A 282721-nucleotide genomic window follows, 5' to 3' on the forward strand; every position below is an offset into this window, starting at 1 on the left:
TCTCCCTAGAAACTCAATAACAACCTGGCAATCAGGAGAGACTGATTGCTTTGCCCTGCGCTAGGCTCAGTGCAGCCACAGAGTTGACCTACCAGATCCCTGCCGGTAATATGCTCTGGGGATGCAGCCCCTCTGGAAGATGCTTTAGGCTTAAGGCACCTGAGACTCCCAAACTGGTATCTCTAGCCAGACTCCTCCTTAGATCTGCATATATACCTGCCTCCTGCCCATCTCCACCTAGCTGTCTAAAGGACACTTCTCCTTGACATGACTCACACTGGAAACATTATCTTCTCCCCAAACCTGTTCTTCCTCTTTTCTCTCTGAGTACTGGGCACCACCATTCATCAATCACGCAAGCCAAGGATCTAGGAGTCATTTGTAACTTCACCCTCTCCTCTTTGTTCCAGAACAAACCCCAAGACCTCTCAATTCTGACTCCAAAATATCCTAAAAATAAAAATCTCTCCACTTCTCTCTATCCACCGCCCTGGTTCAGGCCAACATCACCCCAGCGTGTAATGGATCTAAATGGCCACAAATTTGTTGTAGCTTCTCCTATCAGAGCTGGCCTTGTAACTTCTTTTGACCAATATAATTTGGTGGAAGTGACATTGTGTTACTTTTGAATTTAAGCCTCGAAAGTTCTAGTAGTTTCTGCTCTCACCTTGGAACACTGCCGCCATGGGAAGAAGCCCAGGCAAGCCTGTTTAAGACACATGGCCCAACCAATAGGTAGCACCGAATGCCAGACATATGGCATTTTAGACCATCCAGCTCCAGTTGAGCAATCAGATGACTGCGACCCCAGGAGTAACCATCAGAAAAACAGCCCAGCTGAGCTCAGCCCAGCCCAATTTGCCAACCCACAGAAACGTGAGCAAATAAACAGTTGCCATTTTAAGCCGCTATCTTTGGGATGGTTTCTTATACACAACAGATAGCTAATATCCAAATTCCTTCATTAGGTCTATAAGGTTTGGTATATACCTTTTGAGCCTCATCTTCCACCTCTACCACCCATACGATATGCTGTGATGGTCGAAACTGCTTGCAGCTCCTTGGCTCTTCAGCTGTCCCCTGTGAATCCTTGCATAGTTGTTCCCTCTGCCTAGGGCTCCTTACTTCCCTCACCTATCTCTGCCTAACTATTCATCCTCAGCTTACAGGCCATCTCCCTCTCTACCCTCAAGTCTTGCCTACCATTCCTGTCTTCCTCCAGACTGAGTTGGCCATCTTTCCTTTCGTGCTTACAAAGACCACACACTTTCCCCAGCCTAGCATAATTTCTCATTTGCTTGTTTTTCTCACGTGACTGGGAGTTCTGTGTGGGCAGTGACTGATTGATTACACCTGGATCTATTGCTGGTGTCTAACCCGGGGTCTAGCACAGCGCTGCAATAAAACATTCCAAGATGATGTCAGTGCCCTGTATCGGCACTGTCCAGTACCTGGCCCCAAGCCACCTGTGGCTACTGAGCACCTGAAATGTGGCTAGTGCAACTAAAGAACTGGTTTTTAGGTTGTATTCAATTTTAACTTTAAGTAGCCATATGTGGCTAGTGGCTAGGGTATTGGACAGCGCAGTTCTAACACATAGTAGATGCTCATTGAGTCTTTTTGGCATGGTTGTATTTTTTTCTTCTCTTCCTTTTTTTTTTTTTTCTTTTTAAACAACCACTTCTGGTCATTACGTTCACTTCTCACCCTCCAAATACTGATGCATATAAGGATGGATGTGATCCTCTATGATGTTAAGATTTCTTTCCCCTGGTTGTATTTTTTTCTTTCTTTTTTTAATCCTTGAGTATTTCTGAATAAAAAATGAAAGAGGGGGACAGGCATGGACAGCCGATTAGGACACAGATGGAACGCTGTGGGTGTAAGCAACATAAGCTCACGTACCCCCTCCTTCCCCTTCACCTTTCATCCCCTCGGCTTAACTCTACCCGTGCCTCGAACTCTGCCTTGTATATATATAATCCTAGTTCTTGGCCTTTTACTGCCTGAGCTGGTTATTCTCTCCTGGACTTGCCCAGTTTGATATTGTCTCTCTTCTGAAGTGGGCTGGTCCTGAGAGCCTTCCGGAGACAAGATCTGGTCTCATCCGGTCCCTTCTGGATCTGCTCTGGCCAGAGCAGAGAGGACTCTCTCTCCTCAGGGGCCTGGACTTCACCACATGTGGTCTGAGGCTGTCTGCACTGGCAGGCTGCCGAGTCCCTCTTAAAGGTGACAGCTGAGGCTGGTTGTGCTGTGAATACATCACAGGAGAAAAGAAGTCACAGTGTTGAGAGTCTTTTTGCCACTGCTGGAAACCATGCAGACCCCAGTCAGATGATTTCCAGCCCTGACACCAGAGACACGCAGGCAGTCAAGGGCTGGGTCTGCCATTAAAGAGCAGGCCTGCGGGAGAGTAAAGGCCGGGAATTGTACTTTCCAATAGACTTTCCCAAATGTTCACTACTAAAAAGTTAAAAAAAAAAAAGACCAAAACCAAATGTCATAAGCAAGTGAAAAGTCATATTATAGAGCAGAATGTACAGATAATCCCAATTTTTAAAAAATAAATATGTTCCGGGCTTCCCTCGTAGTGCAGTGGATAGGAATCCGCCTGCCAATGCAGGGTACACGGGGTTTGATCCCTGGTCCAGGAAGATCTCACATGCAGCAGAGCAACTAAGCCCGTGCGCCACAACTACTGAGCCTGAGCTCTAGAGCCTGTGAGCCACAACTACTGAGCCCACGTGCTACAACTACTAAAGACTGTGTGCCTGGAGCCCATGCTCTGCAACAAGAGAAGCCACCGCAAGGAGAAGCCCGTGCACTGCAAAGAAGAGTAGTCCCTGCTCACCACAACTAGAGAAAGCCCACTCACAGCAACGAAGACCCAATGCAGCCCAAAATTAAATAAATAAATAAATAAATATTTTCCCACCTATGTCATGTAGTAGGAGCTAATGAATATTTTATCATGTGTGAGGATCTGTAAATATACTGGTGGCACCGTTTCAGAATGTAAATTGTGTACGGTTCTTTGGTGAGGGGAGAGAGCAGAGTTCATGGTATAAAAGGAAATTTTGCCCTTGCTTGTCCCTCTGTATGGAAAGCTCCTTCCCCAGATATTCTCACAGTTTGCTTGCTGTCTTTATCTAGGGCACAGTTCCAGTGCCACACCTTCAAGAGACCTCCTCCATCATCCTTTCTAGATCAGCGCCTCCGTCAAGCCCTCCTTCCTATATCACGTGAATCTTTTTCATAGCTCTTATCACTTAACAACATTATATTACATATCCATGTGTTTTATTTGTCCTGGAGAGTAGACTTTGTTCTTCTTTCCTATTGTATCCTCAGTGTCTTAAATATGGCCTGGCACATAGGTAGATGTTCAATAAATCTGTTGAATGACTAAAATGTAACAAAGGTGTCCATTCTTCTCTGTCCCCTGCTCACTGTGTCCTGTCTAGGCAAGCCCTAAAGTTCAAATTCAGCCCTCCCCCTCCCACCAAGGCTCCAGAGGTCACCTTAGAGCAGTAGCTTTCAAACATTTTTGATCATGACCCTCAGTATGAAATATATATTCAATCCCCAGTGCTCACTGAAACAACCAAAAAACCCTTACTATGAGCAATGTTTTCTGCTTCCTTTCATTCTTTTCTTTCCGTTCTTTCTTTTTCTTTTCTTTCTTTCTTTCTTTCTTTCTTTCTTTCTTTCTTTCTTTCTTTCTTTCTTTCTTTCTTTCTTTCTTTCTTTCTTTCTCTTTCTTTCTTTCTTTCTTTCTTCCTTCCTTCCTTCCTTCCTTCCTTCCTCCCTTCTTTCTCTTTCTCCCTTTCTTTTTCTCTTTTTTTAAAAATAAATTTATTTATATTTTATTTTTGGCTGCGTTGGTTCTTCATTGCAGCGAGTGGAGGCTACCCTTCGTTGCAGTGCGCAGGCTTCTTATTGCGGTGGCTTCTCTTGTTGCAGAGCACGGGTTCTAGGCGTGCGGGCTTCAGTAGTTGTGGTGTGCCGGCTCAGTAGTTGTGGCTCGCGGGCTCTAGAGCGCAGGCTCAGTAGTTGTGGCGCACGGGGTTAGTTGCTCCGCAGCACGTGGGATCTTCCCGGACCAGGGCTCAAACCCAAGTGCCCTGCATTGGCAGGCGGATTCTTAACCACTGTGCCACCAGGGCAGTCCTCTTTTTTTTTTCTTTCTTGTCTCCACCGTCTTAGGGCAGTGTTTCTAGGAGCAGCCAGAGGGCACATTTGTAGCCTAGTCTCAGCACAACTGCCACAAATGCAGATTCCTGGGTCCATGACAGACTTGTGAATGAGAATCTTACTGGGAAGTCTGTATGCTTAACTACCCCTCTCCCCTGACCACTCCAGGTGATTCTGAAGTCTGATGAAGCTTGAGAGCCACCACTTGGGAGTTTATGAGTATCCTGAGGCTTCCCATGGGGACATATGTTGGGCACACAATGTGTTGGATACACATTAAGGGAAGGGGCTGATCTTCCAGTTCCAGTCTAACTCAGCCCCTGAGTGCTGGAACACATGATTCTAATTTTATGAAAGTACATCCATTCCCACCCAAGCCCCTTTCACTGTCTAGTCCCTCTGCCTGGGAGCACTTCCGGGGATTTTGTCCCTGCTTTCCTGCCTCCAGTCCTCCTAGGGCTACCACAGCTCTAAGACCACACCCAATGAAGGGGCCCCACTTTCCCCAAGGACCTTAACCCCTTCTTCTCCCCCTGCTCTCCCCAGTCTCTTTTCCCTCCACACAAAATCACCTTCTGTTTTATGTTTAATAGCCCTCTGCTGCTTCGGCCCTTAGAATAACAACAAAAAATTCTAGCCACAATGTCTATGGTGGCTCATTTCCATCTCCATCCCCAGATGAGGGCAACACTGTTACAAGGACTTCACCCTTCCACTGGGATGCACTAGAAACTTCTTTTCATGCCAGGAACACTGCACCCCCTTAGCTGAAGAATCTTACACAATTTTCATCCTGAAAACTTGCTACAAGTATATTTACAGATCCTTACATGTATAATAAAACTTTTATTAGCCCCTAGCTAAGCACTTTGCAGATAAGAGCCCATTTAATTCTTGAAGCAGCTGTCAGGGATAGATACTATTATCACCCCCAATTTAGAGATGAGGAAACTGAGGCACTAAATAATCTGACCAAGTTCCCATAACTGTAAGTGGTGTAGATCTGGGGCTGAAGCTGTAGGCGCTGAGAGAAGGGAAGGATTCTCTTCTCTTTGTAGAGCTGTCGCTTAGAGGGGCCTCGGGGTTGAGGTGCCTGAGCCCCAACATGCAGCAGGATGTAGTGATGTGTTTCTTTAGCATTTCATTCTTACAAGTGTCCAGTTTCTGAACTCAGAATACCCTCTGTCACCCGAGGCCTGGCCCCTTCTCCCTTTGGCTGAGTTCTCTCCTCAGCCCTCTGCCAAGACCTCCTAAAGTGGAGATTGGGGGCTGGGGAGCTGCACTCTCCCTGTATACCCAGGCAGACTGGTCTGGATCCCTCGCAAAAGGTTCTTTCTGGCTTTAGATTCCTTTATCAAATCCTAAGAAAAAAAGCCCCAAGACAGCTCAGGTATTATTAGCAGTAGTTCCTTCTGGGGATGGGTTTTTCATCCATGTGCTTATTTGCACATTCTATTTTCTTCGGTAAAGATGCATTACTTTTTTCAATACTAGTTAAAATTTTTTTTTCAAATTAAGAAAACTTGGATGTAAATACTTTGGGGAAATCAGCCTAACACAGATGTTCCTCCTTGGGCCTTGATATGCAATTTAAAAAGTATGAATCATATTACCACAAGTCAAACTGCCTGAGTTCCAATCACACTACTACCAAATAGTAACTGTGACCACCCCCCCCCCCGCCCCCGGCAAGATCCTAAATCCTCATAAAAATGGGGATCATAGCAGTACTTTCCTTGTACTATTAGCAGACGCTTAGCACTTGCAGCCACTGTCTGAGCTCCAGATACTGTTTTGTGTTTTAGTTCATTTAATCCTCAGCACAAGTCTGTGAGGTAGTTACCCACATAATGCCCGTTTTGCAAGTGAGACACTGGAGGGTACTGAGCCAGTAAGCAGCTAAATGGGATTTGAGCTCACACAGTCTGACACCAGAACCTAGCTTTAAACAACTTGTTTAAAGTTGCCTGTCAAAAGGAGCTGTTGCATTACATGATGGAATGCTTGTAAAGCGCTTAGCAAAATCCTGGCACTTAATAAGTGCTCAATTAATAGTGCTCAGTTTCCTACAATCACATAATATTTTGTGTTTTATGTTTATTATAAAACAAACACACACAAAACGCGATTTAATTCAGCAAAAAACCTAAAAGACTGCTGAAGCGGGCGGGGTCTGTCCCAGGGTGGGGGCGGGGTGTGGGCGGACGCCCACCCGGCTGCAAGAGCCCGGCGGGAGGAAGAGCCGCGGCCAGCGTGCCAGGCGCTCGGCGGGGCCCGGGGGCGGGGTCAGGGAGGCCCCGCCTAGCCGCCACCTGCGACAGGTGGAGCGCGCGGCGCCGGGCGCTCGGCCATGTCAGTGGAGAGTGCGAGGCAGGGGCCGTGGCCCGGGCCGGAGCAGGGGCCGGGGCCGGGGCCGGGGTCCGAGCCGGGGTCCGAGCCGGGGTCGCTCTGCCCCGAACACGGCCAGGCTCTGAGGTGGTTCTGCTGCTCTGAACGACGGCCCGTGTGCGCCGCCTGCGCGGGACTGGGCGGCCGCTGCCGGGGGCACCGCATCCGCCGGGCCGAGGAGCGCGCGGAAGAGCTGCGGGTGAGCTGACGTGGGAGCTGGTAGGCGGCGGGCTCCTCTGGAAGAAGGGGGCACCGGCGGGGAGGCGCTGGGCGAGACCCAGCGGGGACCCAGCAGCGGGTCCGGGAGTCCAGGCTCCGCAGTGGCACTGGCTGTAGAACGAGGCGGTTAAGGGTGTGGCTTCTGGAGTCCGGCTGACCTGAGTTCGATTCCCACCTCCATCAGGTCCTCCCTGTGAGTCTCGTAATCTCTGAGCCTCAGTGTCCTCACTTGTAGTTTGGGGGCATTTATTAGAGTTTTTGTGCGATGGGGCTGGCCTTGGGCAATAAAGGGCTTCACTGCTCCAGTTGCCTGGGACAAGATGTGCCCCAGCTTCCGCCCCGTTAGTAACTTGATAAAACTCGGCCCCTCCTCGCTCCTTAGCCCCTCGACTCAAAGCCCCTCCCCTCATCCACGCTTCAGCCTTCCTGGTAAGGTGGTTTCTTTTCCGTTTCAGGATTGGCCTGGACTGTACTTCAAGCCGATTTCACTTGGGTAAACGGAGGGGGCGGGGAAGATATCGGGAGGTTCCTACTGGAACCCTTCACCTAGGGTTTCTTTCTCCCCACCTCCACTTCCAGCTTGGCTCCAAGCTAGCCACCTTCCTGTCACCAACCTCCCCTGAGATTGGAGAGTCAAGTCACCATGGGGCTTCCTGCCTCCTTCCACCCCAGCTGTGGTCCCTGGGGGTTTCCTTGCAATTTGATTACCCTGCTTGATTCTCCCAACCTCTCCCTGGAGTTCTGCCCAGCTGTGAGGCCAGAGGGCTCAGACTGGACAGTAATAAACATACCTGACAGGGTGCTGGGACGAGGGATTCAGTTATTCAATGGCACCTGAAGGCTCCTGGTTGGTCCTACTTGTCACCACTTTCCCCATAGTGATGATGAAAATAAGCTTGGATAATGTGGTATAATGAACTTGCACAATGGATAGAGACTTTGCAAGTTCCAAAGCACTTAAATATCCGTTGCCTCATTCCAACCAGACCTTTGAAGCAGCGGCCCTACATTTTACAGATGGGGGAACGGAGGCCCAGAGAGGGGAGTAACTTTTTCAAGGTTCCTATTGTTCAGGGCCTGAACCAGGGGAGTCATTGACTAGGCCAGAGAAAACCACCTCTGCTTCAGTGGTTGGAGGGAGGAAGTGATGCTAATGGGAGTGAGAATTTAATAAAACCTTAAAAAAAAAGTTTCCATCAAGGCTGAATCTGAGTGGTAGGAGTGAAGGCTGGGCCAGGGTGGCAGGTCTGCTGCTTGTTTTGCAATGCACTCTGCCCTGGAGCAGGGCGCCTTCCCTGAACCCTGCTGAGGCCCTTAGCATATTCATCTTTTCCTGGAGGGATATGTGTCTTGCCCTCTCTCCCTCCAATTTTGAGTAGACTGGCTTTTTTGCAGGCTTCCCGTCCCTCCAGCCAGCAAAGAAATTTTGCCCCAGGGCAGGATTGTTACTGAACTGGGCAAAATCAGCCCCAGTTCAACAACCTGCCTCTTACCTTCTGGATACCTGCCCTGTAGCTTTTCAGAAGCTAGTCTCAGTTCCCTCGGTCCTACGGTGTGTGGTGACCACAGCTTCCTTCCAGTCGACTCAGTTCTTTAACTGTGTATTTGGACCGGTGAAGTGTAAGACTGATTCCTAATTGTGGTTGGAAGGATTTGCAAGAGCTGCCTAGAAGAGACAGCTGAGTGGCCCTTTGGCAGATGGAACTGGGGCAATGCTCTCAGGGGAAATGGTGGAGGAACTGCTGCTTGGAAGGGCTCCAGTTGTTACCTGGAGAAATGGAGTAGCAAAGCAGGGGCCTGGCCATGTCTCCTTGGGCAAGTAACTTCTCTGTGAGCCTTGGCTTCTTCATTTCTAAAACTCTCCCCTGCTTTCATGGCCGATGCTCACAGCTTCGGGAGCTGTGAGCTGCTGAAACTCTTGTGACCAAGGAAGTGGGTGTTAGTCATTCAACAAATATTTATTCAGCGCCTTCCATGTATAGGAACTTTCTTCCAGGTCGTAGGACATAGAGAACAAGTCAAAGTCATGGTGCTTATGTGCCTGAGGTGGGGGGGGTGGCAGATACCAAAAACGGTAAACAGACCCATGATATACAGTCAGAGAGTGAAAACTCAATGGAGAAAAATAAGCTAAGTAAGGGAATGGGGTGTGGGGATGGTCAGAAGGCTTCTGAAGAGGTAACATGGAGTCAGGGAGCAAGAAATATATGGGAGAAGACTGCTGGAGACAGAAGAAACAACAGGTGCAAAGGCACTGAGGTCAGGACAAATTTGGTGTGTTTATGGAATGGTTAGAAGGCCAGTGTGGGGAGTGGTAGGAGGTGACATTGGAGAGATATGCAGATATGCAGAGTCCCATCACGTAGGGCCTTGTTGGCTAAGTTCTCACTGTGGGGGTATTGGAAAGCCATTGGAGGGTTTTGAGCTGGGATGAGACTTGATCTGATTTCCTTACCAAAGGTGGCAGTGGCCAATGGGAAGTGGGGGTGGGCGGTGGTCAAGAATAAAAGCCCAGTTAGGAGACTCTAACAGCAGTTCCTGTGAGAGATAAAGGTGATCTGGGTGGAATAGCAGAAGTAGAGGAGACCAGAAGTGGCCAGAGGAGAGACAGAATAATAAAGGGCCACCAGATTTAAGGATAAAGAGGGAAGTGGGGCCACAAAAAGGGATGATGGACAGTGAAAAGTGGTAAGACTAATGTATTGGTGACTCCATCTAAGCTGAATTGTTGGAATGGAGATTCCAGGGTACGTGATCTAGAAGGATGGGAAGTGGTGGGCAGGGTGCAGGATCCTTGAAATGAAGATTCTGGAAGTTGTATAGTTTTCAATAATGATGAGGTCTGAGATAATGACCGTGGGAGTGGGTGGCTGAGGTGGGGTAAAAGGAGTGAATGGAATGGAGTGAATGGACCAGTGTGGATCAAGCTAGTGGGAAGCAGCCGCATAGCACAGGGAGATCAGCTCAGTGCTTTGTGACCACCTAGAGGGGTGGGATAGGGAGGGTGGGAGGGAGGGAGATGCAAGAGGGAAGAGTTATGGGAACATATGTATAACTGATTCACTTTGTTATAAAGCAGAAACTAACACACCATTGTAAAGCAATTATACTCCAATAAAGATGTTAAAAAAAAAAAAAAAGACACCATGGGTGTCATTTGTGTTGCAGAACAAGATTGTGGACCAGTGTGAGAGGCTGCAGTTACAGAGTGCTACCATCACCAAGTATGTGGCTGACATCCTGCCAGGGAAGAACCAGAGAGCAGTGGTAGGTAATTCTTCTGCTTTCCCTCCTCCTCTGGGCCCCCTCCTAGGATAAGCCCTCAGCCTTAGGGGCTTGGACCAGTCTATGGTCCCTTCCCAACCTCACAGACTCATTGTGCTGTTAGCAAAGTTGGATGCCCAGGAAGGATGGTTTCCCCTCTCTCTGAGCCTTGGTTTTGCCATCTGGGCAGAGTGGATTATTCCCAGCACATATTTGGTGCAAAGACTCCGATAGAAGATGACTTGCTTCAGGTAAAGGATCAGGAAGGGTAGCATTCCCTTACCATCTTAATTATTTTGTGCTCAGCCCCAGTATTATAAAATAACCTATGGATTTTACATTGCATATTCTTTATGACAATCTTATGCAGTAGATGGTAGTAACGTCCCTGTTTATAGATGGGGAAATGGGTCCCGTAGAGTTTAAATGACTCACAGCCTCCTGCCAGAGTCAGTTCTATGAGCTGGGTCTTCTGACGCTCAGCAGGTGATCCCTCTGCAACACCTCACTGCGGATCCTTTATTCAGTTGACTCATTGCCACTGCTACATCTTTACTCTCAAGTATGCCCTTCAAGGGCAGGGGCTGTGAATTTCTTCCTGCACATCCCTCCCTCATTCCCCCAAAGTACATGGAGCAGGCTTGGCACTGTTTTAGTATTGGGTTGGCCAAAAAGTTCGTTCAGGCTTTGCCATACCATCTTACGGAAAAACCCAAATGAACTTTTTGGCCAACCTAATTAAAAAAAAAATGATTTTGATTGCAAGGAACAGAACCCAGTTGAACTGGCATAAGCGAAACCGAGAATTTCTTGCCCTGATACAAGAGTCTTTCAGAACCTAAAGGGGACCAGAACCAGGAACGAGGAAGCTGCTAGAAGTCTAGGCGGCTCTTCTGTGTACATCTCTGCTTTTCTCTGCACGACGATTTCTCCCTCTCTCACTCTCTTTTTCCTCAGTCTTTTTATTTTCTTGTCTTAAATGCACTGGCTAAGACCTCAGTACAATGTCAAATAGAAGCTTTTGTCGGGGAATACTTACAACATTTTGCCATTTATTTAATTATTTAACAAATCTCTGTGAGCACCTACCACACACCAAGCACTGTTGGTCTATGTGCTAGAGATTCCATAGTGAACAAAACATTCGAAAGTTTCTGTTTTCATGAAGCCTACATTCTAGTCAGGGGAGAGGGGTAATAACAAATAAAATATATGCTATATCAAAAGGTGATAAGTGCTATGGAGAAATATAACAGGAAGGGGGATTGGTCATGTTGAGGATGGGGGTTGTAATTGCATATGCTGTGATCAGGAATCACCTAGTTAAGAAGATTGATATTTGCACAGAATTTATGGGAGGTGAGGGAATGGACCATATATCTGGGAGAAGAGTGTTCCAAAACGTGGGAAAGGCAAGTGCAAAAGCCCTGAGGTGGGGGTGTACCTGGCAAGTTGGAGTAGCAGCCAGGAGGCCTATGAGGCTGAAGCAGAGTGATCCCACATGCCACAGGGCAATTAAGCCTGCGCGCCACAACTAGAGAGCCTGCGTGCCACAACTACTGAGCCCACGTGCCACAACTAAGACCTGACACAGCCAAATAAATAAATAAAAAGTGGAAACAACTTAAAAAAAAAAAGCAGGGGTCCAAGGCACAATACCTAATGTAATCAAATATTTATGTGCTGGGCCTTGTTCTATTTACTTTATATGTATTAACTCATTTAATCCTCACAATAGCCTTATGAGGTTGGTACTGTTATTATCCTCATTTGACATATTAGAAAACTGAGGCACAGGGAAGATAGTAATGTGCTCAACGTTCCACAGATAGTAAGTGGAACAGCTAAGATTTAAACCCAGGCACTGTTTCTACAGCCTAATTTCCTAACCACTGTGTTATGTTGCCTCAAAAGAACACTGGAGTTGGAGTCTGAATCTCTGGGTTCACTTGGCCATTCAGTTAGCCACTCTCTCTTCTCCATTGGGCAAATTGTGGGTCTCAGTTTCTTCTGAAGCAGGTCTTCAGGGGCAGGGAATGAGGAGAGCTGCTGGCTACCTGTGACTTTCTGGCATGAAGGAAACAGTTCTGCTCTCACCTGTCTGGCAAGAGTGCAGGAGCTTCATGCAACAATGCCTTTGAGGAGGATTGGTTACCAGATGGCATTGGTACAGGGGAATAGTGTTGGACTGAGAGTCAGCAGAACTGGGTTCTAGCCCCTGCTCTGCCATTGACTTGGCATGTGAGCACTACCAAGAGATTTTTTACTGGTTGGAAGGAACTTTCCCATTCAGTCATTCAGTAAATATTTGAGCACCTACTCTGTGCTAGATGCTGTGCTACCTGCTAGGGGACACATGTTAACTTCATTGACTTAGAATTGATTTCAGCCCTCCTGCATGGAAGGTGAGAATTCTATCATGGAAGCAGTTAGAATGAACAGATTTGGGAAGTAATGAGCTTTTTGCCCTCAGCCATGGCCAAAGTATTAACTGGACTACTGTTGATGTGCATCCTGTTGATGGGGAAGACTTTTTAGTCCTTTCTGCTCTGCAATTCTATGACTCTCTGACCTTGGTCTCTTGACCTTGGGATTTCCAACTGTGAAAAGCAGGTGATTCCAGCTGATCTGTAAGTCCTGCCCAGCTCTTTCATTCTGTCATCTTAGCTCCATGAGATATGGCCTGGATATCTGGATCTCAAAGTTCTTTACCCTAAACCACATTTGGGAAATCTTAGGGCTCGGATGGTTTAAGCACTGCCTTTACTGTACCCATGGCAGACATTGCTAATCAATCTCAGCACTCCTTCCGGCTGAGCCCAAGCCCTCCTAATCTTGACTGGGGCTCTGCCAGGACTCCTCATTTTACCTTTTGTCAGAGCACAGCCAGTGCAGCACGGGAACTGGTCATCCAGCGGCTGGGTCTGGTGAGGAGTCTGTGTGAGAGCGAGGAGCAGAGGCTGCTGGAACAGGTGCACGGTGAAGAGGAGCGGGCCCATCAGAGTATACTGACACAGCGAGTACACTGGGCCGAGGCACTGCAGAAGCTCGACACCATCCGCACCAGCCTGGTGGACATGCTCACCCATCTGGATGACCTCCAGCTGATTGTAAGTCAGGCAAGGGTGAAGACACAGCCAGTTGGCCAGACTCCCCCAAGGTCTGAAAACATCGAGAATGTTTATTGGTAGGAAGTAGGTGGAAAATGATAATTTGGAAAAGGGATGAGACAGGGCAATAGAACTATATGGATGTTTTTTTTGCACTTGGTAATTGTTCTTTCAATAGTGAGCAAATATTTACTGAGTGCTTGCTGTATGCTAAGCATTGTGCTATGGGGTGGAGGTATAGGATACAGCTGTCAGCAACTCACAGCCTTATGGAAGAGACAAATGTATAGAACTGATAATTAGGATATGGAGGGATACGTGCTATGGTAGAGGGCACTACTGGGATGTGGGGCCCCTGCAGTCCAGCCTTGAGGGAGTGGTAGTCAGGGAAGGCTTCCTGAATTAAGCAACTTAGAAGCTGATGCCTGAAAGACAAGAGTCACAGCTTTATTAAAGGAAGTGGGGAGGACGAGAGAGACCAGAAGCTTGAAGAGAACACTGCACTGACAAGGGGTCCACTGCAAATACAGAGCTCATCCTCACTCCTAACACCCAGAAATTACCATGGCCAATATGCTGGTACATATCCTTTCAAAGTATTTTATATATATATGCAGGTACCTGCAGTTCTAAGGTGGCAGTGCTCCATCTGAGTAGATGTGCCAAGCAGAGAAATGAGAATGTGGAATGACCAAGCTGTCCCGCTGCAGTTCAAGGGGGGCAGTTTCTGTAACTGTCCCAGATTGTGCGTTTATTTCATTACACAGCTTCCATGTGCCGAGCACATTCTGCCCCAAACCTTGGGACTGTCACAGTAGAAGATTCAGAAAGAGTCCTAGCTGTTGAGCCGGTGACAGGCTTGGTGGGGGATGAAATGTTGAGTAAATATGTGATTGTCCTGAAGTGTAGCTGAGGGAAACCCAGGATGCCATGGGACACAGGGGACAGAGGGGTTCGCTGATGGGGGAGGTATGTGAAGAAGGATCCATAAAGTTTTGTGCGGGGTCTTAAAGAAGGAGTAGACGTTTGTATTCTAGAGTTTCTGTCCACGTGGAGCCCTCCATGCAAGTTGATTATATTTAAGTCTTGATGACTGCCTGCTGGGTTTCTGGTGCCAAGCCTGATTCTGCTTTCTTTTCTCACAGCAGAAGGAGCAGGAGATTTTTGAAAGGTGAGTATGGCCCCCGGTATTTGCTTGGGCAGTCACGGAAACCACGGCCTTAGGCCTCTACTTAGTCCATTGCCATCAGGCCCGCTGCTCCTGGGAGGAAGCTCATGGTGGGCAGCTGAGTACCTTCCCTGAAGCCAGGCTCAATGGACAAGGGTCTTCCTGCCCCTAGCTTGGAGAGCCGCTTTAGACCCATGTGGAAGGGCAGTAAAATAAATAATGAGTCAGAGGCTTGCCATGGGCTTTCTTAAATATTACCCTATTAAAAAAACGTACAGTCACCCTGTGGAAGGGGTTTCCCACCCCCATCTACAGATGAGAACGCTGAGGCTCAAAGAGGGGAAGGGGCTTGCCTAAGCCCTGGAGCTGGGGCTTGGACCCACACCTGACACCTGACCCAGTACTGTCTTCTCTACTTCACTTCCCCTTTCTCTGATGAAAGAATCTTTGAAATTTAAGTCTGCATTACCACTCAAAACTTCATTTTAATTATGCAATAATAAAAGAATTTCACCAGACCCTAACTGAGTTCTGAAAGGTTCTGAGATCCAAGAGCCTGAGGAAGTGGCCAAGAGGGTGTAATTTTCCAGGCAAAGAAATTAAATTCTTACACTGTGTGTGTGAGATTTCAGAGCTCTACTTGGGGAGCACAGTCTATTCTTCTTTATTTTTATATTTAAGTTCAATAGCAATACATGTGCATGGGAGAAAGAAAAAATTTTTCACCAGTTTAAAACCACTTAAAATTAAAAATGTCTCCATCACCTCTTCCCAATCCTGTTCCCAGTGGTGATCAGTTTTAACAGTTAGATGTGTGTCTTGTAGGCTTTCCTGTGTTTAGTCATAGAAGAGTGTGTGGGATTCTTTTTTCCTCTTAAAATTTTTTTTTGAAAACGTAGATGGGATCGTTTTATACTTGTTTTATAACTTATCAGGCTATCGATCTTGGAATCTTTCCATATCAGTACATTTATATTTACCTCACTTTTTGGAAAGTCTTTGAACTATTCCACAGTACAGATGTTCCTAAATTTAATTTACTATCTCCTTACAATCTTTCCATGCTTCTGCTAGTCTTCTCTTTCTCCTTTATCTTCATCATCTTCCTTTAACAGTCTGTCCTCAATATCAAGCTGATCTGATTTTTGAAAAAATGTTTTATCTTTATTTTTTGTTTTGAAACATTTTAAACTTACAGAAAAGTTGCCAAAATAGTATAATGAACTTAGAAATATTTTATTTATTTATTTATCTATTTATTTTTGGCTGCTTTGGGTCTTCGTTGCTGCGTGCGGGCTCTCTCTAGTTATGGTGAGCGGGGGCTACTTTTCATTGTGGTGCACAGGCTTCTCATTGTGGTGGCTTCTCTTGTTGCGGAACACGGGCTCTAGGCGCACAGGCTTCAGTAGTTGTGGCACGAGGGCTTCAGTAGTTGTGGCTCATGGGCTCTAGAGCGCAGGCTCAGTAGTTGTGGCGCATGGGCTTAGTTGTTCCGTGGCATGTGGGATCTTCCCGGACCAGGGCTCGAACCTGTATCCCCTGCATTGGCAGGCGGATTCTTAACCACTGTGCCACCAGGGAAGCCCTGAACTTAGAAATATTAATTGATAATATTTGGCCACATTTGCTCTCTCTGTTTCTTATCTGTCTCTTTTTTCCTGTCTGTCATCCTGTCTGTCTGACTATCTATCTATCTAATGTATATATAAAACAACTTATTCTTTTCTGACCTATTTGAGAGTAAGTTGCAGAAAGCACGACTTTTAATCCCTAAACACTTCAATGTGGATCTCCGAAGAACAGACGTTCTCTTACATAACCACAGCATACTTATTTATTTATTTAATTTTGGCTGCGCTGCACAGCTTGTGGGATTTTAGTTCCCCAACCAGGAATTGAACCCGGGCCCTCAGCAGTGAGAGCGCGGAGTCCTAACCACTGGACCGCCAGGGAATTCCCCCACGGTGTACTTATTAAATTCAGGAAATCTCATGTTGATGTAATACTATTATCTAATATACAGTTTGTATTCAAATGTTGCCAGTTGTACTAAGAATGTTCTTAACAGTGTTTGGATATTTTCCCTCTGATCCATCTGGTCTTTTTAAATCTGTAATTGTGCCTTAACCTTTTATTTTCTAAACACTTTTAAAGGGTCTAAGGACGGTTTTATAGAATATCTCGCAATTTGAGTTTATTTAATGTTATCTCATGATTAGATTCAGGTTATGCATTTTGAGCAGGAATATTTCATAAGTGATGTGTCCTCAGTCCATCATACCAGGGGACACATAATGTCATTTTGTCCCATTATCAGGGATATTAGGGTTTTTTTAAAATAAATGTATGTATTTTATTTATTTAATTTTGGCTGCGTTGGGTCTTCGTTGCTGTACGCGGGCTTTGTCTAGTTGCGACTAGCCGGGGCTACTCTTTGTTGCGATGCACGACCTTCTCACTGCGGTGGCTTCTCTTGTTGCGGAGCACGGGCTCTAGGTGCACGGGCTTCAGTAGTTGTGGCACGTGGGCTCAGTAGTTATGGCTCGCAGGCTCTAGGGCACAGGCTCAATAGTTGTGGCGCACGGGCTTAGCTGCTCTGCGGCATGTGATATCTTCCTGGACCAGGGCTTGAACCTGTGTCCCCTGCATTGGCAGGCGGATTCTTAACCACTGCACCACCAGGGAAGCCCCAGGGATATTAATTTTTTTAATTGAAATATAATTGACATACAATATTATATTAGTTTTTTTAAATTGAAGTATAGTTGATATACAATATTATATGTTACAGGTGTACAATATAGTGACTCAATTTTTAAAGATTATAATCCAGTTATAGTTATTATAAAATATTAACTATATTCCCTGTGTTGTACAATATATCCTTGTAGCTTTTTTTATACATAATGGTTTATAATTCTTAATCCTGTACCCCTATCTTGCCCATCCCTCCTTTCCTCTCCCCACTGATAAACACTAGTTCTCTATATCCCTGTATCTTTTTTGTTATAGTCACCAGTTTTTGTTTTTTAGATTCCACATATAAGTGATATCATACAGTATTTATCTGTTTGACTTATTGCATTGATCATAATACCCTCCAGGTCCATACATGTTGTTGCAAATTTCTTTTTTTTATGGCTGAGTGGTATTCCATTGTATATATGTACCACATCTTCTTTATCCATTCATCTGTTGATGGACACTTAGGTAGCTTCCGTATCTTGGCAATTGTAAATAATGCTGCTATGAACGTTGGGGCTCATCTATCTTTTTGAATTAGTGTTTTGGTTTTTTGGGGGTATATACCCAGGAATGGAATTGCTCGGTCATATAGTAGTTCTTTTTTTAGTTTTTTGAGAAACCTCCATACTGTTTTCCACAGTGGCTGCACCAAGTTATATTCCCACCAACAGTGTATAAGAATTCCCTTTTCTCCACATCCTTGCCAACATTATTTGCATTCTTTTTTTTTTTTTTTTTTTTTTGCGGTATGCCGGCCTCTCACTGTTGTGGCCTCTCCCATTGCGGAGCACAGGCTCCGGACGCGCAGGCTCAGCGGCCATGGCTCACGGGCCCAGCCGCTCCGCAGCATGTGGGATCTTCCCGGACCAGGGCACGAACCCGTGTCCTCTGCATCAGCAGGCGGACTCTCAACCACTGCGCCACCAGGGAAGCCCTGTTTGCATTCTTTTTGATGGTAGCCATTCTGACAGGTGTGAGGTGATAGCTCATTGTGGTTTTGATTTGCATTTCCCTGATGATTAGTGATACTGAGCATCTTTTCATGTGCCTGTTGGCCATCTGTTATGTCCTCTTTGGAAAAATGTGTATTCAGGTCTTCTGCCCATTTTTTTTTTTGTTTTTTTTGTTGTTGAGTTGTATGAGTTGTTTATATATTTTGGCTATTAATCCTTTATGGGTCATATAAATCTGCAAATATTTTCTCCCATTCAGTAGGTTGTCTTTTCATGTTTTTGATGGTTTCCTTTGCTGTGCAAAAGCTTTTAAGTTTAATTAGGTCCCATATTTTTTTTTTGTTTTTCTTTTTTGCGGTACGTGGGCCTCTCACTGTTGTGGCCTCTCCCATTGTGGAGCACAGGCTCCGGACACACAGGCTCAGCGGCCATGGCTCACGGGCCTAGCCGCTCTGTGGTATGTGGGATCTTCCCGGACCGGGGCACGAACCCGTGTCCCCTGCATTGGCAGGTGGACTCTCAACCACTGCGCCACCAGGGAAGCCCCATTTGTTTTTATTTCCTTTGCTTTAGGAGATGGATCCAAAAAAATATTGCTACAATTTATGTCAAAGAGTGTTCTGCCTATGTTTTCCTCTAGGAGTTTTATGGTTTCCAGTCTTATATATAGGTCTTTAATACATTTTGAATTTATTTTTGTATATGGTGATAGAGAATGTTCTAATTTCATTCTTTTACATGTAGCTGTCCAGTTTTCCCAGCACCACTTATTAAAGAGACTGTTTTTTCTCCATTGTATCTTCTTGCCTCCTTCATCATGTGGGTTTATTTCTGAGCTCTCTCTTCTGTTCCATTGATCTATGTGTCTGTTTTTGTGCCAGTACCATACTGTTTCAATTACTGTAGCTCTGTAGTATAGTCTGAAGTCAGGAAGCATGATTCCTCCAGCTCTGTTCTTCTTTCTCAAGATTGTTTTGGCTATTTGGGGTCTTTTGTGTTTCCATAAGAATTTTAAAATTATTCTAGTTCTGTGAAAAATGCCATTGGTATTTTGATAGGGATTGCATTGAATCTGTAGATTGCCTTGGGTAATATGCTCATTTTAACAATATTCTTCCAATCCAAAAACACAGTGTATCTTTCCAACTGTTTGTGTCATCTTCAATTTCTTTCATCAGTGTCTTATAGTTTTATGAGTACAGGTCTTTTACCTCCTTAGGTAGGTTTATTCCTAGGTGTTTTATTCTTTTTTTTTTTTTGGTATTTTATTCTTTTTGATGTGATGGTAAATGGGATTGTTTCCTTAATTTCTCTTTCTGACAGTTCATTGTTAGTGTATGGAAATGCAACAGATTTCTCTATATTAATTTTGTATCCTGCAACTTTACCAGATTCACTGATGAGCTCTAGTAGTTTTTGGGTGGCATCTTGAGGATTTTCTATGTATAGTATCATGTCATCTGCAAACAGTGACAGTTTTACTTCTTCCTTTCCAATTTGGATTCCTTTTTTTTTTTTTTGCGGTACGCGGGCCTCTCACTGTTGTGGCCTCTCCCGTTGCGGAGCACAGGCTCTGGATGCGCAGGCTCAGCAGCCATGGCTCACGGGCCTAGATGCTCTGCGGCATGTGGGATCTTCCCAGACCGGGCCACGAACCCGTGTCCCCTGCATCGGCAGGCGGACTCTCAACCACTGCACCACCAGGGAAGCCCTGGATTCCTTTTATTTATTTATTTTGTTGCCTGATTGCTGTGTCTAGGACTTAGTTTGCTTGTTTATTCACTTATTTAGTATCAATATAGACTCACTGATTCTTATTTTATTCAGTGCATTATAATCTGTTAGTACTATTATTAATTTTGATCTTCAAAATCTCTCAGATTTGGCCAGTAGGAGCCCCTTCAAGCCAAATCCTGTGTCCTTTTGACAACTCCTCATCATTCTTTGAGTACTTTCTTGCTTTCTGGCACAAGAAGATATCCTAGGCTCAACGTGTTCTTTTCCTGCCTCAGCCTGGAATCAGCTAATTTCTCCAGGGTGTCTTGGGTTTTTTTAGTGGGGAATCGTGTTTAAAAACCAAGATTGAACCATTAGGTGTGTTCATTGCTACTAATGCGTCATTGCTTCCAGGCCTTCCCAGTGGACAGCATACAGAGCTAGGGAGTGTGTGTGCATGTAACTTTTTTATTCCTGAGTTTGTATCACAACTTCTAATTCCAGTCAACACCACAGGATTTTTCCTTTCCGATATATTTATTCATCTGTTCAGTCCTATGATACATGCAATGTTGAGTTGCTAAACCCATAGTATGATTGACAAACCTACTAGTAGAGTTCAAGATTTGTTTGTAGTCCTTTGTGTCTTTAGACTGGGGGTGCATACTCTCAAAGTAGAGTCGGCCCTCCATTTCCATGGTTTCCCCATTCATAGATTCAACCAAACATGGATTTGAATGTTTTTGAATCTGCAGATGGGGAACCTCAGATACAGAGAGCTTGACTATAAGGGACTTGAACACCCCATGGATTTTAGTATTTGTGGGGGGTCTGGAACCAGTCCCCCAGGATATGGAGGGATGACCGTACTGTTTTCAAAACCTGTTTTTTTTGGCCCCCAAGGTTATTTCCACATCTGTGGCTGAGCTCAACCCTGGCCTGCCACGGCAGCAGGTTCCCCTGCACAGACTGGGTATTCTGGTCCTGGCCAGGGCCCTGCTGTGTCCCAGCCCCATTTCACTCCCGCTCCTTTGGGGTCACGAGTTTTCTCTTCTGTACCATGAGGTACCTGGACCAGCTGGTTCTCTAGACTCTAGTGTCTATGACTGGCCTCAGATTTGCTCTGATGATGATTTAGCACGGCTGACTCCAGCTCCTATTTCCTCCTCACCTGTTGGCTGGGGATTCTCCAGAGCCAGCTTCAGTGCTTTGAGGAGATGGCAACAGAGCCTCTCTTGTCCTGACCACAAGGAGCCTTTGTAACCAAAGCCTGCTTTCAGCTTTTCTAGGGCTCTGTTAACCTCGCTCCTCCCAAGCCAGAGCAGTCAGTGTCAATCTTAGAAAAAAGAGCTCACATCTATGAGGAGACATGCCCCACCCTCTCCCCCCATCCTCTGTTTATGTTCAGAGCCACAAGATTTGGGGAAGAGAGTGTGTGCTGTCACTTCTCTGCTGCCTGAGCTCAAAGGCCATCTTTGGGATTAGAGACAGTGGGAACAAGAGAAGCCACTGCAATGAGAACCCCGCTTTTAATATATTTTCTACTAAAAATCAAGCTGTCAAGACAGGAAAATATTACTGGTTTTGTTATGACAAGAGAACAGGTAAGAATTGTGAATTCATAAAGGATGAAAACACAAGACATTGTTCTCATTATACATACAGTATACATAAGCTGATTAGCTGTGGACTATTAAAACATTTAAGACGTCACACACACATGTACATTGAAACAAGAAACACAGGACAATTTTAATCTTTGATATGTCATAACTACCAAGAGAAAGAACATCACTGATTTGAGTCTAATTGTTTTCCTGGCATACAATCATTATATAGGCCAGGCCTAAAGCATACTGTATATTGTTAAAGACATCTTTAGGCAAATATAAATATTCTCATTTGGGAGCTTTTTCTCCCTACCCAAACTGGCTTTCTCGGAAGCCAGTTCAGAGGTCTGTGAAGCCCTGTGGCGAACCCTCACTTTGCCCCACACCCCTTCAGGTTTTACTTCAAGTCAGGGGAAGGATTATGTTGAATGGTGCCTGGATCCCAGCCTGGGTTTGTTCTGTTTTTGCATGGAGGCAACCGTTGAATCCAGGTCTTCTTTTTAGCTTGGGTGCTTTCTCTGAATCTCCGTTCTTTCCTGTCAAATGGAATAACAACTGCCTCCCAGGTTATAGCAAAGATCATATGAGATTCTCTACAGAAAACAGCAAGCCCAGAGCCTGGCTGCTTAATAAATGGCAGTACTCCCCTCCTAAGCATCTTATGTTCCCAAATCCCTTCCAACAAAACCCCGTCCCCCCTGTGAGCTGAATAGAGGTAGTTATTGGGAGCAAAGTGCTATGACTACTTTATGGTTGGGGTGATCACTGATAGTTCCTTCTTGCGTGACCCTTCGGGGCTGTTTGCATTTTAAGAGGAGAGGAATGGCTCTACCTTCTGACCACACCAGTAGATTTTGCTGTAATAGGTTTTGTAGGAAGGCAAAATTTTCTCCACGCAGGTCGGTGGAGCGGAAAGACTATGGCACAAGAGGCTCAGGTCCTCCTCCCAGTTCTGCTGCTAACTCACCAGAGACACTGGCAAGTTGCTTCCCCCATAGAACACACTGACTACAAGTTCTAATACTGGCACCAAGTATTTACCTCCCTGTAAACCGTGTGCCTTGCTGGAATTAAGGCTCCAGGGCATAGAGGGAATCCCCGCCTTCTCTTTTGGCTCCACCCCCCTTTGGGGGCTCCTGTGTGGGGCCTGGCTGCCATTCTTTGTGTCACCCTCGTGGGAAGAGGATTTGACTTCTGTCCCCATCCTGTATTGATCCAGATACATTTCCAGAACCTTCCTAAATCTCTTTTTTTTTTTTCTTTTTTCCTGCATAAGGACGGAGGAAGCAGAGGGCATTTTGGATCCCAAGGAGTCGGAAAAGTTAAACTTTAATGAGAAGTGCACTCGCAGCCCACTACTGACCCAGCTCTGGGCGACAGCCGTTCTCGGGTCCCTCTCAGGTCAGGAGCTTCTGGAGCCTGGCACCAGTTGGAGTAACTGGGCTTCTGTCTGTCTGTCTGTCTGGGGTTTGCTGCTGGGTCACAGTGGGGACCGGTGCATCTGGGATCTCAGGTTAAGCAACCAGTGATACTGGATGCAGGCTTGTGTATGGAGTCAAGGTTCTGGAGAGGCCTGGGGCAGCTGGGCCAGGTCCTCCCTGTTTCCAGACCAGCCTGCTCTGTGCTTGGGTCTGGGATAAATCTTGTTCCTGCAAATTACGTCCTCCTTAAGTCCTGCCCTAGTGCAAGAGCTCAGTATTATTTCTTGGAAACCTAGTTTCTCTTTAAGAAGATATAATTGATGGGCAACTGGAGAGCATCTTGAGCGAGAATTGAGCTTCCCGGATTCGTCTCACTTACTAACTTAACATTGATCAGGCCAGCTAACATGGTCTCCTGCCTCCAGGAATTACCCGAGTGGGAGGGTTCTCAAAGCAGGCTTCCCCCAAGCTAGATGGAAGCTCCCACACTGCCCGTTGTGGTATTTTCACAATTCACAGAAAGGTTAGGTTAATGGATTGAATTTTTCTCAGCTTTAATCCTCCCTCCCTGCACGTTATCCCTAAAACGTTAGTACAAGCTATAGCTCATCTCTAGATTCTGGTGTCCAGTAGTGCCTGATCTGCCAGCAGTCCCATTTAGGTAGTTGTAGGAAACTGCATATCTGATGCTTCCAAGCCTCCAGGAACCGTGTCGCTAGGACAAGTCTGATCTGGAAACTGCAGATATGCCCAACTGGAATGCGGTATGATCAGTGTTAGATGCTAAATGTAGGAACAAAGTGCTGGGTCTTCATTTTGCCCCTGCCACCAACTTGGTGTGTGACTTCGGGCAACTCGCTTCTCCTCTCTGGGTCTTATATCTATCAAAGTTAACAGATGAGGGTCTTGGACTATTAATAACTACTGTGGTCATGGCCACAATTTATTGAGCACTTACTAATGCTCGGCACTTTACATGCATCATCTCATTTGATCCTCACACCCACCCTGTGATAAGTCCTATTCTGATCCCCATTTTACAGATGAGGAATCTGAGGCTCAGAGAGTAAATGGCTTATCTGCCAGTGAGTGGTGAGGAAGCCCTTTGCTACGTGGCAGGGCCAGGTTAGGGCTGAGGGTAGGCCTTGGGCAAGTCTGAGAATTCTTTCTGGCAGGCACAGAGGACGTGCGTATCAACGAGAGGACTGTCAGCCCCTTCCTGCAATTGTCAGATGATCAAAGGACCCTGACCTTCAACGCCAAGAAGTCCAAGACCTGTGCAGATGGCCCGGAGCGCTTTGACCACTGGCCCAATGCCCTGGCCACCACTTCCTTCCAGGCTGGGCTGCATGCCTGGACGGTGAACGTCGAGAACAGTTGTGCCTATAAGGTGGGTGTGGCCTTAGGCCAGCTGCCCCGCAAGGGTTCTGGCAGTGACTCTCGTCTGGGCTACAATGCCTTCTCCTGGGTCTTCTCCCGCTACGACCAGGAGTTCCGTTTCTCACACGATGGGCAGCATGAGCCCCTGGCACTGCTGCGCTGCCCAGCTCAGCTGGGGGTGCTGCTGGACTTGCAGGCACAGGAGCTGCTATTCTACGAGGCAGGCTCGGGCACGGTGCTCCACACCCACCATGCGTCCTTCCCTGGGCCCCTCTTCCCAGTCTTTGCTGTGGCTGACCAGACCATTTCCATCGTCCGCTGACCTTTAGCCATGGGGAGACCAGGTCTACCTCCCCACCACTCTTTCAGGCCATATTTCTACCCAGTGTCTTTTTCCCAGATGTTGCCTGTGCCCAATGGGCAGCTTTTAGGAGGGGTTCTGGGTACAACCATTAAAAGCCAGGTATCTGTGGGGAACCTGCTACTCCCTGGGCCTTGGTTTCCCAAATGCACTGTGCATCTGCCCCTCTGAGGGTGTCTTGTTCACCACTTTCTCTCTGGCATCCAGCATGGTACCTGGTGCATAGTAAGTGTGCGATAAATATTTGGCCAGCAAGTGGACGTATGGACGGACGGATGGATGGGTGGATGGACAGGTGACTGGATGCACGTGGTAGACTCTTCTGAAGCAGCACTGCCCCCAGTAGATGCCGTTCTCTGGCAGAAAGGCCTGTGGCTGAAGCTCTGTCATCCCCTCAGTTCAGTGTTTCTCAGTCCTTTTCATGACACGGCATACAGAGGAAATATTTTTCTAGCACAAGGACAACCTGGAAGGGATTTAGAACTCCTGCCAGGCTGCTGTTGGCCAGAGGACTCCGGCCTGTAGGGCTGTGGCCTCACCCAGGTTTTGCATAGCCACTGGGAAGACTGAGGGGACCCTGTCTCCAGGTAGCCTGGCTGCGGTACACCCATTGGCAGTGCTGTCTTGGACTAGGCAGGGCTCCAGCCAGCACCCACCCGTGGCAACAGGGATGAGCTTTTTCCCCAACTGCAGCTGATGTGTGCTCCCAACTAATGCCTTCTCTAACATAATGTGGGGACCAGGGTGAGGCCTTCAAGCCAGAAAGGGCTGAGGGAGTAAGAGGGCCAGCCTTAGGGAACATGTACATTATTAAAGGTTTTCAAAGACTGAAAACTTCTTCCATGTTCTTTGTTGGTAATTGGGCAAATCTCCCAGGTGCCAGCTCAGATCTTAGTGGTATGTTTGCTGGGAAAGGGATATCTTCCTCACCCCCATCCACGTTCTCAGGTATAGGTGGGAGGCAGCTCAGCATACACAGCTGAAAGAGCCTGGAGACAGGGTTCTGTGCCCTGCATTGCGGGGACAAAGGGCAAGTCCTCTGAGGAGGTCACTTTAGAACACTGGTCCTCCCATTTTGTTTCATCTGGGAACACAGTTCAAAGGCAATCTTACCTGCAACTTACCTATAAGGCTCTTGGGCTCAAAGATGGGGGCCAGAGGCTTCCCTGGTGGCGCAGTGGTTGAGAGTCCGCCTGCCGATGCAGGGGACGTGGGTTCGTGCCCCGGTCCGGGAAGACCCCACATGCCACGGAGCGGCTAGGCCCGTGAGCCATGGCCGCTGAGCCTGTGCGTCCGGAGCCTGTGCTCCGCAACGGGAGAGGCCACAACAGTGAGAGGCCCGTGTACCACAAAAAAAACAAAAAGAAAAACAAAGATGGGGGACAGAACCCTCCCCACTCTTCAGTTTGCTCAATAATTTACTTGAAACACCAGGTGGATCAAATCAACTTTTTCAGTTGACATGACTTCTGAGGCCCTTGCAGCTCTGAAACCACAGCTCATGACCCATCTCCTCACTGCCTGACAGTTGGGAATTAATGTTGGGTCGCCTGGCCTCAGCACCAAGCCCAAGGAAGACAGACCCACAAGAGGTTCGGCCAAGTCTGAGAAGAGCTTCCCTGCCTTTGCCTGGGCACAGTCTCTGCTCAAACCTGGGTCAAAGCCAATTTCTTCTACTTGGCACCCAAAGGCCCCCAGGCCATGCTCCCCCAACCACCAGTCCAACTCCCCACAGCAGTCTTCAGTCCACAGTTTGTGGGCCCACTGCCAGGAATGCCCCTCTTATCCCTCTGCCCATCTACAGGCCACCCCCAGCTCAGGGTCCACTCAGAGTCGTCCCTGCCTGTTGGCACCAGAACATACACTGTGTATGCCTGTTTGTGTGCTTTTTACTTGTGGTACCCCCTGTGCCTGGCACTGGGCAAGGCACAGGTGTCCAGTAAATACGACGTAGAGAGGTGTGTGAAGGAGGAAAGGCAGGAAGAGACATGCAATTTTAAAAGCCTAACCTACTTCAATCTCCAGTGATTCCCCCCATATTCCCTGCACTCCTGCCACCTCGTGTTCCAGTCCCTGTTCCCTGTGCTTTCCCACCCCCAAGCTATTCCTATGACTGGGGTGCCCTTCAGGACCGCCATCCTTAGGACACCTTCTCTGTTCTCCCTGGATCCCCACTGCATTATGCCTCGTGTGACATGGATCCCATTCTACTTGTAACCTCGCAGTCAAGCCAATGGGCTTCGGAGTGAGACACGCCTAAATGAGAACTCCAGTACCCGCAGGTACTAAGCTCTGATCTCAGGCTTCTCAGCGGAGAGTCGCAGAGGCTTCAGGGCCTGAATGAAGGGCCCCAGAACCTCTGCTTCAACCCTAGCAGTTTCTCATTTTTCCTGATTTGCATGTTGGGGTTCCACATAAGCTCTCCCATGACGAAAGGCCCTGCTGCTAAAAAGAAAGTTTGAAAGTGTTGGTTTTGAAGCTAGTTGGGCCCTCATGAATCTTGTTGGAGGTGAGGGGGGACTCATGGTAGAAAATGGACACAGGTGTGAGGAATGAAGCATCTCAGAGACCAGGAGCTGGTTAGTGGCGCAGGGTTGAATGCCCCGCATTCACTGCTTTATAGTCGGAATGCATTATGGAGGCTGCGGGGGGTGGGGGGGTGAAGGCCAGATCTCAGGGAAGGAAGGAGCTCCCTGTCTCCAGTGTCTGTTGAGCCTGACCGCTTCCCTCGCCAGGCTCAAAGCCCTGGGGGTGAGCCCTCCAGGCGGTCAAGGGCAGGCAGGAGATGGGACAGTGAGGGGAGGATGTGTTCTTGGGGTACAGAATCCTTGACCGCAGGGTCCAAAGGCTCAGGGCCAGCCACCAGGAAGCTGTGCATACCCACGGCCCGTGCTCCCTTGTAATCACATTGGTAACTGTCCCCAATGTGGGCTGCCACTGCCGGTTCCACCTGAGCAAGGCGCAAGGCCTCATGGAAAATGCGGGGATCGGGCTTGGGCCAGCCGGCAGCCTCAGAGGTCAGAACAAACTCGAAGTGTTCCTGCAGACCAAGACCCGCCAGGATGTCCTCCAGTCGTCGGTCAAAGTTGGAGACCACTGCCAGCCTCAGACCTCGTTTTCGGCACCCCCTCAGGGTGGCCTCAGCCCCCTCCAACACCTGCCAGGTGCGGGAACTGCTGAAGTCCTCGTACAACTGGTCAGCGATGGGGGCCACAGCCTGGGCATCCCGAATGCCTGCCTGGTGGAAGGTCTGCAGGATCACATCCAGCCACCACTGGCGGGAGGTGAGGCCACGGCTCAGGCCATAGCTGGGGAAGCTGTGGCTCTGAGCCCTATATGCCCGCCCGAAGGCCTGTCCCAGGGCCGCGGCCTCCACCTCCAGCCCGTGGGCCCGGGCCTTGGCGGCATATTCCTCCCCCACGGGGTGGCGGAGCCTGAGCAGCGTGTCCTTCACATCCCACGTCAGCAGTTGTAACTGGAGCCGACGCGCCATGGGTCTGCAGGAGGGGGGCCAGGCCACCCCACTTCCACCTCTGCTCAGATCCGGGGGCCTCTAGGGGAGGTGGAGCTAGACGGCACCGTGCCCAAGAACCTGATGGTCTTCTCTTTCCAGGCTTCGTGGGTCAGATCTGCTGGCACTTAGGTAACGTCTTCACAGCAGAAGATCCTGGAGTGTGAGGGCAAGTGAGGTGGAAGTTCAGGCCTCGGAGTCTGAGACAGACTGGGTTCAAATTCTGACACTGCCAACTCACTGTGTGACCCTAAGAGTGTCACTCTCTGAAGCCCAGTCTCTTCATGTGTAAGAAGAGCACAGTGACTCAACCTCATAAGACTGCTGGACTAAATGAGATTATCTGTTCACTCCACCTATTATGTGCTAGATGTTGGGAAAGGGACAGATTTCTAGGCCTCATGGCATGCACAGGCATTAAAGAACAGAGGATACAGCTATCGGACAAAGAACTACATGAATACTTAAGCATAAAATGAAGACAGCATGTACCATGAGGAAGGATATCAATCCAGAAACCCGATTTAGTCTTTGTTGTCGGGGAACTTCCTAAGCAAGTGACGTGTCAGTGGAGATCTGAGAAAGCCTATTCAGGAAATGGAGATGATTAAATATTCCTGGCACTGGAAACAGCAAGTGCAAAGGCCCTGAGGCAGGGCAAGGAGTCTGGTGCTTTGGGTAGATAGGGGCCAGCTCAGGCAGGGCCTCAGCTAAGGAAACAGTTATTATGACTGCTATTACTATTGTTCGGAATGTGAAAGACAGCAGAGGCTTTGCAGACCATCTGACCCACCCCTTGACTGTTCAGCCGGGAAAGACTGAGCCAGAGAGGGGCAGATATTTGCCTAAGGTCACAGCCAGCCAGCCGCACAGCCAGGACTAGAACCCAAACCTCCACATTCTCTGGCCAGTACTCCCTTCCACTGCTTAGACGTACTTGGATTTAAAAAAAAAAAAAAAAAAATCTGATTTTAGTGAACCTGTACAGCCCAGGACAAAAGGCAGGACAGAGCAGCCTGTTCCTACCTGTCTTAAAGCCTCTCTCAGCCCCAGATGATGACACCTGCCTGGGTGGAGAGCCAGTGAAGGATTACTGACCCAGTGCACAGAAAACAAATTCCTCAGCCTAAAGTCTAGAGGCTGGACGCAGCTTCTTGCCCCAGACGGAACTGATTCCAGACATGCAACCTGTTCAGCTAAAACTTGAGGGGCCAGAGTTCAGAGTGCTGCCAAGTTGTTGCTGAGGGACGGACTTGGCTGGTGAATCTGGGGACAAGCCCTAGAGGAAGTTTGTCAAGGAAATGAATTTAAGTCAGTCTGGAACTTAGGGAGACCCGTCCAAAGACCCTCTCACTTTGCAGATAGGTAGACGGAGGCCCAGAGAAGGGCGGGAACTCGTCCAGAGTCACGCAGGGAGCCACTGGCATAGCTAAGACTAGAACAAAGGGCCCACAGCGTTTTCCATTTCTGGAAGCCGAAGTTGGGGCCTCTGGCTGCAGGCCTGAATTGCTCACTCTCCCTCCTCACCTCCAGGGTTCGGTGAGGCCAAAGTCCAGGTAGCCTTCTGCTAGAGCGACATCTCTACCCCTGCGGTATGGAGCGGAACCTCCCGCGCCAGTCCCCGGGGCACACGACCCACCTGCCTTGCGGGGGAAGCCGGTCAAGAAAGAAGCCGCAGCCGCACGCCCGCTCGGGAAAAGGGGGCAGCAGCTCAGCGGCGACCCTCTTCTTCCGTGTCCCAGCACTCCGCCTGCCTCCTCCGCCTCGCCTCGCCCCGCCCCCTACGCCTCGCCTCGCCCCGCCCCCTACGCCTCGCCCCGTCCCCTACGCCACGCCTCGCCCCGCCCCGCCCCCTCCACTTCTTTCTGTCCTCTCCGCTCGCTCCCGCTGCAACTTCACCTTCCTCAACCCGGAACTCTAGTCCCCCCTCACCGTGCTCCTTTGCCCTCCCCGTCCCTTCCGTGACCCTCTCTGCCCCTTCTGAAGACCCACTCCTCCTCCCAAGGATCTGGACACCGCCCCCCACTCCCCGGAGGTAACCAGCCTGATTTGGGAGGGGGGAATTTGGGTCCCGGTCTGGCTTGCTGAGTGCTGGGTAAACTTGGGCAAGGCGCTGCCCCTCTCTGGTCTGAGTCCCCCGTCGGTACTAGGAGGGAATTGCTTTCAGGTGGAAGCCTGTCTTAACCCAAGACAATTTGCTGAGGGTAGAGTCCTCTGCAGTAACCTGCTGATTTTTTTTTTCTTTTGATGAAAAAAAAGTTCATCTCAAAAACGTTTGAAAATACAAAGTGTACAAAGTGAAAAGCAAAAGCCCAACCTCATTCATTCACTAACTGCTTATTGAACGTCTACTCTGTGCCTGACCCTGTTCTTCACGGAGGATATAACGAGAAATAAGACGGGGTTCCTGCCTTCATGCAACATGGCATGGCAGACAAAAATCAAGATTTCAGAAGTGGTAAGAGCTATGGAGGTAGAAAACAGTGGTTTCATGAGCAGTGACGAGGGACCTCTTTGGATGAACCAGTTAGGGGAGGAGCAAAAGATCTGAATGGCAGCCAGGTGAAGCTTAAGGACAAGTACAGCTGAGCAAGGGCAATGGCCTCCCCATTTCCCAACCACCTCCCAGGGATTGCTGCAGTTTTGGTTGTTATGCTATCAGACATTTTTCTAGGGCACACAAATATGCATGCAATCTTCTTTCTTCCTTCCCTCCACGCCCCCCCCCCTTTTTTTAAAAAAGTAAAAACAACACATCCTTCTATATGCCAAGGCTGGTCTGTTCATTTCATTCAGAACTGCCTTACCCTCACTGGGCTCAGGCCTGTGAGGAAACACAAAGGTCAGAGTCTCAGACCTTGCCTGGCAAGGGAGAGCCTGACTCCAGGCCTTTCTTTCTCTGAGTAACTTTTTCAGCTGAGAAAAGGGAGCCTTACATGTCACAGGAAAGCCAATGAGAGGTCCTGCTATTTTGAAACAAGCTTCTTTTTGATTCGTCAGTTCAAAAATGGGTCCACTTCCTGGGTATAGTTTCCTTCCTAAGGCAGATGACAAATTCCTAGGGGGTTTCATCCTGTGATCTACCCTGTGTGGACTCTGGCCTGGTGATTGCTCCTGGAGGGACCTGGCATGTCACAATACTGGCTGCTGGCTTAGGTTATTTCTCTTTGAGAAACCAAGCTTCTTACATGAGGGTTTTTTCCTTGAGCTTCTCATCCAAAAGCACTAAGTAAACCCAGGCTGGGCCCACCACACACACATCTCTCTCTCTTTAAAATTTCATTTAGGGAATTCCCCGGTGGTCCAGTGGTTAGGACTTCATGCTTGCCAAGGGTGCGGCTTCAATCCCTGGTCAGGGAAGATCCTGCAAGCTGCGTGGCGTGGCCAAAAAAAAAAAGAAAAAAAATCAAATTTCATTTACTTATTTTTTAACTTTTATTAAAATATACATAGAGAAAAGTGCAAAGAAGTGTATATGTCCTTGAATTTTTATGAAGTGAACATACCTATGCAGTCAGCACCAAGACCAAGAAAAAGAACATCTCCAGAACCCTGGTGTCCCTGTCCTCTCCAAGTCACTTACTCCCATGAAGGGGAACCACTACGCTGTCTTCTAAATTCATGGTTATACTTGTCTTTGAACTGTATCTAAATGGAATAATACAGCATGCACTCTTTTGTCTTGCTTCCTTTGCTCAAAATGTTAGTTGTAAGATTCATCCATGTTGCTTTGAGTAGTTACAGGTCATTCATTCTCCTTCCTGTGATATTCCATTATATGAATACCCCACATTTTATTGTTGATGGGCATTTGGGTTATCTCCAGTTTTTGGTTATTACAAATATTAGAAAATGTTGCTATGGACATTCTTGCACACACCTTTTGGTCACATGTTTACATTTCTGTTGGGTAAATCCCTAGATGTGGAATCACTAGGCTATACATATGTGTATGTCCAGTTTCAGTAGATGGAGAAAGTTTTCTGACGTGGTTGTACCAGTCGTGTGAGATTCCACTTGCTCCACAGTCTCAAAAATTGGCATTGTTGGGCTTCCCTGGTGGGGCCGTGGTTAAGAATCCGTCTGCCAATGTAGGGGACACGGATTCGAGCCCTGGTCCAAGAAGATCCCACGTGCCGTGGAGCAACTAATTCTGTGCACCACAACTACTGAGCCTGCGCTCTAGAGCCCGCGAGCCACAACTACTGAGCCCGTGTGCCACAACTACTGAAGCCCACGCACCCAGAGCCCGTGCTCCACAACAAGAGAAGCCACCGCAATGAGAAGCCCGTGCACCACAATGAAGAGTAGCTCCCGCTCACCACAACTTCCGCGCACTGCAAGGAAGGCCCAATGCAGCCAAAAATAAATAAATTTTTTTTTTTTTTTTTTTTTTTTTTTTGTGGTACGCGGGCCTCTCACTGTTGTGGCCTCTCCTGTTGCGGAGCACAGGCTCCGGACGCGCAAGCTCAGCGGCCATGGCTCACGGGCCCAGCCACTCCGCGGCATGTGGGTTCTTCCCGGACCGGGGCACGAACCTGTGTCCCCTGCATCGGCAGGCGGACTCTCAACCACTGCGCCATCAGGGAAGCCCAAATAAATTAATTTTTAAAAAATTGGCATTGTCTATTTTTTTTTAAATTTTAGGCATTCTGATAGATGTATGGTGGTATCTCATTATGGTTTTAATTTTAATTTCTCCGTTGACTAGTGAAGATAAAACCTTTTCATGTGTATTGGCCAAGTTTTCACTTAATTTACATGAATAACACATGAATATATCCTTGTTAGATAAAATACATGAATATAAAAATGCACTTCAAGCTAAGGTAATACATAAAAGGAGAAAGTCCCTCTAAAAGCAATCCCTCACCTCTACCCCTTGCAATCCCTCCCTGACTTTTGAGCACTGGACTTGGAGTTAGGAGACCTATATCCAGCCTTGGTCTGCCACTGACTTGTGTGAATTTGGACAAGTCCCCTTTCTGAGTCTGTCTCTCATCTATAGAATTAGAGTGGTTACTTAGTAACCTAAGTGGTTACTTAGGTTACTAAGGATCTCTTTACTTTGATAGTCTGAGCACTGTTTCCGTGATTACAAGAAACTCCATGTGTTGGGAATGGCCATTTGCCTGCATATCCATTCTCTCCATCTTCCTTAGTAATTGAACCCCTGAGTTTTAGCTGAGTACAGGGCTGCCCCACCAGGCTCTGTTTTCCAGCCTCCCTTACACAACTAGGTGTGACCCTGTGACTAAGTTCAGACAAGGGCAGAATGGTGTGTACAACTTTCAGGTTGGGCCCTTGTAAAGAAGCGTCATGCCCTCCATTTGCCCTTCTCCTCTTTCACCTGACTGAAAAGAGGACCTGATGGTGGGAACTGGACCCACCATCTATGATCACGAGATAGAAGCGGAGATGTGTTGAGGATGACAGAACGAGGCAGGAGCCGTGACCCACCACCCCATATAGCTGACATAGCCTGGACTACTTAGGGAGAAACGTATTTCCATCTTAAGTTACCGTTATTTTGGCTTTTGTTATAATTACACTTGAATCCTGAGTAAGACAGGGTGACGGGGGAATGACTTTAAATTGGGTGTCAGGGCAGGTTTCTTTGAGGACGTGACACTTAAACCAAGATTTTAACAATGAAAAGGAAACGGCCATACAGATTTTGGGGAAAGCATTCCTGGCAAAGGGGACGACCACAGATGCAAAAGCTCTGAGGTCCCACCGGCCTTCCGTGTAAGGAGGGAGACCTTGTCAATCATGGTGCCACATCTCCCATTCCATTGTTTATAGGGACTGAACGGAGAGGCTGGTTATGTGACCTGAGCAGAACCAATCAGAGACCTCCAGAGATTTGCTATGTGAATAATGGGATAGAAAGGATCTTTCTCTGGGATTAAGGACCATCTAAGGATCATGTTGCTGTTAAGTGGCAAAAGCCCATTTTAGAATAAAGCCAAGCTGAGGCAAACACATCTGAGAGCTAGGAAGGGACAGAGGTCTCCATGAGAGCCTTTGACCCTAGATCCAGCTACACTTGACCTTATTACAGCCCAATTATAGAAACCAATTACTTCCTTTTTTGTTACTGAATTAAGTTTCTGTCACTGGCAACCAAGAGTACCCAGAACAATGCAGAATATAGGGTGTTATAAGTCACAGGCCCTGATATGTGGAATTGGCCGGCAGAGTCCACATGGGGCATATAATAGGTCAGGACGCCCCCTTCCCTAGTTGGGAAATTGGTAGTAAAATGTTTGGTTAAAATGCCTGTTGTTTTGGGGGACCCTCAACCATAGGCCCACTGAGGTAGTTTTAGGGACCTTTTTTTTTTTAAAATAAATTTATTTATTTATTTTTGGCTGCTCTGGGTCTTCGTTGCTGCGCACGGGCTTTCTCTAGTTGCGGCAAGAGGGGGCTACTCTTCGTTGCGGTGCGCGGGCTACTCATTGCGGTGGCTTCTCTTGTTGCGGAGCATGGGCTCTAGGGCACGCGGGCTTCCGTGGTTGTGGCACGCGGGCTCAGTAGTTGTGGCTCAAGGGCTCTAGAGCACAGGCTCAGTAGTTGAGGCGCACAGGCTTAGTTGCTCCGTGGCATGTGGGATCTTCCTGGACCAGGGCTCGAACCCGTGTCCCCTGCATTGGCAGGTGGATTCTTAACCACTGCGCCGCCGGGGAAGCCCAGTTTTAGGGATCTTAGAGAAACAAAAAGTGAGGACGATGGAATGTGTCGGCTATTTGTGGTGGCCTTCAGGATGTCCCAGAGACAAGCTACCGTCCATCTGAGAGGGAAATCTGAGAGGGAAATAAAAAAATCAAATCTTGTTGAGAGAGGCCCTTAATGCTCACCAGATGCCTGGAAATCTGAGAATAAAATGCCTTGTTGATTGTTAAAAACTGAGTTCTCTGCCCAAAGATAAAATTACGACTAGCAAGAAGAAGGCACACAGCAGGAGATGGGGACTGTGGAGGAGCCAGGCCCCGCAGGACCATCCAGATCCCTCCAGCTGCCTGCCTGGTCATTACTGCCTTTGTAGACAAAGCATAGAGGGGTGGGGGTGGAGCAGACAGTAGGCTGGTACCTCAGGTGCCAAGTCCTGACTCCAGAGGGTGCCACTCACATAGACCATGATGCCTGAAGGCAACCCCACTACTGGAACTACTAATAGCATAATGTTAGGGCCATAATTTTGTTAGTTTATTAGGAGGTGGTATGGCACAGTGGGTAAGGGTAGAGGCCTTGGAGTTGGGCTATGTGAGTTCAAATCCCAGCTCTGCTGTTTTTGGTGACTGGGGTTCTAGACCCAGTTCTGCCACAAACTTGTTGAGTGGCCTTGGGAGAGTCACATAAACTCTGTCGATAGAGCTTCCTCATTGCAAACCCAAGCTCAATTTAGGATTCCCCTTCCAAGCGTTCCCACCTCAGTAAATGGCCTATCAGCCACCCAGGAGCTCAAGCCAGGTTCGTCCTTGACATCTAAACTACCTTCTAAATCCATTCCCTTCTCCATCCCCACTGTCACCACTCAGTCTAGGCCACATTTCTTATTTGCACTTTGCCACAGTGCTGTCAAAATGCTTTTATAAAATGCAAATCAGGAGCCACTCATTCCCCTGACGAAAGCCTTCAGATGGCTTCCCTTTCTCCGGGAATAATAAGGCTCTCCATCGTCCTTCAGCATGGCTTCTGAACCCCGGCACGGTCTGGCCCTGGTGTCTCTCTGCTCAGTTCAGGCCTCTCTTCCCCATCCTTCCCTGTGTTCCAGCCACGCCAGCCTTCCAGCTCATTTTAGCCCCAGGGTTCCCTCTGCCAGGAATGCCCTTCCCTAAACATGTCTCAGCTTGGTAGCTCATTCTCCAGGTCTAGGTTTAAATATCAGACCCTAGGGGAAGTATTTTCTGATCTTCAAACCAGGTCAGGCCAGGTGTGGCCTTCACAGCACCTGTCACATCATTGGTAACAGGTCCACCTCTTGGTTCTCCTCAGGGAGACTCATCATCACTCCACTCAAAGTTTACCCTTGGGGGCTCTCGACACAGTTATGTGCTCCCTGAGGGCTGTTGGTACCTAAAAGGCAGTGTCTATCTCCCATCTCCATGTGCCTAGAACAGAGCCAGGCCCCCATATGTGCTTGGCAATGATGAATGTAGGATGGCCTTGAAGGATGTTCCCTTCCACACTAACCAGAAATGAGCTCAAGGGCCAGGAAGCCAAGAAACTAAGGTGGCGGAAGGGTCTGGTGTGGCCCAAGCCCTGAGGCCCATCAATGGCTGATCTCCCGTGAATGTTTCGGGCCTCTAGGTGACTCTTCAAGTCCCCAAGGCTGAGGACAGAATGAGCTCAGATCTTCAGTTAAGTCGGCCACAGCTCTGGGGAAAACTAGCAGGAGTTAGAGGGGAGCTGCTTCTGACTCATATAATTCCAAATTTTATAACATCCAAACTAACCTTGCTTTGACTCTAGAGTTGGGATTCTGTCACTTTGCAGACAGGCAGGTGGACTTACAAACTGGCACCTCCTTAGCTGGGCCTGATCCTTTACTGGGGGGAAACATTACGTTGCGTCACCCTCAGAATGAACGGAAACCAGCTGCCCAAGCCAGAAACCCATGAAGGCATCTGTTGCCTCCCAGTCCCTCCCTCAATCCCCCCCAATGTGAAAGCATCAGCAAAATCTTCTTCTATCTCCAGAGTGTATTCTGAATATATCCTGCTTCCTTCTCTCTCCACTGCCACCACCCTGGTCCAGGCCACTGTCTTTGCTCCAGGGGGTCACCAATAGTCTCCCGACCAGGCTTTTTCTGGCTCACCCCTCCATTTTTTTTTTTTGCTGTACGTGGGCCTCTTACTGTTGTGGCCTCTCCCATTGCAGAGCACAGGCTCCAGATGCGCAGGCTCAGCGGCCATGGCTCACGGGCCCAGCCGCTCCGCGGCACGTGGGATCTTCCCGGACCGGGGCACGAACCCGTGTCCCCTGCATCGGCAGGCGGACTCTCAACCACTGCGCCACGAGGGAGGCCCCTCACCCCTCCATTTTTTTCACAGGAGCAGAATGGGGGAAATTGGAACACATATAAGTCCTGGTTAAGATCCTTCAGATGGCTTTCTATCAGATGCAAAATAGAACCCACGTTTCCTACAAGGTGCAGGATCTACCTTTCCAACCTCCAGTCCTGCAGCCCACCTTCCTCTTCCTCATCTGGCTCCCAGCGGCCCTGCCAAGCCCCTCCCACTGCAGGAGCCCGTGCACTCCGTCATTCTCGCAGCTTCTGGTGTCTGCTTCCCTCTGTCCTCCGTAAGGGTCTTTCCTTGTCCCTCAACCTCATGGAGGGCTTCTCAAGTGAGGCCCATCATCTGTTATCTCTGTCTCAGACCCTTTCTTTCCCTAGAAGCACTATTACAATGTATAACTGCCTCGTCTGTTTTCTTGTTGTTTTCTGTCGCCCCTGTTCTCCTTGTATAGATTCCACTCAGAGACAAGCTGAGGTCTGTCCTGCTCTACCCCCAGGACCCAGCATTGTGTGTGGGCACAAAGCAGACCTTCTCAAAAAACACCTCTTCAATAAAAATCCTTTTTGGTGGTGGCATCTCCAACCATCAGGAACTCTCTCTTTGCTTCCGAATTTCGATCCTTAGGCAGTGTTCCTGCTTGTTAATGAATAATACTTTTCTGCTCGTTAATGAGTAATTCTTCTCTGGGTTTATGGCTCAGAGAACAACAGGAGATCTCAGGCAGCCTGGCAAGCACTGGCCTGTGTGGGAATCGCCTTCCAGTGGAATCGCAGCAAATCTCAACTCTAAACCCAGGGTGTCGATCTAAGCCTCAGTCCCAGTGTGCCCAGCTCTGCTGCCAGAGGCCTCGAGCTTTCCAGAGCTTCTGAGGGTCCAAGATTCAACTGCCCTCCTTTTCCTTTAATGCTCCAAGCCTTCCTCCCAGGCCCCACTGAGCCAATGCCCATGATTCCTGGTGGCTTTCAAGCTGATGCCACCCCTGAGGAAGGAGCTGGGGTGGCAGAGGTGAGCCTCAGGGTTGACCCAGGGAGGGGTAGGGAAGCCTAGGAGAGCCCATGAGGATGTGGCTGTGAGTGGGAAGATGTGGCACTCTGGCAGAAACACCCAGGGCTTCTGGGTGCCTGCCAGCGCGTAAGCAGGAAGCGGGCACGAGCACACAGTTCTAAAGCATCGTTTACTTTGGTTTTCACTTCTCCAAGGCTCAGGAATTAAAAAGTTCTAGTTCTTGGGCCTTGCACGTTTTCTCCATCACTCCTTCAGCCACTGCAATAGCTGAGGCGTGTAGTAGGTGATGATGACGTCGGCACCTGTGTTGGGAGAGAAGCGGGAGGCAGGGGGAGGGCAGGGCGTCAGCTCGGGGAATACCTTCTGGGAGATGAGGGCCGGGGGTGGGAAGAAGGCTACCATGAAGAGGCACAGCCCACGGGTGTCACAACCTAAGACTGAGTTCAGTTCTGGTGAGTCCTAGCTCTGTACGTTGTGTGACCTCGGGGAAGGCATTTTCTCCTTCTGGGCCTCAGTTTGCCAATGTATAAGACTGCACAGTGGGGGAAACAGGTAAGCTGTGAGTTCCCTCCCCACGCTGTATGCTTTACCAACAAAACCAGCTCCCATTTATGAAGTGACAAGCACACGCCAATTACACGTAGCATCTCATTTAATCCTCCTGACAACCACGCACCAGCTATCTTATCCCTAGTTCATAGACAAGGACACTGAACTTAGAGAAGTGGCTTGGCCAAGGTCTCAAAACCAAAAAATAACAGAGGGCTCTGCGTACTTCACTGTTCCACATTCTGTCCTGCGGTTTCATGTCTCTTCCCCAGCCTGTCTAGATCTCTGGCATTTCCAGGCATGAGACTCCAGGCTGTCTCATGACTTTATTTCCCTATCTGGTCAAAGTGCCTATCAGTCCCTGCGGCACATGTCAAAAACTCCCACCCCTGCTTCCTCACCTGCTCTGCGGAAGGCAGTCATGACCTCCAGTACAGCAGCCTTGAGATCAAACGCTCCGGCCTGGGCTCCATGCCACAGCATGGCAAACTCTCCAGAAACATGGTACACGGCGAGAGGGAGCTCAGGGTGCTGCAGAGAAGCAGCGGGGGGCAAGCAGGTTGAAGTGGGGGTGGGCATGCCTCTGGGAGTATCCCTTCCTCCCTGCTCAATGTGTGACCGTCTTGAGCCCCAAGCCCTGAGTCACTGCTGCTGCCGGCCTGGCCCATCCTCGAGCTGTTAAAGCAGAACTGTTCAAAGGCTCCTGCGAGCCCTGGCGCAGAGGCCCACAGTGGTTCCCGGGCGGGGACAGGGACGGGGGAGGGGGAGGGGGGTTGCTGGGGATTCCTGTTCCTGGGAAGACTGCTCAACTCCGAGATTCTGCGGTCCCTCGATCAAAGGGCCCAGAATCTGTGGACACACTCTCATCTCCCCGAGCCGCCTCTGGCCTCTGCCCTGTGCTCACCTTGTTCTTTACCTCCCGCACGATGTCCAGGTAGGGCATTCCTGGCTTCACCATGAGCATGTCAGCTCCTTCCCGTACATCCCGGTCCTAAGGGATGAGTTACGGTGTGGGCAGTGCCTGGGAGGCGAGGTGACAGGGGGACAGGCCGGGTGGGGCTGGCGCTCTGGTCACTCACCACCGCGCGGAGGGCCAGGCCTCGTGCTCCGGGCGGCAGCTGGTAGCAGCGGCGATCTCCAAAAGCTGGGCTCGACTGAGCTGCGTCCCTGGGAAGCAGAGACACCAGGGTGGGCTCCAGCTTTGGGTTAACGGGTCAGGGATTCAACAGCAGACCCCTGCCCATCCCCACTCACCGGAAAGGTCCATAGAAACAGGAAGCGAATTTGGCACTATAGCTCATCACTGATACCTATGGGCAGATAATAGGGGTCTCGGCTCAGCCAGCCCTCCAGATGTCCCAGGGTGAAGTGACAGGGAGAGAAAGGACCCGGGCCGGAAGTAGAGGTGTGTGTCCTAGTCCCACTGGAGCTCTGGGCCTTGCTTTCTCTGTGCGAGGTGCAGACACGGGGGCAGGTCTGGTCCAGGCTCTCTTACTTCCTCCCCACATGCTGCCTGCACCCCTGCCCCTACCCTGTTGCCAAATCCATGTGCCATCAGAGCCTCCTTGATGGCTTCCACACGTCCGTCCATCATGTCCGACGGGGCCACCACCTGACATCCTAAAGGGCAGAGGGTGGCCTTCAGAACTCTGGGACCCTCCTATCCACCCTGCCACCTCCCCGACCCAGGGGTGCCCATTTCTGCTGGTGGCTCACTCACCTGCCTTGGCATAGGCCAGCGCCACCTCTGCCAGCCGCTGGCGGCTCTCCTCAGCTTGGAACGACCCATTCTCACTCAGAAGCCCTGCAGGACAGACAGCTGGGTTTGGGGGAGCATCCCGGGCTTTGGCCCGTCTCCACCGCAGTGGGAGTGCTGGTGGCAGCAGGGCTGGTGGAAGGAGGGAAGCTCACCGCAGTGACCGTGGGAGGTGTAGGGGCACAGGCACACATCGCACGCCACCAGGAGGCCGGGGAAATTCTTGCGCAACAGACGGATGGCTTCGATAGTTGGGGAGTCCTCGGAGTCTGCCGCAGAGCCCCGTTCATCCTAAGGACAGGGGAAGGACAAAGCGGAAGGACAAAATCACAGGAAGCCTTTGGGAGGCACAGTGGCCAGCCACCAGGGCACAGCCCCGGCCCTCTCCTGTATCACCACGACAGCCCCTGGACGAGGAGGCACGGGGAGGACCGTTCCCACTTTGCAGAGGGAAACCTGACTTGACCATTCAGAGCTGCAGCCCTACTTAGCTTCCTGATCCTACATGGCTGCTGTTTCAAGGGCAGTGGCTGTGTCCGTTCACCGGTGGCCCCAGGGCCAGCACAAGGCTGGAGCGAGGGTGTGATCAGCGTGCAACCTCAGCTTATCCTCACCCAGCCTCCCCCTCCCCTTCCCTCTGACCGCTCCTCTGATTTGTCACCTTGGGAACTCTGCTGGGGACGCCGAAGACTAGGACACAGCGCAGGCCCTCCTCCACCAGGGGCTTCAGCATCTCTTCCAGCCGGTTCACACCATACCTGCACGGAGGGGCTGAAGTGAGGCAGGTCCCAGGCTAGGGTCCCCCCACGCCTCTGGCCTGTGCCTCTGTTAAGAGTCAAGGTGCACATGGCACCAGGAGGGCTCAAGCCTCACAGTACATGGAGGGGCAGGAATGCACCCACCAAACAGATGGGAAAACCGAGGCCCCACGTAGCAGAGCTATGGGATTCAGCTGTGGAAGGCCCCTTCAAGGTTCTGTTATTGGCCTCCCATCTGAAGTTCAGCGTTCCTCTGCTATGGCGCCTCTGGTGACAGGTAGCTCATTACTGACCGAGGCTGCCTCTTTTGTTGTGGAACAACTCTGCCCCCCGAGACAGTCCTTCTGAGCTGAAGTCAGCCTCTCTGGATCTTCTGCCTCCTGGGTCTGCTTCTGCTTCCTGTCACCTCCACCTGTGAAATTGCTCCCTCCATCATAACCCTGCCCTCCCCACTCCGTCTCCTACCTGGCCACTCCTGGGAGGCTGGCGATAGGCTGTTTGTCATCAGGAACATCCCTGCAAGAGCGGGGGATGGGCTATGGATTGGTAGCTGTGGGAAGGGCCAGTGGTGAGGGGGTGACTGGGAGAGATGGTTGGGAAACTCGGAAGGAATATGGAGGTGGAGATGGTGGGAGGAAGATGGGATCCAGTGTCTGGTTCCCCTGCCTGGCCAAGCCCAGGGCCTGAAATAATAATAGGAACAACAAGAATAACAGTGACAACAAGCAACTGTACTCAAAGAACAGTACTCCTAGGAAGGAGTCAAGTGGTTAAGAACTTGGACACTGAGATCAGAAGGTCCTTGCTTGCTATCCCAGCCACTTACTGACTGGGTGACCTTGGCCAAATGGTACTCTTTGAGCCTCAGGGCCTTCATGTGTATCCTGGGTCGATTCATTCATTCATTCAACAAATATTTATTGAGCACTTATTATGTGTCAGGTACTGTTCTAGGCTCTGGCAACACAACAGTGAACAAAACAGACAAAAATCCCTGCCCTCGTGGAGATGACATTCTAAGGGATAATATCCGTATTTTTCTCATATGAATACTGTCAGGGTGGAATGAGATAATATACACAGGTGCTTAGCATACTAGTACCTGGGACACAGTAAGCCCTCAATATGTATCAGCTGTGCTATCGTGACTGCTCATGACTGCCACCTCTGACATGTACATAGTACTTTACAGCCAACAGAACATCGTCTCGGCTTCTGTCTTGTTGCAAAAACTCAGGATGAAAAAGGCAAGGGTTATTTTTATTTTCCAAATGGGAAGACTGTATTCTCTTCAAGGTTTGTTTTTTTCTTAATGGCTGTCCTTAACCCAGTAGGCCACTTCCAATACCTTGAGCTCCAAGCTGACAGCCCCACTTTATCCCCGCAACACAGACACCTGCTCTGTTCACGTGCATGCACACACACTCAACCCACCCCCTGCCGATCAGAGCCCTGGCTCATTTGCGGACTCACGTGACAAAGATGGGGTAGATGAGGCTGGAGGCACTGAGGCTGGTGGTGGTTGCCTGCCAGGTCCGAAGTAGTGGGTGGAAGTAGCCGCTGTGCAGGACTGACTGGGGCTGCATGGTGGGCAGGGGGGACAGAGGGCAGCCGGGTGGCTGGAACTGAGGGCTCTTGGGGGTCTGCCTCGTGCTCAGCTCTGTGAGGGCGACGAGAGGCGCATGAGACGTGGTCCCTGGCACCGGGAGGTGGTCACATACCCGCAGGCTTTTCCAGATTCCTGCTTCCCCTGCTCTCTACCCCAGTGCTACTCCTAGTGGGGTTCACCAATCCCTGCCGGTGTGCACCAAGATAAATAGGCACTTTCATGAAACTTCAGAAACTTCCAGAGCAAGTTGAATCTAATAATATAAAATCTGGGTTTGTATTTTATTTGGTCTCTTTTTTTAAAACAACATGTCTCTATTAATTCATTTTCATTGCATTTTATCAAAGAATCAGTCTGGGATGGACTGGACATTACTATGAGAAACCCTGATCTAGCCACCACTTAAGCTTTGCCTATTCCATGAACAATGTCCATGGCCATGGCAGAAATTTTAGAAAAGTACAGATAAGGAAAAAGAGAAAAATTTCCTGTAATTCTACCTCTAGGGGAAAACTGTTAACCCCTTGGTACACGGACACACACTAAGAGGATTAAATCGCACCGTGCCGACAGACAGACAGACATGCCTGTGGAGTGGCCATGGAGGCTGCTTTTCCAGCCCGAGAGCCTCCTGCCGCTCCCCAAGCACACTTGGCTGCGTTCCGCTCACCCTCTTTCCCTAGGAGGCTGGTGCTCTTTCCACAACTTCCCCATCCCCAAGTCCTACCAGGTTGTCCACTAGGCGGCCCCTCCTTCCCTCTCCCCTGCAGCATCTCTTCTGGCCCAGATCACAGTCTCTCTTATATACCAGTTCTCTGTGGCCTTATCTTATCTCGTCTCAGTAGGCGGAGCTTCCGCAGGGCAGGGTCCACACTTAGTTCATGTTTGCCTCCTGCACAGCACTCTGCCACACAGTAAATACATTTACCCACATGAAGTACAAGACAATATGCCCTAAATGCCAAATAAGGGGTGTAAGATGGAAGCTGGGACATTAACGTTTGTTTCTTGAGCACCTACTATGTGCCAGGCCACGCTGGGCACTCGCACACATGATTTCTCATCCAGTTGGCACCGCAGTCCCAGGGGATCGGGCTGACTGAGCGCATCTCGGAGAGGCCGAGCCTACCATGAAGGAACCATGACTTCCAATGTGAGTTAGGAGGTCAGAAGCTTGTTGGAAGAAGACAGGACTAGAACTCGGTTTTGCAGGATGAGTGGGTTCGGCCTGGCAGAGGGAAAGGGGAGAATGTTCCCTCCGGAGGGGAAAGAAGGGGCCAGGAGGACGGGCTGTGGACTGCTCTGAGGACTGAAGAGGCAATCGAGGATGTGTGTTTGGAGGGGAGGGGCGGCCAGACCTAGGACGGGGAAGATTTCTGAGCAGGGGGCGGGACAGGGGCCTGCTCAGAGCCTGGCTTTAGGAAGATAATTCTTGCATCCTGAGCAGAGCTGACTAGAAGCAGAGGGGACAGAGGCTGTGGGGCGAGAGGGGTAGGGAGGAGGGGCCATCCTAAGGCGGCCAAGAGGCAGTCTCTTGGGGCGGATGCGCTAGCTTGCTTGACCTGGAGGGCAGCGGAGACAGGGACAGGCAGGAAGAGGGCGGGGGGGGGGGGGGGGGGGGGAGGTGAGCTTGGAGAGAGAGGAGGTGGGGAGCTCCGTTTTAGACGCTTCCTTTTGGAGGTGCCTAACAGCCAAGTAGGGGGAAAACAAAGAGCCACCAATCTCTCCTTGTATGAATGGGACCTCAAGGCCCAGAGAGGGGCAGGGACTTACCCACGGCTGCACACTCTCTGGGCCTGGTGGGGGTCCTTCAGTACACTGATGATGCCTTCCCCTCCCCCTGTCCTCCAGCCTCCCAGGCCCCTTGGCTCCCTCCCAACTAGCTCAGGGGCCTGTTTCATCTGATCCTCCTCCTTGGCGGGGTTGGGGTTATCAGGAGCCACACAGGATCCACTCCACCACCACACCCCTGGGCCAGCCACATCATCTGACCAGGGGCAAGCCAGGCCTCCCCAAAGATGTCCCAACTCCCATATGAGCAATCATTTAGCAGATACAAAGTCCTGAGTACCCATTTTGTGCAAGATTTTGCTCTTAGGTCTGCCAAGGATTAGCCCAGCTCAGAGAGGTTAAGTCACTTGCCCAAGACCACACAGCTAGTGACTGAGCCAGAATTTGAGTTTGTTGTAGACAATGAGTGCAGGGTTTTACCTACCATACCCCATACTACTGATAAACACTTGATCCAGTAGGCGTTGCTCTGCCTATACTATCTCTGCCTTGGACAGATGGAGGGTATCAGAGAAAAATATACTGAGTGTATGTTGTGTGCTGGGCATGGCCCTAGGTACTTTACACATATATATTATCCCATTTAATTGCAGAGAATTGTTCTAACTTTTAATGATAAGGAGACGGAGGCTCAGAGAGGTTAACTGACTTGCTCAATGTCATTCTAGAGTCACATCATATTTTGAAGGTAGGTCTTTGGGTCTCTAACTCACTTTCCAGAGCACCTTTATAGCAGCAGGCCCCCAGCTTCTGGAATCCAAAGCTGCATTCCACTGGCTTCAAACCCACATCTACTTTAGAAGGCTGAGGAAGCAAATGCCTTCTGCTTATCAGAAGCGAAAGGGCAGGGCTGCCTAGGGGCCTTGCAGTCCAATTCACCCGGAGGAGACTGGGGGTTTGGGGATGGGGGTTAGAGAGTGGTGAGGGGGAGGTCTTACTAGGGCAGTTCCACTTTTATCTGTTTTTTTTTTTTTTAATTTTAGGATTCAGAGAGAGATTTGAGAAATGGGTATTAGTGCTGAAAAAAATTTAAAAGTTGAAAATCACCTGTTTAATCTTTTACATTCTGCTGTGGAAAGTAGGGTGCAGAAAGGAGACAGGAGTTATTTGACATCCACGGCGAGTCAGGTACAAAGCTGGGCTTGACCATGGGTCTCCTGGCTTCTACTCAAGGGCCTGTCATCTGCCCCACAGGTAGTCATTCTGTTACATACGTGCTTAATAAACAAACATCTGGTATTTTTTGTTGTTGTTGTTTGTTTTGCTGTGCCACGTGTCACCTTAGTTCCCCGAACAGGGATCGAACCCGTGCCCCCTGCAGTGGAAGCGTGGAGTCTTAACCACTGGACCGCCAGGGGAGCCCCAATAAACAAAGAACTGTGCAGTAGAACAACACCCCCTGAGCAACAGAGGTGCTTCTCTGTTTGCAGAGCCAAATCCAGGTGGAGGTTTTGCTTTGCCAAAAGTCCCTGAAAAACTGGAAGATTTTCACATACTTGGAAGGGGCACTTCTCCCAAATTAAGGGAGCCCGTAAGCCACAGCTTAAATCCTGTGACACCACACTGAAGACAAGGGTGAGTCACCATGGGATGCAGAACAGCTTAGCTTAACTGGAAGGCTGTAGCAGGCAGTGCAGAAAGAGTAATGTTTCAGGGTCAAACAGTCCCAGGTCTGCTCTGTGCTCTGTGTATGACTTTGGGCAAGGTTGCAGAATCTTCATTTCGTAATCTATGAAATGGGAATGATACTATCAAACTTGCAAAGCTGCAGAGAAGATCAGAGATAGTGAAGAGGTACATGTCTGGCACAGTAGCTGCTCAGTAAATAGGCAGCTACTTTTACTATCATTAGGAGTAGAAGTGGGCTGACAAGACCTCCTGGAGTGGATCACAGCTGTGTCCTCTGCACCACACCCAGAAGGGAGAACTTTCACTCAAACCTGGATGGGCCACAGGGTCTCCCAGGATATCTGAGGTGGGGTCCTTGCCTTCCAGCAGCTTATGTGGTGAAGGAGAAATAGTCACCATACGGATGCTACAGTAGAGGGGTGGACTATATGCTATAGGAGGGACCTGTGTCTCTGGGAATCAAGGATGGATGGCTTCATGGAACAGGCAACACTGAGGGATAAGTAAAATTTCAGATTGATTGTGAAAGTATCTCCTTCCTTAGAAGGTAACTTCTCCAACTTGGGAGTAACCTAAGCTGGGCCCTGAGAACTACCACCCGGAGGGGCTGAGAAGAGATGCAGGGCCTGATCCCCTCATGTTGTGCTCCACTGAGGATTCCAGAGGCTGTGGTCTTGGCACAGAGGGTTGTGAGCTGCTGCCAGCGATGGCAGGCTCTGCCACTTGCAGGGGAGGGCCAGCTAGGTAGAAGGTGGACAGGGCTGAGAAATCCAAACCCCCAGAAGGGCCCAGGACAGCAGCTGTCAGGCAGTTCTGAAAAGGAGCCAACTGGCTACCTGTTTATTCAAACTGCATTTCCTGAATATCTACCCTGGGCCTGCCCCAGTGCTAGGAACAGGGATTAAAGAGAAGGAGACCCAGGCCTTGACTTGGCTTTGAAGAGCCCAAATCTCCTCTGGAGCTAAAAGGAGAATCAGGCAGTTCCACAAATTCCTAGAACGTACTGACGAAGAGGTTCCTTAAAGCTTGCTGACTATATTATTGAAATGATGGTGATACTGGGCTGACATTGGTCCAAGATCCTGCAGGGGGTCAGTGGCAGATCTCGGGGAGGAATCCAGGTCTCCAGCAGAGAAGTCCTCAATGTCCACCATTACCCCTTGATACTTTAAGTATAGATTTCAAAGCTGCTTATCAGCGGAGCTGGGCTCCTGGAGAGCTCTGGGTGAAGGGGGTGAGGGAGGAAAGAGGCAGAACGGTGACTCCGGACCTGGCTGCAGTTGGCAGCATGAGGGTTACGGGTGTGGGTTTTGGAGTCTGTAGATGTGGGTTCAAATCCTGTGTCTGTCACCTTACAGCTGTCTGACCTCAGAATCCTCATCTGGTAAATAAGGACTTGAACAGACCTCAATGGGCTGTTGTTAAGACTGAATGGGCCAATGCATGTAACTTACGTACAATCCTAGCACAGAGCGGCTGTTATTGTTTGCACCTCCCTCCCCCATCCTGCGAGGCACCTCGGGCTCTCCACTGATGGAGACTACCCAAGCGGTCTCCAAGGGAATGGACCCCAGCCAGGAGACTCGGAGCCCAGACCCGGGTCCCCAAGGGCAACGGCCACGCAGAGACCTCAACCCCGCTGCAGCAGGACAATCTACCTCTAAGAGCCTAAATAGGAGTCCCTGAGTGACTCCGTCCCCGGCTGCACCGCCAGCGCTTGTGGATTACAGCAGAGTCTGGGTCTGGGGACACAAGACTTTGATGCCACAGCCCCTGCCTCCAAGTCCGCCATCTCCCCGAGTCCAGTCCCCACTCACCTGCCTCCCTAAGGAATCTGAGACGCCACTCCCGCCAGCACTGCCGCGCGCTCTAGTCTCCCAGGGCCCACGTGGGGGCGGGGCGGCTCTCCCGGAAGCAGCTCCCTCTCTCACAGCCCGTCCCCTACCGCGTGCAGGCCATCCCCCCTGCGGGCACTTGGCCTGAGGACGGCTCCGGCCGATGCCACGCCCACTGACGTCAGCAGGCCTGGCCAATAGGGTGTGCCGAAAGGCTGAAGGGCCCGCCCCTCCCTACGCTGAGGTTCGCTCCTGAGCTGCGGAAGTCCCGGGGGAGCCCACTTGGGCGCGCAGGAGCGGCGCGGCAAGGGTGCTGCGTGTGAACCGGCCTCGAGGTTAGAGCCCTGAGGTGTTCTTTATAGCCCCTCTTTTCCCAGCCTAGCGCATACTTGGCACTGGTTGTTTATTGAAAAAGTAATTAGATGTCAAGGACATTAAAACAACACCATAGTGCCTAACAATAACTAAGTCCATTTTTGCGGACTGAGCATTTTAAAGTTGTTGAGTTCAGCACCAGGCTGCCCTCCAAGTTTTCAGAGAAAATTTATTCCAGCGTAATTTCTCAGGGCTTACTCACTCTGTACCATAGTTTGGGAGATGTGATGTGAAAGACATGGGCACTTTGGAAAGGCTCCAAGTCTGATAGGGGCATCAGACCTGTCTATTATGGGTACAATGAGAGATTTGACCAAAAGTCGGGGGGGGAAAGATGGGGCAGGAGGGCTCTGGTGAGGCTTATGGGGCTTGGGTGAACTGGTAGCATCAGATGAGTGAAATAGGGGTCAGGATCAATACCCTAGCAAATTAATTCCTTTTTTTCCCCCTAAATATTTACTTATTTATTAATTTGGCTGTGCCGGGTCTTAGTTGCTGCACGCAGGATCTTTAGTCGTGGCATGCAGGATCTTTAGTTGTGGCATGTGGGATCTAGTTCCCTGACCAGGGATTGAACCCGTGACCAGGGATCGAACCCAGGCCTCCTGCATTGGGAGTGTATTAACTGCTGGACCACCAGGGAAGTCCCAGGAAATCCTTTGTGAAAGTGAGAGGGGGATTATTGAAAAGTCGACTTTGAACTGTGAAGAATGTCAGAGGGTTGTATTACACTTATTCTCAGATTTTATTTCTCAAAATCTGTACCCCAAACCTGTTTTATACCTCCTTATACTCCAAGTCTAAGAGGCAGAGAGGCTTAATGCTAGGAAAATATGACACTGCTTAGTTCCCAGCTGCTAGAGTTCTGATCTGTGTTCCAATAAGGAAGGTGGTGGAAAGAAAGTAATGCTTTTTTGTGCATTAAAGAGTTAGGGACAGTACCATACATTTTACATTCACTTACCTAATTTTGGTGACAACTATGTTACTATCCTCATTTTATAGACTGGGAAAATAATTGCCAGGAGATTAATTTGCCCCATGCCACACTGGGATTTCGCTTCATTGCCTGCAAACCATATTCCTTCAACTCACAGGGGTAATTACTATTTATTTTTTCCCCCAGTTTAGGTCCCCTGCCCAGCAGGTCTTTCATAACACCTCTCCTGGACTTCCCTGGTGGTCCAGTAGTTAAGACTCCATGCTTCCAATGCAGGGGACGTGGGTTCAATCCCTGGGCGGGGAAGTTCCACATGCTACATGGCATGGCCAAAAACAACAACAAAATACCTCTCCTGTCTCTGAGTTTATTGATAACTAAAAATAATTAGTACCATTGGATACCTCCAAGATCCCAAACAGGGTGGAAAATTTAAGAATGTTGCTGTTTGGTGTAATCTATTTTTCCCATGCCACTCTTAGCACCCCCCCCTTTAAAATATAATTTTACCTTAATCTGTCACTCTTATCCATAAAAAGTATTGTGAATGCAACGACATGACTCTTAAATGTAACGCTGAGCAAAAGGAGTCAGACACAAGAGAACATATTGTATGATTTCATTTATGTGAAGCACAAACCCAGGCAAAATTAACCTGTGCTGGAATTCAGGATAGCGACTACTACTGGGGAGATAGGAAGTGACTGGAAGGGAGACTGAAGGTTCTTTTCAGGGTGCTGGTCATGTTGTTTACTGATCTCAGTGTGACTTTGATGGATATGTTTAATTAATTAATTAATTAAATTTTTTTTCTTGGCTGTACCTGTGCTGCTTGTGGTATCTTGGTTCCCCAACCAGGGATTGAACCCGGGCCCTTGGCAGTGAAAGTGTGGAGTCCTACCCTCTGGACCGCCAGGGAATTCCTTCATAGATGTCTTTAGTTGGTGAAAATTTATCAACCTCTACTCTTATTTGCACCTTTTAGTATGTATATTCTACTTACTAAGTAAAAAGTAAAAAAAAAAAAAACCCAAACTCCCACTTTATTGAGTGCCTTCCAGGTAGGTACATGGCACTGGGCTAAATGCTTGTGAAGAGCATAAAAAGAACCAGATATTAGTGGTTGCCAGGGGCAAGGGGAGGGAAGCATGGGGAATAACTGCTTGACTGGTATGAGGTTTTATTTTGGGGTGATGAACATGTTTTGGAACTAGATAGACGTGGTGGCTGTGAATGTGCTAAATGCCACCGAGTTGCTCGTTTTAAAATGGTTAATTTTGGGCTTCCCCATTGGTGCAGTGGTTAAGAATCTGCCTGCCAATGCAGGGGACATGGGTTCGACCCCTGGTCCGGGAAGATCCCACATGCCGCGGACCAACAAAGCCCATGCGCCACAAGTACTGAGCCTGCACTCTAGAGCCTACGAGCCACAACTACTGAGCCCACGTGCCTAGAGCCCGTGCTCCGCAACAAGGGAAGCCATCACAATGAGAAGCCCGTGCACCACAACGAATAGTAGCCCCCGCTCACCACAACTAGAGAAAGGCTGCACGCAGCAACGAAGACCCAATGCAGCCAAAAATAAATAACTTTATTAAAAAAAAAAGGTTAATTTTATGTTCTGTGAATTTTATCTCAATCAAAAAAGGAAATTGGTTAACCAAATTCAATATGGGTTTTTTCTTAGCTTTGACAAATGTACCATGGTTACGTAAGATTAACATGAGGGCAAATTGGGTGATGGTTATACTCTGCTACTTTTCTGTAAATCTAAAATTGTTCAAAAATAAAGTTTAGTTAACAAAAAAATAGAAGCAAGGCAGTGGACCACTGGAACGGAATCCCAGCTTTTATAAATTAGTGGTAAGTCACTTCTCTCTGATGAGCCTCAATTTCCCATCTGTGAAAATAGGAGATTTTTTGTAATTTTGCATGGGTAAGGATGGTAATCCTCCCACCCTCCAAATCCGAATCAGAATCTCTAAGCATGAAGGGCTGTGGTTAAAAACAGAGGAGAAACATTACCTTGGCCTAGTAAGGAAACTTCAAAATCCGGATACCACTACAGGATTGAGAGAGGTGTGGTTGGGAAAAACTGGCGGATGACCTCAAAGATTCTTCCCAGTCCTTGAATTCTATAGTTTTAAGTTATAGTCCCCACTCGCAGGAAACATGATTTTTCTTAGGTAGTCAAAGTTTGGTAAGAACTAGGGTCGTGTGGAAGAGTTCTTTGGGGGATTCATTCTTGACTGGAGCCTTATGTTGGGGTAGAAACATGTTACAGAAGGTCAGGTGAGCCCACCTTAAGCAGGCTTTGAATAACAACAGGTCTAGGTATGGATTTGACTTAACAGAAAGCAGTGAGGGACTGCAACATAGCAATGTTCCAGGAAGATCCACTTGGCAAGCAGTACACAGAGGAAGCTAAGGGAAGCAGAGATGAGGCAGGAAACTGAGCTCGAAGGAAGCCACAGAAGTCCAGATGGGACTTGAGGGCTTGGCTGTGTGGTGCTCATGGGAATTAAGAAACGACATGTTAAAAAAAAAAAAAAAAGAAACGACATATTTCTAGGGACTTCCCTAGTCATCCAGTGGTTAAGACTCCATGCTACCACTGAAGGGGTCTCAGGTTCAACTGAGATCCCACATGCTGTGCAGCACGGCCAAAAAAGAAAAACCAATATATTTCTAGATATACGCCCCTATGTTCATCGTGGCACAGCATTCTTTACAACAGCCAAGATATGGAAACAACCTAAGTGCCCACCAACGAATGGATAATGAAGATGTGGTGTATATATACAATGGAATACTATTCAGCCATAAAAAAGATGAAACCCTGCCATTTGTGACAACATGAATGGACCTTGAGGTTATTATGCTAAGTGAAATAAGTCCTGTGGAGAAACACAAATACCGTATGATTTCACTCATATGTGCAACATAAAAAACTAAAACAAAACCCCAAATAAATTAACAAACCAAACCAAACCTACAGAGAACTGGGCAGCAGTTACCAGAGGGGGAGGGGCAAGGAGGAGGGAAAAATGGGTAAAGGGAATCAACAGTATGGTGATGAATGGAAAATAAAATTTTGGTGGGTAGCATGTTGTAGAGTATACAGAAGTAGAAACAGAATGTTGTACACAAGAAACCTATGTTATAAATCAATATTACATAAATTAAAAAATTACACAATTAGAAATGAATATATTAATATAGAATGAGCAAACTGAGGTTAAACTTGAACTATTTTGGTAATCCTTAAATAATATTCTTCTGCTCCAAAAGCAATCAAATACTTGGTAACAGTGCCTATGTCTAGTAGAAGCCACAGAGATTAGTCTTTATCACACAGAGTACAAATGTTATGCTGTGTATGTATCCAGACTTTACATTCTCCTTAGGCTACTATTATGAAAGAAAACAGATTATCTTCGACAAGATTATAAAAATGATTTCTTTCCTATTCTGAAGCTGCTCTGTTAATTCAAAGGGAAATGAAAATATGTATGGAAGAGAAAAACAAAAATAAAAACAAGGCCTTGCTGTGTACATGCCACTGTGCTAAAAGTCTTGTTATCTTTCAAAATTCTCCTTTTAAGGTAGGTATTAATACTGCCAATTTAGAGATGAAAAAACTGAAGTTCAGTGTATTTAAAAAAAAAATCATTTGTACAATAACCGACTATGAAGGACTCAGTGTATGCTGTTTTCCCAGAGACATATACTGTGACATGTAGAACTTGTAGAACTTGTAGAAATAGCATCAATATAAATTTCAAGGGAGAAATAAGAAATATATTGAATAGCTTTGTCTTTCATACAAATATAAATGTGAGAGACAGGAAAAAAAAAGAAGCGATGTTTCTGCTGTGGAGAAGGAAAAAGCCACTGGACCTAATGAGCGTTGGGCTTGTGTATCTATCTGTGAATTATGATTTGAAACAGTTACGTAATCTAGAGGTAATACAGTGTCATAGCTGAAATCATGGAGATATCAGCGGTGTTCCTTCATAGGATTTAAGAGTTAATACTTGAAAGCATTTAAAACAGTGCCAGGAACACAGCAGGGACTCAATAAATGTTTGGAGTTGTTGAGCATCTACCATGTATAGAACCAGCAGAGCCATGGGAAGCTCTCACTGTGGTTGAAGAGCAGCAGCGCCCCTGCTTGTTAATGAGCAGCATCTGCTGGTCATCCAAGGTGACGCAGGATCCCATATTTATAAGGGTCTGGCTCAGTCCACACCCCAAGAACTGTATAGAGCATGATCAGTGGTCCTCCCCAAAAGCAAACTTACAAACAAGAAGGATTAAAGAGGAGTCATCACTTTTAACAAGAATTTTTATTTATACAAAGCATTATAATTTTCTCAATATTCTTCACTCATTTATCAACAAACTTTCCACTGTATTCATTTAACAAATTAACAGTGTCACACTACATTTCACTACCTTTCAACCTCCAAGCACTCAACTTAGAGACGAACAAAAAAGTGCTTGAAGCACCAAATGGAAAGAGGAGAAAACTAGGAAAGGTCAACAGAGATCCTTCAGAAGCAGTTAAAGGGGATGGCTTAGGGGAGGAATTAAGATTCCTGAGCACCATCAGATTTCCCTTATGGTTCAGAGAGGTTTACAAAATCATTTTTAAAAGACATGAGATTAGAACTAGGGAATCAGAGGAAACCACACTTTGGGATATTAAGCAGGTCATCCAAGTTCCTGGATTGGGAGAAGTGTGAAAAAGAGGGACAGAGAAAGTGGGAATGCGGAGCAGAGGAGAGGCAGAACAGAGACAGGAGGTGAGAAGCACAGAGGGAGAAAGTTGTGCTTAGAAGAAATAAAGTCTGGAACTTGTCATGAATTGGAATAATGAAAAGCCAAGTCACAAGTCTAGGAGATGGACTACAAGAAGAGAAAGCCTGGAATTTTATACCTTCCAGGAGGTGACAACAAATCCTGAAGCTGTACAGTCGCAGGCAGTGAGGTGCATTTAAGACTAAACCATCTGTTTTACAAGAGTTGGCAACCTTACTTGACTAATTCTACTCTGTTGATTTAAAAGCGTTATGTGCCGAGAACATAGCCACCCAAGCAGGTAACATGCCTATAGGCAATATAGAAGGGGTCCAAGCCAACTGAGTCTGTAGAAACCAAAATTCAGTTAATGTTACTGTCAAGTGAGGAAACAATAGAAAAGATTTCATTGTTCTCTCGAACCCTTATAGTAATTTCCTAAAGCTAAGCCATTCTGATCACCTGAAATAAGCTAGTATTGCCCAATACTGTACAATCAAATAGGCTGACCATGATCAAACCCCAATTTTTCCTGAGCCTTGGCTGCCTCTGTGATCTGGAACACAGTCGGCAGCATAGAAGTTATTATTACTTTTTTGGGGGGTGGGAGGGAACTGGGGATCAACAACCGCCTAACTATACGTGTAAGTAAACAAGAAAGATCAAATTGACCAATTAAATTAGCTGTTCAGAATCTCTCTTGCCAAAAAGTCATAACCTTGAGACTGATTAAGCAAAACAGGATTCCGCTACTCAGATGCTCCGAGTCTGGGAAGCGCTGGTTTTGATGATAATTCTGACGATAATTCAGTTTTTATTTCGATCTTCTGCCTAAGACTACTCTGCCCAGCACGAAAATGCTTCACACAAACGTGTACGGCGTTTCAGAGTGGTACCTTCCGAGCTACGTCTCCCCATCCTCTCAGTTGTCCACTTCCTCCTCTTCATTCTGTTCTTCTTCCTCCAGCCTCTCCTCATCTTCATCGTTGTCCTCATCCCTGCTCTTGTCTTGCTCTTCTGAATCTGTTTTTTTGTCTTTGTCCTTCTTCTTTTGCTCTGAAGCTTCCTTCTTGCCTTTTTGCTCCCTCCTGTAAGCTGTAAGGATGAAGGGGAGGGAGTTAGGAGGCAAGACTGAACCAGACTGCAGCAGCTAACTCCACTGCATAATTGGAAAAGCTGAGGCACAGAAGGAAAAATAACCCGCCCAGCACCACAAACAGTTATGCAGTGGTGCCTGCCATCGGAGTCGCATCCAATACTTTGCTTACCGGACTTAAAGGCACCCCAGCTGATAAAGACTTAGGGCCAGGTGAGCAGATCATACAGGATGAACATCTACTTGGATGAGAAAACGAAAGGGTAGTTACCTTCCAGAGCTTCTTTTAACGGGGTCACGAACCGCTGAAACTCCATCTCCTCCATGGCGGAGAGCACATCGCTGGCATTCAGTGTCTTGCGTTTCCCTTTCATCGCGAAGTTGTTGGCACTGAAAGAAGAAAGATTAAGGGCTGTCAGATGCCCTCTTGCCGCGTACGGAGTGGGTGGGAAAAGGAGCACCCAGAAGTGGCACGAGAAAGCCTGCATGCACGGATTTTTGTGACACGGTAAGTCCCTCCCTTACCTGTACAAAAGGGTTAAAGCAAAGTTACTGTTTTCTTATTTTGTTTCAGAGATTGCAAGACCTGGACGAGGGCTCTGAACCTCCCTCCACTGAGGTAGAACATAATTCCTGGGGGTTGCGGGCTCCAGGCCACGAACTCCGAACCAGTGTGTGTGTGTGTGGGGTCTCTTTACGCCTTATGCCCAGCTAAGCTCTGCCTAGCTCTGTCCGCCTCACCAGGATGTGGCGTACAGCACGAAGACGCTGGCGGCGCGGGAGATGGCGCTCCGGGCCTCCTTGGAGATGCTGACACCGTCCGGGAGCTGTGAGAAAAGCGCGGGTGAGCAAAGCTACCGGTCCAGGACCTGTTTTCCCCTGCCCGCTCGTCCGCCCCTGGCCCGTCCGCCAGCCGGAGCTGCTCACCGCCTCCTTGATGATCCTGGTGATGACGGCATTGGGCAGGTTTAGGTCCTCGGGCCTCTCCGCCATTGCCGCGGCCGGGGCCCAGGCCTCGGACCTCCTCTTCAGGCAGCTACAGCGTCCGGACTTCCCGCGTCGACACGGTCTGACCCAACGAGGCTTCCGTCGCGCCCCGCGTTGCCCACACAGTGTCCCACAGTGCCCCGCGCGCCATAACCTTCCTCCTCCTCCAGCCCAGCTTCCGCCTCCAGTGGCTGGTGCTTCCGAGCTTTGCACGCTGCCATGGTTTTGGCTCGAGGGGTTTCCGTCCGGCCTCACCGGCACCTGGCGTCCCTTCCCAGGCTCGTTTCTCTGCTTCACGCCACCACCGTCTCTGGAACTTGCTTAGCAAATGAAGTATGGCTCACTGGGCTTCCGTCCCTTTCCCATAGTGCTCTGCGCTGCTGCCTGGCGACGTCGCAGCCTGGTGGCTAGCATGGGAGACGGAGGCGTGGACTGAGCTGGTGGGGCGGGGCTCCTCCCGATGAGAGGCTGGGCCCGTCGTTCAGTTCACCGCGGGTCGAAGAGTGGCGTTTTTCTGTGGGCTTAGGCCGCTTGGCTTCCGCTTTGGTTTCGCGGAAGCGCGGCCCTCCGAGGCTGCATTCTCCCACTTCCCTTTTCCGGAACGAAGCGGGAAATCTTTTTTCAATTCTGCCGGCGCAAATGGTCACCTCTAATGTTTTTAGCCCTCTCGACTTTGTAGTAATGGTATTAAGAAAAACTATTACCTAAAATTTTTTTTTAACGCTCACTACTTTGCCAGCACCGTGCTAGGGCTGGCGACATAGAGATGGGCATGACTAGACCTCGGGGATCAATTCGGGCTGGTCAGGTAACAAAAGGGCAACACGCAGCCGGTTGTAACAATAATGTAACATTATATTCGCATTGAAAAACAAACCCTCTTACAATTGTATTTGCTTTTTAGTTAATCGAATTGTTTATCGTGCAGCTTTCCTAGTAAAAAAACATTTCCATGGCTTTGCAGTGGGTTTTTTAAAAAAATTATTTATTTTTGGCTGCGTTGGGTCTTCATTGCTACACGTGGGCTTTCTCTAGTTGTGGTTCTCTTGTTGCGGAGTACGAGTGTGGGCTCTAGTGTGGGCGTCAGTAGTTGTGGCTCATGGACTCTAGAGCACAGGCTTAGTTGCTCTGCGGCATGTGAGACCTTCCCTGACCAGGGCTCGAACCCGTGTCCTCTGTATTGGCAGGCGGATCCTTAACCACTGCACCACCAGGGAAGTCCCTGCAGTGGCTTGTTGAGCTCTACCATTTTCCTATTACATTTGTAGCAATTGTCCTCACTCCCGCAAAGCAGAAACGCTTTTTTTTCTTGAAACCTGCTGTTTCAGGCCACCCATAGTTTTCCTGTTTTTGACAGTGACATGAACACGGAGAAATATTTCCCTATTATAAAAAAAAAAACAACAGCATATGAGATGATAAATGGCAACTGAAACTGCTTCAGTTAGAGATTATAGGGTTTGGTGAGAGAACTGTCCACTTGGCTAGAATACACCTGGTTTAAAGATGTCAGGAAGTGCTCAGCTCCAGCCAGTTGCTATCTAGTTGGAATTGGGCCCCTGTGTTGTTAGATATTTTAATTTTTAAGAGGAGCCAGCAATCTGGACATTATGGACTCTTTTCATCTTTGCGTAATGGCTCAAAGTGCAGACCAAACAAAACAAATCATAGGCCAGATGCAATCCCAGGCCAATAGTTTGCTATCTTTGGTTTAAATTATAAGCACTTTAGAACAGGAACTTATTTTGTTCTTTATTGTTCTCTATGCCCATAACAGGTCCCCTCACATATTTGGTAGTCAATAAATGTGTTGAGTAAAAGAAAAAAGAAATGGACACAGTCCTTAAAAAGTTATTACGGATCAGGTGGTACTGATTGCCTAAAACATTTCTAGAGAGAGAAAGATAACATTTATTGAGCACCTGTTGTATACCATACATAAAAGTACATTATTTTATTTAATGCTTCTATGATGCTACTTAGGGATTTCCCCTTCCCTACTTTATATGAGGAAACAGGCTGAGGGAGGTGAAGTAACTTGCCCAAGAGCATACAGCCAGTAAGTGAAAAGCCAGTGGCTTCTGATGCAACTGTGGGTCGACTGATTTGCTGTTTGAGCAAACCCATTCATTTCTGGTGGGTATTTTAGCCGCCTGAGTGAGAACTGGAGCATACTGAAAATTGAAGCATCTCTTCCAAAAGTTTGAGCCATCTATAGCACTTCTGTGACTCAGCCGTCGCTCAGTATCCACAGAGGATTGGTTCCAGGAGCCCCTGTGTATAACAAAATCTGAGGATACTCAAGTGCTATGTACATTACTTATAATTTGATAAGGCTTTTTGGAGATGGTGGCATCTTCTCCCTAATGATTAATGAAGGGGAAAAGGAAAGGATGCTAATATTTATTTTGAACTATATGCCAGAACTTTTTTCCTCTCTCTCTTTTTTTTTTTGCGGTACGTGGGCCTCTCACTGTTGTGGCCTCTCCCGTTGCGGAGCACAGGCTCCGGACGCGCAGGGTTAGCGGCCATGGCTCACGGGCCCAGCCGCTGCGTGACATGTGGGATCTTCCCGGACTGGGCACGAACCCGTGTCCCCTGCATTGACAGGAGGACTCCCAACCACTGCGCCACCAGGGAAGCCCTATGCCAGAACTTTTAATGTCCATTAATTAATTGTTGTGGTGATCCTGTGAAATAGACTTATCCTTATTTTGCAGCTGAGGAGACTGAAGCGCAGATTGGTTAAATCTCAGGTCACTCAGTTATTAATTTAAATGGTCAGTTAGGAGACCTTCTGGAGTCAGTCTGAACCCAAACTCTTATCACTCTACTCCATGCTGAGATAATTTCATGCTTGCTTGTTACCCAACTCCTAATTATCCTGTGACCACCATTTATCTATATGGTTCAACAGAAATATTTCATGCTTTGAGTGCAAATTAATATCTGGACTGCATGGCTAATGTATAGTATTCCCTAATTATGTGGTGATTGTTTTTCCAGAGGGCTAGAAAGCTGCAAGATTGGCTTTTGTCCTAAACCATTTGTAGCTATGGACTTGCCAGATAAAAGCCAGTGGGATGAAACTACCTGTGACCTGGCTGTTTGTCAGCATCCACAATGCTGGGCAACTCTCCGCCGAATTGAGAGGGGCCACCCTCGAATTCTGGACTCCTCCCGCAAATCTCCTCCAGATGCTGAAGGTGAATTAACCATCCCTGTCTCCTTCCGTACAAGATCCTTGAATTGTTTCTGTTTGGCTCCCTTTTGACATGTTACCTGTTTTCCTCTGGTCTGGTCTTTCAGACAGACTCCCAGTGCTCACCATTGTAAACATCACAGATTCCTGCTTCCAGGCCAAGAGACTTGCTTGTGGTCATTCATCAGGATTTACCTTCCCCAAGGCTCACTCTTTATTGTCTCAACGTTCAAAGTTTTACTCCAAATTTCAACGCAGGTAAATTATCATGGAATCTTCCTTAAAGGGCTTATGACCTCAAAATTCTGGGTTAACTTCCTTTGCTCATGTAGTAGACTTTGAGAAAGCTAGATTAAAAACGAAACATTAATGGGAGTTCCCTGGAGGTCCACTGGTTAGGACTCGGCTCTTTCACTGCTGCGGCCCGGGTTCAATCCCTGGTCGGGGAGGTGAGATTCCTCAAGCTGCATGGCGTGGCAAAAAAACCCCAAACAAACCCTCACTTAAAGGAGTGATGAATAGTTAGTGGGAAACAGAAAGGAAGTGTTCTTTTTTATTTTATTTTTTTAAATTATTTATTTATTTATGTTTGGCTGCATTGGGTCTTCGTTGCTATGCTCGGGCTTTTCTCTGGTTGCGTCGAGCAGGGCTACTCTTCGTTGTGGTGCATGGGCTTCTCATTGCGGTGGCTTCTCTTGTTGCAGAGCAGCATGGGCTCTAGGCACGCCGGCTTCAGTAGTTGTGGCACGTGGGCTCAGTAGTTGTGGCTTGTGGGCTCTAGAGTGCAGGGTCAGTAGTTGTGGTGCACGGGCTTAGTTGCTCCACGGCATGTGGGATCTTCCCGGACCAGGGCTCGAACCCGTGTCCCCTGCATTGGCAGGCAGATTCTTAACCACTGCACCACCAGGGAAGTCCAAGAAAGTATTCTTACTTGTCTTGTAGGAGTTGGTTAAAAGAGGGGAGAGTGTATTAGTTTTCTACGGTTACCATAAAAAATGTACTATAGACTGTGGGTTAAACAACAGAAATTTATTTTCTCACAGTCCTAGAGGATACAAGTCCAAGATTAAGGTATTGGCAGAGTTGTTTTCTTCTGAGCCCTCTCTCCTTGGCTTGTAGGTGGCCATCTTCTCCTTGTGTCTTAGCATTGTCTTCCTTCTGTGTGTGTCTGTGTACTGATCTCTTCCTACAAGCACACCAGTCATATTGGATTAGGGCCCACCTATATGACCTCATTTTACCTTAATTATCTCCTTAAAAACCCTATCTCCAAATATAGTCAAATTCTTTTTTTTTTTACTTTTTTTTGGCTGCGCTGGGTCTTAGTTGTGGCACACAGGATCTTCGTTGCAGCACACAGACTTGTTTAGTTGTGGCATGCGGACTCTTGGTTGCGGCATGCATGCAGGATCTAGTTCCCTGACCAGGGATCGAACCTGGGCCCCCTGCATTATGAGCTTGGAGTCTTACCCACTGGACCACAGGGAAGTCCCCAAATACAGTCACATTCTTAGATACTGGGGGTTAGGACTTCAACATAAGAATTTTGGGGAACACAATTCAGCTCATAACAGGGAGGATCTCATCAGCTTCTGTGGGTCTTGAGAAAACTGTGTCCATATATGCTGTTTTTCTTATCTTTTATTTTTAGGTATGAAATTATTTGTAAGCTCTCGAAGGCAGAAGCAGTGGTTTCCTTTTGAATCTCCTGCAGAGTCTAGGCACCCAGTTAGAGCTTGCTGATGTTGGAAACTAAGGGACGTGTGTCTGTGGAAAACGTAGACTTAAAATTCAAAGGCCCTGTTGCCTGGAATCAAAACACTAATGGGGGCCCTTATAGTGGTTTCTTATTCCTGTTTGATTTAAGCAGCGCTTGATGATTTCTGTTAGGCTAAAAGGTAGTATAGGAGAGGGTAGGACTACTTTCTGGTTTTCTAAGACTTGAACGCTGAGAAAATGGTGGCTTCTTGCAGTCAGGGCCTGTCAAAGCAGACTATGACATCATTTGCTTAGTTGCTCACTGAATTCAGAAATATATCTTAGTGGGGTCACTTTGTTGTGTGCTGGGGGTATTATGGTAAACAAGATACGGTCTTTACCTCCAAGGGGCTTTCAGCCTAGTTGGGGAGACAAAGAACCATTCAGTGTGATGTGTGTGGTGAGAGGAGTGCCCCTTTGGTATGTGGAAGCACACAGGTAGGGCTCCTAGCCCAGGGCACTGTCTTCTGTACAGATGACATCTGTGCCTAGACCTGAAAGCAGAGCAGCCTAGTAAAGTGGGGCTTATAGGTGGGTAATGCATGGGAAGAGAGTTCTAGAATATAGCACATGCAAAGGCCTGGAGGCAAGAGGAAATTGTTTACATATCAGGAAAGTAGCTCATTGTGTCTAGAACAGAGAGCAGGAATGGTCAGAGATGAGGCTGGGGAGCTGGAGTAAAAAGTAGGGGCCTGTGTCTCGGAGGACTTGATAAATCAGGCCAAGGAGTCAGGTCTTTATCTTACACCTCTTTGCAATATTCATTCATTTATACATTTAACATGTTTAAAAAAAAATAAAATAGTAAATGATATGAAAATATAAAGGGTTGATATTCTTTTTTTTACTGTGGTAAATATACATAACATAAAATTGACAATTTTAAATATTTTTTTAAAAAAATTATTTATTTTTGCTTGCATTGGGTCTTCGTTGCTGCGTGGTGTGCGGACTTCTCACTGCGGTGGCTTCTAGCTGTGGCACGCGGGCTCAGTAGTTGTGGTGCACAGGCTTAGTTGCTCCGTGGCATGTGGGATCTTCCCGGACCAGGGCTTGAACCCATGTCTCCTGAATTGGCAGGCGGATTCTTAACCACTGCACCACCAGGGAAGCCCTTAACCATTTTTAAGTGTACAGTAGCATCAAGTACACTCAACAGTCTTGTGCAACTATTGCCACTATCCACTTCTAGAACTTTTTCATCATCTCAAACAGAAACTCTGTGCCCATTAAACAATAGCTCCCCTTTCCCTCCTCCCTGTGGCCCCTGGTAATCTCTATTCAATTTTTTTGTCTCTATGCATTTGCCTATTCTAGGTCCTCATATACATACACACAGTGTTTGTCCTTTTGTGTCTAGCTTATTTCACCTTGCATAATGTTTTCAAGCTTCACTCCTGTTGTCACATTTTTCAGAATTTCATTCCTTTTTAAGGTTGAAAAATAGTCCATTGTATGTCTGTGCGCCACAGTTTGTTTATTTACCATGTTTTTGAACATCTACATCAAAGTAACTTAATAAATTTTTATTGATGGTGATGTAACTATCTGTAGTTGGAGAGAGAAGCACATAGGCTATGAATTCAGTTTGATGCAACAAATAGTTGGGCAGTGTTTGCAATGTGCAATGTCTGGAAGCTGTTCCAGGAAAAACAAACAAAACTTAAGGCGATGCTGAGACCCTGCATTCATTTGGTAGGAGTTAAGCCCAAGGGTTTCTGTATATAAGTAAGAGGATTTTCCTCATAGCACTAATTTTATCATTCCAGTTAAGTCTTTTGTGACTCTGTTTCATGTTTGGAAACTCTCATTTTTTAGGCCTTGGAAGGATTTACCTGACAGAGACTTAATACACCGTACTAACAGATCTCCCAAAGTAAGTCACAGATTAAAAAAGGTACTTCCTCAGCATTTTCTCTTTACTAGTGGGAATAAAATATTTGCCTTTATTTAACATTCAGGATGACTATAATCTGAATAATGATGATGATCACTATGTAATATTGGGCCCTTACTGTGTGCTGGGCTCTGTGCTGATGCCTTTACATGTTACACTGTTTTTAGAAATCCCAGACACAGCAGGATTGATTTGTGGCAGTTTGGCATAGGTGAGAATTTCCTATCTCTGTCCTGCATAGAGCATGTTCAGCTACTAAGTAAACACTGTCATCTCATAATACAGGGAAATTAGAATGCTGGGATGTCAGATCTAAAATAAGCCTCACGATCGTCTACACTCATGACTTTCAGAGTTTTTTAGCTATGGCCTATGGTAAGAGATACACCTTACAACAAAATATCATGGAACAGTCTTTACCGTAACTATGAGTGATATACTCTGAAATTTTCTATCCTGTTCTATTTCATTTTAAAACAGTGTAGGCTGTGATTCACAAAATTTGATTTCGTGACCTATGAATAAGTTGCAACTGCAGTTTGAAGAATATTGCTATGGTCTATCTCATATATCTTACAGTTGAGGAAACTGAGGCCCAGATAGGAAGTGATTTGCTAAAGCACAGCTAGTTAGGAGAAGAGCTAAATTTTAAGAAGGAAAAAACCCTTCTACTTGTCTACAATAGAGATTTACTATTTTTTGCAGTCCTACTGGATGCCTTATATTTTTCCCATAAGATCCTTCACTTTTCATGTGGTGGAGAGGGTAGATGGGTTTGAAAAGATGAATGTACAAGTCACTTACCTCTTTGACCTCTTCAGAATGAGAGGGTTAGATTCAATTAGTTTTAAGTTAATTGGCTAGGATAATACACGCGCATGGTTCTAAATTCAAAATGCATAAAAGGGTTTATGGTGCAAAAAAGGTCTTCTCTGTTCCCCCAAGCCAGTTAGTTCCTTTTCATGGGGACAACCTTATTTTTAATAGTTTTTTTTTTCCCTGCCTGAATCCTGCCAGCGGTATAGACTAGATGATTTATAAGATTTCCTTATAAATCTAGGATCCTAAATAGTGAAATGTGAAAAAATTTATGACTTTAACTTTTATGTAGATGCTTATAATTGTAGACAGGCTGTAAAAGTAGAAAACTTGCTTCTGCCTCTATCGGTTCTCTCCCTGCTCCCAGACTGTGTTGTTTTATCTGCAGGGGATCTAAGTCTCTGTAGTGCAGTCGGCAGAATGAGTAGTGTTCCCTTAGGTAAGCCCCAAAGTATCCTCCTATGAGGTGGGGTTGGGAGTTGCTAAATGCTACCCTAATGTGGCAGGGAGACAGGGGACACTATACACTTACCAGTGCTCACTCTTGCAGAGTACCTTTACTGATACTTAGTTTCTCGGAGGAGCAGTATGAAGATATTTTGGGGATCGGAAATGTTTTTTTTCTTACCATCTTCTGAACCACCATACCTTTTGGTTAGCATGATGATTCAGTCCTTATCCTGGTACATACACAGGCTTTATATCTTTCTCTTAGCTATCAGTGCTAAATTTGAATGAGACACAACTTCCTTGTCCTCAAGATGTAGGAAATATGGATGTAATTTGGATCCCAGAGAAGCATATGAGGTGAGTATCATGTCGAGAACTTGGGAGTCTTCAACTCTTGTGTTCTACAAATGCCTATCGTCCTCTACAGACCTTCTCTCTGTGACTTTTTTTTTTTCTTTTTTTAAAATTAATCAATTAATTAATTTTTGGCTGTGTTGGGTCTTCATTGCTGCGTGTGGGTTTTCTCTAGTTGTGGTGAGCGGGGGCTGCTCTTCATTGCGGTGTGTGGGCTTCTTCTCTCTGTGACTTTTTTTTTTTTAAATTAATCAGTTAATTAATTTTTGGCTGTGTTGGGTCTTCATTGCTGCGTGTGGGTTATCTCTAGTGGTGAGCGGGGGCTGCTCTTCATTGCGGTGTGTGGGCTTCTTCTCTCTGTGACTTTTTTTTTTTAATTAATCAATTAATTAATTTTTGGCTGTGTTGGGTCTTCATTGCTGCGTGTGGGTTTTCTCTAGTTGTGGTGAGTGGGGGCTGCTCTTCATTGCGGTGCGTGGGCTTCTCACTGTGATGGCTTCTCTTGTTGGGGAGCACTGGCTCTAGGGCACAGGCTCAGAAGTTGTGGCGCACGGGCTTAGTTGCTCCACGGCATGTGGGATCTTCCCGGACCAGGGATCGAACCCATGCCCCCAGCATTGGCAGGCGGATTCTTAACCACTGTGCCACCAGGGAAGTCCCCTGTAACCTCACTTTTAGCTACGTCATTGCAAGAAGCAGGAGGTCAAGCAGAGCAGAAGGCTATGGTCTCTTGTATTTGCCTCTTGCTACACTGGAATTCTTGTTAGTACACTTTGAGATTCATGCTTTGGGAGTTTTCTACATAAAATTCTACCTGACAGTAAATAGCATAAAGATAGGGCCCAATGTATTTGTGAGGTTTGATTAAGAAACAAATGCCTTCTGACTATCAGTTTTTCTTATTAGCCATCAGCAACTAGTAAAAAAGTTTTCAGTGAAGGCTATGAATCTTTGGTGTCAACCTTAAGGACTAGCACACTGGTACAAAATAAATAGCATGTATATAGAGCTTGTGTACACAGTGGTGGTGGTGGGATTCAGACATTATAGACATTACTGCACCTAAGTATATAATTACTAATTTGGATGAATACTATGAAAGTAAGTAACTGGATTGTATGAGAGAACGGTGGGGAGCCTAGTTCAGATGTGAGGGCGAGGTGGGGGTGGGGTTCTTGTTTTTAGCAGCCTCTGGGAAGCAGGTACCCCTGGCTTCCCAGCCAGCCGTCTTAGAGTACTGAATGGAGGATGGAAATCTTCATGTTCATCATTCATACATATCCCTGATGTTTCTGTGTAAGATGTCTGGGAATAAGTTGTGGTTATTCTTATTTCAAGTCCAGCTGAGAAGAAGCATATTATTCGCAGCCAGGATGGGGAGATGAAAAGAAAGAAATCTACAGGGGTAAGTTTGCTGTTTTGGCCAAACCTTCATGATATTACTCTGCAGAGTTTATTTTTGTTTTCCTTTCAGGTATCTTCCCCATCCCCCCATTCTCTCTTTAAATGAACAAAATCTGCCAAAGAAAACCCCTCTTAAGGAAGGAATAATTACCAAACCATCTTCTACTCCGAGACTCTTTCCCCCTACCTCCTCCTTGTAGGAAGGTAAAAGAACACCTTGAAGAGATGTTAGGAGGAACTGTTGGGTATTCAGAGGGAATTTTTGGTTGATTAAAAGCTAATTTTCATTGTGATGGGAATAGAATTTCAACAGACTAGAAGTTATAATGGACCTGTGCTTCTGATTCTAATTCTGCCATTTATTGGGTAAATGTAGCCTTGGGTAAGTCACAGAGCTGGCAGGTTGCTGTGTCCAGGAGAATAGTGTCTTGGCCCATTTTGTTTGTTGCTGAATCCCCAGCCCTAGCCCTATGCCTGGCACATAGTTGGCCAATAAGTATTTGTTCAGAACTTTTTGGGGAAAAAATGACACAAAACAGCTAATCCTCGTATTTTCTGAATTCAACAGTAGGATTGAAGAGCCAGATTGGGAAAAATGTGGTGGGTCTGGTAGTGTAGAGGAGGTGAGGATGCTGGAGTAGGTCTGGAAACAAGAGTTTCCCATGGCACCGTTGTACTGGGAAGCTGGAATGCTAATGGGACAAAGTGGCATTGAAGAGAGTGCTTCAGCGAGTTCTTTCCATCATTTCTCTTCCAGAAACACAAGTCATCTCGGGACACAGAAGCACAGTTGGGACTTCCAGGGATGATTGTGCCTCCTCCCTCCCCAGTACACTTGTTTGAAGAACTAAGTTCAGAACGCGTACCTTTATGGAAGCAGTATGACATGTTACCTCAGGATCTACTGAAGGAGTAAGTACCATGTAAGCCTGTGGGAGAACCAGAGCATCTTCTTTTCTTCAGAAGCTGAGAAGGGTCTAAGCAGTGTGCTCTTTCTGAGGAGGGAGGGGAGAAAACTGCCACCCTACTTTGTCACTGAGTTCTTGGACTTATCAGTGTGCAGTGATGACAGTAATCACCCCCATTTATTAAGTACACTTACATCTGCCAGGCCCTGTGCACACTGCGTATCTTCTCTCATTTAAACCTCCACCAGGAGGTAGACATGCTCTTCTTTCTGTAGATGAGTTACGGGTAAGTGGGAGGCAGAATGGATATGTGGTTTGGAGCGAGACAACCTTTGAATTTTGTATTGAAATTTACCGCCTTTGTGAATTTTGACTATTTAGTTAGCATCTTTCATCTTCATTTTCCTCATTTGAAAAATGAGGATAATAATACCTGTCCTTAGGATGTGGTAACGATTCAGAGGTATAAAACACATGAGCCTGACATATAGTAAACACTTAATCCATTCAGCTACAATTATCATACTTGCATCTCAAAGCCATTACCGAATGAGCACCTGTTGGTACAGCCTTTTAAGGCCCAGAGTGGACATGTCTTCACATTTGGAGCCTTTTCATCTCTTTCTCCTCAGCCAAGAAGAGCTGTTGCTGACTTTCTGCTGTCTCTGTTCCTTGCAGCCTCTTGCTGGATAAAGGGAAAACCATACCTTATCTGGAGATGCAGACACAGTTGGCCATGATGAAAAAGAAACCTCCCCTGGAAAAGAGCCGACCTTACAGTGCCATTTCTGCTAAGATGCATTTATCTGTACGCTGCCTCACCCAGCAAGTAAGAGCTAGGGAACCTCAGAGGAAGAAGTCTGTATGCAAGTCCAAACTCATCTCTCCTCAAGGCTGGAGGAGTTAACATTCTATTTCTTCTTTCTCTTCTATCCTTCCACTCTGGATCCAGGCCCCATAGAAGGGCTGGGCTGTATGTAGGTGAAAGCAAATGTACAGGGAAAGGTTTTAGGAGAGCAGCGTTCTCTATTTCTTCTGCATTTTGCTTTCCACAACTTTCCCCTCTCCAGAGCCCCTGGTACAATGCTGCACACATTGGCTTCTCAAAAAATGTTTGTTGACTAGTTGGATGAATGCATTTGGGGATACATTTTGGGAAAGGGAAAGACCTACAGTAGAGCTTTTCTTCTTCTTTTTTTTTTTCTCTAGAGACCAGCATTGAGATACCCTGAACATTTGAAGAAACTATATTACAACCTGACAACAGAAGGTAGGTTTTTCTCGTGCTGCTAGATCTCCAGGTACCATTTGCCATCAGCCCACATTTCTTATACTTGATCTTGGTCCCATGTTTGTGGCCACAGTCTTATAGGGTCACATGTAGAACTCAGAAAACTGCAGCTTCAAAAAGCACCCACTCCCGGCTTGGTCCTGACCAGAGAGAGAGTGTCACCATTGGGTAGCAGAGCACAGCAAGCAGCCCCACGGAAGGGTGGGAGCTGTCAGGGAGAAGAGGATTGAGCTGGCTCTCTGGTCACCAGGTTACAGGAAGCAGCAGTGGCAGCAGCAGAGGAAGATGAAGACAGCTACTGGGAAACAGGTAGAGTGGCAGCGAGGGGACCCCCAGGACCTGCTAGGATTTGAGCAAGTGGGTGATGCCTGGAGCAGGAAGGGATGTATGAGAGATGGGATTCTCCCTGGTGTCTGCTGGTTGTAGATGCAAAGTTCCTGTATGGTTATAGATACTAACTTCCTTCCTTTAAACCCTTTTTATTTATTTATTTATTTTTGGCGGTACGCGGGCCTCTCACTGTTGAGGCCTCTCCCGTTGTGGAGCACAGGCTCCGGACGCGCAGGCTCAGCGGCCATAGCTCACGGGCCTAGCCGCTCCACGGCATGTGGGATCTTCCCGGACCGGGGCACGAACCCGTGTCCCCTGCATCGGCAGGCAGACTCCCAACCACTGCGCCACCAGGGAAGCCCCCTTTAAACCCCTTTTGAAAAGGTTTCTTCACTTCCAAAAATCCTAATTCAGTTTCCCCTCATGTTGGTTTCAGGAGGCTAAAAAGAAATCCAAGAGTGAACCAGGGAGCCACAACACCTCGCATAAACGTTCAGGTGCCATGGTTTATGACCCATGCTGTGGTAAGGAGAATGTATGGGTTTGGGAGTGACAGAATCCCAGGACCTAGCAGAGGACAGGAAAAGCTGAACACGTTTATCATTTGAGGACCTGCCTTTATCAGGCACTCGGAATTCCCCTTGGAATGCTTTGGTTTGGCTGGTCTACCATGTATCATCCTTCCATCAAATATTTACTAAGCAAGCGAGCTGGTCCAGGTGTCTGCTTCACATGGGGATTTGAGAGATGACCATGAACATGAGTCAGAGTCACTTTCCCCTCAGGTCCTACTTTAGTAAAGGCAGCGGTTTGAGGATGAAGAGCTAGCCCAGGTTATTGAAGAGAAGAACCCTGAGGGCCCATTGGCCAGTAAGGCAGGGAAGAGCCAGGGTCCCTCACCAGAGGGCCGTGAGAGTTCTAAGCAAGCAGAGTCAGCCGCTTCTCAGCCATAGGTTAAAGTCTCAGGAGGCTCACACTATCCAGCCCATCCAGCAGGCAGGGGCTAATTCTTGACAGGCGATCCTTTTCCTACGGTGTTCATGCCAGAGATAAGAGATTCCCCTTTTTGGAGTTCTTATGTCTGAGCTGAAGGATATACTTGCCCTGGTCCCTCTGACTTTTCTCAGCTTGAGTGCAGAATGGGAGGGAGGGAGAAAGAATCCCCCTAAACCTTGGAAGATTTTTCTGCCCTAAATAGACTGGACATTGCTGTCTGTAATGTGAAAATAACTGTTTAATCATCAGAATTCACTCTGCAACCCTGGGGCACTGAGGGCTCGGGTGAGATGTTTCCTGAGAAGGATGCTGTTCTTGGTTTATCTCCCATCCCACTGAGCTCTCTGATACCTAAAGTGTCTTCTAACATGAAGATCTAAGAAGGCTCCTGACCTTCACGTGGGAGGTAGACAGAACTGGGGCAGAGGTACTTGTCCAAGGTTAGCCCTGCATCCAGGGTGATAACCAGTCCCCCGAGTTTCATTCTGGTGCCTCTGTTCCTCTTCCTGGTGCCTCTAATAGGAGCAGCTTTGCTTGGATGACTGGGGGCCCTTTGAATTGTGTTCTTAGAGCAGTGGCTTGTCTTCCTTGATCTGAGAAAGGCCTCATGAAAGAGATGATTTTTTGTTTCTTTTTGTAAAAAATTTTTAAGCTGCACCATGTGGCATGCAGGATCTTAGTTCCCCAACCAGGGATCGAACCCGTGCCCCCTGTCCTAGGAGCATGGAGTCTTAACCACTGGACTGCCAGGGAAGTCCTGAGGTTATTCTTGCGTTGGATCTTGAATATGTGTGAGAGTTTTCCCAGTATGGACGAGAATTCCTGGAAACAGGAATAGGCTGGGTAAAGGCATCTTGGAGGAGCATGGCTGCAGGGAGGAGCATTGAGCAGTCTGACGTGGCTGTGGGGTCAGGTGTTTAAGGGAGAGGGGTAAATCAGGCCGAAGAGCCTGCTGAGATGTTTGATCTTTATCCTTAGTGGTCGTTGGCGATGCTCTACCTTAACGGTGCCCTGAAATCAATTGAGGAGCTTTTAAAAACCTAAAACCCAGGCTGCACCCCAGACCTGTCAAATCAGAGTTTCTGGTGTTAGTATCCAGGCCTCGGTGGTTTTTAGAATGCCCCAGTGCTTCCAGTGTGTGGCTAAGGTGAGGGCTAGTGCTGTTAGGGAGCCAACACAAGTGCCGAGCAAGGGAGGTCCTTGATTAGCGTTCCCTTTACCATCATACCTCTGCTGGCAGATTGGAAGATGTTCATTTAAAGCAAGGGAAACTGAGAAAGGAAAGAATAAGTGCATTTAGGGACTAGTTGGGGAAACATCTGATACAAAAGAATCATAGATCTAGAGTTTTTTTTGGAGGGAGGATGTTCATTTTCAGAAGCCAATATAGGTACATAGGGATGGCACAAGAAAGTAAGAGCAGTATTCATAGACTGAAAAGGTAGACTTAGAGGTTCTTTTGCTACTATGATGTATAGGCACCTGCCCCTTAGGTTTCATGGAGGAATCCTGGATATTTCAATACAGACTTTATCTTAATCTCTAATTCTGTAATAGGTGTGGTCACAGTCCCAGGTCAACAGAATCACACATAGAACTCAGAGGGCTTAACTCCCTTTTACCTGCCTCTAAGCTTCTGTATTGTCCTGGATGGGGAGTCACCTGTAGACTAGGGATCAACTAGAAGTCCAACAATGGGATATGAAATACCAATAAGAAGAGAATTGCATTGATTTTGTGGTCACTAGGTCACAGAACTCTACCAGGTCGGGAAAGTGACAAAAAACAGCAGCAGCAGATGAAGATAGAAGGCCCCACTTCGAAACAGGTGAGAGTGTCTGAGGGCCATTCTGCTAGGGCTGTTTCAGTTGTCTGTCACTGTATAACAAACCACCCCAAAGCAGAACCATATTGGTTTGCTATTTCTCATGGTTCTGTGGGTTGACCGGACAGTTTTTCTGGTCTTGCTTAAGGTCACTCATGCAGTGGCATTCAGCTGGAGGCTGGGTTGGGGCTCTTGGCCAAACTGTCTTAGTTCTCTTCTATGAGGCCTCTCCATGTGGCTAGTTTGGGCTTCTTGACAGCATAGTAATCTCATGAAAGCACTTTCCTAGGGATGGGCCTGGAACTGGAACAGTATCACTTCTGCCACATTTTATTTGTCAAAAAAATCACAAATCTAGTCCAGATTCAAGAGGAGAGGAAATCAACTCCATCTCTTGATGGAAAGAACAGCATGTGCATACAGGAACGGGAGGAATTCTTGGAATCCACCTTTGGAGGCAATCTACCCTTAGCTGACAGCTGGAAATGGGGGAAACTGGGTTCTGGCTTCATCTGGTCAGCCTGGAGGTCAAAGAATGCGTGGCACGAGCTTCTCTCTTCAGTCTCAGGAGGCGGCATTTTGTTCTGTCTTAGATATTAATTTCTCCAAGAAAAGCATCTTTTAGAAAAGCCCTTTGTTTCCTAAAGTCCTGATTCAAGTTTCCTTACACGTATGAATTTCAGGATTCCACAGAGAGACCACAGATGGACTGCACTAAGAAAAACCTGGATTCCTTCCCTGGTAGGCAGAGTAAGATACTAGGGTGGAGGAACCTTAGTAAGTGACTGAGGACAGGGAGAGCTGAACCTGTGCTGACCAGGATGGTTCAGAAGGGTCCTAAAGACATTCCAGCCCTTCCTTTGTCTCTTGATTTCTCACAGTTAGTTGGGAGAAGGCTACAGGTGCAATTAATGGCTGGGTCTTTTTTTAGGTCCTGAATTATCCACAATAGAATGCACTAACAAGGACATCAGGACTCAGATGGAGATTTTGCTGGAAGCCCAAGAGAGGACCCCAAACAGTACTTCTAGAACAGCTGGAGCCCTGAGCTCAAACTGCTGAGGATTCTTCGGGACACTGATGAAGAGGATGAGGAGAACCAACCCTCTGGGGCACAGAGTGAAGAGTCTCTGGAGGCATAGGCGGAAGGCATCATGGGGCAGCCTTATTCCAGAGCAGGATGCTTGGATTCCTGAGGACAGTGACCTTGGACATAAGGGCAGGAAGGAGAGGGGACTTCTACTTCCTGGAGCCTCTACCGGGGTCTGACCTTAGGGATTCTGTTTGCTTCATTCACTTCTACTTGCTTCTAAAATAAGTGAGGGAGAAAAAGCCCCACCCCTTTCTAACTTAGACTCTTTCTCTTCCATTAGGGCCAGGATAATTTTAGTGATTAAATACAACTGCTGCTTATCAAAAGACTCATTTCTCTGTTTCTGGGTCACTTTTATCTCCTCTCTGAAACTGAAAAGTTTCTAGTTACAGGAAGATGAATTTGGCCTGTGGGAACCCCTGCTGTGTTGCTTTTCCTCTTATTCCTTGGAAATGGTTTATTTTGAGGATGGCATCTGCATCATTATCAAATAACATTCATTGTGCTTTGTGGTATGTGTAGTATTCTTTGTGTGGTAGAGGACTCATATTAACCTAAAAGAGTCTAAGGATCCAGTTCCTGAGTACTGAGTCTATGGGAAAATTTCAGTGATGTTCATAAAGACGCAGAATTTCAGAGTCTCAGGGTTGCTTGTACTTGGTTTTTGGAAGGATTTCTAAAAATGTTTTTGTCCTTAAACTTTTTAGTACAGAAAAATTTCAAAATTACGTAAAAGAGAATAATATAAGGAAACTCAGGATTTAAGTCGTGATGATTAGTACAGAGTTACCTTTTTTTTTTTTTTTTTTTTTTGCGGTACGTGGGCCTCTCGCTGTTGTGGCCTTAGATTTGGGTAATAAAAGCCTGGGCTCCATGCCCCATGAGTTGAGGTAAGGGCAGTTGGGGCCCCAGTATTCTCAGCAGCTCTACCCAAGGTAGAGCTTCCCTCCCACAGTTAGGGTCTGGGTGGAAGAAGAGAGACTCCGCCTATGGGCTGTACTCACAGAACTTAGTCTCAGCGACAGGTAGCTAGGGGCAGGATGAGAAATGATGACATTCTGTTCCTCCTGGAAAGTAGCCCTCTGACTTGGAACTAGGGAGTGAGGGAGCCCTGTGTCCTTGGGCGCAGCAGTCTGGAGTCGAGTTGTCCCACTGAAGTAGGGGGAAAGGACAGGGGAGTGGGCCTAGGGTCACATACCATAGACTCTTGCAGTTCTTACTGAGGTTTTGTAGATTTTCTTGAACAAGTGTTTCTTCATTTGTTGTGTGCACTTAGAGCCATTTCCAGAGACTTAAATAAATTAAAATAATTTTCATTAGTTTCACTGGAGAGCTGTTTGTGGAGCTCCTTGCACTGTGAGGCAAGAAGTGGAATTCTGGACTGGGCCTGTGAACTTTTTGTAAAGAGGAACTTACCCCTCATCAATTATTGGTTACCCTAAGTACAGTTCATACAAGAAAGGCAGATTAAATGTTCTACCTTTTTTTAACATTGTCTCAAAACAGACCAAATTAGAAAAGCTAAAACTGCTGCCTGTCCATTCTTCGGCTTTTCCAAGCCAAATCAAAATTATATGACATCATTTGTTACTAGACTGAACCATATTTAGCTGAATCTTCATGATGAAAGGAATCCAAGAGGCATTATATAGGCTGTTTTTCTGAAAATAATTATTTCTCAAATGTACACTACATTGCAGAATGACGCCTGTGGGCTAACTTAAAAATTTACAACTTTTTCCACTTCTCCTTAGCCTACCCTTAGACCTGTCCTTCTGAGCAAACCGGATTTCCAATGCTCACTAGTGGGGTTGAGGATGGGCAGGGCTTAGCTTTAATTTGCTCATTTTATCTGAAGACTTAGAGAAGGTCTAACTATAGTAAATTTACTCTCAGAAATTGGAACATTCGTTTAAGTTGTGATGATTAGTACAGAGTTACCTGTTTTTTTTGTTTGTTTTTTGCGGTACGTGGTGCCTCTCACTGTTGTGGCCTCTCCCGTTGCGGAGCACAGGCTCCGGACGCGCAGGCTCAGCGGCCATGGCTCACGGGCCCAGCCGCTCCGCGGCACGTGGGATCCTCCCGGACCGGGGCACGAACCCACGTCCCCTGCATCGGCAGGCAGACTCTCAACCACTGTGCCACCAGGGAAGCCCCAGAGTTACCTTTTGAATCATGACATATTTTGAGTGAGAAGATATTTGCTATCTGAATACTGGCCTTTGCTTCTATTTTCAAAGAGAGAAAAAATATTGTAGGCTGAAACTTGTTTCATCTTTGTTATGCCAGTCCCTCAAATTTGGATAATCATAAACAGAATTTAGGGAAATATCATCTACATACCACATTACAGTTTTCAAGGCACTTTATACCCACTATTTTTATTGGTTCTCTGGCCAACTCTATAGGTAGGTGTGGATTGTCTCTGTTTTATAGTTTAAGAAACTCAGGCTCAGAATAAAGGGCTGATGATAGCCCATTTGGAGCCTTTGGGTGAATTAGAAAAAAGGGACCCTTTAAGACACTTTACTACTACCTGCTAAAAATTATTTCAATGAATATACAAATCTACGGTGATTACAATTTGAGCAACACCAACACCCCTAGTGTTGGTCCACTGCACAACAGTACCTGGTGGCCTTGCTGGAGAGGTTAAGTAATTTGCCAGAAATCAAAGGCCAGCAAGTGAAGGGGGTTGGGCTTAGAACCTGAGTCCTTGTCTCTTCCACTGTGTTCTGATGCCTCTCTGATTCCCCCTCTTTATGCACAGCTGACAATCTTAATCTGAAAGGAAGGATGAGGCCCTGTAGAAAAGAATCGACTGATGGGGAGGAGCCCTCATGAACCCTTTGTTTCAGCCTCCCAATGTTCTGAGAGAGAAGGAGCCAGGTAACTGTTGCTAACTGCCGTTTCCCCACCATCTGGGCCATAGGAGTCAGGAGAATCGAGGCCTAATAGCCAGGAGGCTCCAGCCAGAATCGCTTGGAGATCTGCTCTACGCACTTGAGCAGACAGGAGGACTTAAGACTTGGTCTGTTTGAGTACTGTCTGGCGAGACTTTTGTTCCTAAGAAACTAGATTCTGTTTTGTTGTTGTTGTTGTTTTTATTTTCTACTTTCTGTGTGATCTCTACTAGGGATAGGCCACTTTATTTGCTCGCCTTGGTTTTCTGAGCATACTTCCCAATGACACCTGGCCCAGTTTGACCTGTGTGCAGAAGCAGAGTCAGTGAAAGCATCTTCAGACATTCTGTGCCCACACCCTCATCCTTGCAGAGCCAGCTGTCTTTTGTTTTGCTATTGGTCCTGACATCTGGGGTAACAGACTCTGTTCTTCATTGTTTTTGGATTACAGAAAGCTCCCTTTGGAGGGAGGGAGTCAGGGTTTTCATTCACCGTGGCAGTGACCCTTAAAAAAATCAGTGTATTCAAATGTGCCTAAAGGAATTGCTCGCTAAATTAAGGACAGAAATGCCTCTTGCTTTTAGATGAAAATGATTAGAGGTTCTTTGGAATCCAGAAGAATGTGGGAGAAAAAAATTATAAATTTTCAATTGCTATAAGGTACTAAGGTATGAAATTAATTTGCTCTTCTGTTTATACATTTATTTTAAAAATATTAAGTACTTATTATATGTTAGAGGATCAACCCCTAGATTATCTTGATAGAGAAAGGAAATGTTCTGGAGAGATGGTGGGGAGTCATTCATAGGAATATAACTAGAAGTTTCACTGGAGCAAATGGTAAAGTTGTTTGAGACCACTAGGTGGTGATATTACATTATGAAAATGATATTCTTCTAAGACTGGAGGCCTCTGGTTGTTTCTGAGAGCGTCTGTATACACAGCCAAAGAGACTTCTTTGTGAGTAAATGGAGGAAAAGCTACATTTCACCCTTTACATAAGTGATCTAATTTAAGTGCTCAAGGGGACTGGAAGCTCCTGGAGGGATTGGGCTGTGTCTGTTGTGTCATGCTTATAGCCCCAACTTATAGCTCCAGCATGTAGTAGGCACTCAGTAAATGAATGAATGAGCCTTTGAACAATTTAGATTTTCATTAGAAGAACAATTTCAAGAGTGTGGAAAATTCTGGAACATGCACAGAGGCCTAGGATTTGGGGAAGTTGGGGACTATTGATGGTCCTGACAGATCATCAGCTGGGCAGAGACTCAGGGAGGCAGCATTTGGGCAGGTAGAAGCATCAAAGGCTATCTGAGGCGCTTATATTGCTTTGTGTCTCCTAAATTTATCTTGATGAGATTTCCCCTGCTTAATATAGGGAGGGTGTAAACCAACAAATTTGGATTTTTTTCTTGCATCTGTATTACTTCTAATGATGGCTCTGCCTTGGAAAGGATCTCCAAAAATAACTTACTCTTCTCTGCCTCTCATTCATTGGTACAGTTGTTCATTCAGTAATTTATTTATTGTTCATTCATTCAGTCCACAAATATTAATTGAGCACCTATTATGTGCAAAGCAATGGTCTAGGCTGTGTGATCATCTCTGACCTTTTCCTATCATGGCCCCTTTGAGTTCAGGGAATCACCAAATCCTATTAGCTATAGAATCCAAATTTATGCTCCTCTCTGTTCCTTCTGCTCTTACCCTAGTCCAGGCCTCCATCTTCTTTCATCTGGGTCACTGCATCAACCCCTGCTCCCATTCATTCTCCCGTCTTTCCAATGTGCAAATATGGTCATGTTACTCCTTTCCTTAAAACTCTCCCTTGGGGACTTCCCTGGTGGCACAGTTGTTAAGAATCCGCCTGCCAATGCAGGGGACATGGGTTTAATCCCTAGTCCGGGAAGATCCTACATGATGTGGAGCAACTAAGCCCATGCACCACAACTACTGAGCCTGCGTGCCACAACTACTGAAGCCCACGCACCTAGACCCTGTGCTCCGCAACAAGAGAAGACACCACAATGCGAAGCCCACGCACTGCAACAAAGGGTATCCCCCGCTTGCCACAACTAGAGAAAGCCTGCGTGCGGCAACGAGGACCCAAAGCAGCCAAAAATAAATAAATAAATAAAATAATTTAAAAAAAACCTACCAAACAAAAAAATTCTTCCTTGCCCTCAGGGTCAAACCCAACCTCTTTTGCTTGTTTTACGAGCCTTACAAGATAGGGCTGTGACCTGGTTGGGCCCTACTTGTTTTCCGTAGCCCCAATTCCCTCAACTCTCACCTCGTTCTGTGCGCTACAGTCAGATTTTTTCTTTTGGTTCTTTTAATAAGCCCTGTCCTCTCTTACCTTCAGACTTTTTCTTCCCCCATACTCTTCCTTTAACCTATCAGATTCTTTTCTTCCTCCTTCTGCCTGGCGACTTTCTACTCATTCTTTAGATCTCAGCTTGTGTGTTATTATTTTGGGGAGCTTTTTCTGAGCACTGTCGTGGTGAGGTTCCGCTCTTTCCCTTTTCCTCTCATACCCTTTCCTCACAGCTCATCCGTTGCCACCCTCCACTGCCAGACTCTCAGTTCTGTGACTGGCATCTGTCTTCACTGCATATCTTTACCACCGGGTTGACTGCCTGGCACATTGTAAATGCTCAATAACATATGCTGAATGAGTGAATGAATAAAAAACACAGTGACATATCCCCTCCACTGGGGTACATTTAATGTAGCAGTGTGAGCTGAGTGGTACAAAGAAGGAGCTATAGTGGTAAGAAGGAAGGGGTACTGTGGGTACTCCCATCTGAGGCTGAATTAAGTTTTGGCAAGTGGAGATGTTTGTGGAGGTGGCCTTTAGGTAGAGGGAAGTGGGAAAAGTTTGGGGGATAGGCAAGGGGTGTAGCGTTCCTGTCTGGGAAGAGTGGAATGTAGGACTGGAGATAACTTGTGACTAGATAGTTTAGGGCCTTGAATGCCAGCCTGGAGAGAGTGGACTCTATCTGATAACACTGATGGCTTTTGCACAGAGGAGTGATAGAACTAAATTAGTGCTTTAGAAAATGTTAATCTAATGGCAGTGAAACAAGAATTGGAGAGAGACCAGCTCTGTGTCATAGGAGGCTGTCATAGAAGTCAAGATGGGAGGTGACCAGGGCCTGGATCATGTATGTGGCAGTAAGAATGGAGACAAAGGGAAGTTGTGCAGAGGAAGAATTAAGAAGCTGGAAAGTGGAAAGAAAGAGTGAGGGAGAGGGACGAGTTGAATTTTCAGCCTGACAGTGAGGTGCTGTCATCAGAAATTGTGAAGTTAAAAGGAAGAACCAGTTTAAGGGAAGATAAAGGAATTCATTCATCAAACCTTTCAGTGGAGTCCTGGCTATCTATGCTTTTCACTTACAGAAATTCAGTCAGTGTGCGGGGCTCAAACATGGAGCACAAGTGTGAGGGAGTGACAGACTATAATGCAGCTGGTGGGGGCTGTTCTGGCTCTGCACTCAGTGAAAATACATCCCGGAGGGAATGCAAGACAGAAAAGGTGAATTTTCTGTTCCCCTTTTGATTCACAATACAATGTGCATTTTATGGGTGACTAAAGGCTTATTTGAGGGTAATTTTGACTATTCACAGTCTATACTTTATATGCCAATTTAGATCTGAATTCCCTGGCAAGATTTGCCTTTTTAAAATGTGTGCCAGACTAGGCTGGGCAGTAGCAGCTACTAAGAAGACACATCTCAGTCGCTGCATTAGAGTTGTTCACAGTTAGCTGGGTAGAAAGATACGAAAGCAGACAATTAGGGCTACAGTCTAGGTGAGCTGTTGGGGGGAGGGTGGGTGCGGAGAGGAAGGAGATTTTTGGTTCGTGTGTCAAAGCAGAGGTGGCCCTGGGCCCTGGCGTTGCAGAGCGATCCAGGAGTCATCATCAGAACAGGTAGCTGAGAGTAAAAGTAGGAGTGGATGAGATCTCAGAGGGGGAGAATATTGAGGAAGGAGGGAGACTGAAGGGCACAACTGGGTAGCATACTCTCACTAGGAGGCAGGAAGAGCCATAAAATAGAGGAATTTTCAGAGAAGTGGGAGGAAAACTAAGGCAAGGGGGATGAGGACTGAGAAGAGGCAAATGATATTCAGAATATGGAAGTCAGTGATGACCTCTGAGTGAACAGTTTCAGTAAGTGGTGGGAGCAGAAAAAGGCGTCCAAGGTGATTGGTAAGAATCTGGAAGCAAAAGGAATACATGCCACTGCTCTCAGTTACAGTTCCAGTAAAACCAACCTAGATATATTCCCTAGTTCCCAAGGAAATTCTCTTGGAGAATGTTTGTGATCTCTAGATGCCATGACCTCTGTCCCTGTATGATCTGCTACTGTCCACTGGAAGACAGTTCATCATCACATTACATTGATCCAGAAAAAGGCTTTGGTCTACATAAGCTTTATATTCAAGCTTGAGTGTCATCCATCTGAGCCACAGATCTCAGCTGTGGTTGTTGCATTTTATACTAAATACATCCATATTATTTTCTTCCATAAGTAGAATCCACATTCCCACCTGACTGCAAAAGCTAAGTTGCTAATAGCTTCCCTGGAGTTTGCTTCTTGCAGTTACCTCATCAGAATTTAGACAAGGCAACATGTAACAATTTATTCCAGGATGCAGGGAGCTCTGGGTGTTTTTTTAAATTTAATTTAATTTTATTTTTGGCTGCATTGGGTCTTCATTGCTGTGTGCAGGCTTTCTCTCGTTGCGCCGAGCGGGGCTACTCTTTGTTGCGGTGCGCGGGCTTCTCATTGCCGTGGCCTCTCGTTGTGGAGCACAGGCTCTAGGAGCGTGGGCTCAGTAGTTGTGGCATGTGGGCTCTAGAGTGCAGACTCAGTAGCTGTGGTGCATGGGCCCAGTTGCTCCGCGGCATATGGGATCTTCCTGGACCAGGGCTCGAACCCTTGTCCCCTGCATTGGCAGATGGATTCTTAACCACTGTGCTACCAGGGAAGCCCTCTGGGTGTTTTTTTTAGTTTTAATCATTTATTATCCTAGTTATAGTGTTCTTTTATTTTTTTAATTTTTAATTTTTAAAAAATTCTTTATTTTTTGCAGCATGAGAACAGTAACGGTTTTGATTCACTTTATTTACTTTTTTAAACATCTTTGTTGGGGTATAATTGCTTTACAATGGTGTGTTAGTTTCTGCTGTATAACAAATTGAATCAGCTGTACATATACCCCCATATCTCCTCCCTCCCACCCTCCCTATCCCACCGCTCTAGGTGGACACAAAGCACCGAGCTGATCTCCCTGTGCTATGTGGCTGCTTCCCACTAGCTACCTGTTCTACATTTGGTAGTATATATATGTCAATGCCACTCTCTCGCTTCGTCCCAGCTTACCCTTCCCCCTCCCCGTGTCCTCAAGTCCATTCTCTACGTCTGTGTCTTTATTCCTGTCCTGCCCCAGGTTCTTCAGAACCTTTTTTTTTTTTTTTAGATTCCATATATATGTGTTAGCATACGGTATTTGTTTTTCTCTTTCTGACTTACTTCACTCTGTATGACAGTCTCTAGGTCCATCTATAGTGTTCTTTTAAAGAGAATTAAATAATAGGAAAAAACCCTCTTTTATATGTGCCCATATAGTTACCATTTCTGGTGTTCTCTTCATTCCTTTTGTAGATCAAGCTTTCCATATGATATTGTTTTCCTCCTGCCTGAAAGACTTTAGCACCTCTTGTAGTGCAGGTTTGTCGATGATGAATTCAATCAGCTTTTGTAAGTCTGAGAAAATCTTTATTTTCGCCTTCATTTTTAAAAGATGTTTTTGCTGGGTATAGAATTCTAGGTTGACAGTTTTTTTCTTTAAAGTTGTTGCTTCACTGTCTTCAGGTACATATTTCGGGTAAGTCCAATGTCATTCTTTTCTTTGTTTCTCTGTATATAATGTGGTTTTTTGCTGCTTTCAAGATTTTTCTCTTTGTCACTGGTTACTTAGAAAGCTTTTGATCTTTTTGGGTCTTGCTTTTAGGGTTTTTTAGATGAGAACAGAGCATCATTTAGTCTAGGGCTAATTATTCCTCACAACTGGGGTAAAACCCTTCTGAGTACCTACCCAATGCCCCATGAATTAGAAGGTCTTTCCACTCTGGCTGATGAGAATAAGAGCTGTGAGAGCCTGGGAAAGATTATTCCCACTAGTTCTTTTTGGTGGTTCCTTCCCCAGCCTCCAGGTACTTTCCTAACACCTATGAGCTCATTAGCACTTAGTTGAAGATTTGAAGGGAGACCCTTTGCAGATCTTTGAAGCTCTCTGTAGAGCTCTTTCCTCTCTGATGCTCTATCCTGTGAACTCTAGCTGCCTTGAGGACTTGGAGTTGGTCTCTCCAGGCAAGGAGCTGCAGCAGTCGTACGGCTCACCTTGCTGGTTTTGTTTCCCAGGGATCACCGCCCTTTGTTGCTTGATGTCCAGTATCTTGAAAACTGTTGATTCATATATTTTGTCCAGTCTTTTAGTTGTTTCAGGTGAGAGGGAAAATCCAGTCCCTGGATTGGTCCAGTCCCAAGATGTTACTCCATCTTGGCAGGAGGCAGAAGTTTATATTGTTCTTTTTTTTTTTTTTTTTTGATACGCGGGCCTCTCACTGTTGTGGCCTCTCCCATTGTGGAGCACAGGCTCCGGACGCGCAGGCTCAGCGGCCATGGCTAACGGGCCTAGCCGCTCCACGGCATGTGGGATCTTCCCGGACTAGGGCACGAACCCGTGTCCCCTGCATCGGCAGGCGGACTCTCAACAACTGCGCCACCAGGGAAGCCCCTATATTGTTTTTTAAGTTTGGAAAACTTTTTGAGGGCCTCTGGAGCCCTTGACTATGCCAAGCCAAGCTGCTTGTTATCAGGTCAGGAAAACGGGTGCTTATTGAAGAGGCTAAAAGGGCTTCCAACATAACTACAAGGAAACTGAGCCATTCTAGAAGAGACAGGTGACTCTGCTTTTCTGTCAAGTCTTTGGCCCTTATCATTGGACTCAACTAACTATTTCACGTTCCTCTGGCAGTGAAGGTTTTGTTCTCTTCTATTTTGAAACAATATCTCTCAGCTTACTTAAAATCTTGAGTTTTTTTTTTTTTTCTTGGTTCCCACTTAGACGCTATTTGTGTATTTAGGTCACCAAAGGCTTCTATAGCTGAGGCAAATTGAAGTTTCTCAGTGGTATTTACAGCAACCAGCACCTGCTCCTGTAGAGAACCACTAACCCAAGATACTGTGTTTTACCTTGAAGATTAATTGCAGACATACTTTTAAAAGGCAAATCCTTCATTTCAAGGGTGAAAAAAATACCACTTAACAAAACATTCCAGCTGGTTAAATTTAGGACAAGAAAAAAACCTGACCCAAGAATATTCTCTGGCTTTGAGCCCAGGGTATTTTTCCTTTTGGAGTGAATTTGGTACAGTTTCATTCATGTGGAGCTGTTGCCTCCCAGCATTTTATTCTGGGATGGAAGGTCAATAATGATTGTCTTGTTGCTAAATCCAATGGACACTTCTCAGTCATTAACCTCCTTGACCTCTCGACAGTGTTTGAGATTGTTGACTATTGTCTCTTTCTTAATACATTGCCTGGCTTTCCTTCTCCCTTTGTAGCCTTTCTTCCTCTACCTGTCTTTTCTGTTGGTATTCTTCTTGGTTCTTTCCTGAGCCTTCTTCTCACATTAAACATTCTATTTGGTATCTTTTATCCATGCCATGGCTTCACTGGGAATTCCTAAATCTATATTTTAGCCTAAGTATTTTTTCCTGTACTTATGTCCAGTGTATTCAACAGTTCACTTGACATATTCAGTTGGACAGCAAGTAAGTAACTCAACCTTAGCAGGCTCAGAGGTGAGCTCATCAAGTCTCCCCTCAGTCCAGCCCTTCCTCTCATGTTCTCCATCTCTGTAAATGTCACTTCTGAATAGCTAATTTCTCAAGCCAGGATTTCTTGCCTTTTACCTTCCAATCAACCACCAAGTCCTGTTGATTCTACCTTTTTCCATCCCTACTGCTACTACACTAGTTTTTTTTTTAACCTGGGCCACTGGTAAAAACTTCACCTAACAGCACTTTTGGATTCCAACCCTCATGCCACCCCTCCACCTTCCCAATCCATTTTTTAAAAAAATTTATTTATTTATTATTTATTTTTGGCTGTGTTCGGTCTTCGTTGCTGCACGCGGGCTTTCTCTAGTTGTGGCGAGCGGGGGCTACTCTTCGTTGTGGTGTGCGGGCTTCTTATCGCAGTGACTTCTTCTGTTTTGGAGCATGGGTTCTAGGTGCTCAGGCTTCAGTAGTTGTGGCATGCGGGTTCTGTAGTTGTGGCACTCAGGCTCAGTAGTTGTGGCTCGCGAGCTCTAGAGCGCAGGCTCAGTAGTTGAGGTGCACGGGCTTAGTTGCTCCGCGGCATGTGGGATCTTCCCAGACCAGGGCTCGAACCGGTGTCCCTTGCATTGGCAGCTGGATTCCTTTGTTTTTTTTTTTTAAAGATACAAAAGATGTCTTTTGTTTCTTCAATAAAGCCCTCCAGGGTTCCCTGGTGGCGCAATGGTTAAGAATCCGCCTGCTGGGGCTTCCCTAGTGGCACAGTGGTTGAGAGTCTGCCTGCCGATGCAGGGGACATGGGTTCATGCCCCGGTCCGGGAAGATCCCACATGCCGTGGAGCGGCTGGGCCCGTGAGCTGTGTCCGGGAAGATCCCACGTGCTGCGGAGCAACTAAGCCTGTATGCCACAACTACTGAGCCTGTGCTCTAGAGCCTGCAAGCCACTACTACTGAAGCCCATGGGCCTAGAGCCCGTGCTCCACAATAAAAGAAGCCACTGCAGTGAGAAGCCCGCACATCGGTATGAAGAGCAGCCCCTGCTCAACGCAACTAGAGAAAGCCTGCACGCAGCAATGAAGACCCAACACAGCCATAAATAAATAAATAAATAAATAAAGCCCTCCAAAATTTACTCTCCCATCTTGTAACGCCCACATTTTCTCCAAGGACCAAACCCACAGCCTTTGGCATTGCCTAATTTACTTTACCAAGGAATTAAAACCATGAACCAAAGCTTGCTGCTTAACCCTTTCACTGCTGACCTTCCCCATATCCGGGGCGGGGAGGGGGCGTCGGGGGTGTGTGTGTGTGTGACAATGAAATGCAGAGAGGAGAGGCCAGCCACACAGGATGTACTCATGAGATGCGGGAGCACCAGCGTTAACGGAAATAAAGCCAGCTTTGGATAGGGGGCTCAGAAAGTTAGTCCCGGATGTACTGGGACACGATGGGTCCCCTCCTCACACTACATCTCTGGGCTTTCCTCTCCTCTGCTGCAGGTATCAAACCAAGCACTGTTCTTCCAAGATGATGTTCTGAATGCCTCCTAAGAACAGCAGTTTGACAACATAAATTATCCAGTGGTGTGGAGTCAGGCTCAGGCTGTATACCTCCACACTGCTCTTTATGGATCCCGCCCCGTGAGCTTCCCGATTCCTCCCTGACCCCCCCACCCCCCTTCCTGCCACATTTGGAGCTAAAGACACCAGCATTTGTTATGACTTCTGCATAAAGCAGTCATGGAAGCAGCCCCTTCAGGGTCTCTGGCTGCCCACTTCCTCTTGATCCTCCCCCACCCCTACAAAGTCCAGTCAACGCAGAAGAGATCATGCCTAGAGTTAAAAAGTGCAGTGTTTCTAAAGGGAAGAGAAACATCACATAGAAAGTATTACAAAAAAGGATTAACTTTGTCAGCTGTCCACACACTATTAAGACCACATGCTTTATACAGCGGCAATGCAGTCAAGCCCACTTCTTCACTCAGCAGGCAGAGCTGGGAACAGGCCTCTTCGACTCGGCTCGGGAGGAGGCAGCTGAGGAAGACGGGGAGGCGCTAGGAGCTCTGCTGCTTCTGAAGTCTCCACTCCGAGGCAGCAGGGCGGGAGGATTCTTAACCACTGCGCCACAAAGGAAGTCCCCCCAATCCATTTTTTAATACTCTAGCCAGAGTGATCTTTCTAAAACACAAAACCTTTTGGGATAGCTCAAAATCTTTCAACGACTGCCCTACGTTTAGGATAAAGCCCAAGCTCCTTTTAATAATATGTGAAGCCCTGTATGATGTTTACCTTCTTGCATATTCCTCCCTCCCTGCCATGTGTCCCATTGTTCCATTCCTCAAATGTATAAGCTTCTCTCATCATCTGGCCTTTGCATGTTTTGTTCTTTTTGCCCATAACCCCCTTCCTTCACCTCATTGGCTTGGCTAAATCATCCTTCAGGTCACTTTCTTTGAGAAGTCTTCTCTGACTTCCATTCTCATCTTGGTTGGCCCAGATCCCCAGGCTAAGTGAGATACTAATCTGTGTTTCTGCAGGTTGCCATGTTTCCTCCATTGTAACACTCATCCAGTCTTCCACCAGATTGTAAGCTCCGTCTTGTTCACTTCTGTATGCTCAGCGTTCAGTGTAAGGCTCAGCACAGCATGGGTGCTCGGCTTAGTAAACATCTGTTGAATTGAATTTTAATGTGTTAGAAGCCATGGAGGTCTTAGTACTACTAGTTGAAGATTAGTGTGAAAGATGACATTCTATAGTGGTTCTTTGGCTGGATTCTTATTTCTCCACTGTTTATTTACTACCTTAGCAACCTGATTCATTTAACAACTCTGAAAAATTTAGTTGTCTCGTCTGTAAATACAAATGCTTGAACTTCCTGAAGGCAAATGGTGGGATGATTTTTTTCTTTTTCTGGTTGCTAGTATTTTATGTATTAGTCAATTACATTTCCTCTCTTGTGCAATGATTATTCATGTTCTTTGGTACATTTATTTTTTCTTACTGATTTGTAAGACTTCTTTGTACATATACACATGTTTGCCATATATTTTGTAAATATTTTGCATTCATTTTTTAATTTAAAAATTTTTATGGCCATAGAAATACCATTTTTTTTTAATTAAAAAAAATTTTTTTTCAACCATTAAAAGCTGTAAAATCCACTCTTAGCTTACTTGCTGTACAAAAGTAGGTGGCTGGCCAGATTGGCCTGTAGGCAGCGTTGCCAACCCCTGCACTAGTATGTTCATTAAATCTGAGCTGTCTTTGCATTCCTGGAATATATACCATTTGAATGTATCATGAATATACTGCTGGATTTGATTTGCTAATATTTAGGAGGTTTGTGTCTATATTCATAAATCAGATTGGTCTAGCAGAGATTTCAAACTAGTTATAGGGCAGAGATATATTTTATTTGGCCTACATAATGTTTTTCAAAAATTTGAATGAATAGTCAATATTAAAAAATTGGGAGATGTCATATTAAAACTTAGACATTTCTAGCTTTTCTTTTAAAAAAGGAATGGGGCAAAACTGGGGGAATGTGGGCCTAGTTTTTGTCACATTTTTAATAGGTCTTCTTTTATCTATGTTTTCTATTTCATTAATTTCTACTCTTATTTTTATCTTTTTTTTTTTTTTTTTTTTTTTTTTGTGGTATGCGGGCCTCTCACTGTTGTGGCCCCTCCCGCTGCGGAGCACAGGCTCCGGGCGCGCAGGCCCAGCGGCCATGGCTCACAGGCCCAGCCGCTCCGCAGTATGTGGGATCCTCCCGGACCGGGGCACGAACCCGTGTCCCCTGCAACGGCAGGCGGACTCTCAACCACTGCGCCACCATGGAAGCCCCTTATTTTTATCTTTGACCTTTGGTCTATAGTTTTCTGTTGCTAACCTTATCTGGTTTTTGTCTTTGCCTAGCTTTGTGTCCAGTACTGACAAATCTTCCAGTTTTTTTTTTTTCTAGTTCTGAAACAGTTTTAAATTACATAGGCATTATCTGTTTCTTGAAGGTCTAATAGAATTGGCCTCTAAAACTGAGTCTTCTGTAATTTTGTCAGATAGATTTTTTATTTCCTTTTGTATTTTGTCTATGGTTAGTGATCTATTAAAAATTTCAAACTCTTGTATCAATTTTAATAATTAATACTTTCTAGAAAAGCACCAATTTCCCCCCAGATTTTCAAATTTATAAATAAAGTTGCAATGGTTTTCTCTCATAATTTAAAGAATTACCTTTGTATCTTGGCTATCTTTCTCTTTCCTAAACTTGTTTATTTATAGTTTTCTTTGTTTTGCCAGAGTTCTGTTTTATTGGTCTTTTCAAAGAACCAGGCTATGGTTTTATTGTTGAAGTCTGTTTTTTAAAAATAAATTTCAACTTTAACCTTATTATTTCCTTTTAAAATTTTCATCTCAATTAGCTGTTCCATTTCTCTTTGAAATGACTTTAGTTTAAAGAATTTTGAACATTGTCTTGTTTTCTAAGTAAAATCATATTTCCCCTGAACTTTCTATTCTGTTCCATTGATCTGTTTATCTTCTTTCTACATTATTATAAGACTGTTTAACATCTGGTAGTCCTAGTCGCCTTTATTATTATTTTTCAAAATTGTTTTGGATATTGGGCCAGATGATATCTTAAAGGCACGAAGGTTTTTTGATAGCTAATGTGAAAATGCACCCAAATAAACTTCTTTAGTCCCTTGCCTCCAAACACAAGTAGTCCTTATTCTTCTTGAAACAGAGTCAGTCTTAAAAAATATAATCAATCAATCTTTGTATGTGGATGTGCTGTATGTATATAGTGCATTTAAGTGGGTTTTTTTTGGTGTGTGTGTGTGTCTGTGTGTGTGTGTCTGTGTGCTTGTGTATGTGCCTAGGATGCATGAAAATCTGTGGGGTGTGATTGTATATATGTGTGAGGTGTGTATGTGGTGTGTTTATTTGTGTGTGGGCTGTATGTATATGGTATGTTTGTGTATCTGGTGTATTCGTGAATGTATGTGGGAAGTGTTATGGTATGTGTGGGTGTGTGTGCAGAGTGTGTGTAGTGTTCATATTGTATGTGTAGTTTGTTTATGTATGTGTGGAGTGTGTGTGAGTGTTAGAGGGATACTGAGGCCCGTGACCAGGGGAGCTAGAGTGTTCAGGGCATGTCAGAAAGCCAGGCGTGGTCCTCAAACTCCCTTGTCTTTTTGGAGAAAGCAGGGCCATAAACCTCAACCCTTTCTGGATGTCTGCTGTAAACAGTAGTGTGGGTTAATGGGGCCAGTGTCTCCTGCAGTGCCACTGCCCAGGCTCCCGCTCACTTCTGTCCTCCCCCTCCTGAGAAAAGAGTGACCTGCCCCTTTAAGAGCAGGAAGCTTCTAGTGCTCCACTAAGTAAAGGGGCCTTAATGTTGGTGGTGAGGGCGGTGGAGGTGGTGCCACCACTGGAGTCAGATCACTATCAGAGTGGCACTGGGGTCCCCAACTGATGGGGCAGGAGGAGTCAGGAGGGAACCTGCAAGGCAGCAGGACCTTTGTCCCGAGTAGGGGTGAAGTGCCAAGTGCGGGCCTCAGTCTTTTCTGCCCCAGGCCACATACAGATAATGCAAGTCTACCCAGCTCTCCTGCTGGCTTCTACCCTCCTGAATGTGTATCTGCCGGTTGCTCACAGCTTCCTGAGTCCAAGGCCGTCTCCCTTAGTGCAGGTGCTACAGTGGTCCCTGAGCTGTGAAGGGGCCACTGTCACCTTGGGCACATCACTTTTCCCTTTGTGGGCCTCCCTTTGCTCAGACTCCTGAACATCATCCTTTCTAATTCCTACCGGGGTGGACCCCCCTTTCAGGGGGCATCCTCAGGCCATGCCTAACTCATGCTCCCATCTTGGTCCCGCAGGTCTACAGCACTTCCAGCCTCCGTGTCCTGTCTGAATCCTGTGGCTTGAGCCTGAGGTTGCCTGTTTTCCTTGGCTGGATGGAGTGGCAGAGCCGGGATACTTCCCTGCCCAGAAAGGATGCCTGGACTCAGACTTCCCCAGCCAGGAGAAGGATCAGGCCCGCTCAAGTCCAGGGTGCAGGTAAGTCTGTCTGTCACTGGGCTGGGGCCAAGGGAGCAGGCTTGCCCCTGCTAAGGGCAGTGCTCAAGGAGTTGGGATGGGGGAACTGCAGAGCAGGGCTTCACAATGCGCCAGGATTTGAACAACCCACTGGCCTTTATGTGACTCATTTGCACTTGACCACTACTTTGTTGATTTCTGGGCTCCTTTTCCGGGTTCTGTTCCCCTCTGGTGGCCAGCTGGCCCTGTGGCATCTAGTTTCCTTACCTGCCTCAAGAAGGCAGGTCTGCTCCCTCCACCTGCCATTGGCCATGGGGCAGGAGTGGAGGCCAAGGAAGAACAGGAGGAGGATGGCCTTTGGGGCAGACCAGGCCTGGGTCCAAATTCCAGCCCTGCCCACCTTGGAAAAGTCACCTGCCCTCTCTGTGTGAGATTTACCAGGTTTATCCCTGGTAAATTGGGGCTAATACTTCTTAGGGTTACTGTGAAGATTAAATGAGAAGATGTGTGTAAATTGCCCAGCTCAGCCACTGGCACCTGGTACTCCATACATATAACTTTTCTCCCCACTTCCTTTCTTGCATCCCCCAACCTTGTCTTGAGTGGATCACTGAGCCACAGATATCCATTTGGCAACTGCCTACACTTCCCATTTTTAGATTTACATAAGACCAGCAGCTTTCCCCGGCAGCAACAGAGAGTTGCAGAGCAGATGTCTTTGAAACTGCTCCCAGGAGGCATCCCATGAATGTTTGCCGACAAAGCGGCGCAGGGGCTGACCTTCCTTCCAGCTCTGCTTCCTCGCAACGAGCTCTGGAGATTGAAAGTGCCTGCCCTCTCCACATACTATACTGTGCATTTCTGTCCCTCAGGAGCTGGGGGCCTGTGCTCTTGTCTCATGGCACCAGGCTGCCCATGGGGGGCCATGAGGGGAGGAAGCTGCTCTGGTCTGGACCTGTGCCAGGCTGCTCTCATCCAAGAGAGGGCTCAAGAGAGAGATGGGTCAGGGTCAGGGAAGGGCCCTGCAGCTGGTGGGGGGTGCAGGTCCAAGGGTGGAGAAAGTTTTCCCAAACCCCACCGCTTTGGGCCAGGAGGGTGCTCCCCTGCCCTTGCTTGGGTCTGGTGAGTACAGGTCTGAGCTTCAAAGCATGTTGCAAACCTAGCTAACTGCTGGCCTGGGGCAGCTGGGCGAGCAGGCCAAGCCCGCTGAGTGGGCGCGCCAGGAGCTGCGGGCCTGGTATGGGGCTGGCACATGCAGCCCAGAGTGGCCCCCGAGCCCCGAGCCTCTGTGGGGCCGCCCATCCTGCCGGCTCCACGGGGAGGACCGCCGTCCCGGCAGCAGATGGGCCGCGGGCGCCTCCTCCCCTCGGCCGGTGGCGGCTCGGTCAGGTGGAAATCTCCGCATTCAAACCGGCGCGGGCCAATCAGGGCCTGGCGCGCCCGCAGGTTCAAACGCGCGCTGAAGCCGGCCTCCCGCGCCCGCCGCCTAGACACTGGCGCGGGGGCGGTGAACCTGCTGCCTCGGTTACTGGGAGCAACACAGACGCCTCGAGTTACAGGCACCCCGGCCCGGCGGGAGCGGGGCCATTGCCATGGAGCGCTCCCTGCACCGCGTCTCCCTCGGGAGCCGGCGCGCCCACCCGGGCTTGTCCTTCTACCTCACCACTTTTGGTAAGTGCCCGCGGCGGCTGCCGCCAGGGACTGCTTCACCCTGCCCGCAGCGCCCAGAGAGGGCAACCCCCTCGTGGTGGCAGGTGAGGCAGGGAGCAGCCATCCTTCTGTTTGGGGACATCTGCCTCCCGTGGTCGCGCAGGAGGGGCTCAGGGCACAGGCTCAGGCAGCTCAGGCCGCTCAAGCCGCTGGGCCCCACCTGCTGCCCGGCCACTGGTGCCGAGTGCAGTTGGTTGTGCCTCACTTGGCTGGAACAGTCGTGCCCCAGTTAATCTTTCAGGGATGGGGTTTGCCACCACTGAGCTTCCCATTAACAAGCAGCTCAGGGTTAAGTCAAGGTCTTGTTACTACATCTCCAGACCTCCTCAGTCCTCTTCCCTTTGGCTCAGGGACAGGACAGGTGCTGGGTCAGCCCCAATGGCCTTGGCTTCCTGTGGGCTCACCTTGGAGCGGCTGCAGCGCCACGGCTCCGGTGGATGCCTGACCTGCAGCAGAGATGGGAGAATACTCCCCTCCAGGAGCTACTGCGCTCTCAGCAGGGTCCCAGGGCTGCCCTGGGGGCTTGAGGCGGAAAGAATTGGGCAGTAGGCTCCTGCTTCCAAGCCCCTAGATAGCAGGAGTGGGTTCCCCCAAATAATAGCTGGGCAGCAGCTGCCCCAATGGTCTGGGCAAACCTGGCCTTCCAAGTCCCCACAGTAAGATAAATAGCTGTGTCCTAGGATACAGCTCTTCCTAGCCCTTGTTTCCTCACTGGTTCTGCAACTCTCTGTGGGCAGGGAGTTATGTCTCCTCTCTGAAGACTTGAGATCCCGAGAGGAAGGTCTCCCAGTGAGCCAGCTGCAGAGTTGGTACCTGAGCTCAAGCCTTCTGAGATGACGTGTACAGCACATTAAAAAAAAACTTTTATACAATTTTCCTCATGAAAGTTGGGGCAGTTACTGCAACATAAGTGGACTTTGCCCACATTTCAAAGACAGAGCACCTAAGGAGTTGTGCCCTCCTTGGGGTTCCGGCTCTCCTACTCTCGGGCTTACCTCTATCAGCACGTTTGGCTCTTCACAACCTGCCTTCTTCTCTAGGGGCAGAGGGAGTAACGGAAAAGCAGTGGCTTGGCCCCTAGAAATGGCCTGTGGTCTGGCATCCTGGAATTCACGGGTCCAGTTGGTAGAGGGTAACAAGAGTAATTAACTCAACACCGTTTATTGCATGTTTATCACGTGCCATGCCGTGTGCCAGGTGCTTTCCCTGCATCATCTCATTTAATCCTCCCAACCGGTGGAGGCAATCCTGTTAACCCCACGAGGATGTGGCATTCTACCAGATAGGAGAGGTTCCCGGGATGCTCTGAGCTGGTGGTACTGGAGTGGTCAGGAAAGAGTGGCGGAGAGCTGTGAGGCCTTGTTACCTTAGCCGTGTCCTGATTAAAAAGTAAAAAACCTTTCACTGTTTTTTCTCCTTATTATCACGGTAAGATGTATTCATTGTTGAAAACTTAGTGAAAAGAAGAAAGTGAAAATCACCTGTAATCTGACTCCCCAGAGGAGGCCATTGTTAACATGGTTTATATCCTTCCAGACTTATTTCTCTCTCTGTGTGTGTGTGTGTGTGTGTGTGTGTGTGTGTGTGTGTGTGTGTGTATTTGTGTGTGCCTAATTTTAACAAAATTGAGATTCTGCTGTATGTACAGCTTTGTAACCCGTTTCTTTTCCTTACTGGTATGATGTGACTATTTCCTTGTATCAGCCCATATTCTTGTACTGAGTTAATCTCCCTGCCAGATCTGGGAAGTTGGGGAGGGTCCAACCCAGCAGGGAGTGGATGACCTGCCCAGCCACGGCCTCAGGGCTGTGTTGGGTGGGTATCAGGGTGTGATGTGACCTGAGTGTGCACCGGGGCGGGCAGGAACCTGGTGGGGTGGGGAGCCTCCCGCTCCAAGTATGCGGCCTCCTCTCAAATCTCTCCGTGGACTGACACTGGAAGAGTTCTCTCCTGCTTCCTTCATTAGCTCTGTTTCCTTGACAAATGCCGTCCCTCTTCCAGGCTGCTGATTTCTTTGTACACTGTGTGATCTTTGCTTTTCTGCTTGGGAATGAGGAGTTTTACCAGTAGTTTTCAAACGTGGCTAGTTATCAGAAGCACCTGGAGATCCCAGAGATCCTGGTTTAATAGGTCTGGGGTGCAGTCAAAGAATCTGTAATTTTAAGAAGCCACAGAAGTATTTTGTTGATGAGCCAGGTTTGGAAGCTATGGATTCAGAGTCAGTTGGCTATCAAGTATTCAGTTTTTGGCTATCAACTATTCAGTTTGATAGCCAACTTGGTCTCCCTTAAAATGAAGGTCTTTGCTAAGTTTTCCTCAGTTCACTGGCTTTTCCCCAGCATGGCAGGTAGCCCCTGGCCTTCAGCAGTGGGCTTTGCCCTGGTGGAACCAGAGGAGGCTGCTGCTTAACTGGTAGTTCCCTGAGCACAAATAGGTAAAGGGAGCTAAATTTCCAGCATCTCTGGAACTAAAAAGAAACAAAATTGTTTTGACCAGAATTTTTTTCAGGGAGAATACTGTATGGAATATGTCGTGATTTATGTATTTGTGTGTGTGTGTGTGTGTGTGTGTGTTTGTGTGCATGAGTACAGCTCCTTGTCCCCCAATAAGGGGCACCTTCAAGTAACGTTAGTTGGCCATACATTATGTTGCCTTCTAAGGAGGTAGCCTGGCTTCAAGGGAGGGGGGTAAGTAAACTAGAGCTCGAACCCAGCTACTCCAGAGGGATTTTATATTTATGAGAAATGGTATAATTTGAAGACGCCATTACAGGTGCACGTAAGTTTTTTTTCCTTCAGGATTATATATTTTAATTTTATTAGTATGTTTGTTAACTTAAAAAATAGCTTTTTTGAGATATAATTCACATACATACAATTCATTCATTTAAATTATACAATTAAATGGTTTTCAGTACATTCACAGAGTTGTGTAACCATTACCACAGTCAATTTTAGACCATTTTTATCACTTCAAAAAGAAACACTATACCCTTTAGTTTATTACCCCCAATTCCCAATCCCCTCTGTCTCCTAACTCTAAGCAATCCCTAATTTACTTTCTGTCGTTATATACTTGCTTATTCTGGACATTTCATATAAATGGAATCCTATAATAGGTGGCCTTTTGTGACTGGCTTCTTTCAGTTAGCATAATGTTTACAAGGTTCATCCATGTTGTAGCATATATCAGTATTTCATTCAGTTTTACAGCTGAGTAATATTCTATTGTATGGATATACCACATTTTGTTTATTAATTCATTGATGGACATCTGCATTGTTTCTGTCTTTTGGGTATTATGAATATTGCTCAGCTATGAACACTGATACACAAGTTTTTGTGTGGACGAATGTTTTCAGTTCTCTTGGGTATACACCTAGGAGTGGAATTACTAGGTCAAATGGTAACTCTATGTTTAACTATTTGAGAAACTACGAAACTCTTTTCCAGAGTGGTTGCACCATTTTGCATTTCTGTCAGCAAGGCATGAGGGTTTTGCTTTCTCCACAACCTCACCAACACTTGCTATTATCTGACTTTTTTTGTTTTTTGGTACGCGGGCCTCTCACTGTTGTGGCCTCTCCCGTTGCGGAGCACAGGCTCCAGACGCGCAGGCTCAGCGGCCGTGGCTCACGGGCCTAGCCGCTCCGCAGCATGTGGGATCTTCCTGGACCGGGGCACGAACCCGTGTCCCCTGCATCGGCAGGCGGACTCTCAACCACTGCGCCACCAGGGAAGCCCAATCTGTGGGTTTTTTGATCCACTTTCTTGATAGTGTTCTATGAAGCTCAAATTTTTTTCATTTTGATGGAGTCCAATTAATCCATTTTTAATTTTGTTGCTGTGCTTTTGGTGTCAAATCTCAGCATCTACTATCATATCCAAGGTCACAGAAATTTACTTCTATGTTTTCTTCTTAGAGTTTTATAGTTTTGAGGGCTTCCCTGGTGGCGCAGTGGTTAGGAGTCTGCCTGCCAATGCAGGGGACATAGGTTCGAGCCCTGGTCTGGGAAGATCCCACATGCTGCGGAGCAACTAAGCCCGTGCACCACAACTACTGACTGTACTCTAGAGCCCGCGAACCACAACTACTGAGCCCACACAGCACAACTAGTGCAGCCTGCACACCTAGAGCCTGTGCTCCGCAACAAAAGAAGCCACAGCAATGAGAAGCCTGTGCACCACAACGAAGAGTAGCCCCCACTTGCCACAACTAGAGAAAGCCTGTGTGCAGCAACAAAGACCCAGTGCAGCCAAAAATAAATAAATTTATGTAAAAAAAAAGAGTTGTATAGTTTTGACTCTTAGATTTAGGTCTTTGAGTTTGAGTTAAAAGCTTATTTTTAAAAAAACATTTTGAGTTAATTTTTGTGTATCGTATGAGCAAAGGATCCAACTTCATTCACGTGTATATGGTATCCAGTTGTCCTGGCATCGTTTATTGAAAATACTATTATATCGTCATTGGATGGTCTTGGCACCTATGTTGAAAATTAATTGACCATACATACATGAGTTTCTTTCTGGACTTTTAATTCTATTCCATTAATCTGTTTGTCTTTTCTTATGCCAGTATCACACTGTCTTGAAAACGGCTGCTTTGTAGTAAGTTTTGAAATTGGGAAGTGTGAGTCCTTCAATTTTGTTCTTCTTTTTCAAGATTGTTTTGACTACCTTGGGTTCCTTGATTTTCCATATGAATTTAGGCATAATATTTTATATAGAAAATATAAACCCAAGTTCATAAAAATGTTTGATAAGTATTTAAAGCATATCTTCTTGAAAGAATATCAACTTATTAGTTTGCCTGAGGCAACAGATAATTAACTTACCTGGGATTTGGTCCAGGGCCTGAATGTGGTGAGTGGTCATGGGAGAGAACAGCTTGCCTTTCCTCCAGGGTCTGAGCCAGGAGGTGATAGGCAGGCTGGACACGTTCTGAGGGCTGCAGGGAGCTGCGGCCATTCGGTGACCAACCCAACTCTCTTTAGAACGGTTATACCCAAATGAAAGCTGTGGGTAGCGGCTCTGCCTGTAAGCTCTAGAGAAAGTGCCTGGAATCTTGGACGCTAGAAGGAAGTCAGAAAGATGTGGTTCTGCAGGCAGAGTAGACTAAGGAATGTCGTTAATTTGGTGGGCATTTTCTTTGTTTTTCTATGTTTGTTGTGATAGTACAATATTAGCTGGGACCTGTCCCTCTCCTTTCTCTGCCTCTATAGAAGCCGCAGAGATAAAAAGTCCATTTTCTGTAGTGAGAATGAAGCTTGGGAACAGATGCCAGGCAGGATGATGTGTTGGGCAGTGTGAAGTCAGGCCCTGAACTTGAGGCCTGCGACATGTCCCGTCCCTGCCAGCTGCCCCTGGCTCGCCCAGCTGCTCTGAGCCCAGGATGGGGAAACCCATCCAACCATTTCTCAAAAGCTTGTCATTTGCTGGTCAGGGGCCTCAGCATTTTTTGGCTTTCCTGTCATTTGGAGTCCATTTGCTTGGGAGCATTCAGAAATTCTCAGTCTGGCCTGTTGATAGCCCTTTGTTTTCTTTTCCAGTTCTGCTCTCTCTGTTCTTTTTTAAAACACTTTTTATTATGAAATATAACACACATACAGAAAAGTGTCCCTCCAAATGATGTGCAGTTCAGTGATTTATTGTGAAGCAAATACTGTGTAACTTAAACTGGGGATTGGCTTCTGGATTGCCAATATCCAGAAGCCTCATGTGTTTTTTGGGGGGTTTTTTTTTTTTTTTTTTTTTGCGGTATGTGGGCCTCTCACCGTTGTGGCCTCTCCCGTTGTGGAGCACAGGCTCCGGACGTGCAGCCTCAACGGCCATGGCTCAGAGGCCCAGCCGCTCCACGGCACGTGGGATCTTCCCGGACCGGGTCACGAACCCGTGTCCCCTGCATCGGCAGGCGGACTCTCAACCACTGCGCCACCAGGGAAGCCCCAGAAGCCTCATGTTTGATATGTAAATTGTTTTTTTCTTTATCATTCAGTTCAAAATGTTTTCTAATTTTCGAGTAATTTCTTCTTGAATCCATGGGTTATTTGGAATTATATTTCTTAATTTCCAAATACTGGGGTTTTTAGTAGTTTTCTTGTTCCTTATTTTACCTTTATGCAGAGAACGTACTCTGCATTCATTCAGTCCTTTGATGGCTCAGCTTTTATAAATGTTCTGTGTGTGCTTGAAAAGATCTGAAGTAGGTGGGTGTAGAGTGCTTTGCATATGTCAGGTTTAGGTGAAGTTTACTGCTTATGCTGTTCATATATTCTATATCCTTGCTGATTTCCTCCCCCCCCATCAGTTACTGAGAGAAGTGTGTTAAAATTCCTACTATGATTATAAATTTATCTATTTCTCATTATAGTTCTGTTACTTTTTTCCTTTATATATTTTGAAGCAATATTAAGAACATACAAATTTAGAATCATTATCTTTCTGATGAGTTGAAACTCTTATTATTCTGGTCTTTTTTTTATTGTTATGAAGTCTTCTCTTCATTTCTAGTGGAGACAGAGTCCACTTTTCCTGAGATTGACATAGATACCCAGCCTTCTTTTGGTTAATAATTGCTTGGCATATCTTTTTCCATCCTATTTCTTTCAGTCTTTCTGTTTCTTTGCATTTTAGGTGTGCTGTGTCTGTTACAAACGGCAGACACAGACTTGTTATTTTTTTCTTCTTAATGCAGACCTGGGATGATATCTTCTTTAAAAAGATCTTTATTTGTTTCTGTCAGGTGCTGGAGGTCACTAGCATCTGGGGTAATCTTAATTCAATGTTAGGGACTCAGATTGAGGTGAGCTGCAGTCCCTTGAGGAACTGTGTCTGACCATGGTTTACTCTGTTCCTAAGGAGCAACCCTTTGGGGCTCCAACCCAAAATGTAGGGGTGCAGAAGGACCCCACTTCTTGGCAGGCCCTGGTCTCCAACTCCTGTTCCTCCAGCCCCAAGAGGCAGGCAGAAACTCTGCTCAGGCTATCAGACTTTGTTACCTCTGGAATTTGTAAATACCCCTAGGAGAAAATTAGCCCAGAAAAACAGTAAACTTAATTGCATGGACCTCCATCCCCCCAGATCCTGCTTCGTAGTTCCTCTCTATCTTGTTACATCTCCAAGAAGCTGCTTTTAAATATTTTGTCTAGCTTTTCTAGATTTCCTCAGTGCGTCTGTCATCCCAGGAATAGAAGTCCCCTACATATGTTTTCTAATTTTTCTGACTTGTTTTTTTTCTTTTTCTTCTTTCCTCCCTTCCTATTGTCATTTCAGTGGGAATGCCTTCTATTTGCCAGGTACTTCACATATATTAGTTCCCACTTTTACAACAGCTCCATTAGGGCTGTATTATTATTATTCTTTCCATTGTACAGATGAGAAAACTGAGGATGTAGTGATTAAGGATCATCAGTGGTGGAACCAGGACCCAAACTAGGTCTTAATGATTCCAAAATGCTTTGCTTAGAGATACATGCTTCCTCTCTTGTGTTTTTCGTATTAGATTTGTTCTGCTGGAAAACTTCATTTGATAGAGAAAAAAATAATGAAAATGTAAAACATAATGAAAACAGGGGACTTCCCTAGTGGTCAGTGAGTAAGACTCCATGCACCCAATGCAAGAGACCTGGGTTTGATCCCTGGTTGGGGAACTAGATCCCACATGCATGCCGCAACTAAGAGTTCGCATGCCGCAACTAAGAAGTCCGCATGCTGCAACAGATCCCACATGCTGCAACGAAGATTCTGTGTGCCGTAACTAAGACCCGGTGCAGCCAAAATAAATAAATAAATATTTAAAAAGCATAATGAAAATAAATAATTGACTCCATTGTATGGCTCAAAGCTATTAGCAAGCACATAACAGGTGCTAATCATTATATAATAACATACTTAACTTTGGAGAAGCCTGTAATATGAAATGGATAAGGATGCTGAGTAATTTATAAAATGTGATAAAACTGACAATTCTGGAATTAAACTTATATGACTTTATAGATGTGATTAAATTACTGTAATAAAACTTAAAGGAGAATTGGAAAAGGCAGGATAATGTGAATTTTCTATATATTATAGTATTGTACACAAATATGTATAAAAGAAAACCATTTGCTCTGTAGGTAAAGCATTTTCTTGAATGTGCTGGGCTGTCCTTGGGTTAATGTGGGACATTTCCAGATTTTGCAGTTTGGTGATAATGAGTATGGTTTAAATCTATCAAAATTCTTTATTAAGAAAAGGACGGACCTCAAAAACTGGGAGTCTTCTTTATCCTTAGTCATACTATGCTGATTTATCCTAGAACTGTATTTTCTTAACAATTTTTAAAATTGAAAAATTGCTTCAGAATTGAGATCAGATTTATGTCACACAATTGTGGAGGCAACATGGGTATGTATTAGTTAGCTACTGCTTCATAACAGGTGATCCCACTACGTATTGGCTTAAAAAACCAAACATTTTTTTATCTCACTGTTTCTGTGAGTCAGGAGTTTGGGGATGGCTTAGCTGGGTGTTTTTGCTGAGGGTCTCTCATGTAGGTTGCAGTCAAGATGTTAGCAGACTTATGCTGGCAGTGCAATCTACTTCTGGAAGGAAAAACAGCTTGGGAAGCCACATGAATATGAGGTTTCACAGGAAGCAGAGAGTCAAATGAACAGGGTTGAATTGATCCATCATGATTTTTATTCCACCACGGCAGCCCCCTCCTCACTTTTGTTCTGCCAGCACTTACCATCAAAAGCCAGGGCCGCTTCTCCAAATGGAACTCAAGGTTCTCCCTCCTCCAAACAAAACACTTGAAATTCTACAGGGCTACATCCTAAGAGCTGTGTGGCTCCAGTTCCCCAGCACCGCTACCATTTCTCCCTTAGAGGCAGAGAGTGAAATGCATGAACAGGGCATAACTCTCTCTGAGTGTTAGCGGCTGGCCAGGCTCCATGTAGACCCAACCTCCTTTGTATGTTTGTCCCGTTATCATCCTCCTTCCTGTGGCTTTTAACACATGACAGCTCTTAAATGGGGAATTGTTTTTGGGGCGAATTGAGTTTGGGGATGACTGCTGCTCCGTGCTAGCCAGGCAAGTCCCTCATAAATGTAGTCTCCGCACACCTCTGGGTGGTGTGAGCTCCTTCTAGGACACATTCCTGCTGACCCCTGTGTTCAGCAGTGGTGTGCAGCCCTCATCTTCTTGCTTCATTTTCTGAGTAGGTCTCTTCCTGACTGTGTCCTTAGAGTCGGAGCTCATCTTCCTGTGGCCCTCTATTTAGGAAGGTCTGGCGGATTAAATTTCTTTAGCTGGCTTCTATAACGTTTTTCCCATGGTGTCCAGTGAGTCCGAAACCCCCAAGTCCTGTACCCAGCAGAACATGGTTTCGTTGCTTTCTCTGCACTTTCTGAAGCTCACTCTCATCTGGTGTTTTTCCTGCCATATGGGACTCGTCTGTTCTCCCTTTACCTCTGGGCCCCCGCTCCCTGGTGACCTCCTGCAGCCTCTCTGGGCACCTGTCACCACCACCCTTTGCAGACAGAGTCGGTGCCCAACTGTAGCCCCATGGGAACTGGGGATGTGCCCTCTCCAGGGCTCCCGAACACCTGGTGAGGATGACTTCAGGCCCTCTAGCCTGAACTTCCTGCATATTCTCAGGCCACACCCTGAGCCTAGGGAGAAAGTAGGGATATTGACAAGACCACAGACTTGGGGGGCTTGATTAGCTGGTACCTAGACCAGCTGAAGCCCCCAGGGATTCAACCTGACTTCCCCTCCTCCTGGTGGTTCATTTCTCTAGACGTGAAGACATTTCTTGGAGCCCGCCCTCTCTTGGGCTTCCTCTTGGCTTCTCAAGCAGAGGGCAAACCTTGTCCTGTGTCTGATGGCTCTCTCTGCTCCTGGACCCCAGGGTTGCATTGGCAGAGCCATGGTGCATAGTTAGAGGGCCGTGAGTGTTCTGGAAAACCAGTTCAGTGCACAGGAAAGGTTTGGGCAGAGTTCTGGTCTCTAGTTCTGGCTCAGTCTACCCTGGTCCCTCTGGGCCCAGGGCAAGTCACCTTTCATCTCTGGGCAGGACTGTTCTGGCTACCAGGTGAGGAGGTTGGGCAAGGTGATTTCAGGAGTCTTAGACATTCGATGGAATGGACTAAGGGGGGGGACAGAGGGGACAGTCATGGCCAAGGGAAGGGTTCTCATTCTTCATCTTGCTCTCCCTCATCGGTGAGCCTGAGAATGGGCTGGGGTAGGGTGTGTACTGCCCTGGGGACTTGGAGCTTGGTCTGCTGGGTTTAGTTTCTCTGCTGTTACAGGGTGTAGGCGGGGCCTGGAAGAGGAGCTGCGTGGAGCTGTGCAGACTCATCTGATTTCTGAGTCAGTCTTCACCCCAGGCCCATCCTCTGCTCCAGCTCCACCCTTGACCTTGCTCACGCCCCTGTCCTAGCCACTGGGCTCTGAGTTTCCTGAGGGTAGGCACTGTTCAGATCTGCCCTTCCTCCCTCAGGCCTTCGTTCAGGTGCCCGGCAGATATTTGTCAAATGGAATTAGTGACCATTTGTGTCAGGAGATTTCTCGGTTCTGATTTCTGGGAAAGGGCCGTTGGAAGGGGATAGGTGTTGGGCAGCACAGTGGTTCCCACAGCTGTGGAAAGCCAGATGTGTTTGGGCCCGAGTCGGCTTTGCACTGGTAACAGTTTCAGAAAAAATGTGTTAAGTGTAGATGCCTTTGGGTCGATGAGATCCAGTCCATGGCTGCTGGCCCTGTTCATCTGTTTCCAGCCTCCTTCTCCCACCCCACGCTGGATCTGGGCCCAGGTTTTGTAGGAGGTTTCTCAGCTCTAGGAATCCCCAAAGTGGTAATTGCTCAGACCTTGAACTAATAATACCATGGATTCTCCTGGCGCCTTTCATCCAAGGACCTCCTCGCCCTCCAGCATTATCTGATCCCCACACAGCTCAGAAAGTGTGATAACCCCTATTATTAGCTCCACCTCACAGCCAAGGACATTGTGTCTCTGAGAGAGGAGCGTAGTTGGGTCTGGGGCTGGAGCAGACCTCCTGGGCTTCTGAGATCAGTGTCCTGGGCAGGAGAGCGGCAGGGATTTCTGATGGGTGAAGAGCTGGACCAGGGTTTGCTGCAGCCTGAATTGCTTGGGACTGTAGATTAAACACCCCAAAGTATGAGAGGCAAGATCATAGTGGTTGGTGGACTGATGTAGGGCTATGAGGCGTGGAGTTTCCCTCCTTTCTGTGCCATGCCTGCCCTTCTGCCAGCCAGCAACTAAGCGCGAGCCCCAACCACCCGTCCAGTTTCACGGGGCATGTCCAGAGATGAACAGTTGGGATGACGAGGGGTGTCTAACTGTGCCATGAGGAATGCTGGAGGGACTTCAGACTTTGGTGTAAAGGAGAGAGCCCAGAGACTGCAGAGTGAGGTCCAGTCAATGAAAGGTACTGAGAGATCACTTTTGGCTCAATGAAGATGAAGCATGGAACAATCAGATCTATCTCAAAAGGGACAGGGCTCTCATTGTGGAAAGCGAGCTCCCCATCACTGGAGGTGATCAAGCAGAGGCAGACAACTTCTAGACAGCGTTGTCATGGATGGAGCAGATGCAGGGCTTTCTGGATGATGTGCTGGTTTGCTGCAGGCTGGGAAGCCCTGCCCTTCCCCTGTGTCCACTGGGTAGATCCAGTTCAGTGGTTTCTTGAAGTTCTAGGAGGAGTCTATTGAATGGAGAGAAGATTTTTCCATGTGTCATTGAGGAGGAGGAGTGTGGTCCTAGCTCTCCTCTATCCATGCTGGAGAGCCACTGGGTGTCTGTGAGGATGACCTGATGTTCTGCTTTTTGCGTTTTTTTATACATTTATTTATTTATTTTTGGCTGTGTTGGGTCTTCATTGCTGCACGTGGGCTTTCTCTGGTTGCGGTGAGCGGGGACTACTCTTCATTGCAGTACGTGGGCTTCTCATTGCAGTGGCTTCTCTTGTTGTGGAGCACCGGCTCTAGGTGCGCGGGCTTCAGTAGTTGTGGCACATGGGCTCAGTAGTTGTGGCTCGCGGGCTCTGGAGCGCAGGCTCAGTAGTTGTGGTGCATGGGCTTAGTTGCTCAGCAGCATGTGGGATCTTCCCAGACCAGGGCTCCCACCCGTGTCCCCTGCATCGGCAGGTGGATTCTTAATCACTGTGCCACCAGGGAAGTCCCCCTCTTTCCTTCTTTATTTGTTTCCTCTTTATTTATTTTTTTTAAGTTTTGTTGAAATATAGTTGATTTACAATGTTGTGTTAATTTCTCCTGTATATATTTTTTCAAATTTTTGCATTATGGTTTGTCACAGGATGTTGACTATAGTTCCCTGTGCTATACAGTAGGACCTTGTTGTTTATCCATCCTATATATAATCGTTTGCCTCTGCCAATCCCAAACTCCCATTCCTTCCCTCCCCTACCCCTGCTCCCCCTTGGCAAACAGAAGTCTGTTCTCTATGTCTGTGTTTTTCCTCTTTAGTTTATTTTTAATTATAAAAGTACTATAGGTCATGGATATATTTGTACTGTTACAACAACTACAATAGTGATAGATTGAGATTCCTCTTGACTTCCCTCCCTCCAATTCACAGTCTCTTCCCTAGAGGTGATCACTGTTTTTAATTTGACATCCTTTCAGAACACACACACACACAGCACACCACACACACAGAAATATATACCATGTGTATTGTTCTGCAATTTGCTTGTTCCACTTAAAAACATGTCTCAATAACGTTCCTATTCCAGGACTTATACTGCTCCCCCATTGTTTATATCAGCCCATAGTATCCCACAACACAGCTATAGTTCGTTCATTTAACCATTTTCATATGGATGGATTTTTCAGGTGTTTCCAATTTTTTCCAGTGCTGTGGTGCCAGCCTTTGTGCACACTTGAGTTTTTGTCTATCATAGTTACCTGGAAGTATAACTGCTAGGTTGAATGCTAAGGACATTTATATTTAATAGATATTGTCAGAAATTACCCTCCATTTACACTTCCTCCAGCGGGGTATGAGGGTATCTGTTTTCCTGCATCTTTACCAACATTTGACATTATCGTCTTTTAGATTATCTGCCAATCAGATTGGGGGAAGGTGGTATTTTATTGTTAATTTGCATGTCTCAGATCTCCATGAAGTTGAGCATCTTTTTGCATGTTTATGGGCCATTTTGTCATCGCTGAATTTCCAATTCAATATCCTTTGCTTGTTTTTCTATTGTGTTGTCTCATAACTTTGTTTCTGATATGTTTAATTGTAACAGACATTTTAAAAGTCTTGTGGAGTCAGATTTATCTATCTTTTCCCTGTGGCCTCTGCTGTTTTGTGTTTTGCTTAAGAGGGCCATCTCCAAGCTTAGAAACATGTTCAGAGACTCTTCATTGTGCTCTGGGCTAGGGCTCCTCAACCTTTAATGTGCATGCAACTTCCTGGGGATATTGTTAAACTGTAGCCCTGAATTCAGGAGGCCTGGGCCAGGGCTTGAGGTGCTGAATTTTTAACTATCTTCCACAAGCTTCTTGTGCTGCTGGTTCTTGGACCTCACTTTGAGTAGCAAGGCTCTAAGCCAAGGTCAGAGGAAGCCTCCTCAGCTTTTCTTTAGGGAGGTCAGGATTCTGTGGAATGACTGGGGGCAGTAGCATTGACTTCGAAGGATCTCTCTGCCCACAGCTGATCTCTTTCCTTTTGCTTTTCCCCAAACTCATTCATCGTATGTCCTTGTATTGTTATTGCCTTCCCAGAACATAGCTAGCTGTCTGTCACAGCTGGAAAGCTTTGGCCAACCCCCCAGCATGGACTTCTGACTGAGACCCAGGATCCTTAACTCTCCAATCTAGCCTCACTGAGATGTGGATGCAACAACTTTTCTGGCTGTCCAACAGTGAGAGCTCCCCAGCATTGACCTGGGCTGCCTTGTAGTCAGCGCCCCGTCACCCGGGGGAGTAAGGATGGAAATCAGCACCGCTGGAGGTATTGACGTGGTGAGGAGGCTTAACTAGGTGGTTTCTGAGCTCCCTGCCAACCCAGAGACTGCATGAATCTTTGAATCGCTTCACAGGAACAGAAGCACATTCCCGTCAACGTCACTCCATTTTTCACCTGGCAAGGAAATGAGGTGAAGCTGTCTCTCTTGTCGTTTCCTCAGGTCAGCTGAAGCTGTCCATCGATGCCCAGGACCGGGTTCTGCTGCTCCACAGTGAGTATGGCTGTGTGCCGGGCTCACCGGGGAAGGTTGGGCTACTTGGCCTCCCGCGTGGAGCCAGGGCCGGGTGGAGGTATTACCATGGCCAAGGCTACTTTTTCATCTTTGTATAGTGTCCTGCTCTGTGTCTGTTGAAAACAAGTGTGTATTCACTTGGGACTCCTAGAGACATTTCCCTGGTCCTGCTCCGATGCAGGTGGAGTCCACAGCAGGCTGGAGCTGTCCCCGGGCACCTCAGCATCCTCCTTGGCCCCAGTGGAGAGGGGCCACAGGAGAGCTTCCCTGTCCTTCCTCTCGTCTTCCTTCCTTCCTTTCTTCTCTCTTTCTCTTTTTCTCATCCATTCATTCGTTCATTGATGGCAGTGTCACGGTTAAGGTCGCCACCTTTGGAACCAGACTGCTCGTGTCTGAATCCCAGCTCTGATACTTTCTTGCCAAGTGACCTTAAACAAGCTTAGTTTCTCATCTGCTGGATGGCAATAAAAGTACCTATGTTATGGGATGTGACAAGTATTAAAGGAGTCAATATTAGTAAAGTGCTTAGGACAGCGCCCAGCATGTGGTAAACCCTATATTAGTATTTGTTAAATAAGATAGAAAACCATAAATTCCAAAAATAGTGATTGAGCATTGGCCCTGTGCCAGGGGCTGGGGACACCAAGGAGAAGCACCCACTTCTGTCTGGGTGGCGCTGATAGGATGGTAGGAAGGCTTGGCAGAGGGGGCGATGCCCACACTCCATCCTGAGGGAGGACCGAGCCTGAGCCAGGCAGAGGGGAGCAGGAGGGCCGGGCACTTCACGCCGGGGGAGCTGCAGGTGCGAAGGCCTGGGGTCAGAGAGAGCACGACGCCCTTGAGGACTGTCTAACGTGCCCGCGGCGCAGCACAGGAGTGGGTGCAGGGGTGAGCTGGGACCGGGCCATGAAGGTCTGATGTGCCACCCAGAGGATTTTGTACTTTACCTGCCATTTATCCATTTGTTTATCCTTCTGTCCAGCACACAAATAGTTACTGGGCTTCTTTTGTGGCCGGCTCTTCTGTTTGGCCCAGCAGGCCCTGCCTGTCTCTCCAGCCTCCCTGGCTCTTGCTGTTCAAGGCACCCTCCGCCCCCCGTTCTGTCCGGTTTTGTGCCCTCCTCACCCCCCAATGCATCACGCTTGCTTATGCCCCTGCCTTCGCACCCTCTGTTCCTCGCCTCTGAGCCTGCCTTCTGCTTGAACTCCTTTTGAAGAATACGTCTCCTTCCTCTGATTTCGTAAGAAATATGCCTGCCTTAATCTCATTAAGACTCAGGAAAGAAGGCTCATTTTGGCTCATTTTTTCCCCTCCAGGAATCACCCCCTGACCCACCTGCAGGGCTGAGTTGGTTGCTTCCTCCTCTGTGTCCTCGTCACAGTCCTGACTACACTGTGTCACCCTGGTGTGTCCAGGATCTGTCTCCTTCAGTAGACGGCGAGTGTAGCGAGGGTGGGGACCATGTCTGCCTCAACTCCATGGCGGGGACAGGTAGACCAAGGGCTTCATCAGGCCTGGATCCCGCCCTCAAGAACCACACCCACAGGAAGGTCTCACGCAGGAACAGTTGCTAGGACACCAGGCAGAGGAGACCAGCAAGTGCCTGGGTCCTCCAGTCTTGGCCTTGGGGGGCCCAAGGTGAACTTCCCAAGGACCGGCAGAGGGGGGTTCTTTGCCTGCCAGAGCCTGACTCCAGCTGTGCAAACAGTTTTTGCCAAGTGCATCTTAGCCTCCCCCGGTCCATTCGTCCTGCACAGTTTGCTTTGGCTTCACCCCAGTCTTAGGCCCTTCATCACTTTCAGCCTGTTCCCCTCTCTCCTTTGGCTTCCCAGGCCTCACGCCTCAGACTACAGGGGCTGCGTCTGAGCCAAGCCCTAGGGCTCAATTAAAACCGAACAGAAAAGAAAATAGAAAAGAGGCTCAGCTTCTGTTAGGTCCACTGTCTGCTTTCTACAGACCTCAGGCAAACAAGCCACACTTGCTTTCGTGGCCAGACCTGCACCCCGCACCCGCCCCCCCAATCCCTTGCCTTTATTTATTCTTGTTTTCTTTAGCAAACCTTTCTTGAGCAGTTACCTTGCCGGGCACTCTACTAAGCACCTTAGACACATGATCTCGTTTAATCTGCACAACTACCACGTGGAGTGGATATTATTATCAGTAACCCATTATTATCACTGACCCATTACAAAATGGCAGATTCAGTCTCCTGGTGAAGCAACTTGCTGTGGCTCACGTGACTATGTCCTCCAACTCGGCCCTTCCATCCCAGGAGGCAGTCTTGTGCGGTGGAAGGAGCACTGGACTGGGAGTCAAGAGACAGGGATCTAAACCAAGCTCTGTCAGTCGCATTGCTCTGTGACTTTGGGCACGTTTCTTACTGTCTTTGGATGCCCCTCATAGCCTCATCGTCGCCATTAAATGAGGGGTTGGACTCCATAAACTTTACATTCCCTTTCAGGGAGTCAGGGAATTGAAAGCATCCTATCATGCCTCGGTGAAGGTGATGCCTGAGTGTGGGAGATGGTTGGAGTGGGCTAGACCAGAGAGGGGTTAATATCAGTGGTTGGTATGTAGCTTAAGAGCCTGGTAACGATCCTTCCCACCCACCCACCCCAACATTTTAATTCTCTGTTTAGTCATAGAAGGCAAAGGCCTGGTGAGCAAGGAGCCTGGCGTCTGTGATTCCTACGTGAAGGTATGTGATGAGCTGGAGGTGGGGTGGGGCGTGGTGAGGGACCACATCACCGGACTGAGTCCCAAGGTCCCAGCACACCTGTGGGCCTCGGGTCATTCGAGGTGGCAGCTGCGGTTACATCGTTTGGTCAGTAGGCGTTTATTAAGCCTAGTGACGAGGCCCTGAGCTGAGATGGACCCCCTTCCCTTAGCCCGGCTTGGTCTCTAGGGCTTCCTGCAAGCTCTGGAATCTTATGGGTGATCTTGTGCGTCACCCCATAGGGGAGCACTGTGAGCGTGTGGTTGACGGAAATCCACAGGCAATCCCAAGCCCTCTGGTGAAAAGCAGCATCTTCACCCCTCCCTTCCCCAAAACTAGAGGCAGCGTGGCAGTTTGGGTGGTGGGGTAGAGGGAGTGTCTCTGAGGGCTGCAGGATCCGTCTGAAAGGAGCCCTTGCAGTGAAGACAGAGGCCCCATAGGGGCAGGGGGCCTACTTCCAGCCGGAGCCAAAGGCCAGGCACCTCCCAGAGTGTGGCAGCCGGATGTCAGGTGCAGGCTTTGGTGCATCGCTCTGCCTTCTTCCCGAAGCCGCCAGGCTGCTCAGAGGCCCCTGTGGGCTGGGACAAGGTCAGGAGCGGGGTGGGAACCTGCGGCGGGGGATGCATGGCACTAGGACGAGAGCGTGGGTGGGGGGCCTTGGCAGAGGCTGGCCTGGAGCCTCCTGGGAAGGGAGCGCTCAGCAGCTGCTGGGAACTTAGAAGTGAAGAGGCCTTGTGCTTTGGGGGAACCTCTCTGCTTGGAGGAAGAGCAGAGATGGTCAAGTTGCACCCCATCTCTGCCTGGGCCTGGTGCTGCCTCCTGGGTACCACCCCTGTGAGGCCCTGTCCTGGCATCTGACTGCAGTGCCTCCAGCCCAGGGCTCCTCTTTCTTTCCTGGCATTTGATTGAGGACTCCACTCTGTCCGCTGCAGAAGCTGATTTGAAGAACACTTGGGAAGCCTTTAGCTTGGAGATGTGCAGAGTCAGCCACTGGGGTCAGGTGATTACATGGCTCTGAGATCGGCTAACCCTTACTTTTCTCCAATTCAAGATTTCTTTGGTCCCCGAAGATAATCGACTATGCTGTCAGAAGACGCAGACCATTCCAGACTGCAGAGACCCAGTCTTCCACGAGCACTTCCTCCTGTAAGAGTCTGGAGCAGCTGGGCCCTCGAGAGCAGAGGGAAGGAGTGTTTATCTGGAAACAGCTCTGTTTGCCAAATCTAGAATCAGATCTAAGCAGAAAAACAGTGACTTCTAAAGGATATCTTTGCTTTCTCATTTACTTTTGTCCTTGCCTCCCTGGCACCTGGCCCAGCAGCAAGGTCCACAGTGATACGGTATCATGTGGCTGGTTCTCATAACTAAAATGTCCAGCCTGAGGCTGGCAGCCCCTGAAAAAAGTAGGCAATTTCCCACTGTGCCTCAGGACAAACCTCCTTTAGCAGAAGGAATTTTCCAAGCTGAGGGATGTTTTGCCTCCCCTCCCGACTGTCCCCAACTTGCTAACCTCTCTGAGTCTTGGCTTCCTTATTTGTAAAATGGGGCTAATAACGTACCAACCTCAGAGAGTGGAGGTGTAAATGAGACAGTATAACACAGAGTGTCAGGTGTTATTGTTATTATTTCTTCCCCTCATCCCTGAACTCTGGGACCAATGGGAAGGTAATGGACATTTTGTATTTTCCTATTAGTGAAAACTAATCATATTTTGTTATTTTCCTTACTACACAAGGTAATTTTGCTTATTGTAGAAAAATAGAAAATATAGGCAAACAAGAAGAAGAAGAGAGAAAACACTCCAAGTCCTGCTACTCACTGATATGTTCTGTGGTATTTCTTTTCAGATCTTCGAATTTGTGTGGGTGTGTGTTTCCAAAGATGGCATTGTTCTATAGTATCGTGTTGTAACCTCCTTTTCATCCCTAACAATGTAATGTAAACTCTTTCATGAATGTAAATACTCATCTCCCACACTATCTGTGCTGTAGTTTATTTAACCAGATCCTATGGTTGGTATTCAGGTTATTTCCAAAATTTGCCCTGATGCTGGACTCCGTGGGTCTGGACTGGAGCTCGGCCCTGCTAACACACTGACTGTCTGGTTTGCTTTGCAGTCCTGTCCAAGAGGAAGACGAACAGAAGCGCCTTCTGGTCACAGTGTGGAACAGGGCAGGTGACTCCAGGTGAGGGGAACTGCTGAGCTGGAGGGGAGATCCTGCTCTGGGCTCATGGGTGGCAGCCAGGTGGCCAGCATACAGAAGGGGCTCAGTTAGTGCTTGTTGGATAAATGAATGGTGGTGGCTAAGTTTGAGAGGCTGCCGCTCCCCTGAGTCCCCGTCACTCCAGGTGATGCCAAGGATCGTGTTACCAACGTGCATTTGCTGAGCCCTTGGTATCAACAAGACGCTGTGTTGGCCACTGGGATGCCAACCAGCCTACATGTGGCTTCTGCTCTCAAGGCACCTACTTTCAGAAGAGGACACCAGGCTCTGCATGGAGGCAAATTACAGTCACAATACGCACAGGATCAGTCCCACAGGAGCAGAAGCTGCATGAAAAATGGGTCCATTTCTCTCTTAGTCACCACTGTACCCAGTGCCTAGCACGTAGATGTTTGGTGATTATTGGCTGAAGGAATAAAGGAACAAAATGAGTAATAGGACAGTAAGTGTGGGAAGAAGGAGAGTTCATCATGGGCTGAAGCGATCGAGGAAGGCTTCGTTGCAAAAAGTGGGACTTTGAACTTGGGGCAGAGCTCAAGAATAAGACAAGGAGAGTAGGCTGGAAAGGGCATTGCAGGCAGGAGCACAGCACGAGCAAAGGCAAAGAGGCAGGAACATGTGCGGGGGGCTCAGGCTGCCATGAGGAGGCCAGTTTAGGAGGTGCAGAGTTTTGTGTAGGAGAAACCTAACAGGTTTCAGGCAGCCCAGGACGCAGGAGGCAGATGTGGCCGTTAGTAATGGCGGCCAGTACAGAGCAAGGGAAGAGTGCTGGGTGGTGAGGGTGAGAATCAGCTGCTAAGGGAAGGGAATGGAAGTGGGTGAGAGCACTTGACTGCATGGCCTGCTGTGAGCAGCAGGGTCTCATTCAGCTGGTTCAGCCCGAGAAATCTGGGAGACTCTGTGGCCAGTAACATTTGTCCAATAATCGTAGAACAGAATGGTGACCGGAAAAGGGCCTAGGTGAATGAAAGCTCAGCTCACCAGCTTAGACCCAGAAATATTTTTGGGCTCAGTGCTTTTTGGTACCCTAAATCTGATAGCTAGTATGCTTTTAAAGTTGAGCCTTCCTCAACTTTCATAATGAAAGATTTGTCTTTCAATAGAGTATCATTTACTGATACTTTATCGTTTACTGATATTGTAAACAAGAGCAATCGTTTACTGGGTGTTGACCACAAGCCAGGGTTTAACAGTGCATTATCTCATTTAGTTCTTAAAGCAACTCTAAGGAAAGTGTGTTTTTGTCTTAAGTTTTCAGAAAAGGAAACTGAAGCTAAGAAAGGGAGTTACTCGCCTAAGTTCGCATGGCCAGGGAACAGTAGGGGCAAGATGGGAACCCAGGTATTTAGACCCTAGAGTCTTCAGTCTCAACCAGTAGAGTACAGAGGGCAGGGCAGGAGTGGAGAGGGATCTGCAAACTCATTGGTGTTGCAGGAGGGTCAATTACAAAGTAGGGAGTGACTGGAGGTAAGATGAAGAGGCTGGCATAAACCACATCGGATCATTCTGTAGGGTTTCTTTGGAGTGTGAATTTTCTCAGAAGGGCCAGTAGTTCTCAGTCCTGGCTATGCATCAGAATCACCTGGGATGCTGGTGAGGAACATAGGTTCCCAGGGAACACATCAGATTGATTAAGTCCGAATTTTCACGGGCAGGGCCTAGGAATCTGCACTTACCCGAGTTCTCAGGGTGACTCTCATGCAGCCAGCTTGGTGTTTGGGAATCTGGTGACGGGGAGATACTGAAGGGTGTTGAGCAGGTGAGTGACAGGTGTGTATTCTAGATCTATCACTCTGGTAGGTCTTTTGGAGGTTGGAGAGGAGCTGGGAGATTCTTGTGGTGACTCTGTGAGAGAGATGATGTAGGGATAGAGAGGAGGGAAACAGACCCAGGATATATTTAGGAGCTTAAACCAATAGTACTTAGCGGTGATCTGGCTGTGAGAACAGTGGGAGAAGTCAAGGATAACTCCTGGGTAGCTGGTGACGTCTTCAGCTAAGCCAGAGTGTACCGGAGGGGAAGGGGGAGCAGCTGTGGATATGGTGAGATGGAGGTGCCTGGAGGGCAGCCAGCTGAGAGCTGTGTTGGAGGGTTGCCTTTGCTGACCTGGAGCTCAGGGGAGAGAGAGGTCTGTGGAGATGTGGGAGCCGTGCCCGCCAAGGTGGTGGGTGAAATTTTGAGCAGGTGAGACCACCCAGGAAGACAGTAGGTGCCAAGGACGAAGGGTCAGAATCCAGCCTTGAAGGGATGGGCACAGGAAGGGAAAGCCCTGAAGGAGACAGAGGAGGAATGGCGGAGAGACAGAAGGACGCCTGGCGAGCCTTCTGGACGGAGGCAGACACCAAACTGGGAGTCGCCGCTCCCTCTGCTGTGACCACTCTCCTGCGAGAGCACAGTGAGCCAGGCGGAGCCTGCTGGAGAAGGGGCAGCAGTGCACTTGGCGGTTTTTGGAAAAGAAAGTGAGGCCGGGGAAAGTGAGTCAGCGCCCAGTGAGGCAGCGTGACAGAGGCAGTGTCTCTGCTTGTTGCCTATTTTGGGAAAGTGAGATTCCTTATTAAACAAAACAGGCAAACTCGTGGTCACAGTCCCAACCCGAAGCTCAAGAGGGACAGAGCAAGCTCAGGCAGACCTGCTTTCCCAACAGATGGCCCTGCCCAAGGTGCCAGCACCGCAGTGACCGGCTCAGCAGGTGGGAAGCATAGTATTGATCCATCCCTGAATGAGAAGGCCTCTGAGCTGGAGGAGACAGTACAGACTCTGTACTGTCCTGGGTACTCTGTGCCGAACACTCTCAGATCAAATTGTGCTACTCCGAAGGACGGACATGCAACTTCACAACATGAAGGACAATTACAGAAGGAAGGAAACAAACATTTATGAACTCTTCTCTGTGCCAAGCACTTTACATACATTATCTCAGTTAATCCTCACAGCGACCCTGAGAGGTAGGAATTATTACTGTCTCTCTCTTCAGAGAAGAGAAAACTGAGATTTACGAAGGCTAAGGAGCTTGCCCAAGGTTATATGATACCTCATATTTATTAATCACTTAATGTCCACTAAGTGTGTGGACATTAAGCATATTCCATGCATTTTCTAATTTAATCCTCACAACACCATGTAAAGTAGGCATTATTGATGTCTCTCTTTTACAGGCACAGAGAGGTTAAGTAACTTGCCCAAGGTAACACAGACAGCACGTGGTGAAAACAAGATGCAAATCCAGGTAGCCTGGTGCCAAACCACATTATAGTACACTTGACCAGCTCACCCAGGTGATAAAGGGCTCCAAAGCCATACCCTTTCTGTGTCAGTACACTTGTGCCTCAGGCCTCAGGCTACCTCTCATAGCATTTATAATGTAGTTTTATATAAATCATCCAGCTGAATATGTGGCAGTTACATTGTTTTAAAAAAATTATTTATTTATTTATTTAGGCTGCTCTGGGTCTTAGCTGCGGCACACGGGATCTTTGTTGCCACGTGTGGGCTCTTCGTTGCAGGATGAGGGATCTTTAGTTGTGGCACGCAGGCTCTTTTAGTTGTGGCATGTGGGCTCTTTTAGTTGCAGCATGCGGGCTTTAGTTGCGCCGTGCGGGATCTAGTTCTCTGACCAGGGATCGAACCCCTGCCCCCTGCATTGGGAGCACAGTCTTAACTACTGGACTGCCAGGGAAGTGTCCCGTCAGTTAGGAAATGAAAAGGGGGCATCTGTTTCATGAATTCTCATGATCCTTCCAGTTATGGCTGTAAGTTTGTATTAGAGAAGCAAGATGATCTACAAGGAAGTTCGGGGGGTGCTGGCTGATTTCAGCTCACACAGTGGTTTCAGCTCTTGGTGGGAGCTGAGGAGAACCAGGCCTCAGAGCAGTAGACTTTGGCTTGGCTCCAGCTCGCTATGAGGCTGTGGGTAGGTCCCTTCCCTGCTCTGGGCCTCATTTTCTTCACCTGTAAAATGCAGTGATCTCAAAGATTTCTTTTGGCTTGCAGGTTCTGTGAGTTTTTAAGAAATTATAGACATTTTCAAACATATGCAAAGTTAGAAAATAGTATGTAATAAACCCTCACATACTCATAGCCCAGCTTCATCCGTTATCAATATATGGCCAATTTTATTTCATTTATGCCCTCACCCACTTTCCCCTCCTCCAGTGGATTATTTTAAAGCAAATCCCAGACATCATCTCATCTCAGCTATATAAATCTCTAAAAGATGGCTTAAGAAAACAACCACAATGCCATTATCACATTTAAAAATTAGCAGTAACTCCTTAATATCACTGATTATGGAACTGAACTACTTAAAAGTTTTGTTTGATGATATGGTAGAAGCCAAACTGAAGCTTCTAGTGTCAATCATAGTGTTTTCAGAACTTGTGGTCAGAGAACAATCTTAGAGAGAATTGTAATGTTATGCACCAAGTTAAAAAAACCCCAAAACACACACAGCATGTGTTTGAAAAGCGTAATCTTTTATGCTAATAGTAATTACGTACATGGAGAGGCTGCTTGCTGTGTGTCGCACGCTATCCTGGGTACTCTGTGCTCTTTCCTTTAAACTATTTTATAAAAAACCTCAGTGCCAAGTGCAGTGCCATAAAGTTAGAAAGCTTGTGACCAGAGGTGGGGACTGAGCTTAAGGAAAGAAAAAATGATTGGAAAAATATTGTGCGATTTAAGCCATCAAATTAAAAATAAATTGAGATTAAATGGGATAAGTCTGTAACAGAAATAGTTTAAGCCCCTGAGAGAGAGAATTAAAGTGCATTCTCTTAAAATAATGCATTTTCATTTTGTAGCGGGTCTCCTACCCTGTGCTCAAAAGTAAACTGAGCCAAGTACAGCCATCCCTCTGTGTCCATGGGGGTGTTCCAGGACCCCTGTGGATACCAAAATCCACGGATGCCCAAGTCCCTTTATATAAAGTGGTACAGTATAGTCGGCCCTCCGTATCCATGGGTTCCGCATCCTTTCATACGGAGGGCTGGCGGTACTATTGCCCTTGAATGTTCCATGAAGCCTTACCTCTGAGCCTTTGTACCAGCTGTTGCCTTTGCCTGAAATGCTCTTCCTTTCCTTCTCTTTGGCTTAACTCTTTAGGCCTTCTTTGAGCATCTCAGTCCTAAACTACCTCTTGCCTCTCTAAGCTTTCAGCATTTGTTGCCTGTACTGTTCATCTCTCAGTCTCACTCTGTCTAGTGACATCCCTTGTATTGCTGTCTTGAACTGGTATTTAAATTCCTGAATGTTTGTCTTGTTTCCTTAATGCTGCAGCTCCTTGCCCAGTGCCTGCCAACGTGGGCATGATGGATTCATCCGTTTGTCAAGGCTTCACTGAGCTTAGGGTTTGGCATTCAGAAGTACCCAAGGCTTGGCCCCTGAGACTTTGTGCCTAGAGAAATTTCAGGCGGTGTCCCAAGTTTATTACCTGACCAGTGTATTACCGTGTACTCAGGCTGCATGTAGAAAAAGTCTTTCTTCTTCCAAAGGTTTTCAAAAACAGGCTTCAGAAGTAGCTAATTGAAGAACACTTAGAGGTTCCTGCTTATGGACATTAACTGTGACCATTTGCTTGGCCTAAATTATCATGAAATCATTGGAGGCCCCTTAGCAGGAAGCAAAGCTCACGGGAGGCTATTAACCATTTAGTATTCTCTAAGCACCAGGGGGTGAAATTTTCCACTTACTGAAGAGCAGGGAGAGGCAGCCTTTATTACAGCTAAAGCATCCTGCCTGGAGATTTAGAAAGTTACAGCCATACTCAGTGTGAAAGAAAAGTGTACAGCAAGGCGGTGTGGGCACCTAGATACCAGCTGGGTTGCTTTTGAATGTGTTGACACACAAAATTAAATCAGTGATGAGGACTTTGGCAAAGTCTTGACAAGGCTTTTCTGGGATGTCAGCTCAGGTGAGTGTCTGCCACTCATGTTGGTCACTGCAGCTGCCCCTCCATTAATGCTGACTTGGCCACTTGCCAGGAGGGAGGAGTATTTGTTTTTGGTGCTGGGTGGGCAGGTGGATGTGGAAGGGTCGCTTTAATGGAGTGACTACACTGTTCTCTATCGGTAGATGGTTAATATGGCCTGGTAGGATGGGAGGGGGCAAAGAAGGAGAAGAGAGCAGGTGCAGCCCGGGCTGCAGGAAAGCAGGGGCAGGAAGAGAGAGCTGGGGGCGGGGGTGGTAGCAGAGTGAGAGTAGCTGGGGAGACACGGCCTGGTGCAGAGTGTGCATCTGTGGGGGAGGGGTACCAGCTTTGAGAATCCATCCCCAGCATTCTGCATCCCTGGCCCTCAATCGGCTTGGCTCCCGGCAAGAAGCCAGTTTTGTTTTGCTTAGGACTGTCAGGCGGTAGGCTGCCACCCTTTCTGGAGAATCCAAACAAAATGTATTTATAAAGTTGTTGTACACTACCGGTCCTCGACTGGGGCAGGCACAGGTGGGTGCCCTGTAGGATCCCCTGGATAGCTTTCTCCAGACCCCCATGCGCAGACCCCACCTTGGACATACTGAGTCTGATCTCAGGAGCAGGCTCTGGGGCACAGGACTTGGACAGGCTCTTCAGGGTGTTCTGTGGACTTGTTCAGGCCCCCTTAGACCGGGCTCCGAGGAGGCACGTCTCCAGGGAGTTAGTTCACTACCCATCTGGGCAGCTCATTACATCCTTGGCTTTGATATGGTGCCTTCCCCAGAATATGCTGAATCCCTCGTCTGTGTGGGTCCCTCACATATTGAAGTCAACCATCAGGGTTCTGCTCCAGTCTTAATACCCATGTTGTTTCTTGATTAATAGCTATTAAACCAATCTCTGAAGAGGCCTGAGTTGGCGATATGCTAAGAGAGAAGAGGTAGGAAAAAAAAAAAAAAGCAACTCTAGTGTTAGGGTAGAGAAAGGTGTGGTAGAATAGAAGTACTTTCAAATACATTTATACTACTTTTTTTTTTTCTGATTTCTAAAGTAGCGCTTGTTCCCAGTGAAAATTTAAAAACAGTAAAAACCCAAAGGAGAAAAGAAAAACCTTTCTATTCCTACCTGCCAGATACACCCATTGTTAATATTTTGGTGGACATCCTTCTCATTAAACTATAGATTTGTAAACTTGCTTTTATCTCAAAATAGCAATATTATTTTTGGCATTTCATTAATATTCATCTATGCCATCACTGTTGGAAGCTGCCAGGTATCAATCAGTCCCTCAGTGTTGCACATTGGAACTCAATGATGGACATGTTTCAGGAACTTTGAATTACCCTTAGTCAAGTAGGACCCAAATGGACTCAGCCTGTCTGCACAGAGTGACATTTCCATGAGTCCTGACCCTGGCTCGTGTGTACTGGCCCACTGGCAGCCAGGTCAGGGTGCTCTTGGCAACTTTCGTGTGCCAGGTTGGTTTGGACCTTGACCTGGAACTGTCCCAGCGCTGCCCAGGTCTTGCCTGGACCTAAGACAAAGCCTCTTGAGCTTGAGGTCCCATAACTTTTCTCCTGGATTGAGCATCACCAGCAGACGTGGGAGCTGAAATTCCCTTTGGGGACTGGCTCTTCAGACCTACCAGCACCAGAACAGTTCAAACCTCCGAGGTAACTCTGAGCTTCTGTGGTTGGCTTCCCATGGGACTCTACTACTAATGAGTCCTGTGACCTTGGCAAGGGGATCAACTCAGCCTCAGTTTTTTCCTCTGTGAAGTGGAGAGAATAGCTCCAGCCTCACTCACAAAGTTGGAAAGATCAAATGAGACCATGCAGGTAAAAGTGCTTCGTAAACCACAGTGCGTCAGGCAAACCTATGTTACACTTGACAATCGACCTCCCGATGTGGTGCAATGAAAAGGTGCTCACTCGAGCTTCTCTTGTTCTCCCAGACAGAGTGGACTCATCGGCTGCATGAGCTTCGGGGTGAAGTCCCTCCTGACTCCGGACAAGGTGGGTCCTAGGGAAGCTTCTGGCAGGGTCAGGCCACCTAGGCCAGGGCTGGTACAGGCAGAGGCCTTTGTCTGGAAGCCCTGCGGCGGGGCTTCAGTGAGATGGTGCCCCACTGAGACAGTGCCCCCAGGCCTGATAACAACACTGTTACCGGTGTGACCAAGGGTCTGGGTTCCTGCCTTGGCTCATTCTTGTCAGAGACCAGTTGTTAGGCGGCTCCAAGTCTTCCCAGAAGGCTCTAGGTCTGGTGTCTTCCCTTAAGAACACAGGCAGGTCCCTCAGAGCTCAGAGCACTCCCTGCCCTGGAGGATGAGGGACGGGTGCTTCTCGTGGTCTGTTCCAGGGGTTGCCTTGACGTTGTTTGCCAGGTCTCAGGTTTCTGGGCCTAGCAGGTGCTCAGGGATGGAGTGAGCATCCTCTGTGGAGCTTTTCTTCAGGCTGGGTGAGGACTCTGGGACCTAGAGGCCCCTCCGTCTGGGTGGCCAGACCCTTACGCAGCTCTACTTGGATGGCGCTCCCCGCGTTGGAGGCTTTTGAGCAGGGGAGGGATGTGCACCTCTTGCATATCCCTGGAGATGTCCTGGTGGCCTGCTGCAAGGAGTTGCCAGGTGGCCCTGCCACCCAGCTCTGTGTCCTGGAAGTGAAGTCTGGGGTAGGTGGCTGAGGACCCTTTGTCCTACATGTGGGTCCCAACTATCTTGTCTTGACTGCAGTCTTGGCCTTATTCCCTCTTGGGAGAAGATGTCTGCCCCTGGGGACTGCTCAGGGGCCTCAGGATGCCTGCTTTCTGGCCTCTCCCTCCCTCCCTCCCTCCCTCCCTCCCTCCCTCCCTTCCTCCCTTCCTCCCTTCCTTCTGTTCTGTCAACATTTATTGGGCTCCTGCTGTGTACCAGGCACAGTGCTAGGCACATCAAGGAGCCTGTGCACAGCCTAGTGGGGGAGGCAAGCCTGTGAGTAGACTTGTTCTCCAGGGACAAGAGGCGTGGGAAGTCGGCAGAGGGGAGGATCATCTCTGCCTGGAGCATCAAGGAGGGCTTCCTGGAGGTGGGAAGCGAGGGTTCGGGGAAGGGAGGCTGGAGTGTGTGTGTCTGCAGAGACGCTGCTCCTGAGGAGGCTGTCCAGCTGCTGCTTTTTGACGGGGATTGGTGGCTGCCTGACCTGTGCCCTCTGTCTCCTCTGAGCATGTCACGCCTTCTCTTGTGACAGGAGACCAGCGGCTGGTACTACCTGCTGGGAGAGGACCTGGGCCGGACCAAGCACCTGAAGGTGGCCAGGCGGAGACTGCGGCCCCTGAGAGGTGCATGCCCACCACCTTCAGTTCTGCCCAGACATGCCGACCCCCAGGGCTCCCCCCACTCCACTGTGTAGTAGCCTCAGTCCCTGTGTTTTGTGGCATGTGTCACCCTAGGCTGCCATCAGACCCTGGGTCCAGGGACTTCTCACGAGTGCTTGCTAGAATGCAGCCTGCAGGCAGCCTCATGCCCATGACTCCTTTATTTATGTAGCTCATGGAGGGCTGGGCTTTTGGACCTTCCCGTGTGGCCATTCCTCAGGGTCCGTGGTCTCAGGATCCCCTCTGGGCTGCCTGGCTGACCTTGGGGCGCCCACCTCTGCAGACAGGCCATGTGGGCCCTGCTGTGGGTCCTGAGGATTCTCCCCTTCTGCTCTGTCCTTCCCATGCACCCATCTGTCTCCTGAGCCCCTGCCTGGCCCGAGCCTGGGCATTCCCACATCCTGGGGGCCAGCAGTGACCTTGTCCTCCACATGGGCCTGGCACCCTGGCCTCATCCTCTGGGTGGTCTGTGGAACGGGCACTTAGATGCCAGCAGAAACTTTCTGACTCTGCTCTGTCACCTTCCAGACCCTTTGTTGAGACTGTTGGGAGGTGAGGACACCGAGAACAGGGAGAAACTCAAGGTAGGTGGGGACAACCTGGGCAGGACTGACGGGCCCTGAGCACTGCTCTGGGCTCTAACCTGCTTCTGGTCAGTCCCTTGGCCCAGGAGACCCCTAAACAGGGCAGCACTCGGTGACTGAGACTCAGATTCACTTGGTGCTTGGAAACTCAGCAAGTTGTGCATTTTTAAGAGGTTATTTCTGGTGCTTTTCTCGGGTTACTCAAGCTTGGGGCAGGAGTGGGGAGAGAGCCGGGCCCCGGCCCCTGGAAATAGAGGAGTCTGGGTTGTACTGACTTTTGGTCTCTTGAAGCCGAGTCCTCCCTTTCCTGCAGGCCCCCTCAGGCCCCTTGCCTCCCCTGCCACTGTGGCCCAATTCCCCTTCCGGTTTGGCCCCCTTGATATCAGGGAGCAGCTGTGAGTCTGAGCCCGAGACCGATGCGTCCTCACTTCATTAGGGCTTTGAAGCTAGAGAGGAACCTTCCTGTAGGGATTTTGGGGAATTCATCCAAATTTGTCCCTTTGCAGGCCATGGCAGGTGATCTCTGCTTTTCTCTAACCACTAAGGGAGGGAGAAACAAGCCCCCAGTGCTGAGTAGCCCCTCGGTTGTTATCTAACATGACCCTCACTCCCACCTCTGAGGTGGTTGTTACTACCCATTTCACAGATGAGTGAGACTTGTAAGGTTCAGAGATGTTAGGTCACTCTCTGTGGTCACACAGCCAGCAAATATGCCTTCTGGTATGGCTGTCTCCTGCAAGTGGCCTAGTTGGGAAGATACGACAGTGATATTTTCCATGATAATATATGACACTTAGGTGTATTATTAGCTACAAGACATTTCCCCTTTCATTCACTCAAGTCATTCACTCATTCATTCATTAAGTATTTATTGAACATCTATGTGGGCTAGGCCTTGTGCCGGGTGCCAGGATATAGCTGTCAAAGATCCCTGCCCTCACAGAGCATACAGGCTAGGGCTGCACTGCCCATTATGGCAGCCGCTAGCCACCGGTGGCTACTGAGCATTCGAAATTGTGGCTAGTATGAACGAGGACCTGAATTTTAAATTTTATTTTAAAATTTATACTGCACCTGTGTCTAATCACTACCATATTGGATAGTACAGCATTAGAGTAACTTGCTGGATCTCTGTTTTCCGTGGCTTCATTACAAGTTTAAAAGCTTTCTTCCAGCTTCAGTGGGGGAGCTGCAAAGGCCTTTCTCCCTCTCTGTGTACATGCCGAGCACAGAGAGGACAGTGACCAGGGAGTCTCCCTGGGGATTTGTGAGAAGTGCCCGGACATCGACACTGCAGGTTTCTAGGTGGCCTGGGAGAGTCCTCCTTCGTGCCGGGCTCTGCACACAGGCCCTGACCTCTGGGGCCGTTGTTCTGAGGGCGTTTGATTTTCCTCGGCTTGCACACGCAGAGATGTCCGTAGGGCTCAGCAAGGTGTGGGCGATCGTCAGAGACTTGGTTAGAGCAGGGGGAGAATCTCAAGAGGTGACCTGTTCAACTCCCTCTTCGTGTGTGTGGAGGGATGGAGGCTTAGAAACCTGGGTGGCCTGACCACTGTCACAGTAACGAGAGCTGGGCTGGACCAAGGGACACTCTCTGGCATGAAGGATGTGAGTGGCTGGGTAGTTTTCCTCAGGGGCTCTGAGGTTGGTGGAAGGGGCTCTAGGCTCACCAGGCGCTGCTCTACAAGGCAGGAATCAAGACTGGGGCTCTGGTCCCAGCTCCACCCCACCCTGCTGTGTGATCTCAACTGCTCAAGGCCCCCACTTCTTCACCAGTAAAAAGAGGACGCTGGATTATCTAGTGATTGGAAATCCCTTCCCAACTTGACTTTATGGTCTGTCATCAGATCCTTCAAGCAGCCCACAAACATGGATGAGGAAACTGACTTTTAAGTAGCTTCTGAGTGGCAGGCAAACTCCAGATGTTTTGTATTCCCTGTCTTGACGTGGGATGTCTGTGGGAGCAAAGCATCCTTAGGTTCTTAGGCTGAGTTAGTTCCCTGCATTTGTACCAGGGATCCTGGGATTTGCAGGGGGAGGCGGCGTTGTTACAGAGTGGGCCGTGTTTTCTGCCTGGGTTCTCCTCCAGCCAGGGGTGTTTGTGAGAACACTGGAATCACAAAGTGGCCCATGGCGGAGAATGCAGCCAGAACAAAGGCGCCCTCTCCCCGCCGGGGCCCGGGGAATACTAACTAGTTGACAGGAATTTTAATATAAAACTCTCCCTCTTCCTTGTCATTCGGAGGTTTCAGGAAGCCTTCGGGCTTATCGTGCAGAGGCACACAGCACAGACAGGGCTTGGGGAGGTGAGAGGTGATTTCCTGCCATTCTTCTGCGGGGCGGGCTTCCCAGGGCGGTCATGCCAGGCTGACGGGGCGCAGTGCGGGCTCCCACTGCTGGGGGGGAGAGCCGGGTTTTCATGGGGCGGCAGTCGAGGCAGGACCCGCAGCCATGAACCGCTTCAATGGGCTCTGCAAGGTGTGTTCGGAGCGCCGCTACCGCCAGGTGGGTGCTTGGCCCCTTGGGGGGTGCATGGGGTGTCATTGGGGGTCAGGGGTGAGGGCTCACCGAGCAGGACTTGTCTTCCCACAAGGCCTTTCTTGCCTCCTCCTGGCCCCTTGCAGGTTCATTGTGATCTGGGGGGGAGGATAGAGGCAGGAACTGGCCCCAAGGTGGCCTTTACCTGCCGCCCCTCTTTAGGGGCAGACGAGGCCAGCTCTTCGCCATCCTAACCACTGACTGGGTGGTGTCCATGGTGAGATTATCTAGTTGATTTTCTGTCATTTTTATTTGGGAGGAGTGTGGGTTAAAAAGAGCATCCCAAGCCTGAGATCGTAAGTGGCTAGGTTGCTGAGCAGCTGGATTTGTGTTTTTTTGCTAACTTTCCCTACTTCTGATGGGACGGCAGTGCCTGTCCTGTGTTGTGTAGGTGTGATTGTGTTCTAGCGTGTGTTGGTGTGTGCTTGTGAGCGAGGTAGGATGTGTCTGCATATATGTGTGCACACATGATTTTCCTCCCAGGTGGCTGTGATGCCTTGAAGTGGGTCCGGAGTCCTCTGGCTCCAGAGCCCAACTTCACGGAGAGGGCTTGGCCCTCAGCCTCCAGTCTCAGGATGTGGGGCAGAGTGGGAGTGATGATCCCTTAGCCCCCAAGACTCTTCTGGAACTGTGAGGGACATTTTTTTTTCTTATAAAAAGGGCATGGTGTCAGACAGGGTGAAGGCAAGGGATGTCCAGATTTGGGGAATGTCCAAGCTGATGGGACTCTGGAATGGTTCTGATTTTAAAAGTATAGAAAAGTCCCTCTGTGTTTTAATGACCAGCCTGGAATCTGGGTCCTGAACTCCTTCAAACTGGCAGACTTAGGTCTCAGGGAGATGCTCAGAGGGGCCTCCTGCACCGTGAGTGGGACACGTGTGTTCTCTCTCCAGTCCCCAGCTCTCAGGGCCCTCCCGCACTCCTGGAGCCTGCAGAGACGCCCCTGTGACGCTGGCAACTGGATGGCGGGGTGGTGAGGCACAGAGGGCACTGGATGGGAGGTCGAGAAGTCCTCGGTCACTTGGGACTACAGGCCTGAGGACCGGGACCCTCTGGCAGTCACAGTAGGACCAGGCATGAGTGCGGTCCGGGCCTGGGGCTCTGGGACTCAAGTTCAAGACGGATCCCCTGCTAGAAAGTAGTGCGGGGTTGAGAGTACCAGCTTTGTGCCGGACCCGGGCTCACATCCAGCTCTGCCCTTCTTGAGGTCTGACTCTTGTGCATGGCAGTTTACCTCCCTGAGCCTCAGTCTTCCTGTCAGTGGAATAGGATGATAATGTGACGATGCTGTGAAAGTAAACGGAATATGTATGAAGTGCCTGGTGCAGGGGGTTCAATAACTATGGCATTTAGGGATTGGGATTGAAGTCTAGGCATGACAGAGGGTCAGAAATCAGGCAGGAGGGCAGAAGTGAGATGCTGGCATGGGTGAGATCTGAGAGCAGTAGCAGTTCCTGCACTGGACAGGAAAGAGCAAGAAGCACCCCAGGAAGGATGGCCTCTGCCAGGAGTCGCTGAGGTCCCAGAGATAGGGCAGGGCTGCTTCCCTTGTCTCTTGACCCTGAGGCCTGAGGTCAGAGAGGAGAGCTGAGAGCTTACTTGCTTCAGGCCTCAGTTTCCTTCTCTGTAAAATGGGCATACTGAAACTAGCCCTGCATTCCCTCAGGGCTGCAGTGATGATCAGGTTCTTTGGACATTGTCCTCTCAACGTGGTCGTGGTCACGATAGACAGAGCATAATTCTGTTTCCTTTATGCAGTCCCACCCCCTCACACTGAGCAGGAGAGGGGCTTGCTTCCCAACACCGTCTCCTCTTCCCCTCTTCCCAGCCCCCAGCTGGCCTGGACTGTTGTCTGGACTGGCTCTGCTTAGCCTGGTGCCCAGGAAGGCAGAGGGGTCTCCTGTCCACAGTCCCACCTGGATGCGGGGAACAGGCTGTTTTCTGGAGCACCCTCCTTCTCTCCAGATTCAGCTTTGGGGCCAGTCCCCAAACTGTTGGCCCTGGGTGCTGGGACTGGTTTTCCAGAGCCGCACCCCAGGCAGGAGGGGCCGTGGCTCTTGGTGGTGTAGGACTGGGGAAGTGCTAGCAAAATGCTGGCATCCCAGCTTCTGCCTGGGTTGAGGGTGGGCTGTGAGGTCCCTAAAATCCCTGCTGGTTGCATGGAGTGGACTGGGCTCCTGTCATCGTCCCTTGGCCTCAGTCTGGGCTTTCCGCGCTCACTCCAGAGTTTGTTTTTCTTTCTTTCTTTCCATTTTTTTTCTCTTCCTGTCTTAGCTGTGTGTTTTCCCAGAATTCTTATGGGAACAGGGTATTTTCCTGCCCCCCCCGCCCCTTCCCCTTGTCTGTCAGATTTCCTGTTTTACAAACTCGCTTTGAATCCAGGCCCAGGGCTGGTGGGAAGCAGAGCCTCAGGGGCCTCCCCAGCAGCATCCAAGGGCCTGGGTCACCCCGGGCTCCCCGGCCCCCCCCTTTCCCATGCCTGGCCTTTGGGACAGCTGGCAGGTGAATGCCGGCACCCAGCCTGGAAGAGGTAACCCCTAAAGGAAGGAGACAGCAGTCTCCTAACGAGGCGGTGGCCCTTGACCTCTTTCAGGGCTGCTGAGCTGGCTTCTTCCTCAGCCTGCCTGGGGTGCCCTACCCCATGCTGCACCGGGGCCCACGCCACATCCAGGGCGCCAGACCCCTTTTCTGACTTCAGCTGCCTTAGTCTGTTGCTCTCATACACCTGCTCTGAGCAGCCTGGAATTGCTCTTTGAGTGGGCAGGGGCTGGGCTTTCTGCACCCCTCCCAAAGCCTAACTGGGGGTGCACAGAGAGGGCATGCAGCAAGGTAGAACTGAACTGAGCTAGCAGACCACGCCGCCCCTTGCCAGCTTTCCTCTGCTGGTGGGAGGCTGCAGCTCTGTCCTCACTAGCGGAGCACTTGCTGGTTCCTGCCGTGCTCCAGGCCTGTCATCTAAAGTCAAAGCACAAAGGACTCTTCCCAGCACCATCCTCACGTTTTGCTGTAATGCTTAACATGACCTGCTTTGCTTTCTAGAGATCAGTGTACCCTCATGCTCCTCTGGGAGCCAGAGACCAAGGCCTCATGACCTGGTACCTCAGCAGAGCCTGGCATGCAGTAGGAGCTCAATAATTGCATGTTCCTTTGAAAAGAGCATCCAGATGGCAGGGACCTTTCAGGGGACTTCTGAAAGTAGGGGTTGTGCACCTGCCACGCACACAGGCTGCAGCAGGCACAGTGAGGTCATTGGCTAGTTCAGGTTCAGCCAGGAAGCCTATCTGTGCCCTCACTTGCCCCCTCACCCGGGAGCCCTCACTGATACCTTGAGGCCCTGGCAGTGGACGGCCCTGAGACGCCTAGCACGTGTCCCCTGCCCCTTGGCCTGAGGTGGTGAGTGTGTGCATCCCTGTCTTCCCTCCCCTGTGCTCTGGGAGGGCAGCCAACAGGCCGGCTTTGTCTCTGGGCCCTCAGCATGGGGCCAGCCTTGGGCCGATGCTCCATGAACCCCTGGGGAAAGGAGGAGGGGACCGAGCAGGCAGTGGGTCACAGGTGAGGTGGAGACGTGCAGTGCAGTGGGCCCTTGGGTAAAGGGCTAGGCCACATGTCTGCCAGGGCTGAGGAAGGCGAGATTCAGCCTTCCAAGGCTTGGTCTGGGCCCTTCCACATGGGCCTGGCTTACCTCCTGAGCTCCCAGCCTTCCTGCTTGGCCCACAACCCAGTGCTCAAGATGCCTGGGCCAAGATAGGGACAGCGAGGGGCCGGCCAGCCTCCTTCTTGGCTCCAGCAGCCTTGGAGAGGAAGGTGGCTCTGGGGTGGGGACTGTGCTCTTCACGACCTTGGAGCAGAGGCAGCAGCCTCATGGCTTCTGGGAGTAACTGGGCAGGGCTGTGTCCTAGATTACCATCCCGAGGGGGAAGGACGGCTTCGGCTTCACCATCTGCTGCGACTCTCCGGTCCGAGTCCAGGCCGTGGATTCCGGTGAGTGAGTGTCTCGGGTGATGCCAGCCCGAGGCTTTGCAAACAAGATGTTGGAACTGAAAGGGGAGCCCTAAACTGGAGCAAAGTGTCCTGGTTTTTCAAAATGAGAAGAATAATATTTTTAAATGACCACAGATGAAAGTGAGTTCTATGAAAATACACCTACTCTTTTTTTTTTGTTTTTAATCAAAATGAAAATAGATTTTTATATTTTGTTTCCCAATCATTTCAAACAGGAACTAAACCTATATTTTCAGTAATGGCTGCATGGGAAAATGAGAGTCATTTATGAACTCGATTTGGAAGCAGTATTTTATCCTATTCCAGCCTGATTAGCACTTAAAAATAGTCATTCCCTCCCTATTTTTCACAAAGAAAAGACTTCTAGTCACAGAGTGAGCATCCAAAGTGGAGAAGCTGGGACATGGTGATCTGGGTGCCCCCATTGCCTGTGAGCCTGGCAGCAAGGAAGGGTTCTCAAGGGGTGGGAGGCCCTGGGCAGGGAGGGGGACCTGGCGGGGAGGTGGACAGCAGAGAGAGGTCAGCCAGTACTGGGTACGCGGGCAGGGAGGAAGTGAGGGCAAAGGGGAGCCTCCCTTCAAGGTCCCTGAGAGCCCCCGAGGTTGGCCCCTCATTGACAGGTGAAGAAACAGAGGGGAGCGGTCCTTGTCCAAGGTCACTGGAAGCAAAGGACCCCGGGGCTTTTGAGGGGGGTGTGGACTTCAGGAGCCCTTGAGTGGCTTTTCTTTGTCCCTGCAGGGGGCCCGGCAGAGCGGGCAGGGCTGCAGCAGCTGGACACGGTGCTGCAGCTGAACGAGAGGCCCGTGGAGCACTGGAAATGCGTGGAGCTGGCACACGAGATCCGGTGACAGGGGCGGCGGGCAGCCCGGGGCCTCGGGCTGGGGCGCACCTCCCCTCCCCTCCCCAGACCTGGGCACACGCCTCGCCCGTCCCTCCTTCCCAGCCGTGAGCAATTCACTTTGCTCCTTGGGGAATCAGTTTCTTGGCCTGAAATTGGAAGGTTCAGGTTCTGAGCAATTTTGGATCCCAGAGCAGACAGCGGGGAAGAAGCTCTCAAACAGACCCTGTGGTTCGTGGTGCAGCTCCAGGGGGTCGCTCTCTACTTTAGCTCATTAGTTCTGCTACCTCAGAGCTAAGCCCTTGGTTTCCTAAGGATGCGTAGATGTTGCGAACGTTTTCAATTGCACAATTAAACAGTTATTCTTTATATTTTGGGGTCTCCTAAATTTCGACCCTCTGGGTTAAAGCCCTTGTGGCCCATTTTAGGTTTGCTTCTGGAATGACCGGATGAGGGGTTGTACACAGGCCGTGGCTTGTCTGCTCCTCCTTGATAACACTTTGTGTCCAGGAGGCACGTCACTAGTTGAGTTTGGTCTTCTTTCTTGTTTACTTGGCCTTGGCCTCAGTGTCCTTCCCAGCCTCTGCCAGTCAACTAGAGTCGACCTAAGGGACCCCTTTGCTGTCTCTACTTTAGATGGCCTCTGCATCCCTTCCTGTTCTGGCACTGGGGCTTCCCTGCCCTCTTCCCCTCTCTTCCTCTCTGCCCCCACAGGCCCCTACCATGGCTGACTTTGGTCTCCCCCAGACTCAACTTCCCTTTGTGACTCCCCGCCTCCTCCAACTTCCAGGAGCTGCCCCAGCGAGATCATCCTGCTTGTGTGGCGTATGGTCCCCCAGGTCAAGCCGGGGCCAGATGGCGGGGTCCTGCGGCGGGCGTCCTGCAAGTCGACCCATGACCTCCAGTCGCCCCCCAACAAGCGGGAGAAGAACTGCACCCACGGGGCCCAGGCACGGCCAGAGCAGCGCCACAGCTGTCACCTGGTGTGTGACAGCTCGGATGGGCTGCTGCTCGGTGGCTGGGAGCGCTACACTGAGGTGACCAAGCGCGGGGGCCAGCACACCCTGCCTGCACTGTCCCGTGCCACTGCCCCCGCCGACCCCAACTACATCATCCTGGCCCCGCTGAACCCTGGGAGCCAGGTATGGACAGCTGGTTCAGGGGAGGTGAAGGGCATGGGTCCCTGAGTGAGGCCAGGAAGATGCGAAGACTCAAAATTGTGTTGTGAGGAGCCTGCCAGGGGCTTGGAGTGGGGAGCAGGGAAGTGGACTATGTGTTAGCTCCAGCCTCTATAGGGCTGTCCTGTAGGGCTGTCCCCGGCAGAGACAGCAGGTGGGTCTTTGTGGCCTCAGGGCACAGATCCAGGACCATGGGAGGTCACACGGTAGAAGATTTCACCTCAAAAGAAGGAAGAGCTTTCTGCCAGTCTGCACTTATCCTCAGCGGAATGAGCTGCGTGGTAGGCAGCAAGCCCGTCGTAGGAGCTGTAAGATGGAGTAATGGAATGTCAGCGTGTGTGCCCCAAAATATCGGTCCCAGGAGACACTCTGGGAAGAAAGTTTCTTGATGTCACATGAGTTTGAGAAACACCTTATACTCTCTTCCTCTTCTGGGAGATTCCCAATGCATATTAGCCTATTTGAGGCTCTGAGGGCATCTGCGGTGAAGAAGGTGGTTTACCCTTGTTTAACCGAGCATTTCTCAAACTCCCCTGACGGTGCACCCTTTGTGGCAGAGTTGTTAGCGTCTCAAGTGCCAGTGTTTCACAGAACACACTTCAAGGGGTTAGACTTGATGAAAGCTAAAGCCTCGTTCAACTCGAACATTCTAGAGGATTCTAGATTCTATGATCCCTCCAGGCCGCCCTCTCAGCTCGTTAGCGGGACTGCTGTTTTGCCCTCGTGCCCTGAGGTGCTCCCCTCCTATCCCCAGGCCAGGGCTGAGCAGCCTGCCTGGTGGTCTGCCCCGTTCCTGGGGCTGAGGTAGCTCTCTGTCTTTCCCTCGCAGCTGCTGCGGCCTGTGTACCAGGAGGATGCCATCCCCGAAGGTGAGTCTCTCCTCTGCTGCTGTGCCCTCTGAGCCCCGGAGAGATGGCGAGGTTAGCTGCGAGGCTGGGCCCCACCTCCTCCTCTGAGTTGGGAGAACTTCCCAACAGAGTCAAGATCCCCCCCACCATTTTGACACAGAGTCTGTCTCCTCTTGGGACCTTTTTCTTCCTCACTGAACCAGTGTCTTTCTTCCTTGGACCCTGAACTGAGGAGGAAGAGAGGGCATCTTCCCAGAGCAGTCTAACAGATGGTGTTCAGGACTCAGGCATTCAGCTGAGATTCAACCAACGTTACTGAGCAACCAATATATGTAAGGTGCTGTAGGCACTGTGGTCAGGCCAGCTCGGGAGGGAGGCACGGAATTTGGAGCTGGGAGGTTCCAAACTGGAGTTGTATGAGTTTGAGCAACTCATGTCCCCTCACTGAGCCTCAGTTTCTTTATCTATAAAACGGGGCTGATAATTCCCACTTCAGAGGGTGTTGGGAGGATTGAAGGAGATAATGGTTTTGAGTGGCAGCCTATTTGCTGAGTGATGTTACACAGAAGTTAGCTGTCTTTGAAGTGCACAGATGGCTCTGCTGTTTGAAGGGATTTTTCTCCTTTGTCCTTCAAATCCTGACCTTAGTTTTTAAGGGCCAGGGAGAGAAGCTGGGCTCAAAACCAGTTCCTTCTCCCAGGAAACCTGAGGTATCAGTGTTGCTGCTGGAGTTGGCTGGGCATTCCTTTAGGCCCTCTCTGCGCTGGCCTGAGTCTAGCTGGCTGGAGTCCAGGTGGTATCTGGAAGGTTGAGACCAACCTTGCCTGGTGGTCCATGGTGCTGACCTTGGATATGCTTGAGCCCTTCCTTCTTTGACCTCCTTCTTTGTGAATGGCCTTTTCCCAACCACTTGCAGACTTGCTTCCTTGCTGTCCCCCTCTGTCAGTAGCATGAAGACGACGCTTGCTTAGAGCAGGTACCCTTTGGAGGGAAAAGGGCCCCCATCAGGCTCAGAGTTGCAGATGGAAGCCATCTTTGTTCTCTCCAGGCTGGGGCATTTGGGTGTTAGGGCTTGGTCTGCGGAAATGAATCTGTGTTCCTTCCGGAGAAAAGTCTGATGGAGATTCAACACTGAGTTTTAAAAAAGCTTTTAGTTGCCACATCAGGTTAGAGTGGAGATGTCACTGCTAAATGGTGACCCCATTAAGGGCAGGGCCTAGGCCTGCTCACCTCCGTGTGTCTGATGCTGGTCCCAGGGTCTGACAGACAGCAGGTACTCAACAGAATTTTATTGGAGTGACTGACTGAAGGGGAGTGACTCTGGTTGCCTCCAAGGTTTGCAGACTGCTCATGGGAGAAGGGAGCTGGAGAGATGTGTGGGTTGAGGCAGGCTGGTGTGGTTCCTTCTCAGCCGAGAGATGCCTCTTGGTGTCCTCCCAACTCGTGTCCACATTTTGGTTCCCCTCTGAGAATACAGTACTTAGTAAACCAAGAAGGGCAGAGTCACGCAGGCTGTGGGAGAGGGACAAGCGAGGAAATGATGCTGCTGTTAATAACAGTGGTAACTTTTGAATGCATTATATTAAGAACTTGACCTGACTTCATTCATTCTTTTTTAAAAATTTATTTATTTATTTTATATTTATTTTTGGCTGTGTTGGGTCTTCGTTTCTTTGCGAGGGCTTTCTCCAGTTGCGGCGAGCAGGGGCCACTCTTCATCGTGGTGCGCGGGCCTCTCACTGATGTGGCCTCTCCCGTTGCGGAGCACCGGCTCCGGACGCGCAGGCTCAACGGCCATGGCTCACGGGCCCAGCCGCTCCGCGGCATGTGGGATCTTCCTGGACCGGGGCACGAACCCGTGTCCCCTGCACTGGCAGGTGGATTCCTAACCACTGCGCCACCAGAGAAGCCCTGACTTCATTTATTCTTCACGATGATAATTATTTTGGTATCCAAGGACATCTTTGCTCTTTACCAGGGATCAAATATTCCTAGCTCCTGGTCCGTGGGTTCAGAGGAAGGGGTGGAATTCACGGTACAGATCTTCCCTTAAACGCACTCAGGGTTCTCCAGAGGCTAAAGCTGTCGCCAGGGTGACAACTTCTGTCTCCTCCTCTGGCTGGGCTGCTCGGCCTCCTTGCAGGAGGGTGGGTGGGTTGAGCCAACCTGAATAGAATGGGGTCTGGTGCCCTTCTGGGGCCTGTGGTGCCTGCCCGCCTGTCGTCGGCGTGTTCTCCAGGGCTGCGGGTGCCCTTGGCATTGTCCCTTGCCCTGTGAAAGCAGCCCAGCCTCAGATTCGCCACGGCCGGGGGACGGATGGCTGCCAAGGCTCACCTCGGAAGCCGGAGCAAAGCCGAGTAATTACTGTTTGGTCAGTGAAGCAGGTGTTTAAGGGGTGATATGGGGGTTTAGACCAGAGAGTGTAAGCGGTAGCAGGTGGGAAGTTAAGGAGTTTGCTTCGCAGAGCTCAGTAGCTGGGTTATAACTTGGACTGTTCTTTAAAAAAATACTTCAAAAAATCAGTTTTGGAAAATCAAGCCCACTTGCTACACACTATCCAGGGTATGTGGAGATGGGGCACGAGGGCATGCCACATAGGTTGGGTTGATTCCGCTTTGTACCAGTTACTGGCCAGATGACCTTGGGCAAGTCCCTCAGTCACTCCAGGCCTCAGTTGCCTTGTCTATAAAATGGGGCTGCTTCCCACCTGAAGGCAAAGGTGTATGTCAAGTGGCTTATTCATGACTCTCTAGGCCCAAGGCAAAGATTCTGTGACAGCCCTATGCAGCTGGGCTAGGGCAGGGAAGAAGTGGTTTCCTTTAAAGGTCAGACTGGGGGCGGGCAAAAGCCCAGATTTGGGCATTAGCAAACAGCCGCCTTTGTTAAGTTTCGTCTACTTTGCCTTGCTTGTCAGTCCTGTGTGGTTTTGCCTTCTCTGGTCTAGGCTCGGTTGTGTTAACTTAGACTGTCTAGTTCCAGACTGACCCTTTGATCCCCGTTCATGGTAAAGTTTGTGGCACAGCAGCCCTGTCCTAATGCCAGCCCTGACGGGTGGATTATTTGTTGGCTTGGGTTTATAATCCTCGTGCCCTCACACCCTGGTACCATTCACCAAACCCTTTCCCATCGGGTCTCTCGTGTGCGCCCTCACCTGCCCTGGGGCAGGCAAGGCAGCAGTCTGTATTATCTCTGCTTTGCAGTGGAGAAAACTCTGGCTCAGAGGAGGAAGGAACCTGGTCAGGGTTATTACACAGCCAGTCTCGGAGGAGGCCAGTGCTCAAGTTCAGGTGTCTTGTCCAACTCACATCCAGTGCAGAGCTTGAGAGCCAGGATGGGTTCTTTCAGCAAAGGGGCCAGTGCCTGGCAGCACAGAGCCCTCTGGGGCGGACGTCCGGGGCCAGAGCAGACGAGGAGCTGGGTAGGTACTTCCATGCATCTGCCCCCCGCCCCTGTCCTGGGCGCACGCTCTTTTTACTCTTCTCTAAGTGACTCCCTGAAGAAGCAGGAAGTGGTTTAGGTTATTATGGTTCGAGTGCTGCCCCAGGATACTGCTGTGATCAGTGGTCACTTGTGTGTGTGGGTTGACTTGTTTTTCTTACCCTGCTCGGTGAGAAGGGGCATGGGGTGGGTAGAGGAGGAAAGTGTGAAACCTTCCGAGCTGAGTTTTTCCCCTGAGGCTGTGGACCACGCGTTGGTGGGGAGCTTCCCCGAGATGTAGTTGGGGTCAGGCCACCTGTTCACCCCCAGGCTGCCAGGACTGGGGGTGGCGGAAGGAGACCTGGGCCCCCGTGGACTGCGCATTCAGGTCAGGGAGGGCTGATCAGTTGCCCACCAGACAGCAGGGACCCTCGGAGGGGGCCCAGGTGTGTGCAGAGTCTGAATGCCCTGGAGTTTGTCTCCTACCTGCTTGTGTCCAAGAATTCCTGACTTTTTAGCTACTCTGTGTTTTGCTCTTCTGCCCATTGGATGAGACATGATAAAGATCTGTATGCCACCCCTTGTTCAGTATGAGGGTGTGTGTCCTGCTGTGGCACCTTATAGAGGGACTCCCTGCAGCTCTCTGCTCTCTTCCCTGGGGGTGATTCATTCTCTCTCTCTCTCTCTTTCTCTCTTCTCTCTCTCTCTCTTTCTCTCTCTCTCTCCCCCTTTTCTGATGAGAATAATTTGTGAGTTGATAGCCAAGCCGGGGAATACCTCCTGGCTGCGATGAAGCCTAGGATTCCCAGAGTCCCTGGAGTATCTGATTAACTCGCTTTCCCAAGTGGAGAAATCACAACAACAAAACCACAATAAGTTAGCAGCTCACTTTTACCGCGCACTTACCAGGTCCCAGGCATTATTCTAGGGGCTTTACTTGGAGTGTCTCATTTAATCCTCACAGCAACCCCATGAGCTTGGTACTATAACTGCAGTGAGGAAACCAAGACTCTGAGGGGCGAAGTGAGTTTCTGGTGGTCACCAAGCTGGGGAGCAGAGGAGTGGGATTTGGGTGCAGCCCTCTGGCTCAGAACGGGTGCTCTTCCCCGGGAACTGGAGTGGCAGGTGCCACTCCCTATTCCGGACTGACTCAGTGAGCCAGGCCGCTCCAGCTCCCTTGGCTAGTAGAAGGCAGACACCCATACATCCTGAGAAAGCCCACTGTCTCTGCTATCACTGCAGAGACATGACCTCCAGTCCCTTTGTTCAAGGGACCTGGGAGGCAATGAAACGGGCCAGCAGTGTTGGGTGTGCGCAGGGAGCAGTGGGGATGGGGACATGGGGGACCACACGTGCTCTGCCACCCAGGACGCTCCATCTGATTGCTTGTTTGACGTGGGACTGTGGGCCCGGTGAGGTCAGATCTTCTGATTTTTCGAATCTGAGAGATTTTCTGATTTTTAAATGTACGAGGCCAAACCGATAGGTCTGGTTCAGGTCCTGGTGACCTGAACCTGTCCTTGCCCTGGAGTTGTGGGTTTACACGGTAGTATCTCTCACAGAGTGTGAGGGGATTCCTTCTGAGGCCTCCCTGTCCTCTCAGCACCTTGCTCAGGGCCCGGCGCATGGTAGCCGCTGTTGTTAATGGCTGTTAATGGACTGAGACCATGTTCCCTGTTTCTGCAGAGGCCTGCCTCTGCAGGGGGCATAGAAATGCCTCACGGTCCCCCATCTCTGTTCCACAGAATCAGGGAGTCCCAGCAAAGGGAAGTCTTACACGGGCCTGGGGAAGAAGTGTCGGCTGATGAAGACGGTGCAGACCATGAAGGGCCATGGGAACTACCAGAATTGCCCGGTCATGAGGCCGCATGCCCCACACTCAAGCTATGGCACCTACGTCACCCTGGCCCCCAAGGTCCTGGTGTTCCCCATCTTTGTTCAGGTGAGCTGATGACCGACCCCAAGGGCTCCCTCTGGAGGAGGTGAGAAAGAATAGGGTCCTTCACCCCGGGACTCAGAGATGGTACCTCGTTCCAGGTCTGAGGACCCCCTTTTGGGAAAGACAAATAGCTTTAGGGGCTCAGGATTCCGGGGGTTATACTGAGGGAGCAGAGGTTTCCAGGAGGAGGAACAGGAGAGTGGGGGCAGGGAAGCTCGGCGACAAGCGGGTCCCCCCTCCCCCCTCCCCTCCCCCCTCCCCTCCCCTTCCCCCTCCCCCTCCCCCTCCCCTTTCTCTGGGGCCATTGCAGACACGCTACAGCTGCTGGTTGTATTGTCACAGGGCCTGTGTGCTGAGGGTTCTGCTTCCTGGCTCCTCCAGTGCTTTGTTGTTTGGAGATGACCAAGGGAGAGAGCCTCGAGGTCTGGCATCTTGTCTGCCCATCAGACATCTTAGCAAACATGTCTGGCCAGTACTAGCTGGTGGCCTGAGATTATTTAGATCTCCCTTCCCCTGCTTTTCTCTCTTTTTCCTTCTCTTCCTCCCCATTTCCAAACCTTTATTTATTCTATCACCCAGATATAACCAATGTGAGCATTTAGATATCTTTCCTGTGCATATACATATTTAAAAAAAAACCCAGACAGATCTTATTGTACGTTTTATATCCTGTTGCCTTTTTTAAACAAGAATTGCAGCATGAACATTTCCTACATCATTAAATATTCTTTGAGACTGTGTCTTGTAGCGATTGGACACTACTATGTGGATGTACCATATTTATTTAAGCAGTTCTCTATTCTGTTCAGACACTTGTGTTATGTCTACTCTTTTGCTATTGTAAATAACTCTGTGATGAAGATCCTCATGCGTGAATTGCCTCTCGGATTATTTTCCTTGGGGGAGATTCCAAGAAGCGAAATGACTGGGCTATGGGTCATAAACATCTTAAAGGCTCTTGATGCGTATTTTGACAAATTGCTTTCCAGAGACACTCTTAGTTTATCCTCTCATCAGCAACCTAGAGGGGACATGGCCCCAAGAGCTTCATTTCTGACCATGCCTGCCTTCTCTGGTCTCCCTGGCGACCCATTCCGGGCCTGTCACTGGCCAGTGGACCTTAGAACTCATACTTTTATAGGACGCTCACAACGCAACTCTGGCAGGTGACGCGCCTCTCCCCAGACAACTCTGTGGGCAGGGTCTGCCCTTTGCCTTTCTCTTGGTCTCTTCTCTTTCTCGGGATGTAACCACAAAGGTCTTGGAATCCACGGGACTTATTTTTCATTTTTAAATTTTTACAAAAAAAATTAAAAATTAGTTTTTAAAAGTTATAAAAAACTTTTGAGTTGTAAAATATATAAACCAAAAATGGCATAACACTTAAATGCAGAGTTTAACGGGTAATTATAAAGCGGATATCGACTAAGAGAAAGGACTAGACCATTGCCACCACTCCAGAGGCTGCGCATCTCTCCTCCTGATTACGATGCCCCCTCCCCCTGAGACATACCCACTAGCATGACTTTATGATAATCATTTCCTAGCTTTTCTTTAGTTTTACCACCTATATGTGCTTTCCTAAATGACTTCTTTTTGAATATTGCTTAATGAAACCATATCTCATATCTTCTTTTGGGCCTTGCTTCTTTTGCCTCACGTTACTTGTAAGATCCATCTTGGTTGTTGTGAGTAGTTGACATTTGTTTCGTTATCTTTCTTCCAGCACCTTGCTTGGTGTCAGGTGCCCAGAAGCCATGTTATAAATGTGCACTCACGAGGATAAGCCCTGCTGGGTAGTCCAGGGCTGAGGGAGGTTTCTTCAGGCTGTGCGGGGGCAGGGCTCCACCGTGGGTATGGGGCAGGGTCATGTGCTGGGGTGAGAGGTTTGGCTGAGACTTGGTCCCTGGGAACTGACAGCTGAGAAGGACTCAGTTAACTCAAGTGTGTTATGAATGTAGAGCAGGGACTGGCCTGGCCTTGAAGGGACTCAGGTGACCAAATCCGGCATGAGGCTCTCAGGATACTGCCAGAGGCGTCCTGAGAGCCTGGGCCTGACAGCATGAACAGGACAGATGGGGGAATGTGGGGGCCGGGAGCGCCCAGGAGCTCGGTGCAGTGGGGGAGCTGGGGCGGGCTCGGGTGGTAGGGTCGGGGGTGGGGAGGATGGCAAAGGCCGACCATGTGGTTGGACTTCCTGCAGCTAGTGTGTGAGGGCGGGTGGGGAAGGTAGCAGCAGCAGTTCCGCCCAGGATGAGTGTCTCTGTCTTTCTGTTTCTGTCTGTGTATGAGGGGGTGTGTGGGCTCTTGGGGTGTTGGGGCAGGGCTAGCGGTCTTCAGTCTTCTGTGGCTGGCTTTGGCAGGCTGCCTCCCCCTCCCCTCCCCCTCCCCTCCCTCCCCTCCCCCTCCCCTCCCTCCCCTCCCCCTCCCCTCCCTCCCCTCCCCCTCCCCTCCCTTCCCTCCCCCTCCCCTCCCCTTCCTTTCACCTCTCCTCCCCTCCCCTCCCTCCCCCTCCCCTCCCTCCCCTCCCCCTCCCCTCCCTCCCCTCCCCCTCCCCTCCCTCCCCTCCCCTCCCCTCCCTCCCCTCCCCCTCCAATCCCTTCCCTCCCCTTCCCCTCCCTCCCCTCCCCTCCCCCTCCTCTCCCCTTCCTTTCACCTCTCCTCCCCTCCCTTCCCTCCCCTTTCCCCTCCCTTCCCTCCCCTTTCCCCTCCCCTCCCTCCCCTCCCCTCCCCTCCCTCCCCTCCCCTTCCCTCCCCTCCCCTTCCCTTCACCTCTCCTCCCCTCCCCTCCCCTCCCCTCCCCTCCCCCTCCCCTCCCCCTCCCTCTCCCCCCCATTGCCACCAGGCCTCTTTGAACTGTCCTCTTTGTTTTCAGCCTTTAGATCTCTGTAACCCTGCCCGGACCCTCCTGTTGTCGGAGGAGCTGCTGCTGTATGAGGGGAGAAACAAGGCTGCCGAGGTAAGACACTCACATTTCCCGGGTGGGGTTTCTGGTGGGCTTCATCGGCCATCCTCCAGGCCCCTAACTTTCCTCTCTTCCTGATGGTCTCAGAATTGTACAATTGGGGTAGAAAAGACCGGAAAAGCCCTCCATGCCCTCTTTACCAAATGGCTACCCAGCTTTCTTTGGTATATTCCCAGTGGTAGGGAACTTGCCACCTCTCAAAGCCATAGAGTGCATCTTTGATGGTTACAGAGCTTTCCCAACACCTAATGATGTTCCACTGTTTCTCCCATCTTCCTCTAAGGAGCAGGAGAGACGGCATTTCACCCCAGCTGTGATGAATGACTTTGTGGGTGAGAAGATAAAGCTGTTAGCCAAAGAGAATTTTAGAAGAGCACCCGTTACCTGGGTTTTTGGGTGTATATTAACCCAAATCCAAAATCTTCTTCTGAGGGATAAGTCTGTGATCTCTCTTTGGGCTCTAGCTCTGCCAACAGAGACCTGGGTGTGTAGGTCACGCTGCTTTTCCTGGGAGCTGGCCCCGGCTTATCTCTAACTGGGGGGATTTCACTCGCCAACACCATCCCCAGAGCTGGCCAGGTTCCGGCTCAGTCTCATGAGTTTAAATCTACTTGGGAACAGAAGTTGGAGCTCTGGGGTCTGACTGGGCTACCTGGGAGCCTTGAAGAGAGGGTAGGGGGCTTGCCTCCAATCAGGCCCTGATTCAGAGCTGGCAGTGTGGCTCGGCTGAGTTGAGGGACAGCTTGGGGTGGTGGAAAGATTAGGAAACTTGGAGGCAGAAGGCATGTAGCCAGCTCTTGCTCCGCGGCTGGTTCACTTACAACTTCTTCCTTCTTCCTCAGTCTTCCCATCGGAACAGTGGGGTGTGTGTGTGTTTGAGGCAGCAAGGGCAGGGTCTGAGGTCAGCTGATCTCTAAGGGCCCTTTCAGCCTCAGCATTCGGGGACATTTTGTGTAGTCGTGGCTGAAGCAGGCTGCTTTTGTCTTGTTTGTGAAACAAGTGGACCAGAGCTCATATTTTCCAAATGAGCCTTGTCTTTCAGGGCCGCTCCCTGGGGAGACTGCGGGATTATTTCTACCACACTGGCGTTGCTTACCACATTTCTGGACCTCCTCTTCGGGAACTTTCTTAAGAACCTTGGCATAACTTCTGAATTGCCTCTGTGGGAGTAAAACTTCATCTGTTGCGGGGGATTTGGGTTTTAGGAACGAGAAGTCCTTTGGAGCTATGCTTGGTGAATAAGTGTGTGGTAGAGCTCAGTCAGGTAGCCAAAGGTCAGCAACTGAGGAGTGTGGCTATAAACCCACAAGACTCAGAAGGAGGCGGTTAGGAATGGCAGCCACTGTGGAGTACATTCATACGTCTCAAGGTGCTCTTTTCTTCCCCTACTCACTCACCATTAAACCTGCAAACCTTGAGCACTTCTTATTTATCCTCACTGTGCAAGTTTTCCATTCTTGATCCCAGTTAACTCTCACAGCTTCCCGAGGAGAGGCACGTTTGCCCCTACTCAGTAGATGAGGAAACTGAGGCTCGAGTGAGATTTACTAGGACCTGAGGGTCTCAAGACTCCTAAGAGATGGAGCCATGATTAGCACTTGGGATCTCTCTGGCTCAGCAGTTCTTTCCAGGATCCCATGCTGGCTCTGGTGTGTTTGTTTAAAAACAAACTAACAAACATAAGCTGAAGCCAGGGCCTGATGATAGTTAAAATCTGTCCAAAAGCTCTTTGCCTAGTGGGCCTTTGGAGCCCTAGAACTAAGAGACCCCTTTTGACGGTTGAAAGAAATGACTTGAACACAAGGAAAAATAATACATTTCTTTTTCTTGAAATATGATAGGAAGCAAATATGTGGCTGTTAGTAGCCTGTCGTGTTATTCAGGCCAAAAATATAAACCAATTCAAGAGGGGTTTGGCGAAGTTCAGAGAATCGCATCGTGGCTGGGCCCTCAGGAGCCGTCCATTCTAATTGCTTCCCTGTAACTTTCCAGCTGATCGTTCTCCATCCAGCCTCTTCTTGAGTCTGCTGAGGGAGCCCTCCCGGCAGTGGTTCTATTACCAGAGAGCCCTAAATTGTAGAAAGTTGCTCGACAGAAATCTTTGTTCATGGAATGTTCCCCCTTGGCTTGGTGTCCCTTCTCTTCTCTGGGCATGCTCCGTGAGCTGATCCAATCCCACACCGTGAACTGCCCTCATCACACGCCCTCCCGGAAGTCACCAACTTGATTAACGTGCCCTGAGATCAAATCAGCGTTTTGGTACAGACTCATTTCTACATTCAAAGAATGGTTACTGAGCATCTACGATGGAGCCAGGCCCTGTGCTGGAGGTTCCGGGAGTCCTATGGGGCACAAGAGAGACACGCCCTCACTTTACACACTGACTCATTAAGTTTACCGTTTGCTGGGTCACCAAGGCCTTTGCTGCAAACCCTGCCCTCAGGCAAGATTCCTCCGAGGAAGCTTGGTTAGGACCACGTGGGATTAGTGGTGCTTCAAGTCTCAAGGATTTCCTAACCAAGCAATTCCTCGACTCTTGAGCCTTTGGGAAAACAGATGTGTCCTTGGAACAAGTGTGGGGAAGACAGCTGGCGGCCCCCAGGGCCTGCTGGGGGAAGCAGAAGGTAACTGGGCTGTGGAGATGGGCGTCACTGCACTGCAGGCTGCTGTGGCTCTGCGGGGAGCAAGGCCTGCAGGGTGCTGGTGAGACGGGAGAGGGGCCCACCTGCCCTCCTCTGGCACCCTCGCCTCTCTGCCCTGTCTCCCGCTGTGCAGCAGCTCTGTCCTTTCCCTGACCCGGCTTTTGGGGAAATTCTTCGTTCAGGCCTTAATCACTTCCTGTCTAGACCACATTCTCAGCTCTGGGAATCTGGGCCAGAGCAGCGACCTGGGTCTTTTCTCACCTTGCTGGTACCTCTTCTCCACTTGCCATCCATCCAGCCCTCTCTGGGCCTGCATTGTTTTTTGAATTTTTAGGCTCCTGACAGACTATCTCCTCTGACCCTTCCCCTGCCAGCTTCCCTGTGGGTCCAGAGACCACTTCCTGGTTTCCACTGAGTGGGTCAGGGGACCCTGAGGGTTTGTCTTGTGCTTGCCTAGTGTAGAGCTTTCTCCTTTCCACTCACTGGACGTTGAAGTCTTCTCCTCAGACAACCAACCCCTAAACTCCTTCTGAACTCTGAGATCATTTTCTTCCCTTCCCTTAACTTCATGTTTCTGTCTCCTTTGTTCCTCTTTTTTGGTCCCTGCTTGGATTCTTTCATATTCAGGGACAGGACAACTGTAGGCACATTGCTACCTCACCATATTGTGAGAGCTTTGCGGTCATCCAGACCTGGGCAATGGTCTCTGGCTGTGTAGCCTTGGACAGGTCACTTAACCTCTCGGTGCTGTAGGGTCCTCACCTATACATGAGGGCAATGATGTTAGTTACAAGTGAGGATCCACTGAGCAGAAAGTAAGTGCTCAGTAAATGGAGGCTTCTGTGGACTGTGTTGGGTCAGGGCTGTGACGGGAAGGGGTTTGGAGAGAGTCACTGCCAGGATGCCTTCCAGCCCAGGGTTCAGGAGCCCTTGTGTTTGGTCCCCGTTAGATAAGCCAGAGCCCCTGAATGCCTCCTGCTCAAGAATGCCCCCTGTCGTCTCTGTGGCCCAGATTCCCTCAAACCTCTGTGTGCCACGTAGTCCTTTGAAAAACGTTTATGTATTTTTAAATTATAAAAGTAACAGATTCTCATTGCAAACTAATGCAAATTAAACAGAAACGTATAAAGTCAAGTCCCATTCCCCACAGTGAAGACTGTGATGAGTATTTTAGACGTTAAAAAATGTATAAATACAGACAGGTTTACAGTTTGGTTTTACGGAGTTGGATTATACGCCAGCTGTTTTTTGGACATTGCACTATTTTGATTTATGATGGACAGATTTCCATTTCTGCCCACATGGCTCTACTTTCTTCTTTCAATAGTTGCATAAAATTCTCCCACATGAAGGTAGCATAATTTAGTTTATCCATCCTCTCTTAATGGGTGTTTATGTTCTTTTTTAAAATTACAAAATTTTGTAATGCTGAGAACATCCCTACATGTTCATATTTGTATGTCCTTGTAAGTATTTCTATAGGCTAGAGTCATAGAGGTGGAGTTGTTAGGTCATCTTCAACAGTCTGACAGCTAAATGTCAACATGTTGGCTTTTTAAACTTCGTCAACAATCCAGCACACACTCACTGTGGCCCTTCGTGGTGCATGCCAACCTTCCAGCGGACTCTTCTTACCCCAGATGAGATGAAATGTCAGATTTTGACACCTCAAAGGGAATTCCACAAAATTAATAATATTTTGTTTTCTTCAGAGAATCTGAAATAGGGTTTTTATTGCTTTTGACTAAAGGCCACCGCAGGATTTACAAAACAAAGACCAGTGTAATCTTTACTGGCATTAGAGGATCAAGTGGATTTTTTTTTAGCATAAAAATATGCTGAGCATGCCTGATGGTTTACCTATAATGTCTAAAAATATCTTTCTCCTTTATTTTTGGAGCAGCTAGTGTATAAAAGAGATAAAAGTTCTGTGCTTGTCTGTGTTGGAGCGTAAGTAACTGGCTTTTTCTTGAACTGACTGTGCATGAACGCAGTTAAAATTATCTACAAGGAATTTGGTAAGGATACTCACATTGCATGGTGCTTCAAATTCACTGTCTACACAGACCCTGTGAAAGAAGCCTGTAGGGAGCTGGGCAGGGACGTTCCCCCCCGTTTGCACAGATGAAAAAAAACTGAGGCAGAAGGGATTCAGCAGACTTAACCAAGTTTTCATGGCTACTTAGTGGGACAGGTGCCTCAACTTCTGACTCCAAGCCCAGTGCTCTTTCAGCCGGACATTTAGAGGAGAATGCAAGCAAATGTGGCACGTCCTGCAGCTCAAGGGTGGCTCCAAGCCAAGGGCACTGGGCTGGAGATTCCAGAGGCGCTTGGTCAGAGAGGTGGGCCTGTGGGGTGTCGGGCTGTTGAGAGGCTGGCAGAGGCCGTCAGGAGGCATGGAGAATGAGGATGAGGGCTAATTTTTGTTCTGTTATTTTTTCCTACTGTGAGGAGTAGGCAAAAGGGTAGCCTTGACTGCAGGTCAGGTCTCTGCCCTTGGGTTAGGCCATGCTGAGCATCTGCTCCTGGTTATGCCCGAGATGATGGAGACTCGTTACCTGGACTCCCAGGGGAGGCTGTGGCTTCTGGCCTCTGGGACAGCAGAACAGCGAGCTCTGTTTGCTCTCTCCCTGTGCAGGTGACGCTGTTTGCCTACTCTGACCTGCTGCTCTTCACCAAGGAGGATGAGCCAGGCCGCTGCAACGTCCTGAGGAACCCCCTCTACCTCCAGAGCGTGAAGCTGCAGGAAGGTGAGTGCATGCCCGAGATGCCCTGGACTCCCTCTGCACTCTCTCCGAGGCCTGCTCTGGGCAGCACGGATGGGCTGTGTGCCCCTAGGTCTGGTTCTCAGACACTGGCGTTCCAGTCTAGGCTGGCAGGCCCCTGTACACCCTGAGCTTTGCTGGGAGGCTTCTGCTCCAGTGAGGTTTCAGGGAGGCTTGGGAGTGGAGTGGGAAAAACGCTGGCTTCAGACAGACCTGTGTTCAAATCTTGGCTCTGCCCCTCACTACCTGTGTGACCTCAGGCAAGTTCCTCAACCTCTCTGAGCCTGTTTCCTCATGCATAAGTGAGGACACCAATAGTATCTCAGAAGGTTTTTGTGAAGATTAAATTAGGTCGTTTATGCAAAATGGCTGGCCCACACTGTGTGCCCAGGCAACACATCCGGGACATGAGCACGTGGGAGGGTGAAGCGAGTCTCTACCCAACACTTGCCACGGTGCCCTCCCCTCCACTCGGGAATGGGAAACCAGCGGGAGTATCTGTCGAGTGGTTTGGTTTGGCGCCTGAGGTCTCTGCTGAAAGGGGCTCAATTTCCTCTCCCAGATTATGAAAACAACACCAGACCTGTTTGAGCATGGGTAACAGGGGCAGGGAGGAAAATATTACCCAGTGAAAGAATTCTGTTTTGACGGGTTTTGCTCCAGGAAAACTTCCTGCCTGTTTGCAAACCCGGCCTGCGTGCTCGGTGCCCCCGCTGTTCTTCCTCCTTAGAAACCCAGGGCGTGTGAGAACCTCCATTCTCGCAACCCCACAGGAAGTCGCTTACAACTTCTCCTTCTCTGCCTCTGGCTTTCTCCTGCCCACTGCCCACTGCCGCCACTGAGGGGAAAAAGCAAGTCACCTTGCTTGGGGCCAGCCTCTCCTCCAGGGTGGGCTGGGCCTGACCAAGGTCATGGGGAGGGACAGCCCTCTGAGCAAGTTCAGCTGAGATCCTGGCATTCCAAGGAGCCCCCCATTACCTGCGGGAGCGGGGTGGGCGAGAGCTACAGTGACTCTGCCCTTGGCTTCCCTGCTGCCCTGCCCCTCTCTCTGCCCCTCACGCCCAGCTTCCCCTACACACCCATTCTCCCGTCCCTCCCACCCCTCTGCACACACATGCACTCACACGCCTGCCCACCCCCAGCTCCCACTATCTAGGACCCAGTCAGATTTGAGGGGTGCTGGTGGGGGGCTGTGCTTGGTAATACAGGCTGATTGATTATAAGAACCATTACACAAGTCAGGCTCATCACACAAGTCTGGGGCCTGCAAGCCCAGGACCCTGGGCAGCTCAGCCTCCTGCTGAAAGGAGGGAGGGGGAAGAGGGCTTTCAAACTGGCTGAGCGTTGGGTGCGGGTTGGGAGCCACAGGGCAGAGGAAGAGCCGAGGGCAGTAGCTGGGGGCGTGAGGCCCTGGGCTGGCTTTGCTGCTGACGTGTGGTGCGGCTTCAGCTGCTCCTTTCTCCCTTTTCTGGGCTGTGGTTTTTCTGACTGTGAAGCCAGGCTTGGGCAGTCCAGCGTGTTCCCTCCCAGACCTGACGTGCCCACATGGACCCCGAGGTTGCTCTGAGAAGCTGGACAGTGCTCACTTGTCTGGTCCCCACCCCTAGCCCGGGTGCGGGGAGCCCGCTGGGAATTGGTTGGATCTTCCCCTCCTGGAGGCCCCAACCTAAGGCTTGAAGTGAGAGGCAGGGTAAGCACCATCCTCCCCTGGGTGGCGGCTGGTCAGGGTGGGTGGCGTGAGGCCTGGGGGCGTGGCAGAGAAACCTCCCGCGTGCCAGGTTGCATGTGAGCGCCAGCCTGTGCGGGCATGGCCTCCTGGGGCTGGAGACGGTGGGTGGCCAAGACCAGCACTGCTCAGGAGAGATGACCACAGCCCTTGGAGCCTATTGGGTTGGCATGTGAGGGTGTGTGTGTGTGTGTGTGTGTGTGTGTGTGTGTGTGTGCGCGCGCGCCTGTCCTGGCTGGCCGGGCCGTTGTTCTGGTGCGAACTGTCTTGCCTTTCTCCAGCAGTGTCAGTCAGCAAACACAGCGAGTGTGGCTTTCCATGGAGCCAGGGAGCTGCTGGGAGCGAAGGCAATGGCTCAGAGACACTGAGCACTCAAGGTGCACATTCCAATGCTTAGATGTCTTTTCAGGCACTTGTGGGGAGCCCTTGCCCCGCTCCCTGAGACAGCCTTGGGGGTCCCAGGGTTTGCAGAAGTCCGGTGACCACCTCTCCAGCTGTTGGAGTTGGAGCCGCAGGACCCGGTGTCCTGAGTCCTGGCGCCCACACTCCTGCCCTCCTCCCCGCACCCCCAGAGACTCGCTGCAGCAGCAATGGCCTGAGCGAGGCTTTCAAGAGATGCATTTGGGGCCTCAGCTGGAGCTCCTCTTGGCAGGATGGTCTCTGATTAACATCGCTCATGACTCCTAAGGTTTCTTGTCTCTTTCAAATCAACATGTGCGGAAAGTTCAGTTTGAGGCAGAGAAGATGGTGAACATGGAGCACACCCAGCCTTTCCTGCAGGCTGGGGCTGGCGAGGGCAGTTCCCTGGCCGAGGAAGATCTGCCCCACCCAGGGACCAAGGACTCCCTTGTGTGACATGCCTGATGCGTGCTTGGCTCTGCTGACCAAGCCTACTCCCAGGGCTGGGCACGGGCACAGAACATCGTGGATGCCCAATGACTGTTTGTTGGGTGAATGAGTGTAGGACCCAAGGGAGATGGGAAGCATGGCCTCAGCTTGGGGGCTGGGGTGAACTCCTCCCTCAGGGCTCCCGGCTGGTGGCCACTTAAACCTTGCCCGCCCTCCTCCTGCCCAGCTTCCCCCGAGCTTCAGCAAGGCTGAATGGCAGTGTAATGGGAACAGGCGGAGAGCTGGCGCTAACAACTGGGACATCTCCGGTCAGCCGGGGCCCATTGTGGTCTCTTCCTGCCTCTGCCGCCCACTGGCTTTGCTGTTCTTTGTGTTTCTGCCTCCCGGGTGGCCAGTATCCCACCCACAGTGTGTCTTCCTGACCTGCTGTGGTCTCTCAGGATGGCCTGGAAATGTCCAGCTGATTCTTGGGTTCACCATCCACCCTGAGGAGCCCAGGCGCCCCATCTTGGAAACTCAGCTGCTTAGGTCCAGGCTGCTGGTACACTTGGAGTTAAATTTAGTCGGTTGACATTTTCTGAGCACCTCCTCAGAGCCCACCTCAGTGCTGGCCACCAGGGTGAGAGCAGAGGAAGAGACGCACATACATTCCCACCTCCGGAGCGCATGGCCAGGTGAAATGACAGATGAGTAAACCGGGAGAGGGACAGAAGTGTGACATAGTGGTCAGAACACAGGCTTTGGAGGCAGGCAGTCCTGGGTTCAAGTCTCAGCTCTGTCACTTGCCCACTGCATGCCTTCTGCAAGTTGTTTTCCTTCCCTGGGCCTCAGTTTCTGCATCTGGAAAACGGGGACAACAGCCCTCCTGGCCTGTCTCACAGGTGGGGCGGACTTGGTAACTGGTGGATTTGGGGATCTCAGCCCAGGCTTGAGAGGGCTCTGGGAAAATGGCAGAGGGGCCAGACTTGGGCCGGGAAGCCACCTCTGGGCTCCCCCCAGCCCATGACTGGGGATCACCCTGGCATAGCCCATGGTCCACGGCCCACATTCCTTGATGGGAAAGAGGGTTCACCCAGGAACCAAATGGCTCCTTGTTAGATTTCAAAATGGTGAAAGTGGTTGGAGTGTTGGATGGAAAGCCCGAATGTGTGCTGCCTCACTGTCCCTTTTCCTTTACACCTGCCCCCGTTTCCACGCTCTGGAAAGTCCAGAGCCCAGTCCAGTGTTTTGGAAGGATTTCCGGCGGAGCTGAGGTTTCTCTCCTGGGTCAGCCACGCTGCAGCCTCCTTTCTGCAGCTGCAGCTCCTTACAGGCACCCTTGGCTCCTGAGCCTTGCTGTCCTTATTTATGAGGCTCTGAGCCATGCTGAGCGCTGCCCCCATTCTGTCCTCCTCCCATAGTGCTGCCAGCACAAGGCCATGACGGGGAGCAGATTTCAGTGAAGGTGTGCAGTAACGCAGGGGTGCGATGGTGGGGTGTCACGGCACAGAAAAGTTTCAAGGCGATCCGTCAGCGATCCCTCGCCACTGGGAATATGTCCTAGGCTGCATCCCCCAACCTTGGCCTCCTGTCTCCCTGAGGCTTCCATCTACCTGGCTTTCCCCTCCCTTCTAGAACCTTCTCTTCTCTCACTGGCAGCTTCTAAAACCCAAAATTCTGTTATTTTCTTACACAGATCTTTTTGTTTCTCCCTTGGCACTAAAGTCTGCTTCTGGAAAGTCAAGGAAACGTCCCAGTGTGTTTTCTTAAACAAAAGAAGCCACCTCCCCTTGTCTCCACCCTCAGCAATGCAAGGAACTGGCAGAAGCTTTGAAATTAGAGGTTTCTTAAACACGATGGACTTCTTAGGCAGGGCTGCCCCCTGCCCCCCAGCCCATCTCTAGGTGGGGAGAAGCAGAAGGATTTATTCTAATTCCAAAGCAAACCCCCATTTACTTATGAGCTATTTTCATCTAGCTCTGGCTGACATCCCTGGCCTTAGGGATAGATTTGCCCAGGAAACTGCCCATATGCTTGCCCCGAGGGGGCCTGGCCTCCACCCACGTGAGGACCTCACTCACTACTTTTCTTAGGAATAGGCTTGACCCACCGTCTCTGTTTTTCCCTTGCCACCTCTACTTTGCAACGCATTTTGACAATTTCTTTGATTCAGGTGTATGTTGAGGGTTCTGCGTTGAGCCCAGCACTAGTCCTGTTTCCTTGAGGGGACAGGTGCCTGGGTAGGGCCTACGTGGTGGGCATTTGAGAGGCAGGTGTGTAGTGGTTCGGAGCGTGAGCTCTGGGACCAGGCTTCCCGGGTGTAAATCTGGGTTCTTCCCCCTTCTACCTGAGGCATGTTACTCACCCCCTGTGCCTCAGTTTTCTCACGTGAATCATGGATGATAATAACCCCTGCCTCATAGGGGTTGTTGTGAGTGTCGAGTTTATGCACATGAAACATTTGGCGCTGTGGTTGGCACACAGCACTGGGTACTCTAAACCCCTATGGCAGTTTAAGTGTTTGCCGTTATATGTGCTGTATGATTGCTTCCCTCAAAAAGGATGACCTGCCTGGTGAGGTCGAATGCTTGAAATACAGGAAGTTCCTAACCAGCCCTGGCCTGTGCTCAGATGAGTGGCCCACGGGGAGTGCTGCCAGGTTCCGAGGAGCAGCCTGCAGCAGTCAGGGAAGGCCACCTGGAGGAGGAGGCGGGGCTACCTCACAGGCGCCATCCCTTGAGCACAACTTGTGCTTCTGCATCTCCATGCCTTTGCCCGTGCTGTTCCCACCTCCCAGAGTGCCCTCTCTTCCCACCTTGAGTTCAAGCTCAGAAGAGTCCCCCTTTTGTCAGGAAGCCTTCCCTGACAGCTGTGGGTCATCTCTTGGCTCTTGTGTTTCTGCAGCAGGCTGACCAAATCATCTTCCGCCTTAGGGTAGGTATGCCGCCTCAGCTTCTCTGCTGGAGGAGCGGGGAGTGGCCAACAGGCCCTCCCAGCTGCCTCCCAGGTGGAGAGGGTTTGGTGAGTGTTTGAGTTTGGGATTCTAGACCAGGGGTGAGAAGGCTCTAGGAAAACACACTGAGGGGTTGGGCCTGGGCTGGGAAGCCATCTCTGGGCTCCACCCAGCCCGTGATTGGGGATCCCCCTGCATAGCCCATGCATTCCTGGGTGGCTCCGTGTTGAATTTCAAAATGGCAAAGGCAGTTGGAGTGTTTAAAAGAAAACCCAAGTGTGTGCTGCCTCCATGTCCCTCATTGCAGGGGACATGGAAAGGAAGAGGCCTCCTGGGATGGATGACAGCTCCCTGTACCCCACTGCTTGATGCCCAGAGGGTGCTCCTGGCTACCTCTCATAGGGTGAGAGCTCAGTATTCCTTGGGTCAGGCTGACCTGCAGGCAAAGGCCTTACATCTGTATCTCAACCTAATTAGATATTAAGTGGGCTTTCCTCCAGAGATTTCCCTGCCCCTTTCTTCTTCTTGTTACAGGAAGTACCACACACAGCCCTCTGGGTGAGACAGCTGGCTGTGCTTAAGCAAACAGCTGAGACTCTGTAACCAGTTCTAAAGCAAGTCTTACTTTTTGTTCCCTCAAAGGTTCTTCAGAAGACCTGAAATTCTGTGTGCTGTATCTAGCAGAGGTGAGTCCTTCCCCCTGAATCTGAAGAGAGAGATCTGTGTCCTGGTGCTTGAAGGAAGATGTTGGGCCGGGTTCTAGTGCAGGTTCTGATGCTGCCTCCACACCAACTCCTGCAGGGGTTCCGGGCAGGTCCAGAGTGGCAGTGTCCTGCTCTGTGGAATGGGAACAGCAACCCCTGCCCGTGTGTCTCTTACCTCTGTGTAGAAGAGCAGTGGACGTGAAGGCGCTTAGAGGGGACAGAAGGACACTGTGGTCTCCTGCTTAGGACTTCCTGGTCTCCAGCCCCTGCAGGGGGTCACAGTGAGGGTGTGGCCTGAGAGCCAGCCATCACCCTATTCACTTGGTAGTCCTTCCTCTATAGAGCACCCTGATTCTTGTGCCCACCTCTTTCCTCCTCTCTTTCTAGAAGGTACCACCTATGTCCCCTCCTGCAGGGTCTTGTCAGTGTTTCAAAAGGCCTGAAGGCAACTGTACCTTTACCTGGGCCAGATAATACAGGTGAAAGAAACCATCTAGCATCTGTGTTTTGGGCTGGAGTGACGCCCACTCAGTGTGATTGATGTTCCTTAATTCCTTAAGACTGGTTACCTCAGTCTGATGAGAAGTTCAGCTAGACAGTGTGCCTTTGCTAAGCAAAATGGGGGCACACAGCTTATTGCTTGACGTGGTTCGGGAGATAAAATATCATTACCAGGGGTTTAATCAAAGAGGGCCTTGGTGATGAAAAAGTTGAGAGCCACTGATCCATACAAATTTTTTCAATTTTCAGCAAATTTTCTAATCCCAGCCTTGTACCTCTGCTCATATGAGTCTGCTACCAGTTCCAGGCAGGGATTTATTAGACCCATTCCTTCCCTCTGCTTCTGCTCGTCTGTCTTACTCAGTAACAGTCCTGGGAAACTGCCTATTCCGTGGGAGAATCTACACTGGCCACACGTTATGGGTGAGGCCTGGTCTACACTGGCTGGCCAAGAGGAGTACACCATTTTGGGAAGGAATTTGCATGTTGTTTGTGATTGGAAAATCATTCCTTCAGTTCCTGGCTAAGATAGGAGGTGCAGGGCTTCAGGTGAGTCCCTTGGGTGAACACAGACCCCTGAGGACAAGACGGTTGATGAGAAGTTAGCTTCAGGGGACAGCAGGGAATCCAAAGGACAGTGGACCTTGTTGGAGCCGAGCCGGGGACCCTGGCAGCCTAGAATGGCCACTCGAGGTCCAAGAAGGCATTGATGTCCTCCCCTGTGTCAGCATATCCCCACCGGGCACAGGAAGTAGCTGGTGGAGACCCTTCAGGGGGGCGTGAGTTCATTTCCCCGGAGCCGAGCGAGCAGCTTAGGAGAAGCTGTGAGGCAGGCTGGGAAGAGTCAGAGCATTTGCCTCCCCAGCCTCACCCATCTGGATTCCAGTTCTCTGCAGCGGGGCCTGAAATGAGACTCCAGGTTCTTTAATGCCAAGACAGCTTCCTGCCAGGCTGGGGTTATTTTTCCCAGAGAAAAGCACTTCTGCTCCTTGGCTTCCAGGGAGCCGTGACCTCCTACCCCTCCGAAGACTGATGAGGGGATATTGATCTGGGACCTTTTATTTCAGTAAAGTGTCAGGTGATCTGACCCCAAGGGGCTGGGTGTTTGAAGATCACAGGCAGCTAGAAGCCCCTCTGTTCTCTTAATGGGCTGCTCTTTACGAGAGGCATGTCTGTATCACAGGGAAGACAAGATCCCTGCTTGCCCTGTGGCCTGGAATAGGCTTGACAACAGTGGTTTTGGAACTCATGGGGAACCCCAGACTCACGTCTTAGTTGGAACTCCCAGCAAGTGGTTTCTCTTCATTGCCTAACATGCAGGTAGTGTCCAGAGAAGAACCAGGGCAGGGCAAGAGAGTCAGGATTTGGGGACAGTTTTCCACTCTGCATTGGGAAAGCCCCAACTGCCTGGGGGGCAGCAGCTCTGATTGTTCCCCAGCAGTAGGTCCTGGTTAGTTATCAAGTGGGTGGGATTGTTCTGAGCAGTCCTTGGCCCTGGGGCCTCTATTTCCCTGGACAGGTGTCCCTCAGCCCCTACAAATCCATGGGAGAGATGCAGCCCACGACTGGCTGTACTAGGGGCGTCGGGTCAAAGGCCACACAGGTCAGGGACCATCCGCTAACTTGGAATTTGATCCTGGCTCCATTAATTTAAGAGTTTGCTCTTTGGGGTTAGGAAGACCTAGATTGGAATCTTGGCCCTGCCAAGATTGAGCAAGTCACATACTCATCTCTGAAACAAGGCTGAGGAGTCCTACCTTGTAAGGTTGTTGTAATGATTAAATGAGATCCAGTAAGATACTGTGTCCAAGGCACTTAGCGCAGAACCTGCCACACGGTTAGTGCTCGATAAATGGTAGCTATTATTTCTGTCAGCTTCCTAACAGGCGGAGAGCTTTTCATATTCAGTTACTCTCCATTAGAGACATCACCAATGATTTATTGATCCTTTAAAATAAAAGCTAAGAGGAAGATCTCACATTTTTTGTAATGTACATATACTGTTAAACAAATGAGGCAAGATCGAAGGCTCTGGAGGAGGCGGAAGACAGACTTTGAATCCCTCCTCTCCGGAGACCTCCTGGGACTGCTGACTTCACCTCTCTGAGCCTTAGTTTTCTCATCTGAAAAACGGTAACAGCTGTGTTTTTCCTTCCTCCCTATGTCATTGGGTCACTGAGAGAATTGAATAAAATGAGAGATCATCTGTCACAGCAAGTGAGCAAACATAAATTGTAGTAGAAGAGGTTTTAGGTTTTTGTTTGTTTGTTTGTTTGTTTTTTGCGGTACGCGGGCCTCTCACTGTTGTGGCCTCTCCTGTTGCAGAGCACAGGCTCCGGACGCGCAGGCTCAGCGGCCATGGCTCACGGGCCCAGCCGCTCCGCGGCATGTGGGATCTTCCCGGACCGGGGCACGAACCCGTGTCCCCTGCATCGGCAGGCGGACTCTCAACCACTGCCCCACCAGGGAAGCCCCGAGGTTTTAGTTTTTACAAGGATAATATTAATTCAGGAACAAGGAGGTTGAGGCAAGATGGGGGTTTTAAAGAAGGCAAGGGGAGCCGTGTTTTTAGTTGGGTTTGGGGATGCTCATGTGTGAATGCAGAGGTCTGGGCCCAGTGCTGTCGCGTCTGGCGGGCTCTGTGCTTAGCTAACCACGCTGCAGTCAAGGAAGCCCTGCCTCTGAGTGAGTTTCGTGAGGATGCTTTCAGGGCAGCTTACAACCTTGACCTTGGAGCCTGATATTTGAGGGCACGGTGTCTATCAGTGTTGAAACTGATGAGTGGGATCACAGAGTGGACCAAGAGAGACGGTTCACATGCAGGGACAGCCAGGCAGACAGTGGGGGCCCCTGATTTAGACAGACTTAGGCAGATGGGAATTCAGCCTCCCTGGAGGGAGCTGTCTCCATGCTCCCTCTCTTGGCCAGGCCAGCCTCCAAAGCTTCAGGCAACACTTAGAGAGGAGCCTTGGGAGCAAGGCCTTCCCCAAAATGTGTGCCTGTCTAAAACAGCCAGCCCTACCCCCCAGCCAGGCCTAGGGTTAGGTCCTTGGTGCCTCGGATGCCTTCTCGAGATCATGGATGGGAAGGTGCTTTTAAAATCGATACTTAGATCAAGGGAATTATTATTAAGGCAGAATCCTGCTTCAGAACAGAAAGAGAGGAGGAAGTTGGGGCTCAGGAAGATAAAGGCAGAGGCAGGCCTGGGAGGCTCGGGCCAGGACCAGATTTGTGGAGTGATGGCCTTTCCAAGCGGGAAGGGACCACAGTCCCTGCCCCAACTCTCCCCTCGCAGGGGCAACACAATGAGACAGGGAGCAGAGGGCCCTCTAGTCAGCTCCTGCCCCACCTGGTTTCTCCCTGGAGCATCTTGGGGTCTTTGCTGGGTGTGTCCTTCCCCTGCAGTGGGCTGGGGGTTCCGGGAAGTGGTGGGAATCGGTTATTAAATGGGAGGATTGCCTCACCACATCCACTCAGTTCCCTGAAACCAAGAGGTGGGGCTTTCTTCCCTCTCTCCTCTGATGCTTTTAGGAAGAACAGCTTCTGAGCACTTTGGGGCTGGAAAGGAATGGCTGGCACCCTGGGAACACTTAGCATGGGGTGTGGCCCTTCCCTGAAGGGGAGCATCCCTGAGGGTTGGGTTTGATGGCAGGTAGACTATGTCCCCAAATGCTGTTAGATGATGCTGATAACCACCCCAGCTCAGAGCCTTTGCATTTGCTGTTCCTTCTGCCTGGAACAGTTTCTCCCTAGCACTTTCCTGGCTGGCTCTTTCTCGTTCAGCCTTTGCTGGAGTGCGGCCCCTTCAGAATGGCCTTCTCCGTCTGTCAGGCTCAGATAGGACCTCTCCCTTTTGGCCTTTCCACAATTTGTAATTACACTGTTTAATTGTTTATTGGTTTATTGTCTCTGCCCGCATCCTGAGGGCAAGAACTCAGTCTCTCTTATCTCCCTCTTCACCCCCAGGGCCTACTACAGTCCCTGACACACAATAGGTGCTCAATAAATATTTCTTAAACAAATGAAGTACTAATAACAACAATAGCTGCTGTTTATTGAGGCCTGGGTTATTGCTTGCCCTCCCAATAGCTCTGGGAGGTAGGTGATATCACTGTCATTCCCATTTTACAGGCTTTCCTGAGGTGACAGCTAGGAAGTGGCAAAGCTGGGATTCAAACCAGGCCTGTCCAACTGCAAAACAAGGAAGGACTGCGTAGAAACACTGTCTTTTTCTCTGTTCCAATCCATCCGGCTCACGCTCTTAGCTCCTTGGATGAGTTAATCTAATCGCAGTCCTGTGGGGTTATAATCAGATTCCAGCGGAGACAGAAAGAGCTAGCCATCCCCTCCTCAGAGCGTCCTGGAGAGGATAACACTGGGCATGCTGTCCCACCCCTCCCCGCCCCCAGCACATTCTGACTCCTTCGGGGCGGGGCCGACTCCCTGGGTCCCAGCCGCTCCCTGGTGCCTGTAAGCTGGCCTGGATTCGACCTCATCCCGGAAGTCCCTCCAGGGAGCCAGAGCTTACTGAGGCCTTCACTTGCCAAGCACTGCACTAGGCCCGGCTGAAAAAGGCCTTCCTAGAGGGAGTTTCTAGTCTAGTTGGGGAGACAAGACTGCAGCATTTAACAAGGTTAAATAGCAAAGTGAGATTTAAATGACAGCAGTGGTAGAGACTTGCACTCAGTTGAGCTGAACAGTCATTGATCAGACCCAGCTCACGTGTCAGGCAGTAGTGGGGCTGTACGAGGCCACACAATTGCTCCCCAAGGACTTTGCAAAGGGACCGAGTCGCTGTTTGGGCACCCATCTAACCTTGGCCTTGTGATCAGATGAGTGTGCTGAGGTGGGGGAGAGGGGTTCTGTGAGCCCGGGGAGGGGTCCTGGCTCCGTAGAGCATCAGAGGGGCGGAGACCTTGGCCCTCTGGGTTCCCCACGTGCTCCCCCAGCTGCTGCTTTGTGCTGCCTGTCGCCGGGGGTGACCTCACCATCACAGTCAGTGGCTCTCCACAGAACTCCACTGTGTTGGGAACCACTGCCTCCCTCCTTTCCCCCAACCCATGGGCACACGGCTTGCCAGCTGGCCCCTGAGCCAGCTTCCCTGCTCGTCTGGCTGCCTCGATGTCACCGGGGATTAGTGTGCATTTGTGGCTTTTAGCGGTCACTCCCCTCCCTGCTGCAGCCTCACCCTCTGGAGCCCAGGGATGTGCTTGGGCTTGGTCCTGGGAGCCCCTGAACCAGGGAGCAGCGCTGACTGCCGCTCTCTCTGTTTCCCCTGACATCAGAAGGCAGAGTGCTTATTCACCTTGGAAGCTCACTCGCATGAGCAGAAGAAGAGAGTGTGCTGGTGCCTGTCGGAGAACATTGCGAAGCAGCAACAGCTGGCGGCTCCGTCCCCTGAGAGCAAGGTAAGGGCCTCGCTGGTGGCCACAGCCCTGGCTGCCTGGCTCCCCCTCGGCCCGCCTGCACCCTTGAGCCTCCAAATTGAGCTTGGGACCAGCCCTGGCTTAGGACTTGGATCTGGGCAGCAAGCTCTTGGCAAGGAGGCCTGTGCTCGAACGACTCTCCCCCTTGGCGTGTCACTGGATCTACTGAGTGAGTTTGACGGTGCTCAGGGAGAGCGACAGAGCCAGATGGAGCACGACCCATCAATTCTCGGTTCTGTTCTCTAGTTTGCCGACGGCAAGGTCTAGTTCGGGCCGGCCTCCCGGCTGCTGCCTGGCATGCGGCCCCCCTCTGCTATTGGGTGTAGGTCGTGCCCAGGGACGGTGAGCTCACTGGTGTTTAACACTGGCCCGAAGCAGACATAGTTGGGAGGAGACGTTTGCGGCAGAAGCCGTGCTGGTTCGATGCAGGCCACGGCCGGGTGGAGCCAAGTGGAGTTTTCTGGGGACTGGGAGCTGGCCGGCTGGAGCATCAGGGAAGATTAGAGACTCCCAGCTGAAGCTGATCTGGGGCAGGCACCCCCTCGGCTGGTCCCGTGCCTGTGGAGGGCGTTGGGATCGGAGCTGGACTACAGCCTTCCCCTTGGTCCCCCGGATGCCAGGCCGAGGCACAGTTGTATTCCCCCATTTGTGAGCCACTCAGGTCCCTTCTCTTGCTGAACGTGTTGGCCGTGTTGGGATTTGGTCTGATTTGCTGCAGAGGGAGCCGTGGTGGTTGGTTGGCCGGAACCAGGGAGAAGAGGGTAAAGGAAAGCGAGCGCCAGCTGGTCAACTCGCAGGCCTCGTGCTTCTTCCTGCTGCGTTGAGGGCCGCCCTGCGCGCCATGCACACGTAGCCCAACGGGGCAGTGGGGCAGGCTGCTGAGGACGGGAGGTGGGGAAGAGGCTGCTGCGCAGCCCCTGCTGGTGGGGTGGTGGCGGACGGCAGCTCCTCAAATAGCGCGTGTCTGAGAATTATGTGATCTCAGACTCGACAGTTATCTTGTTTTACACTTGCCAGGGGCAAGAATAACTGTGATGAGGGAGGACAGCGGGCACAGCATGGACTTCCGAGTCACATTCTGCTGCTGGCTGGCGGGTGACCTTGGGCAAGTCACTGTACTACTCTGTGCCTTGGTGTCCCCATCTGGGGCTAGTAGTTTCTCCTCCAAAGGGTTGTTGTGCAAATTAAATGAGACAGTGCATACACAGTTCATAGCACAGTGCCTGGTATTCAGTAGGTGCTCTTGCTATGCTGGCTGGTTCCCAGTCTCAGCTTCTACTCCTCAACAGAGACTTGCCAAGGCTGTAGGCTGCCTGGCCCCCTTGATCCTGGGTCGGTCACAATCAGAGACCAGGCCACTTCCTCCTCACTGGGGTGGCCGCTGGGATGTGACGCGCGTGCACTGCTGTTCCTCAGTTTTCTTGTGTTTTAGGCTTAGCTCCTCCCGATCTGGGGAAGAAGTTCTTTCTGCCTCAGCTTCAGAGTTTGCCGGCTCTGGAGAGTGTTGGCAACAGCCTTCTCAACGCCCTGGGGAGTCTCTCCACCTTCAGTTGGGGGGTGAGGGGGACAATTTGAGTGACTGAAGGTAGGCTGGGTTTCTGGCGCTGGTTGCCGCAGGGCTGCGGCTTCGCTGACTGACCCTTGAAGGGCCCGAGGGTTTGGGGCCTGGCTTCCGGGCCATGCCAAGATATATGGGCAGCCCGGGCAGGCAACAGCTGGACGCGTCTTCAAATCAAAACTCTTTAAACGTGTGCTTAATGGAGAAGCTGTGTGTTGGGCGTGAGGAGGGAAAAGACGGAGGGCCTGACCGCTGGGACGGCCTCAGGATTGCCCCCTCACCTGGGAGCGGGCCCTGCCCAGCTGTCACACCCCACTTGGCCCACTCTCCTTGAAAGGCACTTAGTAACCACTTTTTGTTAGGCAGGCCCCTTGGGGAGGATGCCCAACCTTCCCTACCCCCATCACACCCACTGGAAGAGTCATAGCAGCTCATTCCTTCTAGTCGCTTGCAGCAAGCTTCCTGAGAGAAGTTCCCGTAAATAGGATTTTCTCCAGCCCCGTATGGTTCCAGGAGTGCTTCAGCAAAAAACAAAACCTTAACCACCGGGCCCAGGTGGCTGTCCAACCGGCACAGGCCATCCACCTGCACTCAGCTCCATCAGGTCCTGGCTGCCTCCGAGGTGACCGTGAACCTCCTTGCCAAGGGCTGGGCCACAGCCCTTTTACTAGGCTTGCTGTCCTCCAGGGGAGAGAGAAGAGGGAAGGCCAAGCAGACCTTGGACACTGGCTTCTTGCTTTGGTCAAGCAGAACACTTCTGCCTGAAATCTGTTTTGAGCCCTCACTGAGGAGCGTGCCTTTTTTTTTTTTTAATGCCTTTTCGTTGTTCTGAGACTGTTCCGCCTTCTGCTGCAGAATGGAAACCGATGCCTAAGCCACTCCTTGTCTGCCCAACTCCAGTGCCTCTCTGGGGAAAGAGGGCTTTGCAAGGCAGCTCCCCAAACTCCTGTGCTGCCACTTCTCAACCCTGTTCCTTTCAGCGGTGTTTGCTGACACTTGGAATGTGGGATTCTTCAAACATCTCAAAAAATGCAAAAGTTCTTCCCCAATTTGCAAAACATGATAAATGTGATATGCCCTGAACATGAAATGCTTCTGGGGAAAGACAGAGGGAATTGGAGGAAGATGGATTCAAACAAAGGACAGTAGAGAGGCAGGTGTGCCACTCCCTGCTGTGTGACCTTTGGCAACCGCTTCCCGCCATGGCGGTCCCATCTATGCATTGGTCAGGTGGCTCTTCGCAGCTCTTCAAGCTTTGTGATTCTCATGAAAGTTGAGGACCTAGAGTCGTCCAGTTATCCAAGATTTCTGTATAACTTGATTGCCTGTGAAGTGCGCTGCCCTTAGGGGCCAGGTCTACTCCCCTCCTGTCGGGGGAGAGGGGCAGACATAGGCTTTCTGTGCTGTGTCTGAGGTGCCTGTGACCTTGGGTTGCAGTGTTGGGGTCCCGGCTGGGGCAAGGACACAGCGAGGCAGGCAGCAGCCGACTGCATCCCGTCTCTGGGGCTCCACTGCCTTTCTCCGGCTCACTCCTGGCTGACCATGGCAGGTGGAAGGCTGCTGCAGGTGGGCCTGCGTGCTCCCTCTTTCTGTAGAAGTAAGTGGCCGGCTTCCCCTCCTCTCCCAGCTTCCTTTTCTCACCACCCCGTTCTTCCTCATCAGCATTCTGCCCCGTGTCTTGCTTCATCGTCTATCCCTGGAGGGAAACTACCTGTCTTCTTTCACCTGGGACAACTTCTACTAAACTCCCTGCCATGGGGAACGCTGCCATGCTGCTAATCTAGAATAACTCACAGACGGTCCTACCTGTGACTGTTAAGGCTAAGCTAATAGGGAGAGATAAATGCATATTGTGTTGGTTATTCAATCAAATATAGAAATAAATGCCTGCTCTGGGCCAGACACTAGTTTAGGTCCTTTATGGGGGCGGGCGGAGGGCTCTTGGCTGTACATTCATTGTCAGTGAACCTCCACGAGCTCCCACCACATGCACAGCGCTGGCCTGGGCAATGGACCTTTCTCGGGGTGCACCCTGAGCTCAGTGCTGGGAAGGCACGGGTGAATCTGTCATATTCTTTCCTTGGGAAATTGCGGTCCAGCAGTGGAGACCGATATGCCCACAGACGGTTCAAAAATAAACATAGCGAGTGATATGGGAGGCGTGAGCTCTTACCGCTCTGTGACCTCAGGTGAGGCACCGAGGCTCTCTGAGACTCAAGATTTTCATTAGTAAAGTAGATGGATGAACAGGGTTCTCGTGAGGATTAAACTCATGTAATGCGCTTAGCAAAGTGGCACACAAGAAGAACTCTGTGAATTATTATTATTATTAAAGTTATGTCTATATAGGAAGATTTATCTAGTGACCTTGTTTATTGAAGCTGAATGCTGCCGCTTTGAGCACATGTGACGACTGCTCCATGTCACTTCCTGGTAGCCACCTGCTGTATTCCTGGGACCAGGCAGGGAAACTGAGGCCTCCTGGGTGTGCTCTGGCTGTAAGACTTCTCCCAGGTGTGATACCAAGGTGCGTGCCACCTCGTCATCTCCACTAGGGCGGCTAGAGATGGGGCCCTGGAGATGCCAGGGTCTATCTGAGCACCGTAGAAAGCAGCAGGGGCAGGTCCTGGAGTCAGGCAGCCCTGGCCCGAGTCGACAGCGAGCTAATTCCAGTTCTGTCTGGTTCCACAGAAACTGCACCCTTATGGCTCTCTCCAGCAGGAGATGGGGCCGGCCAACTCAACCAATGCTACCCAGGATAGAAGCTTTACCTCATCAGGACAGACTCTGATTGGCTGAGCAAACCCAAGGGCAGGACTCTGCTTCTGGCAACTTAACTCTTTCTTGGGCATCCCTTACCACACAGTAACCTCACCTCAACTGGACCCAAAACGGAGGACCAAGATGGTGGGCCTAGGGTCATCTGAAGGGAGTGGCCCCACGGGTGTGTGGACTGGCGTCAGAAGGACCACAGTGGTGTGAGAGGCCCTGTGGGCAGATGCAGACTGGCTCAGAAAGTCCCAAATGGAGAAGACCCAGAAGCTTATTCCCTACAAGGAAGAAGGAGGTGAAATAGCATCTGGGCTACCGGTGGTTCCAGTGCCTGCCTCAGGGGCAGCAGGAGAAGTTGGGAGAGGTCAGCCCTGATGGAGAACAATGCCAGGATCCGCTGCTGCCAGAAGATATCTCCACCCATTCACTCATTTTTCATCTGAACTCATGCATTCATTCCTTCATTCATCAGATATTTTTAGGGCGTCTACTTTATGCCAGGTTCTGGGCTAGGAGCTGGAGATACTATGGAGAATGAGAGGGACATGGTCTCTGCTCTTATCAAGGTTTCAGTCTCAGTAGGGGAGAGAGCATTACATAAACACCAACACACACACACACACACACACACACACACACACACACACACACACACACGGGGTTACACACTGTGATCATCTATGAAGGAAAAGAAAGGATTCCTTTAAGAGAGAATATTATTAGAGATTGCTGTGTGTGGGTGTGGGGTGGGAGAGGGGAAGAGCATAACCTTTAAGCCAAGAAAGGGGTTAGCCAGTCAAGGACTTTGGAGCAGCCTGCGAAGAGTCCCTGAGCTAGCAAGGAGCAGGACGTGCTGGAGGAACGGAGCCCAGGCCGCTGGAGCTGGAGCTTAGTGAGGGGGAAGACCAAGCAGGTGGGGGCCAGATCGTACAGGGCTTTGGTGGTTAATGTATTGATTGCATTTGAGACACAGTGGGAAGCCATCGAAGGCTTTTGAGAAAGGGAGTCACAGAATCTCAGGGACATTTCTAGACGATGAGAGAACCCAAGGAGGGACCCAAGTGGGTGTGAGGAGATCAGTTTTTTTTTAGGGGGGGTCCCTTCAGTCCTCCAGGTGATGGGTGATGGTGGCCCGTCCTGGATGATGTCTGGGGAGGCGAGTATGTGAATGCCCAGACCCTCGGGTAGGGGAGGCTCTGCGATGAGAAGAGAGAGTTTCCTGTCCCTCCACTGCTCTCACCCTCATCCTCCACTGTGTCTCACTCTTTCAGTGGATGCACGTAAGGATGGGGCCTTCCTCACTGAGCCCCTTCCTGGTGAGGCCTGGGTAGGGACCAGTGCTGAGTTCTGAGAATGTCCCTGGGAGTTGGGAGTTATGGGTGCTTCAGCTGGCCAAGGTTGTCAAGTTCACAGCCCCCCGGCCTCAGCAGGGGTGGCCTGTGCTGTCCCTCCATCCTGTGAACACAGCCCTCTGGAAACTGACTGGGTTTGCTTTCTGCAGAGCTCCTGAGGGTCAGGGACTGGGGCTAAGTGAGGCTCAGCACACTTAGAGGAGGCCGTCCTGCCATGAGGCTGACAAAGGCCTACGTGGGGGCAGCAATTAGAGCTCAGCCTGCTCGCTGCCTGCTGCATCTTCCGGTGCAGCCCAGCGTTGGGCAGCTTTCACACCCTTCTCTAACTGCGCAGGCATAGCTCACACACAAAGGGTATGTGTAGGATCAGGGTCATTTGCATAGAAAGGGGGTCAGAGAGGCTGGACTTCAGTTTAGAGAAGTCCCCTTGGAGCTTGGACACTCCGTGTTGTGTCTTTTAAGAGCTTCTCCGTGTCTTTAGAGAGGGGTCTTGTGCCCTGGTGAGTTTGCTCAGCTGCTTTGGCTACTTGACCCCTAAGAAGGGTGGCCCAGAAGAGAATTTGGCCCTTACCTCCCACGGATCACCCCTCCTCCCAGCCTAGGAAAGATCAGACACGTCGCATCAGTAACTAACGGGATCAGCCCAGTGCCCTGCCCAGCAGGGGAATAGCCTGGGCCTGAAGTGGGACAAGTGATCCGCAGTGTCTATCAGCCGAGACTCCGCCTGCAGGGTTAATTCTGAGCGGCTGAGCAGCTGAGTCTGCACAGACACAAGCTGCACCATGACTTCATTTGATTCCCTTTTACAAAATGACATTAAGGGGAGTGTGAGGCGCAGGAGAATTGCCTGTCTGGGAAGACAGCGAGCTTTTCTCTCCCGGACCTGGGGACCTACCTCTGTCCACCAGACAGGTGCAGAGGACGGGGGAGCTCTGGCAGCAGGGAAACGGAGACTCGGAACACGGCACTTAGCCCTGGGGACGGCACTTTCCTCTGGCTTGTCCCAACAAGCTGCTGAGTGGAGCGGAAGCTCCCGTCAGGGTCCTAGACCTGGCTGGCTGCTGGGAAAGCAGACATCAGCTCCTGGAGGGCCCTGGACCCATCTTCCCAGTGACTGTTGTGAGCCACAGCGCCATTGCTGCTCTGCCTCTCAAATCGATGAGACAATTAATTTGGCTCCACGGGCTCGAGAAGATGAAATATGACCGGGTGGCCACTGCTCCTCAGAGGCCCAGTCCATCCCAGACGTCCAGGATGATGAACGCATCGAAATCGCATTTGAGAGTCATAATCACGGGAAACATGGCCGAGCCCCTCCCTCCACATAAATCACGCTAAGAAGCTCACACAATGGTCTCTTTCCTGATGGGCCAATTGTCTTGCTGTGTGTCTCGGGGCGAGCTGGGAGCATGGGAGCACAACCATTTATTGTTGAAAAGGCCATCTGTGCGATTTGAATACAAAGTGATTCTTTAAGTTCCCCACACATCCTTTGATCCCATTTTTTTGTTTTCTTATTGTCTCAGGCTCTGGGTCTGTTGAAACTCCCAGTCTCTCCTGGAAGCAGTCATGCTCTGGTCTCTGCCGCCTGGGTCCTTTGGCCCTTTGGGAGTTGGAACCTGTCGGAAATAATGATGACATTTATTTATGTATGCCTTTTTTTTTTCTTCTTCTTTAGTTTAAATTCTTTTTTCATAAATTCTGCCACCAAAGCCTGAATTTCTCATACACGGCACCAAGAGCGTTCTGCAGATTGAAGGTGTGGGCAATTTCACGATGTGGGAGGGCTGCCCACAGCGAGAGCATGGGCTTCAGAGATGGCAACTGGGATCCCCAGGCATTATCTCCCTTAGGCCTCCCAGCAGCCTTGTTCTATGGATGGAAGGAACTAAGACTCAGAGAAGTTAAGTGACTTATCCAAGGTCACATAACTGGTAAGAGACCGAGCTAGTCCTCAAGCCAAGGCCTTGCAACCTAATCCATTGCTCTTTCCAAATGAAAGGTTTGCCTCTTAGGAGTGGAAGTAAGAGAAATCAATCATCTCCTTCAGGAAGAGCCAGGAGGAAGATATCCTGCATGCAGAAATCGTGGCCCTTTAAGCTCTAGAGGGGATGCTTTAGGACTAATAAAGATGAGATGCCTTATTCTCTACACAGTGGAGAATAAACTTTGAGTTCATATGGCCCAGGGGTGGCCCAGGCTGACAAGATGAATAGCTTCACACAAGATTTAAGAGGTCTGATGTGAAAGACAAGGTGGAAGTCCTGAAGACAGGCTCTCAGCAGCACTGGGATGGTGGGGTTACCCCATCCCCCTTTTGAGTCTGGCATTCAAGAGGACCAGCAGCACAGTCTTGGGGTACCTGGCCGCAATGAACAGCGGCCGAAGGCAGAAAGGGATGGCTCAGGTTCAGGCCCAGATGCACTGAGCATGAGTACAGGAAGGAGGCCTTTGACCTCTGCCCTGTTGAGGGTGAGGAGAGAGCCTACTCCAGGCTTTGCGCCCAGATTTTGCCAGTTGACTGACTTGGAATCTCAACCCTAAGTAACTGGGTGTCAAATGGACTAGATTTCAGATATTCTCTACCCGCCGCCACCCCCCCAACCCACCCACCCCCGCCAAACACCTGTTTTCCAGTCTCTCCAGCTCTCCGCCCTCCCCTCCTCGCTGCCCGTCTGGCTGCGGAGAGACTGCCTTCTTCCCACCTTCCTCTTGGCCTCAGTCATCTTGCTATCTTTTTTTGTTCTTAAGGAAGATAGCACAACCTTACCCTCTATGTTGTCTTGACCTCATCTTTCTTCAAGCCTTTCTCTGCATAGGGCCACTGTCCTCCAAACTGTTCCCAGATCCTTGGTTTAAGAGTAGAATAATAACAGTAGGTAATTTATAAGTGAGCGCTTAGGCGTGAACCTGGAGCAATGCCAGGCTCTTCACCTACATTGTCTCTTTAATCCTCACTGCAGCTTCGTGAGGTTCTTTGTGGTCCTTACACATTTACTCTCATTATACCCAATTGATATAGGTAAGGACGCTGAGTCTTTGAGAAGAAACTTGCCCAAGGTCACACAGCCAGTGGGTGGCTTGCATTGGAACCTGGGTGCCCAGCTCCAGAGCACTGGCTTCGGATTGCTCTGCTCTCCTACTTTTCAGCAGTCACGGACCATCCAAGCTGGGAGGGGTGGGGAAGCTGAGCAGTCGCACTTCCCGCTCCAAGACCATCGTGGGAGGCCATGGTCCCAGCCTGCTTCTTAAGGCTCGCCCTCTGCCCTCCTGCTTTGTGCCCACAGCTCGGCCGTAGTGGATTATTTTCCTTCTCTGAATTCCCCACGCGTGTTCGTGTTTAGGCTATTTCTTCTGCCTGATGCCGCCTGCCCTCCTCTGCTGTTCCTGACACATACAGCCCTCAGCCTTCAAGCCTCCCCTGAGACACCTTTCTCAGACGTGCATCCGAAGTCACCGCTTCCCCCTCTGTATTCCACAGTATTTTGTTCATCTTTAGCACAGTGAGTTAGGCAGGTATGTCTCACCTGCAAGACCGTGAGCTCCTTGGGAGCCAGTGGAGGTCAAAGTTTATTTCTTGCTGATTCTATTACTGCCTGGTCCTTGGTAGGTGCTCAGGAGATGTTGTAGAATTGGATTGGGCCATGCAGTTCAAGCCTCTCACGTTTTGGAATCTAGACGAGGAAACTGAGGCTCAAAAAGGGGAAGTGACCTGGCCAGGTTCATGGGACAAGGTAGTGGCAGAGCCAGGACTAGAACTCGGGTCTCCTGCCTTTCTTGGCTCAGAGCTTTTTCCATTGCACCTCGGCTTTGTAAGACCGGAGCCTGGATCCCCACTTGATCTTAAGCAATCTAATCTGGCCAGACTCACTTCAGGGTTATAGATGCTACCACATCCACACTGACTTCTGGGCATCCTCAGAGGGAAGGAGACCCTTCTGAGACCCAGAACTGCTCCTATGGTTCTCTTCCCTGGGTTTGTGGAGCTCCCTTCTCACTGAGCTCCTTGCCTTCAGAGAAAACGAGAGTAGGATTCTGAAGATCTTGGTTCAAATACTGATTTTGCTTGTAATTCACTGAGTGACTTTGGGCAAATTACTTCACTTCTCTGATCATTTGTTTCTTTACCAAGAAAAATGAGGGAGTTGAATTTAGGTGATCTCCAGGAGTCATCCTCAAAGCCTCAGGACTCTAATAACAGGTTAAAAGAAAAAAGAAATCAGACATTTTGGTCTTCACATTGAAACAAGAGTGTATGTGTGTGAATATATGCAAATGTTGTACGTGGTTAATATTCATCATGTACTTGAGACAAATAAGTATAAGTATGAACCTTATACAGGAAGGGGTCCTCATCACAGGCACTCAGACTGTAAGCACAGCCCTGCTCCCTCCCACCCAAATGTGCCTCCTTCAGGCTCCCCCCCCAGGGAAAGTGGCAAGGAGCTTTCAAACCTAGAATCTTCCCCTGGCCCTTCTTTTTTCCTGCTCACTGGACTCTTGTTTTAACTTCACATATACAGGTATACACATAGGTTCTTTAATCGGACTCCTGGTCTATGGCATAAAGCTAACTTTCAGTGGAAGTAGTGAGAATCTGTGTGCAGTGCCTTTAGTTTCCAGTGTGGTCAGAAGTCTCCTTCAGACTCTTCCCCAGAAGTTGCCACAGACTTTTTCATTGCCTTTAATGTATATCTTCTTTTGCTCAAACACTACTCAGGGTAAATTTTCTAAAACAGTGTCTTTTAAACGTTAGTCGTTTTCCATTTTGGTTAAATTCTATCACAATATAGGTTTCTGCTGTTTCTCCTCGTGGGAGAAAATTAAGTGTTCAGTAGGCTAGCCTAGGAAGCTGACCACCATTTATAACACAATTTTCAATGGGAAAATGCATTCTGAGACCCATCATCAACTCTCAGATGATTTGGGAATACAGCTCAACACACACCACAAAGCAGAGGATATAATATTTGTTTCACGAGTGACTAGAATTTTGATAGAACCACAGAATCTTTGAGTGTGGAACTGAAAAGCCTCCTCCCTCCCTCACCAGGATCAATCGATTAACAAGCTGATTTGTAGAAACCAAGACCAAGAGAGGGGCAAGAACTTGGCCAGGGGCACATAGTTGGTGCCAGAGCTGGAACTAGAACCCACCGCTCAGCGCTCCCCTTCAGCGGCCTTTGAAGAGTCTGCCAGCTTGGGGACGGGGCGGGGCACAGACTGTCCTAGAGACGCTTGTCATCTCACTCGGCTGTGTTGTCATTAGGAAAAGTAAGTCATCACTTTGGGCTGTCTAATGGAAATAGTGAGAAATAGCCCTGCTAATGGTGTGGGGAGAGGTTGTCTAGTCGGCTGGCTTGTCTATAAATTCCCCACGCGTTCTTGCTGGAGCAGAATGAATGGGGCTGCTGTGTTTTACCTGGAGCTCTGAGCAGGGCAGGGCTGGCGGAGACGCTCCCAGTTCTAAAAATAGTAGTGGGATTGGAGCTGAGGGGAAGAGGAAGGGGCTCCTTCGGGAGCTGGGTGGGACGCCTCACCCCCTTCCTCTTCCTGCCGGGCCCTCTGTGAGGAAGCGCCGTGGATTCAGAGAATTTAGATCTGGGAGGGTCCTGGAGCCACCAGCCGTCACGGCCCCTCCTCACACAGAAGAGGAGACCCTGGAGGCCCGCAGTAGGGAAAGGACTGGCCAGCCGTCCCCAGCCCAGGGGGAAGGTCCCAGATGGCAGGCTGTTTTCCTCCTGCTTTTAGCAAGGCGGCAGCAGGCCGGGCGAGGTTTTCTCTCCCTGCCACTGGGAGCGCACAGGGCCTGGGAACTCCTGGGGCCGGATGTGGTTAGGCTTCCTGAATGTCGCCCAGCAGGCGAGGAGTCCCTGGCTAGTCTGCCCTGAGCCCTGACCTCAGCCAACTGGCCTGCCAGCGCCACGCCTTCCCCTTGCCGTTGTCCCCACCCTTGCTGATTTGTCCTTCTGTCGCCCCCTAGACTGTGTGCAGGGAGGGAGGACCAGGGCCCGCATAGAACCAGCCTGCAGGACAGATGGCCTAGTGCCTTGGGACCTTTCTCTGCCCATCCCCAGGAACAAGCAGGGGCAGCTAAGGTAGAGGCAGGGGCCTGATTCAGAGGTAGGCAGGCCAGGGGTCAAATCCCAGCTCTGCTTCTCACTAGCTGTGGGATTACTGGCACGTTACCTAGCCTCTGTCAAATGAGACAAGGACATCTCTCTCACAGGGTTCTCCTCAGGAGTAAGGGGAATGGTCTGTGCAAAGTGCCTGGTACGTAGTAGGTACAGACAGCCCTCCGTATCTGCGGGTTCCGCTTCCACAGATTTAACCAACCGCAGATAGGAAAAAAAACCCGAAAACATTCCAGAAAGTTCCAAAAAGCAAAACTTGAATTTGCTGAGCTGGTGACTATTTACATAGTATTTCCGTCGTACAACTATTTACATGGCATTTACATTGTATTAGTATTATAGGTAATCTAGAGATGATTGAAAGTATATGGGAGGGATGTGTGTAGGTTCTATGCAAACACTATGCCAGTTCATATAAGTGACTTGAGCATCCCTGGATTTTGGTATCTGCTGGAGGTCCTGGAACCACCCACCTCCCACCACACAGGATACCAAGGGACGACTGTGCTTAGTGGCAGCTGCTATTGCTAGATCAAGCGTGAACATGTGCTTGACTCTGCAGCCCCCTTCCTTGGCCCTCCACCCATGAGGGCATGGCAGGTGTGGGGTTTTTTGTTTTATGAATGCAGTTGACTTTTGTTATATTGTTACAAAAGTAATTCATGTTTATTATGAAGAAAACATTTAGTACAGTTGAAACAGGAGAAGGAAATGTTCACCCTTCATCCCAACACCCAGAGATAACCACTGTTAACATTTTGGGGTGTATCCTGTCAGGCATTTGTTTATACACACATATACGTTTGTGTGTATAAACAAATTGCAAATTGGGGTTGCCCATGCACACAGTTTTCTGAGTTGCTTTTTTCCATTTAACAATGTAGTGTATCCACGTTTCCATGTCAATAAATGTGCTTCTACAACATCATTTTTAGTGCCTATAGAGTATTTCATTGTGTAGATGAAACAGGTTTTATTTTTAAAAATCTTCAGTAGGTCAACATTTAGGTTGTTGCCAATATTTCATTGTTACAAAAACCTGAGATAAAAATCTTTATAGCTATATCCCCAGCATCCAGTGTACATCTTTGACCCACCACAAATACTTGTTGATAAATGAACGTTTTGTTAGAATAAATTCCTGCTACTAGAATTTCCAGATGAAAGGGTATATATTTGTAAGAAAGGCTCTTGATACCTATTGCCAAATTACTCTCCAGAATGATTGTACCAATTTATAATCCCAGTTAAGATTGACCAATTCATCCTGCTTTGCCCCAGACTCTCCCTTTTTAACATGAAAAATCTTGCTTCCTGGGAAACCCCTCAGTCCCAAGCAAATTGATACAGTCTGGGTAAGAGACCATTTCCCCACACACTCGCCAACACTGTGCATTGTTACATTTTTTAGGAGGTTCATTTCTTTGAGTACTAGAGATGTTGGATGTTTACATGCCTTTCAGTTATTTACATTACCTCTTTTGTGAGTAGCTTGTTCAGATCTTTTGCCCATTTTTCTGTTGGGCTGTTTATAGTTTATTAATTCACAAGAGCTCTTTATAAAATAAGGATATTTGTATATTAACCTTTTATTTTTTTAAACTATAGATGTTTCTGATTTATGGGTAGTCATATCTGTAAATTGCTTTGGTGGCAGCTTTATTGAAGTATTATTCACAAATCATACAATTTATCCATTTAAAGTGTACAACTCAATGGTTTTTTAGTATATTTACGGACTCGTGCAACCATCACCACAGTCAATTTTAGAACATTTTCATTATTTCCAAAAGACACCATACCCTTTAGCTATCACCCACCCCTTCCCCCATCTCCTCCAGACCTACACAACCACTAATCCACTTTCTGTCTCTATAGATTTGTTCTAGACATTTCCTATAAATGGAATCATGTAATATTAAGTCTTTTGTGACTGGCTTCCTTCATTTAGCATGAGGTTTTCAAGGTTTATCCATGTTGCAGCATGTATCAGGACCTTATTCCTCTTATGGTGGAATAATATTCCATTGTATGGCTATACCACATTTTATTTATTCAGTCATCTGTTGATGAATCTTTGGGTTGTTTCCACCTTTGGACTATTATGAATAATGCTGCCGTAAATGTTTGTGTACAAGTTTTTGTGTGGACGTATGTTTTCATTTCTTTTGAGTATATACATAGGAGTAGAATTCCTGGATCAAACGGTAACTCTTTTTAACTTGCTGAGGAGCTGCTAGAATCTTTTCCAAAGTAGCTTCATGATTTTACCTTCCCACCATCAGCGTACAAGTATTCCGATTTCTCCACATTCTCTCTAACACTTGTTATTTTCCTGTTTTTTTAAAATCATAGCCATCCTAGTGGTTGTGAAATAGCATCTCATGGTGGTTTTGAATTGTGTTTTTCTGATGACTAATATCATATTTATAAATTTAAAAAAATACTATTTTGCCTTTAGTGTTGTGGTATCCACCCCAGGGTTATACAATATTCACTTCCCCCCACACCTTGAACTTTATGGTTTTATTTTTCAACTTTTAACATTTAGTCTCTCTGGAATTTACTTTGGTATATGGTGTGAGCAAAAATGCTTTTCATTCTTTCCAAACAGTTATTTGCTCCAGTGCTTTCACATTATGTTAGGATAAGTATCCTCTCATTACTCCTTTTAAAAAAGAATCCTTTTCTCACATATTTGTTCTTTTATTTTTTTTAACATCTTTATTGGAGTATAATTGCTTTACGTTGGTGTGTTAGTTTCTGCTTTATAACAAAGTGAATCAGTTATACGTCTACGTATGTCCCCATATCTCTTCCTTCTTGCATCTCCCTCCCTCCCACCGTCCCTATCCCACCCTTCTAGGTGGTCACAAAGCACCGAGCTCATCTCCCTGTGCTATGCAGCTGCTTCCCACTAGCTATCTATTTTACGTTTGGTAGTGTATATATGTCCATGCCTCTCTCTCGCTTTGTCACAGCTTACCCTTCCCCCTCCCCATATCCTCAAGTCCATTCTCTAGTAGGTCTGTGTCCTTATTCCTGTCTTACCCTTAGGTTCTTCATGACATTTTTTTTAAAATTCCATATATATGTGTTAGCGTACGGTATTTGTCTTTCTCTTTCTGACTTACTTCACTCTGTATGACAGACTCTAGGTCTATCTACCTCATTACAAATAGCTCAATTTCGTTTCCTTTTATGGCTGAGTAATATTCCATTGTATACATGTGCCACATCTTTATCCATTCATCCGATGATGGACACTTAGGTTGTTTCCATCTCCAGGCTATTGTAAATAGAGCTGCAGTGAACATTTTGGTACATGACTCTTTTTGAATTATGGTTTTCTCAGGGTACATGCCCAGTAGTGGGATTGCTGGGTCATATGGTAGTTCTATTTGTAGTTTTTTAAGGAACCTCCATACTGTTCTCCGTAGTGGCTGTATCAATTTACATTCCCACCAGCATTGCAAGAGTGTTCCCTTTTCTCCACACCCTCTCCAGCATTTATTGTTTGTAGATTTTTTGATGATGGCCATTCTGACTGGTGTGAGATGATATCTCATTGTAGTTTTGATTTGCATTTCTCTAATGATTAATGAATATTTGTTCTTTTAAATGCAATTCAATATAATTTTATTAAGTCCCCACCTCCTCCCTGCCTCTCCCCACCAGATCTCATTGAGATTTGCATTGTAATTACATTTAAAAATATACATCAAAAAGGGGAGTTTTGAAGTCTATACAACACTGTCTTCCCATCCAGCAATAGAATTATGTCTCTTCATTTATGCAAATCTTCTTTTAAGATTTCCGAAGTAAAGTTTTGAAAAAAAAATTTCCATACTGGTCTTGCACATTTGTTGTTAAACTTATTTGAGGAAATTGAAAATTTTTATTTATATTACAAATGGGAATATTTATTTATTTGCATTACATATATTCCTTGATATACTTGTACAAAACTTGTACAAATATATCCTAAACATTGCTGAGCTGAATAAAATAAAGAAAATCTCCCATTCTCCAAGCCCTTTGCCCATTGATAGCCACTGCTGTAAGTTTGGTGTGTTCCTCCAAGTATTTTTTCCATACACATAAACTTAGTATATCATATAAACCTTTCACATCAGTCTTAAGGTTCTCCCTCTTTCTTTTTATTAAAAAAATTTTTTTAATTAATTTTTATTGGAGTATAGTTGATTTACAATGTTGTGTTAGTTTCTGCTGTACAGCAAAGTGAGTCAGTTATACATATACATCTATCTCCTCTTTTTTAGATTTCCTTACCATTTAGGTCACTACAGAGCACTGAGTAGAGTTTCCTGAGCTATGCAGTAGGTTCTCATTAGTTATCTATTTTATACATAGTAGTGTATATATGTCAATCCCAGTCTCCCAGTTCATCCCACCCCCAACCCCCTTGGTATCCATAAGTTCTCTACATCTGTGTCTCTATTTCTGCTTTGCAAATAAGTTCATCTGTACCATTTTTCTAGGTTCCACATATAAGCAATAGTATATATGACATTTGTCTTCCTCTTTCTGACTTACTTCACCCTGTATGACAGTCTCTAGATCTATCCATATCTCTGCAAATGGCACTATTTCGTTCCTTTTTATGGCTGAGTAATATTCCATTGTATATATGTAGCACATCTTCTTTATCCATTCCTCTGTTGATGGACATTTAGGTTGCTTCCATGTCCTGGCTATTGTAAATAGTGCTGCAATGAACATTGAAGTGTATGTATCTTTTTTTTTTTTTTTTTTTTGGCGGTACATGGGCCTCTCACTGTTGTGGCCTCTCCCGTTGTGGAGCACAGGCCCTGGACGCGCAGGCCCAGCGGCCATGGCTCATGGGACCAGCCGCTCCGCAGCACGTGGGATCCTCCCAGACCGGGGCACGAACCTGTGTCCCCTGCATTGGCAGGCGGACTCTCAACCACTGCGCCACCAGGGAAGCCCGTATGTATCTTTTTGAATTATGTTTTTCTCTGGGTATATGACCAGGAGTGGGATTGCTGGGTCATATGGTAGTTGTATTTTTCGTGTTTTGAGGAACGTCTATACTGTTCTCCATAGTGGCTGTATATAATTATTTGATTATTAGTGAGGTTGGGCTTCTTCTTACATTTATTAGCCATTTATATTTCTTCTTCGGCTCATCAGTTCATATCATTTGCCCAGTTTTCTACTGGGGCATTTACCGTTTGCTTATTATGTAGGTTACAAATATTTTTTCCAGTTTATTATTTATCTTTTAACTTTATTTATAGTATCTTTTATCATTCAGAAGTTAACATTTTTTAATAATCAAATATTTTTGTAGTCAAGTCTGTTTTTTGAGGGTAGGGGGCTATACTTTCTGAGGCCTTTTCCTCTCCAAAATTATAACGAATATTCTTCTGTATACTTTTCCAGTACTTTTAACCTTTTATGTTTTACATTCATATTTATTTTATTTTATTTTTTTGCAGTATGCGGGCCTCTCACTGTTGTGGCCTCTCCCGTTGTGGAGCACAGGCTCCGGACGCGCAGGCTCAGCGGCCATGGCTCATGGGCCCAGCTGCTCCGCGGCATGTGGGATCTTCCCAGACCGGGGCACAAACCCGCGTCCCCTGCATCGGCAGGCGGACTCTCAACCACTGCGCCACCAGGGAAGCCCTACATTCATATTTTTAATTCATCTGCACTTAATCTAGTGCCTGGTGTCAGATGGAACTTTCACTAATTTTTTCCCCAAGTGGTTGACCAATTTTTCCAAACCTATTTTTTTTTTAAATGAAAGCTTCTTTCTTTCTTTCTTTCTTTCTTTCTTTCTTTCTTTCTTCCTTCCTTCCTTCCTTCTTTCCTTCCTTCGTTCCTTCCTTCGTTCCTTCCTTCGTTCGTTCCTTCCTTCCTTCCTTCCTTTCGTTTTCGTTTCTGTGCGAGGGCTTTCTCTAGTTGCAGCGAGTGGGGGCCACTCTTCATCGCAGTGCGCGGGCCTCTCACTGTCACGGCTTCTCGTTGCAGAGCATAACCTCCAGATGCGCAGGCTCAGTGGTTGTGGCTCACGGGCCTAGTTGCTCTGCGGCGTGTGGGATCTTCCCAGACCAGGGCTCGAACCCGTGTCGCCTGCATTGGCAGGCAGATTCTCAACCACTGCGCCACCAGGGAAGCCCCAAACCTATTTTTTTGAGTTATCCTTCCTTCACTCATTTATCACAGACCACATTTCCACACATTGGTGGGTTGATTTTTGAAATCGCTTGTTTCCCTCATTTATTCGTCTATTTCTACATCATACTGAGACGTAATCACTGTAGCTTCGTAATATGTTTTAGTAGTATTAAATATCCCAAGGCTAACTTCTCATTATTCTTCTGTAAAATTTCCTCTGAAGTTACACACGCTAATCCTAGGCTGCTGGTGATTTTACCCATATCTCTTTAACCAACGTATTTCAATATCAAGAATGACACCCCCAAAACCTACAAACAATAAATGCTGGAGAGGATGTGGAGAAGAGGGAACCCTCTTGCACTGTTGGTGGGAATGTAAATTGATACAGCCACTATGGAGAACAGTATGGAGGTTCCTTAAAAAACTACAAATAGAACTACCATACGACCCAGCAATCCCACTACTGAGCATATACCCTGAGAAAACCATAATTCAAAAAGAGTCATGGGGCTTCCCTGGTGGCGCGGTGGTTGAGAGTCCGCCTGCCGATGCAGGGGACACGGGGTTTGTGCCCCGGTCCGGGAAGATCCCACATGCCGCGGAGCGGCTGGGCCTGTGAGCCATGGCCGCTGGGCCTGCGCGTCCGGAGCCTGTGCTCCGCAACTGGAGAGGCCACAGCAGTGAGAGGCCCGCATACCGCAAAAAAAAAAAAAAAAAAAAAAGAGTCATGTACCAAAATGGTCATTGCAGCTCTATTTACAATAGCCAGGACATGGAAGCAACCTAAGTGTCCATCAACAGATGAATGGATAAAGAAGATGTGGCACATATATACAATGGGATATTACTCAGCCATAAAAGGAAACGAAACCGAGTTATTTGTAGTGAGGTGGATGGACCTAGAGTCAGTCATACAGAGTGAAGTAAGTCAGAAAGAGAAAAACAAATACCATATGCTAACACATATATATGGAATCTAAATAAAATAAAATAAAATAAAATGGTTCTGAAGAACCTAGGGGGCAAGACAGGAATAAAGACACAGACTTAGAGAATGGACTTGAGGACACGGGGAGGGGGAAGGGTAAGCTGGGTCGAAGTGAGAGAGTGGCATGGACATACATACACTACCAGATGTAAAATAGATAGCTAGTGGGAAGCAGCTGCATAGCACAGGGAGATCAGCTCGGTGCTTTGTGACCGCCTGGAGGGGTGGAATAGGGAGGGTGGGAGGGAGACGCAAGAAGGAGGAGATATGGGGATATATGTTTATGTATAGCTGATTTACTTTGTTATAAAGCAGAAATAACACACCATTGTAAAGCAATTATACTCCAATAAAGATGTTAAAAAAAAAAAGAATGACACCAGATCTATAATAGCATGTCCTCATGTCCTACAACCCATAATAAGCTGGCCCATACTTCTCTTTGCTCTTCTCCATGACTCCTAGGTATTGCTGAAATCATCTGAAATTTTATTTCTGATTGTTATTATTCTTAAACATTAGTTCTATTGCATTTTGAGAATCATTTACTTAAAATTGCATTTAACTTATCAATTATGTCATCTGTAGTTAAGTGTACAAATGTTTCTGGCTTCATTGCTTGCCAGTGTCTTGTATCCCACAGCATCTTTTTCTTGACTTCTAGATTTTGATTCATTTTGGTTTGGAGAGCTTTCTTGAGTAAATTTTTCAGAAAGGATCTGTGGGTGGCATACTTTCTTAGTCTTTGTAAGTCTGAAAATATTTGCCCTCATGTTTGAGTCATCTTTTGCCTGAGTAGTGAATTCTAGGTTAATAGTCCTTCTCCCCCAGAAACCTGAGAGAAAGGCTCTATTGTCCCAGCATTTGGTGTTGTAAGAAGTGCAGTACTCACTTGATTTGCTAAAGTTTCTTTATGGAAGCAAGCAGGATTTCTCTTTCTAGTCTTTGGAATTTAGAAATTTCCCCAGATTATTTCTAGTTGTTTGCTCTCTTTTGGTAATTTTTCCTGGTACTAACTAGGTAAGCCTTTTTGGTCTGAAGACCCAAGTCTTCCCTTAGTTCAAGGAAATTTTTTACTGATTTTTGGAATAATTTATTTTCTATGTTTTAAAATTTCCTCTTTTTGGATTTCCTACTACAAATAATAATAATAATACCACCTAATATTTATCAAATGTACTTTCCTTCTGCTGTAATATGCAATCTGCTTAACACTGTTGTTATTATTCCCATTTTATAGGTGAAGAAACAAAGGAACAGAGAGGTTAAATAGACTGTGCAAGGTCTCACAGCTAGGAGGTATAGTCCATGATCCAAACCCAGGCATCTGGCTTCAGAACCTGTGTTCTTAGCTACTGAGCTATACTCCCTGCCTGTCAGAACCAACCTCCAGACTTGACCCTGACCCTGACCTCGATACCCTTCAGTGCAAATTTGAGTGTTGACAGCTAGGGACTCTATAAGCAGTAGGAGAAAACATAGGGGTGCTAGAATGAAGGAGCTGAAAGAGATTGAGAAACTGAGGACGAGAGAGGAGCAGAGATCATCAGAGGTTCTCCAGTGAATTCGGAATTGGGAATTTTCCCCTCCCCCCTTTTCCCTCTGTTCAGCCGTGCTCTTCAGGCCTCATCTCTGTCCCTGGTACTACTGCATGGTCTCCTGGTGGATCTCCTGGTTCCTACTCCTGTTCCGTTAGTCACCCTCTAAACAGCAGCCAAGATGATTCTTCCTATAAAGCAGACCCGGTCACCTTCTCACTGCTGAATATTTGTTGAATGACTGCATGAATGAAAAAATAATTCCAGAGTACCTACTGTATGTCAGACACTGTGCTAAACACTGGTGATTCAGGACACATTAGGCAAGAATCTTCCAGTTGCAAGTGACAAGAATCCAACTCAAATTAGCTTCAGCCAAGAAATGGAATTTATTGGATTTAGGAGGGTAGCCTTCAGGCATAGCTGGATTCAAGACCTTGAGCAATGTCACCAAGAACTGGCTTCACCCGCTCTATCTCCTGGCTCTACCTGCTTATGTGTTGGCTCACTCCCTTAGTGATGGAAGATAGTTGCCAGAAATACCAGGATGAAGGCCTTACAGTCTGACTCCCTCAATCATTTCAGCAATAATCCTGGGTCTGAGTCTTATTGGTTCAAGCTGGATCATGTGCCTATCCCAGTCACTGAAGACAATAGGATGGGATAAAGTGATTGGCTGTGGCCTGGGTCACATGGCCATCCCTGGAGTGGGAGATGGGTCAGTTCCACGTGAATCACCTGGTTTGAGAGTGGGGGAAGGACGGGTGGTTCCTCAGATGGCAAAGAAGCACAGATAGAAGCTGGCCAGGCAAATGTCCTCTACTTTGTGGTTCATCAACCAACATAGTTCTCATCTCCATAGGGCTAATTACTAGTCTAGTGTGGTAGAGGACAACTGGAGGAAAGACACACCCCAACCAAGTACGAACAATATATAATGAAAAGATGACATTTGTGACAGAAGGCCCGGTGAGGGCACCTACTGGGAGGATCTGGTCAGGGACGTGAGGCAAGGGGCAGGAGCTGGGATGTAGGAAGGATCACTCTAGGTGAGGACCTTAAGGCAGACCAGTGTGCGTGGGGGCATGAGGGAGGGGAAAAGGAAGCACGAGGTGAGCTGGACGAGTGTTCAGGGTCCGAGAGGCTGTGTAAGGAGTCTGAACTTTATCCTGGGGCGCTGGGAGCTCTGTGTTTGATGTGTGTCATAGAAAGCTCACAGCCTTGTTGATGAGAATGGCGTAGAGGATGGCAAGGCGAGAGGCAGGGAGCAGTTAGGAGGCTGTTGCCCTCACCCTGGGAAGAGGTGCTGGTGCCTTGGACTAGGGTGCAGGGAGCAGGGATCGAGAGGTGAGAGATCCGCATGATGTGGAGGGTGTGGGATCTGTGAGATCTGGTGAGTAGGTGGATGGGGGGAGAGTTTGGGATAGGGATGACGCCCATGAGTCTGGTTCAGGCAAACAGGCGATTGGTGGCGCCGTTCTCTGAGCTGGCAGCAGTGGAGAGGGAAACATTTGGGTGACAGGATCATGAGTCCCGCTGTAGGTGTGAGTGCTATGTTAGAGGCCTAGTTAGTGAGTTCTCGTGGAAACAAGGACATTTTTGACCAGGGCTTCTTAAATCACCGGCGGTGAAGAGCCTTATACTTTTGTTAAAACACACACTGTATATGATATCTCATGCCGGTTTGACAGCACCCGAACTAGCCTTATAAGTATTCAATCAGACCAGTCCATTGTTTTGCACTTGGATGTCATGACAATGTCAAGTTGCTACAGAAGTTTCCAAACACTCTTGATTTTGCTGCTTATCTTGTTGTAAACCAGTAACAAGCAGTTCATGGACCAGTGCATCCTGCAGACCACATGCTGGGTGGCACTGATCTCGTCCAACCCTAGCACCCATTTTAGAGACAGGGAAATTAAGGCCCAAGGAGGGGACTGGCCTTGCCCCAGGTCCTACAGAAAACAGCAGCAAAGCCAGCATTTCAGTCCAGTCTTTCATCTGCTGACCCTCTGTTTTGGTGACCCGGCCTTAGGCCCAACAGTCCAAGCAAGGGGTGAACTCGGGGGAGTCCGGGGGTGAACTGCATTTAGCGGCCAAGGTCACAGGGCTGACCTCCACATCTGTGCCGAACACTTCTCAGGAACTCCAGTAGTCAAGACGGCCTGACCCTGGAGCTGGCACAAGCACATTGGGTCGAGGATTGCTCCCAAGAGCCTGAAATCCCAGGCCTGTGAGTGGCTGGTTGGACTGGGGCCAGGAAAGGAGATGGTCGTGGCTCTTGGCCATCCTGTGCCACTGCAGCACCCAAGGTCAGGATGATGCTTGGTGGCTGTGATGCGTGCCCCAGGCCAGCGATGGTTCTCAGGACCAGCTCTCCGGGGGGACTTTTGTCTACTGGCTTTTGCTGCACGTGGGCTTCCCCTGGCTGTCGTTGGGAGATGCAGTTCCCATGAGCAGATTGGGGATTGCCCTTGCTGCCTGAAGTTGCTGAGGAAGAGACACATGTGAAGGGCGGAGACATTTGGGGAACATGAATTAGGGCAGGGAATACAGCTTAAGAGCATACACCTTGGTGCCATGCTGCCTATCTTGCCATTGCCTTTGCCATGCAACCTTTCTGAACCTTAGTTTTCCCATCTGTAGGATGGGGATGATGATAGTAGCCTGTTGCTCAATAAATGTTAGTGATTATCAACTATTAGTAGAACTGGGCACCATGTTAGGCTCTCATCTATTAGACCCTCAACAGATATTTTCACATTTAACATTACTCTTTTTTCTTTTTTTAAATACATTTATTTATTTATGGCTGCGTTGGGTCTTCATTGCCGCACGCGGGCTTCCTCTAGTTGCAGTGAGCAGGGGCTACTCTTCGTTGCGGTGCACGGGCTTCTCATTGCAGTGGCTTCTCTTGTTGCGGAGCACAGGCTCTAGGTGTGCGGGCTTCCATAGTTGTGGCTCGTGGGCTCTAGAGTGCAGGCTCAGTAGTTGTGGCACATGGACTTAGTTGCTCCTCAGCATGTGGATCTTCCCGGACCAGGGCTCAAACCCATGTCCCCTGCATTGGCAGGTGGATTCTTAACCACTGCGCCACCAGGAAAGTCCTAACATTACTCTTTTCACCAACCCACTCAAGGTCAATTCTGTCCTTTGACAGATGATAGCAGCAACAATGACAACACAGCAACAGGCCCTCCATATGCACTATCTCATTTAGTCTTCCGCAGGGCCCATTGAGGCAGATGGTAATAGCCCCATTTTACAGATGTGGAAACCGAGACTCAGAGACATTAAAGTGACTTGCCGGAGATGACTCACACTCAGATTTTTTTAGGCTGCAAAGTCTGTGCTCTTTCTAAATACCACTGACAGAACCTAATCCTTTAGTGAGAGGACCTTGTGGGGCCTGGGACTGACCCTTGAAGGGGAGGAGTGAAACTGGGGCGCTACTGGACACCCATCTCTGGCCTCATTTTAGGGATGGAAGACTGAGACCAGTAAGGGGGAAGGGACCTGCCCTGGGTTCTGCAGACTACAGGCCAAAACTCTCCCTGGGTTTGAACCTGAGGATGGATGCCTGCTCTGTCCTACTCACCTGCACTCCACTTGCAGCACGTGCCCCCAGGAAGAGCCAGGAGCATGCCCTTAGCAAGCGGTGGGAGACTGTGTCCCTTGCCCTGCTGTTAGGGTCATAGAGGCCAGAACATGGCAGGACAGTTCCTGATTAAGCATCAGCACCAGGGTCAGCTGTGCCCACCCTCCAAGTCAGATCCCAGGAGCAGGCTGCTTCCCTGCCTGTGTCCATAGTTCCGAGTACAGGCTCCAGCACATAATAGGGATTCAGTAGTTATTGAAATAACCAATAAATGTTTCTTGGCCCACTCTTCTGTGGGGATGGCATTTCTGCATGGAGACTATAGACCCCAAAACCAAGGCTGTAAGACCCAATGAGTCTTAGGCCCAGAACTTCCTAAGTGGGTTAGCAGATTCAAAGCTTGGGCTGGAGGGGCATATGCAGATACTTCCACAGTTCCCCTGGGCCGCCCAGGGCCTTTGCCCTCTTCTGCAACAGGGTGGGGCAGGGGCAGGGCTCTGTAGACGTCAGGGCCAGTGTGTCCCGGCCCTGGCTTTCATTACCCCCATCACCCAAGCACAGGCCTGGCCCTTTCATTGTCCAAGGCAGTGAAAGCCTGAGCAGCTGCTGGTGGGGGCTGGGGGTGGTCTTAGTCTGTCATAAGCTCTGGAATTCCTGGGACCACGTCTCCCTGGCTTTGTGCCCAGTTTCTGCCATAGTGGCATAACTCTCCTCCCCACCCTGGAATAAAATCCCAGTGGACTTTGGATCAGAAGCCAGGACAGGGAAGCTCATTAAATAGCTTTTGGCAGGTACCCTCCTTTTTCTGAGGAGGGTATTGCCAAGGGTCAGTCTCCCCCAGGTGGAGTCTGCGCGGGGAAGGAAGGTGGGTGGGTTTCCGTCTGTGCAGGGTTCATGATGGGGTCTTGCGAACACAATTCCGAGCGGACCAGGCTTAACACAGTGGAGGCAGTGAGGGAAGACAGATGGAGCCTTGCTGCGGTGCAGCTGCAGGGAACGGCCTTTCCAGGGTGTCTGGGCTGTATCTTGCTGCTGCTGCATCTCCCTGGAGCCTTGGGCTCTGCCTGGGGGTGCTGCTTCTCTTAAAATGGGAGGTGCACATACACTGGCTCCCTGCTAACCCTCCCTGGTCCTAGCTCTGGACTGCTGCCAGCTTGCCTGAACAGTGAGACGTTTGCCTGCATGGCTGGGCTGTATAGCCAACTGGCTTCTCAGTACGTAGCTGGAGGGCTCTGTTCCATGGCCACCCTGTGCAGTGGTGCAGGGCACAGCGGATAGTGGATTGGGTTTGATCTGTAGCTGTGCACTTACTGGTGACCTTGAGCAGGTTTCATTATCTCTCTGCCTCTGTTTAACTATCTGTAAAATGGGGACAGTAGACATCATATCTGATAGGGTTATGAAGATTTCATGAGTCAGTAATTGGGAAGTGCTCTGAACAGTGCTGACACGTACCGTCAAATAAGTGTTTGTTAAATAAAATATGGAGATCAATAAATGGGGCCCAGGCTCTGAGGGCCCAGGTGCTGATCCTGTGGCCTGTGGGCCACCTGGATCTCGCTGTTCCCTAGATCCCAAGTCCTCCTGTACTGAATAGCACCATCATTTACATAGGTCTGAGAAGCATTGGGGTGCAACAGAAGGAGCACTGGACTGGCAGTTAGCAAGCTCTGGTCCCAGCCCTGCCTCTCAGTTGCTCTGTTTCCTTGGGAAAGTCACTAACCCTCTCTGGGCCTCAGTTTCTCTGGCTGTAAATAGGGAATATTTATAGAGTGAAAGATCTCCAAGGACCCTTTTGGCTTAGATAGCCTGACTGACAGTGACTCTCCCGTCCTGCCCCAGGCTGTACACTGGGAGGGTCCACATGCTTTGTTGATTTGTGTCTGGAGCTATGGAAAGGCAGTGGGCAGTGGCCGCCTGGGCTCCCCAGGCACTAGATGCTCTCCTAGCCTGGCCTGGCCTGCTTCTGGGCCTCAGGACACTGAAGTGCTGTGCCCTTTCCTCACTGTCCTTGTGGTCCAGAGTACTGATGAATGCATTCTGGATCTGTTCTGGACTCAGTGCCCTGGGTTGGCAGGGCTGCTCTGGCACAGTGTCTAATGATGGGCTGGCTAGTCTGACTGTGAGCCTGATGTCTGTCTCCATCACTAAGCTGTCGGCTTGGCAAGTGCAGGGCCCCTTTCTGCCTGTTCTCCACTGCATCCCCAGGGCCCAGCACAGAACCTGGCACGTAGTTGGTGCTCCGAAACTGTTTGTTGATTGAGAGGTGAAGACTCAGCTGAACTCATAGACTTCTCTCATCTCAAGGAACCTTATATTCAGGCTCTCCACCCTAAGGAATCTTATCCTAAGCACCAGAAATTCCGCCCTGGGAACCATCAGCCTCCCATTGGAACTGGCCGTCTCCTGAGACTCACCTCCTTAGTTTCCCAGGACAAGAATGGGCCCTGTTTCCCAGGAACCTGCAGGATGAGAGCCTTCCAATCTGGAGGGTTCTTGGGCCCTGCAAGGACTGCCTTGGCTCTGCCCCCAGGGACAAGGCAAAGTGTTGATTGGAGTGGGAAGTGCCCAGCTCAGATGAGGGCTGTTCCAAGTTGACCCTAATAAAGGATGTTTTCTTATGTCAGCATGCGTGAACATGCTGGTATGTGTGAGAGAGACAGGAATAGAGAGTCAGAGACAGGGTCAAGGAGGCAGGCAGAGATAGACATTCAGAGACTTTGAGACTAGTACAGGGAGACTAAGAGGCAGAGGGACAGCACTTCAGCCTAGGGTGGCCGAGGCAGGGTGAGGTGGGAAAGGAGGATAGGGGCTCCTCCTGCCCCATTTTTTTCTGGGCTGACATCCAGTTTGCCTGCCACTTGGGTGGTAAGCATGTTCAGGTTGGAACTGGCTATGGGACAGACACCCCTGACCTGAGCCCCAGGCGCAGCCCAGGGTGTGTTTGTTGAAATCAGACAACCAACTGCAGCAGCCCTAGCCTCAGCATCAAACAGCTTTGCGCTGGCAGGACAGCTTCCTGTGGGGCTGCACGGTGGTTTCGAGTGGGCGCCCTGGAGCTGGACCTACCGGTCTTCAGATCCTACTGGTCTTCAAACAGCAAGCTGTGGGCAGTTTCCACTACCATTCCCTACGCTGGATTCTTCATCTGCAGATAGCGTAATACCAGTACCTGCCTCACAAGGTGCCGATGAGGATTAAATGAATTAACGAAGGCCGAACTCTCAAAATGGTGCCTGGCCCGGGATCGCTGAATCCTCTGTTAACCCCTCAGGTGGGTAGGTCAAGGGTTGTCAGCCCCATTTTACAGATGAGGAAATCCAGGCTCAGAGATGGGCAGGGACTTGCTCAGCGCACCCAGTCAACCAGGGCTGGAGCTGGGACCTGAGCTGGGGACCCTTGCCTCCCAGTCCAGTGCTCTTCCTCTGCCCCCCGCGGTCCCTCTGTTAGGGACCTCTCCTTCACTTGTGATCCTGACTCTTGGGCTGTTGTAACATGCTTCTCGCAGCCACCGTCCCGGGGGGAGGAAGCCCCAAGCTCTCTGTCCATCTCTGCTTGCCCGGATTTGGCACACAGAAGTGCTAAACAAAAACATGTGTGTTGGGCTGCGCTGATGGTGCTGCTGGGAGATGACTGAAGCAGCCGCTCCCCCGGCCCCCGGGGGCGGTGGCATTCTTGGAGTCAGTGCCGGTCGGTTGCAGGACCCTGGGTTAAATTGCAGCCACCCACTGGGACGAGAGCAATGTGGGGGTGGGAGGGCGCCGGGAGGTTTCCATGATTGGCTCCGTCCTGGTCCTGCCGGAGAGCCGGAGCTGCGGCCAGTGGGGTCGCGCTGCCCCAGCTGGGGGAGCCCCTGGGATGTGTGTGGGGAACAGCCGGCTGGGAATCCCAGTGCCAGGGAATGCTGCTGTGAGCCATAGATGCCTCTCCCTCCAGAGCGGCACTCCGGGGGGGCCAGCCCCGGGCCTGGGGACTGATGGCAGGGGAGCCAGGGCTGGTGCGTGTGAGCCTGTAACCCAGGAGCCGTCCGGGCCCCTCGCAGGCTGAAGGACGGGGTGGCCGAGGACTCTTCCTCGAGACATCCCGGGCTCCTTTTCAGATGAAAGTGTCTTGGGAAATTACAGAGTTTTCTATTTGATGGAAGAAAGAAGTCCAACCTCTCTCCAGAGTGGCAGCAGCGGGCTGGACAGGGTGTGTGTTTTGGAAGCACGCTGGAGGAAGAGGAAGAGGAGGCGGGACGAGTGATGCAAGGGTTTGAAAAAGCCACCTAGATGTGGGAGGGGAACCTGGTCATTTGGTTCGGCTTTTCCCGGCAGGTATCGCGCCCCTGGGGACCTTGGGTAAGTCCATGAATAGCCCTGCTGACACAAAGGAGCTCTGTCTGCGGAAGGCAGCCGCTTGACGCGCCACCAGGAGCTGCCACAGCTGCCCGCCCGTCCGCCCGCCCGCCGGCGGGTGGGCGGAGCTGGGCGGAGACCCGCGCGGGCGGGCGGGCGGGCTGGCAGCAGCGGCATCCAGGAGTCCCCGGGTCCCTGCCGGAGTGTGCTGGGTAGGTGCCTCGGTGCCAGGGTGTGTGTATGGCGGGCGGGGGGCTCTTGTCCAGGGCACCCCGTGCCCCTGTTTCTATTGTTTCTTCCCCAGGGCAGCCATTGGTAGGCATGTTGCAACCAAACCATGTGTGTTCTGCTCTGAGATAGCTGTGTGTGTGTGTGTGTGTGTGTGTGTGTGTGTGCGTGCGCGCGCGCGCGCTTGTCTGTCTGTCTGTCTGTCTGTCTCGGGGTGGGTGGGAGGGAGCCTGCAGGGCTAGGGGCATGCTTCCGCTGTGTGCTGCTCCCACTTCAAGGCTGGTCAGCTGGCTTTTCTTTCTGAGGGAAATGAATGTTTGGTGAGCAGAAGTCCGGCCACTGCATAGGGAGGGAACGCTCAGCCAGCGCTGCTGGCGATCTTGTCAGGGATGCTGACCACACACGAGGCACCAGGATGGCTGTTCTTGCCTAGTTCCGTGAGGGGAAGGAGGTGGTCTCAGGGGCTGGACTGGGGGTGGGGTCGCATCTGATCCTTGCGGCTTCGGCTGTTATGTTCACTGGAAGTACAAGCAGAGATGCTCTGCCTCCTGAGCCTCTTGGGAAAGGTCTTACACCTGCCCCTTTGGCTCCTGCTGAGACCCGTAAGTAAGGAAGGGGATAATTGTTAGGGACCTGCTCACCCCACAGAGCAAGCCGCTGTAAGCAGACAGAGGCCAATTCTTTTATCAACTTGGAGGCCTCACATCTCTATGTTTGTCCTGGGGTGTCCAAGAAGAACCCTCGTGCCCTGGGACCTCAGGGCTGAGGAAAGCCCAGGTCCAGAGAGGGGAGGGGCTGTGCCCAAGTTCACACAGCAGGTCTCTGGCCAGGACCAGGATGGAGGACGTCTGTCTCCTGGAACAGTGAGGACAGGATATGTGGGTGCCGTTACCCTGTGCTCAGCTCTGAATGTGGCGTTCCTGGCTTGAGATGCCTAGCTAAGTACAGGGCCACTGGGCCTCTCACCAAAAACTTGCAGCATCTTGCTGCCCTCAGGCCTCACGGCTGGGGGCTATCTGGCTCCCCTCTCGAGGTGGCTGGAGTGGGTATATCTCCTGGAAGGAAGGAGCTGCACTGTCTGACCCGCCAGGGCCCGCGGCATCCCAGCCAGGGCACTGCGGCCATAGTCAAAGTTTCCACCAGGGCCGCTTGAGTCCTCCACGCCCACCCAAGGGGCACCTCCCCTCTTCGCCAGCCCTAGCACGTGGCAAGGCTTAGCCCAGGGCGGGCCCTTCAGGGAGCGAAGTTCCACAGCAGGGCCTGCTCCAGGCCCGGGCTGGCATCTGCTGCAGCAGGGGGATGGTGAAGATGGGGGCAGCTGAGGTGAGTGACCCCCTGTTGGGGAGTCTCTTTGAACCAGAGATCGTCGATGGGGCTTCTGATTATAAGTATCTGGTATCAGTGAAACCACCCCAGCCCCTAGCCTTCTTGCCTTTGCACGTGCTGTTCCTGCTGCCTGGAAAGCCCATCTCTTCTCTTCTCTCCAGGTCTTAATCCTACCCAGACTTCCATGACTAGAGCAAATACTGCAGTTGGAATCTGTCTGTCCCTTGGTGGTGGTACCCACTGTGGTTGCTTCATGTCTTATTCATGTAGGATTTGAGCCTTACTCATCCCTTGGTCCCAAGGGCCCAGCCTGGGACCTGGGGCATGATAGGAAAGGGCTCAGATGGGTTTCCTTGAGGACAAGCTCTGACGTCCAAGTCAGCTCTTTCTACCCATCTCCTAGCTCTGCCTGGCAGACAGTGGGCACTACCAGCTTGAGGCCTGGCGAGGAGTCCCTCTGGAAGGGTCCTAGTTTCTGCATGGCAGGGTTGCTTCTACAGAGCCACGGGTTGGGGGATGGGATTTTTGATAGGAGACAAGGCAGGGAGAACCTTGGCTTCAGCCTGGCGGAGACCACAGGGAAAGCTGGGCTGGGATCGTGCTGGGCTGGGTGGTGTGGTGTCCATCCCATGGCCTGGGCCACAGAGGGTGGGAGGGGCAGCCCCAGCTAGTTTGAATGCAGTGCTCCTGGTCCTTTGCACAGACTGCAGCAGCTTGGAGCTCAGATTGGGCCCTGTTGGGATGGTGCCAACCAGGGTGGTGGATTGGAGGGTTGGGGGAGCGTGCGGTTCTCAGCCAGTGGTCTGCCTGGCTCCCCCAGAAGAGGCGCAGCTGAGGAGGGAATGCCCACGCCCCGCTGGGTTCCTAGGGGCGCTGAGAGCCTCTTCCTGTTCAGTCTCCCAAGGCCCTAGAATAGCTGAGTCTGTTGCCTTCTGGACAGATACGGGACTGAGGCAGGAAAGGAAGGATTTGCCTGAGGTTATATGCGACTCAGCAGCACAGCAGGGACAAGAACCCAGGTCTCCGGGTCCCCCCCGCCAGGTTTCTCTCCGTCACACCAGCTGGATGACTCAGAGTACTTGGCTTTCACCTTGATGCTCCCTTTTTGGGGACTCCCTTAGTGACACATTCCTTTCCAGGACTGTCGCATTTACTAGCTAGAGCCCGGCTCTCCTCTGAAAAAGCAGCGTGTGCAGGTAAAGAAAGCCCTGGCCTGGCCAATAGGCTGGAGACTGAGGCACAGGCTGGTCCCTGCTCACTGGATGATCTCAGGCAAATCTGCTTTTTTTCTCTGGCTCAGTTTCCCCTTTGGAGCAACCAGGGACTGGACCAGGTATTGCCTGGCCCCTTCCAGGCATCCAGAGAATCTTCCATTCTCTGCAGACGCTCTCCTCTTCCTGGGTTCCGAGAGTCATTGGTCAAGGCCAGGGTCCGGCTTCCCAGGGAAGTGGCCCCCTACCTGTTCCTCAGGCCCTTCTGGTCAGAAGCCTTCTCTTGCAAGCTGGAGCCTGGGCCGAGGCTGGGAGGTTTGTTGTTGTTTGTGGAGCCAGGCCGTTTCCAAGATGTCATTGCTCAGGGAAAACCGTCATTCCTCCGAGGGATAAAGAGGCTGCTTACGGCTCAGCCTGGAGAGGCTGGAGCCGCTCACGGCAGGCCAGCCAGGCTCGGCCCCCGGGAGTCGCCACCTTTGCCTGAACAACCAGCTGGTGGGGGCAGGATTGGGAAAGGGGTGCTGGGGCCACAAGCCGCTTGAGAAATTGGAGCTTCCAGGCACGGAGGAGAGGAGAAGGGGTCCCAGGAGACCCTCTTCCTCTGGCAGTGGGCCGAGGTCATCACTCCAGACGTGTGGAGAGTTGCCAGGTGTGCCCTCTGCTCCAGATGGCCTTGGGCTTTTCCCCTCTCCCTCTGCCACGGGCTGGCCTGCCCGCACCTGGCACTGGGGCTCAGGCTGCTGCCGGAAAACTGTCAGCGGCTCCCAACTTAGAAAGGTGGGGAGTGCAGGAAGTTATTTGGAACTGGGCGCGCTCTCCCCTACGTAGCCAGGGCTCTCTGTGGCGTCCTTGGTTATCTCTTGGTGGGGTTAACCTCGGGCTGATAGCAGAACTCACACACTCGGGGCAGGGTGGCAGAGGGTGGGAGGCATGGGGAAAGGCAGAGGAAGAGCTGGGCAGAGCCTCTGGGAGCCAAATGGCTGGCCACAACCTTGAAAAAAGGCTGGAGGCAGCCACGGGGAGAACACTGGAATGGAAGGTGGCGTGCCTGTCCCACTCCTCTAGTCAAGAGTTGTAACTGTGTCCGCGCAGAGCTCCAAAACCTTCACTGCTCACACCTCGATTAATGAAGTTCCCAGTTGATTCAAACAGCGGCTCTGTAATTGCTTTCTCTGCCTGTCTCCCTCTCTTCCCTCCACATGTGTCTAACACCCACTATGTACGGTGCACTGGCCAGGTACTGGAGGTATAGGTCCAATCTTTAATCTAGTGCCAGGGATGGGCGTGTAATGGATGGTAACAAGACAGCTTTGACAGGGAGACTCGTGGAGAGGGAACCCTGGGGAAGCTTCCAACCCAGCCCAGGAGACCCTGCAGGAGGTGAGACTGAATCCAGATGCACAGATGCTTGTCCATCGAAGGAGGAGGTCTCCATCCCAGTCTGCCCACCCCACTAGGGTGTAGACATGATTCCTGCCTGACCATAGAGATTGCCTATGTGTGTCCATCCACATGCTGCGACTTATCGCAGTGGTGGCCGAATAATGTTGTATGCAGGTGCATGGGCTCTGGACTTGAGGGCAGGCTCTCCCTCTCTACAGTTGGGTGCCCTTGGGTAAGACACAGAAACTCTCGGTGCCTGCATTTCCTCAAGCAGGGGCCCAACCTCACTGGGGTGATGAGATGAGGTGTGTACGCAGAGGGCTGCGTGCGTGCTGACACTGAGGCATGGGGGCAGCGGGGGTACCCCTGGCACCTTCCCTTACTGGTGGCTGTTATTGAATGGGATGATGTGGGTGAAGTGAGGTGTTCGGCATGGAGTCTGGCACTAAGCGGGCATTTGCTGAATGGGAGGGGGCACAGCAGCTTTGGGGTTGGGAGGGAGGAATCAGCTGGAATGTGCTATCAGGCCCTAGGATGAGGGCTTTTATTTGCTTTTGAAATAAACTTTTATATTGAAATGTAAAAGACAGCAAGGGTAGAAGTATGTAGCCGATGAATTTTCACAAAGTGAATAAACTCTCCAGGTCAAGAAACAGAACATTCTAGTACCCTGGGAACCTACCCCGCCCCTGGCCGCGCCCCACCCCTCAGTCACTGCCACCTCAAAGGGTAACCCTTTTCTTGCCTTCTCTCACTGAGTAGTGCTGCCTGTTTTTGAATTTTGTATACGTGGAATCATTGAGTATGTATTCTTTTATGTTGACTTCTTTGGATCAGCATTTTGATGGTGAATCCTTCAGTATTATTGTACTCAGTTTTATTCCGTTCACCCCCACTGTGTGTGGTATTTCACTGTGTGAATATAGGTGCCCCAATTTATCCATCCTATCATTGATGGACATTTGGGTTGTTGCCAGTTGGAGGTTATCATGAATAGTACTACTATGAATATTCTCATACATGTCTTTTGATGCACTGTAATATACTTTTCTGTTGGGTAAATACCTAAGGTTTACAATTGCTCAGTCATAAAGTTGTATATAATTAGCTTTAGTAGATTCCACTGTATAATTTTCTTTTTTTTAACATCTTTATTGGAGTATAATTGCTTTACAGTGGTGTGTTAGTTTCTGTTTCATAACAGTGAATCAGTTATGCATACCCACATGTCCCCATATCTCTTCCCTCTTGCATCTCCCTCCCTCCCACCCTCCCTATCCCACCCCTCTAGGTGGTCACAAAGCACCTGAGCTGATCTCCCTATGCTATGCGGTTGCTTCCCACTAGCTATCTATTTTACGTTTGGTAGTGTATATATGTCCATGCCACTGTCTCACTTTGTCCCAGCTTACCCTTCCCCCTCCCCGTATTCTCAAGTCCATTCTCTAGTAGGTCTGCATCTTTATTCCCGTCTTGCCCCTAGGTTCTTCTGATCTTTTTTTTTTTTTTAGATTCCATATATATGTATGTATGCATACGGTATTTGTTTTTCTCTTTCTGACTTACTTCACTGTATGACAGTCTCTAGGTCCATCCATCTCACTACAAATAACTCAGTTTCGTTCCTTTTTATGATTGAGGAATATTCCATTGTATATATGTGCCACATCTTTATCCATTCATCTGTTGATGGACACTTAGTTTGCTTCGATGTCCTGGCTATTGTAAATACAGCTGCAGTGAACATTGTGGTACATGACTCTTTTTGAATTATGGTTTTCCCTGGGTATATGCCCAGTAGTGGGATTGCTGGGTCGTATGGTAGTTCTATTTGTAGTTTTTTAAGGAACCTCCACACTGTTCTCCATAGTGGCTGTATCAGTTTACATTCCCACCCACAGTGCTAGAGGGTTCCCTTTTCTCCACACCCTCTCCAGCATTTATTGTTTGTAGATTTTTTGATGATGGCCATTCTGACTGGTGTGAGGTGATACCTCATTGTAGTTTTGATGTGCATTTCTCTAATGATTAGTGATGTTGAGCATCCTTTCATGTGTTTGTTGGCATTCTGTATATCTTCTTTGGAGAAATGTCTATTTAGGTCTTCTGCCCATTTTTGGATTGGGTTGTTTGATATTGAGCTGCATGAGTTGCTTGTATGTTTTGGAGATTAATCCTTTGTCAGTTGCTTCATTTGCAAATATTTTCTCCCATTCTGAGACCACTGTATGATTTTCTCAAGCGTGACACCAATACACCCTTTTCAGGCAGCATAGGAGAGCACCTGTTGCTTCACGTCCTCACCAACAGAATTGGCATTAGCTATTGTGATATCTGATTGTGGGTTTAATTTGCATTTCCTTGATGACTAATGAGGTTTAGCACCTTTTCGTATGTTGATTGGCCGTTTGGATCATCTCTTTGTGAAGTGCCTCTTCAAGTCTTTTCTCCAGTTTTCTATTGGATCCTCTTATTGATTTGAGGGAGCTTAAAAAATATTCTGGATATGTGTTCATTGTTGGATATGCAAATTGCAAATATCTTCTCCCACTCAGTGGCTTGCCTTTTCACTCTTTTCTGAAGAATAGAAGTTCTTCATTTTAACGCAGCCCACTTGTCACTCTTTGTCTCTGTGGAGAATGCTAATTGAATCCTGTTTCTTTGCCTATTACAAGGTTGTAGATATTCTGTTGTGTTGTCTTCTGGATGTTTTATTGTTTTATGTTTCATATTTAGCTCTGAAATCCACCTGAAATAGATTCTTACGTAGGATGGACGTAGAGGTCAAGACTCATTTCCTCTGGGTGCATATCCAATTTATTCAAAAGATCATCCTTTCTCACTGTCGCCCTATCACCTTTGTCAGAAATCAAGGGGCAATAGGGTGAGCTGAGTTTTGAAGGATGTGTAGGAGTTCACCAGGTGGACAGAGGAGGGGAGAGGGTTCTGGGAGGAAGTGCAGTTAGCACAGATTTAGAGGTGCCTGAGAGGAGTGTGCTTGGGGAACTACCAACAGTTCAGCCTGGCTGGAGGGAAGAGGGGAGAAGTGGTGTGGTGGAGAGGCCGGTTGGCAGGGACAGGACACACAGGGGAAGGAGCTGGGACACCAGAGGGTTGTGGTGGATTTAAGCTGGAGGGGAGTATAGTCAGGTTCGTATAAGAGAGATGAGAGACGGTCCCATGACAGGAGGATGAGTTTGGAGCCTGCTGTCAACCCAGACAAACCCAGCCTTGACATCCCCCTCAGCAGAGACAGAGCATGTCTTCTTCAGAGAAGCAGTGGCAGAGGTAGCAGTGTGCCTGGGGCCTTGGAGGGTGGCCTTTGGCTGCAGCTTTGCGGCCGAGTCCAGTGGCCAGATATACATTCCAGTGTCCTTGAGTGGAAAAGCTTCCCGCCACACCAACCCCAGCCGCCACCCAGTGCCGCCAGCACTGCAGGCCCTGAAGGAGGAATAGTTTAGGAACTGGAGCAGACGGACAAGGTTGGGGTGTGGGGGGGTGGATCTCTGGAAAGGGGGTGCTTTCTGCTTCTCCCGCCCTTGATGCACCCACAAGGATCCCGGCCTCACCTTGGGCCCTGAGAACAGACCCTTCCAGGCTGGCTGAGATTCAGAGCTGGACAGACCTCCTCCAGGAGAGAGCGGCCTAGAGAGGGGAGTCGCTTGGCCCGGAGCCCCGCAGTGGGCCATACTTACCCAGCTTGGTTACCCACCAGCCTCCAGGGCCTTTGGGATGGGCCTCAGTTTTCTCCCCTGAAACGTACAGATAATAATAGTGCCCCCACCCTAGGGCTGTGGCCCGAATATGTCAAGTGCCTTCTCCTGGAGTGGATGCAGGGGAAGGGACTGGTGATGATGATGATGATTACAGGAATTGCAAATGTTTAATGAGTACCCACTACGTGCCAGGCCCCTCTATCTGGATGGTCTCCCAACAGTATCATGGTCTGGGTACTTGCTACTTCTGTCGCCATTTCACAGATCAGAAAATTGAGCCTTGAAGAGGTTAAGCAGCGTGCTCAAGGGCGCCGAGCTAGGCGGTGGCAGGGCCAGGATTTGAACCTGGATTTGTATGTCTCCAGACCCCTGTTCTTCACCAGCAATAGGCTTCCCTCCTCCACCCCTGGCTCTGAAAGTGCTCCCCGTTATCTGAGCTGTTGCTTGCAATTAAGCCTGAGATTTTGGGCTTGGTCTCCGGTGCCTGACATGACAGAGAGTCGAGAGGAAGGTCATGGCCATGCGCTGAGCACTGCTGTGCCCCAGGTCCTGCCTCCTGCCCCCTGTCACGGCATCCCTGCGAGAGAGGCATCGCTGACTCGGTCACACGGTTAGGAAGTGGGATTCAACGCAGGCCTGCCTGATTCCCAATCCCGGTCTCCTGCTCACAGTGCTACGTGTGCCCTTCCCTGAGGTCCTCCTAGCTTGGCAGAGCTTTCGTGTTTGAGCAGCCTAGTGTAGAACATCGTAGAGAAACCACACGCTTCTGACTCTCCCGCCCATGAAGGGGTCCCCGGGCGGGAGGTGGTTTGGGAGGGTCACCAGGTGTATGTAATTCCGTAGCAGTCCTGCCCTCACCCGGCGAGTCAGACACCTGCCCCTCAGTCGCCACTAATCTGGGGTAAGAGCAGGGACCCTGCATCCACTATTGCTCACCACTGCCTAGCACAGTGCCTAGGCCCTGGTGGGAGCTTGGTAAGGTCTTTTGAAGACAGAGAGGGAGGGAGAGAGGAAGGGCAGTGAAGGGGGCAGGAAAGAAGATCATGGGGCAGGAGAAGTAGCAGGGCTTTAGGGCCAGCAGACCACGTTTACATTCTGAGTCCTCTGCTTACTCAGTTTTTGAAGTTGTGTAACTTACTTAACTTTTCTGAGTCCCAGATTCCTTATTTGTAAAATGGGGCCAGTTTTGCTACCGACCTCATAATGTTGCTAGACATGAGAAAGTGTAGGTAAAGCAACTGTTGCAGTGCCTACTGTCTAGTAGATGCTCAATTAATGCTTTCTCTCTTCCCCTCTCCACCCATCTTTTTCACTGTTTTCTGTTTCCACCATCTCTAGCTCCACCTTCCTTATCTTTACAGCACTAAGTAAACTTCGCTTTCAGGGTAAAGTTCGAATTCCTTAACATAGCCATGCTTCTGCTCCATGGAACCACCTGCACTTCCTCAAATATTCCATGCTGTCTCTGGCTTTGGCCTGGATACCCTCTCCCATCCCTTTCCCAACCTCCTCCAAGAGCCATCCCAGTCTTTCCTGCTGTCTCTGTGCTTCCATAGCCCCTTGGGGTGGTGGTGGGTCGGTGGGAGATTGACATGGGCCCCTTACCTGGTTCTCTCACCCGGAGACCCAGTGCCTTCGGGGAAAGACATGTGTCTTGCCACCGTTTGTCTCTGGTGCCCCACACAGGCCCTGGCACAGGACTGGGGCTCTGTAGGTATTTGCTGAGTATCTCTGGGGGTTGGGGTGGGGGTGAGTAAACCAGGGACACAATCCTAATGAGCCAGAGCAGAACCTGACTGGGGCCATGACAGCAGTGCAGGCCAGGCATTGGCAGGAGAGCAGAGAGCCCCCTAGCCAGGGTATCCCAGGGAGCATTTAACTGGGCTGCAGGAGATGGGCAGGAAGTGGACTTCAGAAGGTTGAGATAATAAGGAAATGAGACAGTGCACGTGCACACATCTGGATCAGGGAGAGAAAGAGGGTGTCAGGTGGGAAGGGAGTGGTGGTGGAACTCACAGGAGAACTGGATCTTGAGCAGAGAGCCCCAGGGTGGGGTAGGAGAGGCCCATGGGGCCGCGCTCGCTTTCTGACGGAGGCATCAGTCACCACAGGGACAGGAAGAGACTGGGGAAACTTCTGTTCTCCACTCGCGTGGCTTTCAGATGAGCATAAGGCTGGAGGTGTAGAAGGGGTCTTTGGGGCGGCGGGGTTGGGGGCAGAGACTGTGAGTCCAGGCCCCCCACGCACACGGAAGACCTGAGAAGAGAAGGGGTTTGGCGAGGTGGTGACGGGGGGGGCACAGTACTGGAAACCCAGACCTTGGGAGCTGCTTCCCCTGCCTGGTGAGAAGCTGGTCATCCAGGAGGGTGGTGGGCATCTCAGCAGGCTCCAAAGGCCAGGCCTGAGGGCATGTTCTTCTGACTTAGCCAGGTGACATTGCCAAGAGTAGGGAAGGTTTCTAAGAGGGCTCCCTCTCTTCTCACTCCTCAGGGCTTCCTCTTCCCTGCATGTTGGTGAGCTGCTTCTCCTCTGTGCCTCAGTACTGCTTTCAGTACAATGGGTATGCTCCCTGCTCTGGTGTGTTGCCTGCCTTCCTGAGCCCCCGACAGATCAGTGAGGTGTTGTGTGATTCCTTAGGGACAGAGAATTTTCAGTCTGCGGTCAAATTCCCCCTCCTTCCACTCTCTCCTCCTGCAGTTGGGCCTCTCTTCATAGGGAGCGTGAACGGGTAGCTGACTCTAGCAGGCTTGTCAGCTGCCCAGCCTGGACCAGGGGCTGCCGAGGTCCTGCCTCTTGCACATGGGCTCCATTACAGAGGAAGTGCCGTGTACTGGAACTGGTACCAAACTAGGTTCTGGTCTGGATTCTAGTCCCGATTCTGTTGTGTGACCTTGGGCATATCGCCTCCCTTCCCTGGGCTTTAGTCACCTTGTCTGTTAATGGAGGCAGCTCCCGGAATTTTCTGGGGAGTCAAAAAAAGGTCAAGATGCCTGGGCCCTACTTTTGGGGACTCTTATCCAGTAGGTCTGGCACTGGGCCCAGATACAGATCTTTTTTAAATGTTCCACAGGTGATTCTAAAGTATATCTCTGTGTTGAGAACCGATAGTCTGGATCAGTACTTTGCAAACTTGAATATGCAAATGAGTCACCTGGGATCTTGGTTAAATGTGGGTTCTGATCCAGTAAGTGTGGACTGAGGCCTGAGATTCTGTATTTCATAGGACTGCTGCTGCTGCTGCTGCTTCACGCATCCCACTTTGAGTAGTAAGAATCTAGACGGTCTGTGAAGTTTATTGGATTGCCCATTCATTCGTCCATCCATTCGTTCATTCATGCATCATCAACACGTAAAATGGGGAGCGGGGAGAGGTGAGGCTAGAGGGAGAGACAAAGCCCAGCGTCTTCCAGGGCTACAGAATTTGGGCTTTATTGGGAGGGCAGTGGGGAGCCACGTCAAGGTTTTAAGCCGAGGAGTGACAGGGTCAGATTTGCATCTAGAAGACTCCTCTGACAGGGCACAGAGAAGCAGCAGAGGGGCGTGGACCACGGCTGGGAGGTCAGCATCGATCCCAGTGCTAGATGTCATGGTCTTGAGGCAGGTGGTGGTAAGTGGAGACGGTGAGAGCGGATTCTTTTCTTTCTTTTTAATCAACTTTATTTTTCAGAGTAGTTTTAGGAACTGAGAGGAAAGTACAGAGAGTTCCCAATACTTCCTGTCCCTGCACGCACATAACCTCCCCCAGTGGAAAGATTCTTTCGATTTTACGAGAGACCATCAAGGAGGATTTGGTGATTGGCCGTGGGGTGGCAGTGAGGAGAGAACGATACCCAGGTCTCTGGTTCGGGCAGGTGGTGGCATCATTGATACAGAGACTCCGAGAGGAGGAATGGACTTGGGGGAAGGTCAGGAGTTCAGTTTGGGGTCATTGACTTGGGAGCACTGGTGGGATATCTGGAAGGTATCTGGAGGTATCCATGTCCGTGCCTGGGCTCCAGCCACACCAGGTGTCTTCTCTGTCCCCTAGGGTGCTCGCCTTCCTGGCTCGGGACCTTTGCCTGTGCTGTTTGCTCCCTCATGAGCTCGTCCCTGCCCACGGAGCAGATTTTAGCCTCAGTGTCCTTCCACAGGGTGGCCCTTCCCACACGCCCCTTTATTCTCTCACGGGACCTTACAGTTTTCCTTCACTATGGATCAGTGTTTTTCAAACTGTTTCCGTGGGTGATGACTTGGTTCATGCCAGGCCTTCCTCTCCAGCCTGTAAGCTCCATCAGGACAGGGATCACGTCTTTCTTATTCTTGTATCCACAGAGCCTAGAACATTCTGAGAAAGGACAGGTCTGGGCTAGCAGCGGGGACTGGGTGTTGTCCATGACCAGATGGTACAGATGGTACTTGTTGCCTGGGGAGTTGGATGAGTGCTCGAGGGAGCGTGCAGGCCTGCGGTGAGAGGGGGCTGGAAAAGTTTCCAGTGAACAGGACACATGCCGAGAGGCCCGTGATGCAGCGGAGAAGGGGGGGTCATCGGCTAGTCGGAGGAAACGCAGGGAAGGAAATGTCAAAGCGGGCCGTGCTGCGCTGGTTGCGGCTGCCGCCTGTGGAGTGCTTGTGTACCAGCACGGTGCCGAGCTCTGGGTGTACATCACTCCTCGCACAGCATCCTGTGTTACGGCTAAGGATACTGGGGCCCAGAAGGTTACCCCCGAGGTCACCTAGCCAGTAAGTGTGAAGTGGGCAACAGTATCCAGAGCTCTCCCCACTGTAAGGTGCTGCCTCCGTTCTCCTGGACTTTGCCAAACTTGTTGCAGTGGGGGCAGGGAAGGAGGACAGCCTGGAGGCCCCTGTGGCAGGGCGGTGGCTTCAGCCTCTGGGTGTCAAGAAGCCAGGCCTGAGGAGCTGACTGAGGCTGGGCAGGGGTTCCTGGAAGCCGGCATCAAGCCAGAGACCCAGAGGCATGCCAAACTTGAAGGAGCAACCCCGTCTCAAAAGGCAAGCCTGGAGGTCAAATGGCCATGTGGGAATTCTAGTAGCCTCTCTCCCTTTCTCCGACGACTTTCCATTTCACAGAGCACTTTCCTGTCCTTTCTCAGGCTTGGTCCCCAGAAGTGATAGTCTGGGATCACACAGCTAGCCAATGACGGGGTCAGGATTCCAGCCCAGGTCTTCCTGCATTATGTCCAGGGCTCTTTCCGAAAATCCTTTGTAAGGGCCACCCTGAGATGGAGCGAAACGCCAGTTCACCCCCCACCCCCTGACCTCCACCAGCCCGGCCCAGCCCAGCCCAGTGCAGGAAGTGGTTTCTGAGGGCAGTTGAGGAGCGCGGCATCTGTGGTAGATGTGATGAGTCATCTCAGAGTGCGAGCTGCAGGTTGACTCTGGGGTCAGCCGACCCGGCTCCACGCTTAGTAGTTGTGTGACATTGGGCAAGTTATTTTCAGCAGCCTGCCACCACCCTCAACCCCAATAGCAGGTGGGGGTCTAGGGCCCAGGGGACATAGCTGGTGTGAGCAGGCCTCTGGATGTCACACCTGTCACCCTTCCCCAGCCCGTGCCGAGCCCTGGATTGCGCTGGGGAGAGGATTTGATTATGTCGTAAACAGAGGCTCCATTTAGAGGGCCTGGTTCATTTCCTGAGTGCTTCTAGCAGGCGAGACATGCACAGAATTAGCCCTGGTCCAGCCAAGCCAAAGAAGTGATGGATGGGAGAGATACACGCTCCCCGCAGAAGAGGGGCAGCTGCATGGAGTGCTCGGACCCAGGGCCCTGGGCCAGCAGGCTGGTCTCTGGGGCGCCTTGGCTGGATTCTTGTCACTCCAAGCTGCTGTAACAGCTGCCTAACTGGGTGTCCCCAGCTGCCTGCACTTTCTCCATGAGAGCGCTCACCACACTCATTAAGACCAATTGTCTAACCTCTGTTTTTCTGCTCAGCTGAGGGCAGGGACTGTGTCTGACTTGTCCCCTGCTATCCCCATCCCCACCCCAGGGCCTAACTCAGTACTTGGAGAATGAATGACTGCGTGTATGCATGCCATGTCCCCGTCCTCACGCCACACCTGCTCACACCACCCAGGGCAGCTTCACGTAGTACGGCTCTGCCCGTGTCATTCCCTCGCTCACAGGACGATCCCACGCCCGGCATCCATTCTGTACTATGGCTCTCATCTTTATTTCTTTTCCTGTCCTAATTCTCCCACTTGCCACCCTCTCCCCCAAGGTTTCAGAGGCCCCTTCCCCCCCAGGTACCCGATGCCGCCTTAGCTTTCCCAGGAACACAGGCCTGACCACAGCGGCTCAGGTGCTCACACAAGCCCCGTCCAGGAGCACAGGATGGAACCTATGAGCTCTGGTCCTTGTTTGCCAGTGTCTGCCCTGTGGCAGATGGGCCTGGGGGAGGGGCCTCCAGCAGTGCTCACAGCCTGCTCCCCTCCCTCTAGACCCCTAGCGCCCCAAACCGTTGTGTGTAAGGGTCCAAGGAAGTGGGGAGAGACCGTTGGCCGTGAGGCAGGAGTTCTAATACTGAACCAGCCTCGGATTTCTTAGGTAATTTCCTTAGCCCCTGGGACCTCAGTTTCCCTATCTCTAAGATAAGCCTAGACTAATAATAGCTCCCACTTTATCAGATGCTTCTCTGGGGCTGGGCCCTGTGAAGAACACTAACTTAGTCCTGTGAGTCTGGTGTGATATCGTGGCTCTGTTCCAGGTAAGGAAACAGGGCTGGGCTCGGAGAAGTCGGGAGGCTTGGCCATTTTCTTGCACGGCTGGGAAATGACACCGCTGGAATCAAAACCCAAGTCCACCTCGGGCAGTCTGAGCAGGAACGGCCGGGCGCTCTGAGAGCCCTCGGTCCTGGGTGGTTTCTCAGCGTGCCTGGGGCGGGGCCTCTCTGGGGACAGAGGCACTTCCCCTCCTGGCTTTGTTTGGCTTGGCCTCGGTTTAGGGCAGGATTGGCAGAGGCAGGCTGACTTGCATTTCTGGTTTTGGGTCTGTTGCTGCACTTTCCCTAGGGGCGAGGTGCGGGGGCAGGCTCAGCGCAGTCACTGCTGGTACAGGCCTGAGCCCCCACCCCCACCCCCCAGGATAGGGGAAGTGCAGCCTGCTCCCCTCTCAGGGCCCAGTGCCAGGCCCCAAGGGCACCGATTGCTGCTTCCCTAGTCCATCCTTCCAGACGGAGGGGTCTGGCGGTGGGTGTGGCGGGGGTGAGAGAACGTAGGGCACCAGGGAGCTGGCTGCCGGAGTTTGTTCTTCTTGAGGGAGAAGGCTCCCTGGTGGGTGGGAGACGACCAGGGGACTGGGCTGCTCTGGGGACTGAGATCCGAAGTGGGCTTGGGAAGAAGGAGCCAGAGGCCAGGCTTTAACCCCAGCTTAGCCCTGGGTTTTTTGTTTGTTTGTTTGTTTTTAGCCTTGGGTTTATGGGCGCCTTGGGGCAAGTCCCTAGGTCACTGTCCAGGCTGGGCCCTCTGTCTTCCTGTCAGTGCAGTGGAGGGTCTCTCTGACCCCCTGGGAACAAACTAAGGTTCCCAGATGAGATTCCTGGATTGGGGCTCCTGGCATCACAATTGCCAGCTTCGACTCTGGCAGTTTGACCGTCTGCTTCCAGGGGTCCATGGGAAAGATGTGTCACTGTTTGAGGTTCGTGGCCGTTGTTTTAATCACCATGACTACCACCACCATCATCTCATTTCAGAGCTTTGGACTTTTTATAGTCTACTCTCCTGGTGTGTCACTTGGGTACATTGTTTATCCCATTTCATAGGTGGAGAGCCTGAGGCCCAGAGGGTTTAGGGACTGGCTTATCCTGGCCCCGTTGTGTGATTCTAGGTTGGCCCCTGCTCCTTTCTGGGCCTCAGCCTCCCCATCTGTGCAGTGGACATTTGGGCTCGCTGAAGTTCCAGGGTCTGAGGCAATGAGGTCCAAGGGGTTCCTGGGTGGAGCTGTCTTCATCCTGGAGCTGCAGGCAGGATTTCCAGGGAAGGAAGTCCTCCCGGTGAGTGGGCACCTGTCTTTGGCTGTGCCTGGGAACCAGACCCTGGCCAGATGGTCCTAGAGTCCTCTGAGGCTTCCCCTCCTGGCTCAGCAACTCTCTCTGCACCCCACCGCCCAGGGTGGTGGATGGGCAGAAACTTTCACTGTCATCCTCCCAGACGATGCTCTTACCCACACCGGGCTTTCACATCCGCTCTGCTGCTCCCAGACGACACTGTGACCTCTGACACGTGTGTGCAGCACCCTGCAGCTGCCCCGACCTGTGGCTGGGCCACTTATTCCCAGATGTGAGGCCTGGTTGCTCCAGGGCTTAAAAGAATTCCCAGCTGCAGGCATAGCCTTTCAGTCTCTGGCAGCTGTGCAGGGGTGCATAAGTTGCTGCTCTCTGGGCTCATCTTCCTCATCGATCAAATGGGCATTTGTGGTCTTTACAGTAAGACCTCTTAACATATGTGCTGAGGTATTTAGCCCTGAAATCTTCCACCTCTGCGTATGTGTGTGTGCGTGTGCGTGTGCGTGTGCGTGCGTAACTGTATAGTTCCCAGGGATGTGCGGCATCTTTCTCTTTCATTAGTTCTAGGTGCTGTGGCCTCTTCATAGACGAAACCCGGGCTCTGAGTAGTTCTAGGTCCTTAACTGTGATGAGGGACCCAACCTAGCCCAGGCCTGACTGACTTTCCCGTGTGGCTATGACGCCGAGACACCCCTGACTTTCTCTGAGCCCCAGGCTTCCTGTGAGATAGCTGCTTTTCACACTCCGTCAAGGGCACCATTTTTCCCTTTGCAAATGAAATCTGCGGGAACCCAGCAAAAACTCCAAGGGTTCTGAGGGTTGTGTGTGAGGCAGGAAATGCTTCCTTTTTTGGATGTGGAACTTCTGAGGTCCCTCCAAACACAGTTTCAAAAGCACTGGGTGGATGGTCCCTCAGTGAGGTTCCATGTGTCTGTGACGTATGTCTAGTCCAGGTGTGAGCAAATATTTTGAAGTTCTGGTTTTATTCCAGTTTATTAGTTTCAGAAAGATCTAAACATTCAGAGCAAGTTCTAATTTGAATGACTCCCTAAGGTTTTTTAAAACCTTTGGTTCAGATAGGAGATATCCTTCGGCTGGGTCCAGGATTCTCCCACTTGGTGATCGCTCTGGCTTGGGGCTTGGTTTGATTCTGGCCCATGAAGGCAAAGGCTGTCTGGCTCCTCATTTATTCACAGAGTGACTTACTCACAGAGGGACCATGACATTTCCCTTAGAGGGCCACTGGGAAGATTACATAAAAGGGGTTTACTCTGCCATGGCCCCTGGCATATGGTAGGAGCCACATAATGGTAACTAGCCTCTCCCTCTTCTCCCGTAAATGACCAACCATGTTTTGATGGATCAGAAGTTTCCAGCAAGGAAATAAGGGTGGGAGCCCATATTCAGTTACGCCAAAGGGACTGTCAGGTTTCCATGTGGCACGTCGGCTTTCACAGTGTAGAGTGTGGGGTTCGGGTCAGGGCTTGATTTTGTTTCAATCTCTGTGACATTGGCTTGTGCACAGTGGCCTCCGCTTGTGAGCCCTCCTCATTTTCTCTTTATTTCACAGATGTTTGAGACAGAGGCAGATGAGAAGAGGGAGATGCCCTTGGAAAGGAAGGGGCCGGGTGCTGAGGACCCCTCACCCAGCAAGGACCCCTCTCGTGGCCAGGATCCTCCTCCAGGACAAGACCTTCCACCCAAAGAGGACTCCTCTTCCAGCCAGGAACCCTCTGCTGGCCCAGAATCACCAACCAGCAAAGACTCACCTTCCTGCAAAGAATCTCCTCCGGGCCAGGAACCCTTGGCAAGCAAGGACTCCTCACCATGCCAGGAACACCCTACGGCCCCAGCCTTCTCTCCATGCCAGGACCTTCCTGCTGGGCAAGAACTCTCTCCCGGCCAAGACCCTCTAATCAGCAAAGACCTCCCTGACATCCAGGAACCCCCTGCCCAGGACCGTTTGCCCCGTCAAGACCTGCCCGCGAGCCAGGACCCCCTGGCAGCTGAGCCCCTTGCTAAGGAGACCACGAGCTCTGGGGACCCACCGGCAGCCACAGGAGACTCGCCTATGGCCTCCAGGCCAAACTTCGTGATCCCCGAGGTCCGGCTGGATAGCACCTACAGTCAGAAGGCAGGGGCAGAGGGGGGCAGCTCGGGTGATGAGGAAGATGCAGAAGAGGCTGAGGAGGGCGAGGAGGGAGAGGAGGACGAGGACGAGGACACAAGTGATGACAACTATGGAGAGCGTGGTGAGGCCAAGCGCAGCAGCATGATCGAGACGGGCCAGGGTGCGGAGGGAGGCCTCTCGCTGCGCGTGCAGAACTCGCTGCGGCGCCGGACGCACAGCGAGGGCAGCCTGCTGCAGGAGGCCCGCGGGCCCTGCTTCGCCTCTGACACTACCTTGCACTGCTCAGATGGAGAGGGCACTACGTCCACCTGGGCCATGCCTTCGCCCCGCACCCTCAAGAAGGAACTGGGCCGCAATGGTGGCTCAATGCACCACCTTTCCGTCTTCTTCACAGGACACAGGAAGGTAAGGGGACCAAGGGTGAAGGGGGAGTGGGTACATGACAGGGTGGGGTGGAGGGAGCGTGCGTCCAGGAGCTGCAGGGAATGAGCCTTTGCTTTGTCCCACCTCTGTTCTTCTCTCAGCCTTCCAATGAGCCTTCCACCCATTTGACAGAGGATAAAACTGAGGGCCAGAGGGACCAAGAAGGCAGAACCTGGACTTAAACCCAGGACTTTATGACTCCAGATATTCTTACAGCTCCATTGTACTGGGGAAACCCACAGAAAGTAGAGCAGGTGTATTTGGATCTAAAAGATCCAACATCATAACTGGAGAAATAGTTATAATTTACACTTGGTCCAGGCCTAGCCAGACTAGAAATCTATCAGCCAACAAACATGACAACACATATTTCCTCTGTGCTGGCATTATTCTAAGCGATTTACAGGAATTCATTAACTCTCACAACAGCCCTGTGAGGTAGACACTGTTGTGAGGAAACTGAGGCACTGGGAGGTTATGTGATTTGCACCGGGTCGCACGATTTATAAAAGTCTGAATCAGAACTAGAATGTGGCTCCAGGGCTGGAGCTCTTAACCACTGTGCCCTTTGCCTCTTGCAAATGTTTAGAAATAGATGAGTAAGTGTTGATTGATTTCCTGCTGTGGGCCAGGCCCTGTGCTCTGTGCCACAGCAGGGGCCACAGAAGTGTGTGAGGCTGATCTCAGCCCGTGAGGAATGCTGCTGCTGTGTGGGCCCCGAAGGTGGCCTAACAGTGAAAAGATTGCATCACGGCCTTGAAGCCCGTTAGCCAGCTTGAGCCTGGGCTCTGTCCCGTACTCACTGTGTGGCCTTGGGTGAGTCACTCAGCTCTTCTGAGCCTTAGTGTCTTCTCTGAAAAGCAGAGACGAATAGCACTCACATCCCATGGTGGTTGAGGGTGAACCCAAAGAGCCCAGTGCCTGACGACATTCGTGCAGGCGCCAGGCGAGTGCTGTGGAGGTGCTCACAGCCAGTGTGGTGCAAGGTGTTGTTATGACAACTGTGAGGCCAGGCAGGTGCAGATTCAGGGAGGAGAGACCCCAGGGCCTAGGGGCACGAGGGAAGGCTTCTGGCAAAAGATGCTCCTCAGTCTGGCCTTGAAGGTTGGGCAGGTTTAGAATAAACAAAGAGGATGAGGTAGGCATTCTGTGAAAGACCATGACCTGGACAAAACTGTCTGTAGAAGTCAGTTTAGCTAGAACAAGGGATTTCTACAGTGCAGGGATGGTAGATGGGTGGCACTCATTCTGCCATTTCTGACTCCAAACCCATGGCAGACATGACTAATGGATTCCAGCACATTTCCCCACCAAGTTGGGACATGGCCTCAGAAACCTTCTTAGCTTCTCAGCCACTAGCAATAAGGCCTCTGGGCACGTGGGAGGACACCTTCTGCTGAAAGGTGGCTGGGCTGGAAGGGCCAGTTGGGGCCCTCTAGAAAAGGGCCTTAAACTTTGTGTCCAGGAATTGGAACTAAATCCCAAAGGAATGGGGACTGGGTCTGTTTCCTCATCTGTAAGCACTTTGATGTGCTCCAAAATCACCAGGGGAATAGGTTATTTATTTATTTATTTTTAAATTTTTATTGCAATATAATTGCTTTACAATGGTGTGTTAGTTTCTGCTTTATAACAAAGTGAATCAGCTATACGTATACATATATCCCCATATCTCCTCCCTCTTGCATCTCCCTCCCACCCTCCCCATCCCACCCCTCTAGGTGGTCACAAAGCACTGAGCTGATCTCCCTGTGCTACGTGGCTGCTTCCCACTACTTATCTGTTTTACATTTGGTAGTGTATATAAGTCCATGCCACTCTCTCACTTCATCCCAGCTTACCCTTCCCCCTCCCCGTGTCCTCAAGTCCATTCTCTATGTCTGTGTCTTTATTACTGTCCTGCCCCTAGGTTCTTCAGGACCTTTTTTTTTTTTTTAGATTCCATATACATGTGTTAGCATTCGGTATTTGTTTTTCTCTTTCTGACTTACTTCTCTCTGTATGACAGACTCTAGGTCCATCCACCTCACTACAAATAACTCAATTTCGTTTCTTTTTATGTAATATTGGAGTAATATTCCATTGTATATACGTGCCACATCTTGTTTATCCATTCGTCTGTCAGTGGACACTTAGGTTGCTTCCATGTCCTGGCTATTGTAAATAGAGCTGCAGTGAACATTGTCGTACATGACTTTTTGAATTATGGTTTTCTCAGGGTATATGCCCAGCAGTGGGATTGCTGGGTCATATGGTAGTTCTATTTTTAGTTTTTTAAGGAACCTCCATACTGTTCTCCATAGTGGCTGTATCAGTTTACATTCCCACCAGCAGAACAAGAGGGTTCCCTTTTCTCCACACCTTCTCCAGCATTTATTGTTTGTAGATTTTTTGATGATGGCCATTCTGACTGGTGTGAGGTGATACCTCATTGTGGTTTTTTTTTTTTTTTTTTTGCGGTACGTGGGCCACTCACTGCTGTGGCCTCTCCCGTTGTGGAGCACAGGCTCCGGACGCGCAGGTTCAGCGGCCATGGCTCACGGGCCCAGCCGGCTCCGCAGCATGTGGGATCTTCCCAGACCGGGGCACGAACCCGTGTCCCCTGCATCGGCAGGCGGACTCCCAACCACTGCGCCACCAGGGAAGCCCTCATTGTGGTTTTGATTTGCATTTATCTAATGATTAGTGATGTTGAACATTCTTTCATGTGTTTGTTGGCAATCTGTTTATCTTCTTTGGAGAATAGGTTATTAAGAAATAGATTTCTAAGTCCCCCTACCCCAGAATCTGGAATCAGATTTTCTGGAATCAGAATTTCCAGGGGGCGGTGCCCAGACCTTGCATTTTATTATTTTTTTTTGCCACGCTGCGAGGCTTACAGGATCTTTTTTAATAAATTTATTTATTCATTTATTTTGGCTGCGTTGGGTCTTTGTTGCTGCGTGCAGGCTTTCTCTAGTTGCAGCAAGCAGGGGCTACTCTTGTTGCAGTGCACAGGCTTCTCACTGTGGTGGCTTCTCTTGTTGCGGAGCACGGGCTCTAGGCTCCTGGACTTCAGTAGTTGCAGCATGCAGGCTCAGTAGTTGTGGCTCGCAGGCTCTAGAGCGCAGGCTCTGTAGTCATGGCGCATGGACTTAGTTGCTCCACGGCATGTGAGATCTTCCCAGACCAGGGCTCGAACCCGTGTCCCCTGCATTGGCAGGCAGATTCTTAACCACTGCGCCACCAGGGAAGTCCCAGACCTTGCATTTTAAACAAGCCCCTCAGGGATTGGCACGTTCCCCATAGTTTGAGTATCACCATCTTAGGCCATTTCTTGAGGCAGCTTCTATAGGAAAGAGTCCAGACCTCTGTCCTACTGAGGTGAGGCTTCAGGCTGACTCAGACCAGGCCTGGACACTCTCCTCTGGAGGACGGCTGAAGTCTAAGGGCTTGCCGCCTACCTTGGGCCTCCCAATTTCAGTGCCCCTACCAGACCCTTCCAAGTTATGTCCCCTGGCCCCCTTGCTCCAATACAAATATTTACAGACAGATAAATTCACGTACATTCTCATGTACATTTCTAGTTCCCTAAATCTGCTGATCTCAGCTCCTGTTTTGGGGCAGATACTTCCACCTGGTAGTCCAGCAGGCCTGGGCCAGCTCTCTCCTGTCTCAGCTTCCTCCTTTGGGTGCCGAAGGTTCCCACTGGCATCCTCCCCTCCCCCACCCTCTTTTGGCCTGTAGCTTCCTTTCTTGAGCTTGAGTAACTAAGCTGGCAGGGACCTCAGAGGCTGCCACTAGCCCCTTGGTGGCTACCCTTCCACGTGGCTTCTGCTTGCCAGGCCTCAAGTCCCTCATCATCGTTCATATCCTGCTCCCTCCAGACAGCCAACTTCAGTAAGAAGCTAACCCTTGTCAGGGGGAAGTGAAGTCTAGGCTGGACAGGTACCCTGGTCTCCCTCCACCCCTCACTGGCAGTGGGCCTTGGGCAAGTCCCTGCCCTTCTCTGTCCCTCAGTTTCCTCATCAGTAAAATAGGTATTATCAGAAAATAATATTGATACCTCCTTCATAGCGTTGCTGGGAGGATTAAAGAGCCTGCCTCGGGTAAAGCGTTCAGGGAAGTGTCTGGCACTCAGCACCTGCTAGGTGCTCCATAAATGGGAATCGTGTTGATGATGATGGTGATGATGATGGTGATGAAGGGGGGGAGCGGGAGGAGGATAGCAGGGGTAGTAACGGTCCTCCCAGCATTCACTAGGCGCCTCCAGCTCCCCGTTCTAGCCTTCACAGCACTGCCGCGAGCTGGGACCAGCTGTACTCATCTTACAGTGGGGAGCCTGAGGCCTAGGGAGAAGGGTTTGTCCCAGGCCACGTGATGATGGAGCTGGACAGTGGCCTCACCCTGTCCAGTTGTCTCTGGCTCTACCCCAGACTCTGCACACCTCTTGCTGGTGAGGGGCAGGGTGTGGGTTGATGGCAGCTGGGGGAGGCGACAGGTTTTCCTGTGACTTCCATCTTCTTGGCTTGGGCCTGGCTTTCCAGGGGGTGGTCCATGGATGCCAACAGATCAGTTTCCAGGCAAGAGGTGAAGAGGAGAGGGATGAGGTCTTCAGGCTGTGGAGTCAGACGGGCTGCATCCATGTTTCAACTCTGTTTCCTCCCTCCTGGTCCTGAGACCTAGGCCAAGTTACGTTTTTTTCTCTGAGCTTTAGTTTTCTCTTATAAAATGGGAATGCTAAGTCTTCACGGAGTTGTCCCAGGGCTTCAAGAAGATTGCAGCGTGTTGACAGCTCTGTGCCCACAGTAGTGATCCTGTTATAGAATGAGACCCAGGAGGGCCAGACAGAGCTGGTGTGGCCTCGGGCCTGTCATTGTGCTGCTGTGTGGCTAAGCTGAGGCTGGCCAGAGTGCATGCTGCCTATCACAGGGGTGACAGTCCTTATGTTATTCCTCGCCTCACCTGTCATTCCTCCCTCTTGTACACTGAGTGATTTCTGCTGGGTATAGGACTGTCTGAACCAGACAGACCTGAGAGATGGTCCACTCGGCCACGATCATCTTATGGATGGGCTGCCTGAGGTCTAGAGAGGAAAAGATCCCCCAGGCTTTTCCTGCGGGTCATCCCCTGAAGCCGGCCCCTTGTGCTGGGTTGAGTTGTCTCACAGTGCCCTCTGCTGCCAGACCCCCGCCTTGCCGGCTGCTCCCTGGAGGTGTGGCAGAGCAGATCCACGGGCCTGTGTCTGTCCTTTTCCTGGAAGCCGGGGGAGCTCCACGCCGCCGCCCTTGAATTTCACCCCAGCCTGGCCTGGCTTGGCCCAGGATCACGGGTCGTGCTTTGACAGTGAGGAGAGGAGGCTGTGGCCCCTCCCTGGCTGTGCTTCATTCTCCCCTCCTGCAGGAAACTGGCTCGGGCAGAGGCTGTCAGCCGAGGGTGCCAGCCCTGCTGCACTGAGCTTACCACCTAGGCTGCAGGTCAGACAAGAGGTGCCTTCCAGCTCCAAGACGTGATGATACCTTCTAGCCTCCTATTTTTAAAAAGCCTAAGGGACTATTTCCTCTGTCTAAACAAATAAGTGTAGAGTTTAGCTCCAGTGTTTCTACAAGGTTCCTCGGGGTCTGCCAGGATAGTCTGGGTCAGAGAGAGCAGCCAGGCATGGCCAGGTGGCCCCAGAAGTCAGATCAGGACCAATAGGAGAAATCAGGTGAGGCCCTGCTCACGGAAGAGCCCTCAGTCATGGGTGGGCTCTGGAGCCAGACCTGAAATTCTCTGCCACTGGCCAGCTCGGAGAGCCCAGGCACGTTACTGGACTCCTCTGGGCCTCAGTTTCCTCAGCTGTAAACTGGGGGAAATAAACAGCACATAGCCCTTAGAATTGTTGAGAAGGTTAAATTACAGTATGATATGGTACCTTAGCACACTGCCTGGCATAGAGTCAGTAACAGCAATAACCACCATAGCTTATAGTCACTGAGCACTTCCAGTACCGGGCACTTTCGCACGTGTTCATTAATCCTCATAACGGCCCTATGAGGTAGGTCCAATTATTGTCCTCATCTTACAAGTAAAGAAACTGAGGCACAGAGAAGGGATGTAATTTGGCTAAGGTCAATTAGCTAATAAGTGACTGAGCTAGGATTCAAATCCAGGCAGTTTAGTTTTTTATTATTATTGTTTTTTAAAGTAAATTTATTTTATCTTTGGCTGTGTTGGGTCTTCGTTGCTGCACGTGGGCTTTCTCTATTTGCGGCGAGCGGGGGCTTCTCTTCTTTGCGGTGCGGGGGCTTCTCATTGCGGTGGTTTCTCTTGTTGCAGAGCACAGGCTTTAGGCACGCGGGCTTCAGTGGTTGTGGCACATGGGCTCAGTAGTTGTGGCTTGCGGGCTCAATTGCTCCGCGGCATGTGGGATCTTCCTGGACCAGGGCTCGAACCTGTGACCCCTGCGTTGGCAGGCGGATTCTTAACCACTGCGCCACCAGGGAAGCCCCTCAAATCCAGGCAGTTTAGCATTTAACTCTTAACCATGACTATTATTATAGTTATAATTACAATATGAATTATAATTATTCTTCCAGTCCCTGGAGGTGGCCGGGGGGCTGGGCAGGCTCCAGGGATTTCTGTCTGGACTGAAGGGAGGGCTGAGTGGTTCTGGGTTCGCCTCCATCCGCCTTTCAGCAGGGAGGGCCATGGAGCAGAGCAGGCAGTGGGAAGCAGATGGGAAGGAGAGGCCCCTTTGCGTGCTGGGCCCTGGGCAGGCCTCGCTGTAGCTCTTGGAGACAGGAGGCTTGGGAGCCACTCTGAGGCTGGAAGTCAGAACCCTGACTCTCTGTCGCAGTTTCTTCTCTTCCTGGCACACAGCACCCCTTGGTGTGGGGGTTTCGCTAGCCGCTTTGGGGGCCGACTCCCAGGGCCAGAGTTCCCTGGCCCCTCTGTCAGGCTGATTGGTGAGGGCCCGACCCTGGAGGTGACCCCCTCCCAGCAGTGGAAGGAAGAGCCCATTTCCCAGCAGTGCAGAGGCTGGGGGTGCCGGGCGGGGCGGGAGTGGTCCCCAGGCCCATTGTGTGGGGCCGATAAAGTGCGGAAGCTGAGGTTAAATGGGAGGAAGCCCAGTGCTGGCGGCCCTTTCCCACGGATGGGGGCTTCAGGCACGGCCCAGCCAGCCCAGCACAACTGTGACCTGTGTGCGTGGGGTGACAGCGACAGCGTCCACTGGGCTGTGAATGCTGGCGGTCCCCGATTACTGAGGGCGCCCTGTGTGCCAGGTTGGGCCTTGGGGGCCCAGCCTTTATCCTGGTGAATCTCTCAACAGCGGGTTGGGTGGCCGTCACCATGCCTCTGCTAGAGCTAAAGAAGCTGAAGCTGAGAGGCCAGGAAACGTCTCCAAAGTCAGTGGCAGCAGGATCTATACCCAGGCCTGGCTGCAAGCTGTAGATCCGGAATCCCACACCACAGATGGGCGTGTGCCTGTGAGTGCACGTACACACGTGTTTACAACCTTGGTAGGGCCGCGTTCTCAGGAAGGAGGCAGCATTTCCCCTGAGTCTTTCATTGAAGACATTCAAAATGTGCCCCATCCTCTGCATTTAACTAGCAGCGTCCTCTGGCAGAGAAACACAGGCCCTGAATTCAGACAGACCTAGATTCCAGCTGTCACTTAAAGGCTGTCACTTAACTCCTTGGGCAGGTGACTTAACTTCTCTGAGGTTCTGTTTACTTTATGGACTGACTCTGAAGATTAATGAGATAGTGTCTGGATAATGCCCATTCTGAGGTCTGGCCTATAGCATGAGCTCCATGAATGAAGCTATAATTCATTCATCCATCCATCCATCCGCGGGTGGTTGCACCACTGAGGCTGGTAGCTCCCCCTGCTGGCTATATCTGGATTAAGGCCACTTTTGTTGCCAGAATTGAGAACGCAGTATTTTAAGGTTTAGCCCATCTCCTTTATTTTACAAATGAGGAAACTGAGGCCCAGGGTATGGCTCATGAGGAGTCCAAGCTGCGATTCACATCTGGGGGCCTTCTGTCTCATCTTAGGACATAGTGTCCAAGCCCAGCCTACCCTTAGCTCTACCTCCTCCAATATCTCAGAGCATTTCCTGTACTCCCGCTCTGGAGTGGCACTGTGGAGGCCCTGGTTTCCCCTGGAGGAGGCTGGGCACACACAGGCAGGGCGACAGAGGGCGGGCGGCCCCAGTAGAGCTGGTGGGAGCCTGGAGTGGTCTGGAGGAGGCGAGGAGTAGCAGACTGGGAGGAGGTAGAGACTGGGCAGAAGAGGAGAGAGTGTTCCAGGAAGGGGGCACAGCACAGGAAAAGGCAAGCAGGTGGGGGTGGGCTCAATGGAGCCCCAGGGAATAAAGTTGCAGGCCTTGGATCAAGCAGTGAGGCCTTCAAGACACATCATTCCCAGCCTGCTTTCCCTCTCCCTTGATTCATTCATTCATTTAACAAGTATTTCTTGAGCTCCTAACGTATACCAGGCCCAGTCAAGGTGACCTAGACAGAGGTGAAGGCAGACAGAGCCCCTGCTCTGGGGAACTCACAGTCCAGTAGAGGAGACAGATTTGGAAGAGGCCATGTTAGTTATAGTGGGGACCTCACAAGGGGTGAAGGGGGCACACCCTTGTTCTAGGGGCCAAGGAGGGCTTCCCAGGTGAGGAGGCATTTAAGCAGCTTACCCGAGGTCAGGTCTTTCCTGAGGCTGGGTCTTAGGAGGAAAGGGAGGTGGGAGAGTCATAAAAGCATCCCTCATGGAAGGAATAGCACATGCAAAGCCCGAGGTGAGGGGACCGGGCTGTGAAGACTTTCCTCTGACTAGAGGGCAGTTTGAAGAGGTTGCTGGAGTAGGGGTCAGGCTCTCCAGAGAGATAACCAAAGGAGTTGTAACTGAGGTTATCCTAAGATGGTAGACCCTGCATGTCATGTCAGGGAGTTTGGACATTATCTCGAGGGTACTCGGGAACCATGGAAAGCTTTAAGGCAAGAGAGGTGCTCTCCTGTGTGATAATTTACTTAACACACTGCTGACCAATCCCAGGTCTCTTTAAAACCTCAGAATCCTGAGTTGGTTACTCATTATGATCTCCATTTTGAAATTAAAAGCACTAGAGGCTCAGAGAGGGACAGCAATTGGCTAAGTCACACAGTAGAATCTTCACTGAAGCTTCCTCTCTGGCCTGCCCTACTGCCATGAATGCTGTGTTTCTGGTTTCTCCCGCACAAGTTGTGTATCAGGAGGAGACTGCTTTGGGTGGAGGCTCTGCTAAGCCAGCCACACTCCATGGACAGACTGCTCCCTGTAGTGGGGTCTCCCTCCCTCCCCTCTTCTTCAAGGGATGGGAGCATGGAGGTGGGAGTGGTTTGTAGGAGCTGCTGGATCCCTGAGCCTCTCTTTGCTCAGGCAGCAGCCCCTGGGTACCCAGACTGCAACGTGTCTGTGTTTCCTCTGCAGATGAGCGGGGCTGACACAGCTGGGGACGATGATGATGCCTCCCGGAAGAGAAAGAGCAAAAACCTGTACGTTGGAAAGATCCCTGTCCTCACCCTAGTGATCGGGGCGGGCGGGTGGGGGGCGCTCCCTGCACCCCGCTTCGTCCTCTGCCCTCTGGCTTATTCCCCATGCCCAGTGGCCTAGGGGTGGAGGTGGAGAGAAGGGGCTGAACCCAGTCCTGCCGAGACAGACACCCGTGAACAACGGGATCTTGGGACTTAGCAGCGGCCCCAGGGTAAGGTCACCAGGGTCCTAACCACCCAGCACTGCCCTCAGCATCCACTCAGAGTGAGGCAAGGTGCTGATTTAGTATCTGGAAGCCACAGGGAACCAAGCAGAAGCAACCAACCAAGCTGCCCTGGCCCTGTCCAGCTGCTAAGCCAGGCAGTGGCCAAGTGACCACGACAAGTTCTTTGCTCCCTCTGAGGAAGGGCTGACAGGTGGTCATGGGATTCCCCTTTCTCCTCTTGAGCTCTTGCATGCTAGCAGTCTTGGGCGTTGCCAGAAGGGGGTGCTGCTGGCTCAGAGAGCAGATCCGGTACCTTCCTGGCCACTCCCCGCTCCCCCCTACCCCGCTCCCGCGACCATTTATACTTTCGATTCGATTCGGAGGTTAGAGGTGCTCATTCATTAACAGAGCGTGAGTGGTTTCTTCTCGGGTCTCTTTGTACCTCGGGCCCTGGAGACTGCGGGGGGCAGGGATGGGAGGAGGCAGTGAGGCACCTGGTGGCCCACAGAGGGAACCCCCTCCCTCCAGGTCCTGTAGTGCCCACTATTATGCACCAGTTGGGCCGGGGTGTGTGTGTGTGTGTGTGTGTGTGTGTGTGTGTGTGGAGAACGGGAGTCCTTCCCAGGTGCCTCCTGCAACCTTCTTCCCTGACCTCGACCTTGGCTGGGGTCCACTCCCTAGAAACTCTTTCCTCAGCTTCCCCTGCCCTCTCCAGTTTCCTGCAGCAACTGTAGGCTTCTCTCACTCTGCAGCCAGGAGCAGTCACACTTTCTAGGGAAGGTAAAATGCACAAACAAAAATAATTCTTTGCACCAACCATCCGGTCCAGGCAGCATCAGAGCTGCCGTGGGTGGTGCTCCCGGGGGTGGAGCAGTGGAGGGCAGCAGAGGGTGGACATCCAGGGTGCTGGAGCTGCCCTGTTCCACCAACTCTAGCCTTCTTTCAAAGTGGGCGCTGCCTTTTGACTGAAGTTCACATTCTTAAAAGCTTAGTCAAGGACTCTTAGAATCTGGGATGATAATAAAAATAACTCATGTTTATTGTGCTAGGCACTATTCTGTGTGCACTACATATATTATCTAATTTAACCTTTACCATAATTTTTATTTTACATTTCTTTTTTCTTATTTACTCTATTTTGCAGGTGAGTAAACTGAGGCAGACAGAGGTTAAGTTACTTGTCCAAGGTCACAAAGCAAGGAAGTGGTAGAGTTGAGATCTGAAACCTGGCATGTTGGCTCTAAAAGTATATATAAATATACATATATTTTAAAATGTATTTATTTATTCAGAGCCTGTTATAATTAATTAATTAATTAATTTTTTGGTCTCGCCGTGCTGCTTATGGGATCTTAGTTCCCTGACCAGGGATTTAACCCAGGCCCCCTGCAGTGGAAGCATGGAGTCCTAACTGCTGGACCACCAGGGAATTCCCATGGAGCCTGTTATTTTTAAGCCTGGCGCAGAACACCCTGAAGGAGGTCCACAGCACCCCAGCTAAGTAGCCTTTGAGCCTCTAGTGACAGGAGTCCATTCCCCAGAGGGCACTCATTCCATCTTTTCATGGCTCTGATTGGAGGAAAGTGTTCCTTTAGCTTCCTCTTGTGGGTCTCTGTTCTGCTCTCTGGGCCCACATGGGGACACATGAGGCACCTCTGAGCTCTGCCATCCTTTCCTGAGTTGCCCGTGTGGCAACCAGGGACTTCCGAGGACCTCTCCAGCTGTGCCCTGCAGCTGTGAGTCTGCCCAGCTGTGCACGTGGGAGGAAAGGCTTGTCTGGGCAGGGGCTTCAGCCTCCTCCAGCCACAGAGAAACACAGTGGTCTCTGAGCCAGCAAGGAGCCCAGGTGGATGGTGGCAGCCTGCAGGCTGGACCTCAGGCAAGCTTCTGCTCCCCGGGAGCGGGCCAGGAGCAGGGCCTCTGAGACAGAGCACTGTGCCCCAGGAAGCCAGGCTCTCTCACTCCTCGCCACGCCAGGGCTCTCCGAGGGCCTTGATCCTCACCAGAGGGCTGCCAGTCCCTGGACTCCTTGGCCTTATCTCATTGGCTTGGAATCTGCTAGAGCAGGATCCCAATCTCTAATCAGCTGTCCCAGACCCTCAGGACAAGTATGAATTCGGCCTGAGCACTTTTGCCCCAGGCACTGTGCTAAAGCTTTCTGTGCATTTTCTCCTTGCCTCAAAACAACCCTGTCAGATGGTAGGTACTATTATCACCTGTGTTTAACAGATGAGAAAATTTGACATTCAGAGAGGTTAGGTAACTTGACAAAGGGCACAGTTGGTAACTGCTGGAGCTGGGATTTGAACCCAAGACTGTCTTACTGCAGCACTGTAGCTTTTAACCTCCACCCTGGACCACTTTCCTTCATTAAACAGGGTGTCCCATAGGTCTTAGTGCCCTTTGAAGCTTGAATAACTTCAGAAGTATGCTCCCAACTTATAAAACACATTTGAAAGTTCAATTATTCAAATTTCTTTTACACTTATTTAGCTTTGTGATTTTGATAACACATTTTTAATTTTACGCATTTAATTTTTGGTTAAGTCAGCATTTTTCATCTGTAATCAGAAGAACAGAGATCAAAAATTAAAACAAAAAATGTATTACTCAAAAGTCATAAGGCTAAATATGCAGGAAAAAATTAATTCCTTTCAAATGACGTTTTTGAGAGTTTACAGGATTTGTACTTTTGACGTTATTCAAGCTTAAAACTACTGAAACTTTGTGGGACATTCTGCATGTTCATGGATGGATGTATCCAAAGCCAATGACAGGCTGAGCTGTCTTCTGGCAGGAACTATTCTCTAGGAGGTGCCCAGAGTAGGGCTCTAGGGACCAGGGGGAGGCTAACATGAGCATGAGACACTTAACCCCTTTCTCGCCAGCAGCTTGCCCAGGGCTGAAATCTGCCTGGGGGAATGGCAGGGCTAAAAATGGTTCTTGGCTAAAAATAGCCAGTCCTGCCACCCAGGTGGGCAGAGCCTCCCCCTCCCTCCTGCCTTCCCTCCCAGCAATTTGCTGACTTGTTTTCTCCTCCTTCCCAGGGAGCTGCCATGGCAACGGGGAGGCCAGTCACAAATAATGGGTCTGGCTTCCTGCCTGGGCGGGCCCCAGAGGCCGCCCCTTACAGACACATGCCCCTTTCACAGGCTCCCTCTCAGGGTTGGCCAGGAGGGATATTTTTTTTCTGCTCCGGCCCTGGTCCCTCCCATTTCCTGGCTCCTCCTGTCTGAGTCCCAGCCCAGCCTGTGCCTGGGAGTCCAGTCCTCCAGCTGGAATCCCAGCGAGCGCTCGGCTACAGCCCGCACCGTTGCTGCCTGGGACTCGGGTTGGGAACAGGAGCCTAGGGTGCTCCCAGCAGACCGTCCCAGGCAACAAGGTGGGGGGCCCTACAGCGATGCTCCGAGGCATGTACCTCACGCGGAACGGGAACCTCCAGAGGCGGCACACCATGAAGGAGTAGGTGCCCCTCACCCCAGCCTTCACCCTCCCGACCCCGAATTTGCGGTGGCCGAGTGTGCCAGGCTGACCGACCCCGTTTTCTGCTTCTGTCTCCAGAGCCAAGGACATGAAGAACAAGCTGGGCATCTTCAGGCGGCGGAACGAATCCCCTGGGGCCCAGCCAGCGGGCAAGGCAGACAAAGTGACGAAGTCATTCAAGTAGGTCCTCTCTGCCCCCCCTGGGCCCCCCTCAGACACTTACTGGTCCCTGTGGGAGCAGGGCTAGCAGTGGGGTTAGGAGAGAAGGCTGTTGGCTTGATCCGGCTCTGGGGCCATGGAGGCTCTCGTAGTGGGAGCCTGGTACCCGGCATAAGCAGCCCTTATGGGGAGATGCTGTCCTGGGAAGGATGACCAGGGAGGGGCAGAGGTGGGGATAGAAGTGATGCCGGCCCCAAGAAAGGGGGTGGGCCCCCTCCTGGGCTCCCCAACCAGGCTAAGCTACTCTGTGGGCCAAGGCAGCTGACAGAGGTCACCCAGCCCTAGCCGCCCCGCTTCCCTCACTGTGCCCCTTGCCTCACCCCTCAGGCCCACCTCAGAGGAAGCACTCAAGTGGGGCGAATCCTTGGAGAAGCTGCTGGTCCACAAATGTAAGTGGGGGCCAGCTGGCCTGTTCCCTCCCTGTGTCTCTCCCCCCTCCTCCTTTCCTCCTCTCCCAGGCCCAGAGAGTGCGTCCGGCTCTGCAGAGGTTACCTTTCCCTTTTCCCCGGGCCCAGTTAGGTGTCCCTACCATTGGGAAAGGCCGAGGCCCTTGGACTGGCCTTGGAGCCGGCTCCTGCCAGCCCCTCCCTGTCCATGGGAGCTGGCACTGCCTGCCAGAGGCCGTTGGGACCTGTGTGCTCAGACCCATATTCCCAGAATAACAATAAACATTTCCATGTACTGAGGGCTTACACTGGGCCAAATGCGCCTGCCATCTTGTGGGTGGGAACCCCTCATCCTCACAGGGCTCCAGGAGATAAGGCTGGTGATCCCCATTTGACAGATGAGGAAACTGAGGCACAGATGGGGAGTGACCTGGCCAAGGCCCACAAAGAGGCAATGGCAGTGGTGGGACCATATCCCAGGGTTCCTGGCTCTCATGAGTGGGTCAGTTTACTAAGATCCCAGCAGCTGCACCTGAGAGGCCCCAGGAGGGTAAGCTGGGGGGCCTGAGGACAGGAGGGGCTGGTTTGGCCTCTCACCCCAGGATCTTTGCTCCTCCTACAGATGGGCTAGCGGTGTTCCAAGCCTTCCTCCGCACTGAGTTTAGCGAGGAGAACCTGGAATTCTGGCTCGCATGCGAGGACTTCAAGAAGGTCAAGTCACAGTCCAAGATGGCGGCCAAGGCCAAGAAGATCTTTGCTGAGTACATCGCTATCCAGGCGTGCAAGGAGGTGGGGCTTTGCTCTGGGCCCGAGGGCCCCCATCCCCATGCCCATGGGGTGCCTGGAAGCCTCAGAGAGGAGCTCGGGAAGGGGAAGGGCCAGAGTGACTCTAGGGACCATGTGCCAGGTTGAAGAGGAAGCAGGCTGGGGCCCCGGGAAGAACGGAATCCTGACTGATAACAGAAATGGCCACTGTCGACGTGCTGCTGGGTGCCAGGCACGTGCTAAGCCCTTCACGTATGAGCTCTCACATTTAACCCTCATGACAACGTGTAAAATAAGTTTTAATATTATTTTCATTTTAAAAATGAGGAGACAGTCTCAGAGAGCCTAACAGGTATTGGGTGCTTCCTGTGTGCCAGCGGTGTCTGTTTAATATGGACGATCATGCTTAATTTTCACAACTCTTTGAGGAGTGTACTATTTTTTTTTAATTTTTATAATTAATTTTATTTATTTATTTATTGGCTGCGTTGGGTCTTTGTTGCGGTGCGCGGGCTTCTTATTGCGGTGGCTTCTCTTGTTGTGGAGTGCGGGCTCTAGGCCCGTGGGCTTCAGTGGTTGCAGCATGCAGGCTCAGTAGTTGCGGCACGTGGGCTCTAGGACGCATGGGCTTCAGTAGTTGTGGTGCAGAGGCTTAGTTGCTCCGCGGCATGTGGGATCTTCCCGGACCAGGGATCAAACCCGTGTCCCCTACGTTGGCAGGCGGATTCTTAACCACTGCGCCACCAGGGAAGTCTGAGGAATGTACTGTTGCGCTACCCTATACAGAAGACGTTTGAGGCTCAGAGCGCTTAAGTGATTCGCTTAAGGCCACACACCTAGGTGTGGCACTACTGGGATTTGAACTTGGGCAGCCTGACCCTAGATGCGGTGATTTCGGGCCCTGTAAACTCTACTACCCCTACAGTAAGTGACCGAGCCAGGACTCGATTCCGCTAACCTGCGGGCCTCCCGTCTGAACCTCAAGATGTGGAGCAGAAGGGCTTGGGGGTGAGAGGCTGGGCAGGTCCTGGCCTGGCGCCTGGCCCCTAGGAGCAGCTTCTTGCAGGCAGCCTTGACCATGTCGCCCTCTGCCTCCCAGGTAAACCTGGACTCGTACACACGGGAGCACACCAAGGACAACCTGCAGAGCGTCACGCGGGGCTGCTTCGACCTGGCGCAGAAGCGCATCTTCGGGCTCATGGAGAAGGACTCGTACCCACGCTTCCTGCGCTCAGACCTCTACCTGGACCTCGTCAACCAGAAGAAGATGAGCGCCCCGCTTCAGGGGCCGCCGGGGCAGAGCTCAGCGCCCACGCCAGGCGGGCTGGGCCCCTCCCCACCTGCCTCCCTACCCCTGCCACAGAGGAGGCAAGTGAGCCCCCAGAGGCTGCGTCCGGACAGACAGACGGACATTTGGATGAGAGGCCTGGACCAAGAGAGGCCCAGGCCACTGGAGGAGTAGAGGGACTGGCCCCGTTGGGCCCCCACCGCCCTGGTACGAGGGGGCCCAAGGGCCCTGGCAGGTTAGGGGCCCTGGCTGAGCCAGACCTGGAGCTGCTGCTTCCTGCTGCGGAGACTTCGCAATGACCAAGTTCCTTAAAGAACTGGTTGGTGGGCAGGGGGCCGAGGCCTGGGCCCTGGGGCTCTCCGGGGGGGTCACTCAGACTCACAGCTCAGACCCCCGCCTTGAGTTTTATTTATTTAAGCAGCAGTCGGATGCTTGGCACCTCGTCCTGTAATAGGAAACCTTTGCCTCATCAGTTTTCCTAATTTACAAGTGCAATATTTTAACCAACGCCTTGTGAAAAGCCACCTTGCGAAGAAGGTGGGCACCATTTTCCAGTTTCAGGGGATCTGCTGGTCCCGAGCCCCAGTGGCAGGTAGCTGGGCCTGCTGGACTGACAAGGCCCAGAGGGGCGGAGGCTGCAGTCTGACCTCACACCAAAATCCAGCACCCCTGAGTGAGGGGTCCCCCGGGGCCTCTGGGAAAGCATGGCACCCTCAGACCACACAGCGGCCGAGTTCAGGAGCAAATAAAAGCCCTGTGTTATTTTTTGTTCTTGACCCTTTCTGTGTGTTCCTGGTTTCAAGGCTTCCCAGGGTGACTGGGGCTGGGACGGTTGCTGGGTGGGCTGTCAATCCAGCTTCTCCTCTCTTGCCATCCCTGACAACCGCCTCCTCTGTGCCGGGTGCTCTGCCAGGCTTGTTCTACTTACCATCTCATCTTCACTGCGAGCCTGAGAGGTGGGGGTTATCCCCGTTTTACACATGAGGCAGGTGAAGCCCAGGCAGGTAAGGTGACTTGTCTAAGGTCACACAGCCGGCAAGTGGCAGAGACAGGGTTCAGCCTAAGCCCACCTGGCTGCAAAGCCTGCTCTCTGGATTGTCGTCCTCTACCAGCTACTGGATGGAGTCCTAGCTGGGCTGCTAACTGGCTCCGTGACCTTCAGCAAGTTCCTTCACTTCTCTGCCCTGCCACACCCTGAGATTCTAGTGGAACTTTCAGGTAGCACAGGGATGATTGGTGGAGGTGGATGGGGCCAGAATCTCAGGCAGGTTGGCAGCTGCAGGCAGGCAGGCTCATGGAGGCCTTTAGGACAGAGGAAGAGCTGGGGAGGTCGGGCTGGGGGGTAGGGTTCCCAGAGAGTCCCTCTGTGGCCCTGGGGGAGACTTCCCCCTCTGTGCCTAACAGGAGATACAAATTTAGGAAAGGCCTCGTTCAAAGCCACAGTTCAGAGGAGGCCCTGGACCCTCTCACTTAGAGGGGTAGAAGAGAGCCCGGCCAAGCTGCCCCTGATGCCCACACGTTCCACCTGCCAGGGTCCGGAGGCAGGGACCAGGGTGTGGCCTGGGGCGGGGACTGGCTCAGCTGGGCTGACTTAGATGAAGGCAGACCGAGTGGGTGCAGGAGAGGCTGGGCCCCATCTCCTTGGAGCTTGTTGCCTGCGTGGGGTCTTGGGTTCAGGTCTGCCCACCGGGACTTGGAGATGCAAAGCATACGGGGCTGTGCAGCCACTCTCCTCCCTGCCTTCCCTTGCTGGTCTCCCTGAGCAAGGCCAGCCCCAGGTTCCCCCCTGTAGAGGGAGAGCATCAGAAACGGTGGTCTCTGGGGCCAGGCATACAGTAGGTGCTTAATAGGTGTTACAGCCTTTTCCCCTAGCACCAGCGTGGGAGCTTCTCCAGGAGTGGGGCTGGGTCTTCTTCGAGGCACCAAGGGCCTGGCAGTGGACCTGGCCATTGAGCCCTGTTTGGCTTTGTAAATGGTGAAGTGCTCTCTCACGGCAGAGCTGCCAGTGCCTCAGTGACTCTGGAAGGACGGGGGACAGAGATGTGCTCCTCGCTCAGACTGAGAGAACCTCTCAGGTGTCCAAGCCTGAGATTTGGGGATCTAACAGCTGGAAAAAGCAAGACCCACAGAGGACTGCAACACAACTCCTGTTCCCCAAAATGGTAGCAGCAGAGCTGACGTCAGTGCCTGGGACTTCCGGGTCCCAGCCCGCCTGGCCTCGCTGTGGCATCCTCTGCTTGGAGGAGACACCGGGCCATCGAGGAGACTCACCTTCCCCTTTCTTTAGGTTCCAGGGATTCAGCCTTGGGCCAGGCCCTCCACCTCCCCATTCCCAAGTTACCATGGAAACCACCATCCAGGAGAACCAAGTCAGGCAGATGGAATTCCCATTTCGGAAGGCCCCACTGCCTGGTTTCCATTACTCACACATGGGGCCCTTGGCCTCCAAGCTGCTTTGGCTACACTGAACAGCTGGAGAGCAGCCTGGAAAGGCGCCTTGATCCGCCTGCCCTACCCCCGCCTGGGCTCCTGGGGGCCTTAGGCACAGCCCTCGCCGCCTTAGGCCACAGTCCCCTTACCTGTATGTTATCTGGACTGCTCCCCATTTCTTCTTTCATACGTGAGGGAGGAGCAGGCCCCTTGGTCTCCATCTGGGAATCCCAGGCTGGTCGATGTGGGATCTGGGAGCTGTGAGGTCATCATGTCCAGCTCCCTTCCCAACTCACAGATGGGAAGACCGAGGCAGAGGTAGGGAAACAGCACTGTGTAAAGGTGCAAGGCCCAGGCCCTGGAGTCAGGCTCTAGGATTCAGCCCCTGGTTTCACCACTTACTACTAGCTACAAATCTTAGAAAAAAAAAAAGCCTTGTGGCCTCTCTGCCTCAGTTTTCTCATCTATAAATTGTGCATATTGGCAACTACCTCAGAGTCACAGTGGCTCAGCGAGGTTGTTTGCAGCAAGTTTAGCTCAGTGCTTGGCACAGGGACGTGCTCCTCCAACACGAGAGGCCGTCAGCCACATCATTTTCAGGGTCACGGGGAGGTGGCAAAGCTCATTCTCTACCCTGATTAGTGGACAGGGAGCCTTTAGTCTCAGATCCCAGATCCCTGTCCTTCCAGGAATGGTTTTGCTGGAGGACAAAGCCAGCCTGTTCCGGGGAGTAAGTTAGAAACAGTCTGTCCCTGAACCACTGCCCAGTCTTGGCCTGGCTGCGAGCAGTTGGGGTCAGCTGGCAAATATGGTGTGAAGGGTAGAAAGGGGAGAGGGCACAGTGATGCCACTTGGTTGGATGCCAGTGGGAGGAGATTCAGCACTGGCCTGCCTGTGGCAACTTCAGCCGTTGCTTTATGGACCAGTCAAGTCCCTCATGCTCTTGGCCTCTTGGCCTGGCTGGGGGCAGATATGGCCTCCCAGACTCTCCAGCATGGAAGAGACCATCTGGATCCAACTGCTGCCTGGTGCTTGGGTCCCTTCTTGGGTTTCTACTTGCATCCCTCCTGTGATGGGGAGCTTAATACCTCCTGAGGCAGCTCAGGAGGGCCTGGGATCCTCTTGGGGGTTCTAAAGTTCTTCCCTGGTGAAGTTGGGATCCTGGGGTGGGGTGGGGCAATGGATGCAGGTCAGCAGTAGCCCCCGCAGTCTTCCTGCCCAGACAGCCCCCCACAGGCTTGCCCAGTTCTCCCACTCCGCTCCTCCCTTCTCCCACCAGACTCCCCCGAGCCCCCTACCCCCACCTCCCTGCCTTGCTCCCCCTGGACCCTTTGCCTAATGTCTCCTCCCTGCATCCCTCCCGCTGACATCCTACCCTAGAAAGTCTCCGATTCACCTCTCTTCCTGCCAAAGCCTGCCCTTAGCCCCTGCCTCTCCCTCAGTGCTCTCAGGCCCTCAAGCAACAGACCCTGGGCCTCAGAGAAGACGCTCCTGTGCTGTTGTTTTCCTTATAATCTGCAACATCTGTGAAACATCTGGCTTTGCCTGTCCTCTCCCTGGCTGGGTCAGGCAGGAGGGAAGGGGGTACCCTGGGCCCCCTGCTGCCGGGGGACCCCTCCCTTGGGTTGGAGGAGACAAGGGGGTGCGGGGGGGGCGTGGAGGGGGTTGAGGAAGAGCCGTGGGGCTGATCTGGGCCTGCTCAGCACGATGGGAGTGAAGGCATAGCTGGGGCTGGGAGAGGGCAGTGCCAGGTTGCAGATAAAAAGTGAGTGATGGCTGTGGCTGCACACCAAGGGCATTCCATGCCTCACCTCCACCAGGCCTCACAGCAGGCCTGGAGAGGCTCTGAGTATTGTTTTCATTTTACAAGTGAGAAAGTTAAGGTTCAGAGAAAGTGGACAAGTATGTGGTGGCTGAGTAGGAACTGGGACCCCAGCCCTAACTCCCAGGCAGCCTCGCCTCCAGGCAGCCTGAGAGATTTGCTGGCTTGGTTCGGGGGCTCTTAACTCAGATTCTCCTTGGCTTGAGGGCAGAGCTTTTCTCAGGAAGGTCGACGAACGGTGGGAGCTTAAGTGTGTGGGGATATCTGGTCCTGAATGTCAGCTCTCAGTAGAGCTGTGTGAGAAGTTGCTTTACCTTTCCGACACTCAGTCATCTCATCTATAAAATGGGAATGATAATCCCACCTCATGGGACTCTCGTGGACTCAGTGAGATAATGAATATGTGTAAACCCTCAGCACAGGGTCGGCCATGGAGGGTGGCCCAGGGAGGGAGGGAGGCCTGGGGCTGCGACCGAGGGATCCAAGAGGTGAGGTCAGGCCCAGCCCCACCAGCTGTGCAGGGGGAAGGGGCCCCACCTCTACTCCACAGCCAGTTTTTAACTAGATGGCTGGTGACTCAAAACAAGGGCAAGGCCCCAAGAGGATGGCGTTGGGCCCCAGGCCCCAGTGGGCTCAGCAGAGTCCTACCTGCCGTTTCAGGGGCAACTGAATAGCACGGATTCTGCCAGGCAGCTGCCCTACCTCCAGATCTGTCCCCAGCTCTCCAGTGGCCTTGGATGAGGCCCCTCCCCTCTCCTGTTGTTTTCTTCTGGTTTTCCTCCTGTCTGAGGACCTTCCGAAGGGGCATGTGAGGGCTGGGATTCAGGCCATGTGTGTTGGTGTATGTGTGTGTGTGTGTGTGTGTGTGTGTGTGTGTGTGTTAGGATTCTAAAAACAGGGTTTAGCCACTTTCCCAGAAGACTGGAGGGGCCGGCTTGGATGGAGCAGTCTATTGACCACTGGTCCCTGAGTCTCCATGGGTTCACGCCCCTTGGGACAATGCCCTCCACATCCTCTAGCCAGGCTGGGCTGAGGAAGGATCTGCTGGTTATTTATGCTCCTTCCCTTGAGGTAAGGTCCACACCCCACCCCGCCTCTGCCACACACACACTGAGCCCAGGTCAGAGCAGTCCCCGCAAGGAGCCCTCTGTCTCTGACACCTTGGGCTGTATTTGCGTTTCCCTCTCAAGTGTTCTTGCAGGAGGACTGGCCCCATCCCTGGAGCCTGTCCATTGCAAGGCAGTGGAGAGCAGTGACCTGGAGCGTGGGCTTTGGAGGCTGACAGACCTGGTTTGAGTTCAGGCTCAGATGCTTATTTGCTGTATGACCTCAGGCAAGTCACCTAATCTCTGAGCCACTGTGTCCTCATTTATAAAGAGGGGGTAATCATAGTTCCCACTAATAGGGTTGTTGTGAAGGATAAAAGCAGCCTGTGAGCTCTCTGCATACAGCCCTTCTGCTCTGCTTTCGGGTCCTTGAACGCACCATGCTCCCTTCCACCTCAGGGCATTTGTATGTGCGTTTCCCTCTGCCTAGAGCACTCTTTCCCTTCTCCCGTACTTGCTAATGATAAGACAATAATAATAGCTAACATTTATTGAGCACTTAATATTTGCCAGGCAGTGTGCTAAGTATTTGACTGACACTTTCTTATTTTATGCGCACAGCAACCCCATGAGTTAAGAGCCAGTGTTGTTAACCACTACAGTGTAGTGTCCTGAGGATGGATTCTGGAGCCCAGCTCTTCCACTCATTTGTGTGACCTGGGGCAAGTTGCTTCACCTTCTGGGCCTCAGTTTACCCATCTGTATTTGGGGATAGGAATAGCACTCGTACCATAAGGTAGCTGTAATGAGAATTAAAAGGGTTAACACCTGTAAAGTACTTAGAGCAGTGCCTAGCACATTGTAAATCCTATATAAGTGTTTCATTAAATAAAACCCTATTTCTCAGACAAGAAAACTGAGGCACAGAGAGGTTGTGCCTTGCTCAAGGTTACATGTTGACAAGAGGGGGATGGTTTTTGAACTCAGGCTGACTGGGTCCAAGCCCATGCTTTTAAGCACTAAGCTGTATTCCTATCCTCTCTTCCCCTAGAGGGCAGATTAGGTGTCACTTCCTCAGGGAAGCCTTCCCTGATAGCCCTGACTGGAGGAGGGCCCTGCTTCCTGCTCACAAAGTGCCTTGTGCCTCTCTTTCATGGCCCTTGTTATAGATGGTAATTACTTATACATATGCGTTCACTTCATTGCTGTCTTTTCCTCTCAACTATCAAGCCTTTGAGGGTAGGGGCCACGTCTGTGCCTCTTCTTACTGTTTTCCCAGCATTATTACATTGCCTGACACATAGTAAGTGCTTAATAAATACTTATTCAATGGATGGGAGGCATATAGTAGTCCTTAGCATGGTTCGTAGTTACACAAAATAAACTCATGAAAACAGGTAAGAAGCTACTGTATAAGTAAAGATTGTGTTCTGTTGTGAGCGACAGAAAACATAAGATAGAAGTTTGTAGCCTCTCTCACATAAAGGAAATTGATATATACACCAGGGCTAGTATGGCATCTCCATGACCATCAGGAACCTAATTCCTTCTGCTTGGTTGCTTTGCCATCCTCATATTGGAACTTCCACTTCATGTCCACAATGGCTGCTTGAGTTCCAGCCATCACTTCTGCATGTGGGAAGAGTGAAGGGGTAAGAAAGAGAGGGCAAAAGGTGGATGTCAATTACTTCTTAGAGAAGGCTCCCATATGACGCTTTCCTTTATATCACATTGGTCAGGGCTTGGTCACAGGGCCGCACTTCATTACAAGAGAGGCTGGAACATGTAGTCTGAATCCAGATAGCCATATGACCAGATAAAAACCAGAGGTTCTATTACTTTGGGGTAACAGAAGGGTAGAGTGGATGTTGGGGAACAACTAGGTGTCTCTGCCACAGTCACCAGTGACAGACATCCATCCTCTTAGGGCAGTGGAGAGGAGACATGGCAAGCGGGCATGTACTAGTCAGCTATTGTCTTACTAATGCTGAAAAACAAATCGCTCCAAAGCTCGGTAGCTTAAGACAACAATCATTTATTCTCCCTTATGCTTCAACAAGTCAGCTAGAGTCAACTGATCCAGGAGGAGCTGGGCTGGACTTGGCTCTTCACTATGGGCTGGGCTCGGCTCTGCTCCATGCGCCCCTCCCCACCCCCACCCCGCGAAGGGTCAGCACCTACCTGGGGCAAGTTCTCACTGACATGAAAGCGGGTTTTGTTTTTCAATTTTCAATTTTGAAATAATTATGTACTCACAGGAAATTGTGCAAAGATAGTACAGAGAGGTCCCATGTGCCCTTCACCTAGTTTCTCCCAACAATTACATCTTTCTTAATTATAGTACAATATCGAAACCAGAATCTGACATTGGTACTGTGTGTGTGTATAGTTCTGTGTCATTTTATCACATGTGTAGATTAAGCGACCACGACCACAGTCAAGATACAGAACTATTTCACCACAAAGGTCTCCCTCAATATCCCTTTATAGTCACACTCATCCTCCACTTCCACCATCCCTAACTCCTGGCAACCACTAATCTGCTCTCCATCTCTATAATTTTGTCATTTTAAGAATGTTATATAAATGGAATCACACAGTATGTGACCTTTTGAGATTGTCTTTTCCACTCACCATAATACCCTTGAGATCCACACGAGCTCTCGTGTGTGTCAATAGTTCAATCCTGTTTATTGCCGAGTTGAGTAGTGTTCCTTGGTATGGAAGCACAGTAGTTTGTTTAACCATTCACTTACTGAAGGACATTTTGGTTGTTTTCAGTTTGGGGCTATTACATATAAAGTGCCTATGAACAATCGTGTAGGGAGTTTTGTGTGCACACAAGTTTTCATTTCTCTGGGATAAATGTCCAGGAGTGCCACTGCTGGGTCATATGGTTTAAGTATAGGTTTAATATTTAAGAAGCTGCTAAACTACCTCTGACTAGATGACTGTGAGAGATCTCTGCATCCTTGCCAGCATGTAATGTTGCCCCTATGTTTTATTTTAGCTGTTAATAGGTATGTAATGCTATCTCATCCAGGTCTTAATTTGCATTTCCCTAATGGCTAACTATATTGGACATCTTTTCATGTACTTATTGCCGCCTGTATATCCTCTGGTGAGATGTCTTTTGCCCATTTTCTAATCAGAATGTTTGCTTTTTTACTGTTTAGTTTTGAGAGCACTTTACGTGTTCTGTGTATGAATCCTTTGTGAGATATGTGATTTGCAAATAATTTCTCTCCATCTGTAGCTTCTTTTCATTCTCCTAATAGCATGTTTTTCAAAGCAAAAGCTTTGGATTTTGATCAAGTCCAAGTTACCAGTTTTTTTTCGTTTATGGATCATGCTTTCGGTGTTATATCTAGGAACTTTTCACCAAGCCCTAGGTCCTGAAGATTCTCTCCAACGTTTTCTTCTAAAAATTTTGTAGTTTTACATTTAAATTCTATGATCCCTTTTGAGTTAGTTCTTGTATAACATGTGAGATTTAGGTTGAAGTTTATTTTTTGCCTAAGGACGTCCAATTGCTCCAGCATCATTTGTTGAAAAGAATATCGTTCATCCACTGATTTTTTTTTTAATAACAGCGTTATTGGGATATAATCACATATACAATTCACCTATTTAAAGTATACAACTCAATGGTTTTTAGTATATTCACAGAGTTGTACAACCATCATCACCACAATCAATTTTAGAACATTTTTATCACCCCCTAAAAAATCTCCACACCTATTAGGAGTCACTCCCTCCCTCATACCCCTTCTCACTCAGCCCCGGGCAATCATGAACCTCCTTTCTGTCTCTACAGATTTGCCTATTCTGGACATTTTATATAAATGGACTCATACAATATGCGGTCTTTTCTGTCTGGCTTCTCTCACTTAGCATAATGTTTTCAAGTTCATTGTCTTGTAGCATGGATCAGTACTTCATTCCTTTTTATGGCCTGATGATATTCCATTGTATATATCACATTCCAAATATCACACACTATACCACATTTTATTTATCTATTCACCAGCTGAGGGACATTGGGGTTGTTTCCACACTTTGGCTATTATGAATGATGTTGCTATGAACATTCATGTACAAGTTTTTGTGTGGAAATATGTCTTCCATTCTCTCGGGTATATACCTAGATTTGGAGTCATAAACTCTTATGTTTAAAAATTTGAGGAGCTGCCAGACTACCATTGTACATTCTCACCAGCAGTCTATGAGGGTTCCAATCTCTCCACATCTTTACCAAGATTTGTTGTAATTTCTTTTATAGCCATCCTATCATTGAATTCCTTTTGCATCTTTGTCAAAATCAGTTGGCCATACTCGTATGAGTCTATTTCTAGATTCTCTATTCTGTTTCATTGATTCATGTTTCTATCCTTCCATCAATGCCACATAGTCTTGATTACAGTAGATATATAAGTCTTAAAATCAGGTAGAGTAATTCTTCCCACTTTATTCTTTTTCAGAATTGTGGTAGTTATCCTAGTTCCTTTATCTATCTGTATAAATTTTAGGATAATCTTGCCTCATCTACAAAAAGTCTTCCTGAGATTTTGATAGTAATTGTGTTAAACGTGTATTTCAGTCTGTGGAGAACTGGTATCTTTGCTATGTTGAATATTCCAATCCATGAGTATGGTATGTCTCTTCATTTATTTAAATCTTCTTTGATTTCTTTTGTCAGCATTTTGTAGTTTTCAGCATACAAGTCCCGTACATGTTTTGTTAGATTTACACCTATGTATTTCATTCTTTTTTGGTGATTGTAAATGATATTATATTTCAGTTTCCCCATGTTCATAGCTAGCACATAGAAATACAATGGATTTTTGTACCTTGATCTTGTAACTTGTGACCTTGCTGAACTTACTTAATAGTTCTAGTTTGTTTTGGTAGATACCTTGAATTTTTCTATATAGACAATCATGTCATCTGCAAATGGGGACAGTTTTATTTTTTCCTTTCTGATCTGTATGCCATTTATTTCCCTTTCTTGACTTATTGGGCTTCAGTCTTTACCAACAAATATGATATCAGCTGTAGTTTTTTTGTAGGTGTTATTTATTCATTTAGGAAGCTGTTTTATTTATATAGCATGTTCATTTGCATATATTTATATGTACATATATATTTATATTGGAAGTTTATTTATTTATATAGGAAGTTGCCCTCTATTCCTAATTTTTGAGATTAAAAAAATAATATTGGGAGGACTTCTGTATATTTTTTAACTTTTTAAATAAATTTATTTATTTTATTTATTTACTTTTGGCTGCATCGGGTCTTTGTTGCTGTGCACAGGCTTTCTCTAGTTGTGGCGAGCAGGGGCTACTCTTCATTGCAGTATGCGGGCTTCTCACTGTGGTAGCTTCTCATTGCGGAGCACGGCTCTAGGTGCGCGGGCTTCAGTAGTTGTGGCACGTGGGCTCAGTAGTTGTGGCTCAGGGCTCTAGAGCTCAGGCTCAGTAGTTGCGGCGCACAACTAAGTTGTGGCTTAGTTGCTCCTCGGCATGTGGGATCTTCCTGGACCAGGGCTCGAACCCGTGTCCCCTGCATTGGCAGGTGGATTCCTAACCACTGCGCCACCAGGGAAGTCCCTTGACAATTTTTACCATGAGTGGATATTGAATTTTGTTAAACAGGTTTTTTAAAAAATCAATTGATATGATCATATGGCTTCTTTAGCCTGTGAATGTGGTGGGTTACACTGATTGATTTTTGAATCAATCAAATATTGAAGCAGCTTTGCATCCCTGGTATAAACTTCATTTGGTAAAGGTGTATAATTTTTAAAATATGATGTTGTGTTCTATTTGCTATTGTTTTGTTAAGGATTTTTGCATCATATACATGAGGGATATTGGTGTGTAGTTTTCTTTCTTTGTATTATCTTCGTTTGGTTTGGGTATCAAGTTAATACCAGCTTCCTAAAATAAATTGGGAAGTGCTCCCTCCTTTTCTATTTTCCAAAAGAGATTGTGTAGAATTGGTATTAATTTTTCTTTCAGGTGCAAGTGTATTTTAAGTCTCTGTTTGAAACTTGTCTGCTAATATCCCATTGGCCAAAACAAGTCACAGGGCTGTGCCTTATGTCAAGGGTGGGGAAGAATGATCTACCTTCTGTATATTTCACCAGAACTAAGCTCTTCACTCCAGGCTGCAGGCACCCACAGACCAGTGCAGGCTGGGCTTTTCTAGAACCCATGTCTGCCTGACTGGGCCCTCCCGAGAAGGACTTTTGAAGATGCTGTCTGTATAATACTGATATGCTTGAGTTAAGCACAGCATATCCATCAAGCTCCCAACGTACAAGCGCTACAAGGCCTTCCTTACTGAATGATCAGTGATCCAACTCCCAGACTCTGAGTTTAAAAGATAGGATTTAATCTACTCAATTAGGTTGAGTTTCATTTTTCCAACAATTTCATTCACCAGCCTCAGGCTGACTACTATGTTTATGTCCATGGGGGGGGGCTCAGAAAAGTTTAGAACCTGGCCCCCAAAGACCTCTCCAGCCTCATTACCCTCACACTCCATCTCCAGCCTTGTCCCTGCCCACGCATACACACCAGGTAGACTCCTTTGCACCCCGGGGTCTTTGCACACGCTGCCCTCTGCCTGGAACACGGTTCCCGCCATCTCTTCACATGGCCATCTCCTCCTCAACCTTTGAGACTCAGCTCAGGGGGTGTGTCCTCCAGGAACACTTTGCTGACTTCCCAAGTCTGGAGGAGGGCTCTTCTCTGGGCCGTCCCAGCACTGCGCTCCAGTGACCCTATCCTGGACTTGCCTCTTCACTTGTCCCTTTCTCCCCTGGACTGTGAGCCCCTGCAGGGCTAGAACTGAGTGGCTGTCTGGGTCCCCAGCACCCAGCCCGGGGCCCAGCCCAGAGCAGGCTCTCGGAAGCTGACAGTTGAAGGCCTGAATGGCTGCAGGCTTGGCGTTCACAGCCCACAGGCAGAGCCTCCGGAGTCCGCCTAATGATACGTCACCGGTGAGAAACCCCCTTCCTGAGGCCTGGAGGGGTGTGCTAAAGGCACCTCTCTCTGTGCTCGCCAGCCCTCTGCTCCTCCCTCAGGGCTGTGACTATCCCTTAGGGAGGAGAACTCAGAGGAGACCCTGGAAGTGAAGGCATCCAGTGCACCTGCCCCAGGCAAGGCGTGGCCTTGAAGGTCAGGAAAGCCTTGCCTGGCATTCAGGGATCTGCTCAACTGAGCCTGAGCTTCCCTTTGAGCCTCCCTTCCTGCTCTCCCAAATAGACTTCCCGGAGCCCCTCACTGTTCTGTTCAGCCTCATCCCTCCCCCTTGCTTCTGCTGTTCCTGCCACCTGGATGCCTTTCCCTGTTTCTCTTTGCTTTGCCTCTTCTTCCAGGCCCTTCCTCCCAGCCCACCGCAAGCCAAGTCTGCAAGTCTGCACTGAACCTCTGCCTTTTGGGAATTAGAGCCGGCCTCAAATTTTCCACGAAATATTTTGTGGGTGTGAGTTTGGACCTCCCTGAGGGTGAGCTGGGAGCTGGCCAAGTTGGACTTCACCCAGAGTAGTGGCCAGGAAGAGGGGGGCAACTCCTGATCCCTGGAGGGAGATAAGCAGCTGGACCCCAGCACTCCGGTGGGGCTATTTTTAGCGGCTGGTTCCTGGCGGGCCTGGAGTGGTTTGGGCCTGGAGGGAGAACAATGGGCCACTGAGGCCAGGCGGAGGGCGAATGACAGGGCTCAGAGGCAGGGGAACAGGGGTTGTCTGCCCCCCATGCCGACCGGCAGGAAAAGCTCCTAGGGCAAGGTATTTGTCAGACTTCCTGCGGAGCCAGGTGCGGGGCCAGCTGGGTGATTCCAGAAGCCCGTCCTCACGAGCACCACCACCACCATTTCTTGAGGCCTTTCTGGGGGCCGGACACCATGCTAAGCACGAGGCGTGCCGTCTCCCCTTTCTCAGGCTTGTCGTACAGACGTGGAAACTGAGGCCCGGCTCAGAGAGGTCAGTAACTTACTCACACACAGCAATGAAGAGAAGCAGTAGAGATTCAAACCCAGGTCCTCTCTGTCTCTCCCTCCAGAGGATGGGACGCTGCAGAGCCTTGCACTCCCAGCCCTCCTCGTCTCAGACCCTCCCTGGGCCCCGTGGGCTTTCCTGCCTAGTGGCTCTGACTCCATGAATGACCTTGCGCACGTCACTCGCCTTCCTCGGGCCTCAGTTTACTCATCTGTAAAATGGAGGGGAGCCTTTCTCTCAGGGCTGTTGAGGGCTGAAACAGAGGCCAGGTGGGTGCGCCACAGGTGGGCACCAAGGAGGGAGGAGACATGCATTTTCAGCCTCTCCACTTGCCAGCATTTGCTGACTGAATGAACCTGTAGTTCTGTTTATCTCGGGAGGTGTTCGCCCAGGAAATGCCCTCCAAACCTCTCAGGGTCTGGTGGGTACAGGAGGGACAGGTCAGCTCTGTCCAGTGCTTTTGGGGAATTCACAGTCTGAAAAGGGAGACAGGCCCACGAACAGGCGATGAGAGCACAATGAGAGAGGCATCAAAACATCTGTGTCGGCTTCCTTGGGCTGCCCTAAGAGACTGGGAGAGTTTAACCAACAAAAATTTGTTTTCTCACAGTTCTGGAAGCCAGAAGTCCAAGGTCAAGGTGTCAGCAGGGTTGTTTCTCCTGGGCTTGCAGACAGCAGCAGCCTTCTCCCCTTGTCTTCGCATGGTCTTCCCTCTGTGTGCGTCTGGGTCTAAATTTCCTCTTCTGATAAGGACACTGGTACTACTGGATTCGGACCCACCCTGATGACCTCATTTTAACTTCATCACCTCTTCAAAGGCCCTGTCGGCAAACACAGTCACATCCTGAGGTCCTGGGGGTTAGGATTCAATATAGGAATTTGGGGAGGCACAGTTCAGCCCAGAGCAATGGCCATGTGAAATAACCGATGCAGATGCTTTGCACATCGGCAGAGAGTGAATCTGTCTCAGGTGGGGCCCCGCCGGGGTCTCCAAGGAGCCAACCAGACAGAGTTCTTCATCATAACAGGAAAAGGGGGAGGGGCTCTGAGTGGGGAGAGGGAGGAATTGCCAGAACCCTCCCAGAGGTCAGTTTCCCCCCCAACCCCCTCCAGCTGGTGAGACATTCTCTGGGGTGAGGGGTGGTTGACAAATTCCTGAGAATTACGCTGCCTGCCTCTGAATGTCGACTGAATGTTGTTTTGTTCTCAGCACTGGAATTGCTCTCTGCTGTCTCCAAAACATCCGTAAACTCTGTTTTCCAAATTGACTCTGCACTGCAAGGCCTTTGGGATAAAGTGGGAGTAAGGTGCCTGCAGCTGGGATAGAGGGCAGCCGTAGCGCTGAGAGCAAGGACCGATGAATTGACATAAGACCTACCGAAATCCATGGGGACTGGGGGGAGGACATGCCAGGCTGCTGGGTGGGGACCGAAGTTACCTAGACAGGACGGCAGTGATAGGAGGATTGGGGGCCACCAGGCAGCTCTACTTGGGAAGAAGGCACCTACACTGGCCTGGAGGGGTGGGCATCAAGGAAGGCTTCCTGGAGGAGGTGAAGACTAAGGGGGGTCTTTAAGTGTGAGTCAGAAATTGCCAGAGGAGAGCAATGACATCTCAAGCACAGAATCCTGGGGGGACATAAGCCTGGTGTCTCTGCCGACTCTGGATCACGTCTTGCTAAGCAGTCCCCTGTGGGCCAGGCCTGGACTAAGCTCTTCCCACAGGTAACAAAACCAGGTGGCCATGTGGGACTGGCTGTAGCTAGTGTGAGGGGTGCAAGGTGAAGAGGTGCAGGAGAGAGAATAGTGGGTGCTGGCCAGACCGAGAGGGCCTGGAATGCTGGGTGGCATAAAGGACTTTATGCCAATGGAGCAGAGGAGGGTCAAGTGAGATGTCTGATGGCGGTGGCCGGTGTAGGGGTAGACACAGAGTGGAGAACAGGACCATGGAACTCAGAGTGAGGCAGCCAAGAGGTCACAGAGGGCCACTCCAGGCCCGGTGGTTGGTGTGGCCGCCCAGTGGCATCTTGATAACTGGCCCGCCTGATCCAGGGAGGACTCCATGGTGGCTTTCCAAGAACTGCTGTTTCTCTTTCTTCTGCAGCTTCTCCTGGGGCCAGGAGGGGAGGGACGTTTGGACTGGTCAAGCCCCGCTATAAGTCGTTCTGACCAGGGCAGCCGGGGATGGGGACAGGACACATGTCCGTCAAGCATCTCCCTGTGCCAGGCCTCTGTCAAGCGCTTCACACACCCACATGCGGTCCCCAACCACCCCAGGAGGCAGCCGTTGTTATCCCCATTTTACAGACGAGGAAACTGAGGCTCAGGGAGGGAGGAGGACTTGCCCAAGGCCTCTAGGCTGGGAAGGCCTCGAATCTGGGACTTTCAGCCAGAAAAGCCCAGCTCCCTTCGGCCCCAGCTGGGCTGCCTCAGTTTCTAAGAAGTAGGGGGTGAGTCTCTAGCAGTTCTTGCTGCCTGGGGATAGAGGGGCTACATGGGTATGAGGGTGCCTGGCCTGGCTGAGCTGCCAGAGAAGGATGGAGAGGTGGTCGGGGAAAGGCCCATCCAATGTCCACCCACTCCTGGCGCCAATTCTGGGCCTACACCTCTGCAGACATGAAAGAAGAGGCTGTGGCTCTCATGGAGCTAAAAGCTCACAAGTGTGCAAGTCGCTCCTGATTCCCCTGCCTGATCCCCAAAGTCAAGAGCCTGCCTTCCTGTCTCCAAGGACTTCCTCTCTCCTCCTGGCTGCCAGGGGCCTGCCTTTACTTCTGTTTCCCCCTGAGCCTGTTTCCTCCTCTGATAAAATGGGGTAATCATGCTCCTTTGATGGGTGGGTGTGAGAGGGAAACGAGGCCATGTTTGTAGAGAGCCCAGCTCCCTGAGTGCCTGCTCTGGGCACAGTTGCCGGGACCGCTGTGGGCTTTGCTTGTTGGCTCTGGAACTGAAGGCCAGCCCACTGTGGGGAGGAGGCAGGAGGCTGGGCTCCGGCTCCTACTCTCTGGGTAACACTGGGCTGCAGGCTTCTCTGAACTTGAGCTGTATTGCCTCCATCTCTTTGGACTGGGGGTTTTAGGATTGGGTGTCACCAGGGGCAGAGTTTAGTTCGGATGTTAGGTGGGGAGTAAGTTCGTAACCTCGCCCCTTTCCTTTCAGCTGCTTTCTCTGTGTGTTGTGCTTTCCCTAACAAATTGCCCTGGAAAGATCTCGAAAAGGTGTCATTTTGAAAAGTGTGCCAGGGGAACCCCTCCCCAGCATAGTCCCCCTTCCAGATGTGCTTCTGGCCTGATCACAGCATCAAATACACACAATACACACAAAATGTATCAAACACACACATCACACACACACCTCCCCTCCCTATACAGCACACATCAAACACATCACACACACACCACACAAACCATACCACAAATATACACACTACACATGAACATACAAACAGCACATACACAGCACACATACACACACTCCACCACGCATGTCACACACATAGACCATATTCACACACATCAAACACACACATACACCAGCAGAACTCCGGTGCATTTAGCATCTTTTTTTTTTTCTTTCTTTTTTTTGCGGTACGCGGGCCTCTCACTGTTGTGGCCTCTCCCGTTGCGGAGCACAGGCTCCGGACGCGCAGGCTCAGCGGCCATGGCTCACGGGCCCAGCCGCTCCGCGGCATGTGGGATCTTCCCGGACCAGGGCACGAACCCGTGCCCCCTGCATCGGCAGGCGGACTCTCAACCACTGCGCCACCAGGGAAGCCCATTTAGCATCTTTTGATTGAGAAAATGCATTTCAACAAAAGCTCTATGAGTTCAGCGATGCTTTGAAATGGTTTGTATTTCGTTCATCCTGACAGTATCTTCAGACAATTGAAAACCAGCCATTGAAAGATGCATCAACACATCCTTCATTCTGGTCCCAGTTCCTATGGATCCAGGCAGCCCAGTGGGAACGCTGCGCACCCCAGGCTCTGGGGTGTAAGCGCGGGGACCCCTGGTTCAGCCACAATTCAGTCACCCTCCTTCAGTGGGATTTTGGGTCTCTCTTGCTCCGCTACTGTCCTTCGTCTGAGGCATGGCTTCCCTCTCTCCACATCACGGGCTCAAGGCTGTGCGCATGTGTGTGTGAGTGTTGCCATGTCTATGAGCTCATAAACCACTGTCCTGCAGAATCCTCCTTCAGAGAAACTTCCCCGCCAGCTCCACCCAGAAGGCAGAGCAGATGGAAAATTGGAGCAAGCCCCCATCTTGGGTCAGGGAAGAAAATATTCTTTTTTCCCCTTCTCTCTAAAAATATGCCCAGGCCTTTTTTGAGCCTTGATGCAATAAAAACCAGCTGTGGCTCAGAACAGCCCCTGCAGCCTTTGCCTAGGGAGAAGGAAAACCAAAACAGCCACTGGAGGTGGGGTCAATGGCTGTGTCCAGGCGCCAGGCCCAGAAGCCAGCCACCTCCCACCTGGAATTGGGTCTCCAACGGGCACGGAAGCGTCCCTGTCTGTTTGTCCTGGTGTGGGCTCAGGGAACCAGGGATCACTTAGCCCTTCCTCTTTTAATGCTTGGGGCTGAGGATGGGAAGATGACAAGAGGTGGGTGTGACTTGGAGTCTGCTCCCAGCTACCTCCCCATCTCCTGGAGGAGACAGATGGGCACTTGAGTTACCCAGAGCCAACCTAAGGGAGTCTTCTGGTAGCCCAGAGGAGAAGCGGCTGTGTCCGATTTGGGGAGAAGGAAAGTTTCCTAGAGCACGTGACATTTGGTTGGCCTTACAGGAAGGAGGCAAGCAAAGGTGTTCTAGGAGGAGGGACCAGAATCAGCAAAGGCCTGGGTTACTGTGGGCCAGTGGTTACTGTGTGGTGACCAGAATGTAAGGCAAAGGTGGGGGAACACAGGGAGATCAGCCTGGGGAGGTAGATTGGGACCTTATGCTAGGTGTTCTGTGGGGTGGTAGGGAGCCATGGAAGGTGCTTGAGCACAGGAGGGACTTGTCTAGAGGGGGGGCTGCTTGGAGGATATTTGGAGGGGAAGTCTGGTTGCGTAATTGGAGTTGAGGCTTCGTTGGGGAGTCCCTTAAAGAGGGAGCTGAATCTTCTAACTGGACTTCCTGGTACCCTGCCCATCGCAGGGCACAGACCCCTCTGGAGGAGAGTGTGGAGAGGTGCTAGGGATTTAGAGCCAGGAGATCTGGCTTCTAGTTCTGACTCTGATGTAGATTCATGTTTCCTTGAATAGATCCTTGTCCTTCCTAGGCCTCTGCTTTCCCACCTGCACAAAGGGACTGTGAAGTCTTTCCCTTTCCCTGGAATATCAGTGCTGGGTGGGCTTATGATGCCCTGAGGGACAGATAGGGAAGAGGTTGCCCACAGGCCCCCAGCATGGCAGCTGGAGGGGGACCCAGGCACCCAGGCTCCCGGGTTCCAGGCTCTGGAGGAGGGCTTCCTGGTGTGGATTTGTGGCTTTGGGGGTCCACTGGGTCTGGCTCCTGTCCCCAGAAAGCTGCCACCCCCAGCAGCCCTGCAGCAGGTAAGAGGCCTGGGCTAGGGTCGGGGCTCAGGGGACTGCCCTCCCCTCCTGGGGAAAGAGCTTCAAACGGTGCCAAACAGGGACCCTCGTGTCATTGCGTCCCATTTCCTTCATCAGCAACCCCGTGAGGATGGGTCTGTCACCCTTTTGCAGAAGACAAAACCGAGGCTCCAGAGGTGGACCGACCTTCCCCCAGACTCGCAGCAGATACAGAGCAGAGCTAGGATCTGAGCCCTTGTCTGTCTGCTGTGGGCTGCTCTGCCACGGGACCCTCTCCTTCCTCCCGCCCCCTGTTCCCCCAGCCAGGCTCAAGGTCCTGCTCACCATCGGATGTCAGGGCCCCAGCTAGGCACACAGTGGGTGCTCAGGAAGTGCTTGTGGGCTGGATGGTTGCATGGCTAGACGGATGGATGGCCTGGGGAGAAAACACAGGCTGGGCCAGCACCTCTTCATCCAAAGCGCTTTCCTGGGCAGGAGAGATGCCCCTCTTTAGGCAGCCCCAATGCGACGGCCCTTCGACATCTCGCAGTTCCCATGCAGCGACCAAGGGAGGACTGCTCTCCCTCGCCCTCCATGCCCAGCCCAGCAAGGTGAGTGGACACCAGGGCAGACACTTGGTGGTGGTCAGTAGTTACCTCAAGGCTGCTGAGGCTGCTAAGAGTGGTTGAGGACCCCTGAAAAATTAGAAGATCAGCTAAAATTCTGTTGGTTGCAGGCCATGCTGTTTCCTGGACCAACTCTCCCATTGGCCCTGGGTGACCCCTGACCGCAGTGTTTTCCGGAGCTTCTGAGCTGTGCCAGCTGCCTGGCAGCAGCAGCCCCTGGAGGCGGGTGCCTCCTGGCACCGTGGGAGGTCTGCCATCCTCCTGGCCTGGGCTCCTCACAGAAGCCCCCCAGCCAGCACAGAATCCCCACCTTCCTCTGTCTTAGCCGGGACCCCTCCCACCTGCCAAGACTTGGGTTTGTCTTGATACCCACCCCTCTCGCCTCCTCTGCAGCTTCTCGGAGACCCACGGCAACCTGGAGTCCCGGAGAAATAATAACGATAAAGCCAACGAGATTTTCAGTACATGTCATAGAGCACTGAGTACCAGGAGCTGCGCTAAATGCTTTGCATTCGCTATTCCTTTTCATCCTCACAGTAAGCCTGAGAGCCAGCTAACTGTACAGACTCCTCGCAAGAAACACGTGGCCCAATACAAGGATTTATTCGGTGGGTCTCAACCTTGTGTGCACATTGGAATCATCAGGGAGGCATCAAAACTCTGGTGCTCAGGTCCTACCTGAAGGGGGTGTGATTTAATTGGTCTGGGGTGTTGACCTGGGCTTTGGAATTTTTTTAAGGTCCCAGAAGAGTCTAATGTACAGACCAGTATGGGAACCAACAGTTTTCGTGAGGAGAGTTTAGTGAAGGGACTTTTTTTTCAAAGAGCTTTACTGAGGTGTGGTAAACACACACTAAACCCCACATATTTAAAATACATACTTTGATAAGTTTGTTTCTTTTTTCTACCATCAACCATTTCTAAGCGAACAGTTCAGTAATGCTAAGTATATTCACATCGTTGTGCAATGAACCTCCAGAAATTTTTCATCTTGCAAAAATGAAATTCTGGGCCCGTTAAGCAACTTCTCTCCATTTCCCACCCCCTCTTCCCCTGGCAACCATCACTCTGCTTTCTGTCTCTGTGACTTTACCTGTTCTAGGCACCCCATGTAAGCGGAATCATACAGGATTTGTCTTCTTGTGACTGGTTTATTTCACTTACCATGATGTCTTCAAGGTCCATCCATGCGTGTCCGAATTTCCTTCCTCTTAAGACTGAATAAGATTCCATTGTACGTATACACCACATTTTGCTTATTTGTTCATCTACGAATGGACGCTTGGGATGCTTCCACGTTTTGGCTACCGTGAATAATGCTGCTATGAACATGGGTGTACAAATATTTCTCTGAGAAATTGCTTTCAATTCTTTGGGATATATACCCAGAGGTGGGATTGCTGGATCATACGGTAATTCTATTTTGAATTTTTTGAGGAACTACCGTACTGTTTTCCATAGTGGCTGTACCATTTTACATTCCCATTTAATAGTACACAAAGTTTCCAAATTCTCCACATCCTCACCAGCACTTGTTATTTTCTGTGTCTGGTTTTTTTTTTGCGGTACGCGGGCCTCTCACTGTTGTGGCCTCTCCCGTTGCAGAGCACAGCCTCTGGACGTGCAGGCGCAGCGGCCATGGCTCATGGGCCCAGCCGCTCCACGGCATGTGGGATCTTCCCGGACCGGGGCACGAACCCGTGTTCCCTGCATCGGCAGGCGGACTCGCAACCACTGCGCCACCAGGGAAGTCCGGTGATTCTGTTCTTGATGGGGGTGGGAGCAGGAAGGGAACTGTCATCGGCTAAAGACACCCAGCTCTGCCGAGCTCTGCCCCACCTGGGGTCGTAACCTGGGCTTGTTCTGGAGCCACCAAATCCCAGAGATGAAAGAGACCCTCCAGGCTCTCTGGAGGAAACTCCTTTGTCTAGAAGAAGAAGCTGAGGCCCTGTCCTCATGGCTGGGCCTAGAGCCCAGGCTTCCTGACTGTGGTCCCTGGGCTCCTCCAGGGTAACTGAGCCCACTCTGCTCATCAGAGCTGCTCTTTACGGCTCCCTCACCTCCTGGGGACCCACAGGTGGAAAGATGCTGGATTGTGGGTCATCCTCATCCATGCGTTACAGCAGGCTCCCCTGGGCTGCTATTTCCAGCACTCAGCTGGTTCAGGATGTTCTACCAAACTCCAGACCAAGAAAGAAATTGGGTTGGTGGGTGAGACCGGTGCCCGGTCCTGCAGGAAGAAAGTCTGTTTTCAAACACTTTGGTGGCCCCCGTGGCCTCTGTGTGGCCCAGTTGGGCAGGGTGGCCACTTTCCTCTTCTTCCAGCCCCAGCCCTGGGCTCCTGTGTGTGTGGGGAACTCCCTTGTGCACCTGCAGCCCAGAGGCCTCCTGAGACTTGAGCTGGAAGAGTCGCAGGGTCTTGGACTCTCCCAACAGGAAGGGCTCCTGGCAACACCCAGGTCTGGTCTCTCACTGTAGAGATGGGAGGACTGAAGTCCAGAGAAGTTGAGGAACTTGTCCGGGGTTATCCTGAGATGCATGAAGTTGCTGGATGCCAGCGCTGCTGGTGGTTGGCGCGCTCCGAGCCCTTTCTTCACCCCCCCCTTCCCTGGAGCTCTGCTCGGCAACCACCCGCTACTTGCATTTTTGCAAAGTGATGTCATCTGCAGATAATGGTTTTTCCGTTTCTGGTGGAGCAGGAGTTCCAGATATTGCGCTTTGGGGGAGGGGCTCAGAAGAGCTGATTGTCTACCCCTCAGGCATGGGGGGGGGTGCTGGGTAGACCCCCTCAATCCTCTCATAGCCACGTCTAAGCTGCCGAAGGCAGACCCGTGGTCTCAGGCCTCCTGGTCTCCCAAGTCCTGAATGACCAAAACTGTGAGAGCCCCAGAGAGGGGCCTCCCTACTTCTTCCTTGTACAGATGGGAGTCTGAGGCCCAGAGAGGGCAGGGCCTTGCCCAAGCTCACACAGCATTTTGAGGCAAACCTGGACTCACACCCAGACTTCTAACATCCTGAGCCACTTGTGCGTAGTTCAAGGTCTCCCAACCTCAGCACTATTGACATTTTGGGCAAGGGGTGAGGGGCGGTTGTCCTATGTGTTGTGGGACGTTTAGCAGCGTCTCTGGCCTCCACCCACTAGATGCCAGTTACCCTCGTCCCCCAAGCTGTGACAACCAAAAACGCGGCCAGCTATTGCCAAATGTCCCTTCCCACCCCCAGGAGAGCAAAATTGTCCTCTTTTGAAAACCACTGTCATAACTGTGGTACCTGGCAGCAGGCTTTTATTCCACCACCCTCCATTTTTAGATTTTTTGGGGGGGTGGGTGGTGGTGGTGTAAGAGGAGACGCTGGGGAAAATTCCTTTTGTCCCCAGGAAGAAAGTAACCCTCCACCTCCGGAGTCCTTTAGCCACCACTTTTGACAGGAGAGCGTTCTTGAATCCGAAGCCCAAAAGGCGCTTTGTCTAAGGACCCGACTCCATGCGAGACACCTTCAGGATGTTAAGGCAGCACTGGAGGGGGCTGCGAGGGGCTGGCCAGGGTCCAGGACCTCCTCCTGGCTGGGAACACTGCTTCCTCTGATCACTTTTCTTGGAGCAAAACTGCCGATTTATTTTCTTGGGGAAATAAAAATAAATGCTGGCTTTTGTAATCCCATCCCCAATCCCATCTGGAAAAATCGGTCTCATGGAGCTTGGCTGCCCGAACTCTGAGGGCTGTGTCTGGCAGAACCTGGAGTCACGATGGCCGCTTGAACATCGGAACAGGCACAGCTGACATTTCCTTTCCTGTTACAAGTTTCCTTGGAATGTTAGCAGCCCCGGGAGGCAGTCCGTGGGTAGGCGGAATCTGGTGGAAAGGAGCCCTGGACAGGCCAGAGGCCAGCTCAGCTTCTGACTTGCTGTGTGACTTCAAATCTTAGTTCTTTTCCTCTCTGGGCCTTGACTTCCCCATCTGTGAAGTGGGACGAGGAGTGTTTCTCAACGTGTGATCCATGGACCACATGTATCAGAATCAGGGAATGTGTTTAAGATTCCTCCCCCAGATGTCCTAAAGTTTTATGAGCTTCCAATTGATTTCAATGTGCTTACTTTTGGGGATCCACTTCGGGACCCACTGCCCCAAAGACCCAAGGGATTTTCCCTCCAAGTCTTAAATTTGAACACACGACAGTTTTGCACGGTCTCCTTTTCCCCCTTATAACCACGTACGAGGGTCTCGCCTGAGGCAAGAGGGTAAAATTATGTAGTGGTTCGGCACTGGACATCGCTCCTGAAAATCATCTGCTTTCAAGCTCTTGGCAAGGTCCCTGAGGTCCTCCATCCAACTGAAGTCACTGTTAAGGCACTTTATTCCTACAATGATGAAACTCTAGCTGCTAGTTATAGAGTTTGGTTTCAAAATTGTTCCATTTATTATTTTCATTGGATTGGCTTGCAAACCCTTATATAGTCATACATCAATTATAACTGCATTATTCCATAAGAATGCATTTTCCAGACATGGTTTATTCCTTCTGTGAAAAACTAAAAAAAAATTTGTTTTCTTCCTTTTTATATTAAATGGAAGTCTTTCATAACGTGTTACCTATTTATACCATCTTAAATGGAGGTCAGGGAACATAAATTTGGTTTTTTTTTTGCTTTTAAAATTTCATTTATTTAGTATCAAGGGACATATGTCCACATTAACAATTTCTGACCGTACAATGAAAGTACTAATGTTAGCTAGTGTTGACCATTGTTCCAGGAGCTTTACATTCACCACAATGTAAAGCTTCACAATAATCCTCCAAAGAAGGTAGTGTTGGTATTGTTCTCATTTTGCAGATGAGGAAACAGAGGCTCAGACTAAAAAAACATGGGCAAGGTCAAACAACTAGGATGGGGGGAAGTCAGGATTTGAACCTGGGTAATCCAGCTCCAGTGTGTTAACCATTGAGGGAACATAATTTTACTCTTTCTTGATGCCCAAGGGCTGTCACTGTGAGCCTCAACTATTGTATGCATGATGCTTGTATAGACTCCTAAATTGTGCAATTGCTTGACCGGGCCACAAAAAGTCACCCAAGATGCTAAATCTCTGTGTTTGTTTTTAAAAGTTTTGTTTTGCTTTTATGTTTATGTTTTAAAACATTTCTTCTTCACAGCATGGTCATGATGATGCCCTCTAGTGGAAAACCAATAACCCATGTGTGTTAAAATTGTTTGTATTGTTAGAGTTGATAAGCAACAAGTGAGAAGATTCTCAGGTGAGTTAAGAGCATGAACTTTTCACTTTTATTTTGGCAGCTGGGAGATGGGGGTAGCTTTTTCTTTGTAATTTAAAGCCTAGTTCCAGATGCCTCTGATAGTTTTCTGGATAAATGAGGAGTTCGTGTAGATAAATAACGAATTGACATTCCAGGTGTATTTGTTTTGCTTCTGAATTAGAGATGCTTTGATTTCTTCCTTATCCACACCCTGTTCTTGGAGCAGCTGCTCCACCCCTAGCCTATGACACATGACCCAGCTCACTGGCCCACTTGATCTCGCTTGGGCCACTCAGATTCTCTGGCCAGGAGATTGGCAACTAGGATTCAACACTGGAAAAATTCACGTGTGGGGAGCTGTGCTTGTAGGCCATGGGACTCAGGGACTGAGACCATGATGGGGAGCTGCTCACTTGGGTCATGGGCAAGTCCAGAGTGAGCCCAGAAGCTAGGCTGTGGAAATCCCCTGAGCAGAGACGCAGGGTGTGAGATATCTGTGTGTGTGTGTGTGTGTGTGGTAGTGGTGGTGAAGCACACAAGGCCCTGAAAGGGGGGCTTGCTCCGGTCATGTCACAGAAAACCAGGGCCCTGACAGAGCCCCGGCCTCTCTCTGCATCTGGGAGACTGAGACCTTGGGAGAGGCAGAGACTGACCCAAGGTCACCTAGAGGGGATGTGGCTAAGGTGGACTTGAACTCTGCAATGCTTGTTCTGCTTTCGTATCTGGGCAACTTGTTCAGAGGATGGACAGACCATGTCTCCCCTGTCTCTTCTGCCACATTCTCTTCTGCTGGGAATCTGAGGACGAGGCAGATGTCAGCATGGCATGATTTGCTCCAAGTGTCTCCCCAACAGCTGGTTACAGTATCTACAATCCCACCATCTTCCGTTTCCAGAAGTAGCCCTGGGCAAGTGCACACCATGCATCTTGTTCACAGGAGAGATTACTTAATGATTTGAAAAGCCCAGGGTAAGGAAACTCACACTTATTGAAACCTCAGGCAACTTATACCCAGCCCACAGCCTTAGGAAGGTAGCCCAATCGCTCCCATTTTACAGGGGAGGAAGCTGAGGCTCAGAGACGTGAGGTGACTTGCCCAGGGTCACACAGCAAGTCAGGAGCAGGACTCAAATCTGCTTCCAGAGCCCAGGCTCCCTGCTCGAAAGAGCACAGGTACTGAGTTCTGGAGCCAAGGATAGGCTGAGGTGTCAGGCAGGTTATGAGGTGAACTCGTCTCACAGAATTATTCAGTAGGAATTGTCGGGGCCTCGGAATTAGAGCCATCTGACTCCATAACTTTGGCCTCCTTTCTGGGCCTCAATTCCCTCACCTCCAAAGGAGGGTAAGACTGGATGTTCCCTGTGATCCCAGAGAACTCTGTGGGCTAAGAGTGGGACTAGGCTCTGGAGCCTGAATCGGAGAGACCTAGAGGCAGTAGCTGACAGAGTGCCCATGGTCCAGATTCCAAGGGACTGGACAGTAAGAGCATGGATGCTGGAGCTCAACAGCCTGGCTTCAAATCCCCCTGCTCCACCCATTACTACCATGTGGACTCAAGGAGGTTAAATTAATGGCTCCAGCCTCAGTTTCCTCATCTATAAAATGGGGATAATAATAGTATCTACCCCATGGTAAGGATTAACTAGGTTAATACACGTTCAGTCAGAGCAGCACTTGGCACTAGGAAGTTTTCGAGGTGTGTTAATTCTTGCTTCCACGCCACACACCCACACTCTTGCGGGTTAGAAGGTTTAAACTTCCAGTCCTGCTGAACGTCGACCTCCTCCCAGATGTGGTGGCAGCCCTGGGATGCAGCAGCTGGTCCCCGTGGGCCTGTTTCCTGGTCAGAGTGAGTCCATGATCACTCAGATGTGACACATGGCCTGGCCACCCCCACTGGGACCGCAGGCAGCCAGTCCTGGGCTAAAAATAGTGTTTTTATGAATGGAGCCAGGCAGGGCTGTCCTGGGACCCACAATTAGCCCTTGTGTTAAAACCCAGTCTCTGACTCTCTGGCCCTGACCCTCAGCCCTGCCTCTTCTGTGCTGCTGCTTGGGGGAGATTACTCAGGGTTAGGGGGAGTCTGTGTGGTCACGGAGGGGCCTCGGGGAGGGGAGGAGTGCAGTGGTGGGTCCTCTAACAGGTAAGGGGTCCAATTTCTCTGTAACTTTGAGATGTAGGAAGGAAAATCTCCCTTGATAGGGAGGAAATGGAAGTTTTCAGAGTTCACAGCCAGGGGGGAATACAGTCAAATTTGGGCTCCGGATTGGTGTCCCAGCCCCAAGTCTCTTCCCCTCCACCTGCTGCTGCCACGGCACGGCCCACTGGGGAGGGATCCTGACTGGGGTGAGGGCTGGCCTGAGCAGGCTTTCCTCTCTCCCTGAGGGAAGGTGTGGTCATCTCGTGAGGATCAGGGTCAGCCAGCAGGGTCCAGCTCAGTGAGCAGCAGAAGCAGAGCCGAAGCTGAGCTGTAGGCGACCCGGCGGAGCGTGAGGAGGGCCAGGCCCGGAGCGGGCAGGCGGAGCAGCAGGTCCCGGCCCGCGGGAAGCCGAGGCGGGCGTCCGTGTGGCGTGACCTGGGCGTGGCTGGCAGCGGGGAGCCTGTAAGAGGCAGGGTAGGAGCTCAGGGCCCCCAACGGGGATGAAGCCTGGTCATGCCACGGCCCTGCTAAAGGTCCTTGCAGGGCTCCGTACTGCTTGGTCATCTGTCCCCCACTAGACCGTGAGCTTTCTGAGGGCCCAGACCTTTAGAATAAGTGAGCAGTGCTCGCTTCGGCAGTACATATACATAAATATACTAAATATACATATACTAAAATCGGAACGATACAGAGACAATTAGCATGGCCCGTGCGCAAGGATGACACGCAAATTCGTGAAGCGTTCCATATTTTTTAAAGCAATTATACTCCAATAAAGATGTTTAAAAAAAAAAAAGAGTAAGTGAGCAGACGGGACTTTTGGCCTGGGACCCCAGACAACACTGACCTTTCCTAGAGAAGGACTGGGGGCCCTGAGGGGGATGGAGAAGGACGAAGGTCCGACTTAGTCTGCTCAGGGACTTCTTCGGCCCCTTGTCAAGGAGGACACTCAGAACTCAGAAAACACTGTCCCCTCCCCTGACCCTCAGGGATAGCCATGCCCAAAGAGGGGTGGCCACAGCCCCTGGCCGGAGAAAACTCAAGAGAGAAAGCTGGTGGCCGTGCTCTTTCCAAGTTCCTCAAGTTCGATTCCGCGTTGGCCCACAGCGGGTTTGGGGTGGGGAGGTGGCTTTTAGAATGTGGGGAGTAGAGACCTTTGGAACTTCGAGAACCTTGGAAACTTTCGAGCTTTCAGAACGTTTAGAAGTCTTAAAATCTTGGAAATTTTAGAACCGTTGGAATCTTAAAATCTGGAGCACTTTTAAGATCTCGGACTCTTGACATTCTGGAATGTAGAGGGATTGGAACTGGGGGGTTCTTCTTCTGTTTTCCTTTTTTGTTCTTTTTGGCCATGCCGCGCGGCTTGTGGGATCTTAGTTCACCGACCAGGGATCAAACCTGGGCCCTCAGGAGTGAAATCACGGAGTCCTAACCACTGGACCGCCAGGGTGTTCCCAAACTGGGACGTTCTGATCTTGGAGTGGAAAGTGCCTTTTTGGTGTAGGGATGGACACTCGCCCGCAGACCTGATCCCTCTCTTCCCACCTGTCCTCAGAGCCCAGTGTTTCAAATATCCTGGTCTTGTCCAGCTTTTCATTTAAGATTTTAAAAATAAAAATGTATTGATCATCTTAAATTTTTGATGTTGTGTTTCTTAAGCAAATGATGACAATACTTATTGCCTGATTGGGTTTTTAAGATTCCAGATTTTTTTTTTTTTTTTTAAGATGATTGTTGCCTCTCGTGTCACTAATTCACCAAACATTCACGCTGGAATGGGGCGTAGAAATCACCTACTTTTTCAGATGGGGAAACTGAGGCCCAGTGGGGGTGGGGGATTTGTTCAGGGTCCTCTGGTGACTCGGAGTCAGATCTGGGCTTCTTGGCTCCTGCATCCGAGCTGTACCCACCACCTCCCTTTGTGCCCACCCAGCTCCCCTGTTCTTGGAAGCTGCCCCATCCTCTCGGGCTGAGGATTTTCCATGCTTTCCCACAGCTTTCTCCCACGTCCAAGTTTCCTCTCTACAAGATGGGGCCAGGGATTCCTGAGCCAGGTTGAGGCCCACGTGCCTGGAACGTGAGATGCATGTAAAGAGCAGAGACCCTGCCAGGTCACTTCCAGCGATCAGGGTACACCAGGAAATGAGGGAAACAGCAACTCCACTGCAGCTCAGCCAGGGCTCTGGAGTCTGGAAAGCTCTTTGGAGAACTGGTTGTTTGGATCCGCGTCCTTCGTCTCCTGCAGTAGCCTGCGCTGGTGCCCGCCCATGGAGGCTTCTCAGCCCCTCTCTGCCTCTTCCTCCACCGACCACTGTCCCCTACTGCATCCTCTCCGTCTCAGTGTTTCTGTTTCTTTGTGGCCTCTGCCTCCTCATGGTTTCTCCTGCCTATGGCTCCCGTGAGCGCACACCCTCTGCAGCCCCAGAGTTCCTCTTTCCTTCGTGTATCTCGGCTTTGGCTGTCACTCCCAACTTCTCAGCTTACACTCAATGTCCCCCTACGAGAGGACTTGATTGGTTTGGAAGTCCCCACTAGGACAGGCCCTGATTCTTTGACACCAACTGGGTGTCCAGCAATTCAATTTCACACTAACTCGCCGAGTTAGTGCAGAACCCACGGGTTTAGGGCTCAGTCCCTCAAGACTCTCTCCACTTCAGATGCCAGTCACGAGTCCCAGGGACAACCTGGGATTGAGGCTGTGAATTCTGGGGTTCTCACAACCCCCTTCTCAGGTTCCATAATTTGATAGAACAACTCACAAAACTCGGGAACATGCTTTACTATTACCGGTTTATTATAAAGGCTACAACTCAGAAGCAGCCAACTGGAAGAGGATGAACTATGGTGGGGACGGGGAGGGGAGTGGGATTTCACAGAGCATCCGGCCCTCTTAGGGCACACCACCCTCCCAGCAAGTCCATTTATTCACCAACCAAGAAGCTCTCCAAACTCTGTTGTTTAGGAGGGTTTTATTCAAGTTTCATTATATAGGCATGATAGATTTAATCCTTGGCCATTGGTGATTGAATTCAATCTCCAGCCTCTCTCCCCTCCCAGGAGGTTGAAGTGGGGGTGAGGACAGCCAGCCCCATCCTGAACCTATCTAGGTCTCCCCATGGGTCATCTCATTAGCATACAAAAGACAACAAATTTCAAGGGATTTAGGACCTCTGGGCCAGGAAGCAGTGACTACGACCAAATATTAACTTTTTTATTATACCATACTGACCACTTCTCCGGCCACTTGCCAACTTCAAGATTGGCTGCTCTTGGGTCAAACACCCACTTTGGTCCAGGCAGCCCTGGCCAAGGTGGAAGGATGGCTCAGAGTAGTGTGTGGTGGCCCACGTGTAAGCTGCTCAGGCTGGGAATGGACATGGCAGGTGACAGAAGCGTCTGGGCAACTGGGGGTTACTCAGCCTGGCTGCACAAGACCAGGATATTTGAAACACTGGGCTCTGAGGACTGGTGGGAAGAGAGGGGTCAGGTCTGCGGGCGAGTGTCCATCCCTACACCAAAAAGGCACTTTCCACTCCAAGATCAGAACGCCCCAGTTTGGGAACACCCTGGCGGTCCAGTGGTTAGGACTCCGTGATTTCACTCCTGAGGGCCCAGGTTTGATCCCTGGTCGGTGAACTAAGATCCCACAAGCCGCGCGGCATGGCCAAAAAGAAAAAAAAAGGAAAACAGAAGAAGAACCCCCCAGTTCCAATCCCTCTACATTCCAGAATGTCAAGAGTCTGAGATCTTAAAAGTGCTCCAGATTTTAAGATTCCAACGGTTCTAAAATTTCCAAGATTTTAAGACTTCTAAACGTTCTGAAAGCTCGAAAGTTTCCAAGGTTCTCGAAGTTCCAAAGGTCTCTACTCCCCACATTCTAAAAGCCACCTCCCCACCCCAAACCCGCTGTGGGCCAACGCGGAATCGAACTTGAGGAACTTGGAAAGAGCACGGCCACCAGCTTTCTCTCTTGAGTTTTCTCCGGCCAGGGGCTGTGGCCACCCCTCTTTGGGCATGGCTATCCCTGAGGGTCAGGGGAGGGGACAGTGTTTTCTGAGTTCTGAGTGTCCTCCTTGACAAGGGGCCGAAGAAGTCCCTGAGCAGACTAAGTCGGACCTTCGTCCTTCTCCATCCCCCTCAGGGCCCCCAGTCCTTCTCTAGGAAAGGTCAGTGTTGTCTGGGGTCCCGGGCCAAAAGTCCCGTCTGCTCACTTATTCTTTTTTTTTTTTTTAAACATCTTTATTGGAGTATAATTGCTTTAAAAAATATGGAACGCTTCACGAATTTGCGCGTTATCCTTGCGCAGGGGCCATGCTAATCGTCTCTGTATCGTTCCGGTTTTAGTGTATGTGCTGCCGAAGCGAGCACTGCTCACTTATTCTAAAGGTCTGGGCCCTCAGAAAGCTCACGGTCTAGTGGGGGACAGATGACCAAGCAGTACGGAGCCCTGCAAGGACCTTTAGCAGGGCCGTGGCATGGCCAGGCTTCATCCCCGTTGGGGGCCCTGAGCTCCTACCCTGCCTCTTACAGGCTCCCCGCTGCCAGCCGCGCCCAGGTCACGCCACACAGACGCCCGCCTCGGCGTCCTGCGGGCCGGGACCTGCTGCTCCGCCTGCCCGCCCCGGGCCTGGCCCTCCTCACGCTCCGCCGGGTCGCCTGCAGCTCAGCTTCGGCTCTGCTTCTGCTGCTCACTGAGCTGGACCCTGCTGGCTGACCCTGATCCTCACGAGATGACCACACCTTCCCTCAGGGAGAGAGGAAAGCCTGCTCAGGCCAGCCTCACCCCAGTCAGGATCCCTCCCCAGTGGGCCGTGCCGTGGCAGGTGGAGGGGAGGAGACTTGGGGCTGGGACACCAATCCGGAGCCCAAACAGTTGTCTGCGTATTTAGCCATCCCACAGCTGGCTGTCAATCAGTCCAGTCCCTCCTCCTTCCACTTGGATCCCTTCCAACTCACCCCCTCTTCCCTCTTGCCTTGTGTCTACCCAGACACTCAGGTCTACAGTTAGTCGCTGAAATAGGCAAAGCCTTTTCCCATCTCAAGGGATTCACACATGCTGTTCCCTCTGCCTGGAGTGCCCTTCCCTGCCTCCATCCTGCCCCTGGCTAACTCCCCCTCCTGGGGCCTTGCCTGGCCTCCTGCTCTGAATGACAGGCTCCTCTCACATGTGTCCCCTGAACTTTTCCTTAATAATACTCATCAGTCTTTGTAGTGATAAACTGCTTTGCATGATTGTTTAGCAAATCACTAGACTGGATGCTTCAGGAAGGCAGGCGTCGGGTCTGCTTTGTTCAGCACCCACCTAGAATAGGCCTGGCTTAGTAGATAGCTGTTGAATGAAAGAATGAAATTGCATCAGAGGTAATTACGATATACAAAGGCTTATATATCTGCATGAATTAGAAAAATAGAAACAACTTGAATATTCAATAGTAGCCAATTAAAAAATACATTATAGTAATGTACCATGGAATTTACACAGCCACTAAAATCACCGTTTAAAAGCATATTCATACCCAACATGATTAGTCATTAGGGAAACGCAAATCAAAACCACAACGGCTATAATTTAAAAAAAAGGAAAATAACCAGTGTTGGTGAGGATGTGGAGAAATTGGAATCCTCATACGTTGTTGATGGGAATGTAAAATGGTGTCGCCACTGTGGAAAACAGCCTGGCAGTTCCTCGAAAAGCTAAATATAGAATTACCATAACCCAGCAATCCTACTCCTACGTATATATCCAAGAGAAATAAAAACATTTGTCCAGACAAAACTTGGTAGTATACAGATGCTCATAGCAGCATTATTCATAATATCCCAGAAGTGGAAACAACCCAAATGTCGATCAGCTAATGAGGAGACAAACAACATGTGGCATATCCTTACGATAAAACACTATTCAGCCCTAGAAAGGAAGTACTGGTATATGCTATAACATGGATGAAACTTGAAAACATTATGCTAAGTGAAAGACAGACATAATTCTATTCATATGATTCCATTTATGTGACTTATACAGAATGGAAAGTCCATAGATAGAAAGTAGATTAGTGGTTGTCAGGAGATAGGGGAAAGGGGAGAATTGGGACTAACCACTAGTAGGTCAGTTTCTTTCTGGGATGACGGAAATGTTCTGGAATGAGATAGTGGTGATAGCTGTACAACACAGTGAAGATAGTAAAAACCACTGAACAGCACACCTTAAAATGGTGGATTTTATGTATGTGAATTATATCTCAAAAAATTAATTAAGAGTATATTCCATGATAGAGGAGAGTACTCATGATGTATTACAGGGAGACCACAGGGTACTTAATCTAGCTACAGAATCTACTATGGTCAGTATATACCACAATTTCTAAAAATTACTAGAGAAAGAGAGAGAGTAGTAGGTACAGATACACAGCCACAAACTTAGATATGTAAGAAATATCATGTTTGTCTCAATTTTTCAAGCGGACCAGTGGGAAATTCAGTCTCATTTGGGGGCTCCTTTCCTCTCCCCTCTGTCCACACTAGCAAGAGGGCCCCAACCCCGGCTTCCTTGGGGATGGGGGTTGGAGAAGTTGGGGGTGTCTGGGATTCAGCCTCCCTAGACATCCTCACAGCCATCCCCTCCAGGCCCTGCCTCTTTCCCAATTGGGAAGCCCTTCCCTCTCTACTCTCTCTTCCCCTCCCCTCTCCCTCCCCCTTCCTTCTCGCTGTTCTTAAAGCCACAGCCCTCCCCCCACCATACCCCAAGAACACTTAGGAAGAACTCCTCAGGTGAGCTCAGACATCCTCAGAAGGTGGAAGCTGAGATTTTCTTTAGGAAGCTCTGCCACTCGGCTCTGAAAAAGTACCTTCCCCTGGTCTCTCGCCAGGGATACTGTGGTAACCAAGCTACCTCCTACAATGGAGAAGGGGGGCAGAGGCAATGCAGACGGAAAAACAAATTATCCTGCTATATATGTGAACAGAAAACAAGACTTTACATTTTTACAGCCTTTGTCTCTGGGGGCAGAACGAGGGGGAATTTTCGTTATTCTTCTTTATGCTTGTTTGAATTTTCTACAATGAACATATATTACTTTATCGATTTAAAATAGGATTTAAAAATCCTACCACCCACCATCTAAAAAAACCCAAACTTTACTCTCCACGAAGCCAGGTCCTCTTTAGTCCTTCCTCCTTCCCTGGCCAGTTACAATCAGAGTGGAAGCGATGCTAAAACGGCACTCTTCACCCCGGTTTGGACAATAGCAAAGCCCTCATGGGCTGAGCAAGGTCGCTGAAATTTGCAAGAAAATGACAGAGAATGCCATGACCCTTGAATGTCAGACACTGAGAAAAGGGAAGGGGAGAGAGGATTTGTGGGAAATTTCTTTGAAGAAAGCTTTCGTGTGGGGGGTGGGCTACGAGGGGGCCCAGGGTGTGAGAGGCCTGCCACCTCCTTCACTTTAATGAAGAGAGCTTGACACATGATCCCTGAAGGTGGGGGACACTGGGAACTGGAGAAAGCTCAAGGGGCCTCTGTCAGGGGAGAGGATGACCGTCATGCCAGAGGGTGTTTCCTGAGGCCCATGTGGGCAAGGAGAACTGATAGGCGGCCTGTCCAGTACCTGCCTAAGAGAATATTCTGGAAGAGGGTGGGGTCTGGGGGAGGGCTCTGTGTGGGAGGGCAGAGGGAGAGCACTGGCCCCCTGGGAGCCTCAGACACCCCCGTGAATCTACCCACAAGAAAGATGGCTTCAGGCTCAGAGAGCATCAAGCCAGCTCACCACGGAACCAGCGAGCTCAGAACTTTCCCCATCCTCCCTTTAGCTCTCTTCCTTCCCTACTGCTCGAAGCCTGGCTGGGTAGAAATGGCAGCCTGGACTATGGGGTACAGGGCTGGGGAGAGAAGAAGCTGACCTCTGCCCCTTTTTCTGGACCAGAACATTCTACATGGGTCTGGGCATTCTCATGATTGTCTCAGAAGGACTGTCCTTACCTCAGACTGAGTGGAAAAGTTTCCCCTCCCCTGAGTCATCCCACTGACTGCATTTTAAAGAGAGTGAGATGCAAAAATCAACTTGTGGTTTTGGGTTTTTTTTGGTTGCTCTGGGTCTTAGTTGTGGCTCGTGGGCTTCTTAGTTGTAGCTCGTGGACTCCTTAGTTGCGGCAGGCATGAGGGATCTAGTTCCCTGATCAGGGATCAAACCTGGGCCCCCTGCATTGGGAGCGTGGAGTTTTAACAACTGTGCCACCAGGGAAGTCCCAAGTTGTGGGTGTTTTGTTTGTTTGTTTGTTTGTTTTTAAGGGTTTGTGATTATCAGCTTTTATACTTTTGGTTGCAGTATATGTAAATTGATTTTTTGAGGTATATATATATATATATATATTTTTTTTACATCTTTATTGGAGTATAATTGCTTTACAATGGTGTGTTAGTTTCTGCTACATGACAAAGTAAATCAGTTATACATATACATATGTTCCCATATCTCTTCCCTGTTGCGTCTCCCTCCCTCCCACCCTCCCTATCCCACCCCTCTAGGTGGTCACAAAGCACCGAGATGATCTCCCTGTGCTATGCGGCTGCTTCCCACTAGCTATCTATTTTACGTTTGGTAGTGTATACATGTCCATGCCACTCTCTCGCTTTGTCACAGCTTACCCTTCCCCCTCCCCGTGTCCTCAAGTCCATTCTCTAGGTCTGTGTCTTTATTCCTGTCTTACCCCTAGGTTCTTCATGACATTTTTTTTCTTAAATTCCATATGTATGTGTTAGCATACGGTATTTGTCTTTCTCTTTCTGACTTACTTCACTCTGTATGACAGACTCTAGGTCCATCCACCTCACTACAAATAACTCAGCTTCGTTTCTTTTTTTTTTTTTTTTTTTAATGGAGGGGGATATTTATTGACATAGAAAAATGTTTATATATATATTTTTTATGAAAGAAAAAGAATATTCATTTATTTTTAATGACTTATTAGAACAAATACCTATAGATATCATTATATATATGATATATAAATTAATTATACAATATATCATGTATTAATTATTAAAACATACTCTGGTAAATATTATATATTCAATATGAAACAGGAGGAAAGGGGGCAGGGCACAACCTTTAAAAGAATTACATAGCCCGAGGACACAACATAAACTGATTAGAACAAAATAGGTCCAAGATGGCGGACGAGTCTACTTCCACTAGACCTTGAGCCTCAGTATACACTCATTGTAACACATCAGCAAGCTAAGCGACACACCCACAGGTGCCACGACAGTTCCAAGGATGACCATAAAGGTCAAAAAGTGGGCGGTGGCTCAATTCCTAGAAATCCCCACCCCTTCCCCAAAATAGCTGGAATACTCCTCCCACTCATCAGCGTATGAAATTACTCACCCCTATAAAACTAACAACCCCATACCCTGGTGCTGCCCTCGCCTTCTTTTTTTTTATTTTTTTTTATTTTTTTTTATAGGTATACCTGGATTTAATTCTCACTTCTACCGCTTGGTAGCTGGATAGCCTTAGGCAAGTTTCATACCTCCCTGAAATTCACTTAATTCAGTCTGTAAAATGGCATAATAACTTATTATAGCATCCTTTTAGGAATTTTAAATCAGTTCTTGAAATAAAAGTACACAATATATAGACAAGTATGGATTCCTCAATAGATGTTTGACCTTTCATTTCTCCAGTATCCCACCCGCATCAAATAAAGAAAAATACTTTTTAAAATTTACGAATATTTCATTGTTGTAAAGTTAAAGCCATAAAAATAATCAAATGGCCTACTATCATACCGTTAGAAGAAAAAAAAAAAAAAGGTGTTCATGAGAGTTCCATATTAGAATACAAGTTTTCCTTAGGCACCTGTTTATGTATGCTATTCTGCTCTTTGCAATAAATAATTAAATTTAAAAGACTTAATTCCTCACTTTTAAGACCTTATTAGTTTACAAATTACATATTGACCTATGCTAAATTTTATACCGACCCATGCTAATGAATTCAGTACAGAAAACAAAAAACACTGCACTCAAGCAAACTACATATATATATATATATATATATATATATATATATATATATATAACTTATACGAGAATTGCTACTCCAGCTTTCTTTTGGTTTCCATTTGCATGAAATACCTTTTTCCATCCCCTTACTTTCAGTCTGTATGTGTCTCTAGGTCTGAAGTGGGTCTCTTGTAGACAGCAAATATATGGGTCTTGTTTTTGTATCCATTCAGCCAATCTGTGTCTTTTGGTGGGAGCATTTAGTCCATTTACATTTAAGGTAATTATCGATATGTGTGTTCCCATTCCCATTTTCTTAATTGTTTGGGGTTTGTTATTGTAGGTCTTTTCCTTCTTTTGTGTTTCTTGCCTAGAGAAGTTCCTTTAGCAGTTGTCGTAGAGCTGGTTTGGTGGTGCTGAACTCTCTCAGCTTTTGCTTGTCTGTAAAGGTTTTAATTTCTCCATCAAATCTGAATGAGATCCTTGCTGGGTAGAGTAATCTTGGTTGCAGGTTTTTCTCCTTCAACACTTTCAATATGTCCTGCCACTCCCTTCTGGCTTGCAGAGTTTCTGCTGAAAGATCAGCTGTTAACCTTATGGGGATTCCCTTGTGTGTTATTTGTTGTTTTTCCCTTGCTGCTTTTAATATGTTTTCTTTGTATTTAATTTTTGACAGTTTGATTAATATGTGTCTTGGCGTATTTCTCCTTGGATTTATCCTGTATGGGACTCTCTGTGCTTCCTGGACTTGATTAACTATTTCCTTTCCCATATTAGGGAAGTTTTCAACTATAATCTCTTCAAATATTTTCTCAGTCCCTTTTTTTTTCTCTTCTTCTTCTGGAACCCCTATAATTCGAATGTTGGTGCGTTTAATGTTGTCCCAGAGGTCTCTGAGACTGTCCTCAGTTCTTTTCATTCTTTTTTCTTTATTCTGCTCTGCAGTAGTTATTTCCACTATTTTATCTTCCAGGTCACTTATCCGTTCTTCTGCCTCAGTTATTCTGCTATTGATCCCATCTAGAGTACTTTTAATTTCATTTATTGTGTTGTTCATCGTTGCTTGTTTCATCTTTAGTTCTTCTAGGTCCTTGTTAACTGATTCTTGCATTTTGTCCATTCTATTGTCCATTCTATCTCCAAGATTTCGGATCAACCTTACTATCATTATTCTGAATTCTTTTTCCGGTAGACTGCCTATTTCCTCTTCATTTGTTAGGTCTGGTGGGTTTTTATCTTGCTCCTTCATCTGCTGTGTGTTTTTCTGTCTTTTCATTTTGCTTATCTTACTGTGTTTGGGGTCTCCTTTTTTGCAGGCTGAAGGTTCGTAGTTCCTGTTGTTTTTTGTGTCTGTCCCCAGTGGCTAAGGTTGGTTCAGTGGGTTGTGTCGGCTTCCTGGTGGAGGGTACTAGTGCCTGTGTTCTGGTGGATGAGGCTGGATCTTGTCTTTCTGGTGGGCAGGTCCACGTCTGGTGGTGTGTTTTGGGGTGTCTGTAGACTTATTATGATTTTGGGCAGCCTCTCTGCTAATGGGTGGGGTTGTGTTCCTGTCTTGCTAGTTGTTTGGCATAGGATGTCCAGCACTGTAGCTTGCTGGTCGTTGAGTGAAGCTGGGTGCTGGCGTTGAGATGGAGATCTCTCGGAGATTTTTGCTGTTTGATATTATGTGCAGCTGGGAGGCCTCTTGTGGACCAGTGTCCTGAAGTTGGCTCTCCCACCTCAGAGGCACAGCACTGACTCCTGGCTGCAGCACCAAGAGCCTTTCATCCACAGGGCTCCTTAATTTGGGATGATTCGTTGACTATTCAGGTATTCCACAGATGCAGGGTATATCAAGTTGATTGTGGAGCTTTAATCCGCTGCTTCTGAGGCTGCTGGGAGAGATTTCCCTTTCTCTTCTTTGTTCTCACAGCTCCCAGGGGCTCAGCTTTGGATTTGGCCCCGCCTGTGCGTGTAGGTCGCCGGAGGGCGTCTGTTCTTTGCTCAGACAGGACGGGGTTAAAGGAGCCGCTGATTCGGAGGCTCTGGCTCACTCAGGCCGGGGGGTAGGGAGGGTCACGGAGTGTAGGGCGGGCCTGCAGCGGCAGAGGCCGGCGTGATGTTGCAGCCTGAGGCGCGCCGTGCGATCTCCCGGGCGAGTTGTCCCTGGATCCCGGGACCCTGGCAGTGGCGGGCTGCACAGGCTCCCCGGAAGGGCGTGTGGCTAGTGACCTGTGTTCGCACACAGGCCTCCTGGTGGCGGCAGCAGCGGCCTTAGCGTCTCATGTCTGTCTCTGGGCTCCGCACTTTTAGCCGCGGCTCGCGCCCGTCCCTGGAGCTCTCTCAAGCAGCGTTCTTAATCCCCTCTCCTCGTGCACCAGGAAACAAAGAGGGACGTAAAAGTCTCTTGCCTCTCCGGCAGGTCCAGACTTTTCCCCGGACTCTCTCCCGGCTAGCCGCGGTGCACTAACGCCCTGCAGGCTGTGTTCACGCCGCCAACCCCAGTCCTCTCCCGGCGCTCCGACAAAAGCCGGAGCCTCAGCTCCCAGTCCCGCCCGCCCCGGCGGGCGAGCAGAAAGGCCTCTCGGCTGGTGAGTTCCGGTCGGCCCGATCCTCTGCGCTGGAATCTGTCCGCTTTGCCCTCCGCATCCCTGTTGCTGTGCTCTCCTCCGCGGCTCCCAAGCTCCCCCACTCTGCCTCCCGAAGTCTCCACCCGCGAAGGGGCTTCCTAGTGTGTGGACACTTTTCCTCCTTCACAGCTCTCTCCCGCTGGTGCAGGACCCGTCCCTATCCTTTTGTCTCTGTTTAGTTTTTTCTTTTGCCCTAACCAGGTACGTGGGGGGTTCCTTGCCTTTTGGGAGGTCTGAGGTCTTCTGCCAGCGTTCAGTAGGTGCTCCGTAGGAGTTGTTCCACGCGTAGATGTATTTCTGGTGTATCTGTGGGGAGGAAGGTGATCTCCGCGTCTTACTCTTCCGCCATCTTCGGATTTCCTGAGGTATATATATTTTTATTAATTTTTATTGGAGTATAGTGGCTTTACAATGTTGTGTTAGTTTCTGCTGTACAGCAAAGAGAGTCAGTTATACATATACATCTATCCTCTCTTTTTTAGATTCCCTTCCCAAAGGTCACCACAGAGCATTGAGTAGAGTTCCCTGTGCTATACAGTAGGTTCTCATTCGTTACCTATTTTCAAGTTGTGTTTTTAATTACATCACAATCTGACTTCTTCAACTTGCTAGTTCCAATAGCATTATTTTCAGCAGTCGCTTTGAGCCAGGCATGGAGCTACTAACAAAAGTAAGTGCCCTTCTAGCCTCAGAATAATCCTAGAGGCAGGCACTGCCCTCCTAATGATCCCAAAGGAGAAACTGAAGCCTGGAGCAGTGAGAGGACATGTCCTCTGTCCCACAGCAGGTATGTGGCAGATCGGAGGGTCTCTGTGACACCCTGTCTGGGCTGACCAGCCTCATCTGTGAAATGGAGATGCAGTGGGCTACCTTGCAGGGCCACCACAAGGATTCATTCAGAGGTGAGTGGAGGTACCATAGCAGGAGGTGCAGTAAAGTCACACCCTTTTGGGGCCTACCCTCTGCCCCGTCCCCCAGGTCTGTGTCTCTAGGTGGGACCAGAGCTGTGTGTTTAGCCTGGTGGGTCCTCACATCTGGAAAGCATAGCTTTGCGGGCACATATTGGCTTTTGGATTCTGGAACCCCCCGTCTGTCCCCCATCCTCCATCTCCAGGCAGTTGACAGCAGGAATCCCACAGCCAGGCTGGCGGGGAGGTGAGGACGGGGGAGTCCAGGCTGTGGGAAGGACGGCTGCCTCTCCTGAGAGCTGCCAGGGTGAGGTCTGGCTGGCTTCCCCTCTCTCAGGCCAGAGCCCCTGCTAACCTCACTTGACGTCGATGTTTCTGGTTTACTGGGAGCCAGGCAGTACCCGTGAGTCCTCAACATGTGAGAGGCTAGGTTTTCTCTGCTGCTGTCTGCCTGACACCCTGCTGGCCCTTCCAGAGGGGCCAAGGAATTGGGCTTGCAGAGATCTGGAGCAGGAGGAAATGAGGGACCCCGTGCCCCGCTCCTGGCCTGGGGGCAGAATGGCCTCAGCCTCCACAGTGGGGCAGCGAGGGGGCAAGGACTCCTGGGCCAGACCCTCCTTCTGGAGGCAGGAGTCCTATGTTCTGGCCTCGTTTACTGTGTGACCTCAGGCAGGGCTGTCCGCCTCTCTCAGCCTTGTGAGCTCAAGGTGTACATAGGGGAAGAAAAGTAATGTTCCCTCTACCCTTCTGAGTTCTTAGCTAAGACCCCTGTAACAAAAGACATTAACAAGAGATAAACAGAAGTTTATGAACATGTATCCCTCGTGAACACATGGGCCAGAGCCAGGAAGAGTCACTCCCTGAGATGGCCTAGAATTCAGGCTGAAGCACCATCTTAATAGGGAAAGGGGTAGGAGGATGCAGATCTCTTAGGGTGGAGGAAATGATTTTTAGGAAAGGTGAATGGGCTCCTAGAAGAATAGATGGGAAGCGTGATAGTGTAAGAGGGAAGAGCAAAATCTGACTCCATGTTGGATCTGTTTCTTTGACTTTAACCTTTGCTTTTGTTATTAGAATCACACATAATGGCCTGCCTCAGGGAACCCTGCCCCTCTGCCTGAATGTTAAACTAAAGAGCCTTTGTTCAGCTCACAGTCTGACCCCGCCCACCTGTAAATGGCTGCAGAAAAGAAGAAATGAACACATTCCCTCCCCAATGCTGGCCAAGCCAGGCAAAACTAATGGCCTTTTTACTTTACTTCCTCAACTCCTCCCCGTCTCTGTTCTAGAAAAGAAACCGTCATCCAGACGCTGATAAGAAGGTTTTTGGGGGACACTAGTCCGCCATCTTCTTGGTCTGCTGGCTTTCCGAACAAAGTCGCTATTCCTTGCCTCAACACCTTGTGTCCCAATTTATTGGCCTGTCATGTGGCGAGCAGACAGGCCAATAAATTAGGTTTGTGATGAAGCTTGTGTGGGTGTGGCATCGATGTCTAGTCTCTACTGTGTCTAGATTCAATTCCCCTGGTTGACGACACTCCAGGGGAGGAGATCGATGACCACTGAGTTCCTTTTGGAGGCTCTATCTGGAGGCAGATACAGAGAGTTCACAGGAAGCCTTTCCTTGCATTTGCTGCTGTTTAAGTGCCTACAACTCACAGTAATCGATTTACCAAAGAGACATATATTGGGGTGGTACATTCTGTTACCCTTCACCAAGAAAGAGGGAAGTAGTTCTGCGCTGTGTGTGTGTGTGTGTGTGTGTGAGTGTATGTTTACATGCTGTGTGCTTGTGCGTGAGTAGGAGTGAGAGCTATGGGGCTTTGGAAACGTGGGGGGAGAATTTTCGGTTGTCACAATGATGGACGTGGGGTGCTATTGTCATATAGTGCTGCAAAGCCAGGAATCATAAACGTCCTGCTCTGCACAGGACCGTCCCATGCAGTGAGGGCTGTTTGTATCTCATAGAAATTCTAGGCAAGATAACTTCCAAGGTCTGGAACTTTTGATAGTTTGGGATTATTACTGGAAAAAAAAAACGCTTGTTGCTACTTAACCTGAGGAAGAATTTCCTTGCGCTGTTATGGTTATGGAGCCAAAGAATGAAGACACGTCAAAGGTCCCCTTGCCCTGGAAGAGGGTGGGTCTAATTAACTGGAAAGCCCCTTGATGGGGGTGACTCCGGGAAGGTTTGGGATGAAGGGCTGGAGGCGGCCGAGTTCCCATCCCTGACACACTGGAGTTGGGTGCAGGGGGAGGGGGTGTGATGGGGAGGAGAGAGGAGACCCTCGTGTGTGGAGTGCTGGGCCCTTGAGGGCGGGATTCCTATGATGCAAACTGAACAGGGAAAAATTCTTGGAGGTGTGGGGTTGGGGAGAAAAGGATGCTTAAAAATGGCAAAGTCTGGGCTTCCCTGGTGGCGCAGTGGTTGAGAGTCCGCCTGCCGATGCAGGGGACACGGGTTCGTGCCCCGGTCTGGGAGGATCCCACATGCCGCGGAGCGGCTGGGCCCGTGAGCCATGGCCGCTGAGCCTGCGCGTCCGGAGCCTGTGCTCCGCAACGGGAGAGGCCACAACAGTGAGAGGTCCACGTACCACACACACACACAAAAAAGTCAAAGTCAGATGTCCAGTATAAAGTTGTGTTCCACAGTGTAAACATTTTTCCACGTTCCATCTTCAGTCAGATCTAGGGCACACCCACAGATGCCTTGGGGGAAGGAGCTTTTCCTGGCCGTTGAGGAAGGGGCTGAGTGGTGCATCTCAGTAGAGGCACTAAGGAACTGAGAGAGTGCTTCTGGGGATACTGAACGATCCACACTGAATCAACTCTGAGACGTTTGGAAGCAGAGAGACTACAAGAAGGCGAAACCCTCATGCTGAAATCTTGGAGAGGGCTTTAGGCTGGAGTGAGAGATTCCTGGCAATCCAGTAATTATAGCCCTAATGCTGACAAGCGTTTACTGAACGCTTACCGTCAGCAGGTTTGAAGAGGCATGTATTACAGTGGTTAAATAAGCAGTTCCCAGTTTGGGTTACCTGGGTCTAAATCCCGGCCTCTATTATTTCATCGGTCTAAATCGATTACATAATATAACCCACATGAGGCGCGGAGCACCGTCCATGACATACATTTCTCAGTAGAATCAGTGGTTATCGTGACAATGGTCACTGCTCCGTTATCTCCAGGGGCGGGGAGACTGCAGCTGACATTCAGGTTTCCCTATGTCCTCTCATTTAATTCTCACATCATTTCCATGAGGCAAATGCTTTATTCCCCATTGTACAGATGGAGAAATGTAGGCTCGGAGAGGTGAAGCCACTTTCCCTGAGGCCACATAGCTAGCAAGCACTGGAGTCCGGGTTGGAACTCAGGTCTCTCTGACCCCATAGCCCTGTTCCTTGTGCTCCTCCAGGCAGCCTCCGGGATTGTCTCGCAGTGGGGGGAGGTGCCTTGATAGATCATGAGCTCCCTGCCAACAGGCACTGGAAGAGGGTTTTCTGCTCTGGGCAGGAGTGCAGATGATTTCTGGCTCTAGGACTCAACGCTGTGACTCAGTTTTAGGCTCTGGGAAGGGTTGTGGGAATTGCTGGTGAGCTTCCAGGCCTAGTCACAAGGTTGGAGAGCCAGGGTGTGCTAAGAAGGCCCGCAGACCCAGGAGGCCACTGTGCTGCCCTTAATACATATGGAGCTGGTGTGAGTGTGTGTGCACGATAAATTGACACGGTTTTGTTTTCTTCACCAAGAGTGCCGGCCCTGCTGGTGTGGTCACCCCACAAGGAGTCGTCTGCACTCTGGGTCGCAGGTGGTGACACAGGATATGGGCACAAAATTCCAGGAAGACTGACAGGAGGCTTGGTGACCACTGTGTCCCTGACATTCGTTATGCAGAAAGTCTAACCCTTCTGTTCTCCTGGGCTGGGAACACTGCCTCAGGAGACAGTGGGCATGAGAGCCCCACGGGTGGGTCCAGAGGCCTGGGAGCAGAAGACAGTCAGGACCAGCTGTGCCACCAACCCAGTGGGGGACCTTTGCTTCCCCCATCCAAACAAGAAGGGGCCTGGGCCAGTCTCCTGGGCAGTGGGGGGGGTCCTGGATGTCTGACTTGACATCCTTGGAATTCCCCAAGCTGGGAAGGCTCAGGGGTATTCCCCTAAAAGGCTTGGTTGGGGAATGACTAGCCCAAAGAAGCATTATTGCATCAAAGAAAAGGAAAGCAATTCGATGCAGAAATTTCCTGTAGGAAAGGTAGCAAGAACATTCCCGGGTTGGGAGTGGGGATGGGGGGTACTTTCTTCCTGCTTAGGGCATGTGACCGCTCCAGGGGAAAAAGAACAGCTGCTCCCACCTCAGGACACAGTGTGAGAAAATGGGCTGGAATTATAGCAAGAGGGATTAAGGCTAGACACTTAGTTCAACCAGATAAAGCATTCACTTGGATAGTTTACTCTGAGAGGGATTCAGTCTGAAGTTGTAAACAGGTTTAACAAGGCTTAGAGAAATGGAGAAGTATGGGAAAGGTAAGTTTTCAAATCAACAATGGAGTTTTAGTATCGGCCATATTCCTGGTACTGTGCTGGGTGTGTTGGCAATGGGTACGTGGTCCTTATTCCCCAGAAATTTGTAGCACATTGCTAGAAGAAAGAGCCTGAAAACCAGTCAAAAGCTAAACAAACAAACAAACAAAAAAAATCAAAGTTCAAATCCAGGATGTAATATTTATTGAGCACTTGCTGGGCGCTAAGCCCTTTGCATTCACGAGATCATGGAATGAATGAAAAAAATAACCCTATTTTGTGGAGGGAGAAGTGGGCTCAGAGAGGTTTCATCCTGTGCCTGGGGCCACACAGCTGTTACGCGGCAGAACTGCCTTTCTTCAGTGTGCCACATATTCCCACGCTAGATGCCCAAGCTGGGGACCTTTCTCATTCCTTCTCTGTGCCAGGTGCTGTGGCACATGGTGGGGGTCCTAGGGACAACAGGCCAGCCCCCATCCTCATGGGTTTACCCTCTATGGCTGGTTCAGAGGAGGAATTCTTGCTACGGAAATTTGGTATCTGCAGACCCATTCCAGAGGCATTCAAGGCAGTGAGAAGCCCAGGCAGGGGTGCAGGGGCTCAAGGAAGGTGGGATAGGAGAGGTCACCAGGAGATCAAGGCTTTCTGTGGGACGGTGGTCAGGCTAGGTGAGGACAGATGTCCCTAACTCTAGGGTTAGTCACGAAGGGGAGGTCACCGTGGATGGAGAACTTCCAGGAGCCCCTGGCTGTAGCACCTGGATTTCCAGCATCCCAGGCATATAGCGAACACTGCCCTTGGAGACAGGATGGGAAGGTGGTTAGGGGCACAGGTTTTGGAATTGGGCAGATCTGGACTCAGCCCAGTTCTAGCTCTGTGTGACCCTGAACAAGTTACTTGCCCTCTCTGAGGCTCAGTTTCCCCAACTATTAAACAAAAATACTTTCCTGGCAAGGGTTGGCCCAGTGCTTGGCACGTTATAAGCCCCCCATCCATGGGGGCTGCTATCATTCAGTTATGATTGGGCAATTCTTGCCTCTGCTTGCTTTCTGGTCTCAGTTTCCCAGATAACAGGATGTCTCCTGAGCAGCTCTGAGAGGCCAGGGCTCTGTCAGAGACTCTAGGCAGGGGCTGACCAGAGCCTGGTCCCCACGGAGATCAAATTTCCAGCCCCTCAGTGGAGCCAAGTAAACACAGGGGAGACAGTGAGGCTCCCTCAGCTGCCCACTAACAACCAGATTCCTGAAGCCACCGCAGCCACAGCTGCTCTCTCTGATTGCGTCTGGCTCCAGTGTCCCCAGGCCCTGCTTCTGTCACCCTCATGAGACCCTGGGGTTTAGGGTACGGGTGTGGAAGAGGCGCTGCAAGCCAGTTTCGTGGTGTCGGTGGCGGCCAGTGTGTCAGCTGCTTCCAGGTGCAGATGGCTTGTCTCTCGAAGTTTTCCTTTCCAGATCCCTCCTTCCTCTGTTGGTGATTTCATGGACCACTAAAGCTGCTGACAGATGAGATAGAGTGCAGGATGCTAAGAAAACTCCCTCCCCCAGCCCTGCAGCTGCTGCACCCCCATTCATCCAGGCCAAGGTCAGTGGCCCCAGTTTTACAACCTCTAAATCCTTCTTCTATTCTCTGACTTTTTACTTTCCAAGAGAAATCAGCATGTATTTACTGAGCACATCTATGTACTAGGCATATGTAGCAAAATCCCAGTCTTTAAGGATTTTATCATTTCTTCCTGGTGAACTCCTATCCGCCCTCAAAGCCCAGTTCAAATATCCTCTTCCATTTCTCCATGCTATTCATCTCATGCCACTTCCTCAGTGGTTCTCTGCACGTGGTCATGTGAGCTTTTCAGCAGCTCTTTGGGGCCAAGCTTCCTCCCACTTGAGAACTTTCACTGGTGCTGCCCGCTCCGATCTCACCATTCTGGAACAAACCATATTCACTCTTCAGAACCTAGGGCCCCTGGACTTTACCCCCAAGGGGTATAAAGATGCTCAAGATCCCCAAGGGGTTCTGTCAGTTAAACATTTACAGGGTGTTATTTGATTCCTGTCTGTCTCCCTCCCTGGACTATAAATTCCACGGGGGCAGGGAGTGTGTGTCTTGTCTTTGTTTACTTTTGTCATCTTGGGTCTGGTATGTGGAGGACTCTCAGTATGCATCTGCTGAATGGACCCGCTCTTCCATGAAGTCTTCCCTGATTTCCTCAGGCACTGTTTCTCTCCTGTCTTCATGTTTCTCATCACTTTCTTTCTTGTCTTACTTTGTTTATTCTGGAATATTTATACATATAGAAAAGTGCACAAAATATGTGTACAGTTTAACAAATAATTTTAAAGCAAACACCCACTTAACTCCCACCCAGGTAGAGATATAGAACACAATCAGCAAGCAGAACTCCCTGTGTGCCTTTCTCTTCCCACTAGAGTTAGCCATGACCTTAAGTTTTGATCATTTCTTGCTTTATTTTATAGTTTTGTTACTACAAAGGCATTCCTAAACCACAGAGTTTCATTTTGCCCACTTTTTGGAACTTTATGTGCACAGAATCATACTGCACATATTTTTGTGTGGGCTTGGCTTCTTTGGCTCAATATTATGTTTGCGAAGCTCGTCCACATTGGGGTGTATAATTGCAGTGCATTAACTTTCTCTGAGTACAGTTTTTTATCATATGACATCATTTATTTATTCATTCTTCTGCCAATAGACATTTTAACTGTGCTGCTATAAACTTTCCTTTTTGTTTTCTGTAGCACATGAGCACTCAAGTTTCAGGCTATATACCTAGGACTGGAATTGCTGGGTCATAGGATATGCATTACATCAATTGTATGAAATAACGCCAACTGTTTTCTAAAGTGTTTGTACCAACTTACCCTCTCGTAGCAGTGAATGAGAGTTCCCATTGCTTCACATCTTTGTGAACACTTGTCATTGCCAGATTTTTAATCTTTGTCAATCTAATGGGTATGTTATTGCATCTCATGATTTAAATTTGCATTTCTCTCATTACCAGTAAGCTTGAACACCTTTTCTCATGGTTATTAGCCATTTGGATTTTCTGGGGGAGGTGTCTTTTCAAGTCATTTATCCTTTCTTTTTCTCATTCGATTGTGGGAATTTACTCTGGAAATGGGTTCTTTGTCAGATATGTGTTGTCAATATTCTCTCCCACCCTTATCTTTTCACTCCTTTAATTGCATTTTGGGGGGTTCAGACATTTTAAGATTTAATGTATCAAATTTATCAAACTTTTCCTTTATGTTTAGTGCTTTTTGAGAAGGCCTTCCCTAGCTTGGGCTCCTAATATCTTTTCAAAGTTTTATAGTTGCTTTTCATATTTAGGTCTGCAATCTACATGGAATTTTTGTGTTTGGTATGGTGTGAGATAGTGGTCAAGGTTCATTTTTTCCTCCCATATGGCAATCCCTAAACAGCATCATTTATTGTAAACACTGTCCTTTCCTCACCACATCATCTTTGTCTTCAGTCAAGTGTCCATCTATGTGTGGGTCTGTTTCTGTATTTCGTTCCATCAGACTGTGTGTCCATTCTTGTACTGACATCACACTTTACAGCAGCTTGACTTTTCTGTATTATAGCTTTATACAAGTCTTGACAGCTGGTAGAGCAACTCATTCAACTTATATCAATATATTCTTTGAGTATCTTGTTCTTTTCAATTTCCGTATACATTTTAGAATCAGCCTTTCAGGAGGGAGACGCAAAAGGGAGGAGATATGGGGATATATGTATATGTATAGCTGATTCACTTTGTTATACAGCAGAAACTTAACACCATTGCAAAGCAATTATACTCCAATAAAGATGTTAAAAAAAAATAGAATCAGCCTTTCAAGTTCTGCACACACACACACACACACACACACACACACACACCCCTCTGTTCATCCCTGAACTTTCTGTATCCATTCTTCACAGCACTTAGCACTGGATTATAGATGTTTATGTGTCTATCTCCCCATCCAGACTGTAAGTGTTGCTCAGGGCAGGGACGATGATTTCACTTCATTCTTTATGAAATTGAAGAATTTCCTTCTATTTCTAGTTTGCTGAGAGCTTTAAATAATGAATGAGTATTGAATTTTGTCCATTTTTATCTGAATTTATTGAGATAATCATGTGGCTTTTCTCCTTTATTCTGTCAATATTGTGAATAATATTAATTAATTTTCAAATGTTAAACCACCTTTGCATTCCTGGGATAAATGTACTTGGTCATTTTATGCATTGCTGTGTTCAATTTGTTCAAATTTTGTATAAAATTTAGAGGATTTTTCCTCTCTGTTTATGAGGGATATTGTTCTGTAATTCCTCCCACCCTCCCTTCCTCTCTCCCTTTCTCTTTCTTTCTTTCTTTCTTTCTTTCTTTCTTTCCTTCTTTCAACTTGTATTGTCTCTGATTTTGGTATCATGGAATGATGGGTATCACAGAATGAGCTGGGAAATTCCTCCTCCTATATTCTTTTAAAAAGTTTGTGTAAGATTGGTGTTATTTCTGCTTTAAATATTTGATAGAATTCAGCAGTGAAGTCATCTGGGTTTGGAGTTTTATTTGTGTGAAACTTAATTACAAATCTAATTCTTTAATAGATATAGGACTATTCAGATCTTCTATTTTTTTTTTTTTTGAGTTAGTTTTGGTAATTTATGTCCTTCAAGAAATTTGCCCATTTAATCTAAATTTTCAGATTTATTAACATAATACTGTTTGTATTATCCCCTATTGTCCTGTTAGGATTTATAGTGATGCTCCTTCTGCTTTCTTAATATTGGTAATTGTGTCTTCGTTCTTTTTTCTCTTGATCAATCTGGTTAGAAGTTTATTAATTTTATTAATTTTTCCCCAATAAACATCTTTTGATCTTATTGACTTATTCTATTCTATTGTTTTTTCTCTTATGGTTCATTGATTTCTGTTCCCTAGTATTCTCTCCCTTTTTCTTCCTTTGGGTTTATTTGTTCTTCTTTTTCAAGCTTCATCAAGTAGAAGCTTAGATCATTGATTTGAAACCTATCTTTTTTCTAATATAAACATTTGAAGCTATAAATTTCCCTTTAAGCACTTTTTAAGCTGCATCCCACTCATTTTAGCCCCTTCCCTGGGCTTCAATTTACCCCGAATGCCTACTTCACAGGCTTGGCGTGACCAGCCCCTGCTTTGCAAAGGGGAGAACTCCATAAATGGCCTCTTCACTTCCACTGTTGTTCCTTCCAATTCATTTCCCCAGGACGGCCAGAGGGAAGTTTACCATGTTCTTACAACCTTCCACCGGCTCCCTCTCTACTTAGAAAGATATCCAAGCCCCTATCAGGACCCTGCATGATCTGGCTCCCATCCACCTCCTGGATCTCATTTTCTCTCTCCTGTCTGGTCCCTCACTGCATTCCAACTGTGCTGGCCTTCTTTTTTGTTTCTCTCAACCCATGAAGCTCTTTCTTGCCTCTGAGCCTTTTTAAATGCCATTCTCATTGTCTGGAATGCTTTCCCCCGTATCAGTTAACAAACCATCCCCAAACATAGTAACTTAAAACAACAATCATTCATGATTTCTTAGGAGGCAGTGAGTCAGCCAAACAGCTCTGATAGTCTGGTAGGGGCTTGGTTGACCTTGGTTGGGGCCACTAATACATCTTGGGTCACTGGTGGGTTGGGTAGTGGCTCTGCTGATCTTGGCTGGGGTCCCTTACATGTGGGTGATCCGAAGGCTGTTGGCTGGTCTAACCTGGCCTTGGCTGCAATGGCTGAGACAACTTGGCTCTCATCCACGTGCCTCTCTCATCTCTCCAGTAGGCTTGCTGGGGGTGAAGGCAGGAGTCCACCGGAATGTAGACTCCTGCAAGCATGTTTTCCAGCCTCTGTGTAGGTCAGGTCTCCTAATAGCCTATTGGCAAAGCGAGTCCATGGCCAAGCCCAGATTCAAGGGTGGGGAAATAGACTCTGCCTCTTTAGTGGGACGAACTGCAAGGTCACAGGACCTTGCAAAGGAGAAACGTGGGAGCATCTTCATCCCTGCCCCCTCTTTCTACCTAGTACCTTCTCACGCTCTATCTCCTCCTTGAAGAAGTCTTCTCTGACCATCCTGGGGGCAACAGTCGTCCCCCAGTTTTTCTCAGTCACAGTCCTGGTTTGCTTCCTTCGCAGTCCTCAGCTCTAATTCTTTCTCGTGTGTGTGTGTGTGTGTGTGTGTGTGTTTCCCATGGCCTGGAAGGGGAGCAGGGACCATGTCTGTGTGCCCTTTGTGTCCCCAGGCTCAGCCCAGGGCCTGACACAATGTAAGTGCTCCGCAAATATTCGTGCACTGCCTCAGGGCAGTCAGTCCCCTTCCCTGAGTTGCCAAGTCCCAGGAGTGGGGCCTTACAGAAAACAGCTCCCACACTCAACCTGGGTGCCGAGTCTGCCCTTGGCGTTCGAAATGAGGCTCACAAGTCCGGCTGACCTGGTGGTCACTCCCTGGCTGGAAAGTCACACTCCTTGCTTAGAAGGGCACGTCATCCTGCCCCCAGGGACTCATAGGCCTTGCTCTACTGTCCTTCATTCTTAAACTAGATTTAAAACCCCACCTTGTGGAGTGAGGACCTCTGGAGTTTCAGAACTGGAAGGTCAGACCCTGTGGGTCCTGGTCCCCTGTGGGTTTGAGGCCACAGTGACTGCTTGGCGGGACATCATAGGACCAAGCCTGCCTCTGACCCGCGGGTCTGATTCAACCCATCAAATCCCCATGGGACTTCCAGCTCTGTCCCTCTACGTTGTAGCCATAGGGACATTCAGAAGCCTGCCCAGCTCACCATTTGGGGCAATATATTGGAAGTGAGATATTGAACTGGACCTTCTTCATTCTCTCCAACATTAATTTTAATAATAGTGTAGCATTCTCCCCTTATCTGCCGTTTTGCTTTCCACGGTTTTAGTTACCTGTGGTCAACCATGGTCCAAAAATGTTAAATGGAAATTCCAGAAATAAACAATTCATCTGTTTTAAGTTGCACACTGTTCTAAGTAGCGTGATGAAATAATCTACCCCCATCCATCTTTGTCCTGCCTGGGACGTGAATCACCCCTTTACCTGCCTGTTAGTCACCTCTTGGTTATCAGATCAGCTGCTGAGGTATCACGGTGCTTGAATTCAAGGGACTCTTACTTTACTTAATAAAGGCCCCAAACCTCAAGAGTAGCGATGCCGCTGGCAATCCAGGTCTGCCGAAGAGAAGCCGTAAAGTGCTTCCTGTAAGTAAAAAGGTGAACATTCTCAACATAGTAAGAAAAAAAAAATCATATGCTGAGGTTGCTGAGATCTACTAAGAACTAACCTTCTGTTCGTGAAACTGTGAAGAAGGAATAAGAAATTCTTGCCAGATTTGCTGGTGTACCTCAAACTGTAAAATTAGGGCCACAGTGCATGATCGATGCTTGGTGAAGATGGAAAAGGCGTTCAATTTATAAAATATTTTGAAAGAGAGAGAGAGACCATATTCACATACCTTTTATTACTGTATTTGTTATAATTGGTCTATTTTATTATTAATTACTGTTGCTAATCTCTTACTGTGCCCAACTTATAAATTAAACTTTATCATAGGATAAAACATATATATATATATATGGGGTATATATATATATATGGGGTATATATATATATGGGGTATATATAGGGTTCGGTACTATTTGTGGTTTCAAGCATCCACTAGGGTCTTGGAACCTATCCCCTGTGGATAAGGGCAGGGGGGCTACTATAATAGTAGTAAAATAGTAGCTACAGTTTCCTTGGCATGTACAGGGTGTAAGATACTTTGCATAGCTTGGCTCATTCAAGTCTCACAATGACTGTGTGGCTGGTAACACTTCAGACCCATTTGACAGATGGGGAACCAGAGCACGTCGGAGTGTGTCTGAGGTTGCAAAGTACAGATTTGAATTCAGGTCTGTCTATCGCTGGAGCCAGTGACCTCGTCCACCACCAGGCCCCAGCTGCCCCTCTGTCTCCCCTCCAGCACCCAGGGCCTGGACCAGACCTCTGGCTCTTGCCCTCCCTCCCCGCCCCTTAGCCCCTGCAGGGTCTGTGCCTGAGTAAACCACCCAAGGCCTCTTAGCATCTCCTCTTCCCCACTAGCTCGCCCTCTGGTCACTCAGCTACCGCCCAGCTGGCCCCTGGGTCTGGCTGCTGCTCCAGGGCAGGGAGGGCCCTGTGGGAACTGGAAGGGCCGCCTGTCAGGGGCCTTTGTCTCTTCCTTAATTGGGTCCCACCGTCTCTCCAGTCCCTGAGAGCCATGAAGCCACGGGCCAAGTCCTCGGCAGAGTGGCAGGCGGAGGATGTTGAGTGGAAGCAGATGTGCCTGGGCCGCTTCTGGACCACTGCCAGAGGAGCCTTCGGGCCTGGGAGGATGCTGGGATGCTAGCGCTGGGGGAGGGCTGGGCTCAGAAGGAAGCTGCCTCAGAGCGGAATATTTTAATCTGTTCGATTTGAGAACAAAAGCAAGCCTTCATTTTTGCGTTCTAAGCCAAAGGTAATTAGAGAGGGAGCCCGACCTCTGGTGTGTCTTACGGATGGGGAAACTGAGGTCCAGGGCAGGGATTTACCCCAGGTCACCTCGTCCTTTGTGAACTCTGACATGCTATACAAATTAGGGTGGTGACTGGGGTCCCCAGCCTTCCAGTGGCAAGGGACTCATGGGCACCTTTCTTGTGTGGCCTGAGCGACACAAGAGACACCCCTGACCTTCTAGGAAAGGGAAGGTAGCCAGTGTCCACATGTTCGGTCAGGTGAACTCCTGCCCCACGACCACAAAGGGCTCCTTAACCACTTACTGGCAAACAGACCCATCTCCCCAGGGGAAAGAGTGTTTGCCTTACTTCAGTGACCCAGTTCCTGGGGTATTTTGAGAGAGACAGCTCTGAACTAGGAATGGAAACCCTGGGTTCAAGCCCTGAGACTGTCTCTGATGTGCTGTGTGAACTTGAGCAAGCTGCTTCTCCTCTCTGGGCCTCAGTTTTTTCCATCGGAAAAATGGGATAAGAGTAAACTAAGGTCTTCTGTGCAGCAGAGAGTATATTTTGAAAATCTGGCCCCTTGTTCATTTCTTGTGAGCTTCCAAAATCAGTGCTTTGCAATAGGAAGAGCAGTATTCTCACTCCCTGGAAGGGAATTGAGAGTTCAGAGTGGTGAAGTGACTTGCTCAATGACACACAGCATCTGTGAAGCAACGCTGTGGGGTTGGATGGAGGTTTCTTGGTTTCTAGTTCTGTGGTCATCTCGTCCTCAGGAGACCCACTACCTTCTTCCAGACCACATGGGGACAGCAGCTCTGGGGTCCTCTACTACCTATCATGGAAAAGCTGAAAATGATGGTAAGGGCCACAGCATTGAAGCTGGCTTCACCTTCCTATCAGAAGGGGCTTCAGAGCCTCGACACGGTGCCTGGCCCAAGAACCTCCTCAGCATCCCCTTTGGAGAGTGAGGTCAGCCAGCCTCTGTTGGGATAGCTCCTGGCTTCCTTGGACAAGGTTAGCCCCGACTGTGAGAAAATGTCCCCCACCTGGGCTGAGACCTGACACCTTATCAAGGTCTTGCCTGCCCTCCCCACCCCGCGCAGCCGTACACAGGCTGCTCGTGAGCCTGGGGAGATCCAGCAGGCCCTGGAAATGCGCCCCTCTGCTGCTGCCTTGTTCTGAGGGCCTCACCATCTGCTCACCTGGCTCGCATTGCAGAAGTGCCCCTACCCTGAGGCTGTGGCTGCCTCACCCAAGCAGGTGGGAGCTGGCCTCTCTCTGCCCCTGGCAACACCAGAGGGGCTCCTGGCCCTGCCAGCTCTTCTGCGGGACCCTCATGGGGGAAGGGCCCAGACTCCAGGGACAGGCCAGCAGGAAGACTCAGCGGTCTGGAAGTCAGGACATCTGAGTCTGTGAAACATTTCTGCCAGTAACGTGCCGGGTAATCTTGGGTGGGTTGTTTTCCTTCTCCCGGTCTTAGTTTTCTCATCCATAGAATGGGGATGGTCATAACCCCTGACCAGCAGGGCCAACAGGGTTTGTATAAAACCCAATGCGGGGGCGGGGTTAGAAGTGAAACCTTTGCAGACAGAAGCACTGGACATAGGTGAGGGCTGTGCAGAGCGACATCATCTCACCCAGCGGTGATTCTGGACAAATCTGAGCCTCTCCGCTCCCTTCTGCAGTCGTGGGTGCGTCCTCAGGCAGGCGTGCAGGTCACCTTAAGTTGCCTGCTTCACACCCATCACAAACCGCTGGGTCCTGGGGCTGTACCAGGGAGAGGGGGACAAGGCTGTGGGATCAGTAGGGTAGGAAGGATATTCTCTGTTGATAGCAATTCAGAACATTTTTAACATGTTGAAACAAACATGGATATATTATGGAACAGAAGGAGAATTTGGCTCGCGTTTTGAAGATAAAACACAAGCTGAGGAGACTTCAAGGCAATGGCAGGCTTTGCCTTGCTTGGCTCTATCCCTCTCCCCACCCTCCTGCTGCTGCGTGTTCCACTCTCCTGTAGAAGAGAAACTTGAGGGAGAAACTATGCGGCCCTGGGACCGCCCAAGTCAACCCAACCGATGGAATTTCTGATTAATACCCCTCAGACCCCTTCCTCCATCAAATTCCACTCTTTTAAAAAAAATATTTTTTTAATATTATTTATTTATTTTTATTTTTGGCTGCATTGGGTCTTCGTTGCTGTGCACAGGCCCTCTCCAGCTGCGGCGAGTCGGGGCTACTCTTCCTTGTGGTGCGCGGGCTCCTCTTGTTGCAGAGCACGGGCTCTAGGTGCACGGGCTTCAGTAGTTGTGGCACGTGGGCTCTAGAGCGCAGGCTCAGTAGTTGTGGTGCACGGGCTTAGTTGCTCCGCGGCATGTGGGATCTTCGCGGACCAGGGCTCGAACCCGTGTCCCCTGCATTGGCAGGAGGATTCTTAACCGCTGCACCACCAAGGAAGTCCTCCACTCTTCTTATTTATTATAAACATGCCATTCAGAAGTCTTGGTTAAATACCTGAGCTCATTTCCGTTCCTTAGAAGTGAGCTCAGACATTTGTTGTTTAACAAAGAAAGAAATATGGTAGTTGTTGTCACCGTCATCATCACCATCATCATCATCATTGCCATCATCACCGTCTTGCACAGGCAGGTATTAGACTTTGCTTTTCTGAAAAGGCCAGACTTGAGCAGCGCTGCTCTCACCTGGAAAGGCGAAAGCTCCAAGAGACTGAGCTCCGCAGACATCCACAGGTACACGGATCCCCTAGGGGCCTTGCTGGAATGCAAATTCCGACTCAGAGACCCGAGTTTCCAGTAATCTCCCAGGTGAGAGATGCTGCTGGTCCTAGGGCCACCCCTGGGCCCCATGGCCAGTTGGGGCTGAAGTTGCGGCTGGCCCCAGCCTCCTCCCCTGCAGCAGCCTGCCTACCCTCCTTCCTCCTGCCATTCAGCATGACCTGGAAAGCACTGGGTGGCCCGGGACAGGCTCAGATGACGCCACATCCAAAAGGACCAGGCCTGCTCTATCTGTCTGCTTGAAGAATTAGGAAATTAACATAGCGTAACCTCCAACGTGGTAAGCGAGGCAGGCAGGAACCATGGAGGCATGCTAAGAGCACAGGGTGAAAGTTGTTGGGGAACAGGGGGATATTTACAGTCTTGAAGCATCCCCCCAAAGATTACTTGTTAACGTGAGAGGGGAGCGTGTTTTGATGCTGGAGGGGCCTGGCTGTCACCACCTCCACGGGGCCCTCAGGCTGGGCCCCGGCCATGGTGAGATGCGCTGACGGCCTGTGCCGCCCTTGGAAACATTTGGCCTGAAGCTGACGTGGGAGCCTCGTGGGACTCTGCAGGACATCTGGCCAGGGTTCCTCAAAGGGGCTAGTACCATGAGGAACCGAGTTGGGGAGACGCAGCTGCCCAATGCCACACATGACGCTTCACTGGATCCTGGATCGGGAAGAATAAACAAATGGGAGTGTGGATCTCATGTTGGGTGATTTGCCTAAAGAGCGTTGATTATCTTTGGTGTGGGGTTGTGTGGGAGAAGTGTGCCCTTGTTCCTGGGAGAGGCACGGTGAAGGGTTTGGGGATGAAGTATCATGAGGCCCCATCTTACCTTTGGATGGTTTGGCCAACATGAGATGTGTGTGTCTATGGAGAGGGAGAGAAAGAGAGAGACAGAGACAGAGACAGAGAGAGGAGGAGAGAGAGGTGACCCGGGTACGGCAAGACGTTAATAGTTGGTGGATCTCCATGAAGGGTATGCTTGCAATTATTCAGTGGGTTAGAAACGTTTCAAAATTTAAAAAAATGTAAATAATCATAAAAGAAGAAAGTCACCAAAAAGCCATACATCTTTACTGAAATCTAAGAGACATAAAGGCAGGACTTACATGACAGAAAAATGTCTTAAACACCCTCTTCACCCATCCACCACTCAAAATCTCACTTATTATGGAAGCTACTCCTCATAAAATCCCCTTTTCTCTCTTTTTAAATCCCCCTTTTCAAAGGTTAGATGACTGGGTGTGGAGTCTTACTCTGGCATTTACATACTGTGTGGCCTTGGCCAAATTGCTTAAACCTGCCTGTGCCTCAGTTTCCTCATCTGTAAAATGGGGGCGGGGGATATTGGTACCTACCTGCAGCGTTGTCATGGGGATTAAATGTTATCGTAGTGCCCAGGGAGCACCCGGCTGATAGCAAGAGCTCAGTAAATGACGTGACCGCCCATGGCAGGTTGTCCATGGCCTTTTGGGGATGCTCAGCTAAGTGAGGGCTGGCTCCATGGTGGCTTCGCAGGTGTCTCTGACTGTCCATCCCACGGTGGGCAGCGGACATGAGGGCTTCTCAGACCAGATCACATGGGATGATTGCGCAGAACCGCCAGTTGGAGGTTGGGCCTTGCCACGTGCCTCACTGTGACCACCAGGTGGCGGCATTTAATGGCAGACGCTCCTCTTTCCCTGTGCTCTCTTCCCATGCTGAAATGCAGGGGCCACGCTGAGCCAGCTTGAGGTCCTGCTGCACCTATGGTGGACTTTGTATGACCAAGAAATACATATTTGTGTGTGCTTTTTTTTTTTTTTTTTTTTTTTTGCGGTACGCGGGCCTCTCACTGTTGCGGCTCTTCCCCTTGCGGAGCACAGGCTCCGGACGCGCAGGCTCAGCGGCCATGGCTCACGGGCCCAGCAACTCCGCGGCATGTGGGATCTTCCCGGACCGGGGCACGAACCCGTGTCCCCCACATCGGCAGGGGGACTCTCAACCACTGCGCCACCAGGGAGGCCCACATCTTTGTGGTTTTAAGCCTCTTGGATGTAGAAGTTGTTTTGTTTCCAGTACAACCTTATCTATCCCTTCTGATAAAACTGGTTTGCCCTGTCCCCGGCTCAGTCTCCCTGGAATGTTCATCTAGAGGAAGGTCAGTCTTAACTGGACCTTCCCAAGCGTCTCTGACTCCCGGCCAGTGTTCTTACCCTGTTAGAAGCCTCCAAGCTCAGTTCTGCAGCCCCCAGCAGTCCCTTTGCCTTGGCCGAGGACCCCTGAAACATGATCACAGAGAGGGCAGCCTCGTTTCCCCAAATATAGGCTCTTATCAGTCCCATCTGCTGCAGGACATTTGGTCATTGTCTTAGTCTAGACATCAGAATTAAAATCTCTTATCAGCTCGTATACTGGGGAAGTTGGGTCAGGCAGTATCAGGGCCAAAATTCCTCTGCTTCCAGCACAGCTGCTGCTGCAGCTGAACAGAGATGAAGCTTATTGGAAGGGAAACCAGGGATGAGGGAAGGAGCCTTGGACGGAGAGCCAGAAAGCCTGGGCTCCAGCCCTGGCTCTGCTTTTCATTGTGTAATCTCAAGGAGTCTCTTCCTTTCTTTGGGCCAACGATTAAATGGATTCCTGCCTAAGGGTCTTTGCACAGGTTATTCCTTTTGCCTGAGAGCTCTCACCATCTCCTTCCCCTGACACCTGCTTAACTCTTGTGGGCCATCACATCTCAGCCTGAAGCACAGGGTCACTGTGTTCCATGCTCACAGCCTTAGAGCACACACTTGTTTGCTTTAATTACTTTAATTAAAGTAATTAATTACTTGTTCAGAGACTGCCTCCCCACTAGGCTCTGAGCTCTAGGAAAGTGCCAATCTGTGATTCCATCGGTTTGGCTAAGGAATGAGTGATGTGTGTGGATCTGACCTGTGAGAGCTTCCCTGGCAGCCTGGGCATGAAGGGATGGAGGGTGGTGTTTCAAGGTGCCCAGCCCACCCCTCCCAGGAGTTGCAGGAGGGTCCCAGTCTTCCAGGTCCCTTGGCAAGTGTTAAGCGTGGCCTAAGTGACTGGGTCCTATGCTGCACCCTGGTGTCCACCTCTAAGATTACAGTCCCAGACCCTCCCCTCTGTGGAGGAAACTGCCTGGGTGCTTTCCCTGCCTTGCTGTGTGCATTCATGGAGGTCTGTTCGTTTATTTGAAAAATATTTATTGAGTACCTGTTATTTGCCAGGCACTTTGCTAGGAGCTGGTGCCTCACTGCTGAACTTTCTTCCCTCACGGAGCTTACATTTAGGTCTGTGATGGGGAAGGAAGACAGTAAAAAAATAAACACACAGAATTGTGTGGGTGTACACGTGTATGCATGTATGTGTTTGTGTGTATGAGTTTATGTACACGTGTGCATATACGTGCGTGTATTTGTGTGTATGTGGAAAGCACGTTGGTGGCCCAGATGTTAACTGACTTGTCCAAGGTCACAGAGATGCTACTGGATTTGAACCCAGTTGTAACGATCATAGCTCATAATTGCATAACCCTAACTTCCTGCCATGTGCCGAAGTCAGTGTTCTTTACATATGTGTTAATTTGTTTTATTCTCACAACAACCCTATTGTTATCCCATTTTGCAGATGGGGAAACAAAGCACAGAGAGGCTAGATAATTTGTCCAAGGTCACTTAGCTGCTAAATAATGGTGGAACCAGGACTTGAACCCAGGCACTTTGGCTCCAGAGCCCATCTTCTTAACACTGTGCTACACAAACTCTGAGGGTTTTGACATCCAGGGCTTCAGTGATGGTGACCACAAACCCAGTGCCACCCTCTCGTCCCACCCCAGCCAAGAAGGATCAGAAGAGCCCATCCTGGCCCATCCTCTGTCTCCAAAACATCCAAGATGGCTGAGTAGCCTGTGACCCACGACCCACGAGACAGCGGGGAAGAGAGGGTGTCGCGGATGGTCCCTGCTCTCAGGGAGCCTGATGGGCTGGTTCTGGGAGCAGAACCAACCCTGCTTAGCTATGAGGTAAGGAGCTCAGGTGCAGAGAACAGGGAAGGCTTCTTGGAGGAGGTGAGGGCTGGGCTGGGCCTAGAAAATTGAGTAGGACTCAGATGTACATTTCCAAGAGGGAATGGGGTGAGCTGAGGCTCGGAGGGAGGAAGCATGAAGCCGCCCACGGGCTCTGAGCTTCAGGGCTTGCCCGCCAGGCCAAGGAGCTGGACCGCCTGTGGGCTGGGGGCCCTCAAGAGGAAGGACAGGGTCAGGTCTGGGCTTTGGAGGAGCCTCTGGCTGCAGAGTGGCGGGTGGGCTGGGGGTCTCCCTGAAAGAGGGGTCTCCCTGAAAGAGGGAGCCTCTTGCAGGCGTCCAGGCGAGAGAGACAGGGACAGCCAGGGGAGAGAGATGAAGGGCTCACAGAGGCTGAAGCCATGGTGAGTTTTGGGATGACCTGGCCTGCCCCCTTCCTCCCACCTCTCTGACTTCCTTTCCTCCAGTTTCCCCCCACTCACTCTACTCTTTGCTCTTGCTTTATTAAAGAAAAATTATTCTGACACTTGTTAAAATGGTAAAGACTTTGTTCAAGACTATTTCAGTAGGGGAGAGGGACTGAGCCCAACTCTGAGTGCAGCAAAGACAGCTCGGGACTCCTAAGCAAGGAGCAGAATGAGGGGTCGGTGGACAGAAAGTTACTAAGAGCAGGCTTCAAGGGTAGGGAGGTGCTTGCTAGACTGGCCTAACAGGATTCTGCTAAAGGCAGGCCAAGGACTTGGATGTCAAGGGTAGGGGGATTCTTGCTAGACGGACTTAGGATCCTTTGCTAAAAAACGTCTTCAAATATGTGGCCAGGCACACACGCACATACACACACACAGACATATACACGTGTGCCTACACACACAAGAACTCATATACATACACACACCCACACATACGTATACACACGTGTACACAGATGCACACAGGTGCACACAATGCATACGTGAGCACACACACACAGGATATATACACAGACATTGTACGTATACATATGTGCACACGCGCACACACAGGCACATACACATGCACTTCTGACACCCTGACTCCGACCCCCTCCTCTGGCCGCAGCGCCATGCTAGGGTTCCTTGGGTATCTGTGGACTCAGACCTGAATGGGTGACCACAATGATACTCTGCTGCCACCTGGTGGCCACTTCTCAGATAGCAGCAGATAGGAGGCTCAGGCCTTTCCCTGGTTCCAGTCCCTAGGAAGCCCCGAGACCCAGTCCTGGGAGACTCTTAGCTGCCCCAGAGCCTTGCCCACCCCGGAGCACTTGCTTTTGCCAATTGCTGTGGGTGATTAGTAGAGCCTGGAGCAGGGTGATGACCCAACTCTCACTGTTACCCTCGAATCCTCTTCATGCCCCTTCACCTCCAGGCTGCCCTCTGCTTAGGGCACCCCACACCCCATCTCCCCCAACTGCTCTGTGAGCCCTTTGGGGGCAGAGACTGTTGTGCTCATCTCCGGATCTGAGGACCTCAAGTGGCCTCTGGAATAGACAAGTGCTGGGTGAGCAGGGGAGGGAGGTGGAAGGAAGGAAGGGGGAAAAGATGGGCTCGATAAACTGTGACCCACCCCAAGAGACAAATGATCCAAGTTTTAACAAGGAGAGAGAACAAAAGCCTGAGATTTTTTCACAATCATTTTATCTTGCTCTAAGTTATTACTTGCTTTCTGATATTTTTATCAGAAATAAATGCTCATCTCTAAATGCTCCCCAAAGGCAAAAGTTACTGGATGTGACCTATGTCTGTCACCTCCATGGAAGAGGAGCCACTTAAGCTGTAATGGGGGAGGGGTGATCTTTGCAAGTGAACGTTTGAAACAGTGAGAGAAACCTCCCTAGTTGGGGGCTGAGAACTCAGTGCTGGCAACATCTGATGACTATTTGATATGATTCTGAGTAGGTAATAGAAGGAACTTTGTGGAAAACCCCTTTCAACTGATGTCTGTCTCTTGGAGTTCTGAACTGTCTCTCACTACCTTTTAAAGAGAAGCATTTAGGTCTTTTTAAAGTCTGGCAAGAAGAAGGGCATCTTCTTTGATATTTGGCCAAGAATTAATTTTAAAATGTTATTGGGGGCTTCCCTGGTGGCACAGTGGTTGAGAGTCCGCCTGCCGATGCAGGGGACACGGGTTCGTGCCCCGGTCCGGGAGGATCCCACATGCCGCGGAGCGGCTGCCCGTGAGCCATGGCCGCTGAGCCTGCGCGTCCGGAGTCTGTGCTCCGCAACGGGAGAGGCCACAACAGTGAGAAGCCCGCGAACCGCAAAAAAAAAAAAAAAATGTTATTTGAACACCCATTATGCACCACTTCCAAGGTGCTGGGAGAGAGTCATGAATGATGCAGACAGAATTCCTGCCTTCACGGGGCTTACATTACAGAAGGGGAGACAGAGAATAATCAACAGAGATGTGTGAAATCCTGCCAGGTGATGATGAGGACATGAAGAAAAATATAGCAGGGTGAGGGGACAGAGAGTGACAAGGGCACGGTTTTAGGTACATGGCCTAAAAGAGGCCTTTCTGAGGTGACACGTATGAATCCACCTAAAACAAGTGAGCAAAGAAGGCGGGACGCTTTGATGTAGACCCTGAATAAAATATTTTGATTGTTTTAATTCTTAAAAATTACACAGGTAATTTAGGTTTATTACAGACAATTTTGAAAGTACAGGTAAACAAAAAAAAAAGTGCTCATAATTGCTTTACCTGCAGGTATACACACGCCTGGAGTGGGGACTCCTTTAGGTGTCTACACTGGATACAATTTAAGACTGAATTACCCTGTCTCTGAGAAACGTACTTTGGACCAACTGTGTGGTTGTCTTTTTTTTTAATTTTTTTTTTAGTGGTTGTCTTTTTTAAGCCAAGGACCAACAGTGCCCTGGGTGTTCCTGTCTTACACGGGTTTCCTGGAGTCATTTATGTCATCTGGTCCCCACGTGACTCTGAATTGGTGACTCCTGCTGTGTCCTGGCCTTTCCACAAGAGGCGGGCATCAGGAAAGCGGCAGACACGTGTTATGGGAAGACTGCAACCCAGGCAAATGTAAGAGGTGGTTGGGTTGAAAGGACTGACTGTGGCCACTTCAATTCTCGAACCAGTCAGAGAGATGGCCAGGAGATTCTCCAGAAGAGAAACTGGATCGCTCACAAATAAATGTGTGAAGGAGTGTTCAGATTCATTTGAAGTCCAGGAAGTGCGCATTAAAACAAGTCATTCTGCCATACAGCAGAGACTGGCACAACATTGTAAATCAACTATACTTCAATAAATAAAAACAAAAAACCAAAACAACAATACTACCCGTCAGATGAGCAAGATAGCAAGTTGGATGGTACCAAGTGTAGGAGCAAATGTGGGAAACAGCCACGATGCGTCAGCAGTGGAGGGTTAGCCATACAAATAGAACGGCCATTCTGGAGAACAATCTAAAACCAGCAACCCCACTCCTTGATTTATAGCCTGGAGAAAATCTCATCCAGGAGAGCGTGCTTTGGGAGAAACGGGAAACAGGAAGCACTGCAGGTGTCCATCCCTACGAGAAGGAATGAAACAACATGGAGGAAACCCGTTCTGGGATGCCACCGGCAAACCACAGCAACTGAGGAGATGGACGGACGGCACGTTGGAATGGTCTCTAAAACAGGGTTAAGTGAACAAATAACGAACAGAACAAGGTCTATAGTGCAGCACCATCTGGGTACATGTTAGCGCCTATCATTTGGACATTTAGAATTGCATAGACAATTCTGTTTGGTCTCCATCCCATTCCCCCTGGTCCCCATTACGAAGTTGCCTTTTCTACCTGGATACTTTCTAGGATTTCTCCTTTTTTTTAATTTTTTTTCCTCCTTTGAAAATTTTGCCGTAGCGTTGCTTACAATGTCCTGGGTCCTTTTGCTCCGTACACACAGTTCTTTTTGCAGCTCAGAAGAGTTTCTTTGCGTTGCTTCTTTAATTCTAGAGTTTGTTTCATTTGTTCTGGTTTCTCACTCATGGACACCATTTTTTTTCATTTGTCTGTTGTCTCTTCTTCCCCATTTTTCTAAAATGATCATATTATCAATTGTAATTTTTATTTACTTGTCTTTTTCTTCTGTGTTCTTCTCTGAACCACCAATTCAACTATCTGTGGCATCAGTTCCAATGTTCACTGCCACCAGTATGGCTTGGGTCCTGCCACTGTGTTTCTAGTTTCCTTGCCGACTCCCCTTGTCTCACCCACCTCCTCTGCATCTCATCTTGTTGCTTTCTGCAGGCTCCACACCTTCTTAGGCTCTAGGAGGATGTCTGAAATGACTTGCAGTGAGTCATTTCTGGAGGTTTATTCACCTCCTGGACACTGCCCCATATCTCCTGTACAATTGTTTTTTTCATGACTTCCATGTTGGGGGTTGTTTTTTGGGTTTTTTCCTTTTTGCTTACCTTCAAGTGAAGCCACAAAACAGATCTCTCTTTTCAGTGGGTTGGTGATCTACTCCTCCAGTCCTTCAGCAGGAGGGCAAGTTGATGTTTGCAG

General features: G+C 49.7%; 5 protein-coding genes and 2 non-coding genes across 18 annotated transcripts; 3 read left to right on the plus strand and 4 right to left on the minus strand.

The window, feature by feature from the left end:
* Positions 1 to 6513: 6513 nt before the first annotated feature.
* On the plus strand, positions 6514 to 25342 carry BSPRY (B-box and SPRY domain containing). Its single transcript, XM_004269391.3, has 6 exons — positions 6514 to 6781; positions 9970 to 10068; positions 12945 to 13175; positions 14321 to 14346; positions 22644 to 22768; positions 23964 to 25342. The coding sequence occupies exons 1-6, from the start codon at positions 6545 to 6547 to the stop codon at positions 24488 to 24490; spliced, it is 1245 nt and encodes a 414-aa protein (XP_004269439.1). The 5' UTR covers positions 6514 to 6544; the 3' UTR covers positions 24491 to 25342.
* A 1762-nt stretch (positions 25343 to 27104) lies between these two features.
* On the minus strand, positions 27105 to 29825 carry HDHD3 (haloacid dehalogenase like hydrolase domain containing 3). The gene is made up of 2 exons (XM_004269318.4): positions 29680 to 29825; positions 27105 to 28196 (listed from the first exon to the last, which is right to left on the minus strand). The coding sequence occupies exon 2, from the start codon at positions 28020 to 28022 to the stop codon at positions 27267 to 27269; it is 756 nt and encodes a 251-aa protein (XP_004269366.1). The 5' UTR covers positions 28023 to 28196; positions 29680 to 29825; the 3' UTR covers positions 27105 to 27266.
* Positions 29826 to 38227: 8402 nt separating this feature from the next.
* On the minus strand, positions 38228 to 155865 carry ALAD (aminolevulinate dehydratase). Of its 5 annotated transcripts, XM_049711840.1 has the most exons (13): positions 155861 to 155865; positions 43303 to 43320; positions 42605 to 42791; positions 41597 to 41647; positions 41035 to 41131; positions 40529 to 40664; positions 40338 to 40421; positions 40149 to 40237; positions 39872 to 39927; positions 39697 to 39784; positions 39522 to 39608; positions 39019 to 39148; positions 38228 to 38370 (listed from the first exon to the last, which is right to left on the minus strand). In XM_049711840.1, coding segments are annotated over exons 1-13 (1083 nt in total). In that variant the 5' UTR covers positions 155862 to 155865; the 3' UTR covers positions 38228 to 38311. The 5 variants fall into 5 exon arrangements, with proteins under 5 accessions (XP_049567797.1, XP_004269363.1, XP_049567798.1 ...); XM_004269315.4 differs by lacking the exons at positions 43303 to 43320; positions 155861 to 155865 and adding an exon at positions 47978 to 48137; XM_049711841.1 differs by lacking the exons at positions 43303 to 43320; positions 155861 to 155865 and adding an exon at positions 47982 to 48131.
* Positions 53641 to 56292, minus strand: POLE3 (DNA polymerase epsilon 3, accessory subunit). Its single transcript, XM_004269314.4, has 4 exons — positions 56137 to 56292; positions 55951 to 56036; positions 55481 to 55599; positions 53641 to 55208 (listed from the first exon to the last, which is right to left on the minus strand). The coding sequence occupies exons 1-4, from the start codon at positions 56200 to 56202 to the stop codon at positions 55036 to 55038; spliced, it is 444 nt and encodes a 147-aa protein (XP_004269362.1). The 5' UTR covers positions 56203 to 56292; the 3' UTR covers positions 53641 to 55035.
* Positions 56390 to 218785, plus strand: RGS3 (regulator of G protein signaling 3). Of its 8 annotated transcripts, XM_033427397.2 has the most exons (36): positions 56553 to 57004; positions 59203 to 59402; positions 59506 to 59656; positions 62975 to 63032; positions 64588 to 64679; positions 66015 to 66081; positions 66838 to 66992; positions 67667 to 67817; positions 68198 to 68258; positions 68530 to 68588; positions 69046 to 69133; positions 71354 to 71433; positions 89157 to 89337; positions 105186 to 105236; positions 107897 to 107955; positions 109025 to 109119; positions 110091 to 110159; positions 118058 to 118118; positions 119325 to 119415; positions 119980 to 120035; positions 126473 to 126554; positions 127314 to 127419; positions 128204 to 128555; positions 129421 to 129460; positions 134602 to 134798; positions 137671 to 137754; positions 143041 to 143152; positions 149317 to 149360; positions 155165 to 155287; positions 183730 to 183753; positions 201181 to 202146; positions 211601 to 211665; positions 215430 to 215531; positions 215898 to 215959; positions 216579 to 216745; positions 217821 to 218785. In XM_033427397.2, exons 2-36 carry the CDS (start codon positions 59252 to 59254, stop codon positions 218181 to 218183), a joined length of 4665 nt encoding a protein of 1554 aa, XP_033283288.2. In that variant the 5' UTR covers positions 56553 to 57004; positions 59203 to 59251; the 3' UTR covers positions 218184 to 218785. The 8 variants fall into 8 exon arrangements, with proteins under 8 accessions (XP_049567775.1, XP_033283288.2, XP_004269359.1 ...); XM_049711818.1 differs by lacking the exons at positions 56553 to 57004; positions 183730 to 183753 and adding an exon at positions 56390 to 56529; XM_049711819.1 differs by lacking the exons at positions 56553 to 57004; positions 59203 to 59402; positions 59506 to 59656; ... (9 more) ...; positions 89157 to 89337; positions 183730 to 183753 and adding an exon at positions 90828 to 90987.
* A 26706-nt stretch (positions 218786 to 245491) lies between these two features.
* On the plus strand, positions 245492 to 245594 carry LOC117201111 (U6 spliceosomal RNA). Its single transcript, XR_004483069.1, has one exon. It is a non-coding gene; the product is annotated as a U6 spliceosomal RNA (small nuclear RNA).
* A 3507-nt stretch (positions 245595 to 249101) lies between these two features.
* LOC117201126 (U6 spliceosomal RNA) lies at positions 249102 to 249208 on the minus strand. Its single transcript, XR_004483082.1, has one exon. It is a non-coding gene; the product is annotated as a U6 spliceosomal RNA (small nuclear RNA).
* Positions 249209 to 282721: the final 33513 nt, after the last annotated feature.

This window comes from Orcinus orca, chromosome 6 (assembly GCF_937001465.1).
Source record: "Orcinus orca chromosome 6, mOrcOrc1.1, whole genome shotgun sequence".
In the NCBI taxonomy this organism is placed as follows: Eukaryota; Metazoa; Chordata; class Mammalia; order Artiodactyla; family Delphinidae; genus Orcinus; species Orcinus orca.

What these genes read in the sequence shown, in the direction of transcription:
- BSPRY (XM_004269391.3), top strand. Translation starts at nt 6,545, where the DNA reads ATGTCAGTGGAGAGTGCGAGGCAGGGGCCGTGGCCCGGGCCGGAGCAG. An exon ending in AGCGCGCGGAAGAGCTGCGG is followed by an intron (nt 6,782 to 9,969) that starts GTGAGCTGACGT and finishes TTTGTGTTGCAG; the next exon opens with AACAAGATTGTGGACCAGTG. An exon ending in CGTTCTCGGGTCCCTCTCAG is followed by an intron (nt 22,769 to 23,963) that starts GTCAGGAGCTTC and finishes TCTTTCTGGCAG; the next exon opens with GCACAGAGGACGTGCGTATC.
- HDHD3 (XM_004269318.4), bottom strand. Translation starts at nt 28,022, where the DNA reads ATGGCGCGTCGGCTCCAGTTACAACTGCTGACGTGGGATGTGAAGGAC.
- ALAD (XM_033427403.2), bottom strand. Translation starts at nt 43,342, where the DNA reads ATGGCCACTCCACAGGCATGTCTGTCTGTCTGTCGGCACG. An exon ending in TCCCCAGCAGAGTTCCCAAG is followed by an intron (nt 40,665 to 41,034) that starts GTGACAAATCAG and finishes CCCTGTCCTTAG; the next exon opens with GATGAACGGGGCTCTGCGGC. An exon ending in GCCTGGCCCTCCGCGCGGTG is followed by an intron (nt 39,609 to 39,696) that starts GTGAGTGACCAG and finishes CTCATCCCTTAG; the next exon opens with GACCGGGATGTACGGGAAGG.
- POLE3 (XM_004269314.4), bottom strand. Translation starts at nt 56,202, where the DNA reads ATGGCGGAGAGGCCCGAGGACCTAAACCTGCCCAATGCCGTCATCACC. An exon ending in CCAGGATCATCAAGGAGGCG is followed by an intron (nt 56,037 to 56,136) that starts GTGAGCAGCTCC and finishes CTTTTCTCACAG; the next exon opens with CTCCCGGACGGTGTCAGCAT. An exon ending in GTTAAAAGAAGCTCTGGAAG is followed by an intron (nt 55,209 to 55,480) that starts GTAACTACCCTT and finishes TCATCCTTACAG; the next exon opens with CTTACAGGAGGGAGCAAAAA.
- RGS3 (XM_049711818.1), top strand. An exon ending in GAGACTGCGGCCCCTGAGAG is followed by an intron (nt 119,416 to 119,979) that starts GTGCATGCCCAC and finishes GTCACCTTCCAG; the next exon opens with ACCCTTTGTTGAGACTGTTG. An exon ending in TGTTCCCCATCTTTGTTCAG is followed by an intron (nt 134,799 to 137,670) that starts GTGAGCTGATGA and finishes CTTTGTTTTCAG; the next exon opens with CCTTTAGATCTCTGTAACCC.